This window comes from Ammospiza nelsoni, chromosome 5, assembly GCF_027579445.1.
Source record: "Ammospiza nelsoni isolate bAmmNel1 chromosome 5, bAmmNel1.pri, whole genome shotgun sequence".
Taxonomy (NCBI): domain Eukaryota; kingdom Metazoa; phylum Chordata; class Aves; order Passeriformes; family Passerellidae; genus Ammospiza; species Ammospiza nelsoni.
In genome coordinates, this window is record NC_080637.1 from 16,076,780 (window position 1) to 16,365,137 (window position 288,358).

A 288,358-nucleotide genomic window follows, 5' to 3' on the forward strand; every position below is an offset into this window, starting at 1 on the left:
CCAGAGAGCTGGGGGACACGTCTGGAGTGCAAGTCTGGTGAGGAGCTGCTGAGGGAGCTGGGAGTGTTTATTCTGGAGAAAAGGAGGCTCAGGGGAGACCTTATTACACTCTACAACTACCGGAAAAGAGCTTGTAGCCAGGTGGGGGTCAGTCTCCTTTTTTGTAAAAAAGCAATAGAACAAGAGGAAATAGAGGAAATGGCCTCAAGTTGAGACCAGTATGAGCTGTAGAGTCAAGTTGATCTTTGAAGTCTCTTCCAATCCAAGTTCCTATGAAGTTGTGTCAGAGGAGGTTTAGACTCAGTATTAGGAAAAACTTTTTCATGGAAAGGTTTATCAAGAATTGGAAAAGGCTGTCCAGGGAAGCGGCTGAGACATCCCTGGAGGTAATTTAAAGACACATAGATGTGGCCCTTAGGGACATGGTTTAATGGTGGACTTGGCAGCGCTGGTTTAAGGATTGGGCTTTAAGATATTAAAGGTCTTTTCCAACCTAAAAGGTTCTAAGGTCCTATTATTCTAATACTGGAATTGCAAGACGTGTTTCTTGCAAGAGAAATTTCTGAGTCTAGATCATCCTCCTCAGGACAGGGTAAAGAATGATTGAATAGCTTAGGGGTCAAGCTAAGGACTACTGGGAGGCCCCTCAGCAATTACAGTCAGGGGCAAAACAAAGTCATCTTGGGGAAAATTAATATAATTTACTGCCAATTAATACTGGAGTAAGACGAATATACCCAAACCTAAATGCAACACCTCCTCTCCTCCCTCTCTGCTTCATTCCTATGCTCAACTTTACATCTGACTCGTCTACCTCATCCCTCTGCCTTGAGCAGTGCAGGGAGATGGAGAAGTGGGGGTTTTAGTGAGTTCAACACTTTACTTCTTTCTCCTTTCTGAGGGGGAAAGCATCCCCCATGGTCCACAGTTCATGTGAAAAATACCTGCTCACGTATGTGCTCCTCTCCATGGCTGCAGCCCCTGCCAGGAAACTTGCTCCAGCATAGGCTGTCCATAGGTTGCAGCTTTCCTGGGGGCACATCCACCTGGCTCCAGTGTGAGGTGCTCCACAGGCTGCAGGGCAATCTCATCTGGTGCCTGGAGCACCTCCTTCCCCTTCTTCACTGACCTTAAATGTCTGCAGGATGTTTATTTTCCATTCACTCCTTTCACAGCTGTTAAGCAGCACTTTTTACCCTTTCTCATTTATCACAGAAGTTCTTAGCAATGCCATCCCATGAGCTCAGCTTTGGCCAGTGGCAGGTCCATCTTGGAGCTGGCTGGAGACATGATTGTCTGACATGGGGACATCTGCGGCCTTCAGCCATAAGTTCCCCCTGCATCCCCCAAAGCCTTGCCACACAAAAACACTACATTTCAAAAGCAGAAGTGTCTGCAGTGCTGAAAAGCATGTTCTCCTTCTGTGTCTACTGTTTATCTACAATGAACATATTTTACTTGGAAAACATACTTCATGTGTAGCAGTTATTGCAACAAAACTCTAGATCCCCCCTCTATTTATCAACTATTTATAGTATAATACATATTTATGCACCTTAGAACACCAGTTTCTTTTATTTCTACAACAATTACAACTCTAAATACCTGCATTATAGTAAGTTTCATATTCAGTTTGCCCTTGTAGAGTTGCTTAGTATTAGCCTCAGTCCAGCTTCACTAGTTGCTTTCCTCCATTCTCAATGTTTGTTCACTCACACTTGCCACAAAACTGTCATCAACCCAACTGGAAGGTTATGAATTGCTTCCCTCTGTCTGATCTTCACTTTGTTTGATCTGCTCACAGTGGTTACATTAAGCATGCTACTGCCAGATTTCTGTCAAAGTGAGATTTTTTTTCAAATTAAGTTGTGAAAAGAAGAACACCAATGTGCTGTCGTACAACGCAGTTTTATTTCTTTAATGAAATGCCCTAGTGTCATAAAACAGAACACATTTTCTAATCTTGAAGCCAGCAAGATTGGGAAAAAAGAAAAATCAAAGCTGGTTTTCCTATATATAATTTCCATACTAAGATTACATTCGGAGAAAAAAAATCCCTAGAATTAAAATGTAAGAAAATTACTTACACAACTCTCTTAAAAATAAACCGGACATGTCATACAACTCACATATGGTGCTTTGCTACTTTAATATGCTACAAATACAATTATTTAAATGCAACTATGCAGCTTTTCTATTACCTATGGCCTTTAAATTTTATTATGTTGCAATACCTTTATTATTTACTTCACAGTTCCTTACCATACTACACAATGATCTTTCATCCTTCTCTGGTGGCTTTTTCTCAGAAAGGAGACCTTCACTGTGGCTTTCTTTGGAAACACCAAGCACTCCATTGCAGATACTCAAATATTCAAAGCATTTCAATAGACATTCACTATGAGATTAAGTCTCCATTTTTCAAGAAGGGGTCTCATGACTTGCTAGTAAACTAATGGAAAAAGCTGGTTAGTATTTATTCCAGTTCTCATTGATGAGAATGTGCTCTGGATAGCTGCAATGCCTCCAGCTCCCTCACTGTTGGTAAGCTGAGTGTGCACCATTACCTCCTGAACAAGAATTACTGTAACTTCAAAGTCTGGGTACTCTCACAATATTCATGGATTATCCACAATAACCATAGACATTTTTTAACAAATGACACTTTCAAAAAATATTCACATTTGTAGAACTGCATAATTTCATTTTCAGTGGGATGTTAGTTCAAAAGTACTATTTCGCTTATTAAACATGGCTTTAAAAATACAGTATATGTAACAGCTGTGTTAGAAGTGTCAGAAAAACATTGGATGGATCAACATTTCAACTCATTGCAGTAATAACGAAAGCAAAGAGCAGTAGTTGGGGAAAAGTATTCAAGTATTTTCCTGAAATACTATATAACAAAATAAAGATCCTAAACTTTGTATGATTGTACTTGAGGCAAATATAATTTGCAAGTGCTTTTTTCATATAAAGCAATATGAATAATACTTTGTAGCAAAGATATAGAACACAATTGTGACAATACACAAAACTGGAATGTAAATAACTTCAATAGGAAAAAAATAACCTGCCATTTATAATAATATTCAAGTGCTTCAGTATTGAAATGACCAATCACCATGGCTTACATTAATCACATATATGAGAGACATGAAACTAACACAAACTGGATGACAGAAGTACCAATAAATATATATGAATACAGAATCATCAGCTGTTTGGATGCAAAAAAAATTCAGATGAAGTCAGTTTTAAAGAGAACTTTAAACTTAAAGAAACACTTTTAAAAAGATAAAATAGAACAGGGGCTGACTTCTGTCCTCACACAGAAATAAGCCTGTACAAGAAGAGCAAAATTTAGCCCCAACCCTGGACACAAAACATATATGTGCCACAATACACAAAACTATATACAACTTAAATAATCACTCCATAGCTCTATATGACAGTCTCATGTTTTTTGTTATAAAAACAAATCAGCACAGTGAATTCATGATTTGTCAGATGCCAGTTTCTTCACTTGGCTTCACAAAGCAGATTATTTTGTTTCACATTTAGTTAAATTATTTTAAGGATTTTCAATCATCAAATCATATTTCTAAACTTAACACTTTACCATCTTATTTTGCAAAGACATTTTAACACATGGAGTAGAATGTCCAGAGAATTGTCAAGAGGGAAGCTTTTAATATGTTAATATCAGATATTATTAAAACCTAAAACTTGCTGGTGTTTGAGAACTTATTTCTATTTTCCTTTCCTGTGCCTTCTTGATATTATAGAAGTACTCCTGCAATTTGCTTGCAAGACTTTTCAGTTGCACTGTGTGGTATTTGGTATCATCCAAACAGTCATAAAACCTTTTATAATCCCAAAAAGCATGATGCAAGGAAACCTTCAAAGACAGAATATATAGGATGAGGTGTGACCTGTATATAATTGTGCTTTTATTTTTCAAATATCTGTATACTACTATTGTTATTACTTAAAGCCAGGAATGTGTATTTGAATTGCATTGATAAGTTGCAAGGTATTGTCAGACTTACAAAATGAAATATTTTAACTAAAAAAAAAAGCAAATGACAACAATGTTGTCCAGCATTTAGCCACACAAATTACATAACACTCCCAGCAGAAAACATCTTCTCAGACACTGAAAATGTCTTATCTTGGTGCCAGTGGGAAGTCCAATGTTTCATAACATTTAGATATTATTGCAACACAACTACTAAATCAGCTCTCTAGAAAAGCAAAGAGAATTTATCAATCATCATGAATACACAGATATAAGCCAATCTCATCTTTTCTAACATAACAGATTACATTGCTCCAATATATATTTTAATGATTACAATGTTTTTTAAAAAAAAAGACACAATATAGTAAGATGTCTAAAATTATAGTGAAGCCATAAAAAAAATCTAGAAGTTTAAAACACTTGTCAATTTGACTAAAATGCCTATTTACTCAATTTCCTTGAGCTTTTATTTTTTTCTTCTCCTCATTGGAGGAACAATGTCTATAGTAATTGTTCAATGCTACTCTGGCTGTGGGCAGCTTCATCTTTACAGTCTTCCTCAATTCCCCTTGCAAACAGTCTCATTAACTGGCAGTGAACCCTGAAAAATACAGAAAATAGTAAGAAATAAATGGGTACAACATTTTAAATTATAGTAATTTAATTCTAATAGTCCATTAATTTCAAACAGCTGGACAAAGTTTCTTACTGCTGACTACAGAAACCATGCCCTCATTTTAGTTACAATCCTTCCCTGCTAAGAGGGCTGGATGCTTTCATGTGTCCTCTTTTATTTCCCTTGTCCACACAAGAAGTTCTATGGGCACCTAGATGAGTAAATCTTGTACAATATACAGCATTTATAAAACTCCCCTTTGGACTGCTAAGGGATTATATTTTAACACTTGTATGTAAGTATTATGGGTTTGGCTCCCTTTGTTCTAAAACAACAAACAAAACAAGGAACCAAAACTAATCCAAACAAAAACAAGAACAAAAACTAACCAAAAAAACCTTTCAAATTTCACAAACTTATTTTCTAATTTGATTATTTGCACAACTGCAAAATTCCTTCTCCACATGTGAAGACTGGAGATAAGATTGTGCTGTGTGCAAAAAAAACCACAAAGTATGCGACACAGTATTTCTGTCAGGCAAAGATGTTTACTTAAGCAAATAGGAAAAGCGATTGCTCAGAGCAATGAGGCATTCCACACATTTAAAAAGGATCCTTCCAACACCATCTTCACTTTCAGCACTTTAAACACGTAATAACAGTTCCTAAGAAGTAAGTATGACTTCAAAGGTAGGGCCATCCATCTCACTCAGAGCGATCATTTACAACATACATGGCTGCAGTATTCTCTGGAAAGGATTCAAAATAGTAACAAAAATATTTAGGTTTATTATCAGAAGACTCAAACTTGCTATGCACAGGCATCTTTTTGGGATGCCTTTATAAGCATCTTTAAAATCAATGAGAAGGCTCAATGTGTTCTGCTATATAGACAGAAAAATCAATGCTCACCTCACTTCAATTGCTGAACTATCCAGAGTTTCTCCATCACAATTCCAGGTGCTATTAACAATATTACAGCAACAGGCTGGATGATCTCTGCAGAACTGGCCAAAACGTTTCTTTCCAATGTCTATGACATTGCTTTCATTGTCTTCTGAAAGCTTTGATGTAAATTGAAAACACTTAACCCGATAAACGTCTACAAATGGAAAGTCAAACTACAAGGAAAAGAAAAAAGCAAATCAGGCAATTATAATTAAATACATTATGCCAGTCAGCATTTTGTACTCCAGGAAAGTCTGTCCACTCCCATTTTCTAGAGAAGCTTACCTGAGTATAAAGTGATACTTGCTTTTGAAAAACTGCAAAGTCAAAAAAAATACAAAGCCAAAATGAAACCTTACTGTTGTCAAGGTATCTCTGGGGTGATACACCGCAGTTGCTGCCTTTGGCCCGGCAGCGAGGGTCAGACCGGCCCAGGCACAATCCAACTGGTAATATTGGGAGCCTTTTTCCAATACTTACTTCTCAACAGTCACTGTATAATGCCTTTTATAGCAAAATGGTGTAAGAAAAGCTGCATGGAAGACCATCCCACCCTGGATTTGCCTCCTGACTGAGGCCCTGGACTGCAAGCTGATGGAGATAAGAGACTCAGGTCTGGGCTGGGGTAGCAGAATACATGCACAGGAGGATTATGCCCAGCATCTTTGGGGTGGAGACCACAACCCCGGGCTATCACTTGCCAGGCTCACCAGACCCACATCAAAGCAGAGAGGGGGAGAGGATCTGGGTGTGTGCTGAAAAAGCCTCTGGTCAGAATCAGTGAATGCCCATCCTCTGCTGTGCAGAGGAGCTCCAGGGGCCTTCACCCTGGAAAGGCACATCCAAGGGACATCCACATGAGGGACAGCAGAGGGGGTGTCGTGGCCCATCAAAGGCTGCCTCAAAGGGGTCCCAGACCCTGCATATGATGCAAAATGATCCACAGTCTTACAGGGGGCAGTGTCACACCTGCCCCCTTCAGGGGACACACCTGGATGTTCCCACCTGCCATTCCCATTACATTCCAAAAAATTAGGAATAATTTTAACTAGTTAATTCAGCTAGGAAAAGCAGGTCACTTAGAACGCTGCTCTTAAAACCGAGGCTGCAGATTTACACTACAATATTGAACAAATGCTTTAATACAGGAATCATCAATTGAAGCAACAATACATTAGAGGATGCCTCCTTCAGCCCTAAAAGCAACTTAACAGATACAGAGCTAACTATTCAGCAAGCTGTATGGAATACAGACAGGTCATTTAGCAAAGGCCATGGAGTATGTCTGTGTGTGACTACAGGAAGGGAATGACAGGGAAGCAAATGTGAAAACCAATCTGTAGTAATGTATAGTCATCCTTTTATTTTTGGTTTTTCTTCCACATTTTCTTAAGTTTTCAAGAAGGGTTTCCCAAGAAGGGTTTTTATGGTGGACACTAACCTGGGACATATGTACAACCTTGCATTTAATCTCCACAGCAAAACCAGCATATACCAGAGAAAAATGGGATAAAAGCAATTTTTTATTGCTTTTATGCACTAAATATGATATTAGTCCGTTGTTCAGGTAATTTCCAGAGATGTTAATAAAATCAGGTTGTGACAAATATTAAATATGTGTAGTCACAGTCATAACTTGGTTTCAAGAGATATTAGAATCCAAAGCAGTGATGAATCTTCCTATCTGACAGCTACAACACATGTAAGAAATAATTTTCAAGCTGAATGCATAAAGCTCATCCTGGTCACTAATATGTAGTAAAATACTGCTAAAAGCCTGCAGTCTACAATCAAATTGCAGTTCTGGTAACTTAATTCTAAAACACATTTTTATACAGTTCTCAAAAGTGATTTATGATTCTTCACCACATCTACCTCAACTATTCATGCTCTGAGTAGTTTCTCATGCTGTGAGCAGTTTTTTATGACAACTACATAAGGGCACAGTTGTGATAAAATAACTTTAAATATCGTTCAAACAGCAAATACATGGAAAATGTTACAAAACTGAATTCAGATGGCAAAAGTGGAATTTTGTTAAAATACTGTGGCCAAGGAGTTGACTTCGGTAAAATGTTTTGAGCTGCTTTTTTTCCCCATGATACACATGCTGAGATTGCATCATGCAAAATGCATAATTTAAAAAAAAACAAACCTGCTTTATAGATATTATTTCTATCCTATAATAATACCAATATTTACACCTTTGATGGATACTGTCAAAAGGAATACACACCTGATCATCTTGGTTTGTGTGCCTGACAAGATACCGCAGAAAATCGAATCTGGAGCATTTCCGAACTAGGATGAGGTCTGCTGAACCATCTGCCAAATGAGCTGCTGGTGAAAGACCTTTGGGACTTCGTGGACAGGCACAGCTCATATTTACCACATTGATGGCTAGAAATTTCCCTTTTATAACCTTCCATTCTTCTTCACCTTCTGAAACACATCAATAAAGACATGGAGACAGGTAATCATTTGATCTATTCACAAGAACACTAAAAAGCAATCAATGGCAACTTAAAATTCTTCCCTGGCCATATTCATGTACTGTCAATAAATATCTAAAATAAACTACATTTAAAAATAATATTTTTAGGTATCTGTTTTTCATACACTAACAGAGAAAGTTGTTTTCTCCCTTCTGACTGTGACTACCTCCCATAACTTGCTTGCCTGCTCTGGCATATGCATGTCAAATTCAGGACCAGTGCTATCTGGGGAAACCTGCAAAGCCATAAGAAAAGAAAAGACAGGCAAGTGACAACTCTTGTAGTGTCAAAGTTCAGAGGGATTAACTTTTTAAAATTCTATTTCTGCTCTTCAACTTGTTAATCTTCAATAAACAATGATGCAAGGATTGTAGTTTAGTATTTGGTTTCTGAAGTAATATTCCTCTTCTGCCTCAATGCAGTAACTTAATATTTTTAAAAAGTCAAAGGGAAGGGATGACTCAGGGCGCAGCAAGGACCAGCAGGCAGCACACCAGGAGTCTGCTTCCACTCTAGCTCCAAATGCCCCAAAATTAAAACTATTAACAGAGTTAAACGTTCCTGTGTGCAAATCCTCAGAGATTTCTGGAAAACAACACAAAGCCTCTTTTCAATACCTTGAAACTCTGTTGGAGACTACATGAAAACTGAATGTGTGCTGGCATTGATACTCCAAGGAAGCAGAGAAATTTTCTAGAACAAAGAAGCATTGGCAGGCAATGCAGAGTTGTTGTTGCCAAAACTGTTTTTTCTTGAATATGGATAAAATATATTAAAAATGCCTTTTTTATTTTAGATTAAGCATATTTGTCTTCCTTATCACAATAAGAAAAAGCCAAAAAGCAGTCATAACACTGTTTTTCTCCTACCAATATAAGTGGACTCATTTCAAATGAACAATTCCACAGAAGCAATGAGTGGAGAAGAGACAATGGACATGCACGCTGTTCTAAGACTGGGATGAGTGAAGTGCCATTAGGGGTAAAATTAAGGAGTGAACAAAAAATGCTTAAGTTTGTTTATGTATACAAGGTAGAGATTTTGAGGAATGTTAACTGGTATAGACTCCAACATCTAACATGATTCAGTTCCCCACATTTTGGTTAACTTATAGTGATTTTCAAGGTGCTTTTCTGATGAGATTACAGATGATGTTCATGCTCTATATTGTATGTCCTGAAATTCTGATATTCCTTACTGTCTCAGTTCTAGGAACTTCACATTTACTTTAGAGAATCATTATTAAAATTGTCTAGGTCATTTTGAACCTGAAGTCTATGATGCATTCATTTTGAATCAACATGTTCCAGGCTCTATGCATCAGGAAAAATAAAAAGAAAAAAAAAGTTTCCGAAGTATTTTGCAGTTGTTCACTCTTTGAACTTCTCTTGTTTTCTGGAATTCATTGAAACTTCTTACTATACACTCTCTAGTAACAGAACAAGAAAAACAATTTTCCAGGAAAAACCATGTAAAACCATGTGACAAAAGACTTAAGGAAAACAAAAAACTTTATCATAATTTTTCCATCTAGACTATCCCCTCTACATTCTGAGAAACGAATCAGAAATAGCAAGAAAAAAACATGGCTTTTAAATTCAACATTTTTGCTTAATTTGCCACAGTGCCTTTTAGTATTGCTTGCTTTACTGCTGATCTTTTTATGTTGCTTTCAAACATGACATTACCAAAAGAAATAATTTAAATCAGATTCAAAATGTGCATCTTAAGAGAGCTGAGACATATCTAAATGTCAGACTATAGAATGACAGTTCAGGCTGCAGGCAAATCACAAGACCCTGCTCTGAGATGAAGGTAACTGAACCGAACATGAACTACTGGAACTGGAAACAAGACATTTTCTGAGATGTTAGTAAAATACACAAACAACAAAATGCAAACATCTCCCTTCACTGATAAATTCTTTTGCTGTTTCTCTGAGAAGCACTAGTAATTTAGTCATCAGTGTGTCTAGATATGTATTAACATTTTAAGTATGCTTAAGGTAAAATGCTTCTTTATGTTACTGTAATAGATGGTTTTCATCTGGTATAAATCTCAGCATGTTACCCAAGAACACCTTCACTGTTCAAAGTAAGAAGGAAGTCAGGGTATCAATCACATTTTAAATAAGCAACTCTTTTTATAATGATTTTGCAGTGTGTATCACTGTAACAGCACAAATTATTTGCTCAAAATATCCCACAGTAGGGCAGTCATAAGCAGGGAGTGCATAAGTGACACTCATCAGTGGCCTATTGTGTACACACACTGCAAGTTGCTGAAATCAGCACAAAGTGCTAACAGTCAACATTTACTCAGCACATGCACAGAGACTCCTGCACAATACAAAGAAATATGTTCAGCAACAGCCAATCAAGCATCCTTCTAAACTGATCTGAATTACACACAAACCTGGTAGGCACAATGAAAGAGTCAGCCAAGACACACTGCTGAGTGAAAAGCTTCTCTGAAGTGGAGATTTAAAATCCTTTCTACAGTGAATCAAAAGTAGCTGATTGTATTATTTCCTCACCAGTACTGCATGGATACGAGAATAGACTGCAAAGAAAGCCAGCTACCAGAAGTAGAATGGAAAAAAGTAAACAATATCCTACATAATCAGCTGCTTAATGTCACCTGCAATGCTGGCTAAAACTGTCTTGATTGCTAACTAACCTGTAGCTTTCTAGTAGCTCCTTTGCTAGATGAAAGGGAACAAAAAAGGCAAATTTAAAAACCAAACCAACCAAACAATGCACAGGAACATTAAAAAATGCACATAAACCCCCAGACAAACAAAATAAAAAAGGTTGGCAATTTATAAATACAATCATTTCTCAAAAAGACAAATTTTTTTCTTACCAAAGAACCTATTGTCATATTTATATTATTATTTCTATGCATTATTTATACTCTAAAATTTTTTTAGTTGAATCTGGGTATAGATTAAAATAACTCAAGAAATATTCTGATTTGACCATCTCTTGACTATATCAAAGATCTGAAAGCATCAGCTAGGATGAAAGCACTGAACAAGTGTAATGGGAATTCAAGTTGCACAGAAATCTTTATGCTACCAGTGAATCTCCACAGTATGATAATCAAAGTATGATAACAAATGCCTAGAACCTGGCACAGTCACAGTGCAAAAAACCAGCAATTGTAAGTAATATAGGTCATAAGGACCAAATGCTTGTCAAGAAAATTATAATTGTATGCACTGGGCTCTATAATAAGAAATAAAAACAAAGTAAAGGCAGAAAGAAGCACCCACAGGAAGCCTGCCTGCTCTTTAAGAGGGGCTTATCCAAAATGATGAACCAAAGCTGAAGGCAAAACTCAAGTGAATCGACATTATCTTCCTCTAGCAAGGCCCCAGGTGTAGCAGTATCAGTTCTTCTTCCCATTAGGATGTAGCAGCCAGACAAAGAGATACAACTGGGGGAATGACTGAAGAGAATTTATTAACACTTGTTTAAACAAGAGGAAAGAAAAGTGACACTCATTAGAAAAAAACCCTACACAAGTGTGCACAGGGGTTAGAATGGGGATAAAAGAGAGAGTAAGGACAGCATAACTACAGAAAGAGGACAGAAATCTCATTTATCATTTATAGTGAGTGTTGGTGGGATGTTGTACAGAAATACTCAAGTCCACTAGATCAGTTACTAGGTGTCCAAGTTCACAGCCTCATAGTAGGATGACATTTGTGCTAACAAACACAAATTTTTAATCCTGATCTTTTCTAAAAGTTATCTTAATAAACTGCTTCCTTCTATGACACCTCACAGTTCATCCATTCAGTCCTTTTCACAAAAACCCATTGTCCTAGCTCACAGAATATTATTTTTCTTAAAGAAAGGAAACTAAACACACTGAAATATACAATTAGTATAATTTTATCAGAATTTTCTGAGGTTTGGGTAGAGAAGACACCTTACATGTTTTTCACATACTTAGAATCGGTGTTGTAGAATCATTTTGTTTGGAAAAGACCTCTAAAATCAGAGTCCAACTGATGTTCCCACATCTGACAATTCCAAGACACCACTTCCATGGTCAGCCTTTGCCAATGCTTGACAGCCCTTTCCATGAAGAGATTTTTCCTAATATCCACACTAAACCTTCCCTGGCATAATTTGAGGTCACAAGAACCCCACAAGCCTACAGCCTCCTTGCAGGCAGTTGTAGAGTGTGATGAGGTCTCCCCTGAGCCTCCTTTTCTCCAGGTTAAACATCCCCAGCTCCCTCAGCTGCTCCTCACAGGACTTGTGCTCCAGACCCTTCACCAGCTCTGTTGTCCTTCTCTGGACATCTTTCAGCACCTCAATGTCATCCTTAAAATGAGGGGCCCAAAAGTGAACACAGGAATCAAGGTGTGGCCTCACTAGTGATGAGTACAGGGGGGCGATGACACTTACAGGTGTTTTGTAGAAACTGGAAGAAAAAAATGGGATTATCAAGTAACTCAATGTTTAAAAAAACAAAATACATGCACACTTGAACTGCTATCTTCTGAAAAGGAATAATTTGTGTAATACTATCACATTTTACTTTCTTTTGATAAATTACCTTCATTCTTCAATCCATGTTCCTTGTTCTGTTCTGCCAGCTGTTTCTCACTTTGCTTGCAAATGTAACATCTGAAAACAAAAATACCATTCAATTCCTGAAAGACCTCCACTATTGTTCATTTCAACTTTTTTTTTTTTTTCCCAGCCATTACAAGATCTTCCCCCACCACAAGATGCACTGACAATCCTCATGTGGCATGAATGATCATAGCCCTGCAGGCAGTGCAGTTATTTAAGTACAGTTCTAAAGACTACTGGATGTCAGAGGTAACAGCAGCAGAGAGCCAGAAGACCACACAGGCTGGAAGGGATCTCTGATGTGATCAAAGCTGGTCTCACAGGAGAGCTCAAAGTTGGTCTTACAGGATCAGGATGCTCAGTGTCTTATTCAGTCAGGTTTTGAGGACCTGTGAGGGTCAAGCCCACAGACCTCTGGGCACCTTGTTCCAACATCTGACTGCTCCAACACTGACACTCCATCTCACAAGTGTCCTTGCTCATCCAAATTGCTTTTCTATCCTGGTTATCAAGTTTCTGAGTATCAGAATGGATTATTCTTGAACTCTGAGGAGGTACCAACTAACTCTCCTATGCCTCTTTATATTCTAGGACAGTCTCCCATGTAATCTTGCCAAGATATGCAAATAAACCAAAGTCCAAGGCTGCAATTCTACTTTTTTTCTCATTTACTTCTCTCAGAAGTTTAAACTCTATAATCTCACAGTCCCCACTGCTAAAACTGACCTCAACCATCACATCCCCACTTTTTATCTTCTGTATCAAGACTGGCAGAGTAGTTGTTCTAGCCAGCCTGTCAAACACCTGCATGATCAACCTCATTACCACACCCCAGGATTCTCCTAAATTTCTTGTGCCCGGCCCTACTGCCTTTCTAGCAGTTATCAGGAAGGATAGCTGATAACTGATAAAGAATGCCTGTGAGGCACCAGGCATTCCTTACTCCATTCCTGAAACCTGGATGGAAACCTGGATGACAGCTCCCTCCCTCTGGAGCCTCCCCTCCCTCTGGTGCATGAAGGCACCTGATGGGTCAGGATAGCTGCTCCAGCTGATACTGGCATCTGATCCCCAGTGTGTCACAGCACTGGCACAGCAGTCTTATTGTTTCTGGACAAAGTTTGTGACTTCTCTGTATCCTGCTATGCTGTTTGGTGCTGTGACAAGTACTTTATGTCTGATAGCTAAATCAGAGCTAAATAAAGAGGAATAATTAATACTAGTGCATAATTTCAAGCAGGTGAAAGCAAAGAGAAAGGAAGGAGCACTGGGAGATTAAGGCAGGTCCCCTGACTAAAGAAACAAGTGAAGCATATCAGAAAGAATTCATACAGCATCATAGTAGTATACAAAGAAACAGGCTAAATAGGCTGATTCCTGAGAGGACTTGTCCTCAGGACAAGCCATGCCAACTGTTATGGCACTAAAACAACCACTAACATTTCTAGATGCAGTTAGGATGTGAACAGTTGAGAATTTCTGAATTATTATTTCCATTTCTAGAAGCTACAACCCATCCAGATTTTTGATTTCTTAGTAGGAACACAGCAGAGTATCCTCAGCATCTTGTAACTGAGTCCTGTGCTATTATATTTTGCTTTACTTAAAACTGAGGAAGGAGGCGAACCAGCTAACAAAATTTTATTAGATTTTTGTTTAATGATCTGATAAAATGAGGAGTTCTTTTTAATGAGTCAATAATTGTTTTTACAAGCTTATCTCTTTCAGAGTAAGTGTTTTGATATTAAAACCAGCAGTTCTGTAACCTCTACTTATGTACAGGCCTTTTTAAATAGTTCACACCAAATATCCAGAGATAAACATTAGCCTACCCTGTTCTGCAGCTCACTTTATCTCGTGGAGATCCATGTGTGTGCTTTGCTGGTTGATAAGCAATTGTTCCTTCATAACAGTGATGAGAAAGAAAAGTCTTGAAGCCTACATAAAAAAAGGCATTATGCAGCATGAAGTCATTATAAATCCACATGGCAAATATCTCTGCATACATTCCTTGATTTTTCATCTCTTTCCTTCTCTAAGGACTGCAAAACAATAGTAGCCCTCCTCAAGCTGAGAAGTTCTTTTCTTATGATGTTTTAGACTGTAAGGAACAAGAAAATACCACAGCAGCGCTCCAATGTTTTAACATTTGTCAGAAGTGCCATTATTTCACTTGACAGCTTTAAAAACCAACTAAAATATTTACTTATATATCACTGCTGAATCTTAAAATTTGCCTGTACTAAAACTTTCCTCATGCATCTTCTTTCCCTAACAAAAGATAAATCAAACAAGGCAAAAGCAGCTTTCCACTAGCATAGGGTTTATCCAAATATTAGGTAACAAGACTAAATCACTCCTCTCTCTCTATAAGGGCAAAATTAACAATTCATTCCATCAACTGAATGTTCAAGACAGAGGAGTACCTATCTCTCTTTAAGTGACTAGAAAGAAAGTCAAAATGATTAAGACATTTTATTACTAAGTTATATAGTTATTACTTTTCAGGCCATTTTCAATAGGTGGCACATATTCAACACAAATTTTTTGAGCCCACTCTCAATGTTAACCCCAAAGTTACAGAGCTTTATATAATGTAATTCAATATATTTGGTACTACAAGGAGTTTAAAATCAGGCTCAGTATGTTTCTGATGTTTACAAGCTTGAAAGAAGGTTGGTTTGGAGAGAATAAACCAATTGCTTCAATATGCTTACATGCTGACAAAATAATGTAGTAATTAAAAAAATTACCTGAGTAGTCATATCTCATTGGACCCATCCACCGCTTCTTCTCACTATCTTTCAATATATCTCCATAAAACCCATAACCCAGCAATGACACAGAGTATTTCAAAAATGTGTTGTTGTGATGTACAGAAGAGACATCCAGAGGCTGACAGTCACCTATGAAGATCAGAAGTACAAGGGTTTGTCATGCCTTATTTCATTTGCAGCTGCAAGCGTGATAGTAACTTTAACACTGCAAAGTCATTAAAAATAAAAAATACATATTGCATTTATGTCAATATATATGTAATAAATGCATATACTTCTTACACATAAAGAAAAGGAAATATAATTTTTAATACTAATTTAATTTCATACTTCAAAAGCTTTAAACACTAAGTGAGAAGAAGGGCTCAGTACGCTAAAAGCAGGTAATGAAGAATTTACAGTCCTTTACCCTGCAGCAGTAGGGGGGGATAGAGTTGAAGAACCATTTAGATTGGAAAAGGCCTTTGGGATCATCAAGTCCAAATGCTAACCCAGCCTCCTCAAGGTCACTACTGAACCATGTCCCTAAGTGCCACATCTTGTCTTCCAAGTACTGGCACCCTGTGTCAATGTTTGACAGCCCCTTTCCCTAAGCAGACTGATGCAGTATCTCCTGTACTTCTCCTGGGTACTACTTTAACCTCTATGGCATACTATCAGAGGATAATTCAAGCTGCAAGGAGCCTTTGGGGGTTTCTCATCAAACCTTCCACTCAGACCAGGTTCAGCTATGAGGTCCCATTAGGTTACTCAGGGCATATCCAGTCAAGTCCTGGAAATCCCCAAGAACAATGAATACACCACTTCTCTGATGTCTTCCTCATGCAAACTTTGGAGTGATGGTGCGAGTTGGGGTGGGTTTTTTTGCTTTGTTTGGTATTTTGGTGTTTGGGGTTTTTCTATTTCACAGGGAGGTTGGACCAGATGATTCACTGTGGTCCCCTCCAACCTGACCCATTCTGTGATGCTGGGACTTAACACAGCTCAAACTATACTATTATATAGTAAAGCCACATCTTTCCAATCCTAGTCCAAAGGCTTTAACTCCACAGATGCTGAACAGAGTAAACCATAGGTTAGTAACAGAAACACATGTGTAAATCTTTGCAATACCAGATCCTAAAACTGCAGCTGTTACTCAGTAATGATATTGGAAGGCATTGTAACTCTAACTTGGCAAGGGAATATTGAATTGCCCAGGACAATTGGACAACTAGCACAAAATAGTACCATTAAAGTGTACATGCATTTCTCAAAGCTTTTATTTTTCTCTAAGATAGATATACATATATGTAGAGATAGTCCAACAACTGATGCTTATTGCTATTTACTTTATTTCAAAAGAATGTTTATTTCAAAAGAATGACAGAATTCATGAAAACTTCAGCACAACTTTTTTGAAATAATGTTCTCTTGAAAACAATGAATTACTGTAGAGAAAGCAATCAGTTTTTAACCTCCTATATTTCAAATCAGAGACTTAAATCCCAGAAAAAAAACTTTGTATTTCAACTCAGCCATTATGTTCAAATTACATTTCACAGACATAAAGAAAGAACTAAATGAAAATGTATTTTGGGCTACTTCCATTGTTTTTGTAACAACACAGCAAACTGTGACCACCCACCTACAATAATATGAAGAGCTGAAGTTACTGGATCAGAAATGCCAACAGTTGAATAGCATATGCAATCTGTTGATCCTGAAAAATAAAAAACTAGGCATCAATTTGTATCCTTGCAAAAGAAGTATTATTTGTGCAGTCCTCCAAAAAAAAGCATTATGTTCCTTTGGTTTGCTCCTTTCCATTTTATGGAACAAAGTAAATACAGGAATACTGTATTATTATTTTTATTATTTAAACTATAACATCCCACCCCTCAATGAATACAAGTTATTGCTCTCCATATAAAGTACAAAAATTTCACAATATAAGCAATAAACATGTAGCAGTTGTGAAGGGAGTTAATTTACATGGAAAATTTCACTATTACATTATAGCTTTTATATCAAATGAAGCAGGCATACATTGATTCTCCTCTGTTTAGGATTTCTTGCTCATTGAGATCTCATGAAAGGAAGGGAAATTGACTGGTCTGCTGTTTTTTGTGGTACTGATCTAAATTTCAGGATGTCATCTTATACCAGAAATTTCTGCTCTGTTCTATTATTTGAAAATTAGTAAAAATACTTGCTTTCAGGAATTAGTTTCTAGATACGGTAACAAAATGGACAGAGGTGTACCTTTACAGACTTGATGCAAAATACCTACAAGAAGAAAGTGGGGAAGCTTTAGGTTTCACCTATATGCTGTTCAGAAATGGACAACTCTCCCTGTTTCCTATAGAAAACAAGAGCCTAACATAGGGATCTGGTTTCTGCTCTGCAGCAGGAACTTGGAACTCAGATCCGGACAGACAGAAGTGTATTTGGTGCAGCACCTAACTCTGAATTTATCTTACAGTTTCTCCCATCCCTTCCACGAAACTGAATTCCTTTAAAGTCAAAGGTAGATGTCTGAAAAGAGAAACTTTGTCCACACACATGTTCTCAGATTTCCTACCACTGCATTAGGTGGAAGAGCAGCTCAAATACAGTGTACTTGATTTCTGAGGCCTTATCAAATTGAAATAGAAACTAAAAATGGAGGAATGAGCAACCATTCTTTAAAAACCACTTTTAAATTCTTTTTCATTTTGGAAATAGCCAGGGCATTAGCAATTAATAATGGGAGCAAAGAAAATCCTTTCCTTTTCAGAAGACTTCCCTTCCCCTGCCTGTGAATGGCAGGACAGAAGCTTTCACCACGTAAATGTTATGCAGAAATCTACCACAGTGAACAAGCAGCAGCTCCAGGAGCCAGTTAAAGAGAATACAACAGAACTGCAGGACAAAAGAATTAGGGTGACTAAACAGACCTCTCACTACAAGGCTGACGTACAAGACAGTGCCAGTGTACCATTACAGGCATATGCCATTGCAGGAGAGGACTCCAATTTCCCTCAATATCACAACAGATGGAGTACTCAGATGATGATCTTGTGTTAATTTAAGGTTCTATAAAAGAAAATATTAAGTGGACTTCTGAAGGTGAAGCTATACTTTACTGCCAAGTTTCATATTGTCTCCTATGCTCATTAACAGAAAATTCTGACTATTTTGAAAAGAAAAACAAACAAACAATCACTGAGAGATCTGGCCTAAACTTCTACTGCTGAATGTACAAGCTTAACACTTAATCCAGAATTTCTCATTTCTTCCACATCTGTGTGCTTTCTGCTCCTACAATTACCTCAATTACATTTGTCTTGACGCAAACAGAGCTTCCAAGTGGTTTTACACACAGATGGGAGGAGAAGAGGGGAATTTGTGCAAACTACTTTTCAACACCAGAGGCCCATCTCCCTGTGATCTTCTATATTCAATTAAAAGCTGATTCATCTGTTTGGCAATTACACAGAACTTATTTACATTTCTATTCATTAACTAGTAAGGAAGGTCTAAAATTAAAACTGAAGTCTGAAATTAATTCTGAGATTCCAAAATGGGAGACATATCAACAGCAAAATACTGTTGGTTTTTTCCTCTTGGAGCTGGTAGTAAGGAGCAACAAAACCAGTGACCTATTTTTTTTTCCTCTTGGAGCTGGTAGTATGGAGCAACAAAACCAGTGACCTATTTACAATGGATGTAACTACTATAGCATTCCATACACATGAAAAGAGAATGTAACTTGCCATAATACCACACCAGGCATGAACCTAACATTAAACAATACTTGTTTAAAGGTCACAAAAATGTTCGTGATGACAAAGGGTTTGAATTCTTTTGAATACCTAACTAAACAAGACTTCTAGATCTTTAGGGGGAATCTTCACTAGATGTGGAAGCTACAACTGCTGCCACACCATTTTGAACAGATGGACACACAAACCCACCAAAATCTGGGTTATTTCATCAGTATAAGCCTGATATGAAAAGCAGGATTAGAATGTAAATATATCTTGAATAATATCCCATGATTAATATCTTGGGATTACCAGAGCACTCAGTTCAGGCAAGAAGCTTCCCATAGAGCATGACTAATGTTAAGTGGTCGGTATTGTACACTCTGACTAAACCAACAGAAAAATTATGTACATACTCTGCCAGATTTTCTTTGGGGATTTTTAAAGGCAACAGCCTGAGTGAAGGAACATAAAAGAGGTTTTTATGGATTGCAGAGAACTACATGGAAATGTGAAGGAAGTAGTTGGACTACTTGCTAACTGGGTCCTAATTCACTTAAAAAAAGACAAACCCATTCAGTATAGAAACTAATTATTGCATTGGTTTATTAGTAGAGAAGAAAATCAGCATGCAAAGCAATGATTAAGTTTCAGCTTAAGACACACACAGCTATATGTGTGCACGTTACACTGCAGACAATATGCCAAAGCTTCTGCCCTGGTCAAGGACATAATGCCAGGAATAGCTGATGGCAGCTTCAGCTTGAGTCAAGGTACTCACGCACAGGCCTCAGGGGAAGGCCTTGGGAAGCAAGACATCTGCATGTGACAAACAGATACTACAGAAGATGAACAGGCTCTGCTAATCCTATTGACCAGATGCTCTCTGCTATAAATTTAGACGCCCATCTCAATGCAGACATCAAATGTAAGCATGAAAATTTGAGTGCCAGTTTCAAACTGAAACTTACCTTAAGGATATTAATTCCTTTACCTAAAATGCCACCAACCACCAGTGCTGCAGATTATTCTGCTTGTCCTCCAACTCCTACTCTAGCACTACAATCATCTTGCATAGGGCCAGTACATTTCAACAATGGTGGCACCACACCACCATACCATAGGCAGATGCTGAATGTCTGAATTCTCCCAGCTAAAGAAAGCTTTCATCCCAGAGACTTTGATGTTAAGAACTCACTGAGAACATGAAATATGTAGAAGGCACAACATTTTGTGTTTGATAAGGTAGGTATAATTACTTTGAATCTTTACCACACATCACTCATTTTCCTTTAAGTTGTTTTTTATTAGGAGGTCTCATACAGCCACATGGTTGTTACACAGGCAAGTTCTCTGGTTTTTTCCTCTGCAAGTATGAAAAATGAAATGGTTTATATAAATACATTTAATGATATAAAAATTCAGGAAATCCTTCCTTTTAGTTAATCAATCACAAGGAAGAACAATCAAGATATTTATAGAAGTATGAATGAGCATGCACTCTGCATAAATTTTGTCAAAGCAATATAAAAGAAAGCAAAGTGAGGGACTGCATTACACAGAATGAACTACAGCCAAATCACTGACTTCCCCTTTGCATGTGAACATTGCTAGATATTTGTGAGTAGACAAGTCATGCAGACAGGTACACTCAGACACCACGTCACAAGTTTAAATTGATAATAGAACTACCAAAGTAGTGAAGCAAAAATCAGATAATTTGCTGGTTGTATGGAAGAGTTCATGCCATTGATTGGTGGACCAACGACAGACAAAGTGCTAGACTTAATAATCTGAATCATGATTAGACTACTAACTTACAACTAAGGTTTCTTAAACCAAAACACGCACATAGTGTGAGGTACATGTATTTATTTTTGTGCTTTTATTGATGGAAAACAAAAATTACAAACAATTGAAGTACGAAAATAAGCAGGTGACAGAAGCAAGTCAGCTAGATGCTGATCCTATGGAAAACCATGAATTTAATAAAGAAATAGAAATACTTTTAGAGCTTATGAGCATTGCTCTATGTGAGATACTCTTGATAGAAACAGATGCTCCCAGGGCACCTAGAGAATCCTCAGACAAATTAGTATAAGAACAATATTTGCAGTGAAAAAAAGGTAGAATTGCAACTTCAGTGGGGGGTCTCATATTTGTGCAGAGTTTTGTGAATCCATAATCCATGCAGTCATCATACAGATGAAATGTCTGCCCTAAGGTAAGCTACCCTAATGACAGTGTAACTGCATGATTTTGGATCAAGCAGCATTTAATATCTTGAAAAACTCTACAAAACTACTTTTCTGAGAAGTACTTCTTAAATGAGAAGGAGCTGGCACATTCAAAATAAGGGGAGAAGCTACTGCTACAGGGAGAGATGAAGGCTCTGGGCTTACACCCATGTGCCTACTCAAAGTTTTGTATGTCTTCCTTTACACATACAGAAACCAAGAAGTCAAGTTTCACCTGCATAACAACAGACTGGCTTAAAGAGAAACAGTCCAGAAAGACTTTGGCGTAGGATTTTTTTGGTAGATAATTACTTCAGCATAGCTGAGTAACACAAGACAACAAAAAATGTTTAATCTAATAATGGCAGATTTTAGAGATGAAATTAACATTATAGGAGTAAGTAATATTGACTTACTTGTCTCCATGACAGGCCCACTATATTAAGTGCAGTATTTAGCCCTAAGACTGTCATTTCAAGAAGTTTACTGGATTTAAAGTACTGAAGGAGAAGCATAAAACATGCACTTCAGATTTCAAAGTGGATATAGTGAGCTTTGAAACTAAATGGCAAAGATCATTAAATATTACAAGCTTTGTAGCTGAGAAGGCTGAGAACAGACCACTTGGAGTAATTAAACAAGAAAGATAGCTTTTATTGCTATGCTTTAACACATTTTAAAGATAATTTTACATTCTAAATGACAGCAGTATGAGTCCAGTCACACTTCACAACTTGACTTGAATCTATTTTTTAAGCTTGTGAATGAATCCTCTATCTTTTTCCTGTATTACGTTCATACAGGAAGCATGTACTGCCTTTGACATTCTTAACTTCTACAGTGACACATCAACATTCTGATTATAATCATACTGCATCCTTCAATCTAAACAGTACAGAGCTGACCACCAGAACCCAATCTGGATACACTAGAAGCCTAAAATCACTATAGCTATTAACTTTGTGTCTATACTTTACTCAGCATTCCCAAGGGCTTAGATTTTCCCCCACAGTGGGTTGCAGACTTGATTATTGCAATGAACGCAGAAACAACAGAGTATAACAACAGAGAGAAGTGGGTTTGTTTTTTCCTATCTGCTAAGATTATGAAAAATATTTAATCTAGTAAGTTCTTTTAAACTAAAAAAAAGAACAGCAGTTGCCAGCTTTGTCCTTCTATTCTGTGCCAAGAACAGCATTATATTCTATGTAATAAGAACAGCAAATTACTTTGGCTTACTCCAGAGGGTGCAATTTTAATACTAAAACATGTGGATGAAACATCAGTGTCCAAGCTGTATCAGGAATCATTCTCTGCACTGAAGTTCTATGGACACATATTATTAGTCTGAATGCAGTGAGAGCACATGGCTGAAAGTGCTTTTAAGGCTAGTAAGAAATACCTAGCTTTTAAGGCCTAGAGGAAAAAAAAACTAAACAGAAGTTTTCAGAGATACACTACAGCTTCTAAGCACTCTTAACAGTAAGTCCACTTACAATGGCAAACAATCAATTTCCACTGACAGATTTGAAGAATGGTTGCAACTAAGAGAAATTCAGAAGTTAAAACTGCCATTTGAGTAGAAGTCTTTTATCCAGGTCAACAAAACCACAAGTTATTTTATAGAAATGTTCCATAATGCATAAGAATAAATTATATTTTTCAACAATAAGATATACTAAAGAAAGAGGCTGTTGGGAAACTGACATAACTGTTCAAGAAAAAAAAAAAAAAAGAGCCAAGCAGGGATTTGCTGCAGAAAGTTAGAATCATGATACACAAATAGTATTCAACATTCAAAAAAAAAAGAGCCTGGACAATGGAATTCTGCTATGAAATAAAGCTTATCACTGAAACCCAGTCATTCAGATGAGTGTTTTAGCATTAAATCTCTTTCATTTGTAATTTCAAACCTCTGTACAATTCAATTGTCAGTCTCTGAGCAAAGGCCATCTGCTGAATTTAGTTTTGTTTGAATACAGAAACTGTTTAATCACAACCACAAACCACAACCTGCCATGTTTCTCTTAGCACAATGATATCAGAAACTAAGTGATAAAAAAGGTGAAAACACTGATCCACTGTCTCCTTACCCCAGGCTCCTGTCATCACTGAGTAAACCATCTCTATGTATCAGAAGACAAACAGAGCTTTAGATCTTCATCTTTAAACTATGGGTAGTCTTTGTTTTCAATATCTATTAATGAGTTCCGAGGATATTTTGAAAAGGTTGGTTATAAAGAAGTAGAACACAATGGATGAAGTTTTATTAGATGCATTATTAGTATTTAATTATTACTTTTGACTAGTATTTCAGGACTATTGGTTTCGTTTTTAAAAAAACAAAAAAGGTCTTCTTAAGAATTTCACTTATTTTTGGAACAGACTTCTTGCACTAGTGATAGAGCTAGAGAATCTTTTGGGGTCAATACATGGTCAGAACTCCACTGTATCAAACAAAGATGAATACAGAACAGCTTCACCATGGGCTGGAAAAATACAAACCAGAAAAAAAACCCCAAACCTTGCTGCCTTGAGGGAGGGTTATGCTGTCTCATATTCAATTTACAGTCACTATAATGACTAGATGTGTCAAGATTTGTTCAGTGACTTGACAACCCTTTTCAATAAATAAGCACTTTCCCATATACACAGAAATGGATCATTTTAAATATCATATATAAATACCATACAATAAACAAACAGATCAAGATATATATTATCCTCTCTATTTCCAAACACTTAATTAATAGAACTTTAAGGTCAGCTTCCTTACACGTCATTATAAAAACTTCTGAGGGATTTGAATAATAACTTGGAGAAAATATTTGAACTATAGCATTGATTACAAGGCCTCATGTCAGTTCTAGGAATAGAACATAAAGTACACATTCAAATAGCAAAAGGATACAGTGGACAAAACAAAACATTAAAAAATGTGAGAGAAGTGACTTGATACATGCTAACAAAATTAAAATGTCAATGAAGTTCATACTTTTTGGGTGCAAAAGTAACGCACCCAATGAAAAAATGCTTTAAGATAATGTTGGAAAAGCAAGATTAATCTTTCCTGAGGACAAAGAAATAGCTCTTAATATTGAGGTTCTGGTTTTTCAATTGTATCTTCTTATGGTCACATATCTCCAGTAGGCAAAATCTCCTAAAACCAGTCATGTAAGCAAAATATCTTTAGTTCAAGAAATTTGCTCAAGTAAGAAAAAAGATGAGAAGAACACCACTTTGAATTCTTTTCTTGTGAAGTTCTGACTTTATACATACTGACTTTAATACAAAGCTGTAACAAATAAAATCAGAATATACTTAAATATAATAGGAGGGTGAAAAACCATAAGGGGATATTCACATTGTAACTTTTAGATACCAAACATTTATTATACTGCAGGCAGAAAAGGTTAAGCTTCTTGCAAGTAACAATTCAGAACGTTTGGGTCTGGATACATTTTTCTCAAAGATGAAAGGAACATAAAATTAGTCACCCATAGCTTGAGAGTACAAATGTTGTACTTCACTTGGTATAGTTTTACAACCTGAACTAAATTTTCTCAGAAGCCTTTATTTTAATTCTAACCAGAAGCTTACAATGTTTATTTCACACCCAGCTTTTTAATTCAAAGCTCAAGCATCAGACAAGAAAAGTGAACAGCATAGTAAAGATACTGGACTGTCCCCTGTTAAAGAGTTAAAACAATTAATTCAGTCCTGTAAGAGAAAGCAAATATGTTAATCTGCTGTTGAAAGAATCTTTGAGGACCAAAGGGAAAGGATGAGGTAACAGCTGGGGCACCAGATTGAAAACAGTAAGACTGATCCAAAGAATGCCTTTATGGTAAATAATAATAACAGTAATCATATCAAGAAAGACCTCAGTTTGAAGAATGAATTCTCTCAAATGACAGCAGTCAAGACTGTCTGAAAAAGTGGCTAAAACTGACAACTATGAATGTGTAGCACCTCTAACAAGGAGCAGAAACTGCAACTTGGTCTGGAAAATGAGAACTGTTCCTCATTTGTAGATGCCCTGTACTTGTTGTGAGAACAAATGGAAGAAAAGAGAGTCCAGGAATCTTAGCATTTGTTTGGAGTTTGCCAGACCAGCAGAAAGTTCTCATTATAATTCTAACTAAATTAGTGGATTTGGAACTGGAAAAATATTTATCAGGTAAATTTCTGTTTAGTAAATTCTACTCCTTAATGTGTTTAGAAGGGTATTACTGTCAACATCTTATCTCATATTAACACACAGTAAGACACTAAAAAAGATAGTTACTAAATTCTGAAGTTACATTAAGATTTGATTTCCTTTACAAAATATTCTTCCTAAAAAAATTGCATGTGATCAAAAATGTTATATGGATACAAACAGCTTTAGTTAATGTCTTGATAGAATATCATTGCTCAGATCTTACACTTAGGCCTAAATTCATCAAGCTATGAATAAGGAAAAAAATTAAAGAATGAATGAATAAATTAAACTGAAAGTTAGCCCTTTCTTACCAGCAGGAATTATGCCAATCCTTATATTGCACTGGACTAACGATGCTTTGGGATTATTTTGGTCTATGCCAGAGTCCTTCTGCATTCTTCCAATGAGACCATGCATCACTTCACTGAACATGCCGTCCCCACCAACACAAACAACACTGCCAGGAAACACAAATTAGAATGCACACTAACAGTCAATAAACAACACGGCAAGTGTTCTACTTAGGGCATGCACTGGGCACACCAAAAATAGTTGTTCTATTATCTTCCTTCATTTGTACAGGATATAGTAGCCCACAGTCAACTAGGCAATTAAGAAAAAGCAAGAAAAAAAATTCAAGCTACAAAACTGCAAATGCACCTAGATATATCTGTAACATTAGGAAAAAATGTTGAAATGCAACCTGCAAAAATCTTTATCCTCTACCACTGTGTGCAGACAAACAAATATTAGTGGAAATTCACTATACAAGTAAAACACTGAACAGGACTGTACATACAGCTTTTGAAGTACACAGAATGGAAATAGGGTACCTTTACTAAAAAGGGAAAAGTTAATGTTTGCCACCTCAGGCAGAAGTGTAGTTTACACTATTTAATAGGAATATACATTAGATGAAAGCGAAAATCTAGAAAAGTGAATGCCTGCATCTTCTTTTGAATATGCTCAGATCCCATCAAATTGACAGAAGTCATTTATATCTACATAACCATTCATAAGGAGACAGAGTTCTAAATGTTACCAGAGGCAAAACTTTGTTTCACAAGTTTAATTCAGGTCAGAGCTGGTACAGCAGCTGCACGGATCCTGAATATGTTAAAGCTCAGCAGAGAGCCCACAGCCAAGCAAAAACTAGGAAGTAAAAAGACTCTTTTACAGCAGTATACATTTTATGAACAACAATCAAATGCATCCAGCAAGCATAAACATTCTTTAACTAAACAAACTAATTCAAATACACTTTAAAGGAACACATGAGAAATCCAGAGTTACATATGTAGTTCCTAGCACACAAGTCTAGGAATGTGTACTGTTATCTATATAGCAATCATTTCCAACTCATAAAATAACACTCTTTCACATCATCAGCAACAGATATTGCAGAATGAGCAAGACAAATTAATCTAATTTTTAAGTATAGTTGACTTCAATGCTAGTTATTATTGCACTTTCAGCAGATGGAAAGCTGTCATTTTTTTCCATTAAACAATAGAAACAAAACCAGTAATTTTTTTTCCATTAACAGTGAGTACGGTCTTAAAAACGTGAACTCTCCAACTCTAAGTTAAGACCTAGGAGACTGAGAGAAAAGGAATAAAAGGATATCTGTTTTCAATTTTTCTAATTTTTTTCTCTTTGAATAGTTTAACTATACTATTCCTGAATTTTAGCCTTATCTTGCTCCGCAGACTCAAAAAAATGGGCTAAAGAAACAAAAATTTCCATGTCAGTTCAAGGTCAGTGTTGTCTCAGTAGTAGTTAGCTCAAAGCTCCATCCAGCCTGGCCTTTAACACTTCCAGGGATGGGGAATCCATGACTTCTCTGGGCAGTCTGTTCCAGTGCCTCTCCACTCTCACAGCAAGGAGTTTCTTACTTAAACCTAATCTAAACCTTCCCTCATTTAGTTTAAAACTTCCCTCTTGTCCTGTTGTTATATGCCCTTGTAAAATGTCCCTCTCCAGCCCCCTTCACCTTGAGGTACTGAAATGTGCTCTAAAGTCTCCCTGGAGCATTCCCTTCTTCAGGCTCAACAAGCTCAGCTCTCCCAGCCTGTCTTCATAGGAGAGGTGCTCCAGCCCTTTGGTCATCTATAACAAACACTATATCCAGACTCAGAGGGGACAGTTATATCAATGTCTGTATCTATCAAAGGTAAATTTGATAAAAACTTCACATATGCAGTAACAGCACAACCAAATTCACAGGAAATATCAGAAGACCAATGTACAAGTCAGACATATACTGCACATGTGAAGGCCCCTGGTGAAGAATGTCTGAAAGAAGCATCTTAGAGTGATTGTTTCTTGTTGGCTTTATTTTACTAGAGGGAGAGCATTTCACTTTTTAGATAGATGACAACAGCAAACCACATCTGCTAGAGGACTTCAGAAGGTAACCCACAAGTAAATTGAGTTTTTAAGAACTACAGTCCCTTCTTATCTCAGCCATTCTATGAACTAACTCAAAAAGCAGGGAAAAAACCCCAACCAGAAACAATTTTACAAAGGCCTGTGGAACAAATATATGTATAAGAAAGCACAGGGCTATGTGTCACAGCTTCCAAACATGGCTATTACCTGCATGATATTACAACATGTTCTAATTGTTCTGTACAGTGATGCACAAAACCCTGCTATGTTGTAACCAAATGAGTACTTTAAGTAACTGCTTATAGAAAAGCTGTTCTGTCATTGAGCTATTAGGTGACTACATTCACTGTAAGAAATTCCTATAAGGCAAAATATGAATACCTTATTCCTATAAAGTAAAATAGGAAGAAAAAACAGGAAACACACATAAGATATTTAAATCAGCTGTCTAAAGTGAAACATTTGAAAAGAAGCAAAGCAATTATCATTAAGATTCCTGTATCTACTTGCAGAATTCCATGTATGGCTTTGCCAAATAGGGAATCTGGAGATGAAATGAAGAAATTCATCACCACATGAAGGAAAAGCCACACATCAGAACCAGTCTACAGGACAGCTGAACATCAGTTAGATGCAGGAATCCAAAGAACCTTTTACTCTGTGTGAGGAAAGTCAAACCTGAAGAAACACATATTTATGTGGTTCAACCATTTTTTAAATTTTCAAGATAACCACTTAATCAGCTATTTAAAAAGTAGTTTTAATTCAGGAAGTCCTTCCTAAAATCACTGTTGACCAAGAAAAAGAATTGTATAAGATGGACAAAAGTTAGGCTTGGAAAGACAGGCTGCAGATCCCAAGCAAACTGCCACTCAGGCCTAACCCAGGAATAGAAGAATCCTAAGAGTCTAAAAAGATGCAGTGTTCTGGCCTATTGAGCATCTTGGAATGTTAGAGAGACAAAAAAAAAAAAAAAAAAAAAAAAAGAAAACACCCAAAAAACCCCCAAAACAAACAAACAAAAAACCCAAAGGAAAAAAAATTCTACAACATGAGACTGAATCTGCCAAAACCACTTCAGACACTACCACAACTGGTCACTGCCACTTCCTGTAAAAAACAATTTGCTAGGAGTGGACATGGGCTCATTTGCCTCCCTTTCTGCTCTGTATTGAAATTTCACCAACCATAAGTACAGTTATTTCAAATCACAGATCAAATGAAAAGGAAGAATAACAACTAACTAGGTTTATCTAGGATCAATGCTTCCCTTCCTTGAACTTCTGAAAAACTAAGAAAAATCAGAGTTATAGACAAAACTGTTTATTTGAAGGCAAGTCATTTTAAAGCAGGTGAAGTCTGGGAACTCAGCCTATGAATGTCATTTCATACTAACACTCTTTCCTAACAGACACAATGTATATAGCAAAGTACCACAGCAAAAGTACTCTGAAAAGACTCAATGTGTTTTCTTTTTGCAACTTACCAGTTTAAATGTACCTGTCAACAGGCACAAAAAAGAATTCTAACATACTGTAGTTATGAGAGCTTATCTGCATACATTTTCATGTTTTTTCAGACATGTAACTTTCATGTCATGGATTGGAAACCGAAATTACCATGGCATTTTCATTAAAATATTCTGCTTCTACAGCAGACTCAATAATGGAATGTAAGATCACCATTCAGTCAGATCTTCTTTTAAAGCAATAACTTTGAAACAGAAGAAATGCAAATAAATGTATCCACACTGTAGGCACTATTGAACAGTCATATACAGCAAGAGGAACCACCTGAAACATTTCTGAACAGTCCATGTTTTTACACACAGGCTGAATGCTACTGGTGCAGTGTTCTGAACTCATGTATGTCAAGACCACTAAACATTTCTGGGTAGCTCTTGAGCTATAACAGAATGCTCAACTGAGCAGAATTAATCTAACATTCATCTTTTGAACACAAATCTCATGCAAACATTGTTACACTATGCTTGAATATATTGTGTTGAACAAGTTTACTGAAACAGTTTACTTTTCTTTTTATACTCCTAAATGTGGATCTCCTACAAAAAGGAACATGCCCCAGGACTTTCAGCTGTTGCAATAAATGTATTAGTAATGAAGGCTACCCTTTTAAATTAGAGACAGGAACAGACCAATTACATAATTATTGGCTCAAAAATAATAAAAAAAGGCAAGCAAATGTACTTACCCATCATATTTATAAATATTAACTTCAAATAAGTTGTCCTTAGCATGGTTAGCATGTTCAGTTACTGTGAAGAAATAAACACATGAAAATTTATTATTAAAAACTACTATAAAGGTATATATAATATAGAATTATAAAAATAAATTCATTAATAACCATGATTGTATTACCAATGTGACTATAAAACAGCCTGTCCATAAGATGTGTCTCAAAAGATTTTTGCCAGGGAAAAAATTAAGGAGACATACATAGTGCATATGGAAAAAATATTTCAGTGAAAACTGTGCAAATGATCTATTAGTTTTAACAGTGAAACTGAAAAAGAGAAGAAAGGCAGAATCTTTTATTTAGAGCTCAAATAGCTCAAGACCACAAGAAGTTTTATTTTAGTAATCAGGAAGCTGATAGAAGGTTGTTTTCTAAGTAAAGCATAGGTAGCCAGATAAATGGCATTCTCTACCATTTTCTTTCATTTCCTTAGTGAGAAAAGGAAACTAACAGAAAGAACTTCAGCTACTCAGGATTGTTTTAGAGTTCATGCTGTGCTTATTAAGAAATTAAAGTACTCATTACTCACCAACAACATCAGTGGATATAGAAGCAAGACTGAAGAGTGGAGCAACTTTCTGTTCATAAATCCTCTTGCCTTGTCTTTTTCCTCCAAAGGGATTAATATACACAAGCAGCTGCTTTGGTCTAGACTCTGCAGTAAGGAAAACCATAGTGCACTGCTTTTGTACACAAACCGAAAAAATCCATCAAGCCATACAAACCCAACCTATTAACAGAGCAAACACAGCCTAATAGACCTGTAACTCTTTAACAAAGAGCTATAAAAACCTGCTTCATCTGCTCTCTTTATTATACTGGCATCAACAGTATTGAACAAATTGTTAGTAAGACAGCAGATGAAATTCAGAATCATTTCTACTTCCTATCTCACATTGTTACTTGCCATTCTTGCAGTACTTTCCCACTACACAAGTTACTTTAATTACATGAGTATTATGGGCACAGAAGACAAAAAGGGCAGCAACAACAAAGCCACTTGTAAGTGAAGCATACATAAAAATACTTTTACATAAATTTATTTAATTTTTTTTTTTTAATAACATGGTTAAAATCCATTTCCTTTCTGTGATCAAGTCACACTAAGAATGCCTCACAAAACTACATGCTGCACAGTAAGTGCTTGTCCTACAGTGTCAGTTGCCCTAAAGTGTTACCCCTTCCCCCCTCCAAAAGCACCTTTGATATTACTATCTCAAACTTGTCCAAACAGTTATGGATTTACACTATAACAATTAAAACAACTATTATACCTCTGTATTAACAGAGATACAAAACAGTAATGCTTGGTGCACCTGAGAGACCTCCTTTTTCATAGAGCAGACAAAAACATTAACATATTTCCTCAAATGGCATTCAAGATTATTAGTTTAAAAGGAAAAAATATCAGATTATTACATCAGCATACTTTTACAACAAATCCACCCAAGATAGATAGACTGAGTGGTTTAAATCTGCTGTACACTCAAAGCACTCTTCTGCCCATCTGAGAAAATACTCCCTTTCCTGAAAGAATTTGTTACCAATAAAATGAACAACTGCATTCAAATGAATTGACTGCTCAGGCCACATTTCTCACAGGTGTACTGAATAGGTGCACAAACGCCATTTTTTGAAAAAAACAGATGTACTTTGTGTAATGTATACAAAACAAAAACTTTAAGAATGCTTCCATTGCCCGTTCAGAACAGTTTTTCTAAAATACTCCTTTTTATTCTGTAAGCTTTAAGTATTTGCTCAAGTCTCAGTGTAGGTGTACTTGTATCCAACCCATTCTCCAGCTCTGTATCTCAGATGGGCCTCAGACCTACCCTGTAGGGAGCTCATCCCTAATCCCAGCTCCAGCTGTTCCACTCCAGCCTCCCTGCATGGATGCAATTGCTATATCTCACCTGTAAATTGGACCTGTATCCATCCCTATCTCTGCTCAGATACAGTGGGACCCTGGTCAGCAAGGCACTGCCTCTGCTATGATCACCCTTGACCTCCTTTCTGTCAGTTACTCTGCTCCTGCTGCTTCCTGACATCTTTCAAGGTTAATGCCTTCAAAATTACTTTTAACCTCCCATGAAGTAGATGTCCAAGAGTCTCAGAAATTACTAATGGTAACTCTTATTACATAGAACACATTTTCTTGATGACAGAGTCTAGAAAGGTGAAACACACCCATAAATCTTCCAATTGCTACAGTCCTTGACCTCAAATCTCTAGAGTACCTTAAATCCCTGAGCTCACATCTGCCCATTACTTCTTCCAAAGCTACAATAATTTCAATGATTTCAAGCTTCCAATGTGACTTTATTTTGTGAAAATAATTTATATCTGGGCAAAATTGTATGACACAAACAGTCTTGACTGATTAAAGCACTCAGTAAAACTTAGTGAACACATAAGATAAAGTAGTGATAAGGAAACACTTCAACTCTTGGCTTTCTCAATTTTTGCGCATAAGCTGCTCTTAAGAGTTAAAAAAAGCAGATATTTCAAAATAACATTGATTGATGTACAAGCCTCCAAAATGATGGTGCAAATGTTCATAGTTTATTCCAACTTACTCTGCATTTCAAGTAGTTCCTTCAGTGCCTGTGTCCACTGATTACATAAGTGCTCATCAACACACCAGAACGTCGCAGCACTGCACCGCCAGCGGTGATTTCGGGCTTTCTTCACAAAATGCACTATTTAAATTCAAAAAAACAGCAAACAAACAAAAAAACCCCAACATAATGAGATGGTTCTGTGAAACGAAAACTGCATTTCAGAAAGATCTCCAAAATACTGACCTGTAATTAACCTCCACTACACACTTCTACAAATGACAGAAGCATTCAGAGTATGACCAACATATTTGTAGAGTCCAAATGATAACATAAATGAAAACACTTGCTAACAAGCAGACACCCAAACAAAGACTTCTTTTTAAAGAAGCCACATCTCATCAACTTATTATAGACATACTTGTTCAGAAGTTCACTGAGCTTACATATTATCTGTATTAAAGTCTGCAATATCTACATAAAAAGCCACAAGCTTAAGAAGATAAGCCATGCAGACATCAACTCTCATGTAACCAACAGGGTGAATTTATTCTATAAAGCTGAAATTTGAGAAAAAAATATTTTGTTTTCTTATGGATTAAGACCTTATACTTACACTTCATATACAGTATCTCAAATCACTCTTACTAGATAACTAAAGGTGAGGAAAGTACAGCATAAAATTCTGGCATGACATCTTTTTAGCATTGAAGTCATCACTCTTTTGCTAAATCAGACACATATTCCTGGCACTTTGTTTTAAGAATGCAGTCAATAATACAAAGTAACTTTCATGCACACATCCTGATGGTTAGGGGTAATTTAAAAACATTTAGGACTCATTCTTTCACCCTCTCTCAATTTTCTGGTCAAGAAGTAGAAAGCAGGTGTCCTGAAGCAGTCATTCAGCAGCAAAAAGACTCCAGGGTGAACATTCAGACATTAGTTTTAAATTCACTAAAAAATAGCTAAACACAGCATGTGATCTTAAAGGAAGAGTTTTATTTTCCAAATAAGGATCTTTAAATATAAACCAACAGATTTTTGGTGGGGTTTCTTTTGTTTGTTTTTTGTGGGACTTTTGCTTTGGTTTATTTCAGTTTGGGATTTTCCTGGGGATTTTTGTAAATTTTTTTTTTTTTTTGGGGGGGGTCTTTTATGGTGGTTTTTTTGGGTGTTGTTTTTGTTTTCTTTGGGGTTTTTTTGTTTTTTGGATATGGAGTTTTTTTCAACACTCCATTTCTGTTAAAAAACCTCCAAAACTTTGACAATTCCTTTTGAGTCTGCCTTAAACTATCTTCACAGAATGGCAAGCACAAGCATCCAGAGACTTATCTGCCTTACCTGTGAAAGCATGTAGCTTTGCCATTTTTTGCCATCTGCCAATGTTACGTCGTTTCTTGTTAAACTCAGCTTCCTCTACAGCAATGATCTCAGAGATGGGTACAACACAGTTTTCTGTATGAACACAAGATCTTACATGTTAGAATCTTCAAACATCACTTGAATGATTATTTCTATACCTAATATGATACAGACATATGATTAGAGCACTTGTTCAATAAGCACAACCAAGAGCATAACTAGAAATTTTCTGAATTGTCTTTAGTCAAAGCACATAATCCATTACCACCTACCAACTACCCAAAACAGTATTTTAAATGCCTACGACTTCTCAGAAAATAAGGTATTTCATGTATAAAAATATTTTTGCATGAAGCCAAAATCCAGCAACATTGATTTCAGAGTAATTAAACTGCCCCTTCTGTGAGGTCTAGTCCAGATACTTGACAGTGAACAGCACAAGCTATTTCAAAGAATGTGCAACTAAATCCAGAGCACAGACTACAAAGGCTATTTGTTATTGTCAAGTAAGTATCTGGCTTATGAAAGAAGGGCATTCATATGAATTCTTAAGATTTTAAATCCCACTAAGCTTTTAAAGTTTAGTATCTCTTAAGAAGAGAATTCCAGATGTTATGTTTATGTGCTGTGAAATATTTTCCTCGCATCAATTTCAAACCTACTGTTTTTCAGAATTAAAGGCCTCTTGTTCTCAGACTATGAAATAATTTCCTCCAACCTCATTCTCTTTTCTCCTATAGTTCCTAAACATCATCTCAGACTTCTTAACTCCTCTCAAATTGAACACTTTTGTCTCATTTTCATTACTGATTTCAACACAGTTCTGTTGTTACTTCATCTCAAAAAAGTGAAACTTATAACGTATGCTTTGTATTTATGTACAAGCAAGTACCCTCTGTATGCATACACCTGTATAAAAGATTTATATTATTATAATAATATAGTCTTATGTAAATAATCTCTTATATAATAAGAATTATAATATACTTGCTTCTCTCACGTACAAAGGGAGTGATATCAAGATATTTGACACATAAAATACAGACAATGATACCATTGTTACCAGGGTTTATTCTACATTTCATTTTCCTCACTGTCCTGCAGCAGTACAGTGGAAGTGGTGAGGAATGTGAAATGAGTGAAAAGTTTCCCTGACCTCTTCACAGTCATGACTGCAATTCATTTGCCACTAATTCACTTTGATTATTTTTTCCCATCCTATTTAATTGGTTTAGTCAAAAGAGTCTTTACATATCATCACATGTACTGACAATTTGTGACTACCCACTTAAGGGGTTTTGGTATTTGACATGATTTATACCCATTTTGTCATTTTATCTTCCCTGAATTTTTTAGCATGATTCAAAAGAAATGTAGCCTTCAAACTTTACTCTGAGGTCATTTAGGAATCTGGCTGTATTTCACAGCTTATAATAATTATATTTACTGTACTCAAGGCACAACAGGGAAGTGCAGCAGTCACATAATGTTGTTATAAAGATCCAAGAGCTGAGATAAACTCTGAGATGTATGATTCTGTATGTACTTACTGTATATACACAGTATATACAGTAAGTACATACTAAGACTATATCTAGTACTGGACAGTAATAGTTATTTTGTCTTCCTAACAGATACAAGATCTGCTAATATGATTAACCTACACATTTATCCAAAGAAAAGAAATACAGAACAGAGATGGAACAATAAAGGAAAGGAAGTACATTCTTTAATCTTCCTTTTCCAAAACTGCTTCTACTTATTTTTCTACTGGCTCTGCCACTGATCCATATGTCAAAATATGAAAAAAAGCTTGTTGCATCTATGAAGATTGCATTCAAATGGTAATTTGTTTTGTTACTCCTCAAAGATATGCTATAAAACTTAGAAACTATATATAGATCACAATTTAAATGACAGTGCTCTAAATAACATTTTTGGAAATAGCTGTACATAGTGCATACTTATTAGTATGTATGCTGGGAGCAGCAAGTGAAGTAATTATCTTATTAGGCATTTTTATATAATAAAGCTGTCCAACTGAACAGATAGCTAATCGATTTTAAAGTACTTCCAAATCTGTATCACTGAAAGCATTTCTTTGGAGTGTATACCTCAGCACACATTACACAGCTTGTATTAACCTTGAAACTACTTATAAGCTCTCCTAATTTGGTGTTCCCCCTCTGATAGTTGCATGACTGTATTTATTTTCCAGCAAATCTCTTCAGAGACATGGCAAAAAAAAGCAAAAAGTAAATATTCTTAATTTATATGTATTTTTTTAATCTTATGGCACCGGAGTTACAAATCTGAAAAACAGAAGGGGAAAAACCAAAGGAACAAAAGTGAAGAACAGATCCCACTCTCCATCTGTAAACCTTTGGCTTCGGTGAAAGTCTGAGGAGTTTCTGTTCTGGGTATACCAGCTCTGTCGATTATACCCCTCAGTACTACACAGCACCATAAAAGCACCAAACAACTCCACTGTCCTGACAGCACGCTCCAATCTTGAGCAGTCAGAAATCACACACTACTGAACCCAGTAATTGCAGATGGTCAGAAAGATGCAGAGCTGTCTCAAATAACATGTGTATTCAGAACATTCCCTACTGCTTGTAACAACAAATTCTAACGTGCGTGAATAGAACTCAAGAATTTCCATCAGTCCAAATATCTCTATCACTGTTTGGCTTAGTGCTACACAGAATATTGTTTCATCACATTGCAAACCAACTACTTAGTCCCACCCCCCACCCCCTTTTCCCTGAAAGGAGGAAGCTTTCAATGTGAAGCAGAGACCTTCAGTACGAGCACAACAGTCCAGTTCCCAGGAACACAATGCCCTCATCTGTCATTTAGTCACCAAAACCTGCCCCACAAAATATAGTACTAACCCAGCCTCTCTTGAAGCTTCACATATTACACAGCTTCACTAATTATAGTCCTTTCCCACAGCTACTTTTGGAGCATTTACCCTATTATCAAGTAGAATGAGACGTTTATTTCACTGACATAGCGTAAAGGTGTTCACTCAAAGGTCTTCACCTTGATGTGTTTCTCCCAAAACATGGAAAATCTTATTGCCACATTAACAAAACACACACACAAAAAGTTACTTCAGTACTACAAGATCAACATTAATGAAAAAAGGTTGAAATATGGGCTCAGACAATATCAAATGAAGAACTTTACTTGGCTCAGTCCAATCTATTCAACCAAGCAGCACAGAACAGCTTCTAGACAAAATTTTCACCATTGTCAATGGTTAGCATATTAGAGACAGAGAGCTGACCATCCACAGAAGGTGGACAAAAGGGTATGGCAAAAAAAGGAGTAAAAAGTTAAAAAGCCAAACAAAATACACAGTAAACAGGTGACAGTCTTCTCAGCACTCTGGCTGGGCCAGTCATTACTCATTCTGGGTCACAGTGCTCTTAATCTTAACATTCTTCCTAAAAGCAAACTGATAAATCAGCGGAACGCTGGATTAGACGCACACTACTTTTCCCACATTAAGCAAGTGGGAGAGGGGGAAAAAAACACCTCACAGAAACAAAACCAAGGTAAGCACATTAACAGTGGGCTTTCTCTGTGTAAAATGCAGCCAGCAGTTGGGAAGTGTGTTTTTCTGCGTTAAGAAAAGATTTTTGGTGTGTCATGGCTGTCTGCCACTCCCACAGAACACTTCCTGAGTCTATGAGCACTCACAACTCCAGTCAAGACTTGTTCATTCATCATTGCCAGCTACATATCCTACAGACCAAACTTCCCCCTCACAAATGTGTCAGCTCAAGGCAACCTAGATCCACGCACAAGCACAAAAATGTTGCTGATCACAGCATTTGGTTAATTCTTAAAACTCAGCTGAGGCCCACAGATGCAGCAGCATTTAGAATTAATTTAAACTATTAGCATATTCTCATGACTTAAAAATATCAACAATGAAAAAGCTGGGATATAGGTTTAAAGAAAAAGTGTAGTTTCAGTCACTTTGAAAACTAACTTGCTGTTAGAGCCCACATGAAGGGTCAAGCTTTAAGATTTCAGATTTAAGATTTGCCTTCACCTAAAAGCAAGAGAACAGGAATACTTTCTATCAGAAGGTACATGGTATTAGACCAATCATGCACTATAGAAAGCTGTGTTTAATAAACACCAGAGTAAGAGAAGGTAGGATATTGAGCAGAATTACTGACAATTCACATCCTAAAGGAGGGGGAAGAAAAAAGGTATCACAATTGATTTAAATCCTGTGGAGGAGTCACAAACATCCAAAGACCACGATTTCACCATGTACAGCCATGTACAAGGAAATTTCCCTATTTTATTTTAAAGTAAATCTTCAAGTACTTTGTAAACCAACAGACCAGTTTCTACTATGATCACACAGCTACTTCACATCACATAAATCTGAATCAAAGCACAGCAATTTGAACTTGGGTCAACTTGAATATTTAAATCACACTATTGAATGTCTTCCCACTGTTTCTTCCGCATTTCCAAATAAAATCTTTCCTGCTCAACTACGAATATTTCAATTATAAAGCAGGGAGTAAGATGCACTTATTCACCTTAAGGAGGGGGAACAACCCAGCAGAAAGGTGTATGCTAAAGAACATGTATTGTTTAATGGAGTATGTTTGAATAATGTATCTCCCAGAAAACAACACATTCCAAAGAGGCAATGCCAGCTGCAGCAACTGCTCCCCACATCCTCCCTGTGCGATGCAGTTGTGGCATTGCCTACAGAGAAACGTGGTTCACATTTCTGCACACGCCCGCTGCCAGCTGGGAATGACTGATGACAAATGACCTTGACCACGGATGTGCCAACCCTCTGCAGGCACCAGGTGCTGGACAGACCTTGCTGCCAAGCTGGCCCACCCTCTGCTAAGTATCCTGTTCATCAAACAGCTTTCTTTAGAATCCACCAGAATGACAGCAGTGCTGTGAACACCAGTACTGAGGTTTCCTCAGGCGGTTGTTTTGGAAAGGACACATGGAAGAGAATTCTGAAATACAAAGGCTAAAAGAAAGCACACACTGTAAGTGAATGCATAGAGCTGAGGGTCTAGTTTGGTCAGCCCCTTCATGTTTGTACTTTAGCAAAAAAAAAAAAAAAAAATCCTAGAAAAATGATAGGAGAATCTCATTCTGCATTTGTAATGCTTTTAGTACCAGGCACAATAAAACTTTAGCCAATGCTTCTGAAATACCTCTAAGTATATATGTACAATATACACTCTGCTATGAATTTGGTACAAAAAGTTTTATCATGTGTTACTTGAGAAAAACCTGACTCAGCCATCAACATGAGGGAAATAATAAAACAATTTAGCTGACCAGCTTTGCATATGCTATTTATGATTCATGACTGAATCTTGTGGAAAAATGTAACAAGGTTGAAAAATATAGCTCATCCAAAAAAATTAAAGATGAAGGCATCCCTAGGAAAAAAAGATGCACAGCTGAAAGTAACAGAGAAACACATGAAAATTTACAGGTCAAGGTTTTCCATGTAAGTTCAAACACGTCTAACCATCAAAGAACAGGAAACAGGAACCTGATTACGCTGAAGAGAGAACTTTAAACTATGATGCTGTTAAACAAAGTCTAACAGTAGGAAATTGTATTTCAGAATTTAAAAATACACCACGAGTTGAACAAACATTTGATGTTTTTGTTGTTGTTGGTATCTTCCAAATAACGGCATTAAAAAGAATTGTCCTGAATTAATACTTCTGCATTTTGACAGAATAGGATTTAAACACACACACACACATATATATATATATATATGTATGCATATAAATATCACTGTACAGAGATGAGAAAATAGAAGAATGTCCCCATAGTCTCTAAAACTACATGTATTTTCCTGAAAAACAGGACAAAGTGTGTGTTGTTTCCTATCTGTTCCTGATTTTGGACGCAACAGGGAAAGGTGAACATTTTAACACTTCTACACCTAGCTATAGTTCTAGTTCTGTACATGTCAGGGTCTGAAAACCTTGAAAAAACATATACGAAACAATTTTCATTTATATACCAAAATTCAAGACAGTAATAAATGCTCTGAAAATAAGCAGGCTGAGTTTTTACAGTTTAAAAACAACTGGTTCACTGTAATAGCTACCTACTAAACAAGAAATATAGCACTTTTATACTCCATAATTTAGTCTGTATTTAGACACAATGTAGTCATGTAGTCAAAGGCTAAATGGTAGAAAGATACCAATCTTGGTCAAGCAACTCTTCTGAAATTATAGGCTTCTAACTAACCACCTTCCATATTATTAAGTTTATTTATATATTGTCATGTATGCTGCTCATATTTCCAAAATAATTGTAGAGAGCACAATGAATCATCATTGGTCTTAAAAAGAGCTTGGAGACAACAGGGCAGCAATAATACAGAAATATGAGGAAATTAAAGCTCAAATGCAGGGAACACATGAATTAATGAGTGTGTAAAGAAGGGAAGGTACATTATCTATTGCATTGAGCCCTACATAAATTATACCTGTGCCTCCAGAACACCTAGGCATTTCTTTTTCTTCTCTTTTCTCTTGTCATTTCACATGATGTTTTCCAAAATATTGTGAATAGCTGTGCTACAAGACAGAGGCTGCACTCTAACCACACTTGCCTCTTACAGTATCTCCAGCTGGGTACTGCTCCAGAAACTGCCTCATCTCTAACTCATATTTAACTCTAATTTACTGTGTCCCACTGTCCTTCCACCACTCCCAGAATTCTGACATTGGGAACATGCTTCAGAGCAGGTGCATACACTGTTTGGTCTACCAGGAGCAAGTCAAGAAAACTTACAACTTAAAAAGTAGTAAGAATTCACAAGTGCAAGCAGCTGTAAACTTTAGAGTGCTCATGAGAGAGCTGGTGTGAATCTGTGGCACTCGTGCTTGGTCTAAAGGAATTCATCAGACAGGAGAATGGCACTGCCCTTGAACTTGCTCTAGCCAACACATCAGTCTCCTAGTGACTTTGCAAAGGCATTTTTAGAAGGATTGCACACAATTCCACCAAATTATCCCCAAAGTAAGGGCTAGGTTACCTAGTGGGAGCAATTATCCCAAAAGGCCTTGAAACTTTCTATTTTAAATTTAAGATCCAGGTACCTTTATCTAGACTAATTTTATATCATTTTGAAAAGTATACAGCCTATTTTTCACAACAATGTTTTAAGTTCAGCAGAATCAAAGAATCAATTTGTCCTTAAAGTCTAAAGTTCCTTTAACTGAGAAAAGTTTAGGAATTTTTGATTACTTTTTTCATCAGTATTATTGATGAACATTAGATTATGTCAAACTACTTGCACAATAGCAAGGGAAGGATAACAAACTCTATTTTTGTATTATGAATAAGAACGGTTGTACTTAAAACATAATCAAATCTCAGTTATGTAAATTGTCGCACCAAATTCTTACAATTCTTGGTTCTCTTTCTCCTTTTTCCCTCACCTTCCTGAAAAAAGCCTCAGGCCAATAGGATATTATGACAAAATCTGAAAAATATTTAACGAAGCTACATGGTAAGAATGGAAGTACCATTTAACTATTGAAGTTTGGGGACTTGCCAGGGATTAGAAACATCTATATTCAAACCTTTTTTAGATAAAGCTTCTAGTCAGCCTTTCTATTATTAGTGTCTGTCTCAGATCCTGCAACCTCTAAAGTGGGGATGACAGCAGTTTTCAACTCTAGAGCAGCTGCTGTGAAAAAAACGACATTACACATTTTCAAATGTTCCCAGGCCTTTTTAATATGGCTACATTAACAATGGGAATAATTACTATATAAAACCACTGAAGTCAAAGACCCTGAAAAAATACCTGTCAAAAGTACAGTAGAAAGTCTGATATGCAAACATCCACACAAGTTAATCTGATTTTTTTCAGGTATTTTCATCAGTGACCTCTCAGACTGGCAGTTTTGCTCATTCACACTACGCAAACTGCACAAAAGGGGAACTATAGAAATCTTTGTTAACACACTGCAAACTAGTAGCCTGTATTAAATATTTCCAAACCCGTAAATCTCAAAAGTTAAACTTGCTTTGTAAAATTTCCACTAAACCCCTGAGAAAGCTAAGAGTTTTCAAAAAAGCTCAAAACAACCCCAACCCAAATAACAAAAGTAGTCATTGCCTGAGACACTGACCCAGTATGAAAGTGTTTTTAACCACAAGCCTTGTTGTAACTAAAAAAAAACCAAAATTGCTTTTAAGGTTTTTTAAGTCTCTTATGTACTTCTAGGGCTACTTTAAATACATTACAAACTATATGCTTCTCCGTACTCGCGGCGCCAAGAAACAACGTGTTTCAGCCGAACAGATGTGTGTTGTGCCCGGACAGGTGTGTTCCCGGTGCCACCGGCGGCACGCTGGGCACGGATGCTCGGCCGGGCTGCTCCGCGACACGCGGGACGGGCTGCGCTCTCTCACAGGGGCTGCGGCTCAGCGAGAGCTGCTCTCGGCTTTGTCTGGGAAGGCACAGCCCGATCAGCGCCCAGCACAGCCGGCGGTCTGTCTGTGCCCTGCCGAGCACGGTCCCGCCTGCATCTCCCCGCTCCGAGCGCCCTGCCCGGCCCCGTGTGGGACCGGGCCACCCTCCGCCCTGGGTCGGATTCCGAACCCGGAGGCGCCGCACAGGCGCCCGAGGGCAGGAAGCGCTCACGCCGGCAGAGCTCTCCGGACGCTCAGCGAGCCCCGGGCGCGGAGACTCCGCCGCGGGCGCCGGGGCAGCGCTGGCCGCAGGCCGCCCCCGCCGGCACCCGCGCCGCGGCACCGGGGACGCGGCGGACGCCCTTCCTTCCCCCGCCGCCGAGGGCAGGCGCCTCCCGGGGGCCCCGGCCCGCCCCAGGCCGCGGCAGGTGCGCCCCGGCCCCCGCCCGCCCCACTCACCGCCAGCGCGGCGCGGCGGGCGGGGGTCGCGCCAGGCCAGCCGCCCCCGCTCCTCGTCTAAGGTGACCTCCCAGGAGCGCCGCCCCAGCCCCAGCGAGGACACGAGCCGGGGCCGGCGGCCGCCGGGGAGCCGCTCCATGGCCGCCGAGAGCCCGGCCCGCCGCAGCCGCTACCGCATGGCCCGGCAGAGCGGGCGGGCGCCGCGGGGCGAGCCCAGCAGCTGCTAACGGCGCCCCCGGCCCGCCGCTACCCCGGCTGGCCCGGGCGGGGCGGGCCCGGCGTCAGCGCTACGCCAGCGCCGCGGGGCGGGGCCGCGGCTCCGGGGCGGCGGCGGCTCCCGGATCGGGGCCGGGGCCGGGGCCGGGACAGCGGCAGCGGGCCCGGCTTGGCTTCTCGGCCCGCTGGAGAGACACGTGCCCTACGGCCCACGCCAAGCCCCCAGCTCCGGTGTACGGGCTTGGATTGCTTTCGTGGGTTTTTTTGCTGGGCGGCGAAGCACCTGTGTCAGTGAGGATGGACTCTTCCCTCTTTCCCTTTAGACAGTTAAAGTGCAATGAGTGCATACAAATGTCTGGTGATGCAAATCTCTCCATCTAACTTCAACTCCCTTTACATAAAAACGTTTTGGGTTTGCCTTAAATATAGGGAGAGTAACTCACTATAATTAAGTTCTTAAGTCTTTGCTGCCTTCCCCGCTTGGTGTTGCTGAAGCGTAAAACCATCAGCATCATATCAAAATACAGACCAGAGTGAGCAGCAGTACTGGCCTCCAGCCTTCCTCCAAATCTGAGTCCTTCCTACAGAGTTTAGTAGAAAACATCTCTGGTCTGTTCTCACCTGGGTCCAGCCCAGGGATAGCACTCCAGCTTCCTTTGTTCAGGCTGAAAAAGCTTCTGCACTTCAGCTCTACTCTGAACCGTATATATATATCAATATATATATATTTCACTCACATTTTACAAGAGGGAATGACTTACACATTTGCAAGGGGGAATAACTTTGAATTGAAAGAGGGTAGGTTTAGATTAGATATTAGGAAGAAATTCTTTACTGAGGAGGTGGTGAGACATTGAAACAGGTTGCCCAGAGAAGCTGTGGATGCCCCATTCCTGGAAGTGTTCAAGGCCATGTTGGATGGGGCTCTGAATAAGCCCATCTTGTGGAAGGTGTCCCTGCCCATTGGCAGGGGGCTTGGAAATAAGTGATCTTTAATGTCCCATCCAATCTATTCTATTCTGTGATTCTGTGATTTCATTTTCTGAAAACAAATGAGCTAGGCACTGTCATCCAATTTATGTTGAAGATAGTCTTCCTGTACAACAAATACTAGCTGTCATCTATCACAGCTATTCCAATAGTCTTTCCTCTGGCCTTAAAAGACATGATATTACCTTTATTGGTGAACAAACCTAAATTGTCTCACTTCCACAATTTCGAGGAATACTTTGTCAGCTGATTTGTTCTTTACATATTTTAATCTGTCCCTCCACAAACACCTGTAGAGCTCTTTATACTAAGAGTTAAAGTTTGTTGCAAAAGTCCATTGTGAACAATAGTCTGCCAAGTACAGTTCTGAGCAGTCATTAATATCTCACTGGTTCCTTGTATTTTGCCACCTGCGTCATCTCTTATCATCCATCTTGCTCTTGGGTGGCATAGTGGGTTGACCCCATTTGGATGCCAGGCATCCACCAAAGCCTATTGCTCCCCTCTGTAGCTGGAAAGGGAGAGAAAATGTAACAAAGTGTTCATGATTGAGACAAGGACAGAGAGAGATCACTCACCAAATACTGTCACAGGCAAAACACACTCAAATTAGAGATAATAATTGAATTTATTACTAAGAAAATTAGAGCAGGATAATGTGAAATAAAGTAAGACCTTAAAAACACCTTCCTCCACCCCTCCCTCCTTCCCAGTTTTACCTCCTTCCCCTGCAGAGGCAGGGAAATGGGGCATGGGGTAACTCAGTCCATCACACATTGCTTCTGCCACTGCAGGGAGAGTCTTTCCCCTCCTCCAACATAGGCTCCCTACCACAGAAAGCTTTTCCTGTTGAACCCTTCAGACCTGGTCCAAGACTGAATGGATCACTAATACAAAGCTGTTATCTTAAAGATATTACACAGGGGTACTTATTTATCATTTCTCCAATGGGCAAAGTAGATCTAATCTTTTATAGCCTACAGTCACCAAAATCAATATTCTTGAACTGTGATCCATGTTAGCTGAAGAAGTAAAAAGTTCATTCCTTTTACCATTCCTGCCTATGATGGTTTCCTTTTGTTCTTATTAATTTAAAAAAATCATTTTCCTTACTTAAGGCTGAAGTCTTGAACTGTAAAATACAGAACTGATAAAATATTCTCTGGTTTGTTAGATGCCTACTAAAGTGTACCAGCACCACTACCAGGAATAGCATCCACATTTCTTACTTATTTAGATAAGAAAAAGCCACTTCTTTCTTCCTTGCACACTGTTTTAGTGTTTTGTTTACAGAATCACAGAATGGTTAAGATTGGAAGGGATGACGGTGGTCATCGAGTTCAACCTTCCTATTGAGTCAGGGCCATCCTAGAGTACATTACGTAGAATTGCATCAAGATGGCTCTTGAAAATCTCTGGTGAAGGAAGCTCCACAACCTCTCTGGGCAGCCTGTTCCAGTCCATGGTCAGCTTGACAGTAAAGAAGTTCTTCCTCATGTTCAGGTGGAACTTCCTCTGCATCAGTTTCTGCCTGTTGCCTCTTGTCCCATTGCTTGGCATTACTGAGCAGAGCCTGCCTCCATCTTCTTGACACCCACCCTTCAGATATTTATATACATTGATGCTCTTATTCTTGTCTTCTCAAGACTGAAAAGGCCCCTCTTCTTCAGCCTTTCCTCATAAGAGAGATTCTCCAGGCCCTTCATCATCTTTGTTGCCCTCCACTTGGCCTGCTCCAGGAGCAACATGTCTGTCTTGTGTTGAGGAGCCCAAGATTTGGGGTACTCCATGCTGCTACAGGAATGTCTTGCAGGAATTCTTACCTTTGCTTTGTTGGGTCTTCTCTGGTACTCTTTGGTAGATCCCTGAATATCAACAGGTGCATCTGTCTCTAAAAAGTAAAGGTCAAATTTGAGCCAACATATTTTTATTTTCAGTCAGTTTTACTACTTTATGTTTTTCTTCCCTGGTGGTAACAGAGAAATAATTTCTAAAGGACGACTGATTTAGTGGACTAAAGCACACACATCAATTATTGTTTTACTACTTATTACCTAAGCCTGTAATTACCACTGAGGGGACATTACTGTGGATGCAGTGATGCCAGTAAATTGCAGGATTTATTGCCTTGGTGGTAAAGATGTCCCATCACAGGGCTACATCCTGAGAAATGGCATAGTTGTAAAAACACCTCACTTTATTCACAGGTCTAGAGAGGCCACAGGAAAGGTTGCAATTGTAGTTAACTTGGGAACAATAACACATTATGTAACGAGTACAATTCACAATGTCAAATGGGAAGAATGCAGGAAGGTGACACAACTTACAAAGTTTATTGCTATGATCCATTTACTACCTATCTAAAAAACAACACAGTGTTTAAAGCCAAATTTCTCTCCTCAGTGTCTGAGTTTAGAGTAGGTCATTCATCTCAAATGACACCAAGTTAAGTGGTGCAGCTGTTACTCCTGAGGGAAGGGATGCCATCCAGAGGGATCTTGATAGCCTTGCAGAGCAGGCCCTTGCAAACCTCAGCAAGTTCAATATGGGAAGGTGCAAGGTCCCACACCTGGGTGAGGGTAATCACCAGTATCAGTACAGGATAAGGATGAAGGCATGGGAAGCAGCCCTAAGGAGAAGGATTTGGGGGTGCTGGTGGATGAAAAATTGAACATGACCTGGCAATGTGTTCTTGCAGCCCAGAATGCCAATTGTATCCTGGGCTGAATCAAAAGAGGTGTGGCCAGCCTGCCTCACCCTGGGAGACATTTCTCCCCCTTTACTCTGCTCCTGTGAGACCCACCTGGAGTGGTGAGACACTGGAACAGGTTGCTCAGAGACCAACCTGAGATGCCCCATCCCTAGAAGTGTTTGAGGCCAGGTTGGATGGGCTTTGAGCAGCCTGGTGTGGTGGAAAGTGTCCCTCCCATAGCAGGAAATCATTCTATGACTCTGAGATCTCTATAAAAAGTACTTAACTCCAGCAACTCTGTTATACTCAACAGGATCATTACATGATAATGCAGGCAGTCAATTAAGGAACTCTTCTAAGCAGGTACATCTATGTAATCAACAGCAGCAGAGACATATTCTTCAGCATGACCTGCATTACCAACGTATTGATTTAAACAATTATAAAGTCCAGCAATCACTCTTCCAAATCTCTTGCATGTGTACTTCTTCATTAGGATCCTGCAACTAATTTATTTTCCATAGTGAAAAATCAAGCATGCCCTTGTATTATTTTGGCAGAGGTAGAAAGTACTGTGTCTCCAGTCTTATCTGAGAGTGTGAGTCTAGAGTGAAAAAGATCTTAGTTACAGTGAAAGCTGGATAATGCTCACATAAATATGCTCAAGAACAAAGAACAATCATATTCCACCATAACTGGCCACTCTACTCAGTTATGTGCTGGAATTCTAGGGGGAACCACAGATTTGTAGCAGGAATTCTGAAAAGCACAGCTGGTGACAGACATGTAAGGGAGCCCTCAGCTGCTATGCCCAGTGCTTCCAGGGGGAGGGTAGCAGGCTCAAGGACTCCTCCATGCCCCAAGGAATGTCTGCAACTATGCTCAGTCCTGCTGAGGGAAGAGAAGGAAGTTCAACATCAGTGAAGTTGTTCCTAATATTGTTCCTTGAATATGTATGTGAGAGTCAGCTGTGGTCTTGTCCAAATGACAACTAGTGCAGAAGTGAAACTTTAATCTCATTGCTCAAGAATTTAAAACTGGAACCAAAATCAGTAAGGGTTTTACTTTTTCTTTCTTTTTCTTTTTTTTTTTGTCTTTTTCTTTTTTTTTTTTTTTTTTACTGTCCACAAGTAACTATGAAATATTTCTTTTCTTCCAAAGAAAAATACCCCAAGAAAGTTTTTAAAAGGCTGCTTGGGAGTCATAAAAATTTTTTATCTCAGTTCATGTCAGGCAACTTGAAGTACTTACATATAAATCAAATTCTGTTCTCAGTTATACACATAAGTCACATTAGAAAAGTGTAAATACACCAAGAGGTCAAGTTTGGCAATTGAAATACTCTTGGAAAATGAAAACTAGCTGACAAAGATGATATAACAGAGGGAAATAAATAATTTTAAATATCAAAATCCTGACTAATATTCTAATTCCTTTTCTACTTATCAGCAAACAAAGACTAAAGCATGAGTTCTGCATTTCTGCTGATGGAAAGAATGACATCACCTTCTCTAGAAAAATACCTGAGCTATTTTAAAGCTCTTCCACACTTTTGTCATAAAAGATTAAATTGCTTTTATTGTTGGAGAGGATCTGGAAAAAAAAAAAAGAAAAGAGTAATTTTAAAGGCTTGTTAAAAAGGATGATTGCAGTCCTTTATTTGCTTGAGCCAAAAGGTAATTGAGAGAAAGTTGTTGATATACAGCAGGATGTGGGAAGAGATCCAGAAGGTACTTTGTTTTCTTATGGAGGGAAATGTTACATGCTGTTCCTGAATCATGGAAATTTACAGAATCCTTCCTTTCTTCCAAAGCTCCAACCTCCCTGTATATTCTCTGCAAAAACTGCCTATCTGTGAAAAATACTAATTATTTGTTTCAAGCTGCTGTAGCTGTAGCTCCCACCTACAGATATACACAGAAATATTGATTTGTTATTCTTTGTTAAGTCCTTTATTTCTATTTTAATTATTAGTCTCAACCAAAGTCCCAGAGGAGATGTAAGACCCCTGCCCCCCCCTCTCAACTAAGTGCATCCTTTTAAAAACAATGAAATCTAAAGGTCCCTGTCTGCCGGAATGATTCTGTTCTTTGGCAGTGCCAGACCAACCTTCCAGTACCTGGAGGAGTCCTACAAGAAGGCTGGGTAGGGACTTTTTACAGTGGCATGGAGTGATATGGCAATGGGGAATGGTGTTAAAATGAAAAGTGGTAGGTTTAGATTGGATACTGGGAAGAAATTCCCTGCTGTGAGGGTGGTGAGGCACTGGCATGGGTTGCCCAGAGGAGCTGTGGATGTCCCTTCCCTGGAAGTGTGCAAGGCCAGGTTGGATGGGGCCCTGAGCAACCTGGTCTAGTGAAAGGTGTCCCTGCCCAAGGCAGGGGGGGTGGAATGAGACATTTGAGGTCCCTTCTAACCCAAATTACTCTATGGTTCTGCCAGTCCATGAAGAAAGTGCTGGTGACATCAGAAAGTTTCTGTCTTCTGTCCAGCCCTCAACTCTATAATAAGAGTGTATTTTTCTCTGTGAGGTGTGCTTTGCTGATACTTCCAGTCCCTCAAAACCAGGCCCACGCAGACCTTGCCTGGAACATGTCCAGGTGCTTTTTTACAGAACCACGTGTAGGGACCAGTTCTTGAGGAGAGCTCTAAGAAGCTGTAACTCTGGGCAGGAAGATAAATTTTTATAGTTATAATATTGAAGTATTATCAAACTATGTATCATGTTCAATAGCAACCTCCCTTGTATGTACTAACTTTTGTACATTCTGAGTATAACAACAGTAGGGTTTTTTTATGGTTTGTAACTGCCTAAAGGGTTTTTACACTATTGCAGGACATGTGTGTGCCACCAGCATGATACGATTGACAAATTTCAAGTGCAGGCTCCAATCTATGCAATAAAATAACTTCAGGATGAAAGTATTGTTAACATAAATATTCCCAACATCACCAAAGCAATAATTTTTCTCCCAACTCATTTTTAGACCTTTAAGTGGAGCCATATTAACTGGATCTTTTATTCCCAGAGTACTTCGCTAATTGCTTTGCTTCATCAGGCAGGGCACTAATCCATATCAGGGCTCTTCCAACTTGCACCAGGCATCATGGCCTCCATAAACTAAAAAATGAAAGAAAATTATTCTTACACTTAAGATGGGGAGACGACTTATTTTTATGCTGCTTTTAGAAGAACACACTGTAAAACTACTAATCAACACTGCAAGTAAAATAATAGGAAAGCACAGGGGAGAAAAAAAAAAATCACACAGACTGTGGAGGCAGTAGAAACAGCCCCTTTCCAAGGAGGATATAAACCAAACCAGTTGCTGTTTCTCTGAAGCAGAAAAGAAAAATATGGGGAGTATATTTATAAGACTTAAAATAACCTACTAGTGAAATATTTTTAAAATAAAACAATCTCACAATGAAAAATATTATTTACTTCCTTCAGTTCTGGATAGCCTCATTAACAACACAGGTACTAAATAGAAATACAGATAATCAGATTATCAGCACTAGCAAATAAGCACTTCCCTATTATTTATTGTGACACTTCAGACCAAATATTACCTAAGATATACTTAGTTGGACTAATCAGTCTAGCAGATAAAACCAGATAAAGTATCTAGTACTTAGGCAACCACAGAAGCATCTCTGTAGGCACCACCCATGGTCTTACTATAATAATATATAAATACTATATAAATGCCCATGATCATCTTACTATAATAAAATAAATAAATAAAATAAAATAAAATAAAAATAAAATTTATAAAAACCATATGAACAGCAATGTCATCCATGGCAGTCAAATCAATTATTCATTTCCAAATATCAGTGGAAATATCTGTAGCCACCCAATGTTAATAAATCAAAAAAACATAAGCAACAAAGACATCAGTATATTTATGCAAAGAATCTACATTCTTAAAAATGTTCTTGATTCCGTATAGCTGCCAAGATTACAAATCAACCTGATACAGACTGAATCAGATGAAACATAAACCTAATCATATTATTATGTTAAATTTTTTTCCTTTTTTTCCTCATCACCAAGGAAATGACACTGATGTATCATTTCTGACTAAAGCTGTAATCATTCCTGTGAACATAGGTAGATTGAGCTCATTCAGGAGCTAGTGAAACCCCTAATGACCAGTTACCAAAAAATCCTCCCACTTCCTATTTGACATTCGGAAGGTTCTTCAACACTTTCATCAACTTTTCTCTTTTGAACTTATCACCTATCAAATATACTATGAAACACAAATATCCACACCAGCCTTCTTGGAAGACATTTTGACCGATATTCACAGGCTCATGTGTCATTCATGACATCTACATGACTGTGAATAATTGGTTAAAGATGGATCTTGAATTCCATCTTCTTACAGGAGCAAAAGAGGTTCAAAGACACAGACACTATTTACAAGACAGCAGAGTTACTATATGAGGAGGAAGGATGCTCAGAAGGGCAAAGGTATTATTTGCCTAAAATAAAATTATTTGACGGATTTGACTCTTTCTTATGAGTACTGTAATTTTTAAATTGACTAGCAGAGAGTTAACTTTGCTGAAAGTCCACTTTGAAAAATTAATTATTTGTAACCAAGATTTCTATTTTCATATTTTCATTTAAATTATTCCACCATTTTGATTTCATCAGAAAAAAAGTGAACCTACACAATACCTTTAGCAGAATAAAGTCATTCCTAAAAGATAGGAATGTAAGAAATAAAAAGTATTATTTCTTTTCTCCATCTTATTAGTTTTGGGACACAGTTTCATCAGTTGTGTTATTGATTCATTATATAACTGGAAAGTTCACAGGTGCATAAATTTATTTTTTCATAACTACCTACCTTTGTAAAGATACAGATCCTGTTTGTAGATTCTTTCAGAGTTGCATTTTCAGATTTAAGGTAAATGAGGGAAAGGTTTTTTTCTTTGAATAAGCATGAATTTTCTCCTAGGCACAAGTTTAGTTAATTCATGTGATTTAATTAACAACATTGCTTTCTGTGGTTAGTCCAATATTTCAAAAATAGAATACAAACCTAAAGTAAATGCTTAGAAATGTAGGTGAAATTTTTTTTCAGACCAAGGTTCTGAATGGTAAGATCAAAGATGGATTGCAGCAGTTTGTCTGAATAGAGTAATTTTCACTTTGATTGTTTGTCAGATCGCTACTGTAGTAGAGATGATGACAGCTGGTATGAAGTTGTCTGAATCAGTGGTACTAGAATGCAAATACATGCCAATACTTTGCATAAAATCCCCAAAGCAGAGTTATTTATGCATATGCCTTTTGACATCTCAGCATGCATGTTGACTTGAAATGACATACTCTTTTTGATTTTCTGGTATTATATTTAAATGAAAAGCTAAGAACAGAAGGCACAGTAAAAAAGAGGGCAATGGTGAGGAAAGAGGTTCAGCTCATAACTGAAGTTAAAAATTTCTTTCTAGTAAACAAATATATTTAAGGAACTTTGCTGTACCCAACTTCATAGTTGTTCAAAGGGATGACTGTAATTTTGGGGATAGTTATGAGTATACTGAAAAGAAAATTCAAAGACTGAACAGTAATGTAATACACATTTGTAAGCTGTTTGTTTTACCAGGTGGCAATGGCTAACTAATTTGGAGCACCCTATTTTATGGGAAACATATTTAGAGCTGATTAGTCTACATATAATTTGAAATACAATTTATACAAATTGTAGCTTTTGATGAAAGTTTTATGTTTTTAAAATATTGCACAGGGTTTTAGTCAATCAGCTAATTTAGTCAGAACAATGAATCAGATTTCAGTGCAATGCTTTGAAAAATAAATCATCTCAAAACTATGTCCAGACACTGTAATGTGAACTGTTTTGCAAAAATCATGACTCTGAAAGACACAATTTTAAATCATTATGGATGAGAAATGGCAATTAGGAGTAATCAATGTTTCAAAAAAGAACCTTGAGTGCAAAGAAACGATTCAAACCAATTGCTTTTATGGTTGTAGCTATAAGTGGGAAAAAAGATTATATTCTTAATGGCATATTATTTGTCTTGATTAGAAAAGAAAATGCAATAATGACACTTGAACTAATAAAACATTTGTACTGGATTTAGCTGCAAAAAACTTCCTCTTCTGTCACAGTAGGATGGGCATGAACCCACAAAGGGACAGAACAGCAACTATAATAGAAATCAGGGAAGTAGTATTGAGTTAAAATAAATATTCAGTCTAATTAAACTTGTACAACATTTCATTCCTCTATTCCTCTTGCTTTTTTTTTTTTTTTTTTTTTTTTTTTTTTTTTTTTTAATGTATCTTTCACAGCCAGCAATCACTGTCTGCTGAGAAAGCATGTGTGACTTACTGCCTGTATCACATGGTTAATAATCTCAACATCACAAACCATCCTGGTCATGCATGGAAGTGCCATGGACACTGTGGGACAGAACATGAAGTGGGGAGAGAGAAATGGAGACGTGTCCTACAGATTGCCTCAGCAGAAACCAGAAATGCAGCTCTAGACTTACCAGAAGCTGGTGGTACCCAACAACAAACAGGACAAGCAGAAGGAGATAAATCCCCACATCTTCCCTTTGTAAGCAGCACAAACCCCTGTACTCAGTGTTTCAGAAGACAAACCATGAATGTTTCATGTGGCTGATTAGGGAAACATGCATAGCAGTGTCGACAGCAGCACAGCATGAGGTTGGGTTAAAACAGACAAACTGCTCCTACTTATCTGAATCAATGACAACGTGGCTCTCTAAAAACTATCAGATAAAAAGCAACACGAGTAATGACAAAACTGAAGAAAGATGTTAATTCCTTCCACTCTCTGAAGATGCTGCAAAACATGTGGGTGGGTATGGGTGCAGGTGTGCATGTACAGCCAGTTGGAAAAACATTTACCTGAACTTCCAAATTCACTGGATGATAATGATGTTAACACCTCACCCACTATTTAACACTTCAGAGTGATGAAAATATAATGCATCTAGACTTCTTTATCTCTGAAATTTAATTTGCTAATTCTGAAAATCCTAAAAGTTTCTCCTTTCTGTGTTCAACTCTCTGGTAATCTACTTAGCTGTTCAGAGTGTGATATATGAGAATAAATCATGCTTTCTTTCCAGAAAGTGAGATACAGCCTAATGAGTGTTAGAGTGCTGTCTCCTAAATTACTTTTGAAGGTTTGAATTATGGAAAGGCATAAACATATGTGGATAAAGCAGACTTAAAATGCAAGTCCTCAACCTCACTTCCTATCTCTCTTCCACTTCCTGGACAGACACCAAAACTCTGAGTTTGGACGCAAGCCACGGAAGTCTTGGATTGCTAATCTCTTCAGACATTGTTCACAGAAAAAATTTTCAGATTTTTTTGGTTTTGTTTAGTACGTACTTGGGAGCTGAACCCAACTGTGATCCAGCTTGCCTAAAGCAAAGTGCCCAATGCTAATTGAGAGGCTCTGGATAGCCAAGATGCCTGTCTGGAACAGGCAGAGTATGACACAGGGTCTCAAAAAAGACCCACATGTCGCAGATATCTTTTATGAAAAATCCTTTCCTTTGGATTTTTCCTCCTGAGAAGCTGAGAGGCCTCAGGAACAAAATGTAAACATTGATTATCTGCTGCTGTGGAATGCAACAGGTGCATCTGTGATTGGCCCATGTTGGATGTTTGTAATTAATGGCCAGTCACAGCCCAGCTGGCTCGGACAGAGAGCTGAGCCACAAACCTTTGTTATCATTCTTTCCTATTCTATTCTTAGCTAGCCTTCTGATGAAATCTTTTCTTCTATTCTTTTAGTATAGTTTTAATGTAATATATATAATAAAATAATAAATCGAGCCTTCTGAAGCATGGAGTCAGATCCTCATCTCTTCCCTCAACCTCAGACCCCTGTGAACACCGTCACAACCACATGCTCTGTAGCAGTAGCCAGTGGTGGGGGGCTACCCTAGAGTTACTCAACGTCTAGAACAGCACTAAATGCCTAGGTTTGAGCAGCAGAATATTGTGCCTCATGGCTGATGACACTCCCTATCAGGGAGACCTCAAGAGTTTTATCCTAAATCCCAGGATTAGTGTCTTAGCCAAAGGAACTTCTAAATATACTAATTTTGTCCTCTACTAGAAGTGCAGTCAGATGAAAGTATGCATGCTAAGACTCCTTACATATCCATTATAGGAGTGTTGGGAGGCTCCCCCTTGTTTAGATGTGAGCTGATTTCCCAGTTATGATATCTCCATTACATCCAATGCTCAAGGAAAAATGATAGGCACAAACTGGAGCACCTTTTGGTGGCATATTCCACAACCAAATCAGGAATGTTACTGAAAAGCATTGCAGCACCTGATTTGGTTTTCTTCCAAACAGAATCTTTCATGGGTACCACAACTGTCCTTAGAACTTAATGAACAGACAGTAAATGAAGTTTACCAAGGTATCTGCTTCTACCAATAGTGCTTCGAAACTGCATTATTGCTCTGAACCATATTGCTAAGCTGGGTATGGTTACAATGTTCATTCAAACTTAGATTGATCCCAGGGCCACAAGACCAGACCTTTTATATGGTTTTATCAGCTTCATTTTTTGGTAGTAGTTTCCATGGTTTAGAAAACAGAATCTTTTTTTTAAAATGCACCTCTTTTGCCTTTACTGGCCTTTGTATGTCACCCAAGGCTCCAAATTGTCGTGGGCACCTGGCAAAAAATGAGTTCGTACAACTCAGAGTTGATGGCCACTACCCGATCTTCCATAGTTTCATGCATTTCAAAGTCCAGCTATAGTTCAAGTACTCAAAAAGCCAAACAGGTTTCAAGGAAAGTGATGGTTGATCAAGCTGATATCTCAGTAACTTCAAGAGACAGCTGCTAATGTAGAAATATTTTGGCAACCACCAGACTAAAATAGCCTGGTTTTAAACAGTTTTGTAAGGGTGAAGTTATCATCAGGCTCAAATGAATCTTGTATTCACCCATCTGGAACTGAATCTAAAGAGACACCCTCTACAAAATCAGTATTTGGCTGAGTAGCTCACCTCATTATCTTCTCTTCTCCAATAATACCAGTAATACAACACATTGTCTGCTGCTACAAGTGATCTATCACACCTTAAATAAATAGTATAGAATGTCTGTGTCCTTTAATATCTATTTTTATTGAAAGATGTAATGGACAGCTAGTGAAATGGCAACTCTGTGAACTCACAACCATGTTCATCATTATCATGGTCTCAAAGATGCTGTTGCTGTAAGGGTGCAAGTGCTAACACATTTGTAGCTACGTCTAACCCCTTGTAGAAGACTCCTGGTTTTGGTTTAGGAGTCCAGAAGCACTAGCTGGCAGGGTATGCTCAGTCAAACCTGCTTCTGGAGTATCTTTGGGGTATTATCACAGCATCCATCCTCCTTTTCATGTATTCCAGCTGACTGCATAGAATTAACTTTGTTACTTTTCATAAAGTCTACCCAAACCCCATATATTACCCAGCGCTGCTGGGACTTTTTATAAATGACTCAAAAATCCAATCAATCCAGCTAAACGCAAAAAGGCATAGTATAATTTTCTTAAGAACATGTACACAGAACGCTCCATAGATCAGAAATCCACAGGTGGATGCGTTTTCTATGGAAATCTCTGACTCATACAGGAGCATGGTGAGCACAGAAGGGCTGTGTCTCTTTAATTTGGTGAAGAAGCTACTTCAAGCTGATGTAATAACTAAACCACACAAGCAGTCAAGTTTCAAGTTTATTCCTACCAATTAATTTGGAAGGCATAATGCATTTTCCTCTTTAGTAAACAATCTTTTGTTTTCCTTGGAGACACCAATATTTGAAAATTCATAGTAGAAGCAGAAAATCAGCCTATAAGCTAATGATCTTGTTTACAGCAAGCTGCTAGTGAATGATCAAATTCTGAATGAGATTTTGTAGTATGGAATAGCTCAGGAGTAAATGTTCTTCATCATTTGAGGGAAGGTCATAGCACAAATGCACAGAATAACATAAGCATTGCCGTCCCTAAGATGCAATCTCTTGGTAACATTTGTTGTGGGGGAAATGGTTGGCTTGGAATTTGGTTGACCTTTACAATGCCCATGGGAAGCTCTCTCAGACAGTCAGGTTCTTCCATTGTGCTTTAAAATTCATTTTTGAGTGGGCAAAAACTTTCATCAAATCAGTGGTTGTTCAACAAATTATAACATTTTTCTCTTTGATGCAAAATGAGGCAATTTTAAGAATAGTTTCAAGGCTTGTTGGAAACTATTTCCATTACAAAAACTTTATTACAATGTTCTAGGACAATCAACACAAGCTGATTTTAATGGTTACCCTCCTTTTCTCAGGCTGCAGTGCAGCTGACCTGCCATAGCTGGGCACCAGTCTGAATTGCAGCAGTGAAGCTGTGACAAGAAGCCATGGGGATGCTTTGGAACCAGAATTACTTTGATCAAATGTGGGAAATATTGGGCCTACTAACCTTGCAGTCTACAATCAACTTTTCTACCCTTTACTGTCATTATCATAAGTTAACCCCCATAATGTCCTGATTCCTGCTCAGCATAAAACACAAAAAATCCAGAACAGAACAAACAGAACAAACAAACAGAAACAACAAACTGGTGAAAAATGAATGAATGATGAGAAAGGAAAGAGAGTTTGCCTCAGATTTTACCAACACTATTTTTATTAATATGCATGAATTCTACATTAATCAATAAATAGTAAGTACTGTTTAAAGAGATTTAATCCTGCCTCTTACATAAAAAACCACCCTGATTTTCAGTTACTGATTTGTTTTCAGCCTGCTTATGTAGGTCCACTAGAATAAAAACAGGACTGTAAGGGACGTTTTTTCTGAAAATTCTAATGTGAAAAAACAATCATTCACAGCTTTAATATTAAAAAACATAGCAAAGAAGAATGAAGCACTGCACATCACTCAGTTCAGATGACTTTTATATTGAAGTCTTGGGAAGAAATTAATCATTGCTGTAAGTAGGCAGAACACAGCTGGGAGTGGCTGAATTGTGCTTGCAACCATGGCAAGCTGAACAGCACTCTGTGGGGCAGCTCAGCTGGGTTCCTGAGCAGTGAGAGGCTGCTAGCCATCACAGCTTTTAAAACACCACAGTAGTAAAAGCCCACCAAATGGCTGCAAGAAAGTGTTTGGTCTCAGACCCAGTGGGAATTTCCTCAGATTTCAAATAGTGGGGGCCATATGCCAAGATCCCTGCAGCACTTCCTAGCTTGAAAGTAAACAGCTGAATGTATTTGGCACTGTTTTTACTACTGCTGCTCAAGCAGCTTTTGTATGAGTTTGCACAGCTATCATAGCACTGGGATTAAGAAGAATTCTTTTCTAAGTCAATAATTTTTTGCCAGATCTTGTGGAAGTTTGTATAGGGAAAGTATGAATTGACTGAAAACCCACCTTAAAAATAGATCAAGAAACATGAAGGAATTTTTACTCATCTCAAGCAGAGATCACCCTCCAATCATTCTTCTGTATAGAAGGACAACACTTCCAAGTGTGGGATAAAGTAGATGTGCTCTTCGAAATTCAGGAATTACTCTTTTTCTCCTTTCCTGTATTAACATATTTCCATCACAATGTTGTCAACGTTGTAGTTACTCTAAGAAAGACACTTTGTTTCCTAATACACTAATTGTCAAAGTAGGTAGGTTCCAAAAATGCAGATTAATGGCCCTGTGGTCATGCTGACATGAGACAGGCCAGGTTCAGACACCATTCCAGAGCTCCTTGGTCTGCAGCTGACTGACACCTGGACATGCTGCAAATGATGCCTGACTTTACCTTCAAGTCTGAGATTACCAAAACATTACAGCCCTGAGCAGTATTGACACATCTACTCCAACAGCTGTTTTGCTGGCAGACTCCAGGGAGAGCTCTTATCATAATCTCATAATGAGGTATTAATAGCAACCTCAGAGAAAACTGCTTGCTTTTTCTCAGGGAGGAATCATCAGTAAATGTGAAACTCCATTTACAGTAGAGTACAGGATGGAAATGCTGGTGGCAAGGAAGGTGTTCCCCAGCTCCTCCTCTGCAAGGGGGAAGATGCTCCTGAGCTATGTCCTTCTTTCAATAAGAAAAATTGAACATTAAAAGTCCAATACTTGGTCAACAGAGAACTGAAACTAAGACAATGGGCTTTGATGATACTTTTATAGGAGGAATAATAAGACAAATTTTTATTTTTGCCTGCTTAAATGAGAAAAAAACACTGTGTGAAGGGATTGTGAGAGCTACTTATACAGTGATGCTTTCAGTTTGTTGCATAATACAGAACAAATGAAGTGGACTAATTCTAACAGAAGGGGCAAAGTTATAAAGCTCAGTCCTCTCAAAAGCACACAAGGCTCTTCTTTCTTGCGTCTGTTAAAAAGTTCTCATATATTTTCTAGGAAAAAAAGTCTTTGTTCAAGGTTACTGTTCTTAGAATTCATAATATCCGTATCTGAGCTTTTTAGAAAAATCAGTGCTTCTCAGGGCAGTGTGAAACCTTCCCACCTAGGTTCAGTTTCTCCCAGACATCGTATATGTGTATATTGAGGCCTGTCTGCCAGATAAAAATCAATAACAATGCAGGTTAGATGTGCAGGTGGCAAAAGAAAAAAAGACTGCATGAAAGAATAAACATTCAAAGAACCACAGATGCCTATTGCTGGCTGATTTCTTCAGGACTCCTAAACTTACAATAGATCTCTCAGATATTGATCCTATCTCCTTGGTATCAAAGAGATGAACAATCCCACTGAAGTTTTCAGGAGCTGATGGATGCTATGAAAGGCTTTTCACAAGAGCACTGATAAAATTCCTTGGATGTTTCTTCAGCTGAAATATCATATGGCTTTGCTGTTGAAAGAAACAAAACAGCAAACAAACACTGAGGAATTCTTTTAAGGCAAAATAAGTATTCAGGCTGACCTTGTCCTCCAGATGCAGTGAATCACATTGTTTCTGTATGAAAAGCAGGTTCTGCATTGGTTATGTTTCCAGAAAATAACCATCATTTTTGTCAATAATTCAGATGCTCTTACAAGCCTAATGTTATAATCAGTGTTTTGATGGTGGGTTGTAATAGTTAAATTGAGCTAGAATGAAAAGGAATTCTTCAATATTTTCAGCACCCCAGAACATGAAGTAGAACCTGGGAGCATTTTTGACAAATTAGGTCTGAACCTAATAGAGGTGAGGTAAGAATGCCTTCTGTCAAGGTAAATATATCTGTTTACTCTGGTAACAACCATGACCAACTTCTCTCTATTAGACAAGTCAAATTCATTCAAAACTGTACTAGGGACTGAGTCTCTATCAAGCTTAGTATAAACAGACAATTACTCTAAAAAGAATAAGGAAAATTCAAATATCATGGAAAGATTTTGAACTCCTTTTTTTCCTCATCAGTATAAAAGGAAAAAGGAAAAAATAATTCCATGTCTTTATACATTTAAATCCTCAAATTGGATTACTTGATTCTTGAGCCAACACAAGAATTAAAGGAGTCCATGGGAGGGTCAAATGATGCTTTGATATCTAGCAAGGTCATGTTTTCCCCTCAGATATCAGCTGTTCATAAGGAGCTATAGGACTTCCATACAGCCTTTTTGCTAAAGCCACTGCCAACTGCATGAAAAGGATACAAGAAGACCCCAAAAAGTTTTTCAACCATTTTGCTAACCAGTTATATAACCCTTGGTTGTTGCATACTTGTGATATTATCCAAAGCAATGCTAGTTTAGTACTCTGAACAACACTAATCTCTTCCAAGACTTGTTTCTCAGCGGAGAGCTGAGCTTGTTCCAGCAGAGAGCCCTTCAGCTGTATCTGTCCTGCCTTTCCCAACACATTGGCCAGAGGCTTGTGGCTCTGGTTTGTCTCAGCTGCAGGTCCCCAGGCAGACACAGATGCCAGCACAGGCACTGCAGCCTGGCTGGGGAGCCGGCTGAGGGGGCAGGGGGAAGGTCTGCAGCACTGCACCCTCTCCAGGCCTGCAGCACTGCACCCTCTCCAGGAGTGCAGCACTGCACCCTCTCAGGGATTGCAGCACTGCACCCTCTCCAGGCCTGCAGCACTGCACCCTCTCCAGGACTGCAGCACTGCACCCTCTCCAGGATTACAGCACTGCATCCTCTCCAGGATTACAGCACTGCTCCGTCTCAGGGATTGCAGCCCTGCACCCTCTCCAGGCCTGCAGCCCTGCACCCTCTCCAGGAGTGCAGCACTGCACCCTCTCAGGGATTGCAGCACTGCACCCTCTCAGGGATTGCAGCACTGCTCCGTCTCAGGGATTGCAGCCCTGCACCCTCTCCAGGCCTGCAGCCCTGCACCCTCTCCAGGCCTGCAGCACTGCACCATTTCCAAGTGAAGCCTCTGGGGGCTGCCAGCCCTCGCACCCCACCCAGGGAAGCACTGCCAGGGCTGTGTGCTCACACAGACCCAAGGGTATGCTCACCTGGTCTCAGCAGCAGGAAAAAGGCTAAAAGCTTTTTTTCTCTTCCCCACTGAATTAATTCTTGGTATGTGAAGTACTTCCTTCCCAAAGAGAGTAAACTATTTAAATGGCTGAAAGGCTGAAGCCTGATGTGGGCACAAGATGCATGTTTTCTTATTATCTGAGGTTGGCAGACATGTATTTACAGATGAATCAACTCATTTTCCTGGGCAGAGAGACAAATCAAATCCCTAGAGCTTCATACCACGAGAAATGCTTTGGAATGTATTCCAAGTGGTCCTTTATAAAATAACAATGCAGTTTTGAGCCAGCAACTACTCATCAAAGTATTGATCCTTTCCTGGCATAACGACATCTTGTTTGGATGATGACATAATGTTTCCAGTAGAGCCAAGGGCACCTCAGCCCCTCTACAGAGATGCCTGAGCGCACTGAAAAGAGCAATGAGATGCAGTGATGCATCTCATTGCTCAGATTGCATCACCATCAGAGATGCAGTGATGAATAGCTCTTTGCCTTCAAGAAAGGAGAACTTGAATGCAAACAAGGATTTATTCACATATATGTTTGTTTCCCATTTTGACATGGGTGAAAACAAAAGTAAAAACAAAAGCTTCAACTTCATAAATATAAAAGAAAATTTCCAAAGCTAAGTTAGATACTGAAAGGTTACAGAACAGCAAGGGTGTTAGGGAAAATGACCAAATTCAAAGCCTACTAATAGCAGTTTTATCCTAGATCCATCATTTCCAAAAACTAGATGAAAACTGACCAGTATTTCTCTGCCATAATAATTTTCTCATTAACTTTACTAGTTTTCAGCATACTGAAACTATTAGCAATGAAATAAAGTGGACATTTTCTTCTATTGTGCAGTGTGAAAGAGAGAAAATTGGGATGCTATTAAAAATGCATATAGCTGCTGCTGGGGTGATTTATTCCTTTGCAGTTCCCATATATTCACACTTCAACTGGGTAATTATTTAAGAACTACGAAAAAATTGCCTGTTACTGTTTCCAAAGGAAAAGGTTCCAAGACAGACCCCCCTCCCATAAGCTGTATTAGAGAAGGTGCCAACTCTCCTGACTTCTCAGTGAGGAGAGACAGAGCAAATTTCCAGACAGATGTTTCAATTTTAGTTGGATTAAAACCTATGCAATACCATGTAAACTCCTTTCTTCAGTACACAAACACAGGAAAGTTCATTTTGAGGCTTTAGACACAGTAATTTCAATAAGTTTGTTCCATTAAATTTCCTTCTGCCAAAAAGATGAAAAGTCCATTATTCTTGGTGATATTCTAACAAAACCACATTTTAATTTGATTTCTAAATAAAAGCAAGCATCTGTATCTCATATGCATTCATATATATTCATATATTGTTTTAGATATGCCATATCTAAAACAATATAATACTGTTGAGAGTATAATTCAGCCAAAAAGAGTTGAATAATACCAAGAAATTAAAAACAGAATAGCTTAGAGGGCAATTCATAGGTTCTGCATCCCAAGGGATGGTTATGATCATCTTCTCTGATATTCTGCATAAAGAACATTGATTTTTCACACAGTAAAAACCTCAGTCAGGACCAATGAATTATAGCTAAACCATAGCAAAGTTTTCAGCAATATATCTAAAATTAATAACACTTTCTCCAGAATTACTTCCCAACAACTAATTGATGTTATGGCTCTGCTACATTCTGGAGTAGTGATTGCCATTATCGTTACCTGAAACTTTTAATTTTTGCCACAAGTGATTTTGAATTTTTAGAGCATTAGTAAAAATGTTGGCTAGCATTGACTGAGAACTGGTACAAACAGAAGAGCATCACATAGAGATTTATGTAAGTCACAGACAACAAAGGTGGCATGGGTTCAGACAGATAGTCATAAAAATTGCAGTGTTATTAATAGGGGAACAAAAATATAGTATGACATGAGCTTTTTTTTTTTTAAGGTTTGTAAAAGAATAGACTAAGTTTTGTCTGGTAGAAATCTCTTTGTTCTTCCCTTTGCTGCATTAACTAGTACAGTGTAAGACACAATCTCCTTAAGCAAGTCTTTCTTCTCACAAAACAAAACCAAGAAGGAAAAAACACAGAAGCTTTCAGACTTAATTAGTATTTCAATATTTTTTCTGTTCCATGGGCTGTGGCTGAGTTTCAGTGTTGGAAAGATCTTTGAAAAATTACATTTAATGTATTTATTTGCTCTGGTTACTTGAGAAATCTTATTTTAATGACTATGCCTGTACTAGAATTAACTACCACTATACTTCAGGATTTCAGTAGAAGAGATTAAACCTTTGAGCTCTTTCAATTTAAAATGGCTTTAACTTCTGAGAGCTTTCTGTGATTACCTTATCAATTTCTCTTCAAAACTTAGGGACTCTGGTGGTTTTACATCAGTATTTTCAGTTCATTTCTTGCACTAAGATCGCCAGTCCTGACACAACTGTCAAGACCATTCAAGCAAAATTGCAAATTTTCATTTCAAGGTTTAGAAGCTAAGCTGTTCTCTTTTATTACTTTTACAACATGATGCTACATGCTGTGTTATACCAGAAAGTGATAAGAATAGAAAAATGCTTAAATCTTGCGTTTTAGTCTTGAGTTTTCTTTTTTTCACTTAGCTGAAAACTGTCTACTATTCCTATCCACTTCTCAAAAGTAACAAGATCTAAAAAGAAAAACATTGCAAGTTTTGATTTTTTTCCCCCAACAGTATTAAATATGGGAGAGCATTTATCATCTTCAGCTAAAGACTGCTTTGCAAATCCAACTCACTAACAGGACATACCTCTTGGATAAGGAGCAGCACATCTAAAAGAAAATGTATAAAATACTTTGTTACATTTATCATATATTTTCACCCAAAAATCTGTAGCTACCCCCATTTTCTTTGCATTACAATTTTGCTTATGTCTCTTCCACCAAGCTCTCAACCTCTCTGCTACTAAATCCTAAGCCTTGCCAACACTCTCACCAGTAAAATGGGCAGCTCGGCCAACAGCATTACCCCAGGAGCACTCAGTAGCTCTTTTCTGCTGAAAGTCACGCTGGAAAGACTCTGTTCCTGGGACTCCAACTGCATTATCTTCATTACACTCATTGCTCATGTTTATATTTGCTCTCCAACAAAAGCATACACAAGCCACAAAACCAACAATAAATATTCAATAACAGTCAGTTCATGAGACCTGATACAGACTTATCTCTTAAGTAGCAAAGTCCATTCCTCTTTCAGAAGAAAAAAACATGGCTTTGATGCAACTTACTTGAATTGAATAACAACTATAATGTATTACAGTGAAGATACTTCCGGAAAATATCTATGCAATACACTGTAAGGCCAGCTGTATTTTTTTTAATTTTATCTGGGATTTTTCATTCACCTTACACTACCTGAACTTACTCTACCACTAATCCTTTTTTACAGAAATTGCATTAATAGGATTTTAATGCTGAAAATGTGTGGAACACTAAGAAAGACAGGAATAAGACTCTTTTCAGTTCAAGTGTACATTTCAACTGCTAGGCAGAGAAACCCTGAAATGGGATTAAAAAGCAAACTGTGAAACTTAATTACCTTCTAATACACATTTGGATCAATGAGAAATTAATTGAGAGATAAATAGGGTCAAATAGCATGGTAAAGGCTTTGCTATCTTCAAGAAACACCAACAAAAATTAATCCCTCCCATAGACACAAATGATATGAAAAATGCACTAACAGGGGCTTTGAGACATGAAAAGACATGTCAGTGGAAGACTTAGATGCAGAGATCCAAGAAAAAGCCATAAAAGCACTGGTGATGAAGCTGGATAGTCAAAGACAAGACAAGCGAAAAAAATCTTCAAATCCCAGATCCTGCTGCTGTCAGTCATAAATATTGTGAGATAACAAAGGTGTGCTCTCAAGATAAATGGTAGATGTCAATTAACACACAGTTTAATGTGCTCTAACATCTGAAAACATCTGCTGTAGATAATCCATTGAAATTTCTGTGTATCATCATGTCTCCACTCTTAGATATGTGTGAGGAGTTAAAGATTTACTTCTAAAGAGCTTTTCTTGACCAAAACAAGGAAGGGACCAAGGACATGATTGATGCTACTGGCATGCCAAATGCAACGCCTCCATGCTAAATACATCTGGGAATGATGGACCAAATACAAAAAGAAAGACAGACTGTCCAGAGAATGAACTGAAATAACAAAAAAGTAAATAATGCTGATAAATACTTCTGTCTGTGTCCGGTGTTTTTCCTGAAATTTGAGATTAAGTTGTCCATTAGAAGAAAAACAACCAAAATACAGTGGTTGAACCAAAGCACCTAAGCTTGTTATTGAATTTCTTCTTAAAGTTACAAGACACTTTTTTTCAGGTACTTTCTCAAAAAATTTCTATAATACAAACTTCTATAATACAAAAAGAAGAAAAAAGTGAGGCACATAGTAAGTAAGATGAGTATGGCTGTTTAAAACAGAAACCCAAGGGGTCTGACAGCCTTGCTCACTCTCATATTCCATGCCCAAATCTAGTTTTGCACTCAAGTACATTATGGATGATTCTTAATGAAAAAAAACAAACCAATTTTTAGATTCAGAAAAGCTCCAGACACACATCTTTTACATTGTTCTTATACGTGCCCAGTTTTTAGCCTAAAGCAATAGCTTTGTTATTTGTTATGATTGGGCATTAAAAAAAGGCAAAAACAAAAGAGCTTCTGTGTCTGTTCCAAGGAGCTGCCTTCTGCTACTGATCTTAGAGAAACGGTATTAACTATCTCCTCATCAAACCACAGTACTAAGCAGGTCACCTGCCATCTCTAAAGCTCTCCCAATAGCTTGAGACCTTTTAACTTCAAGAAACATAAACTAATGCTCCAATGATTTTGCTTTTCACCTTGTTCTGATAGTAAGTTGAACATGAAATTCAGAAACTGATGTGAACCAAACAGTTTAAAGAAAATAAGTTTCTCTCAACAATGAATGTAAGACAATTATCATGGCTCAGAGACAAATATACATTGATTTATTACTCTGGGTGTGAAGTTCTGTCATGCTGTAATGTTATGTTTAAATACCCCTGTATGCAGAGGAGGCAAAATTAGGTGGAATGTCAAGGAACTAGAAATACATTTTAAAGAGGATCTTTTGTTTTTTGCAAACTTGTCTGTCTTCTACCCAGAACATCCACTTACAAAGTGTCCTTCTTTCTCTGAGTTGTTTAAGTCTTAACTACATATTGTGTGAGACTTCAGCAAAGAGAATTTCCATCCACTGGGCTGCCCATGAGCAGCAGTCCTTGGGCACAGAGTGCAGTGCCAGGCTACACCCAGCAGGCTGTGTCAGTTGATGTGTGGACACAAACAAAAATAAAGCAAAAAACCTTCACCTAAAATGCATGACATGTCAACATGAGCATTGCCACTAATATTTTAGTGAATGACAACTTTTGAAAACTACCCACATCAATCACTCTTCTAGATGGAGAAACAAGACAAAGACATTTACCCCAAACCAGCACATATTTATTTATTTATTTATTTTTCTGTCTCACAATCTTCTTTCACTGATATAGAGTATGAGTGTTCATGATTCTATACATCTGCATTACCAATGTAAACGTATTTTCACAAATTTGCTATTATTTTCAAAATCTTTTTCAATTAATGTGTAATAGGAAAGGCACTTGCAGAGTAAAAGTTACAAAATACTACAGTGATGGCTTGTCTTCAATGATGAACTCCTTCTGGCCATTACTCTCCCATGTTGATTCCTTCTCTCTTTTCCTCTCCAGTTTTCTGGAGAAAAATTGCACTGCCCTGACAGAGGTCTTGTGCCTGTGTGATTTGCTGGACCACGTCCAACCTCTTTGAATGCAGCTATTGCTTATCCCTCTTTTTTAACATCCCTGTTTTCTTTCTTCCTTGTCTCTGCATGATTGCTTGTTCCTTTTATCTTACTTTGTCTCATATCTTTTGGATCAAGTACCAAGTACTATACTCTCTGGGATTGTTTTCTACCCAAGAATAACTGCTCTCTCTGATTCTACCTGAATTCTGATTTTGCTTGGTAACTTCACTCCACTTGCTCAGTTTTACTTTCAACAACTGTTTCTTCCATGATATTCACAATAAAGTACATGCAGACAATGTCTTGGTAGAAAGGCAAGCCCATGGACCAGACAAAAGAGCGACCAGCAACCATAAAAAGCCTTATGTTCTTCAGATGAACTTCCACTAGTTTGTTGGAACAGTAAAAAAGTGCATAAAATAATGCTTCAGCATGGAAGTGTCTCATTTGAATTCACTTTTCATTAATTTTTGTTGACTTAGTCAACTTAAGTCCTTATTGACTAAAGCAAACAGAAAACACCACACGTAGAGACATGGCTTTGTCAGCTTGCAGAGTGCGTTTAGGCCACACCTCGCAGTTGCAGCTTGTTGCTGACACAGCAGCGTAAGGATCAGCACGAAAAAGCACTCCCCAGCTTATGCAACTTTATCTGCAAATCCTCCTGCTCTGAGTGCAGCTAAGTTAGCAGAGGAGTGCTGTTGTCAGCTTAGCTAACTATGTTTAGCACCAATCTATACTATACATCTGTTGTCAGAAAAGCTTAATTTTCCCAAGACACCACTGCCCCTCCACAGAGAAAGCTGTGTAACCACACCAGCACAGCAGAAGCTTTCCAGAACATGAGTTCTGGAAAACTTCTAAAACCTAACCTGAATGTCCACCTGGATGCACAGCTCAGGAGCTACACACTAAACAAACATCTCAGTGACTACTTTGTTCAAAGCACTGCTGGTGCAAGCTACAACACTCCTAATTTTGGTCAGCCAAGAGAATGCCTACACATGTAGATTCTAGAATGTACAGAAACTTCCTGAGCACCCTCAGTAACAATCACTTACTCTATGCAGTTACCTGATTTTTAAAAATGCTCAAGTTAAGAGGAATACAAATCAGGAAAAAAAATTCAAAGGGGAAAAAAGGGGAGAAAAGGAAAAGAAGAAGTCTACCAAACACCCTGTAGCTCAATACATTATTTGACCATACTGGCAACAGACCATTTCCTAACTATAAATTCTTACATACAACTTTTCATGAAACAAAACAAATACTCCAGTAGATATTTTAATATTTTTTATTATTCTGAAACAACAGAAATTCCTATAGAAATGGTACTGAAATATTCCTGTATTGAGTAATACATGAGGCAAAGCCTAGTTAATACAGATGTGCAGATTTGAAATGGCTGGTTTGGCTGTTGGGATGCTCTTGAGGACTGAAATGGCTGGTTTGGCTGTTGGGATGCTCTTGAGGACTGAAATGGCTGGTTTGGCTGTTGGGATGCTCTTGAGGACTGAAATAGCTGGTTTGGCTGTTGGGATGCTCTTGAGGACTGTGCTGAGCAGCAGTGAGTCCCAGCAGTGACTGCAGTGTTGCTGCACTCTTTGAATGTCAGCACCTGGACACTGGCAATTCTCCTCAAACACAAAGAGACTGGCAGTGGAACCCATGCACACCCTCAGCTGCCCATGTCACATTTCTGTAAAGCTAAGCAATGACACTGCTGAAACACATGTTCAGACCAAATCCTCCTTCCATAGCTGCGAACTGACCTTCTTGTGACACTCAGTTATTACCATGTGATAAGTTCTCTTCAAGGACACACTCTTTGTGGCCAGATCAGCTCGAGTGGTGGGCATGGAGAATTGCACCTAACTTACCTGGTGAGGTCTTGAAAGGTTCCTCCTTCCAAATCCCTTGCATCTCCAGAACCTTGGCAACACAGGTTTGTTCCAGGGATAAAACGAGACTCGGGTTAAGGAGAAAATATAAAAATGGATGGGAAGGGAATACAAACAGTACCCTTGCCTTCTTGAAAGTCAACAGCAGCCAGCTCTGTAGGACTTCAGCCCACAGGTCTCAAACTGGCAGCAGCCCTTCAGAGTAGCAGAGGAGGGCACTTGCAGTTCTTGATACAAATGTAGTCCCATTTGCAAGTCAGATTTATTCAGGGAACAATCCGTGCAACAGCCAATTTTTCCAGCACAAAGTTCTGAAAAATTAAAAACCTAGGCACAAGGTAACATATACTTAATGTAACAAAATATTAATAATACAGTTACCCTTGTGCTGACTTGATTATCTCAGCAAAACCTCCACTGCTAAAATCAACCAGAAGTTCCACATGGCTGCATCAGACTGACACAAAAATTAAACGGTGTCACTTCAGGACTCAGGTCTACTGTCATAAGGATCACAGATGGCTTGGGCTAGCTAGGCTGAATCTGTGTTTCTCTTTGATAAATATCAACAATGAACAAATAAAAAGAACTGAAACACAGTTTTAACATCCATCTTAATGGTAACAATGGAGTGTATGTTTTATGGATTTATCACTTTTTTGACTGTCACAAGAGAAAAGCACTTCATGTTTGTATTGTAGCAGCAACAAGTATAATTGAAATTTATCTAGCTACGATGAAACAAAGTTCCAGTCATGACTTTGCAGGTTTCATCTCGCTTTAGCTAGCAGACATAAATCATATTGCTTTTCTTATGTTTTCCATTAATGATACTCAAAGTCCAGAATGTTTAAGATGAATCCTACTTAAAGGACACAAATGGAGAAGGTGATACTTCTACAGCATACATATCTATAAAAGGCATTGAAATTACAGCTTTCACCTGTGGACAGTGATCTAGCAAGATCTGTGAAACATTTCATTTTTGTCACTTTTTAGAAGGCAACTGCTAAAGTAAATCCCAAAGCAGAAGGAAACCTTTTTTTTCAATTCTTAAGAAATGACTTACACATGAATTACATACTAAAGAACAAAGGTTGCACTGCAGATCAGGTCTTGTACTATGTGCCAGTTTTTTTTGGCTTAATTGTGGCAGGATGTTCCCTGAACAGTTGTTTATATGTTAAATTAGATGATAAATTGCATTGAGAGGCAGCAAAAAATCCTGTAATTCAGCACTTGTTTCTCAGAAGCCATGGTTGAAAGCATAACATAAACCAGACTTATTTTCTTGGCAGAAGTGATGTATCCTTATGAAGTGATGTATTGCTGGGAAATGTACAGATAGATACGTGTAAAACCCCTCAGTGTTGTATCATCCCAAAGCCTTAAATGAAATGGGTACAATGATGGGAGGACTTTCAAACAGAGGAAGCTTCAAGGCCCCCTGCTCCCCCCGTCCTCACTGTGTTAATAACTGGACATAAATGTAAAAATATAAAAGTAGAAAAAATGTGATGGATTTTGTTATAAACCGATGCCCACCGATCTTCAGTTAGTACCACCATCCATTTACAAGGCAAGTTTTGCATTCTGAGGAGTACTCTGAGGAATTGCTCTGTACGGCTCAGTCAGAGAGGACTAAAGTCTGAAAACGTCCCACTCGGAAAGCCGAGAACCAATTCCGGATTTACAGGAAAGCTTTGCCCGGGGCACACCCCGGGCACACCCCGGGCACAGCCCTGACGGGGCACCGGGCCGGGGCCCCACCACCCGCCCGCAGCATCCCCTCGCTGCGATTGGCCCTAGCGGGCCCACCCGGCAGCAATCTCACTTCTGGTTGGCTCAAACTTCCGGGCCCCTTCGGGGGGCCAATAAGGCGCGGGGTTGTTTTCCCGTCCCAAGATGGCGGCGCTCAGTGGTGCTTCTGTGGAAGGGAATGGCGGGGAGTGAAGCCTGAGGGAGCGGGCCGGGAGAGCGGAGGGGGATGAGGTGACGCCGCTATGGCGAGCGACGGGGGCCGAAAGCAGTTCTGGAAGCGGAGCGGCGCGAAGGTGCCGGGCAGGTGAGAGGAGCCGCGGAAGGTCGGCGTGGCCGGCCCCTGTATGGTGCCGGGCCGGGGAGGCGTCCGTGCCCGCCCCGCTCCACTGTGACCCCAACACCGCGTTCCTGCCCCGCCGGACCCCGCGGGCCCTTGAGTCTCCCCGCAGGGGCCGGGTCCGGTCTGTCGCTGCTCGGCCGCGGGTCCCTTGTTGGCTCAGCGTTTTGGAGATGGGTGGTGGTCAGCGCTGGTTGTAATTTGTGTCAGAAAGGTTGTTCAGTAATTGTCCGAATGTGTTGGTTCTAGCTGTGTCAGAAAGGTTCAGTAATTGTCCGAATGTGTTGGTTCTAGCTGTGTCAGAAAGGTTCAGTAATTGTCCGAATGTGTTGGTTCCAGCTGTGTCAGAAAGGTTCAGTAATTGTCCGAATGTGCGCTCCCAGGCTGCCACCGCGGTTAAAGGAGTTAACGTGATGGTGAGAACGTGTTCGCCAGGAAATGCTGAGTGGGAGAATGTAGCTCTCAGCAGGGCCGAGTTAGGATGTTTTGAAACTTGATACTAGTTGTGAGATTTTTGAAATGCTTTGTAGGAAGCTGTATTTTCTAGGCATAGAGACGTGTTTTGGTTTCTGCTGTGTATTTCAAAACATTGTCAATTTCTCAGCTTTCATCTGAAGTGTGAGCAGCAGAGCAGTCGTTGTTGTAGTGTAAAGAGCTACGAGCACATTGTCCCATTCAAGATTTTCCAGGGAATAGATCCCCAAAGTCGTGTTAACTCTTTTGACTGTTACATCATCATGGAAATACATGTTCAGATTATTATTTAACAATAACATTCTCTGGTCTTATCCTTAAATTGTTCTCACAGTATAGTTTTCTGTATTCTTTTTGTAAGAATAATGTGTACTTGTGGCTCTTAGAGGACAGTAACTCTGTATTTTATGTGTACTTGTGGCTCTCAGAGGACAGTAACTCTGTATTTTATACCCTTTATGTGAATTCAGCAACGTGGTCTTGCTCATCATTTACCTTCTTACATTTGCAGTTACCCATAAGCACTAACTGGGAGTGGTTTTGTTTCTTTGGTTACAAACTAACTTTTTCAGTCCACCTGTTGTCCTTCTTCTACTATGTTTTCTTTGTAACTTTGCTGAATCTCTTGAGGGTGAAACACTTCTGGCCTTCCTCCCTTGCACAGGATCTATAAATGGTTGCAGTTAATTTGCAGGCAACTGCAGGCTTGTGGAGGAACAAGGGCACTGTGGAGAATGTGCTTTTGATTTCAATTCGTTTTTTTCATGATATGGAGAGGACTGTTGCTTTCTGTTTGAGTGGATTTGCATTGCAGGTATTCAGAGTGATGTAAGGAAAAGGCAAAGGTGATGTGTATGGAAATGGGCAGTGACACCTGACCCTCATGTGGGCCTAGAGCAGGGATGTGCCTGTGGAGAGGATGGCATGTGGTTCTGTGGAAAGGCTGGTGGGGAATTGATTTCCATGGAATCACATAAAAATCATTAAGAGTTTTGGTAAACCACCATTTTCAGTCACTCCTAGGGCTAATTTCACTGGTGTTAATGCTGCAGCTCTTGTGGAAATCTAAGCCTCTCTTAAAATCTGTTTTGACTGTGGTCATTTTGGCTTGGTTCTATATCAGATAAATCAGGTGGATCAGGTTTACTAAGGTTGGAATTATCCTTATGGTCTGGAAATAGTTTTTGGTGTGTCAGGAGGGCATGTTTGTTCTATGTGATTTTTATTACAGGTTTGGGTAGTTGTTAATGTTGCATAAGATTTATAATCATAATGAAATATGATTGATTTCTCTTACAATTAGAGAGTTCTGTTGTAATAATTTCTGATATGAAGCCACATGTAAGTCTTGATGTGTCTTCTGTGGCATTTTTTTTTTTTATTTACAGAATAGTTTTATAACCAATAACTGGGAGGTAATGAACTTGTAGTTTGTATCTACAAACTACAAAAAAAAAAAAAAACTATCTAGTTTTGGTTTCCACCCAATAACATGCTATTTTGTAGTGTTAGAGGCTAGTGAGTAAATCTGTCCTTGGCAGCTTGTTTCAAAGCATTCTTTCAGTACTCCTATGGCTTTTATTCTCTAAGCTGTCACCTTCTGCATTTTTCTGTAGCTTTGTCATCCTTGTACTTTAGTAATGGTTAAGAACTGTCTGGCTGGATTTTGGGTGACAAGGGTACGTAGAAGATTAAATCTCTATAGATATTGCTTTGAGAATTTTTAACTTTTTGCAAAAGATGAAGAAATGATAAATCTGAGTAGAGAATTCTTGTAGATTCTTACTGCAGAGTCTAACTTATTTATTATTTTAATTCCTGGTTAGAAAAATAAAATAGCCTTAGCTTAGGTCTCACAGAGTTCCTGTTTAGCAAATCTATGATTTTTATTAAATTACTTCTTAGTATGCACATCAATTGCAGGTTCATTATTTTTAGTTTTTGAAACAGACAACTGTTGGAACATTTCAGTTCTATTCATTATTGACTATTTAATACACAGAAACTTTTACAATATTATTTTTGTGGTAACTCTCTTTGTTTTCCTTTAGTATCCAACATGTGTATGGAGCTCAGCATCCACCTTTCGACCCATTATTGCATGGAACGTGAGTTAACCTAATATTTAAATATTCCAAGTGTTTTGTGTCTCATCTGTCTTCTCTTTTTTTTCCTGTTGGCTGTAAAGTTTACTGTTCATCTTCCTTTTTCAATTTTTGTCATAATCTTGACTTCCCTCTTTTAACTTCTCCTTTGTGACTTCCTGATGGTTACCATATTTGCAGGAACAAATCAGATCTTTCAGATCTTAGCTAACATAGATTGCCAACTGTTATTACTTATGTTTAATTCTTTATACATAGGAAATTGTGGTTAAGCAAAAAAAATAGCGTTACAAAGACAAGTATTTGGTTGGAAGGACATCATACTTCTACTAAATTTTTTCAAGGGCTGGTTTCAGATAGTACAAGAAGTAAACATTCTGGTTAATTTTCATATGATACAGAGTTGAGGCAGTTAAAATGTGTGATCCTGAGGGTGAAATTAAAAGAAATGAGATTAATTGGCTCAAAATACTGAGGTATAGAGACCCAGTAACAAAAACTGGAAGTTTATAGCTTGAAGTGACAGAACTAGAGAAAGACCTTGCTGTTCTAGACAGTGATGACAAGTCAGGTGAAAGTGTGTTGTAGCACCTGTTAGGGAAGATACTCCCTGTAGGACATAACAGCAACATTATAACTGATACTCTGTGAAAACTGGGTAAGAACTTTTTCTGGTTTGCAGTCCTGCCTTCCTTGTCTTAACAGAAAAAAAGAAAAACTAGCCCAGGTGGAGAGAGGGGGAGGTCAGAAACAAACCCAAGAATGATCTTGATGTGATTCTGTGCCAGAAGACCCTGCTTAAGCAGGGAGTTTGGGCCCGATGACCCTCTGTGATCCCTTCCCATCTTACCCATTCTGTGAAAGCACAATTAAATTAATGGCAGTAACTTCTTTATTTCTTGAGAACAGACTAAGAAACCCTCTCATCTTTATACCTTATTTAGCTCACTTCTGAATGGAGATGTGATTGCTCTGCATTACTGTAAGTGAGAGCAAGTTCCAGGCTAGGGAGGGGTACTTGGTTCATATCTCACACTGCCTGCTGACAGAGGGGCAAAAGGTTGGGAGCTGATCAGGGTCCACTTAGACCAGTAACTGGAAGAAATATCTTTCCTCTGAGAAGAGCAAAGTTCTGAAGGAAATCCATGCTGGCATGCCAAGATGAAAAGGAATGATAGATTTAATGAGTTTTAAGGTGAGACTTGGTTTGTTTATGACAGTGATTGTATTGCATGATTGCTTATGATGACTTAGGAGTAGACCATGGCTTGATTTCAGCTCCTGTGCTGTTATGCAGCAATTGCATTGCAAGGGCTGAAATCTGCAGACATGGATGAAGCAAGAGCAGTGCAGTGTGCCCTATTTATAAGCTATTCTAGTAGTAATCCTTTCATGTGATTTTGGGGGTAGTCCTTTTTTTTATTTGGGTTTTGTTTTGTTAAGAAAAGGGAAGGAAAGATTTGTTTCGCTTCTATTCAAAGCAACAAAGTGTCAGTTTTTACAGCCCCTTTTTTCAGATTTCTTTAGCTGTATGTCAGTGTGGGTGGATGTAGTGGCAACATGCATGGAGAGAGATAAATATTTGTTACCTATGTAGTATCAGCTATGAACTTTCAGGGTTTGGTCCTACCCAGAGTGTTTTGCTTCTTTACTAGTTTTCTAAATAGTGTTTATTTGTTTTTGAACAGCTTGATAAAACCAGGTTCAAAGCCACCTACAACTCCAGTGAAATTGAAGAAAGTCAGCACCTTCCAAGAATTTGAAAGTAACACAAGTGATGCTTGGGATCTTGGAGATGATGATGATGAACTCTTAGCAATAGCTGCTGAGAACTTAAATACAGAAGTGGTCATGGAAACAGCTCACAAAGTAATTCAGAATCACAGCAAGCTACAAGAACAGCATAAATTTCAGGAAGAACATCTACAGGAAGAAAAACAAGAGGAATTTGCACAGCTGACTCCAGTCGCATGTGGTGATAATAGGCTTGTTAAATCAGTCAGTGAAGGCCATACATCAAGTTCATTAGGTATGTTGAGAAGTGAAAAAGATCTTTGGAGTTAAAGGATGAGAGCTACCATATTTGCCCCTGTAAGACAGTAAACCCTTCCCAACCCTTTATTAATATTGCAGGAAAATACTGTTTATCACTAGTGATTTATTTGAGAGGAAGACTGCATGCCTTATGAAATTGTAATGCATGTTTGTGAGGGAAGAATAACGAAACTTTTTTTGTTTTCACTATTTGTTTTTGTTTTTCACTATTGTGAAAAATTATAATTAAATTGTAATTAAAATATATTGAAAAGCAGGAGAAAATCGTGCAGGTGGACTGGGATATTCACCCTCTTTTCCATGGTTTTATATATGCTTTCAATTGCAATAATTTTGAGGTTCCTCAGTGGTTGTTTTTTTATTTTTTATTAAGAATGTAAGGGAGAATGGAAACAGCTTTTTGTAGCACAGATTTTAGAAATCCATACGCCTTCCTATTAATATGATCTCTAATGTATTTTAATTGTGGAATGCTGCTTCAAAGAGAAATGCTCCTTCTGCTAAATCCAAGTAATTTGAAGTCCAAACATCTGCTGTACTTGAGTTTGCATTTTCCAAAAACATAATTCTGTTTTAAATTTACAAATTAAATTCAACTGATTAGTAATCTTCTCACTAGCCAAGGCTAACTGCCATACTTCTTTTTCCCTTCAGATAATGCTAGTGAAAATTCTTCCATGCAGAGGTCACAGTCACTTCCACAAACTTGCATACCTCCCTTGGCAAGTGGAATGGCAGACTGCAGTACCTCAGTTACTCCTGCATTAACTGAGAGAGAAGCGTCTCGGCTGGACAAATTTAAGCAGCTCCTTGCTGGCCCAAATACAGATCTTGGTGAGTGTTTCTCATAGGACCTATGAATTACATCTAAACTATTCCTAAACTGTGGACTTTTCCTGTTTAATGTACTCTCCTGCCATATGGTTTGGTTAGGATCTCATCCTTTCAACATTGAAAATTGATCTTACAAAGCAAAGGATGAAATTGAAAGTTTGTAGCACTCCTGCTTTTAATAAGTGATTTGCATACATCCTACTGATATATATAGGGTGTTTGATGGGTTCTTGTTCTTTCTCACATTATTTCTTCCTAGCAGACTAATCTCTGTAGAAAAAAGCCCCTCAGTATAATTAGCTGTGTTTATTGCTAATGCCTAATAATGGAACAGCTTTGTATGGAAGTGTGATTTTCATGCCTGGAAATAAGTAGGAGTGACAAACGATGAGGCGTGTAAGTATTGCTGCTTGTCTGCTCTGAGCCTTCATGTTCACAGGCTGATACAGTGGTTCTGTGTCTCATCTGTGAATGCTGACAACAAGTCAATGGCAAAACAAATGTATTGTCAGATAACTTGACTGTTCCCTTTGTTTACTGGATTTTAGCTGCTGAATAGTCAATACAAGTGCCAAGAGGGTATCACAGAATCAAATGGCTTTGTATCCCAAGTGAGAATCTGAAGCAGGATTAGTACACTCCATTTGGAGAACTTGGTGATTAGGAGTTGAGGGCAAAATAATGGATAAGGAAAATGTCTTTAAGGTAGACCATTCCAGGAAGCTTAGAGAAAGAAGTAGAAATTGCATGTTTACAGTTCTTGAATTGATGCTCTCCTGCCTGGTCATTGTCATGAGGCTTCTTCAATGTAATACAGTCCAAGTTGTAGCTTTTATTTCTTTTTTTCCCATGCTGTGTCTTATTGTCAGATTGATGCTGGGGAAGTACAATTTTGGTAACTATAATAACTGCATGAGACTGAGCATTTCAGTGAGTTATAGGACATTCTTATGAAATGCAACTGTGAATAAAGGGAAATGTTAAAACATATTTTACATAAACTGGAAAGTGGTAATCAAATATTGCTTTTTAGCCCTTTGATCTATCAGATGTTGTGACCTTTGTGATTGTGACTGACATGGGAACTCGTAGCTTAAGAATGTTGTGATAGTGGAAATCTTGGTTATATCAGGTTGAAAAATCAGAGGAAAGACAGAATTCAGTTTAAACCTATCCATTTCACTTTTGCTGTCTATTTAGTTTAGAGTACTTTACCAGTAAATCAGATTTATGGATTAAAGTGAAATAATTTTAGAAGAAAATTTCCAGTCCTACTAGGAATGCAGTCACCCTGTCTGTGGTGAACTTAGTCAATATAAAACAAATGATATATATTTTTTTGCTATTGAACTTTATGAATCTCACCCTGAAATATATGTAAGAAAGTGAAATATGAATATGCTTCTTTGATATCAAAGTGTGAAAAATATCTAGTAAGCTCTCAATATTATTTCTTGTACAAACCACTAAATAATGCCTTTTCTACATCTGTAGATGTAGGAAGCTTGTTCTTTCTCTTGCTGTACAAACTGATAAGTACAGTTTGAAGTTGTGTGAATAGAATTTTATACCCAGTTATAATTTTTTTTAATGCAAATATTTTGACTTTTGTATCTGGAATATGTCCAATAGCACATATATCTATTTACAGGTAATACATTATAGTTTTAGTGAAAGAAATGGACTCGTTATTCATGACATGCCAGCTCTTGATGGTCATGAAGCTCTCAGGAGTAGATCATGTATGATAGTAGTGCTTGGACTGAATTCCTGGTATCTGTTAGGGAAAGTGTGTGTGCACATATATGCAAATATACATATGCTTATTGCTGTATGCACAGTTCATCAGAATCTGGTGGTGCATGTATATATACATTTTTATGTATGCATTTTTGGAAGATGTTCGGTTTAGCTCTGTGCTACAGTGAAGGTTATGTTTAAAAAGTATTCTTGATTTATAATGACATCAGTAGCCTGGGAAAGTGTTACAGGTTGTGTGTGGTGGTGTGGTGGACTTTTTTGTTGGGGTGATTTTGTGCTGTTTGGTTTTTTTTTTTTTTTTTTTTTTTCCCTGTTTTCTTCAGAGCAATACTGGAAATGTACTAAGGTAGAAGCTAGGCAGTAGGCTACAAGCTAAAATTTGTGGTGAGTAATATAGGGATAGGTGGCTTTTCTGGTGCAGATGGCTTATTCTGTCTGTGTGTGTGGGGGGTCATGTGGTATGTGTATGTTTTGTGTTAGACCCACAAATAGTTGGGCTTTGTTTGTCACAGTGAATTAAATTAGTAGGACATGGAGACATTTTTGTAAATATTTCTCTTAATTTCTGCAAGTATTAGGCTTGGTTTTGCTTGGAAGTAGAAGTAAACCGAAGTCAAGTATTTCTATTGTGTTTGTTTTCTTGGTATAGTTTCACATTTTGTTGAAATAGATTATGTAACAAGTCCTTTCAAAACAAAATAGAAGTAAGTTAATTTATGGAACTTGTAGCTACGTCATGCACATATTCTCTTATCATAACAAGAGAAATCAACATTGACTGTGAATGCAAAGTAATGCAAATTACCTTGAAATCCGTTGAGTCACACTTGAATAATTATCCTATAAAGATAGTGTAAAATGCAATTCTAGTTGTGTATGCTAACTAGAGGTGTGAAAGAGTGTGTTCTTTCACAAGAAAAATCTCAGTAAGATCAATTATGTGTATAAATTTGGAAGTGAAGATTATTTTAGTAATTGGAAACCACTAGTAGATTTTGGAGTTGGGTTTGGTCCACAGGCTGGCTACTTTGAGCTCGTGGAAATAGGCAGTTACTGCAAGAAATGTGGGCTGGTAGAAGGAGCCTGTTGTAAGAAGCAGTTTGGTTGGATGGGGACTCGAGGAGTGACCCCTGTCATTTAGCTGGTAGTGAGATGTGTGGGTGCAGGTCAGGAAGCAGAGTGGGGCAGCTGGTAGGATGGCTGAGCTCAGGAGACAGCTGTGGGGTAGCTGTAGGGTCTGTTTGTCTGCATAGCTGCCCACTCATGCTAGTGCATGCCAGCTTATTCAGCAGGAATAATTCACGGCGGTTTTATGCAATCATCCTGTGTTTATGCTTGACTTGCAGTCAGTTTGCTGCAGATTTGCTGAATTTCAGGTCTTGTCTTTCCTTGTAATGGACCTTGCATTACTAAGTGAAGATTGGCTTGCAGAATTTTTGCAAACAGTTGCTTGCTTTAACGGTGGGGGGAACAGAAATTTAACAAAGCAGTTTGGGGGTAGTATTTCTGAGAAGAAATTTTTCTTTCCTTCACAGACCATTTGTACATATTAGAGGAACAATACTGCTGTGTCTATCAGGTTTCCAATTAAAGTTTAATTCTTTTTGTCAAACTTGTGTTTTTTAGTAATCTTGTAAAATGTTTTAGGGAGATGTTTACTGTGCAAACACAATGTAAGCAATGTTGATAAAATCTGACAAAGCAACAAACAAGTTATTGCATACTTGCAACTTCAGCACAGCTGATGTATGATGGGTTACTAATATAAATTAAAAAATTAGCTGATAAAGGCATTAAGGAAGTGCTTTAATCTTCAGATGAACTATTTTTCTGGTTTTTTACACATATATGGCTAATTAGTATGTAATTGGATGTGAGAAATGTGTTTAAGTAAAATAAGAACCAGTGCTAAACCTGGTGTGCTCTGTTCTCTGCATTTAATAAAGCTTCAAAACATTGTATTGCTACCGTTATGCAGCATAACACATGTACTATTTCAGAGTCAAACCAAATAATTTCTAAAGTTGTAAAATTGTTTTGCATGTTAGAGTCACTTTTTTTCCTACTTAGTCATGACAAATCCCAAGCTGAATAAAATATGTTGAAGTTTTAGCATACTACCTTGATAAAAATAATAGAAGGCCCTGTAAAAGCGCCCATGAGAATTGTGAAGTATTCCCATCTTAATTTTACTCCAGCTGCTGTACACATTCAAGAGCACTTTCCATGGTACTTTTTTAAAAACTCATCTATTTTTCTTCCTCCTTTTGACCAGATCTCAAAAAGGAAACCTTTTCAGAGAGTACTGGAGGCTGCTGAGTTGGGTGCTGTCTTTAGCTAGCCTTTTGCTATGGAAGTGGTGGATAATGTTGTGAAGTCTTACAGAACTTGTAAAGAATAGCTGAACTTTGGATTTATCCAATGGTGGCAAAAACTAATTACATAATTTTACAGGATTTAAAATGCTGTAATCTCAGATTATTTTGTAACAATAGGTGGTTGTCTCTTTGTGCTATAATAAAAGAATTCAAGAGTGGTTCTCTGGAGATTAAATTCAGAAAGAAAACATGTTAGATATCATGTTAGATATCTCTTTTCCCCATCACAGCAGTCTTCTGTATTGTTGCAGCAACTTGAAATAGGATTTTCCTATTCATGGTCACATCCATTGTAGATTTATATTAAACCTGATCTAACATGGCTCATAAATCTAGTATTCTGTAACCAGTCTGTTATGTCCTATAAAATTGCTTGCCAAACTGGTGCTATTGAAGAGTTTCAATAACTTTACAAAATGCATTAATTGAAATGAGCTTGATTAATTTTGTTCCCAGCTTCATTAATTTATCTGCACTAAGCTACACAGTGATTTATCTCTGTGCTCCTGGTACATCCATGTAATTTAGAATTTTAATGCCCCCTACAGCTGTGAATTACTTGTAGTTGATCCTGTGAGCACCTATTCTTCTTTCAGTTTGTTGATATATAGTATAAAGTTAACATGTGTCCTACTGCTGCTTCATGTGATGTGCTATTAGTCATATCTGTCTTTTCAAATTATTATCACCAAAAGGTGTCCTCTCTAATGCTTGTTCTGTTCTAGTTAGCTTTTTATCTACAAAATGTGCTTTCCTATTTAGCTAATAAAAAAGATTATTAACCAGGCAGTATTGTACCAATAGATTTTGTAATATCTTTTTTATTAATTCAGAGTCTCCTGAAAGAAATGAATGTTAAATATCCATTATTTATTCCCTTTTTAGTTACTTGTTGCAGGATTAGTATTTTGTCTTCCCGTTTTCTGTGGGTTGGTCTCATAACTTGTATTTTCCTTTAATAGTAAGCATTTATTCTGATTACTGCTCTGGTGGAATATTTCAATCTAAAGATATTAATTTATGATTTTTCATTGTAACTAGATGATAATAGATTCTTGAAACAATTTTGAGAAGATTTTGCATAGTTTGTTTCTTCAGGATGCATTTCTCTTCCTTTGTTAAGATTGACATAGTAGTTCCAGACCTGTGCTGATTCTGGCGATTGCTCCAGTTTGGGTGCAGGACCTTACACTTGCCCTTGTAGAATTTCATGGGGTTTGCCTTGGCCCTCCTCTCCAGCCTGTCCAAGTCTCCCTGGATGGGATGTGCTCCTTCCAGCAAATCCACTGTGTCACAGCTTGGTGTCATCTGCCAGCTTGCTGAGTGTGCACTCAGTCCCTCTGTCAGTGTCATCGAGGAAGACACTAAATGGCATTGGCCCCACTGTGGGCCTTTGTGGGACACCACTTGTTACTGGCTTCCACTTGGAGCTGGCTTCCTCTTGGAGCAACTCTTTGGATAAGGAACTGACAACAAATATCTCCAGTTTTAGTGGCAAGGATGTTGTGGGGGACTGTATCAAAGGCTTGCAGAAGAACTGTAGTTTAGTTTTAGATTAATATTGTTTTTTAACAAGGACTTGTTAATTTTGACTTGAGGGAAGACTCCTTACTCTTATGTGTTCCAAACACCACCTATCATTGATTTAAGTTTTTATTGAGGGGAAAAAAAGAGAGTAAGACCAGCTGCAGCTCCTGTTAACAAGCAAGATAATCGTTCTCTTTTCTCAGTTCTGAAAAAGGAGCCTGTCACCTAAAGCTTTACCTTTTTTTTTTTTGTCAAGAGTTTTGGTATTCAAGTATGACTCAAATTAATAAATGGGTAAGAGGCATTGTGAACTACACAGGTGAGCCTAGTTCTGAGGTTCTGGACTTCTTGTCTATAAATAGGAGATCTATGGGATTTTTGTTAGTATCAGAATAGCTTAGAGGCTAAGCTGTTTCTTTTTGTATGGATGTCCACAGGGAACATTTCAGGTTAAAACTATTGATCTGTTCAAAAAGAAGTGTGCTCTTAGCACAGTCCTTAAAACTCCTATGTTATACTCATGGCTCCATTAATGAAGAGTGGAGTTCTGTACTGTGTCTTTTCCCAAGTGGATTTGGATGTAGAGAACTACAGTGGGACCCCTAAGTTCAGTTGATGTGAAGGGGTTACTGTTAAAAAAACCCCAAACACTAAATTCTCATTCAAATTTCTGTGTACATAGAAAAATTGCCATGGTAGTTACAACTAACTGATCATCATAAAAGAAAAGAGTTAGCATTCTACTCCTGATTACAAGACTGGTTAATTAAAAGGGGTTTTTTGTGTCTGTTAAAGTTTTAGCAGAATTTTTAGGAGATCATTGCACTGAGTTCTGGTCAGGTGTTCAAAAACAGTCTGTGAGTCTTAGCCATGTGGTGAACAATACCGTGAAGAGGGGTATTTTAGTCTGGATGAACTGGGAGGAAGAGAAGTATTACATGATGAAGTGTTCTTGTAGTTTTTGTGTTTGTATGGCTGTTTATTGGTTTGTTTTTGGTGTGCCATCTCCCTTCCTTACCTGAGAGCATCGTGAAAGCTGAACTTAACACTTTGTGAAACCTGTATTATCCAGTAAAATACATGGGTGAGAAGGTCAGTGTTCCCTCTTGAAGTCATAGACTGAGGGAGCAGCTTTGCCTCTTCGCATGATGTTTTGCAGACTTGGTGGCATGGGTGGGACTTTAGCAGGAATGTCACCAAGAAGACTACTGAGAACTGTGAACATGCTGTGTGTCCTGAAGCTTTTGAGCATCAAGATCAGCAATGTGCATGTTGTCATGAGTGGCACAGCTTGTAAATCAGTTTACAAAGGCTCAAGGAAGTATAATTATAGGTTTTCTTGCCAACATCTCTTTCACTATTAATAATGTTGGAACATAAGTCATTGTTACTTCATTAGCAGCATGCCCAGAACTGGAAGAAGTACATAAAACTTGTCTGGGATGGTAAACACAGTGGAGCAAGTTTCACTGTGTATGTCTGTGCTGTGCTACCTCCCTGTTGCATATTATTGGTTAGGTTTGCCCTCATGTGTGTTTTAGCCACAATGGACAATTACTCTGGATGTGATGTATATTTGCAGTTAACTGAGAAAAACTTACATGGATTAGAGGTTAAGGGCTGGCCTTATACAGGAATTTGATATAATAGAACCTATAGTAAAGCTAAACTAAATAATACTTCCAGTGCAACCACTGAAGTGAAGACTCATAATCAAATCTTTAAGAGCTGCCTCTTTTTAACATTCAGAATAGGGTATAAAAAGTTTTCCCTTAGTTGTACATGAAAAGTTAGAAACTGTTTCAATGGCATTAGTGTAAAAATAAAAACAGTTGATATTGCACAGAATTTGGATGTTTTGGGAGAACTATGAGAAACAACATCTGCTGCTGCCACAGTTGTTCTCCATTACTTTTCATTTACATCACTGGATCACTGGCTTCATATGTTGCAGGTCTTGGCAATTTCAATATTCTTCTTTTTGCCTTAGTTTTCCTAATCACTTGCTTTCTTGTACCTTGTAAAACCAACCTCATCTGCTTCTGTTTCTGACTTCTTATGTAAAGTAGCAGACAGGATGTACTTTCCTACTCTTTTCTAGCAAAGGCTCTGAAAAGGATCTTACCCTGTATTTACAAAGGTGGATTGGACTTTATTTCCTGTTTCTGCAGCATTCAGAATAATTCTTTGTTCCATTGAGAAGATTAAGGGCAGTGTTTGATTAAAAAAAAAAAAATTTAATGAAGTGCCTAACAGAGCTATTATTCATTTTGAAAACCAGTTGCTGTGGTTGCCATAGTAATAACAAGCTCTGTATTAAAGTTATTTTCTATATGTACTGCCTGTATTATAACGTGCTGTTGGGGGAGCTGCAGTTCTGTGCATCTCTGTTTTTGAAAGAATTTTCCAGCTTTTTATAGTTAAAATATCCAATGAATTTATGTTGTAGGAACATAAAACTTGTAAATCTAGTTTATCATATCTATCATGGAGTTGCTCATGCAGGCCATGACTTCATGTAGCCATGTATAGTAATATCAATGAAATAACAGCTGTATCAAAAATGAATAATACATACAGAGAAATTTGAACTCCTTTAATATTTCTTATTTCTTATATATTTGTAATGGGTAGAATGATTAGCTTGTAGTTTCAAGAAAAATACTTGTCAACTTGGTTGTTTGGCCTCGTGTTTTAGGTGTAGTGGATAATAACTCCAGTAATTGCTTGTACAGTTAAAAGCTGGCAAACTAATGGCATGTTTTCTTTGTAAAATTCTCCATGAAATATTTATGGAATATAAGAAGTCTTTAAATCTAAATGCAGTTAAAGGATAGTCCTAAGATTTGTTAGAACAATTGCTTTAAACTTTTTCTTTCTCAAAAAGAGGAAATGTATCTGGAAATGTACTGTAGTAAGCCAGATCAAATTTTTTCCTAAATTAAATTAATCATATTAATTTGAAGCATTTTCATACCACATTATACCTTCATAATAAAATATCCTAAAGCAATGTTTCTGTGAAGAGTAACTGCTGTCTCCTAAGCAGAAGTGATAGTTGGCTAGGAGGAGCAAATTGAGATACTTTTTGTCTAAAATCTATGGGGATTTATAAAGTCTTTCATACATTGGTCACAGAATTGGTTACAGAATTATGTCAAGTAATGAGGCAGCTGAAAAACAGACTAACAATTGGGGTTTAAACTGTTTTTCAGAAAGTATCCTTTTAGTTTGAGAAAGAGTTCACAGACAGGGTTTTACAGGTACTGTTTTTGATCTGGCTTATTTCAGCTCGTTCTTTGCTCATTCTTTTAAAAAGTGATTGTGTCTGTAATTAGAATGTTTACAAGTGCTCATTTTCAAAATAATTGTTCTGGAAGTTTAGGAAAACATTATTTGTATTGAAACAAGAATATTTTTGCAGTACTTTCTTGATTGAAAATGTGTGTCTGATTTGTAGGTGCTATTAATACTCTTTTGTAGAAGGTCTGTGCTTGGGAACATGCTCAGTGACTCAAAACTAGGATGTCTAATTCCTTGGGAAATCTACCAGGGGAAGGAGTTGCTCTAATGACAATGCATTGATGTTACGCTTTGACTAGGGAGAAAGTAATTTAATTAATTATGAAACTATTTGTCATTGGCTGAAATGTTACAAAGTTCATAAAATAGTTTGGGTTGGAAGGGACCCTTAAGACATCTAGTTCAATACCCATGCAATTAGCAGGGACAAATTCAACTAGATCAGGTTGCTCTGAGACCCTCACCCAGACATGGGATATTCACAACTCCTCTGGGCAACCTGTGCCTGTGTTTCACCATCTTCACTGTAAAAAATTTCTTCCTTACATCTAGTCTGAAGCTACTGTCTTTCAGATTAAAATCATTACCCCTTGTCACATCAAAACAGATGCTGACAAAAAGTCTGTCCCCATTTTTCTTATAAGCTCCCTTTAAGTATTGAAAGGCCACAACAATGCTGCCCAGAGCTTTTTCTTTTCCAGGCTGAACAACTCCAACTCTCTCAGCCTGTCTTTATAGGAGAGGTGATCCAGCTGATGCCACAAGCTAAACAGTTTCCTTTAATGAAAGTTCTTCATGGTGCAAATACAGCTAGATACACACATAATACAGGGTGACAATTTTATTAGTCTAACAAATTAGCATACTTACGAGAAATCATCCAATTAGAAGAACAGTTAAGTAATCTCCCTTTTGTTTCTGCCCCCCACTGAAGCTGCCCCTAGCTTCTAAACCCCCATTTTTATGGATATAATACATAGTGACAAAGTAGTGGTTCACACTATAGAGGGAAGACTAAATAAGATTCCAGGAAGGTTAGCTTATTGTTCCATAATTTAGTTAATGGGGTAGGAAAAGTAACTATAGTTAGTTGAGGAGCTATATAACTATATAGTAGTAGTCTACAGAGCTACAACTATATGGAAAATATAAAAAACCCAAAAATCTGTTTAGCATTACAGCCCCTGATCATCTTCATGGCCCTCTGGACTCACTCTAAAAGGTCCATTCTAAAAATATCTTTCTCTTACTGATGAATGTAGAGCTGGATGCAGCACTCCATGCCCACCTGGAGGTCTCACCAAAGAGTAGTAGAGGGGGCAGAATTACCACCCTTGACCTGCTGGCCATGCTGCTTTTTGATGACACGTTTGGCTTTTTCACCTGTCCAGCCTCTCGTCCACCAGTACCCACCAGTCCTTCTCCCATGTGTATTGCCCTAATCCCTCTATCCCCTGGCCTGTAGTGATACTGGTTGGTTGCCCCAGCCCACATGCAGGACTTTTCAGTTGTTCTTGTTAAACCTGATGACATTCCCATGATCCCACTTCAACTTGTCCAAGTCCCTCTGAATGGCATCCCAGCTCTCAGCTGTGTCAGCCACACCACTCAGCTCAGGGTCACTGTAAATTTGCTCAGGGTGCACTTGATCCCACAGTATGTGTCACCAACACAGAATGATACTGGGCTCAGTCTGGGCTCCTGAGGGGCACCACTCATCCCTGATTTCCAGCTCGACCATTACTCCCTGGATGTGCTCATTCAAGCAATTCTTCATTCACCAAAGAGTCCATCCATCAAATCCACTTCTGTCTCCAATATAGAGAAGGATTTTGTGGGGGACCATGTCAAAGGCTTTACAGAAGTCTAAATAGATGACACCTGTAAAGCCTTTCCTTGTCCACTGATTAGTCACTCCATTGTAGAAGGCCTAAGTGCTGCTCAGGCAGGACTTGTTCTGGTCAGCTGTGCTGGCTGTCCAAATCACATCACTGTCCTGCCTTCACAGAGCTTCTAGGAAGGTCTGTTCCATAATCTTCCCAGGCACAAAAGTGAGGCTGACCAATCAGTAGTTTCCAGGGCCCTCTTTTTTAAAAAAATTAAGTCTCTAAGGTAACCTGAGAACTGGAATGTGAGTATTTCAATTACATGTGGTTATTTGATTTTTAGGAACTCACCTGTTGAGTAATTTGTAAGAATAAAGCCCATCTTAAAGACTGTAATAGAGACGCTGTAAAATTTAGTTATGTATGTCTAATAAAATGCACATGTAATTAATGTATTTTAACAGCAGTATTAGAATTTAGCTTCACTGTCAGTCTTTTATGTATGTCTAAAATGGTACTCTTGTGTATATACTTTAATTTTTTTTCCTCTTCACCAGAAGCATTTTTATTTTATGTTATATTAACATTAGTCTAAGCCTTCCAGGAATAACTTTGGTCCTGCTGTTGTAATTGCTGTTGGATAGGGCAGGGTCCTTTGTTTTCTTTCCTCTTGTTTTGGTGATGAACCATCAGAGGAAAGCATAATGTGATTTGATGCTTTAGCAGTAGTGTCATGCAGGGGTCAGACTGTGTGCTTTTGGGGTTTGCTACTCTACCTGATAAGAATTCTGGCCCCTTTGAGTTTTACTGTGTGCTCTTTGTCACTGGCAAAATAGTAGTTGAGGTCACTGAGGTGAGAAGTTAGGCTGGAATTCTCTGTGTTTTTTGGATTAGTCTGGGATCCTGGAAATTCAGAAGGCTATGATATAGGACAGCAGTCAGTGTGAAGAAATAGAACTATCACATACCCAGGGCTAATGGTTTGTGATGGAATTGACTTAACTCTCAGTTGTGCAATCATCTGTCTTACAGTCCTCTGTCCTGAAAGCAATTACTGTACCACTTATGAAAGCAAAACCAGAAACAAAAGCCTTGAGAAAGTTCAGAAGGATGGCATGACAACAGAGCAGAGTAGATTATTAAATGCAATAGAAGGTTATTAAATACAATCCAAAAGGTAAAGTTCTGTGTCAAATAAGGAGAGAAGAGCAGAATATAAATCCTGTCAGGCCAAATGAATGGAAGCATTTCTAAATGAGAGTTTGAGAAACAACTTGGAAACATATAAAAACTAGCTTTAAATGTTTTTCTCAGATATGTTGGGAGAAGGAGCATTGCTGAAGATTTTGTGGGCCCAGCAGACAATCTAGGTGTAAAAAGAGCTCCCAGAGAGGATAAGGCAGTGGCAAAGCAATGTAAATAATTGTGTTCAGCATGGAAGAATGTAGGGATGTATTCACTCCCAAATCTTACATGATGGATAAATAGAGAATCTGTTTCAAATAAGTGTTATGTTGTAAAAAACCACATCATTTGTCCCTGGTTTTCATTTCCATGACCAGTGCTGAGATTTCCTTCCAGAAAGAGCAGTCCTTTTGAGCCCACTCCCATCATGTGTGTTTCTGTTTGAAATTACATGATAGCCCAAGCTATCCCTAATCAAAGGAAGTGTATGTTCATTGCAGAATAGCATCAGGAGGGGAGGGAGGGAAAATCAGCTGTGTTCCAATTTGCTTTTGCATTTTCTATCTTTGGTCTTAAATGAGTTACTTAAAAGTAAGTGGAATTTTTATACTGGGTGATTTGGGATGATCTGTCACTCAATCATATGCTTCACATTTCTGATTGTGACAGCAGATCTGCATGTTTTCCTTTTTTATACTTACTTTACATGTGCTGTTTTCAGAGGTTGGGATCCGTGTTTGTGCATGGATTTCTATTCAGGTGAGTTAAGGGTGGAGCAAAAATATGGAAAGGTGAAAGATTAGAGTGGGTTCGGTGGGTATAGAGTTGAGAATTGACAACTGTGTTGCTGAGTTACAATTTATTTTCTATTTTCTTCATATACTAACTACATAGTTTGTAAATGGTATGATTGTGCATAAAGGTAGCCAAAACTTGAAACTTGAGCAAAATGATTGTGTAGGGAAATAATAAACTAATGCACAAGATAAGTTTTCATTCAGCCCGGACACAAATAGATTAGACCCAGTAAAGCATATTTGTTCATAAATACTGCACAAGGACAAGTAGAGCAGGAATATGCACAGCTGGAGGTTTTGCTTTTGAAGACTTGAGCTTTCATTGGTATTAAAACAACTGGAGCTAACTGTCATGCTTTGGGGTGGAAGGGAAATACATATATGTATAATTTGTAGATTGTTTCATTAAGGTAGATATCTCTTTTTTGTTGTTTTTGTTCATAAACTATACGAAATACTGGTTTTCTACTCTTGTTCCTATTATATGTTTATTCTGACCAGTTCCTGCCTTTCTGGCTTTTAGAGGAATATAACCAGAGGTACTGTGACTTATGCTGTAGTGCTTGGTATGGTGTGGATTTACTTGGAATCAGATCATGGGTGGAATTGCAGAAGTGGTGGGGGCTGCAAGCCAATGCTAAAGCTGCTTGGAGGCTGGGCAAACTCCCTGGGCTGTGGAGAGCTACTGTAGGTGATGTGAGAAATTGCTGTATGTAACAAACCACAGTGTGAGAAGCTGACACAAGCTGTAGATGGCACCCTATGGTATGCCTGGATTTCACAAGTAGGAATTTCACAAGGAGGAATTGTGTGAGAGGTGCCCAAACAGTGCCATTGTATGGAGAGAAGCACTGAGAGGTCACTTAGGGAAGTGCAGTGTTACAAGTCCAATGGTGCCTGATAATCATTTCAGAAATTCCATATTTAGGTATAGCAGTAGCAAAACTGGGACCAGGAAGGGAAGAAATAATTGGAGTGATTTGTTAAATGGGGCAGAGAAAAGGAAGTAGAAGCATGCTGGAAAAAGAAGATCAAAAAATGGGAAACAGGGTTAAGGGATGTTACCAGCTGCTGTCTGGGGTTCGTGTTGGGCAGCTTGTGCATGATGATCACAGCTGGAGTATGACAATAAATTAAAATTCTTTCAGTTGCTTATTGCACCTTTTCTCATTGAATCCTTGTGTTTGCAGTGATGGCATACTCATAACAAAGTGTATTTGTTGTGCCAGCCTGTGACTTCTTGAATTTATCTCTTAATCTGTCTGTTTTGTCTGACAAGTTCTACTTTCTGTTTTTTTTTTTTTTTGCAACTTTGGTTCACACTGGACTCTAGCAGTGTCATATTTTTCTAATGTTACTGATCCTTAGGTAATTTTTTTTATTCTTCCAATGCCTCTCAACTCCTTGAGAGGAAGGATAAGGGGGAAATTTATTGTGAACTGTGAAATTTCTTGGGGTTATGTGTATAAGCATGCTTTCATGCTTCCTCCATCCATGCATATTTAGTGTGCAGAAGTACTGTGAACTTCTTAATGTTTTTTGAAAGCATATACTGCTGCCCCTTATTTTGTGCAGACTTTAATAATATTACAACTGTTTTACCTGCTTTGATACAATGTATTTCTTTCACATGTATCTCAAAAATATTTGGAAGAATAATACATTTATGTAGTAGGTTGCCAACTGTGACTATATAAGGCATGTATACTAAACAGTAATGCTGAGAAATACTCCAGAGAGTTACCTTATCACACTCAGTACCTACTACCATAGGTGTCCCTATGGATAGCAATTATCCAGTATTTTATTAATTCATTAGGATTGCCCTATATTTCTGTAATCACTGGATTTTCTAAGAAGACCATTGTTGTGAACGCCTTTATGCTAATTTGAATGTATCTGTGTATGTAAATTGGTAGTAATTTCCTTGCTTCTCATGAAACCATTGTGTTTTAATAGATGAATTGAGAAAATTGAGTTGGTCTGGCATTCCCAAACGGGTTCGTCCAATTGCATGGAAGCTTCTTTCAGTAAGTTGTGGTTTTTTTTATTTTATTCTTCCTTTGCATTTAGTACTAATAGTTTTTTCAGGCATTGCAAATGATTTTGTATGAATTGTAATCCATCAGTGATGGCTGGAAATGTGTCTTGTGCTGAATTGTAATGGAAGCTATGTTCTTTTACTCAGTTTCAGGATTAATCTATCAAATTGAAAGGAGGGGGATGAGAAGTAGTAGTAAATCATGCCAGCTGTATATCTTTATTTTTCAGCCTGGCTGTCTGTGAAAGAAGGGCTCGTGATAACAGTGGCTTCTTTCAACCAGTTTTGATGGAATGTTGGAGAGTTCAAAGACAAGTACATTCTTGACAGTTTTCTGGAAAACAGACACACAGTAGGGAAAGCAAAGACTATCAGCGTCCTACGAAGGGCTTCATTCTGACTTCACATTAAAGTAACTGCAAGAAAGGATTAACACTGTAGTGAGGAAAAGCAGTGATAGCATCTATAGGTGTTTTTGGCTGATTCTTCTGTAGTGCTTTATGATGAACAATTCTGAACCACTGTGTCAATTGCGTTGTGGCATTGGCTCTCCTGATGTCAGACCTGTGAGGCAGTTCAGAGACAACCTCAATAAAAGCCTAATCCCTTTTTTGTGGTGTGAGTGTTTGGCTGGCTGAGCACTCTTCTCCTTCCCTATGGCCAGAGGGTATTGCAATGGCTGTAGCTTGGGAGTAGGTTGGCTGAAGTGCCATGGAGGTGTTTCAGTTGGGCATGTGGGAGAAGCTTGTGGAAATATGTGATTCACTGGGTTTGGTGTTATAGAATAGGATTTTTTTCATCTTGGTGTTTGCACTATGTTTAAAAAGGTTCTTCTGCAAAAATGCAGTTCTTCATAAAGGTATTTTTCATGTCTATCTTTTCAGCTATAATGCTTGTGATGACAACTAGTTAAGCATTTTAGCTGTTATTTGTCTGCCTGTGGTTGGGAGAAAGTTTATGAGGATGTTTGTATAAAAAAGAAGCAGAATTCTCATGATGTCTGCTCTCCAGAGACTGTGAAAGACACTTTCTCAACAAATCTTTGTGCATTTAAGAACTGTTTAAAATTCTGAATTATACACACACACCAGTTTAGCACTATCGAATTTCTCAGAGAGTAGACTTAAATAGCTTTGCTTTTTATAGAATAATTCTGTAGGGAATGCAAAGTATTTACTTCAGATTGACACTGATTTCCAGTGACTGAAAGAGTCTTTCTTGTTGATGAGTTCTACTAAATTTGCAGCTTAGTTCCTTCTAATGCTAAATGCAGATGCAGTTTAATGGTGGATATTCAAATATCCTGCTGTAATTGAAATTAAACATGGAGCTTACAATTTATTTTAGTTCTGTTTCCAAAGCTATATGTGATTTTGCTTGTAAAAAAGGCATTTTTTTTTCTCTTGAAGTTTAGGATGTCTGTTTAAAAATTTTAAAAAGTAAGAAAAATTATGACTAACTCAAAGTTGACTTTGAAATGTAGTAAGCTAAAGCATAAGCATTTTAAGTTCTGAATCAGAAGACTGACAGTAGGGTTTAGAGAGTTGGAGTTATGCAAATTATAAAAATATAAAATGAGCTGACTCCTCTTGCTTTCTTGTAAGAGCATAGGCTTTCCTGGTGCTTTAACTTAAATCCAGAAGTTGATTTTAAATTAGCATTCCTGGTCCAGAGAATGCCTAAGTGTAGAGTTCTCTTGTTCTGTTGCCTTAACAATTCCAGAATCTATTTCAGTTCAATTTGCAAATTCATCTTGCCTTATCTCTGCAAAAACTTGCTTTCAGGTTACATTTTTTGTAGTTTATCAATTAATTGGATTTTTTTTTTGAGTAAGGGTTTTATGAAACTGGCTTTTTTGTTTGTTTTTTTCTACCTCCAAATGGCAATATTTTGAAAATTCTTAGCTTTTCTCAGGTAAGTAAGTCCTGCTGTGATTTCTTATCTATTATGTGGCCCTCATTTAGTACGTTTTGGAAACTCAAAGACAAGTCTTTTAGTAATCATTACTTTTCTATAATGTAAGGCAGCATTTTCTTTCATCTTCTTTCCCAAGTGGGAAAGAAAAGTGCTTTCAGTTTTTTGATCATAAGCTCCACCATGCTTTTCTGGTGGTGACCTACTGTTAATGTCCCAGGTAAGGGGGACTAATAAGGATAATCCCAGGGCGTGTTTAAAGCCAGGCTGAGTGGAGCTCGGAGCAACCTGGTCTAGTGGGAGGGGGGTTGCAGCTAGGTGATCTTTAAGGTCCTTTCCAACACAAACCATTTTATGATTCTATACAGTCACCAGGAGCTCCTGGGGAAATAAGTGTTCATAAAAATCAAGTGACATTTTGGTTAAAGATTTGTTGCAATACTGAAAAAAAACCCAGACAACTGAAGAAACCAAAGCATGTTATGGTTTTATGTTTGTTTCACAGTTATTAAAAGTCTTATTTAAAAAGCCCAGACTTAATTTTTTCTCAGGTAACAGAGTATACTTGGTGCTAACTGAGGCAGATGATGATTGTTTTGTTTGTAAAACCAGCATAGAAATTGGAATTCTAAAAATATAACTTAAGAAATGGATCAGTTATTTGTTACATAGCCAGGATGGTAATAATGTTAACAAGTGTTTGATGAAGACTGTTTTTCACTATAATACTCTGTTGATGTTATGCATGTCTACTGGTAACAACATATAGTAAAAAAAGGCATGATTTATTTTTAATATATAGCTAAAGTGTTAAGCACACTGTACCTAAACAGCAAGAGCTGTAGAGGCTCTCTTCTCTTTTGAACAACAAAACCAAAGATATGTTTACAAAAGCCTTTGGAGGAAATTAATGAATAAACAGATTAAACTCTCCACCAATTTATTCTCTGCTGATACGTTGCAAGCCTTCCCAACTTTTAAAAATAAAACCTAATTTGTAAAGGGAACAGGAAACATGACATGTGGAATTGAAAGATTAGTTCAGTCTTTGAAACAGAATAATGGCAAAAAGACTTGCTGAGAAAGTATCGGTGTGCTTCAGACAGTCACATTTGATTTAAAAAATGAATTATTTTCTAAAGCAACCAAATAAGATATCCTACAGGGATGAAACCACTATTGTTGAGAATAAATGGGAACACTACTGTTGAGAAGAAATAAATTTTATTCAGTAAAATTATTGAATAAATTCAATATTTAACACAAAACACTGGGATAGGATATTAAATGTCAGACAAAGTCTTTAGGAAAAAGTGAAGCTGGTGAGGTTTGAAGTACTTGGAGTCAAACACAAGTCTGTATATCTTAAAGAAATTCTTTTCGCCAAAGAAAGTACCTCTTAAGGTATTTGAAATGTAATATGGCTTGTATACTTATTCTCCTGTCATTATAAATGAAGTAATTAAAGTGTACAGGAATAACATTTTTAATACTTTTAATATAGTATAATAGAATTGTATGGGTTGGGAAGGACCTTTAAGGCTGTGTAGTCCAACCATAAGCTCAGCCCTGCCAAGTCCACCACTAAACCATGTCCCTAGGGCCAATCTGTGTGTCTTTTACTGCCTCAGGGATGGTGACTCAGCCACTTCCTTGGGCAGCCTGTTCCAGTGCTTGATAATCCTTTCCATGAAGAAGTTTTTCCTAGTATTGAATCTAGGCCTCCCTTGCTAATGTATATAATGCCTACTTAAAGGCAATTGAGTTAATACACAGTGTTTAAAAATTTAATAAAATTGCTCCAGTACTGGCCACATAGAAATTAAGGAACTTTCATGTTATTAAAGTTACCTAAACTTATTTATTTAAGCTTTTCTCCTCCAAAATCAATACCATTTTAGTGTTTTTGATGAGAAATTGCATTTTGCAGAAAGAAAAAAAAAAAGAAAAAAAAAAGAAAAAAAAAAGAAAAAAAAAAGAAAAAAAAAAGAAAAAAAAAAGCAGCTGTTTTTATGAGATGTTTGTATCTGAACTTTTATAGGAGTTGGAGGGATTAGAAAAAATAGTTTAGTAAAGGATTATTTAGATTTGTGTGGGAGTACTTGGCACTGCATCAGTTTGTTAGAACTCTTATCACATGTAATCAAATGCCAGCAGTGCTTTTTGTAAGGCAAAGAATAATGTCTTTATAATTTCACTGTTTTTTCAGGGCTATCTTCCTGCAAACGTGGACCGAAGAGAAAGCACTTTACAAAGAAAACGCAAAGAGTATTTTGCATTTGTTGAACAATACTATGATTCCAGAAATGATGAAAACCACCAAGATACCTACAGACAGGTAGAGCACCTGATTGAATTGACCTTTATCTACAGAACACCTTCTAAAGGACTTAAAGATTCTTTTTGAACTTTGGTGTTGTTTTTCTCTGTTTCTTTAATCTTATCAGATAGACAGCCCTCTAATAATTTTCCTAAATTTTAGAAGAAAAATATGAAGTAGTTTTCATCTGAAATTCAAAATAGTGGATTTCTTTTAATGTTAGCATTAGTGTTGCCATGGTTTTCTGTTTAAAAATAGTTGCATTTTCAAATCTTTCATCTCCTGCTCAAACCCTCTTTCAAATAAGTGAAGATGGACAGGGAAGGTACAATGGTGACTGTTTCTTACTGGCTCCAAACTTCTGCATAAGAAGCTGAGACTGGATATGATGTGCAACATAAATAAACATAGGGTGTCAAACTTTCACAGTCACCCAGATAAGGAGATAACTTTTCTTCAAGTTTTGTATTGAAATGAGTAGTTTGTAACACTGAACAATGATACTTTAGCCTTCCTTGGGACAGAAGAAGCTACGATGTTTCTTTCAGCTTCAAGACTAATCTTTACTAAGAAGAAGTATGTAGCATCACTAATACAAGGCTTGTGAGTAGAAGACAAAATCATCACTTGAGCACTCTGTTGCATAAAAGTCCTTTGTGAAGTTTGGAAAAAAACTTTAGGAATACTGGTATTTTTGTGCTCTCTTCTTGATTGTCAAGTATGTTAAATAGGTCTAAACCCTTCTTTCACCTTTGGACATTTGGACTTGATGATATTACAGGCCTTTTCCATTCTTAATGATTCTATAATAGTGGCAGTTGAATGTGACTTCGGAGAAGTAGTAGTATTGTTTTACTCATAATTACCCTAAGGTCATGAGTATTGCCAATATGATAATAATTTGCAAATAATTAAAATGTGATGTAAGGATCCTAGAATGTGAATACAAATATGTGTTTTTAAATTTTGCTTAATTGAAAGATTAACGTAAAGATTTGGCTGTACATTTGGAAATACAGTAAAAATCCATGTTATCCCAAATGTAATGAAACAATGGAATTACAACTAATAGTGTAAACCAATGGAATTGTTTTAAGTATCATGTTGCTTAGAAAGTGTGCTGTTGGTTCCTTTTACAGTATTCTTCTTTGTCTAATTAGATCCACATAGATATACCACGCATGAGTCCTGAAGTTTTAAGACTTCAGCCCAAAGTAACAGAGGTAAGAATGATATATTTTCTTTTTTTTAGAGGAAACATTTTTTTAATGAATCTGATATCACAGTTTGATTATTAATTGATTTCATTACACTTGCTATTTTGACTTCAGAACATGCTTAAAGACGTAAAAAAAAAAAGGACATATAAGTAGAGGTTAAGAATAGCAGTGCAAGTATGAGTCATAAAAGCAAAGGCAGCTCATTAATTTCCTGTATTGAATCTGTCAGGTTTTTATTGTGGTCTTGTGCCCTTGAGGGTTTTTCCCCCCTTTTTTTCCTTTTTATGTATTTTGTTAATATTGTGTTTCTTAAGTAATCCAGAGCACAGTCCTTTGGTTCCATGTATTTGTCAAAATCATTTAAGGTCTGAAGTTCTTAGAGTGTTCCAGTTGGGAAGTTCTCCTTTTTGAATTTGTAGCAGGGCTGGTTTGAGTGCCTTATCTGATTTTGCATCCTTGGAAGTTTTGTATGTTGAGTACACAATTTAAATTGTTTTACTAATATTATAACTATAAAAAATTAATGTAAATGTATAATAATGTGATTAATGGTAAATGTATTAATCAAATTGGCCTATATTGTTGGGGAATTGAATCTCATAGGGACTTTTCATTTTGATGTATATAGATCATAAATAGCATTGATGGTGTGGATTAACCTTTTTCAATTATTTAATTTAACTCTCCAACTTACTCTCTTTTCTAATGGTTCTAGTTAGACCTTCAAATGTATTGCCATGAAGCTTCTGTTCATACAATTACAGATCCAAATAGAACATAATCTGGTTGTTCATTATGAGAACTTAAATGCAGAACTAGCTTTCATTTGGTTTTCCATTGTTTAAACAATTATTTGTTTAATGGCAGTGCTCTTCCACACTTTGGAGAATTGGTTTGAAGAAATAGCCTAGTACAGTGTTTCAAAAGAAAAGCCTATAAATATAGGGCTGTCCCCCTGCTTTCTGCACAGTGGTGTTTTACCTGGGCTGTTCTAGGGATGGATCGAGGAGTAGGATAAATACAATCAAGGGACAGTAACAAAGCAATACTGGCAAGAAATTATTAAATAAATTAATTAGATCAGGGCTACTGAGAGAATGGGCTTGCATCTGTCTTTTACTCTCTCTGTGATCTTAACCAAACTCTACTTACTTAATGCCATTGTAAAAAAGGGTCATACCACCCAATTTCTCCAATGTTTCTTTCTCTTGCTTTCTGAGTTTCTGGAGACCTACCATAGCACCATTAAATCCCTCAGGCCCCACAGGGATCCTTTCTTCCTCCCAAGGGCTCTTGCAGATAGGATGTGTTGTTCCCAGAGCTGATTTTACTAGAGAGAGAGAAGATGATGCTGGTCTCTGGTGAGCAGCAGTCACTCCCACCTTTTTAAGGTGAGACTGCAAGGGTTATAAAGAGGAGAGGGGAATCAGAGTGAAGGTCAAAGACAGGTTTTAAAGGATAACACTATGTGCAAAACCATTGTTGTGGATATTACGGTGAGTTTTGTACATACTTCTGATGCTGCAAAGGTTTAGGGCAATGATACCACTACTGGTAAGAATGTCCCATAGAATAAGATGTAGAGACTGTGGTTGACAGAACTGGATAAAAGCACCGGTTAAAGCTTCAGAAACTCAGCACATCTGTAAACCTCACAATCTCCTGACTTAAAGTTTCAAATGCTGCTATTCCAAGGTTTTTGCTCTTCTTGGTGCTATCAGTCTCTGTTGCCAAAGAGCTTTTAATTAGAGTTAATAAGGCTGTTTTAATTTCTTATCTGATCTCAGAGTTTGGTTTCTGTAATAAAATGTTGCAGTTTAGAAAAAGCTATTTTGAATCTGATGTGCTGAAATAACTAGTTATTATGTGTTTCTTTTAAAATCAGTTTAAAGTGTTTCTTTTTTATGGGAGTTGAATGGATCCTGGGTGAGGAGAAGGCAGTGTTGGAGCAAGGATTTAAAGGACTAAAAATGACTTAGTAGTGTTCCTGGAAAAGGAGAATTAAAGAGTGGGAAGTGATCTTTCATATAGTGCGGTCAAGTTATTTTAAAGATTAATCAATTTTGTTACAACTAAATAATAAGTAGCTAATAGACTGGTCTAATTTATTATCTTTTCTTACTTTAACTGTATTTTGTTGAAATGGAAAGCACATGGCTGTGTGCTTCCCATCTATGCTTGCATATTATGCATAATAGTTTCAAGAAAACTGCACAATTTAAAATAGTTTAAATTTTGTCCTCCCTCTCTTTTTTTTTGTTTTTTTTTTCCTTTCCCTCCTCTACTTAGAAAACAAAAAGCAAATTTTCAAAAGCTTTTGAATTAAGGCTTTGGAGGTTTTAAAGTTCCTCTGAGGTGGGAAAACCCACAAGTAATTCAAACCTTCATTTAATCTGATGGATTCTTTTCTTTATGTATATGAATATAATTCTTGCTGTAATTATGAATGAGAATCAAATTCAAAAGAGAATAATAGATTGGTAATGACATCTCATGAGATGTAGTGTCTCACAGTAGAAAAATAATTCCAGTTTTTGTTGCTGGTTTGGAAATCAAGAAGTGATCCTTTTGGGAAAGTGACCTTTTTGATGAGTCCCATTTGAATACAGTCATGAGTGCTGTATAGAAACTTAAACCAGCCTGCTGTTCAGGTTTTCAGTGTTCATTTTATTGATTCAAAACAGTAAGTGAAACTTTATGAAAATGGATAGGAAACTGAAAATGCTATTCAGTGTGTATTTCAGCATTTTTGATTGGAAGTATTTGGGGATATTAAAGCTGATGTGCCTTCACGAAGTGGTGCTTCCTGCTCAAAAATATAACACCTCCTCTGCCCCCCCACCACCCCAAACAAAGGCAAATACCACCCCCTCATACCTGGATTTTAAAAACATTTTAAAATGCATAGGCTTCTGAACTTGCAGTGTAAACTGTATCTTGTCAGGTTCTGAGTAAATGAAAGGTTGGTGGTACAAATTTGTGAATGGTTTGACTTCAGACATGCCTTCATGAAAAAACACCATGTTTATAGTTTCTGCAGTGGGTATTTTGATGGATTGTTCTTACTGAGTTTGGTTGGTTGTTGACTGTGCATATTTTGTAGCCCCATCACACCATGAGTTTTTTATTTAGCCTAGTGCATAACCCTGTTCTGCATTCTGCAATTGCTACTTTAATAGGTTTCTCTAGTCAGCTCATGTAGAAAGTTGTTTGAATTTGCAGTATGTTAAACATGTCCTTTTTCAGAAGTGAAACACAGAATGATAACTCTCATAATACTGAGAAACTACTGTTGCTGAAAGTAGAAGTGGCAATGGACGGAGGCAGCAGAGTAGCTGTGAGCTAACTAACCTTGCTAGATTGGCAGTTTTCCAGTAATACTAAAAATATTACATAAACAGCTTTAATTTCATCAGGGTATGATTACATGAAATGTAAAAGCATGTTGTAAATGACTGAGTGTAAAATCTTTATACAGTTATTGACAGACAGTGAAACACCACTGGCTATTCCCTAAGGGGCAGAGGTTGGTGTTTTGTTTTTTTTTGGTTTAATATGCAGCTGTTGTTAAAATGCATGAGGTGACAGAACTAGTACCAAGAATTTGTAGCTAAAGGAAAGAGCATCTTGGCTAACGGAAACAAGAGGCTTTTATAGAGGATTTGCTAATAAATACTTCCCTTTTTGCCTAATCTCTAAAATCACACTGCACAAAAACTGACTCTCAATTGGGGTTGTAATGGATCAGATGTGAGCTGTCTTAAGATTTGTTTTTCAGTGCCCACCAAAACTTTTTTGTATTTACTGTTGTTGACTGTCTCTCCTGTTCTGTGAATTTTCAGCCAGGGAAACAAAATCTGGAGAACAGTTGACTCCTGAAAGAAAGCCTGTAGGAGAAGGATAGATGTTGATATTGAGACTTGTTTTCAAAGCAAAAGATGCAAATATTTTTCAGCTTCAGGTAACTTATGTGGAAGCCTGTGATGGGAATTTCAAGCACCAGGATGTGAGTCCTTTATGCTAAGACCTTTCCTTACTTAAAAAGAGGATTTTTAAAATAATGAGTCTTTATTTAAAATTGAATTAAAACAATCAGCTTATTAATCTAAAAAAAACTTAAAGTGAGATTGAATATGAATAATCCTGACTTCACAAATAAACTTCTTCCACCTATTACATCCTTTCAGGGCAGGTCCTTCACTGGCTTTCTTGAAGCCTGAGTGTTCATTGACTTCTGGAGATGAGGCAAACCACAGAATCCTTTGGTTCCTTCCAAAATGTCTCCTCCTTTTATTACTGAGGCTGGATCTGAAGAGCAGTATAGTTTGTGCTCTCATGAATGAGCAAATATTCTTTTGTTGCAGAAGATTATATATCCCTGATTGCATGGCTGTAGTTAGGACAAAGCATGTAGCAGCTTTCACTCTGCTGCTTATTTGCAGTCTTTCAAAGGCACATAATATCTTCAGAAGCAAATAATTGAGCCAAGATACAGCCTGTTACAGACCTAAATGGAGTCAGAAAAAAGTTCTCTAATTTCTGTGCTCTCTTCTCTTCTCACACTGAGATATAATTTGGCCTCATGAGCTTTTGCAGATCCTAAACTTCAGTTACAGATACCTAAGCTTCAGTTTATGGAATTGAGAGGGTGAAGTTCTGCGATACAGCAGGCAGTTGCCTGTAGAAACATTTCCTGATTGTTTCAGGTTTTTTATTGACTAGTATGCAGATGCCTGGAATGTAAAATTTCACTGGAGTATTAGGCAAGCTTAACTTTCATGGAACCTCTTTTCATGGGCATGTTATTAAAAAAATCTAAACTATATCAAGTCTTTCTTTCTGTTACTTACGGATAAATAGAATATTTAGTAGGATACTTTTTTCAAAGAGATGAAAAATTATGGGAAGATAATTTCATATTTCTTTCCCTTGAGAAAAGAGGAATTTTGTATTCCTGGAAAAGCTCCAGTGAATAAGAGCCACTTTGTATTAACTACTCTAACTGAATTATACACTAGGCTGGTTTTAACATGTGCTAATACCTTGAAAATGCTTCCTTTTGAAGAACTGAGAAACTTACATAGCATTGGGAGTTGGTTATGAATACCAGTGTTCATTTATGCTTTTGTATGCATGGTTTTTATGCTACTTAACTCCATGATACGAAGTTTATCTGCAAGGATATTTTCAACATCCTCATGAGGGGAGGCAGATGGGCAGGTACCAATCTCTTCACTCCCAGGACCAGTGACAAGACTCAAAGAAATGGCACAGAGCTGAGTTGGGGAGGTTTGGGTTGGATATCAGGAACAGGCTTTTCACTCCAAGAGTGGTTGAACCCTGGAGCAGGCTCCCCAGGGAAATGGTCACAGCACCAGCCTGACAGAGTTCAAAAAGTATTTGCCAGTGCTCTCAGGCACATGGGGTGATTCCTGGGGTGTCCTGTACAGGGCCAGGAGTTGGACTTGGTGGTCATGATGGGTCCTTTTCAACTCTGTAATTCTGTGATGTTATGATAATTTACAAGTGTTATGTTTAAAATGTGCTTATCACTTGTTAAATTAAATTGCTGGTTTCTTTAACTCTTTTTCAGATCTTTGAAAGAATTTTGTTTATCTGGGCAATACGTCATCCAGCCAGTGGATATGTTCAGGGCATAAATGACCTTGTTACTCCTTTTTTTGTAGTCTTCGTTTGTGAATACATAGGTAAGATTTGTCTTAATACTGAATTATGAATTAGTATTGGTTTTGAAGCATCATTTTTGTTTTTATCTAACAGTTTGGATGAGCTAATCAAAGCATAATTTGATACATGAATTTTATCATAAATGTTTGTAATTATAAATCTGTATTGCTTTAAATATATACTGAGAAGCAACCAGATTTTGAGTAGTCAGTGATGTTCAGGAGCCATCTTGATTTCTACTCAAGAAGTCTTCACTGTTTTATTTTCTCTTCTCAGTCATGGTTTTTTTGAAAACTTTATTTTCTACATGTGAACTGTACAACAGCAACAAAACAAAAAACGCCTACCCTGCAGAAAAAAAAACCACACTAAAGCAAAAAAAGTCACACATGAAACATGGATATTTTAAAATCAGTTGTGGGGAAATTGAAATCAAGGGAACCTATTAAACTGCATCTGTGACTGAAATAATGGCATCCTGGAATTAAGGTCTGAAAAGTAAGACGACAGTAATCAAATTTCTCTGGTTAAGAACTCTGCTCTTCTGAGACTTACAGCATTGGTAACAATGGTAGTGTCAACAACTCCATTTGTGCTGAGATTTTTGCTTTATGTGTGAATATACTTTTGAAAAAATAAGCAACTTAGACATGGGTTAAATCTTAAATTTACAGGTTTATGTTTAAGTTGTTATAAGCATTATGAGAATGATGGACTATTAACAATAAGTCATTAGTAACTTGGGTATAACTATGGGTATAAAAGGTAAGGTTTAACAGTAAAAATGATAATGTTAATCTGCTTTGAATTGAAATTGTTTTCCTTGTACTTGTGTTTATCATACACACATACAGTGAGAATTTAAGTGTGGTATATGTAAACTTGAGCAATGTATTGTCTTGCTACTTCAGTGGGGCTACCTGCAGTGGATTCTTTCTACCTTGTCTGTGCCAGCTATCCATAGGTGTATTAATCCAGATTGATTAGTTTTAATGAAGGACAGTTTATCCTTGAGTGGATGATAGACTATCCATTTACTCATTTGCGTGGCAACACCTCTGTTGCTCTGTTCATTTCTTGTTTCATAGGAGGATGTTTCATTGCTAAGCAACTAATGAGAACTACTGCTGCTTTCTCCCTAATCATCTCCTAAGCAGGGTAGAGGCCTACTCCTGAGAGTATTTGCAGTTTCTGCCTTTTACTCTCTCATTTGACAGATCATGAAAATGTTCTTAATGATCCTAGAACAGTAGGGTCTCTAACAGACTTTAGGGTTGCTAATTGAAATAAGAAGTTCAAATGAGATGTGATTAGAGAATTGATATTCCATGTTAAATAGGCCATTTAATTAATATGGTAAATAAGTTTGTCTTTACCACCAACCTACATTTGGAGACTCATGATTGTTAATGTATTTGCCACTTTGTGAGGATTGTCATATTGGAGAGCATAGCTGTTCCTGTGAGTGTTTGGTGAAGAAAGACAAAATGTGAAAATGTTCAACCTTAAAAGATAGTTGGGGGAAATGTATGAAGCTCAGAAAACTGTATTCTGAAAGCTCATTTAAAAACTAGTATCTATATCATAAGAAAAAAAGCAAAATCAAGGTTTGTTTTTCTTTCAGTATAATGGTGGTCATGGCTAAGTGCTAACAGCAGTTATTTCCCCAGAGACATACAAAAACTTTCAAAGATTTTTCTTTAAATAGCTTTTTGATTTGAAACTTTCTAATATTGGTTTGTACATTAAACAGCTTTATTTATTGCAATCTTTTCACTATGAATTTTTGTATTTTCTTAATTTAACTGAAACTTTTTTGCTGCAATTCTAAGTCACTTGGATCCTAATTTATACAGTTGAAAGTAAGAATACTTTTATTTTCTTTCTGTAGTTAAAAAAGTCCTAAAGAATTATTGAATATTAATAATAAATTATTATGATTGAGAATGCCATTAATAATAAATCTGTGCTGAGTAGGTCATCTGATGGTACATCCTGGTAATTGACAAAACATTTGCAGTTTTGTCAGATATTTTGGTGGGAGGAAAGCCATGATGTTTATTTTAGCTTTAAGACAACTGAGAGAGCCCTTAATTAATCCTTAATCTTGCATAACAAGTGTGTGACATAGCTATCCTAGTGATGGGAGTCTTTTTGCTTTGCTAAAGACATCAGCAAACTGGAAAAGTGTTGTTAAGGAACTTCTGAAGATGAAAATGACACAGATGAAAATGCTAATTTACTTCTCATTGAAATCCAAATGCCATAAAGTAGATTTTTGGGTGTGTATACAACTGCTGAAGTCATAGATGTTTTGATGGTTTAGTACAGATTGAAGTACCTAGTTTTAGCACATGGATTCACACATCCAGACTATATTGAGTTATTGAATATAGGAATTGGGTGTGCTAAATGTTCAGGACATTCTTTCAAACTTTCCACCAGTATGATGAAGGTGTAATCTGGTGATGTCTCATTAGTTTCCAGTTTGCAATAAAACTATAATGCTGTAACATTTTCAGCAAGATGAAATGTAATTGTCAAATGAAGCCAGGAGAGGGAAAACCATAATTAAAGAAAATTTCAGATGGGGTAGATACTGGCCCCTACTGGAATACAGTAGTTTCAGGTTTGATTTTCTGGTCAAAATTAGGAGGATGATTTTAAACCTTAGGTTTCTTATACTAGATGGTTGTGTGTATGTTATTCTGAACATTTAAAAAAAGATTTTCATCCTCATGAAAAATGCTGAAGGTATTTAATCTTATTTTGTCTTACTATAACAGCCTCTTTAGAAATACAAACAGTGGAGTTGTAAGAAAAGTATTCTGGGCTTACTTCTAACCTCCTGCATGACATAGTAGTGTTGTAATATGTGCTGTCAGAACAAATGCTAATTACTGTCAGGGCAGTTTTCCTGAAAGCCCTCTGTGTTTATAGCATATTAGGTTGTGTCAAAATGTATCTCATCCCTGCAGATGCACCAGAGGGGTTTTTGTTAATGAGATAAGATATACCATGTGACTGCTCACTGTTTGTAGACTTAATGTGGACAAGGAGATTTTGCACTGGATTGCAAGTGCTATTTATTCCAATTTGCCACAGATGTGCTCTTTGTACGCCTTCCTCTTGCCCTGGGTTCCTGTAGAGCTACATTGTTTCCTAGTGTTAAGTTGTGCTGTGCAATTACTTGTGGTCTCTGGCTCACCTACACTTCACTTTATCTGACATTGCAGTCCATCATCGTTCTCTGGGCTTGTGTGTGTATCTAAAACCCCAAAGAGGACCTGGATTTATTCACCATCCAGAGAGATGAAAGTTTCAAAGTACCACCATGATAAGGATGTATGTCAGATTGTTGCTGAGTGGAATAGCTGTATGAAATAATTTTAAGATGCCTAGGAGCACTGGCTCAAGGGAAAATTAGCAGTCAGTAGGAAGTCAAGGCAGGAAGTGAACACTATTGTAGCACTTGGTCATTTTATGCCAAATAAAGAATGACAAGAAAAATGAGGCTGCTGAAGACTGGAATGGCGATTGAGATATTGTCTGAAATCTTCTTGAAATAGAGGAGCTCAAGACAAGTTGATGATGCTTACAAGAACTCATGAACTGAAAACTTCAAGAAGAGAGATCTTACCCTTGTAAGTATTTTTTCTTGTCATCTTAAATCCTTTTGTAGATGGCATTAAATGAAACTTCTGTTACCTAGTGTTTTTTGAATTGATACTGCTATGACTTTATGGGATAATTAATCTAGGCCCAAATCCTAGAAATGGGATAGGATTTATTCCCAGACTACTTTTCCTTTGAGTGAAGAAATGTTCTTTCATCCTGAAAATGCCTTCATCTGTCTATAACTCCCTTGTTTACTGCTTTTTCCCTTCCCTCTCATATGTTGCAGGAAGTCTTCCTACTCTTATAACTGGTATGCAGTTTCACTTTTGTCTTCTGTTTGCCCTTTTCAACAGTGAATAATTGTATTTAAAACTATTAATTTAGGGGTTTTTTTCCCCCAAAGTTTGAATACTGTATCAAAAATGGGTATTTTCATTGTATAATTGGAGTACAGTTTTGGAGCATTTTATCATGGCTGTATCTGAGGTAATTCCTCAGTGTTTGTTTATAAAATATGTAAATTTGTTAGCTAAGCAGAATTTTTTTTTTTCAGGAGAGTTGTAATTTTTGCAGAATGAATAGATCTGTTTGGAAGGTACATAAAACTGAATTTCTGAATGATGAGAAAGCAAGCCAGAGAGCAGAGGATATTAACCCACTGAATTTAGGGAACTGCTTTTCTTCATACTTTACAGGGTTATAAGGTAAAATTTTGTTAAACGCGCATTGTTTGCTTTACAAGACCAAGCTGAAGCCTTGATTGCTACAGTGTATAAATTAATTTGAGATAATTTATCCTGCTGTCTAAATATTTAGACCTTTATTATTCAGTTCCACCAATTCACTAGTCCTTGCAGAATTATGAATAGGACTTGTACATTGAAGTTTTGAGGAAAGAAGGCAGAAAAGATGTAACATATTGGTAGTTATTTAGAAGACATGACTGAAAATGAAGGATGACAAATTGTTTTTATAAACTAGAATAAGGAGTTATAACTGGATTAACTGGATGCTTCTTCTCCCAGGGCCTTCCAAGTTTCTCCATCTTCTGATTTATCAGGAGAGAAATTCTGGAAGACTTCCCAGGACTGAGGTTCAGGAATATAAGAGATTTCTTCAGTTTGAGAGAGTTGCAAACGTTTTACTTGCAATTGTAGTAGGCTCTTCAACTTCTCTTTTAATTTTGTCATTAAACTTTGTAATAAACTTCTACTGTTTTTAGGCTTTTCTTTGCTTAAATAAATAAAAGGTTTTGCACAATATTGTGTTAAAATGTTTTTATTTACACATTTCCTGAAATGATTTATGAAACACAAAATGAATTTGCATAAAAGCATGGACATGAAGTATAATTTATATTTTAATGTTTTCCTGCAAGTTGTGAAAGTATTAAGAAAATAAGGGTTTTTTTAAACCCTTGTAAAATTTTATGAAAAACTATTCAAAATAATTAAAATCACTTATCTGTCAAATGAAAATTCCATAGCACAAGTTCCATTTAATCACATTGATTTTTTTCTCCTTAATACAAATTGCTAGTAATGTAGTTTCCATATACAAAAGTACGTTTCAGTGCTCTTTCTTAATCTTTCCATAATTTTATAGTAATACCAATGACATCAGGAAAATTTACTCAAGTTATCATAAACATGAGCAATATTCCATGAAACACTCTTTGGTAATTAAATGGTGTATTGTTATCTGTGGGATTTTGGTGAGCAAACAATGAAGAAGTTTTACATAGAACTGTTGAATTCAAGACTTGAAGGTACTGAAAAGCCAATTACATTTTCTATGTAAGTCCAGAAAACATCAGAAGCATTCCTCTGAAAAAGCTGCAGTACACACAAGCCACTCAGTGACCTGAATCTTTTTCCTTTCCATCAGTTTTCTTTGCTGCACTCTTTGCTTTCATATATTATTGAACACTTAGTATATGTACACCTGGATTACATGTATATGTGTACATACATATTTATAGCTGTAACATGGCATAGAAGTTGTTCAGCATTGTCTTAGCTGGCTTTGAGGTATCCACTGTTCACCTTTCCAATTTCTAGGAATATGTTGCCCCACTCTCCCCCTACTGCTGGGCCAATCTGTTGTCAGTGAAAGTATTTTGTACTTGCTGCAGGATAGCTGAAGAGAGAGAGACCTGTAGTGAGTAAGGTAGGCAGTACTTGAGTTTGGTTTTACAAATTGATGACTCCTGGTTTGCACCATGGCAAAGGTTCAGAAGTAAGCACAAACCTTTCTTGAGCCCGCACACAGAGGACTTGGTTACTTCTGTGCTGTGAAGCAGGACTGATTTTGACTGCAGTGGGAAAGCAGTTAGAAATTTTTTCCATTAATTTAATTTTTTTTAAGTTGTAGTTTTTGAAAAAAATAATAAGTTCCTTCAGGTGAATTACCTGGAAACAAAGACTATAAAAATATAGACCTGAATTTTAGTGCTTTAAAAAACATGCTTTTGAAGCACTTGGACAGATTATACTTTTAAATTGTTAATTTGTTTTTATGTATGTCTCACTTAAACACAAATGAATTATTCACAATCTCTGAGCAATTGTCTTTATTAATATATAATGTTGTTTTTCAGGCCTAATTGGGTAAAGAAACCTTACTATTTTACATCCTTTTATTCACTTTAAACAAGTAAGAGAATCCATGTGAAAATAACTAGTACTGAATTCTTTGAATTGTTTGCCAGCTAGCAGTGCTTGCCATGATAAACTGTTCTGTCTAGGGCTGGTTCATAAAGCAAGGTGTTGGGAGGCTTTCCAAACAGAACTAAGGAAAACAGGGACAGTATTAAGAGAGCATCTCATGCTTAGTTTGTGAGGGGTTAGGGAATAAGGGAGCATGAAGAAGGGCGAATATGTTGGCAGAACTTGTATCATGGAGAGAATTGATTGATAGGAACCAGTGAATGATACATTCCTATTTATCTTTTGATCCTTTTGTGTTTGAATCTTTATTTTAGTTATTTACCTGGACAAATTAATCTTTATTGTTTAGCATGACTTCTTGTAATATTACTTTTTTAGCTGCAGTGGACTCATTCTGTAGTGGGCATTTTGTTCTGGCTTAGAGTTATAAAACTATTAAATTTAAGGAATATGTTTCAATATAATTACAATAGTATACAAGTCCTAATGAACATAGTTAAGCTTTACTCAGATACACAGTTTGTGTGTGACTTGCAAGTGGTAGAGTTTATTCCCTGCTGTTTTTCTCTGGTTGCTTAACCTACTGGAAGTTTGTGGTGGCATTAGTATCAACTGTATGAGTGGATCTGTTGGCCTAAGTGCTCTCTATTTGCTTTGATAAAATGAGGTGATTTACTTCTTTAGTTAGTGGAATTTTGACTAATTACACCAACTTAATTTTGGCTTATTTTAGAACATAGTAACCTTGAGACAAGGTGTCAACAATGAGCAGCTGAATGTAGATCTACAAGTAACTGTGTAGTGTAGTTGGGTAGTAGTATATTGCTGCATATGTTTTACTCATCAATGTATTTGATTCCCTGTGAGGGCTTGGGACAGTGTCGATGGGTTCTTATGTGCTGTAGAATCTTCCAGCTCCCTTTTGTTCTTTCAAGAGATCAGTGTACCCTGCCTGTTGTAGCTTCATTTCTCTATTCCTTAAACTTCACACTGGAGTCACATATTTGAGTATTTCCAGATTAGTTTTAGTTGGTCAGAAAAGGGTTTGCTTGCTGTGTACTTATATGGCACAGCTGAAGCAGGGCTTTCTGCTGTCAAAATAAGTGCCTTTGCTTTTTCTTTTCCAACCCAAACTGTACATTCCTGTCTTCTCTTTTTGGTCCACATTGGCTTTCCTTGGGCACAGTTAAACTGGCTGGAAACTACACCCATGATAAACGGAATTATTTAACTTTCTGCACTCATCTTGAGAATGAGAGAAGAATATGAGTGCTGATGTGGGGGATAAGAGCAGGTCAGGGAAGAAGGAAGAAGCAAAGGTCTGTTTAGTGCCAGGTAGCACTGAGACTACTTTAGCTGTTTAGTAACACATGCTCATCATAAAGATTTGTGAATTACACTTACTTTTTGCTTAGCAGGGATCATAGACAGATATGGGATATGGCAACATGCTTTTCTATTATTTTGCTTCCTAGTACTGTCTTGAATGACCTTGATTTATTATAGACAGTGCAGTTTTACAAAATCAGTTCTTCTCTCTAATATACTGTTAGATTTCTGAGCTAATTAGAATAGTTCATCTGAAATGTTGGTTGCGTTGTTCCATCCAGTAGACTTGGGCTTTATCCCCTTCCTTTGCTTTTCATATGTAGACTTTTTGTCACATTTTCTATAATTTTGCCTTTTTTTTTAAAGTACATTTGTAGTTCTTAGTAATCAAAGTGTTTAAAGTCATATCATATTGATGCAATGGAGAAAGTAACTCCATTGTAGTAAATCTTCATTACCTCCACTGAAACAAAATTAATTCCTTGAAAATTTGTTCAGTTAACCAAACAAACTGTAAAATGAAAATTCTTGTACTTATGAAGTGGCACATATTCTAGCTTGAATAAAATATGGGCTGTGATAAAATATCTTCTTCAGTTTGATTACAGATTAGAGTAGTAGTAGTCCTGTATACTTAAATCATCAGGATATATTAGTTGACAAAGTAGGATGTACCTCAGCTTCACTGTCTTTCAGGAAAAAATTAATGTAATTCAACTAAAATTGTTTTTGTGGATAATTTTAAAAAAGGCTTCTATCTATTTGCAGTGGAGTAAGCCTAATTAAAGTTAGAATTCTCTGGCTGTTGTTAATAATAGCTGTCAGAAGTGAAAAAGAGACATTAGGATTATCTCAAGTATATCCAACTGCTTAATTGCCTGTTATTTTTAGCTTTCTATGTGAGGGAAAATCAGTATTTTGAGTAATGATATTAATTGCTCATAGTCTCTTATGAGTGTCTGTTTAAAACAAGGAAGAAAAAAACCCCAAACTCCCTTAACACCGGAAATTTTAAGGTCTATTAGTCTTCCAAATTTTTTAATTTTTTTAAGTGATCTTCAAAAAAGGATAATCTATATAACTTTTTTTTCAGAATAGCATCTGCATATGAAGTTGCTGTGCTCCAAGTCTGAAACCTGTCACTTTACCCTACATAAATAAATGTTTCAAAAGAGACTCATACCTAATTATCCTATTTTCATTGAAAGTGTAGCAACAGTTGGTGCGTTTTTGATTTGTGTTATGACTTAGAAGCTTTAAAAAATGTTTCTAAATTGATTAAGAAAGGTTGGCTGTGGAGCACAGCTTAAAGAGCAGCAAACCCTTACTTTCTCAAAGATTAAAATCAGTGTTTGACAGAGGATTTTTCAGACCTAATGATTTTTGATGGCTGGTACTAATAGCTTCAGTGTACCACAGTTTAAATTAAATATTCTTTTCTTAAAAATGTATATGACTGGCTGTCCTGTGAAGTACGGAATTAAATGAAAATTTTTAATCTTTGGTGGCATAACTTGGGAATGGAAAAATTGACAATTGCCATTTCATAAAAATGTTTTTGACTACATCTGTAGGTGTGAGATTACAATCATCTTCCTACTCTTCTTAACATTACAAAGTTTTCTTATTAATGTTAAAGCAAAAATAATTGGATTATAGTTCCTTAAACGTATAGCTTCTTGTTATTTGTTGTACTGCTCTCCCCATTCTTGTGAGTGGAGGCATCTGCAGGTGGAATTCAGTGTTTTGGGTTAGCCTTTATTTTAATTTGTTTGTTTTAAATATTTATTGCATGCTTCCATGTCATAGCAAAGAAGTGTGTCTTGGGAATACTGATCAGCATACTGCAGTGTATGGCCCACCCTCCATTTATTTTTTGTGGTAAAGCTGTGATTTAAAGGGAATACTTTTTTGAAAAGTAACTGGGGAGTTCAAGCCTTTGTAAAGCCCATCTTTGAGATGACTTTCATAGTTTTTACACTTCAGAGGAAAAGCTAAGTAGGAACTTGAAAGTTACTAATAAAATTTCCTTCAATCATATCAGTGCCTAGAAGTCTATCAAAGAGGCAAAAAGTCTGAAAGAGTTCTGATGGAACCTATAAAACACCACCTCATAGCAGGAGATTGTGTGGATTTTTTGCTTAAATATTTCTTGTGAGGAAACTTTCCAAATCCTGTTTTGTGGGCAAAATAAGAGGTGTTCATTTCAATCTTTGCTACAAGAGATGTATAGAAGAAATCTGAATTAATAAAAAAAAATTCTTAGGTCAAAAGGGACTACTCAAACTTCTGCTGTAAGTAATCAGAATAAATAAGTCAGGTCTAGACTAACTATTGATTTGAATTGTTTGATATTTTCAGCTAACTCAAATTTGTCTTTTAAATCACTTTTTGTCTCATTCAAGTTTGCTTTTTTTTCTTCTCTGATGTATACTAAAAAGAACTTGAGAAAAAAGATTTTTAGCTCCCCATGTATATATTAAATCAAATCTGTCAGTGAAAGTCCTCTTTTACTGCATAGGATGATGTGGGTTTAAATGACCTGCTTTTAAAGTTTGTTTTGCATCTATATGTGTAATTCTAAATTTTCAGATATATCTGTCTAAAGAAGATGTGCTATTTCATGGTGCTTAGTGCACATTCCTAGTATTTTAAAAATGAAATAATTTTATAATTTGAATACTAATGTAAAAACAGTGCATTTTTCAGGTTTGAAATACATTTTGTGGTTTATATTGTCTCATTTTTGAAGGCAATTAAACTAATAGACTCATACTATGAGAAAGTAATGAGACATTAGTGAAGGGTGTTCTGTTTGAAACTACAGACTGGAAATGTTGGGTCATGGGAATACATAGAAAAAAATCTTGAATACTGGTAGAAGCAGTAATCTAAAATTGAAGAGAAACCAAAAAATTTCTTCAGGTATAAAAATGGAAGAATTGCGAAGAAGGAAGTTAATTGCAATAAATATAGCTATGGGAGAGACATGTATTCTAAAGGGAGCAGCATATTTTAGTTTTGGCTTCTGCATTCCTATTTCTCCTCTCCCCATGGTCTCCATACAGTTATAATTAGTGATCATTTCTTTTTACTGAAGCGGCACAGAAGTGCTTATACTTCCAGATCTAAGACTTCTCAAGAATGCTTTCCAACAGACTGGGAAATTAATGGCTTTTATGCCATTAAAAGTGGCTCTTGGCATCCAAATATCACAGCTTTGTGTGTTTATTATGAAGTAACTTGTGGGAAAAAAAGCTAAAAGAGAAAGAGCAATGCTTAAGCAATGACAACATGCTTTACAAATGCCAGAAGTGTAACATTCCAATCCTGTTGCACAGATCAGTAGGAGCTGAAGATCTAAGAAAAGATTTTCAAATTTGGTGGATCAGTGCTTTAAAAAGAACTGTAAGCAATTTTTTTCCTTATTTTCAATGAGATACATGGTTAGTTAATAATTTATAGATGTCAAACCAATACAGATAAGTTTGTGTGCTGAAACTTCAATTTGAGGTGGCTTTGCTTGTAATTTAAATGCAAACCTTTTTTAATAATAGTAATGGAAGTCATTGGGTTTTTCATTAGCATGGGGATATTTTGCTGGTTTCTTATTTGAGAAATATGACATTTTAAATTTTTACTTTAAGCTGTGTAAAAAGTTTTTTAAAGAAGAAGTGAAAAATTATGTACTTGAGCACAATAATGAAAAAAAGGGAGAAAAAAGTTCTTGCAAAACAGTTTTTCTTCTTTAGGCTTTCATTGCATTATTTCATAGAAGCAGGAAATACTTTGTACTTTTATGGGACATTCACTTTGACAAATCCCAGTACTTAAAAAAAATTGTCTTATCAATTGTGTTCTCATCAAAAACATTTGTGAATTCATTTTGTGTTCCATCTTGAATTAATTATGACAGAAATTTACTGTGGTATGACTGAAATTTAAGAAGAGCTACCTTTCTTGCAATAACATTGTTGAACAAAATTAGAGATCATACTATTATTTTTGAACAGACAGAGCAGGCTTTTTTTTTTCCTAGAGGTTTGATTATTTCTTTATCTTGACAATAAATACCTATACAATCAGTAAGAATATGTTTGAAATTTATGAAAAGAGCAAGCCTTGTGGCTTTTTTGCTTCAGAAGCATACGTAGCAGTTTCATTAGGAAAGTGTAAGTCACAGCAGATTAAGGTAGTTAAGGAATGCATTCAGCAGTTAAAAAATAGAAGAAGTAGTTTTTCCTGCAGAGTGCATTCTCTTCAAATTCAGTATCTGCAGTTTTTGCTAAAAAGCAGAAATAATGGATGTCACTTAATTTCTGTTGTAAATAAGGCAAGAAATCTATTAGGTGGATTTCTTATTGGCTGTGAATCATATGGGAGATTACAAAACACAGAAGCATGTAATTTTGGTTAAGAAAATTGATATATATCCAATTGAAAATTGGATATTGCACAATGTGGGTTGCAGGAAACTGCCACCATCAGAGGCATGTGGGCATGTTGTCACTGAAGGACAGTTGTTTCCTCTGCCATCCATTTTTCTTTGAGAACTTATTTTGTTATGCCATTCAAATTACATTAATAGGTTAAAATAAAAATTGCTTCATGGGTGAGTGAAGTTATACTTAAAGAGAATTATGGTCATAGGGAAATGGTTGGTGAGCTTATGTGACAGTGGCAAATTTTTCAGTCTTCAGTCACACAAAAAATTACATTTCTGAGTTTTTATATTCACGTATAAGTTCTTGGATAATTTGTACTGTTTTTATATTTACCCAAGTTAGAGTTGAACCTTTGTGTTTTTTAAGTTATCCAGGAGATGTGTTAAACATATTGCTGTTTATGAAATTGTTCAACTGAGTTCTCTTTGCCAGCCTTCTATTATTAAGTAATTACATGCAATCCAATTTTTTTTTTTTACTTTTTTAAAAAATATTTTCAATAAAGAAGTATTAATTTTCAGTAAAGTTCACCCTTGCATGTGCAGATACATGTACTGGTTTCTTTATCTTTTATATACATTGTAGCTTTTAGTACAGTTTATTTTTTCCATCTCCAATAAATAGTTCTTTTTCAAAACTACATTAATTTATGGATTCTCTTTGAAGGCTTTTCCAGTCCTAGGGTGATAGTTCTGAACTAAGTCTCTAATCAGTCCCATACCTGAACACAGGGAACACCTGTGGTCTTGAGGTTTGCTTTAAACTTTTTTGACCATACTACAGTTTGCTCTTGTCTCACACTTGGTGTTTTGTCTCCTGTGTGTTTGTGGATATGTGTGTTGATGCTTTAAAAAATTAAATGATAAAGCACAAACTAGTTAATTAAAAATGCAATGTGGGAGACATGTTCAACCTTTAATCTTTCATTTCCTATTCTCTGAGCACCTTTTGGACTTCTCAGGGAATTCCCTTATGTGGCATTCTAAGAAAATATTCATCAGCATCCTGTGCTCACCAGGCATACTGGTTGCTAATTATGAGTCCCTTAATTTGGTGTCACATGCACAGCTTCTCCCTGGCAGGCTGTTTTGGTTGACAATAGCAAACCTTTTGAAGTGAGTACTGTGAGAAGAATTTGTTGTGATCATTGTGTTCATTGTTGCTGAAATCCATTTTTAAGAAGAGCTGCCATCTTAAAAGCCTTGAAGGCTTCTATTTCATAATGATGTCATGCCCAAGGATGTAGCTTACACTCTTCTAATTCCAAACTGCACTTACTGGCTGATTTCTCACCTGTGTGGAAGAGGTTCTCAGTCCTGTATTTGGCATTATGCAAGTTCTGTGAGTCAAAGATATGTTGGTGCCAGCAGTTTTACTTAATTCTCCTTTGTACCCTGTTTTGGTCATAGAACTTCTAATCTTCCTCTTGTCTGACACATGAAGCAGTAATCTCAGTCTGCAGCCTATGAGGAACTGATGTCTTTTGTTTAATTTGCAACGTGACCTGAGAGTTTCCATTTTTCAAATAAATTTAGCATCCTTAAAAACAGGTCTGTTTTTGTGTATATATGTGCAGTGGGGTATGAATATTAAATAAAGGCAAATTCTGGATTATTTAGTGTGGATGAAAAAAAGATAATTAAAATCTAACCTAGAAAAAACCTGGGTAGAAAAGATCTTACTGGCAAGCAATGTAGACCCACTAAAGGAAGTCTCTGAATGATTTACTGATTACTTTCATACAGAATCTGGAATTAGAGGAAAAGTATATGAAGTATCTACACTCATGTGACAGAACAAATTGAGAGTACTTGCAGGGTCATACATTAATTTTGATGAGCATGGATGTCCAGTCCATGTGATCAAGTTTCCAGTGTTTTTGGACAGGATGTTTTACCTTGCCAGGTCACACAAGATTGTAACAGTCAACATGTGCAGCAAATTAGAGAATTCATATGAATAGAATATAATGATTAATGTTTGAAACACTGTTCTTACACGGATGCATAAAGATATTCATCTTGCTTCCTATTGCATTTGAAGGATATTGTGGAAGATCAGTTGAAAACAATGTAAGATTATTAACAGTATTAAAATAGACGAGTTGTCAATATATCATGTATGTGAGAACATGACTGTTTATAGGGAGATATTTGTAATACAGTAAGGCCATATTTACCTAAGCTTGAACTGATGAGATGATTAAGGTTTTTAAAAAATTTTACCTTTGTGACTGCAGTACCACAAAGAAAAGGGAAAGTTTTATTTTGGTGATTCATCCTTAACAGCTCAAGAGCTATTTCTATCAAGATTAATATGTAACTAGGACTTTTTCAATGGGAGATATTGATATGGTAATATACATATTTAATTAGGCAATTGTTACTGAAAGAATTTACATTTAAATGCTCTATTATGTCCGGATCTTAGAAAAACATTGCCTTAGTGCAGCAGTGATTGAATAGGTGTTTCATAAGGCTTTTTGAAAACTAAGTTTGGAGTGGAATATGTAAGATCTAGCTGTGAAAATATTGCTGTGCACCTCTGCATGCAATCATGTGTGTGTGATTTTTTTGTACTTGCATACTTGGGTGGTAACCTTTATGTTAGATCTGCCTGAAGATGTAACATCTGAAATAGATTGCAGCACAGTAAGCTTTATACAGAGAAATACCTGTGCATTCGGTGGTCAGAATGGTTTCCTTGCACTGCTGCGAGGGATATGTAATTGGGACTTCAGGTATATGGTAATGCCTTGTCTACATTTGCACAAAATAGAGCTAAAAAATCCCCAATTTTAAATTGTTCAGCTCATTAATTGATCTAATGTCTTTATGCATTATTTTGTATATTGAGTGTATGTAATGAGCAATCATAATTTATTGGGGATATTGCAGTCTGTTTTGGGCTTCAGCACTAAGTCTTTTTTACCCTGCCATCCATTTTATCCCCTACCTCGCACCCCAGTGAATTCATCTGAGATTTGCTGATTCTGTGTTGAGAAACAATTTCAAGATAAAAAGCTACAGTTAAAACATTAGTAACACAATTAAATGTTTGTTTCATTTAAAAAAAACCTTTGAGAGAACGTGTGCTTCATTTAAAGTAGGTATCTTTTGTAGGAACTTGCTTGGTGTAATGAAGTATGAAAACTATCAAGTTACAATAATTTTGTTCACACTTTATAAAGATTGAGTTTTGGTGTCAGTAGCAGGTTTAGAGAAGTTCTGAATGCAAACGACCTTTGTGTTGGTTGCATGTGTTTTTACCCCTGATCTGTACTGAGAAGGTAAAATTCCAGCACTCTCCAGAAGAAGTCTGTTACAGCTAAAAGACAAAGATCTTAAGATTGTGAACTTAATTTTAACGTTCTGTACAACTTCAATCAAAATCATCCATTAGGCTTAATCTTGAATTAAAACCTACTTTTAATGGAGGCAAGCTGTTTAGCATGTTTACTTTCTGTTGTCATTGGGAAACTAAATCTGTAAATAGCTGTAAGCAGTATTTTTTTAAATTTTGATTTTATCCTTCTGTCTCTGCTTTCGTGAGTGGATCCAGTTAGAACTGTTTAGAAAAAGTTAGTCTTTCTGCAGGGTGGGAAGTTTTAGAAGCATACCCTGGGAGGGAGTAAAGAAGAGCTAATCCCATGCTTACAGCAATGCATGTATTCAGATCAGCATGTCACAGACTCCATGCTACAGCAGTTCTCCTCCAGGCAACCAGGCATTTTCCTGTCTTTTACGCTTTTATAGATAATTTGATAATGATCTCCACAGGAGACTGTAGGACTTTGTAATTGGGAAGTTTTAGGCAGTGATCTTTTCTCCCCCAGATATTGCACATGCTGGCCTGCTGTTTCTGTCTGCATTCTTTTATTCAGTCTTTATGTTACTGTCCATTCAGATTTCACTCATTGAAAATAAATTTAAAGTTATTTAAAACCAGAAATTGCAATTATGTTTTCAAGCACAAATAATATCTTAGGTACTTTTGGGATGGTTATTTTGTTATTTTTGCTTCTGTTTTTTCTGAAATCCCATGTGGTCTTGCTTTCAAAACTTTTCTAGTGTGTTTATTTCTTCATCCAAATAAGAAAAAAAAATGAGAGAGAGAGAGAGAGAGAGAGAGCAACATGGAGCTTGACTGCTTTTCTCCTTAAAATTGCAGGGAAAATGAAGCATTTTGCACTATGTGCATACCCAAATAAATGATTAAATGCTAAATATGTAAATTACGATTTTGCATAGCATTTTGCCAATCAAATGTTCTGTAATTCTGGAGCTTGTCAAAAGGGATGGCCTTTTTTTAATTTCCTTTGTAATTTGGGAAAGGGTCCTTTGGATATTCAGTGTCAGTTTTGAACTTCCTCAGTCAAGTTTAGCAAGGTAGGGTGGATTGGTGCAGCAGAAACCATTGACATCACTGAGCACTTGCTTGTTTGAGACTTCACTTTTGGGATGCTGTGCCATCTTTATTAGAAGAGTTCTTGGGTGCATCCTCAGTGCTTCTCCTTGTTCATCATAGTCCACATTTGAATCAAAAAGTACCAGTTAACGTAACATATCCAAAAATATACATCTTAGCTGATTTAATGAAACTGTATTGTATTATAGGTGCAAGTAATTAGGTTTATTTATTGAAATACTTGGTTGAAGAATTTTAAGCCAAAGTTTGACACAGTTGCTTTACACAGGGGAAATACTGCTAGGGTACAATAGAAATACAACTGAGTATTCTGAAACACTTAATTAGATTTTTTTAATTTCAAAACTTTATTATCTGACTTTAGAAGAGATGACTTAGTGTGATGAATTGGAAGCACAATGGGATTCAAAATTGGTCTAGAAGTAGCTTATATATTTAAAGACCATATAAAAGATACTGAATAATTATTTTGTGTTTAAGAGGCTTATGGAAATGCTAAAGATCAGTCTCTTTAAGCCACAGAAAAGCAAAATGTTCTTGGATAGCTCTTCAGAGGGGAGACAAAACAGCTGGACAAGTACTTCATAAAACTGCTTTTTTAAAGTCAGTAATGGCAGAGCATGTGGTTCTGTGACATTATAACTGGAGACTGCCAATTCTTTCAGTGAAGAAAGATTCCTAAAAGCTATTTTATATCTTATCTATATCCTTTTCTAGGTTGTTGTTCCCTGTGGAATAATGAGAATTTTACTCAGAGTAGTAAATTTGTGTCAGACCTGTGTTCTTTTCAGAAAGGCCTGGCCTGACTTCCTCTTCGTTCTTGAGGGACATACCTCTGATGAACAGTAATTGGAGCCATTGAAAGATATTTCTTAAAAGCTGTAGTGTGTTTTCTGGAGGGAATAAAAATTGGTCATTCTAATTTCATAATCCATCTTTATTAGAACAATAAGAATCTAGTTTTTCCAAAATATTACTGCTGAATTGTTGTTGCTGTCCAGGTTGCATCATTTAGCCTACCTACAAACTGCCCTGGTTTTCCTACAACTTGCAGGTAGTTCAGTCACAGGACAGCAGATCATTTGGTGGGTGTTTAAAGCTTTTATTCAGCTTAGTTTACACTTCCACAGTTTAAAGGTCTGCATTCTGAGGCAATCCTTTTAAAAGCAAATTATACTTAATACTGAGAAGCAAGATTTTTTAAAAATGTGATTCATCTGATTTGTCTTTCTAGTTTAGAACAAGTCAGGTAGTACTCTGTCACTTCTTGGTGTTCTTTGTTGGCTGTGAAGGGAGGTGAAGATGCTCACCTCTGATGTTTATATGGATCTTCAACTTTTTTGTTGGTTTAAAACCTGATGTGAGAATATAGTGCAAAATGGTAGATTTTGAAAGAAAGAGACAAAAATGAGGTAAGATAAGAAAGATGAGAAAGAGAACATAACAAGTCTTTTTCATTTGTTATCTTTTCATACCCACATGTGTTGTGCCATGGTTTATAGCTGCCTTTTCTTTTAGAAATGTGATACCAGTGTCATGTAAAGAAAAGGTGCTCCAAGGCAGAAAATTTGCAAAGGAGCATGTGGTCAAAGTAGTTGTAATCTCATTCTTTCAGCAAATGTTGGGTGGAGGAGGGCCTGAAGACTTCATTCAAAGGGAAGGCACTTCAGTATATGTTTGTGTTTTATATCAATACAAGGAACTCTGTACATTTACTGGTTTTTTCTGTAGACATAGTGAGGCAGAGTGAGAATGGGTTGCTTCTTTTTTTGCCATTTGAAATATTAAACTGAAAGTTGTAAATATTAACTAGATTTTTTTTTACAGTGGGGCACTGATTTATGAAAATATAATAAACTGTATAACTGTAATACTTTTTTGTGAGTTAATATGTGTTAGATATGCCAAAGCTTTGTTCCCTGCTGTAGTGGATACATCATTAATTTTCTTTTCTATTTGGAAAGGTTTTTATTTTCTAAATTCAAGCTGCAGTCTGCTTTTTTACATAAAGTTCAGTGCTTTTCTGAGAAGTATTTTTCAGTGCTTTTTGTTCTGTGAATACTGGCAACATATTTGCACATTCTGTGCATGGTGCAAACATAGTCATCTTCTTCAGGAATTGTTCATATATAGCTTGAGGGCTCTCAAAGTGCTTCTGATCCTCCTTCAGGTGTGAAATGTTTAGAATAAAGTGATTTATTATATATTAATTCTGGTTAACCAGGCATGATTTGAGATTTTCACAGTCTGCAAGAAATTAAGTATTCATTAACATTTAAAGCCATTAGATGACACAGTTAAGCAATAAATGATTCATTTAGGCCCTGTTAAAGTAAATGTGCATTTGTTTCTGACTCAAAGATAAGTGGTGGCTGTCTTTGTTTTCAATTATTTTCCTCATTCTCGCTTTATTTATTCTGTGCACTTCGTTGACTTGTCTTTCTCTTTCTTTTCCTGAAACAGAAGAAGAAGAAGTGGAAAATTTTGATGTTTCCAGTCTGCCTGAAGAAGTGCTGCAGAACATAGAAGCTGACAGTTACTGGTGCATGAGCAAGTTGCTTGATGGCATTCAGGTAAATTGATTTTTCCCCTCTGTGAGTAGTGGAGTTAACTGATTAATGTCATGGCTTTCAACTACTTTAAGGCTGAAAAAGAGTATATCTATGAAAAACAGGGGTTTTCTGAATTTCCCATTGGAGAAATCCGCTCTGAGTTTGGCATAGAAAAGAAAGAAGGGAAAGGAAAAAACAAACCCGTTCAACTTCTCTTAATGAAAATGTCTGCATGTTCCATTGTGTGTGATGTTCTAGAGCAGAACAGAAACTTCCAGTTCTAGATGCATGTTTTACAAATCTGTTACCAAGCATGAGGAATAGTGGCTCAGAATTTCACTGAGGTGGTAAAAACCTGGCTTATTTATTAATTTTTCAGTTGTTATTATAGCAACCTATAAGTGATTGCTGTCTTAATAGTTCCTGAAATTATCTTCATATTTTTAAAATACCCATTTAAAACTTGGTACTTACGCTGCTTCACTGAGAGTTTGATTTTTTCTATGTGGAAACGCTATAAATGAAGGCACAATTTTCCTGTTACAGGCAGCAAGTTGGAATCTAATAATGGTAGATTTTTGTGTAAATGTTCATGGGCTTAAAAGTTTATAAAGATTACAAGTATCTACAACATTCTTTCCTATGACTTATTTTAATATGAATGTTTCATTGGCTAAGGCACATTGTGAATTGAACCTTGTAACAGAATTCATTTTTGACAAAATGGTTCTAGGATTGAATCAGCAACAAAAGGCTTTAACATTTTTGAAGGTGTTTTAAGTGTATTTTTCCTGGTTAAAGCTCAGTGTTTCTGTAGCATTTTTGAAATGCTCAGTCATTTTCCCACATCAGTTCCTGTAACAAATGCTGGTTTGCTTATTTCAATGTCTCAGACCTCCTAAATTTTAAACTATTTGACCACATAGCAAAATTATGTGAAAAGTTATAAAGAAAAAAGTGAGAGCTTGCAATCTACTGGGAAGGAAGAAAGCCAGGTAGGAAATGATAACTCTCCTCCAACTGTTTTACCTGCTTCTGGGACATTACTGTTACTAGCCTGTTGCTTTACTTTTTTTCTTGGAAAGGAAGTTCACAGATTAGTCAATTTCTCCTAAAATTCTGTTTTCATACAAAACTATCAAGTACTCAGAAGCAAAATATGGAAACCAATTGCAATGGAATTAAACTGCATTAATGAAAATTTAAGCTGTTATATAAATGGAATAGTGTTGGATGTATTAAAGGATGCACTCATCCATCAAAAGAAGGCTTGAAAGATTATGCTAGTGGTGTGACTAATGATGTTACAGTTAATTCAGTGCAATTGCAGTGCTGCTGAAATAAAAGGGTTTCTTGTTTTTCTTCTCCCATTCTCCTGCTTTGTTTCCTTTCTGTGATGATACCACATAGCAGATAAAACAGTCCTGTAGTTGCAGGTAGGGTTGGTTGGAAGAAGTTACCCTGTAGAGAAGGACTCAGATGCTGGTGGACAGGGCTGGCAATGTGCACTTGCAGCCCAGCAAGCCAGCTGTGTCCTGGGGTGTGTGCAAGGCAGGTGGGCAGCAAGGTGAGGGAGGGGATTTGTCCCTCTACCCTGCATTGTGAGTGCCCACCTGGAGTGCTGCAGCCATTTCAGGGATCCCCAGCACGGGGCACACATGGACCTGCTGGAGTGGGTCCAGAGAACGGCCATGAAGGTGATCAGAGGGCTGGAGCATCTCTCCCACGAGGGAAAGGCTGAGAATATTGAGGTTTTTGAGCCTGGAGAAGAGAAGGCTCTGGGGAGATGTTACCGTAACCTTTCAGTACTTCAAGGGGACTTTTAATAAAGCTGGAGAGAGACTTTTTGCCAGGGTCTGTAGTAGTAGGACAAGGGGCAACATTTCAAACAGAAGAGACTTAAATTGGGCATTAGGAGTGCATTTTCTATGATGAGGGAGCTCAAAGATGTTGTGGATGTTCTCTTCCTGGAAGTGTACAAGGTCAGGACTGATGTGGCTTTAAACAGCGTGATCGAGCTGAAGCTGTCCCTGCCCACAGCAGGAGGTTTGGACTAGATGAACTTTAAAGATTCCCAGTGGATTCATTGTGTGATGCTATAGTTCTGGATGACTTGCATTCTGGATACACAATCATTTCTCTCTGAAAATATGGCATAGAAGACTCCTGTGTGATGGATGTGATGATTTTGCCTGAGATGTCTGAATAAACTGTACAGGGATATGTGACATGTAACTACAATCAAAGAATCTCTGCACAGTGTTTCCATTAATTTATTTGTCAATATAAATTTCCATTTCATGTTGCCCTACCAGTATTGGATAAGTTTAAAGAGTGCACTTTGATAACTCATATGGTCATCTTGTGAAATTTTTGGCTAATATGAACTAGATACGTTTTTTTGTCTGTTTTGTCTTTTCACTGCAGAAAGGTGTAATGGAAGAATGATTGTATGATTGTATTTGTACCCCTTTATTATTCTTAACACAAAACTCATTTATTTTTCCAAACCATCCATATGGTCTCATTTTCTTGATTCTAGAGTTGTCAAAGGTGTTATTAAGACATATGCATTTCTTGCTGGAGTTTTACCACACATAGTATCTATTATTTCTTCATTCCTCACTCATCTACCTCCCTCACTTACGTATCTAATGGACTGTGTATTTTTAATATAAGAAAGCATCTTTGAACCACAGAGACCTGTGCAATAGAACAAGACCCAAGAACAGGGGTTGGCAGCAGGACAGTCACTTCCTGACATGCATACAGTTCTCAGCTGAGAGAATAAATAAAAACTTGTTCAAATAATCTGTCACTTTAGCAGATTCCTCTGTGCTGGTTTTTTTGTCATCTGGAGGTTCCTATGCAAGTATGTTTTTGGCTCCAGCTAGAGAATTTGCAGAACTTTTCCAACAGTTAATGTTTAATCTTGCATGATAATTTAATCTATTTTTTATTCTTAGATTACTTTGCATCTTCTTTGTTGGTTGTCTCTAAGTTTGAATGCACATGTGTCATATCACAGTTTGATGAAAGTTTTAAAAATTGATCCAACAAATACTAGGAGTATTTAAATATAAATATAATTTAATCTTGAAATCTGTAGCTGTCTTATAGCAGTCAATTTTGAATGATGATGTATGTAATTGTTTTCCTTTTCAGTGCTTCCTGAGTCTGTGCTCTGAATTTTAGTTTTTGTCCCAGAAAGACTATGCTTCACTGCAATTGCTTTTTATTTATTTCAGGAGTACACATGAGATCTTCTGAAATCATAAGAAAATAGGATAATTCTGTGCAATATAGGACCAGTTCTGAGGTCAGACTGAGTTTCTCAGGGCTTTTTCCAGCTGGGTTTGAACCCTCCAAGGACAGAGACTTCACAGTCTCTGGGGTTTAACCTATTTCAGTGCTTCCTCATCCTTGTATTGAAATTTCTCCCCAGTGGGCAGATGGAATATTTTTTGTTTATGCTGCTTGTCTCTTATCTTCCCGCTGGGCACCACTATGGAAAATGGAGATTTGTTCTCTTGATAACTTGGGTTTTATTAGGCTGTGATTAGGTGCTTCTGGAGCTGTCTTTACTTCAGGCTGAGCAAGCCCAGTTTCCCCAGGCCCTCAAAGAGCATGTGCTCCATATCTCTTAGCATCTTGGTGACCTTTTGCTCTTGCTTCATTTTGTTCTGAAACTTATTACCTTTCTCTTGTATCAGGGTCCTTAAAACTGGACATGGTATTTTTGATACAGTCTTGAAATACAAATTATTTTTAAACATTGGAAGGAAAATCTGCACAGTAAAGATTGAACTGTGGAACTGTTTGGTCAGAGAGGTTGTATAATCCTCATTCTGGAAGTTCAAACCCAGAGTCCACATAGCCTTGAGCAGCTTGCTCCGGGTGATTTGGCTTTGGGCAGCCAAGCACTTCCCTCCATGGGCCAGCAGTCTGCTGGCTGGCTTTGTTAGGGCTCACCAGTGACTCAGTCTGAGCTCTCTGTCTGCTGAGATTTCAGGTCCTTTGGCACAGAACTCGTCTCCAGCCTGTATTCTTGCAAGATGTGCTGATTTATGCTGATTTATGAAAACCTGGTTCTGAGGCTGTGTGTGGCCATATGCAAAATATATCTTCCATGTGTGTGATAAAGCTGGTTGTCTTTGCAACACTTCTAAACTGTAGATGATGCATGAACATTCTTGTATTTTCATCTGTGGCTGTTCATATGGGAAAACAAGAATTATCCCATGAGTATTTTTCTCATGTAATTAAGTAGACATTCCCATATATCCAGATTATTAACTTCTTTTTTTTTATTATTAAATTGTCCTTTATAACACTTTCTTCAACAGTGTCTCATTAACATTCCAGTAAAAAGTTCACATTGATCTGTGCCACCTGAAAATGTAATGTTCATGTATAAAATAGAGTATAACTTTTCATTTTAAGTTCGAGTATACTGGTAATAAAATAACCAAAGGGGAAATACGTGCAATGCATAATGATCTAACCAGATGTATTAAAAATAACACTAAAATATTAACATAATCATTTATCAGGGCCTGGTAATTTTTAGAACAAAAGTGAGATAATTCATATCCAGGGACTAGAGTATGCTGAGGTACATATTAGCTATTTCTATGTCTGATAAAATGGCAAGATTTATGACCTTTAAGGGGAATCCTGCAGAGTTCTTTCTCACTCCTGGGTTATGGAAAGTTGTTACTTATATATGCATGGATGGATGGAAGGAATGGTGCTTGGAAAGCTGGATCAAATAAATAACATGAACATGCATTTCGATTGTTGAGAAGAATGTGCAGAAGTAAGACTTCTAAAAATTCTTCATAGGACCTTCCTGGTTTATTTGAAAGGAAGAATAGGTCAAATATAGCTTTCTTTGTACCTTTTGATTGAACTCCTGCACAAGTTTCTGCATAATAGTGCAGTTTTCTGGCCTGTCACTGTGAGTAAAATTTTCAGGAAGACAACAAATCTATTTGTAATCAGTAGATGAAATATACTGCACTATCAGTATACTTCAGCATAAAAATATTTTATCCTCTACCTAAAATTTGCAGCATCAGCTTTTGGAATTGTACAAGTCTGTATTTATGATTTCTAGCTCTTATCCAGATTTGAACTGTTGCCTGGCCTATGCTGTAATTCAAAAATGTACTCTGAGCACTTTTGTCATTGCCACTTTAACAGTTTCTGTAATTTATAATACATCCACTTGAGCAAAACTGAGGTTTGACTACACCAGTAGAAGGTTGGATCATTTGTTCTGACTCTGTGGATGCTACTCCAACAGGAGAAACAGTACCTACATTTTAATAAACTGTTGGTTTTTTTGTCCCGTTATGTAGGAATAAGTAAGATACTGTTTTGCATTCTTATGCAAAATTTTGGGTTGTGATGCTTTGTAAATATTTTTCCTACTACTTAGGAAATGTTGCATTTTGAAAAGTCAGGCTTAATAGTTGTAATGGTTGACGATTGTATTTGCTGGGAGTGTCCCAATGAAGGCAGGAATGATGAATCTGACTCCATGCTCTCAGAAGGCTAATTTATTACTTTGTAATACTACATTATATTAAAGAATACTATATTATACTAAAGAATGCAGAAAGGATACCTAGTGCTAAAAAGATAATAATGAAAACTCATGATTCTTTCTAGAGTCTCAACACAGCTTGGCCCTGATTGGCTAGAGAGTCAAAAAAACTCACACCAAAATCCAATGAAACAACCACCTGGGGGTAAAAATTCGCCAAACACATTCCAGAGAAGCAAAACACAGGAGAAGAAAATGAGATAAGAATTGTTTTCTTTTTCTCTGAGACTTCTCAGCTTCCCAGGAGAAAAATCCTGGGTGAAGGGATTTTTTTCAGAGAATGAGAACACCTCAGTTGACAGACCCTTTCTTCTAAAGAAGGTGTCTTGGAGTAATAATGGAACATGCTATGGACTGTGCTAACAGCATAGTTCAGCACACTTGTGTGTTTGTTCTTGTGTGTGCACACTCTCTCCTGAGCTATATTCAGGACTGAATTTACATTATAATCTCAATCTTTTAGAAACATTTTGGGTGAAGTGTGGTTCCATGGATAGTGTAAATATACATCGTGGCTATCATTATCTGGTGTCATGTTTCCCTCCCTCCTGCCCCTATCTCTTTGCATAACTTGCTGAGCAAGATGAACCAAGATTTTTAATAGGAGTTTGCTTAGAGAATTCAGTAATATGTGAATGAAGTACTTAAATGTGTAAAAAAGAAGAATTCAGGAGATCTCTTTGTGACATAATGAGGATAAGAAAACCTTTTTCTTTCAGTTGTCATTTGTTCATGTGATACTATACTTCAACATACTAAGTTGATGCATAGCAGTTCTTAAATATGCATTGGTAGAGAAAATAGCCATCCAAGTCTGTATGATTTGTATGGATTGCTTAGTGTATCCTCTATATTTAAAAGCTCTGATCTCATTGATGAAACATGAGCAAACAACAAATGAACACCTCGTGTCAAAACTTTCCATTTGGTTCTAGAAATGTTTCTGATATTTTCTTCAGTGCACTGTTGGTGAACTGTTGGTGTATGACCTGAAAAGATGAGAAGCATTGTACCTGCACCTCTGCTTGGCTGCAGTCATAATGTCAAATTACTGACAGTGCTTTTTTCTTTTACTTTGGCTGGCTCTGTTTCTTTTTCGTGATGTCATGAAAGATTGTTTTCCATTCCTCTTCAGCTTGCTGCTTCTTCTTATAAAATGATCCCATCATCACGTAGAAAAAGATAAGGGATTTTCTTCAGCCAGTGCCTATGAAGTCTCTCTCTCTCTCTCTCTCTCCCCCTTGCCCTCTCTGGGAGGACAGTCCTAATTAAATCTGTTTTGAGCATTTTTCCAAGTTTCTTCCATTTACCATTTCTCTACCCTTAAAAAAGTAAGGAATTGCTTAATAGTTTTTAAAATATTCTGTGAAGCCTATAATTTTATTATTTTATTTTAAATGATAGCAACCAGTTTTTGAGAAATCCAGACCTAGTTGTAGTTGCAGGGAAGTAGGGTGTTACACCAGTTTCTACAGAATAAGTACAGACTTAACACAAAGATTTGAAGCTGATGCAAGTTTAGATCTCTTGTGACATAAAGTCCTAACCTTCTGTATTGTAAGGTAAACTAATTATGTGTCAGTCTGAACTAGATATTATGCCCATTCAGCTGTGAAGTAGGTTAGCACAGTTCACTGAAAGTGTGTTGGAACCTATCTGAGTAGAACATCAAGGAATTTAGATATTTATTGCACACCAGTGCATGAATTTTTATGTTTATAAGGGTTCTGGTGTAAATACATACTTTGTCATATGTGAATGCTCACTGTCAAGAACAGTGTTTGGAAATAAGAGATATTTTATGTGAACTCCTAGTTTTCATCCTGATTTTTTTAATATTTCCTCATTTGAAATGTTGACCATCCATAATGAGCAAAGACAATCTCTGAAATAGTGGTAAGTAATTGAGAAAATAATTGTCTTGACTCAGCCCTGAGCAGTAATTAATGGATTTTGTGACTTTAGCATGTCTTTTCTGTTTTACTATTTTTCCTTCATTGATAAGCATAAAAAGGAGCAAGAATAGTGGGTAACAGAATACCCTTTACATTTACAAAGTCTTTCTCACAGTTTCACAAACTCTAGGAAGTCAACTACAAGTGTCATAGGAGGGCATATGTACAACACAGTTTAATTAGAAGAGAGTGCTGGGGAATCCAATAGAGATCTTTCCAGTTTAGGTGAGTTAACACAAGTAGAAGAGTGACCCCCAGCTGTGTTCATTTGCGGCTGAAATAATGAACAGAGAAATAAATAAGCAAAAGATCAAATGTAGTGAAAAGCAAATTTACCTGTTTTCAAACCAAGATGGCAGTTTTCGGTTGCATTTCCAGGTTTGTATGGATTAAATTAAGCTTTGAGAAATAGTTTCAGATTCATAGATCACAGTCAAGAGTTGCACTACCTGGGGAGAAACTAATGATCGAAGCACCAGTGTTTTAACTCTGTGTCGACTTTCAGTATTACATACAGGAGAATTCTTCTACAGAGGAAATAATTAAATACTATGTTGCTGTACTTTGAGTGCAGTACTACTTCTAGAAATACCAGTTAACTTTGTTTAAATAAATAAATAGAACAGTAAACAAACATTTTGCGACAAAAAAAAGTGAATACAGTTTCTGTTGTTAGAGTACATTCTGTAAAGAAAGTGATTATTATTTCCTAAAGATTCTGTGCCTTGGATATTATCCATTACTAATACAGGTGTCTGTCAGACTTGTGTAGAAGGCAGTGTTCTAGTGCATGGGATAGTTTCTGTCTTCCTGAAATGAGAGTATAATAGATCTGAATTCTGTGTGTCTTTCCATTCTTTCCATTTTGGTGCTTTATTGCATTAAAAAGGTTAAAAAGGATGCTCACGTTCTGTTTGTGAAATAATGTCAACAAGTTGAAGGTGTTGCACATTTTACTTGGTGATTGTAAAAAATTGAAAAATTCAGGGAATTATTCTTGCTTCCTTATCCATACTGTTTTAGTTTATACACGGAGTTCTAATATTAATTATTGTGAAAGGGCCACTGCTAAACTAGTAGAAAAATTTGCTATAATTTTTAAAATGGCTGTTATTGTGGTCAGTTACAAGTGATCAGAGCATACAGTAGACTTTTTGATACTGTAAATTGCTTATAGACTGAACTACTTTAATTTACAGGATTATTAGTGTATCATTTTGCCTTGTGAACTTTTAGACTTCACACTTTATAGCAGTTTTACAGAATTTGAAGATTAAATTGTGGTTTACTTTCATAAGTCAAATAAAACCTTAAAACATCCATGTAAATAAAGTCAAGAGAGTCAATGAGAACTTTTTTTGGTTTTAAATAGAAAAAATAAAAATTAACTGACACATAAGACATATGAACAGATAATCATCTCTTCTACTCTAAGACCAAGTTAAAAGTTGAAATGAAGTCAAGAAAAATTAATATTTTGGGATTACTTACCTCCAGTTGATAAAGGAATTACTCAAACAATAGCAGTTGAGGCAAAACATCCAATACTCTAATTTTTGTGCTTGTGGTGGTTACACAAAAAAACCTTCTACATAGCAACTTTCTTTTAAAATATGTATGTATAATTTTCTTTTCTTGAATCTCTCAAGAACCACAGGAAGACAGCTGTAACAAAAAGAGCTGAATGGAGGGATTGCCAATTAAATATTCAGAAACATTGCTGTATATTTGAATAATGTCATTATTTTAAAAGATTGATCACTTTTGGTTTCAAGCAGAGATATCTTTCTTGCTCTCATTATTTCAAACTCAAGTCTATTTTATAGAGCTGCAATCCACAAATTAAAAATCCATTTAGAGTTAATTCATTCAAAGAAATATATGCAAATATAATGCCCTTTTAGCTACATTGCTTGTGTGTTAGATTTTGATTCATGATATTAACTGCAATCTTGGGTTCAGAACAGTTATAAGTACATTAAAACAGACTTTTGATTTCTTATGCTGCTTGAAGTTATTACTCTGTACTTCAAAAGATCAAATTATTTCCCTGCCTCTGATTATAGGCTAAATTTTCATATTTCCTACATTATTTGTAGAATTGTAAATTTCTGAGAAAAAAAATCACCTTAAAAATATCTAACATGGCACATTTTGGCATGTAAGATGAGGGCCTTTTAAAGCTACTTGAATTTCTGCAATAAAGTAACTTCACTAGATTAGCAAGTAGAGATCAGTTGATGTAGGAATAGCTATACAGAATATGCTGTTAGAGGTGGGGACTCACAGAACCGTACAGTGTGATGATTTACTATTTTACTGTAGAAGCAGACCTAGGAAATGTAGTCACAAAACAGAAACACCATCAGAAAACAGAGAAAAATACATGGATTAAGAAAAGTAATTGAAAGAAAAGAAACCTTTTTTGCTTTTCTGCAGCTAATACTTGTATGTGGTCTCTTCTTTAGGATAACTACACGTTTGCACAGCCAGGAATCCAAAGGAAAGTGAAGATGTTGGAAGAACTTGTTAGTCGGATTGATGGTAAGTCTCAAAGGCAAACTGATTTCCAACTGATGTTACACTGAAAGTGTTTGGTTAAAATGCTTGCAGGAAAAGCCAACATCACTGCAGTCACCTGCAGTGGTGCAGTAACATCACCTTCCTCAGGTGAGGTGTCATCGCTGGCTTGTGGCGCGCTGGCCTTTGCGGATCATGTCGTGTATCATTTAAAAGAAAGCCACTAGAGCATGAGCCTCTTTCATTACTTTTTATTAAGGCAATATAATCAAAATTCAATGGCAATTTCTTTGCAGCAGAGTAATGACCACACACAAAAGGCAGCCAGTATTCATTTCCCATTAAGCCTCAATGGTTGTTGTAATGCAGCAAGTCACAGTGGTTGTTTATGGTTGTCCTTCGGCACTATGTTTTGTGCCTTTGTGCATCATTTTGCTATCTGGAATGCCTGCATAATTTCTCTGTGGAATCCAATTAATTATGAACTCTGGAAATAACATCTTTAATTTTATAGATAAATTACAGTATGTGCAGGGGTAATTTTAGATTATTCTTTCATGTTTAAGCAGCGCACTTTGAAATATTTTACCTTCATCCTTAAAGTAATTCCTTTATGAAATGCTGACTGTCATATAGCTAGGACAGAGTTTAATTAAATGAAATGCAAGAGATAATGCTTGCCCATTCTAAACATAATCTCTTGATAGTTTGTTAAATTAATGAACAGAGTATTAACAAAATGTTGCGAAGCAGAACCGGGCATATATTTGCAACACTAGCATGGCAGTGATGACTTAGAAAAATATTTCTTGTGTAGCTTTATATTTGATAATCTTCTTGGAAACATTAATTCCCTGGTTCTGTTACATATAGTGAAGGGTTTTTTTGTGCCCGTGCTACTCATAGGAGATTTTGCCTCCTTGTGTGTACATCCTTAATATTTTATAATGGTCTCTGTGCTTTCTAGGATATTAAGGTATTTTTAATGATCACAAACCAATGGCAGGAGAAAAAGGTTTGTGTAAAATTTCACTATAAACTTAAATGTATGTAAAAATTTTTGTTATTGATATATTTTTTTAAAATGCCAGTAAATATGAAAAATGTAAGGGCATATTTCTGTATATTGGGTAGCTAAATATTTATATTAAAATATAGTTAAATCAGTGTATTTTGTTGCTTAAAAAATATTCTAACTTCTTGTGATGTGATTTTTATATGTAGTTTTAGTCTTGCATCAATTGATGTTTTCATTTCAGAAGCAAATTATTATACATTAAATGAAGTATATAATTCAAATTCCTATAAATAGACTTCCTTAACTTGGTCAATGAATGTTTATATAAACAAATTGTTTAACCAAGTTTTTAAAATTAGAAATAGCATTCTGATAGTCAGCTTTGTTGTTCAATTGAATAAAAATATTAAGCATAATACAATATATTATTTTTTAGTTTAAGGAAAAAAGAAATGCTGAAGTCTTATTTATGCCTTCAGTGCTTTAGGGATATAGTTAAATAATTTCTCTCAATTATTAGGTTTAGGAAGCATTATTTTTAAAGCTTCACACTTTAAAAAAATAAGTCAGTTGTAACAAATAGCTGTGTCATCTTATCCTGTTCTTTGATTATCCTTTGCAACTGAGAGTAAAGTGTGAGTTCCTGTTTTTTTTATCTAATTTGAAATAGAGCTGTGAGGTCTTTATAATTTTTTTGTAGTTTTTAGTAGATATCATGAGTGTTTGCTAGTAAATATTGATGGACATTTACAACTGCTTAGGTTACATGGGGCCTCTGGAAGTCAGTGTTCCAAGCCTTTTTCCTTGCCTGGATGACTCTGTCTAATGGGACAGGACCAATTTAGAGCAGGCTCTGTGGAGTCTTGCCCTGTTGAGTTTTGAGTGATTCCAGGGATGGAGATTCTGCAGCTTCTTTGGGTAGAACTGTTTGAGAAGTTTGACTACTTCCACTGTCATTTTATTTTTTATATAAATAATTGTTTTTAAAAATGGAGCTTATGTCCACTACCTTTTATTTTATCTCAGTGTACCTCTGAGAAGAATTTGGCTCCACATTCTCTGCATGCTCCCTTTAGGTAGTTGCAGCTTTTCATAGGCTTCTTTTTAAGGCTGGATCAACCCAGTTCTGTCAGCCTCCTTTCATGTGTGAAGTGCTCCAGCTTCCTCTGCCTCCCACTGGGCTTGCTCATGTGTGCCAGACATGGTTTCCCAAGTGGTAGATGCAGAGGAAGAATCCCTTCCCCTGACCTGTTGTTGTCTTTCTTGCTTAAAAAGCCCAACAAATGCGTGGCCTTTCTTGCTGCAAGGGCATTCCTGACTTGGGTACAGCCTGTTGTCCATCAGGAACCCCACGTCCCTCTTGGCAGAGCTGCTTTCCATCAAGCTGTGCCCAGTCAGTGCTTGTTGAATGAGACTTCCATCCCAAACAGAGGACACTTGCCTCTCCTGGATCTCTGAGATTCCTCTCGGCCATTCCTTTAGCTTGCCAATGTTCCTTAAATAGTAGCCCTCTTTTTCAGTGTGTCAAGCACCCTTCCCAATCTCATATCATTTGCAAACACAGAGTGTATTCTATGCTATCATTAGTTTTTAACAAAGATACTGGCCCTAGTGCTGACTCTGGAGGGATATCATTAGTAATTTGTTCTCAGCTGGACTTTGTATTGCTGATCACAACCTTTTAATACAAGGGTCCAGTTAAAAGTTTTGTGTCATAAAGATACACATTTTTCGTTATTCTTTGGGCTGTTTCTTTTTGTATTGAAGACTGTCCACTCAATTACTTTCTTTCTCAAGGAAAGCACGCCAAAGTATGTCTAAGATTAAAATAAAGTTTTGGTTGTTAATTAGGCAATGGTGGTTGTGTATTGCAGTCATAACCTTTTGGATGCCTCAGCTAAGGGATCCTGAATTTATTGGGTTTTTGGTGGAATCGTGACATAGTTTGATTGAATATTGTGGTTTACTCTTCATTTCTTTTTTGCTTTTGTCTTTTTATTCTGGGTTTGCTGTACTTCAGTTAAAGGGAAATGTATGGCTGATATAAATTCAGTGACTTTGCGTTTTAGAAAAGCTCCTCATGATCTGTTTTTGCTGTACTTACTCTAAGTGCTTATTAAGGTTACTGTGCAAGAAAATAATATTCCTGTTGGTACTGTGTCACATTATTTCTTGATGCTGGGTAACTGCACAGTGAAGCAAATCTTGATGTAGTAAGTAGCTGTGTGAGTGGATGGAGCCTGTACTGCCTTTTTGCTAATAGTAATGGATTACCAGTATATGAAAGGTGATGCTTGTGCTTTGGAGAGTGCTAATGCATTATGTCAGTGATACAAGCAACCTTCATTAACCCAGCCTTATGGATCACAACTCCCCTCAAAGTAACTGTCCTTGTGTGTACACTCCAGAATATTGCAGAGGACTTCAAACAGCCAAAATACTCTCTTAATTGAATCATAATCTCTCTGCTTAAACTCCAGAAAATAATTTTGACAAATTGTGTTTAATGGAATTTTTTGGTCTGCTAATGGAATGTTGTTATAGATGAGATGGAGTTTGAAGATAAAACATTATTCAATCTCATTAGTCTACTTGTCATCATCATTCAGATTTTTCTCAGAATTATACGAAAAAACTGAGAGGGAGAATCAATAGATAGCTCAATAATACAAAGAATCTCTTATTATCTTTTCTGTTTCCTATTATCTTTTCTGTTTCCTGTAATGCCAGCAGAGCTTCTCTGCTCTAAATGATGAACCATTTCTCATGGTTTGTAAAAGGTCATACTCATGCAAAAGGTCATACTATCTTCCACTTTTACTTCATTTAGGGTTGAAATCAAACAGACACAGTATAGGAATGCCCAAACTTATTCAGGATTTGTGTTTCCAGAATTTACAGGTGCTTAGCACTTGGCTGGAAGAGTCTCAGCTTCTTCAATTTACTGTAAGACAGCTGGTAATTACGTGAGAGTTTGAGGTAGCCATTTGGAGAAGTCTGAGCATTTGTAGATAAATCACCAATCATTTTGTAGAACTTTCCCTTGAATTTTAGTAACAAGAGATGGAAAAATGCAGAAAATTATTGAAAATAATAGTTAAAAAGTTTACAACTGCTGTATATACTTTCCCCCTTCTCTTCAAAATTGAGGTAATGGAAAAATACCTAGGAACATAAAAAGAGTGCTGCATTTTAACTTGCTCGTAAGGAAGACTTCGATTTCTCTGGAATTCAGCTGCATTTTTCAAAGGTTCAATAAAATTTCAGAATTTCTGCTGTTTCCACTGTGAATGCATCTTCTCATCATCTGTTTTGGAGAGTTACCACAGCTATTCCTATATAGGATGTTTTCATCGGGACAATTTCTAGTTTATTTACATTTTATTGTTATAAAAAAAGTTAAAAATTTTTAAAGAGGTGTTTTAGTGCAAAGTTTAGGTTATTATATTTGGATTGCTTAAAAGAATGACTTTTAATAAATACTGAATAGTATTGCTTGGAGAAATATTGTTAGTTATTCCTAAGTGCAGTTAAATTGCTATCTCACCTTTTAAAACCATCTTCTTTTAAAAAATTTTACAAGTCCTATTTTTCTTTTTGCTGCCATGTTTTATATGTGTTTTCATTCACACGAAATGACAGATAAATTAGATAATGCCTCTTGTCCTAATGTTCTGAGCAAATAAATCTTGACTTCACTAATCATACTTTCTTTACTTATTTCTCTCGTAGGTTACAAATGTCTTGGTTGGCTCATTATCTTAAGTTCTGTAGATGATGCCAGAACTAAGGACTTGTAATAAAGTACCTTCATGTTGTGGCCTTAAATTCATATTTTGCATAATTTTGCTATTCACATAAAATTTTAAAATATAACTCTCTTGCACATAGTTATGTGTTGTGTGTAAATATGCGCAGATCAAGTTCTTAGTGAAATGTATTCAGTTGAAATTTTTTCATTTTTGTGTGCATTTTTGTTAACCACAGTGGAAAGGCTTATTTTATTGTACCATTCTGTGTACTTCTCATGCTTTGAAATATTTACTGTAGAAATGTCTAAAAGGTTGGTTAATAAAGCTCTTAAAATTATATCTAATACGTTTTCTTATTTAATTGGAGAAGTCTATAAAACATCCTTCCTTAGAACAGGATTAGTACTTGTAGGATTATCCTTTCAAAAGTCTGAATTTATTTAAGAGCTGTGTTTCTTTAATGGGCTGCCAAAGTTTTAAATGTCCAGACTTCACTTGGGATTCTTGCAGTTTCTTCTCTGAGTATTGTGTGGATGTTCAGCAGGTTCTTGTCCCAGGAGATAAAGGTGCCTATTCCCATAGAGCTGTCCAATGCTCTAAACACAAACGTTTCACAATTCTGCTCAGAACTTCATTTCATATGACGAGTTAAGGCAGAAAGTATTTAGAGATACCTCATGAGTAGTTTTAATGCTTCCACAGTTTCTGAAGGACATTCAGTTAAACTGCAGGGAAAATAGTTTTGCTTTTTTCTTTTGGAAAATCTGACTCTCGGAAAGACAAAATATCAACCAAGACTAATACTTTTTCTTATTAATCCACTTACTGTTGTTTAATCAGAACTCACAGAACAAGTTATCTGTTCAATATATGTGATAGATATAGATTAATTAATTTGGTTTTTAATTTGAATCTTGGGTGTTCATACAATGAACTGATAATGAGACTGTGGTAATATATGACATTTGATCTATCTTTGTTAGGTATTTAATCATGCTAATGATTTTTTGGTTGATGGTTGAAGAATGCATAATTATATGTGCAAAATTATGTTCATGTTTAATTATACTGTAAAACATTTTACAGACACCAATAACTTTGAATTAGGATTGTGTTGAAGTATCTGGAAAAAAGAGCTCTAATTGCAAGAGTTGCAAAATGGGTATTCTTAGCCTTATGAAAGCATTTTGAATTGGAAATGGACATAGAATTTTATTAGAATTTATTTAGACCTTACTGCTGCTGTTGAGAATGTGTGATTAATAAGGACCTTGTTTCTTGGTCCATCTTTCTATGTCAGCTTGGTGCTGAAGTGATAGAAAATCTTGTAAGCATTTCATAATTGTTTTAATTAATTTGCACTCCAAAGCTCTTTCTCATTTTAATAAAGCTACTTTATTTAGCTCACTAGTAGTTATTTTATATCTGATTTTATGGTTGTAATTACTGTATTATACTTTAATCCACTTGTAAGTGCTGTTCACTGGGCATTATAATTAATTGATATATCTTTAAAATAATATTTTTTATGTTTTACTGTGGAGATTATATTTGTATGCTATTACAGAGTTCAGAAACCTTACCAAGAGTTGAGCCTGACTGTAAAGTAATTTGTAAGTTCCTGAGTACTTGTAAGTACTTAAACTTTTAAATTGCCAAACCTTACTATTTTCATGGCAAATTAAAAAATAAAAAAAGAAAAAAGGGAAGAAAAGAGATGTTTCACTTGATGGGGGATTTAAAAAGTGTCAGGCATAAACACTTTTATGAATTCGTACAGTTATGATTTAGAAGAAGAGGCTAGAGAAGTCCAGTGATGGTACCCAGAGGTGTCCCATCAAACATATGTTTTTCCCTGTTGTTTGTTGCACTTGGAATGTTGAGGACCACCTGCAAACATGAGAGTTTTTCTTAACTTTTAGCTAGAAGGGTAGATCTTTTTGGATTACTACTAAGTGTTTTTCCTAATATTTTCCTCCATTTGGTGTTACATACCGCAGAATTGTTACTTTCATTTGATTCCATGAGTGAACCAGGCCTTCCCTTCCCTCCTTCCCTCCTCTAGTATTTTCTTCTTTTGCTTTGTTATCAGTTTCTTGTGCTTTTCACTATCAGCATATGGACCATATATTTTGTTATGATGAAGATGCTTCTCAGTCATAGCTATGAGCTATATGTTTAGTGAGCTCAATTTAAATAGACCATTGTCTTTAAATTGTAGGTCATGAGGAGAATGTAATTGGCAATACTTCTGTGTTTCTGCCAGTCATATTTTCATTTTTAGGACTTTCCAGTGTATTTTTTAATGCTTTTGTTGTAATTTTTTACAGTGGACAGTTTTAACCAGTTATAAAAAATAAACTTGTGGAACAAGATATAATCAGCATGTAAATATTTGACTTGGATCTCTGCTATTACTTGAAGTAGAACTATGTATTGTGATGAGGTCTTTTCTTGAGGTGCACATTTATGATCTTTAGAATGTCTTCTTCAATCATCAGGAGCTCCTTTTGCAATTAATGTATATTAATATAAGTTAATATACATAACTACTAATAACTCACTGCTAAGCTGTGGTCTTGACAGAATTACTTTTTCTCAGAATTTTATATTGGGGGTTGTAAGCCCTTTTCTGGTAACATCTGCTGTTGAGATTTTACTCCAAACCTTTGTATCCCACAAATATCCTGGCTTTAAGCAATGTAGAAATTATTTAGGAGAGAAAGTTAGATTAAAAATTAGCTTTCAACAAATAGAGCACTGCAAAAGAAAGCAATCATTGGCTGGTGGCAAGGTCCTTTGTTTTGGACTGCAAGGTTCTGTATGTGGGAGCTGTAAGATAGGGATGGATTGCACCCTCAGCGAGTTTGCACCAAGTCAGGTGGGAGTGTTTATCTGCTGGAGGTAGGAAGATTCTGGAGAGGGATCTGGACAGGCTGGATCAGTGGGTTAAGGCCAGTTGTGTGAGGTTCAGCAAGGCCAAGTGCCAGGTCCTGCTCTTGGGTCACAAACAGCCACTGCAGCACTACGGGCTGGGGCAGAGCGGCTGGAGAGCTGCCCTGCAGAGAAGGGCCTGGGGGTGCTGGCAGCAGCTGGATGAGCATCAGTCAGTGTGTGCCCAGGTGGCCGAGAGCGCCCATGTAATCCTGGCTCACATCAGAAACAGCATGGCCAGCAGGACCAGGGCAGTGATTATCCTTTCTCAACACTGGTGAGGCCATACCTCAGATCCTGTGGGCCCCTCTCAATAAGAAGGACATTGAGGTGCTGAGTGTGTCCAGAGAAGGGCAATGGAACTGGTGGAGGGTCTGGAGCACAAGTCTGATGAGGAGCAGCTGGGGGACCTGGGGCTGTTCAGCCTGGAAAAGGGAGTCAAGGCAGACCTTGTTGTCTACAGCTGCCTGAAAGGAGGCTGTGGCCAGGTGGGGGTCAGTCAGTTCTCCCAAATAACTAGTGACAGGACAGGAGGAAACGACAAGAGGAAGTTGTGGCACGAGAGGTTTAGGTTGGATATCAGGAAACATTTCCTCACCAGAAGGATTATCAAGGAGTGAAACAGGCTTTCCAGGGAAGTGTTTGAGTCACTGTCCCTGCAGGTTTTTAAAAGATGTGAGCCCTTAGGGACGTGGTTTATTGGTGGGCTTTGCAGTGTTAGGTTAATGGTGTAGGATCAAGATCTTACAGGTCTTTTCCAGCTGAAATGATTATATGATTCCATGGAAGACAGGAGTGCTGATGTGTTTCTATAGCATGTTTTCGTACGTTAAGGATCAATGCAAAAAAGTCATTGTGCATGCAAAGGGCAATGCCAATAAGCTCCTGTGGCAAAGATTGGCTCATTATTTCCTTTTTCTTTGGTATCAGAGCAGTTACTCTTGCACTTTTTAAGAAAAATTGTGTGGGTTTCATGAGAAATATACACTTTCTTTTGTTGAACTAAAATGCCTCTTTATGAGAGACTGTTAGCTTACATGCATTTCAGATAATTTTTAACACTTAGTGCTTTTTATATTTACAATGGAATAAGTATAAAATATTGATACAAAAGAGCTAACAACAAAGTGTTCAGGGTATGAAATATGACTGAAAAATAGACTTTAAGTAATACTCAAAATTTCAAAACTAGGTCAAACATCAGAAACTATAGGATTTGTAGGAATCTTGGAATAAAGGTGAGTGCCAAAAGACTAATGTTCTGAAATGTTGAATTGTACAGATAGATGTGGTAACACCATGCTGTGCCACAGTAATTTGGCGGTTCAGGCATAATCTTAGATTATTTTGCTGTTTTTCTTTGCTTATGTGTAAACTTGCCTAGGGACTAGTTCTAACACCATCTTCCTGTCAGGAGAGCAGTTGAGTTGTTTTGACAGGTTGTTTCTGTCCTTAACTGTTTAGCTCATGATTTTGTAATCATAGAGATTTAAATTTTGACTTTGGTGAAACAGCATGAGATGCTGACACTGAACATGAAGAATAAATATTTTATGTGTGTAGGCCCATCTGCTTTGAGAAGCATCTGTTTAAGGTGGCTAAATGTGATCAAATTAATGTACCAATAGTGTAATTAATAAAAATATTAATAGTTATAAATAAACCTGTTTGTCTACAGGTTACCTATTTTTGACAGTATGCTCCTTTGGAATGCATCACTGTAATGTATTTTGGTCATTAATCAGAAGACTTCCTTCACCCAATAAATAGATTTATTGAAAATGTTGGGAAGCTTACTAAATGTAATTTTTGTTTCTTTTGAATTTTGATAAAAGAATTGGTTGTTTTTAAACTGTAAAATAATTATGTTATCAGAAACTGCAGTAGAAGTAGTTTTTATAAAATACTTCATGTCCTAAAGCTGACAGTAATTATATAACTTCTTGTTCATTGCACATACATACTTATTTTCATTGAAATGGAAAATTTAGATTTAGATTATGCCAGTCCAAATTACCTTTATCAGCAAATTAGCTTCTGCTTACAATTACTTGCAAAGTAGGAAGAATTAGCTTCTTTACTCAATGCATCTTCTATTCCAGCCTTGCATCAATTAGGTATAAAGCACAGAGTTTAGTAATCCATTTTTCAACTTGTTTAGACTAGAAAGCAACTTTCAAGAAATTCATTAGGCCCATTAACTACCATAGTTGAAATATCACAACTGGCACAATTTATTGTTCTTCATTATTTACTTTTAATGGCTACAAACTACCAAATGAAAATTGTTTCTGCTATGTGAAGAACAAAATTTTGTGAGTTAGTAACTCTGCTTAGAAATAAAACTGCCTTTTTTTTTTTGTGTCCCTCTTGATGTACTAGATTATCAAATCATAGCTGTAATGTATGTATCCACATGTGACATTCAAATAGTAAATTTAACCCAGTATCTCACTTCAGTATATTTAGCTTGAAGCTAAATTTTTCCAAAGCAAAGCCACACAATAGTAATTCAGCATTTGGCATGAGTCTAATGATCTAAATGATGTAATAATGGTGCAGTGGGTGGAGAGCTGGCAGAGGGCAGGGCTCAAAGGGTTGCAGTGAGTGAGGCTGCATTTGGCAGGGGAGCATTCACCAGTGATGTCCTTAAGTGTTCAAGTCTAAGGCCAGCTCTCTTCAATATTTTTATCAGTGATGTGGATGCAGGAGTTGAAGGCAGTATTACCAAATCTGCGGATGATGCTATACTGGGGTTCACTGTTGACTCTTGAGGAGCAAGATGCCTTGGAGAAGGATCTTGCTAGATTGGAGCATTGGGCAATCATCAATGATTTATTTAAGATTTAAAAATTTAACAAAAACAAATTACAAGTTCTGCACCTTGATGAAATAATTCTGAGCACAGGTGTAGATTGGGAGAGGATGGGCTCAAGAACAGCTCTGAAAAAAGGGATCTGGTTTGTCCTGGCTGGGAGGGCAAATCCCATCCTGGGGTGCACCAAACACAGCATTGCCAGCTGCCCAAAAGACTTGATTATCCCACTGTTTATTATCCCACTGTGTTCAGTGTTGCTGTAGCATCACCTTGAGCATGGTGTGCAGTTCTGGGCCTTACAATTTAAGAATTTGTCTATATTTGTTTATATTTATATTGTGGAAGGGTGTGACTTTAGGAACATAAATACCAGGTCTGGTGAAGACTGCTTTAGCCATAGGTGGGCGGCTGACAAGTGCTATGGGGAAATACCAGGGCTTAATACATTTTCATTGATATTTGTTTTTAGTTATCTTTGGACACAAGATGTGTTAAGTGAACCTTTAGAGTAATCTGTTGTTGTGTCTTAGTTTTTTTTAAAGCCCTCATTTTTGATTGCTTTTAAAATCTAAAAGGTTTGTACTTCCAGCTTCCATATTGAAAAACTGTTTTATATTGGCCGAGACTTTCATATAGCCAAAAAATACATCCTGAGGGGAAAAAAATTGAGCAGCTTTAGTCTTTATCGTAATTTAACATCACTTAACTTCTGTTCCCTTAATCTCTAGGTAATGTTTCCTATAATAGTGCTTCCATACTCTTGGGATTATTCTTTTAATTAATTTAGTGGTTTAATACCTTTTTAAGTATTTCTTAAATTTGTAAACTTTGGAAGATGAGCATTTACTCATTGTTTTAGCTGGTAATACACCTCTGTGAATTTGGATAAAGGGGTAATCTGGGCAGCAAAATCTCCAAAGAATGTATTTGTATACAGAAGGACAGTGGGAATATTTTACTTAGGCTTTAACAAAGACTTCTTGCTATAAATTTGTTCAAAATAAGACATGAGCATTTCTTCAGTATTTGTCATCTACACCATGCTAATGTCATATTTGAGCCTGTTAACTAAAGCCTGTTAACAGAATGTCTGTGATCCTTTTTGCAGAAAATTCTCTCAGTATAGACAAGCCATGTAGTAGATAAGTTCTATTAGCTCTAGCAATTATCCATGCAAGTGATTATCACAGCTTTCAAATGGTATGTGTTCTACAAAAAACACAGTGTGTGAGAGTACTGGTTTAGAAACCACTGATTTGTATTGGTTTTATTTGCATTTATTTGTAATACCAAGAAATTATTTAAGCTGTTAGTTAAGTTTTCTCACTGTATTTCCTACACATTAATCTCACTTTTTCTTGTCTCAAATGAATGCAACCTTTACATGTCCTTTCCTTATATTTCTTTACCTTCTTAATTTAATAATTTTCTTTTTTGACTGCCAAAATTTTATTTTTGGAGGCCTTTATGTTATTTGGAAACCATATTTCTTGTTGTATTGTCCCAAAAAATTTGTAGCTTGAGAAATTAGTGAGGATATATGTACCTAATGATTTCACATTAGAACTTTGTATATTTTTGTGGTATATTTTAAAACTCTGATCTCAATATTTTATTAAGATAGTGCAACTCAGACCAGTTATTTAATCTATGAAGTGGCAGAAAAATCAGTCCATTGTAATGTTTAACTAATTTATATTTTGAGTGTTCTCATTTGGTTGTCAGAATTTGCATGCACCACCACAAGTTTTTTCCTTGAGATTGGAGGAGTATTTGATTGTTTTAGACAGAGAACTTGATACTTCAAGATTTCAGAAAAGCTGCAGTAAAATACCTATTTATTTTGTCTTCAGAACAAGTTCATAGGCACTTGGATCAGCATGAGGTGAAATACTTGCAATTTGCTTTCCGTTGGATGAATAACTTGTTGATGAGAGAAGTCCCTTTACGGTGTACCATCAGGTTATGGGACACATACCAAGTAAGTACTTTTTTAAACCTCTATAACTCTAGTAAAGTGTTTTGGACATGCCAGTATCTTTGTGAGTGGTTTTTCTTGAACCTTTTGCTTTAGTGTTGTCTGAGTATCATCATAATAAAAGAAAAAACCTTCAATGATCATCACTACTTAGAAACATTTAATGTCTTCAGTCTTCTTCCCTTCAAAGCCAAGCATTTGATGTCATGATAGTTTGTAGTATTAAATTGAACACTCACTCAATACTCCCTTCTGTCTCTTCAGAGAAGTGAAACATTGAATTGTGCCTAATCAATGCCCTCCATCAATTCTGAGTTCTAGGCTTCTTGTTGTCCATCTGCTTAGCTACTCAATCCAATATTAGCTTTCAGTCTTCAGTTCTCAGCCTTTGTCCTTTGTCATGTCATCTATCAGTTTGTTCGGATAAAACTCCATGTTGCTGACCTCTTGGTGTGGTAATTATTTTTCCTCAATAATTTCTTTTCTTATTGTCAAGAGAAAGAATTGATGTTTGAGAAAAGTGGTTTATGCATTCTTAGTTCTATTACTTGATGTTTCAGTAGCTTTTGGTTGCAATTCTTGACTATATGTTTAAACTATATATCCTTATCTAACAACTTCCTTGTTGAAGTTAGTGGGGGAGGGAAAAGTAACAATATTTAAAATTCCTTAAGAATTTTCAATTGTATTAGTCAGTAAATAAGAGATTAACTCAAAATTTATGCCTTGCAAAGAGATGTAATATCTTTAAATAGCATTGTCTTTATATCTACTCATTGTGTAGAAATGTCCTATTGGTTTCATACACTTTAATGTCAGAATGTCTAATAGATCATTTATCCAGACCTGTAACAGAGGGTGAAGAACTGCTTGCTCTTCATTTAATGAGTCCAGTATGTTGTTTCAGTGAAGTCTGATGATATCCAGATCTGATAAGAACATGTTAGGAAATGAGGAATCTATCAGTTCTACTGTTAATCTGTTCTAAGAGGTGGTATCCTTGCAGAGTTTATCTTCAACAAATATCTGAATTGAACATGGCTACTGGTTTCATCTGAGGTTCTTTGGCTTCCTTTGTTTCATTATAATATCTATTACTCATTGTGATATCTGTTATTAACTGGCATTTTATTCCAGAGTAAAAAATGTATTATTTATAAAAACTTTCTGGTAATTTGAAAGACTGAGCTATTTAAATGTTTTATTGTAACTAATTTATCCCCATTTGAATAATTGTTGCTGCTGTTGCTGCATTATTTCCAGCACCTGAAGGTTTTTTACCATGCTACCTCTAGCACTGCTCTTGGTACGTGATAATTAGCCTTATCTATCTTAGCCTCTTTAATCCAGCTAACTGCTGATACATGCCCCAAAAAATATATGTTTTTGACAGAATTTCAATTTAAGTTCATCTCTGAGCTATGATTTTATGATAATGTTGAGAATTTTCCTTTGAAAAGGAAGTCTGGGGTTAATTTCTCAAACTATTGCTGTGCTGAAAGGAGCCCTTTCTCATTACTAGTCCATAGGCACCTCTCAAGTTGCACTTCAATGGGATCTTTATCCATAATAATTCTGATTATTTAATTATAATTTTTAAAAAATTCTGAGTATTTAAAGTAGTATTTAAAAGCTTAATACTTAAGTCTTTGCATGAGATTTCCAAGGGTATCTTTTAAATCAAGGTTTCTTCAATGTATTTTTATCCAAATACCTAAATGGAATACTTATATGCAGAGTGGGGACTATTTTTGTGTATTAAACAAGCTTAAGGAGTAATTCTGTGATTTGACTCAGCAGGTACAGCAGATTTGTGCTATTTTCTAGGTTTCATTATTTAGTAGACTGCTCTGTATGCATGTCTTGTCTAATATTGTTTTTAAAACCAATAAGGATTTCTTAGACACCTTTTTCTGAAACAACTTCAAGCAATTCTTCAAGTTGCTAATCAGATTTCAGTCGTGCTTGTATTACACTGATTAGCAACCTATAATATGGATCTTTTCACCTTGATACTATGGATAATAAATGCAATGAACCTGCAAGGGCCAGTAAAGTTCATGCAAAGTTTTTGCTAAGGTGTTAAGCAATAATGTTACAGATTTTTACCCAACTTGTCATTAAGCCATTCTGTTGCCTGGGATTTCTGAATTAATTGTTTACAGCTAGCAGTGTACTAGCAGTGCTGCTTTCTGAATGGAAAACACTTCAGAGATGGAGTTTGTTCAGTTGGTTTTCTTGTTAAATATTTTTATTTAACAAGAAAACCAACTGAATATTTGTCATATTTTTAACTGTAAAGCCTGCTATAGGCCAAAATATCTCTCTCATTTAGAGATATATTGTTAAAGAAGTTCTTCAAGGGTTTAGCTATGGAGGGACCTATGACGTTGGATTTGAAAGAGACACGTAAAATGAGTAAAGGCAAGAAATATAATTAACTTTCCAGATACAGATGGGAGGAGCAATCCTACTAATAATTGTAAGGGCTGGATAGATGTTTAACTACTTTTCTTAACTCAAAGGCTGATGATCCTATCATCAGTCTTGCTTTTGCTACCTCATGTGTCCTAAAGCAGTAAATTAAGAACACATAGGAGTTCTGTTTAGATTTACACCGTTTTACTGTCTGCTATTTGTGAGTACTTAGGATATGCCTGTACTGACTTTTACCCCCTGATAATCTTGAACTACTGTAAACAGGATTAGCTTTACCTGCGCTTTAAGTTCAGAAAGGTGAACTGATCATGTTGTTATGGAACATCAGCAGGGACTACAGGCATTCATCCCTGCACTGTTTATGTCAGGCTTTTGTTCAGATCTGCCTGCCTTGTGGCTCTTGGGAAGGGACGGGGCATTTTGAAGGCCCTGTTTATAGACATCCCTAGTCCCAGTGTGTGTCATGATGTGGGAATGGCATAGAAGCAGTGTCAGATGAGGCGTTCAGGAGGGGTGGGACAGTCACATTCCTTCATGTGGAAGGAACAGGAAGGCAGGTGGAATTTTCAGATCCCTTCATGTCTGCACCCCGAGTGCATTCTGGCTCTGTTTCCTGCAGAAATCCATGAGAAGAGACCAGTGGCACCTTTTGAAAGAGAGGATCTGCTGCTGCTGCTGCTTTCATGGAAAATAACATTTTTCTCTCTTTTGTCTTCCTCTTTCCCCATTAAAGCTGAAACCATGCCTTGTTTCGCCAAGCTGCCTGTTTTCATCTGTTTCAGTGGAAAAAATAAATACTGTGCTGTTTCCAGCTTAAATTCTAGATTGGTGATTCTCACAGCAGGCCCCAGTTTCTCATGAACTGCAGCAGAGGGTTTTCAGGGGAATAACAACACGCTTAAATCGTCTGCTGTTGTGTATTTCCTAGTGTGAGAGATAACTGCTGTTGGCTGGAGGTGTTGGAACTGCGTTCTGTCTCTTGGTATTTGTTACTGTTCTTCCAGTGACTTTTGTGAGAATAGAATTGGACACTTTAATGATGCCCACCTCTGTGGTGGAATGTATGGTAGTAAGAGTCCTCTGGCTGGAGTCATATTCTCTGTCTAGTTTAATTTAGGATTCATCAGTCAGTTGTTAGGGTCTGTGGAGTAAATCATTGAACATAGCCAAAATACCTGTACTTGAGCTAGTTAGAGTAGAGGGGAAGAGAAATTTGGAAAGGCTCCCAAATCCTCACATCAGTAAATGCTCTGTTATTCTGTAGCTGGATCTATGAAATCCACTGAAATACATCACTGTCTTCTGAAGAACTGTGTAAAGTAGAAAAAGTAAAGACATTATGAATTTTGCTTACAAAAGATATGTTGAGAAAGCTTTTTAGCTGTAAGTATTTAGTTTGATTTATTCTTTAACCTGACTTGCATTTTGATGAGTGAATTATCCTACTTCTTCACTTGTTTCAGGCCTTGGTGGTGGTGTTTTTTTTTTTTTTTTAATGCAGTAAATATCTTGTAAATTTTTTCAAAATACCAATTGCTTGTTAAGTTATACCCAAGACATTTAAAATTTAAATCCATAGAACTGAAACTGATAAATATGAATGTTCATGTCCACAAACCAAAATAGTGTAACATAAGACCTGAGTTTTATCTTTTATTATATCTTGCCTTTTTATCTTATATGTTATCATCTTTTTTGGCACAAAGGATTGGTAAAACAAAGTGGTGTGATGGCTGAATTATTCAGTCTATATAAGTGTTTAATGCATTTCCATGGACTTACAAAAAACAAATTAGTTTTATATTTGGTCCTTGACAGAAGGATGCTTTGACACTATTTTAAAGATTTCTTTGCTATTTGAAAGTGACTTCTGTGGGCTTCTAAGTTTAACTCAAGATTTAACATACTGTATTAGAAAAGGTAGAGATGCCTCAATGCTCAGCATCTGTGCTGTCTTACTCTAGATAAGTATTTTGTATGCTTACCATAAAATCTCAGAAAGTATCCTTTCTTCAGACTAAGACATTTGATGTCAGTTTCCATTGAAGTTTTTATTTTCATTTATTTAAATTCTTAAAATGTGTGTTGTTCTTCAGGCACTCGTAAGATACTCTGTGGTTGTGTAGCTGTGTGCTCCTGTGTTGGGGTAGGAAGCGATGCCGTTTCAGTGGTGGCAGCCATTCCCAGTTCTTCATCCCTGACTAGAAATGGCAATACAGGACTTGAATGTCAGTGCTTGCATACCAATACTCAGAGCAGAACAGTGTTTAGTTTTGAGAATCAGTATATTTAACTGCTTAATATGGATTTCAAACTGCATTTGACTTGTAGGCAGTTTGCAGCTGGAAGAAAGTCTCTAAAAATGCCATTGAATTATCTGGATGCAAGATAACAAGGTGTTATACTGACTGGTGTTTTAAATAGGATAGGCATTTTCATAGACATAAAAGTACTTAATTTATTTTTCATGTAGAATGGAGTGGGTGTATTTTTCATTAAAGTGTTTACCTTCTGATCGGATATTCTCACATAAATTACCTTTTTGTGCTCTCTTTTGTGCTGTGATTACTCTAACTCACCATAGCAGTAGTACATAATTCACAGAAGAGACACCAATACAAGTTTCATAGCTAAAAACTTGCTCAGAAAAGGAAAAAGGAAAATAAAGTAGTAGCAATGTATGTTAGTTTTCAGTTCTAAATACATGCTGTCATATGCTATGTGAATGTTTAGAGTTGAAGTGCATAGCCTAATATTTTCACCTGCCAGGAGGCATTTTTTTTTCATATTATTTAGCTGACTGCTGTATTGCCAGCTCCCCAGTAAGTAGCTGATGCAGTTGACATGAATAATGCACTCAGACTCATTGGAAACACAAAACCATGGAGGTGGGGTAGGTACTGTTTACAGTGCCCTGCTGTCCTACTTTAGCAGCATTGCCCTGTTCTTATGTGAGGAAAACTTAACTGTTACCAAGGTACTTAAAGCTTACTGTGTAAAATTAGGCACAAATGAAAGAATTTATAAAATCCTACCATTTAAAATGCAAAACAGTAACAAAGATTAACAAAAGACACAGAAAAAGGCAAATAATAACATGGACAGAATTTGACAGTACTGGTGAGTTGATTTACTGTCTCACTGCTAAAATAGGTTTTTCTTCTAGTTTCTGTTCCCCTCAGCTCCTTGACAGTATCTATTAGTTTTCTTCACACTGGGGAAGTGAGGAGGCTGATGAGAACCACAGCCAGTGCAAGGGAGAGAGGATGAGAGAGAAGAGCTGTGATTTCAGCCCTAGTGTTAGATCAGAATGATTGCTTGTCCTTATTTGCCATCTTTCCAAAGTGCATTTTCTTTCTTGGTAGGTAGTACATGTCTCAGGTTGCATCCCTTAGACAAACTTCAATAGGGAGCACCTGTTCCTGGTGGAGTCTGCCAGCTTTATCTTTCTTCCTGAAATCCTGCCAGTGAGTCTAGAAAAATACATTTTTTTCCTTCTTGAATTTTATTCTTTTTTCGTAATTGAGGAGACCAATGCTTTCTTTGCCCAAAATAAACACTATTTTTTTCTGGAAAATGTAGATGTATTGACTACTATTTATATCTTCCTTTCTTCAAGGAAGGCTGAAGTGTACTTTTCATTTCTTTGACTTACATGAAAATAAAAATGAACACTGTCTCATAATGGACTTCATGCTTTATTGACCAATATGGTAACAGACATATTTGTTTCCCATTTATTACTTGATATCATTTATGTAACTCATTACTAGATTTTGATTAAGGGGATTTTGTTTAAAAGTAGGCATTTAATGTTAAGTTTTAAGAAATAATATGTGTACAATTTTACAGAAGTGCTGAGAATCCATTTCCCCTCTCAAAGGTGAGTACATCAGGTATTTGTTCATGGTTAGTCCAACTTGACTGTCTCAGTGGTTCATGTCATGGATCACATCAGATGTTTCTGCTTTGCAGTGTTTTTACCTCTGTGTTTATATATCCAGACTGCATTTCATTTGTCATTTTATTATTCAGTGGCACAATAGCTTTCTGAAACTTTTTGAAGCCAACTTTATTTTTTACCAGTAAAAGCTATTTGGAATAATTTTGCATTTCTACTAAGCTAATATTTTTCAAGACCCCTTAGTATTTTATTGAACAACACAGATTCTATTCTGTTATTTTTTTCCTTTTAATTTATGAACACTTTCTCATTTGACAATAACCTAATTTTAGAATCTGACTTAGTTACCTTGTAAGAAGTGTCTGGACATATGAATATTTAATATCCAATTACTAACATGTGGGTAGGATCGTCTTTCAAATTTTTAAGCATTTGTCAATTTGAAACTGGCTAGTAAGTTTAAATGCTCTGGAGTACGGGAGACAGACATAGTGGGATATAACTTTTCCTGCCAGATGTAAAATGTGAGCATGAAAGTTTAATTTTCTTAGGAAATAAAGGTAAAAAATACTGTGTGTCTTGGTAGTGACTCTTCTTGTTACTATCTGCCCTAGACTGTAAGAGAAAACAGCTCCTGGGTTAAAAAGCATCAGTGTCCTCAGGAGGCTGTACTCAGGTCATGCCTCTACTTTTGATTCTGCCATTTCTTGGTTTCTCTTGGGAATGTTTTTAGCTCCCTACCTCAGAGGTGAAATTCACCATCCTACTGTCTACTGAGCCCAGCCTTGATCTTGCCAACTTCCATTATAATTCAGGAAAACATTTTCACATTTCACTCTTTAAAAGTAAATGTAAAAGTGTGGTTTAAATCATATTTAGTTATTTGGAACTATAGGAAGACATGAACAAGTGAGAGAAGAACTTTTTATTGTAAGACTGGCAATCCAAACGTTTACCTGTTTTAACATAATGCCCTTGTTTTGACTCTGCATTCATTTGGAAGTTTCTCGATCCCTTTGTATTCAGTATTTTCTTGTGTCAAGAGAGTCCTGGTACATCAAGTTTCTGTTGAACTTAAGCAGTTAAAAAGTTTTTATAGTTTTCAAATCTTTGTCAGACAACTGAGTGTCATTGCCTTCTACCAAATGGGTAGTTACCTTCTGGAATAATTTTGTTGCCAGGGCAACCTTCCACTGGCAAGAGTTGTGCTCATTAGGAATTTATTGTGGCAGGCAATTATATTTCAGTAGTGCAGCACTACTGAAGTCACTAACCTGTTATTGTTTGTCTTGTGTTAAGTGCAATCTGAAATAATGGAAAACACAAAGAAAAGAAGGTAAGAGTGTTAGTTAAAAAAAGAGCCACACTGCTTTAACCATATATATATACAACATTATGGACAGTCTTTGACATGCCTAAGGATTATGTGCACAAGAGAGAAAAAACAAATTTCTTGAACAATAATTTAGCTTTTCAGTGTGAATTTAGAATACTCTCATTCATATATGACAGTGTTTTATATACAAATATAGCTCACAGGTTTTCTCCTATAATAGAAAAAAGCTAGATGGTGTTTGTAGAATTATAATGATGTATGTGTATCTTTTGTTGATCATCCAAGTCTAGTTTGTTACTTTTTCCTATTTATTTTGTGGTTTCTTGTGGAGAGACAGGGTTCCCAAATTCTCAGTGAAAGCAGACTAAGTGGGTCCTGATTTTCTGCAGGACCACATTCTAGCTCAGAGCAGTGTGCACATTCAGCTTCCCAGCTGTGATCTGCAGTTTCACTGGCACTGGCAGATATAAAACTGACCGTGGCAGCCTCTGTGTGTGACTCCCCCTCACAGCTGAAGTTGTTAACTGGCACAAATGCATGCCTTTGAATGGGTTTGCCTATTTCTTGCCAATTCACGGGAATTTCTATGTTTAGAGGTCTGTCAGATCTAGAACTCTGAAGTTCCTGGTCAGTCCTTCCTACCAGTGGGCTCGCTGTGAGCAGCAGAGGTGGGGCTCAGTTTGAGAAATAAATGCAAGAAGAGGGGTGTGTTTCTGTAAGTTTGTGTTCGTTGCTGTGTTGTGTTTCTAAACTTCACCCAGTAAATAAACTCAGGAGCCTAGAGAGGGATTTAGAGTGATTGATGAGATGTATGGTTTAAAGTGGCTTATCAGCTGAATGCCTTTTTAGGCTCCATTGAACATATTGACTCCATCTTCATTAGCTTTGTAGCATAAGTACACAGCATGCTGGTAGCCACACAAATTTAAAAATCTTCATCTCAAAATGGAAGTTCTCTGCATTTTTTGCAAAAAGGGACTTAAAATTCTTTTCATAATATTCAAAAGGACTAATGATGTCAAATTCTTGACCACTGTTTTAATGTCAGTAAGTGTGAATTAGAAATATGTTTGTGTATTGCTAATTTTTGTCCATTTTTCTTTGGAGGCATTCATCGACATCAGGGAAGATTTAGGGTGGGAAGGAAAAAGATAAGAACCCATGCTTTTTTATGAGGAAAATATTTAGACATTAAAAAAACCAGCAAATCAAAACTCAGTGATATGCATAGGAAGCATATCACTTCAAAACAAAGCATAGGTTTTTCTAAGTTCAAGTTCTTTAGGCAGCTTCCAGTACTGTTGAAATAGATGTTAATTTTTCTGTGGTTAAATGAAAGTTGATTGTGAATGCAGAGAGAAAGTACTTTTCTTATGCTTAGCTTAGTTTAGCTTGAAGAATGTGAATAATCCCATTGACTTCAATAGAATGACTCATGAATTGTTTTATTTAAGCATGTAATCTCAAGTGCTTTATTGATCAGGATCTTGATGAATGAGTATAGAATACTTGTAGAATGTTAGATACAGTCTTGAAAACAGTTTGTTTTGCTCCTTGGCTACTTTGAAGTAGCCAATGTTTCTAGAAGAAGGCTTTATTAAAATTAATATTGTTCTCAAAGCCCAAAGTCTGGAAGAGAATTGTGTTGCTGTACAAGAAGACAACAAGCAAAATTTCCTTTCTTACATCCATGTGCTCTTTAATGTTATGCTCCTTCCTCCCACAGAGCCTCTCCTCACTGAGCTTCACTGATGGTTTAGGACTACATTACATTTAAGATTACACTACAATTTCAAGCTGTTTACTTTAATATTTTAAATCTACTTAGTTTTCTTTTCTGAAGCTCCAGTTAGTTGTGTTAGTTATTATTGTTCGTAGAAGTGAGCACTAGCAACTAAACCATTACTGCCATTTGACTTTCCCTTTTTTGTTCTGATGTTTTGTTGTTGTTAAAACCTGTTTGTTAAAACATTTGTTAAAAACAAATGTTCAAAGGTCCTAACATGTTGTACAGTTCTCTGGTTCCTTGTTTCAAATTTATTAAGACATCCATAGCTAACACAGCCTGCACAGAAAATCGATTAAATATTAAAGATAATTTTAACTCTTTTCCACTGTGTAAGACATAATACCTAGATTCAAACACAACTTTGGGGGGGCGGGTGGGGAAGTAAGGACAAACTAATATTTGACAAATCCAGTAAAATTCAGTAAAAATAACTTCTCTATAGCAGCATAGATCCTTGGGAAGGGCTTATGAAATTGGTATAATTACTGTTTGTTTCTGGAATGCACAACCTCATTAGAACTACATGAAATCATAAAAATCTTATCTTCTTTTGTCTCTCCAGTGCTTTGGCTCCTAGTAGTGTTCACTACTTCTTTAAAATTCTGGCCTTTGTTGTATTCCTGATACGTGACAGTCTTGTGCTTTGCTCTGCCACTTGCATTGTCCTTGGTTGTCTGTTTTGAGAGCTATTCTGCCCTTTCTTCCTGTCTCACAGGGGTTCTTGGTTCTTTTTCACTCTTCCTTCTCCATCCTGCTCGTGGGTGATCTGAGGCTTTCTTACAACTTCACTGTCAGCTTATGCTGATGATTTGCATATCTGCTTTTTTTCCCTGACCTATCTTCCTTAGTTAAGACACACATTTCAGAGCATCTGCATGACAGTTCTCCTGAGATAGCTGGCAACAGTTACTGATATCAAGAATTCCTCTTTTCCTCAATAGAGCTCTTGCTTCTCTCATTTCATAACTTTTTCTAGTAGATTCTGCATAGGATTTTTTTGTTCAACATATTTTTCTCTTACATTTTCCAGACAATCTGTGCTGTACTTTTCTCTCACAGAATTTCCAAAAGCCCAATTCCTATTCTTTTTTTTTTAATTTTTCATCTAATACAAATAATATTAATCTCTTTAAATCAAATAGAATATGTAATTTTCTTCTTCTGTCATTACTCAGATGTTCCATCATTCAGTTCATTCATTTTCTTGACATTTTTCTCTGTAAGTATTTGTATGGTTATCCCAATTTAGATTCTGTTCTCCAGGCGGTAGGTCAGAACCTACTGTTCAAAAAACTCCTACTATTTCAGAGTGTATATAAATCTGATGAGTTTTGGCTGTTCTGTGCTTAGTTGGAATTTTTTTTTTTTGTAGTATGAAACAGAAATAATGCTAATAATGCTAGAGTCTGTAAGTGAATATGAAGAAGTTCTAAAATGATGCCTAATATGGCATCAGAAATGGTTTTCAAGTGAAATCTGATTTTAGCACTCCTCTGGGCTGTCTTTAGTAAGCATTATTCCACTAAGTCTTTGCCACCTTTATCTGTAAAGATACATTTCTACACAACAAAAAACTTCAACATGGAAATTATCAGTTGAGCACTAGTTCAGAAATAAAGTTGTCCTGATTATTCAGATCTTTGAACAGAGTATATACTGTGAAAGTACAAAGGGTGAAATATGTAGCTAATATACTGGTTATTAACTATACAAATAATTTATTACTAATAATTACTGCATATTTTAAATTAGTGAATTAATTTGACGCTGCCATCTTCTGTTTTGTTTTAAATTTTGCCTAGTCTATTTACCTTCTTGAAAATATATGTCTGTGAATGAGCATTCATTTATTTCTCTGTTCAACCCTTTTGGCTACACCATAATCCATTTTCACTGTGTGTACAATGAACCATAAACAAACTTGTACATGGGATTTGGTGGGGAAGATTCATTTCACACAACTCAGTTGTCTTCAATAATGTTCCATAGAGTAATGATATCTTTCAATGAGGCTAAAATTCATGTCCTTAAAACAGTCACTCAAGACTAAGTATAATGTCTGAATCACACCTTCAGCATCATTGCTGTGTTGCAGTACTGTCACGACTTTGTAAACAATGAAAGAAAGAGTTTACAAAGTGAAAATAGCTGTTGTGGGAAACATCTTTCAGAGATGCTGACTCCACATCAGCTGTTGTAGTTTTTGAAATTTGTGACTGGTGGTAATTGAAGAAAGATAAGTTTTGATTCAAGCTGGAGATATGTGGATTAAATTGTGGAACTGTATTTTTCCACAGTAGGGAGGGAAAAATAGGACTTGATTTTTGTTTAATGAAGAAGTTAATTGTAAGAAGGAACAGTGTACTTTATATGGCTTTCTCAGTTTGTATTGACCCTGATGTTTGAGAAATACCGAATTCATGCAATCACATAGAAGTTGAATTGTATGTTGCAATTGGCACAAGTTTCTCAATCGTGTGTGCTGGCAGAAGTTGCAAAAAATTGATTTGGAAACTTCATTTGAAGGTAACTTATGAAATGAATTTAAAAAGCAATACTCTCTTTTTTTAAAGTGCCTCTGGCAATTTGTTAAGTTGAACAATACCCTTTTCTCTAATGTTTATAGTGGGTTATATACTGAATTTAGCCACTATTATTTTGAAATGTTGAATATTATTACACTAAGAATACTTCATCCCACTTTATCAGGACAATAAAGCACAGTTGTATTTAGTTGATTACTCTGATTTCTGTTCATTCCATTTGCAGGGTTCACAATGCTTTAATTTGCAGGGGTTCACAATGCTTTAATTTCACACAGGCTAGCTTTTATTTCTCCACTGTTTTAAGCAGCACTGACAATTCACCAACCTTTCTACCTTTGTTTCCAAGTCCTTCAACTGCAGCTTTTGCATTTTCCTTCATTTTTTGAAATTAAAAATGTTCTCTCTCTCCAGTACCCCTAAGTTGTTGTTTTAAAGATGTATTTTTTACAGTCATGGAAAGGAAAATTTCCTGGTTTTTGAACAGTGTGGTGCCAATATCCATGTTGCTTATTCTGAGGTTTGTACTTGTAGATGTTTGTAGTCAATATCCTGTAGGAACCTCCACCCAGGCTGCTCTCATCTTCCTGTCATCTCTTTCCTTCAGTTACTTGCTAGTGTGAATGCTGACATCAGCTTTGAGATAACCCGATTCAATCCATGTTACATAATCCTGGGTTAATTAGATATTATGTCAAGGCCAGTGGTGCATTTTGTTATTATTAGGAAGTCAGTGCAGTCTATTAAATGGCTCTTAGTCAGTATCTAATGTTACTCAGTGCATCTTCAACATCTGCTGAAAAAAATTGAAAAGCTGTGCACATTTTACAGTAGTCATTTCAGAGTACTTGTGCTTGGTTAACAAAAATTCACATATATTTAGATTTGATGACATTGCTGTATCATGATTACGTGATAAAATACATGATAAAATTAATAATTTATTTTTGCAACCATAAATCAGAACCTAGCACAGCAGGTCACCTTGTCATAGAAAGAGCTCTGGTTAGTCAAGCAGGACCTGCTTTTCATAAACCCATGCTGACTATCTTGCAAATTTTTCAATTTCTGCTGTAGTATTTTTTACCTATACAGCTCAACAATTCCAGAAATTGTCATGTAGTTTTCCATATATGTAAAATAGTTACAAATTCCATGTAAATTTTAAAAATATAGTTGCATCTTCATGAGAAAACATACAGGTAGTTGTGCTTCATTTCTTTTTAGCTTATTCTTTTGTGAGAAGCCTGTGTTTGGAAATACCATTATCAGATGCCATTCAGTGTATTTCAATTTATTTTCCATGGAAATTTGCATTGGAAAGATTTGATACCAGTGCTTTTCAATTTAAATGCATTAGCATCCACTAAGGAAGTTGCAATACCTGCATTTTGAAGAGCAACGTATGTTGTGCAAGCTGATGGATTGTGTTAATCTAATCAAACTGTCAAAGCAATCCTTCTGACAATATTCTTCTTCATAAACCCAGTAAGCATCTGAGCTTGTGTTTTATGCCTTTTTCCTAGCAGAAAGTAAGCAGTGATCATACTCAAAGCATTTAGAAATGAGAATATTAACAAAGATTTAACTGGCAAGCTGGTATGCAACTGTGAGTAATGAACAAGAAAACCTATGTCATGCTCATCAACAGTAATTAAAATATGGTTTGTACACTTACAGCTGATACTTTAAAAAGAACTAAGGTATATATTTTCTATACTTTTTAATATAGCATTTCAATCAAAGATACTTTCTTTTTTGAGGAAAGCTGATTAGTAGTGATTCATACAAAACTCACATTATCTTCCTGTGTGATAATTTTTCAACCTGCAGTTTGTCATATTTTAAAACAGAGATTCATTATAAGAGATTTATTTCTAAATTTGATGTGATGTTTTTTCCTACTGATTAAGAAGATATGTCTACATGTCATTTTATCCTAGTGTACTTTAGATATACTTAATTATTTTAACTCTGTTATTGCTTTCTTTTGTATCACATTATTTCAGAGACTGAACACAGAGGAAATATTAATAGCTGTGTTGATGTATTATAAAAATGTCGAATTGGAGAAAAGGTGCACAGAAATATTACTGTTGGGGAACAGATAAAAAAACCGCACTAAACACATTTCAGGACAATTTGAAATTAAAGTATCATTGGTGAGCCTTTTCTTGTCATCAGTTTAAACATAATAAAGTTGCTGAGTAGTTATAAATTCAGAGAAGACACTGTGAGCCTCTGGGAAGTACTACTGGAAAGGTATTTTGATGTATCACTATTTCTCCTTTATTCACTGTGAGAGAACTTAGTTGATTAGAAATTAAAAAAAAGGCCAATTTCAATTACTTTGAAATGCTCAGTAGATGAAGTTGAAACAAAACAGATATTCAGTTATTTCATATCTGAACAAAAGAATAGTATCTGGTAACATAACAAGTTGAAAGTTTTCAGATGAAAATACATTTTTAAGTTGATGAACAGAAAGTACTGCAGATGTCTGTATTTTTCATATGTGTGCTGGTTGTACATGTGTTAGGCAGTATCATCACAAGTCATCAGAAAAGAAAAGTGAGTAACAGAATAGGAAAGCCTGCAGCTGGTAAAAACTCATTCTGAATAAGCATAGAACTGAACTTACAAACCAAAAAAAGCAGAAAGACTGTCTGAGACAGAGTGACAAAAATACAATGGCCCTTAAAATTCCCATTCAGGTAAGTGTAAAGGGACATGGAAAAATGTGAGTTGAAAAAGGAAATTATATTCTTGTACATAGTTTTGGCCACGAACTGTGTGTTGCCAATCAGGAACAAGAACTGGAGGTCAGAATACTTTTAGGAAAATGATAGAACTAAAAATGAAAGAGACCCAAATTTTGCCATTATATAAATCTACAGTGTTCCTATGGAACAGGTTGGAGCAAGTCAAGAATAAGTCAAAGTGAAGAATTGCACCTTCAAGATTCTTGAGCCTGGAGGGGAAGAAATGATTGAGAGGAGAATGTAGAACGGGTTACAAAGTACGTGTGGTATAGGGGAAAGTTTAGTCACTTTTAAAAACTGGTGCCAGGTCCAAGCCAAAGATAGTTCTTAACAGTTCAATTGTTGAACTCTTTACCACAACACTCTGTGGGTCCTGAGTGTTATGTGGATTCAAAAAGGGACTGAGAAAACTTGTGACAGAAAAATCTATCATTAGGAATTGAATAGATTCCAATATCTGGATCAAGATACCTCTGTGCTGTGATGCTGGTGGATGGGAAGGAGTTACCTAAAACTTGCATTTATTTGGATTTTCCCTTACTCAAAGACAAGGTGCTCAACCTAGATTCTTTTAGAGTAGCCATACTGGACTCTGAAACTCTGTTGATATATTCTGAAACCCTGTTGGTATTTGAAACTCTGTGCATATATTCCACATAAAAAAAAAATCTTCAGGTTAGAAAGGTTGAAGAAGATGCTATTTTTTTACAATTTTTTTACAAACTCCATGTGATTCAAGACTCCTTTTTCTTCCACAAGGCACTGTGTTTTTTCATAACCACATAATGGTTGGAATGTTTTGTGTTATCTCTAGGGTCTGAGGAATGCAAAGTTGATATGCAAAATTAGTCAGCATTTCTTTGTCTACAGTATTTTTTAGCTTACAATATTGATATTGAATTTTTCTACTAATTTAAATATTTAAATAGAAAAATGGAACATTTTTCTTTGCGAAATATTGAAATCTATATTTTCTATATAAATTTGTTTTGTTTAAAAGCAATATATTCTTAAATGTGTCCTCTTTTACTTTTCAAATATATTTTCTGCTCTTCCTTCCACACATATTTTATTTGAGCACTTGGCAATATAACACAGTAGTAAAATTTAACTTCCTTGTTTGGTTTTCAAATATATGAAGAGAGCTGTGAGGAGAGCTGGCTTCTTCACTCAGTCCAGGTCAGCAGGTTGCTTGATTTGCTGACAAATAAATAAGCAGAAGAAAGTGTCAAGAAAAACATGGATACAAATATTTTACATAAAATATTATTTATAGTATAGGAAAATTGTGTCTTTGCTTCTAATTAAGAAAGCCTTTAAATAATTATTCATCAAAGTTCTTACTTTTAATAGGATTATGATATGTTGACCTTTTTGTGTTAATAAACTTACTCAAGGTTTCCTTTAGGCGTTAATATTGCTCATAGAGTTAAGACCTGGTTTTTGTTTGTGTCCTCTCTTTACTGTTTCCTTTTCCTGTTCTCAAGCAAACTTCCATTTTGACCTTCACTGTTTCCAGTAATCCCTTTTTAAATAATTTGTATCTTACTTAGTACCACATTCTTCATATCAGAAGCATTTTGCTTTTATATGTGTTTAAATGTCAGAAGCAAATACATTTGGAAATAAATATTTCTTAATTTTAATCATGATAGTTTTCCTCTACAGATAAGACATTTATATTTTTTAACAGCACTAACAAAACCTAATGTTTTTCTTTCAGCAGGGGATCGGGGATGAAGTGGGGAGAACAAAGTGTGGGAGAGATGAGTCATCTTGTTTTTAATATTTCTAAATAAAGCAGTTGTGTTAACCTGCTTTGATCCCTCAAATAAGTTTCCAAGTTTTTATCTTCCCTTGGAAACTGAAGGGAAGATAAAACTTTCTTTCATCCTTTCAGTAATTTAAAATCATTTGGAATTCGGTTCTCTTCCAGGTTGTCCCTTTATATAAGTACTAAACATTATTAGGTTTTCCATCATATTGCTAAGCATAAGTAATTAACAGAAAATTATGCAAAGTGAGAGTAATGTTGCCGGTAGTTTTATTGTAGTAAATAAGTCTTGTAAAGTACTTTTTAATGGAGAATTTAACAATTATTCATTTTGGTATTTAAATGTAATGACTATCTGTTTTCTTTTAGGTGCATTTGAATTTATGATTTGTTACTCTGTGCATTTTATCCCCTTAGCTTTTTTTCAGATTAATCAGCTTGTTGCTATAAATATTTTTCCCTAGTGTCATTTCCAAAAATTCTGCTACTATCAACAGAAAAGTAGACTTTGTAGAGTTAAATCTTCATTAAATGTGTTTACTCACCAAGGCAGTTTGTTTTGTTTTCTTCTTGCCCTTATTCTGCTTCATTGCTTTTAGAAGTGCAAATAAATCCTGAATCAGAAAACTCTTCATATTTAGAAGGAGTTCTTGGAAGTGTGAAGATGAGCACATGAGGAATCAAGCATACTTGTGCTATAACAATCTGAGCAGTTCTGTATCATGCTTTTGTGAGAGGAGGCAGGGGATGGCTGACCATGTTAGAAGCAGTCATTTCTGGCCCATTTCTACATGAGATGTGAGTCAGTTTTACTGACTGCATGTGCTAATAACTGTTTGATATGATGTAATTAGTGATGTAATTAGTAGAATTGGATAGAATAGTTCATTTGAAAGGGACCTGCAGTGATCATCTAGTCCAACTGCCTGACTATGTTATTATAAATTTTTGTTGCTCACCTACACTAAAAAAACCAGAGAAAAATATCTATCCTTTACTGATTTCTGTTGATGACTTCTCTTCCTTACATTGCTAGGAAAGGTTGCCACCAAAATACTATATACTAAAGTCTAGCACCATTGCAGATACAATTTTGGCTATATACTTTCACTGGGGCAGGTGTTTTGTAGAGCTTCATCCTGAGTTTTGATCTTTTTACAAGCTTGATTGAGAGGTGCAGGAAACTATTTAACACATTCCTACTGGAAAAGTTGCTGTTTATGTCACTGGAGCAGTGTAGTTTCTCAAGGAAATGTGATCAGTTGAGTCACTCATTAAGTTTTATTGCATCTCTGGTGTGCTGAGATGTCAGTTTGTGTTCTGAAAACAGTGTTCAGAAGCCTCATTCTCTTGCCACATCAATGCCTTATTCCTGAGAAGAGGCACAAAAGTCATTCTCTGGTTCTCCAAGCTGGAGTTGATGCTGGCACACTTCACAGCAGAGAGATTTCACTGTGTTCCTGTTCACTCTAAAATGGACTGCAGAGCGTGGTGCGCTATTGAAATAATCTGCTTCTGGTCAAACACAAAGGCATTTCACAGTCTACAGCACCATCCTTCATCCTTTATGGAGCAGCACTGGAATTTAAATAAGCTCTCATGCAAGGAAGATTATTTCTTTTTGGTATAAACATTTTAAATGAAGGGAGAAAGTCAGAATATCTTAATGGATGTCAGGAAGTAGGAGCATAAACCCATTGGGTTTGTGATTATGAAGTGTAAGTTTTAGAGAATTAATGGACTTGCAACTTAGTGTTGATTTAAAAGAGAATGTCCTACAAAAAGAATTAAGTTTTCTTAGCTTAGTTGATTCGTTTTCTCGCCAGCTTTCTGATGTCTTTCCTCCTTTCAGCCATTCCATCTTACAGACTGCCTAGATTTTTCCCTATCATTGTGAAAACAAATTTTGATTTATATATTTAAAAAATATTTAGTAGAAATAAGCTTTCTTGAGGAAAGACACTGCTTTATAGCTGGTCAGAAAGTGGATTTTATCATAATTAACTATTGAGATATAAATTTTTGAAAAGCACTTTATAATGTATTTATTACTGAATATCACTGATGTACGTGAGCTAGAAAAATGCACTTTTTATTTTTACTGCACTTTTTATTTTTCCTGACCAAAAAAGCATAGCTTACTTTCATGATGGAGTTTTGATGATGTATTTCAAATTACAAAAATAAAAATAAAAAACCACTGGTTTTGTTCAAAAAGCAATATTAAGTTATAAATGGCAATTTATTTGCTTTCCTGCGTTGTCTGATAGCTTTGTCAATATGGCAGTCTAGATTCTGGGGGCATATTTGCAGAGGTTTCATATCAGGCTTATCTGCTCCTTTTGGCTAAAGCCATGTACACAGCACCAGACAGTGCACGGAGGAGACAGGCTGAGCTACCAAAAGATTCTACTTAGAATATCAACTGTCATACATTTTTTGATCTGACCTCTAGTTTTTGTCACTTTATTAAAATTATTAAGAACAAGTTTGTGCTTAAGTCCTTACATCAGCAAAAATAAAATGTGCTTAAGAAGAGCTGAGTATTAATAGATGAGACATTCTCTGTAGAAAATTCTGAGTTTTTCTCACTAGTAGCATAATTATTCCACTACTAGCATAATTATTCCACTCATCCTTTTTGTCTGACAAATGGAACCCAACTGCTGCCAGTTGTCTATTAATTGCATCCTTTTTATCAACTTCCAACTCTTTCTATTAAACTGTGATATGCTCTATTTAGTATATGATTCTGTAGATTTGTTTCCTAGCATTCCCACTCACCAGACATTTATTTTTGTCATGCCTGTGTTTCTCTGCGAGAGTGAGGGAGTGTGAAAGGAGGTGTTGAGCAGTGTCAGATGGAGCTCATTGCTATTCCAGGAGCATAACTGTGCTCCTTTAGGAGGGCACTCAATCCTTGGCATTCATTCCCTCGCACTGATGTGATAACAGAATAAAAGAGCTTTACAGCTGATTGAAGTCAAGTAGTAGAGCCATTGTAAAGGCTCACAAGAAGATTACTGATGAATACCATTACTGCTGGAGGTTGGACTGGCAATTGTGCATGTCCATGCTTTCTTAAAGAGATCAAATAATGAAAGAGAGCATGTGATAATAATTCTGAATTATCTGTGCTGTCCTTGCCTTGAGGGGAGATAGGGGTGTCCATTTGACTTAAGAGTACTAAGAACTGTGTCATAAATGTTTACCAAGCTCTGAGAAATCTTCATTTTTAAGTGGTAATTGGAGCTGTGGCTGTTAGTTCTCTATTTTTGAACACCAGAATTAAGGAAATTGGGCATGATATTCTGCTTTAGTCTGGAGTCCAAAGGTGTTTGGCCACTTCAGGTATTAATGGAAATGCATAGTTTTCCCCATCTTTCACACTGCAACGTTCTCATTTTTCTTATGACAAGAGACGGATTGAAGACTTTGAATTTATTGCAGTATATGGAGCAGTCTTTGCTTATAAATGAAACAGGTGACTGAGATAAAATCAAAGGCTCTTCTGTGGTTTAGTTTGGCTGAGTGTTTTTGAAACTAATATAGTTTGTATCTGATAGTTTTTTCCTGTAGAGAGGGAGTGTATTGGAAAACATTACATGAAATTCCCAGCCTGACTTATTTTTTCTGTTATGTTTTTAAGTAATGAAGGAATAGGAGATAAATAAAACTTTGCAAGAAGACTTTCATGTGCAAGAGAATAGTTCATGTAATAACTACATAACTACATATACTAGCTCTGTGAAGACCCTGGATGCTCCATGAAACCTCAGGTTGGCCTTGGCCGTGGTTCAGTACATGACTATATGTGAGAATGTGTTTCAAAAGGATGTCTGCAATCCAAACCAAACCACAGTAGCTGTGCCATTCAGAAATTACTTTCTGAATCCTAGAAAACTCCTCAGAGCCTTCTCTGGCCTCTACAAGATTCTTTTCATCAAACTCTGTTTACCTCCTGATCCTCCCATCAGTCTTTCTGGCTCTGGCTGGTGTTCTTTGCTGTAATTTTTCTCCAGGTGTTCACTGTGATCCCTGGAATTTTCAGTTTGTCTGAAGGGAAGCTCCTAAGGAATCTCACTTTTCCTCTGGAGACATCATCCTGACCTCCTGTGTCTGTTTCTGAAATGAATACAGCTCCCACAAACTGAAAGCAAATAATAATCTTTTTTAATGTCTTCAGTTGAGTCATGGTAAATATCCATGGGATTGCTGTACTTTGGATCACATAACCTTTAACACATTTTCCATTGGTTTTGGTAGATTAGAACAATTGCATGTTGAGATTATTTTTTGTCATCTTTGAGAACAATGGCAGAAGTTCCTTAGATTGTGTTGATATGTCTGAATAGAAAAGATATTATGAAAAGTAATAAATGGAAATTATGCCTCCAACTTCTATTTGCTCTGAATTTGTTTCTAATGAAACAAATTATGAAAAGTAATAAATGGAAATTATGCCTCCAACTTCTATTTGCTCTGAATTTGTTTCTAATGAAACTTTTATGAAACACAGTAAATAGTATTGAAAATGCAAGTTTTATGTGGTGACTTAGGAAATAAAATAATACCTTGAATAAGCTAAATAGATACAAATAGGCATACAGCAGGTGTTTTGCATTCTAGGCAGAAATTAACATTTTGGACAGGAAACATGGTCTAGTAGATAGGACAATAGAGATTACAGTTGAAACATCTATGCTTTCTTGCTTTTTCATTTAAATACAGTCAGTTTTTCTTTCTTTCTTGCAATAAGTTATGGATGAAAATTTCCAGATAACATCACCTACTGTCTCCTTTCTGTAAAAGAACAGACTTTGTGGAAGTTTTATATAAATTATTAAATACCAATCAGCTCAACAAAAACTGCATCTTCTGATTATCCTTTAATAGATTCTCTTGTTGCTGAAAAAAGTCTTACACATTTGTGCTCATAACAGTCCACAAAACTAATAGTAGCATTGTCATGATTGAGCCTTTAAATTCTAATGATCTTCCTGTTTGTTAATAAACAGGTTTTCTTTCTAATGGGATTCTTTCCTTGTTAGTAGTAATTTATCAAGACTGTGGAAAATCAGTGTCTTAATGGGAGAGCACATCAATCTGTCCTTTCTGAGAAGTGTAAACAACTTTCATTGGTGATACTTTTTTAAACCTTAGGTTGCAGACAGAGAAAAGTTGTCTCTTAAGTATTTTATAACTTTATTTTAATATTTCAGAAAAAAATCTTTTTCTGGCGATTATGTGCTTTTGGTTTGTCTTGAAACAAGGCAACACCTGCTTTTTAGTAAAGCATTTTCATAGTTAAAAATACCAATTGTGTTCAGTTTTCTGTAAGATGCAATTTGAAGCATTTTGCTTCATGATACTGTATGACTTTTGCAGTTAAATATTTAAATTCAGACTAAATGTTTGTATGATTGCAGTGTATTTTTTTTCAAGTGTGATTATTAATATAATCTCTGAATATCTGCTATGTAAATTAGGTCTATGGTAAAGATACTTTTGGTTTTCTGACTTGTAGTTTCTCTTCCTCATTGGTATTGAGTCCCATTTCAGTACACATGCACTCTTCATGGCTTTTATTCTGTCTGGGCTATGATTTCTTTTTTTCTCATTTTTCTTTTTGTTTTAAATTCTCTTTCTCTCGGGTTCGGTACCCGTTACAGAAACAGAACTCTGCTGCTTGGTTCCCTGTAGGCTCCCACTGAGCAGGGCTCACAACCTTTGCTTCCCACCTGTTTCCATAGTTGCAGCACCTTGTTGTTTTAGAGAAGTGATTATTAATTTGGTTTATTGTTTAGGTGCCCAGGGATGCAGTGAATTTTCACAGCCTTCAAAGGCTGGCCAAGCTTTAATGGGATAACATGGAAAATTAACAGCCCTTGGAATGTTCCTGACACAGTCCTCGCTGTCTGAAAGTCATGTGTCAAATGCAGATTCTTGAAAGGTGGCCAGGACCCATCTTCAGTGGCTCATCACTAGTCCTATAAATTGTAAAACTTCTGGAATCAGTCAGTAGTTTGCCACCTCTGTTTCTGCCACTGTGCCTGGCTCTGGGAGTCTTCAGTGTATAAATTCTCAGTATAACTTTGTGTGAGCTGATGCTTTGTTTTGCAGCTCATTTTGCACGTCGCTTGTTTCAAACATGTTTCTTCCAGCTATGCACACTGTGCTGCTTTTGTTTTGGCTGGAATGAGCTACAGATGTTGTCAGTGTGTGGTGAGCTTCATCCTTCCATAGAGCCATTCTGTGATGGCAGAGATTTTTTATACCAGTAAGTTAAACAGTTTTCCAGAATGGTATTTGATAATTGGTATTGATTATCATAAAATTTCTGTTTTTTTTTTTTTTTTTTGCAACGTATGTAATTGCATTAAATGTAGTTTATTTTTTATTTAATTTTTTTTAATATCCTTTGCTATTTTGATATTGATTTAGAGTGTTTTGGAATCAAGAAATCACTATGTACACAAAGTAACAGAGTAAACAGTATTAAAAATCTTGTATCTATGTAGCAAAATAAGTTATATTTGCAGTTTAAATTATTTGTGAGATTAAACATTGACATTAACTTAAACTTATGCTTGATGAACATACAGCTTTACATCCTTCTTTCCAGCATTTTGGGATATGTTGGTCAGATTTTAAAGTCTAAAAATTCAAAGCCTTCATTGCTATAAGCAAAATCATGGGAGAAAAATATTACAAAGCTGAAGGACAGGTACCGTTAGCAATTACATTTTGATGCTACATCCTTTAATAAGTAAATATTTAAGTTCACACCTTGGGTAGATAATACTTTGTTTGCTTTCTGTTTTAATTTTCTAGAGGCTGAGTTATTACTGTGGAGCATATTTGTTTTTTTCACATTCATTTTGTTGATAAAATTCATCTTGAAGCTTGGCGGCATAATTTTTTTATGATTGCTTTTTTGTTGCCTGTTACAACTTAATAAGAGAGATTTAAAGAAAATTGTATGTAATATTTTTTCTTTTATAATAGTAAAAAATGAATCCAGAAAGTGCCATTTATAACGTCACTATGTACTCTTTTAAAGTCTTGAATAAAATAAATGAGTAAAATGCTTCTGAAAATTTGGAGAGATGCTTGGGAATCTAATGCAGTGTCCAGGCTGTTGCAGTGGGACTAGTCCCACTGTCCTTTCAATGTATTTGGTCAATATTTTTGATAAAGGAATTTGCAGAGTACTATATTAGATGTTATACTGTGAATTTCAACTGAAGATTTTGGGTTCAGTCAAAAATACCAGGCGGCAGGCTTTTCTTTGGATCAAAGCTGTCCTATTTTGATCTGCTTAAGGGTAGGGGTAGTGATGAGGGCACTCTTGTTTGCTTTGTCTTCTGTTGGAAATGTCTCAAGCTCCTGGTACTGCAGACTCAGTCCTTCCAGTGTCAGCATGGATTAGTGCAGCGTTGCTCACAAAAGCTGGAAGGAAAACAGCAAGTCATGTTTATTGACAGCAGTAAGAGATTTGAGCAGCTCAAACTTCAGTCTGGTGATGTCATGTCACACAGGAAAAACACGAAGCTGTGCAGGTTGCATCAGGCTTTCGGGATGGGCAAAGCTGCTGAAGAGCAAGAGCTTTTTAAGCCCTTGTGCTGTATTTGTGATAGAGTAGGGTTTTCTAGAAAAACCCCCAATGCATTATTGGGAATATTAGAATTCATAAAGTTGCATGTAGGTGGTAATACCTTAAAATTTGCCTTACTTTCTGCCATATTTTGCTTCATTTGCATTGCTACTGGATATTCTTGTAGGAGCTTTTCTAAGGAAGTGGCTGCTAGGAAATCCTTGATGGTTAGTGTCTGATACGCCTGAGATGGAGAAAAGTATAAAAATGTTACTGTTGTAATATCTCATGATTGCTCAAGGCTCTTTAGGGTCAACATAAATATTTTGTTTTTCAGAGGTAAGAATAGCAGCATCAGAGGTAACCTCCAGAGAACCTTGATAAAGCAGATTGCAACAACTCTACAGGTGTTGCCATTCCCAGTGAGTCTTTTGCTTTATGCTGCTGTCTTCAGTCAGTGGTCTGGTGTGAAGACTTATTATTAAAGCAGACTTTGTCTTGATCTGCAGTTGATTGTCGGCATCTTAAGAAGATTTATGTCAAAGATCTTGCCTTGATTCAGTGTCCTGAAAGATACTTAAGTTCTGAGCAGGCTGTGGCATCTATGGAGTCATTTAGCGTTCTCAGAACCGTAGTGTTACTCACAGGAAATATTTTTGCTAAATGTAATGAAGGCAGTCATGTTTAGTAGATGTAGATGTAGTAGATGTAGTCTCTCATTCTGATCAGAGTTCACCAAAGCTGCACCTGATCATCACTATTAATTCTTTGTGTGCTAAGCAGTTGGTGGATGTGAATAGAAGTGGTCTGAAGAGTGTTTTTGGATTAGCTTGGTGAGTCTTTTGTATTAACAAAAGAAGCAGCTAGTTTTATTCATCCCAACAAGATCAAACTCCTGGTGATAGCTATCAAGTATTTAATGTATTTAATTAAAATTCTTGCATTATTAACATTTCCAGCTGTGATATTGAGTGACTAGCAATTTTCAGATACTTGGAATGATTAATGGTGTTGGCTTTTCAGTTGCTTTTGATACAAACCCCTTTATAAACCTGCAGTTTAGCACCATCATGACTATAGAGCCTCTGTGCTGGATGGAGCTGAAGAGCTGTTGAGTATTGTTTTCAGATGTTGTGCTTTTCTTTACTCAGACAAGATGTTGCTGCATTCAGCAACTGCCTACTTTAGTTTCAGTGGCATTATTAGTTTGTTTTAATGGAAGTTGAGTGAAATGTGAAGCATGCAGACCAAAATGCTGTAAGCAGTCACATGGTCACAAAAAACTTGGTATAATTAAGTCATCATCACAAAGCAAGATTGAACATTCAGGCAAATTGCCATCCCTGAGTAGTGACTGATTCAGATAGTGTTGCTGTGCAATGAAAGTGTTTTCATGAATAAGATTTTTGCAGGACAACAAATGAAGGAAAATAACAGTCCCAGCTATTTCCTAGCCTCTAATAGGAATAATTGTGATCAAAAATTAAGCATTTTGTTGCTTGTTTCTTGTTTTGTAGAATGTGATTTAATGTGGTTTAATGATGGGAGAAGGGGAAGCAGACAGTGATGTGTCTTGAGTATCTTGATAATGGTTGTGCTAGAAAGTTGGATGATGTTCTTGACTCTGTGTTATGATTTAACTCTGTCATGCCTAAACCTGTTAGCTTGGAGAACAAGGAAGGTAATATCTCATGCTTATTACTAAATGTATTTTTGGTATTTCTACTTATCATCTTAGTCAACAAGACCACCTATTAGAAAACATGTGACTGAACATGTGACATATTTGTTCATTCTCAGCTCTTATGGTGTGTTCCTTGAGGGAAAGAAAAGGTTTTGGAAATAGTTTGCTTGAAAATTTATTTGTTGTTATTATTAAGAAGAAAGTAGGTTTTTCTTAGAACAGACAAGGCTCTGGTATAAATTCAATCTAATCAGAAATCTTCACAAAACTTTTATATTATATTGCTGTAATCATCCCCTAATTTACAGAAGTAGGAATTTGGGGATTGTAGAGTTTTTATGTACTGAAAATAAGTTCAGCAATATCTTTATTGGATGGTTTAATATGCTTTTCTCAAATCACCTATTGTATTTAATTTTAGAGTTCATTGTAATCTGACCACCAGCTTTGTCCCAAAAGGCACGTGAGAACCTCTCTCTATCTGGAAGTGACATATGTAGCCTAAAACATACTTCATGAGAGCATTTCTTTGAATTATGTATTGGCAGTGTGTCAGTAAGCACTTTCTTGTTATTTGAGAAGTTGGAATAAGCAACCATTATTTTTTAATATTGTTCATACTTAGATTTTGCTTTAATCCTTCAGTATAAATATCTGATATATATGTGTAGAGGTATTCTCACTACTTTTTTCAGTTGTGAAATGGTAGACTAGCACTTACTGCTTTCTGTAGGTCTGCCTTGAAGAATTAATTTGATAACTTTCATGAAAGCTAATAATATGATAAAGCTAAAGCAAATTAATTAAACAATGACACAACTATTATACAGCTTTTTCAGATATTTGAAGTCCGTGGACTAAAAGCTCTAATGATTGTCTCAAGCTTTGTATTTCAGTATATTTGATAACCCATGAATATCTGCAGAAAAGGATGTCATTGTACTCTTTTTAATGAACTAACAATTTCATACCAAATATTCAGCAGTACCTCTGTTTAGAATAAAGGGCTACATGTAAATGAGGCTAGTGCAGAAATTATATTTAAACAATGCTGACAGTTCTTCTATTGTGCCCATTAATTAATTTCCCAGTATCGCTGTTCTCTGGGAACGAACTGTAAAAATAATTAAAATGATACATGAGGTAAATAATTCTGAAATTCAAAAGGTGAAATAGGGAATTAGTTTAGTAAATATTAGTCATACTGCTTATTTGTGCTCATTTGCCTTTTAAAAGCAGGTTGGTGAGGAAGTGTGGTGTGGTTTTGGTTCCTGTGATCTGCTGAAGTTCTCACAGGTGGAAAAGTTATCATGTTCTTTTTTGATTGTGCTTGTGCAATTGTGCTTGTCCCTATATCCAATCAGTAGTTTGCTTAAAGCAGATTTGCATTTGTGTAAAGATATTTTGCCTTGCCGCAAAGTACTTCAGAATTAAATCAGTTGCAGCTGATCATATTTATTAATGATCTGGATTAAGTTTGTGCTTTTTAAGTTAAATCATACTTTTAAATGGAATTCTGTGACTAAAAGCAGTGTTGATTTTAGTGTGACATAGCTTTGCTTTTTTTCCCACCACATTTTTGGTCGACTAATTGCTGTCAAGTCTTGAGACAGAATTTGAATGTTTAAGAACAAATTAAATTAGTGATTTCAGAGAGAACGAATGGGGTTTTAATTAGAAGGAAACTTCAAAACAAATTTCTTTCCAGCCGGACAGTCATGTCTGAATAAATGAAGCCCAGCTTTCGGCCTAGCTTAAAATATAAGAAGTTTTTGCGATACATATTCTTTCTATCATTGAATGGTGAAACAAAGATGAAATCTAAGTTTTGGTATCCCAGATGTTCATTCCTTTGAAAATATTTTGTCTGGATATTTTCAGTCAAATCTGCCAGGTAACCCATTAAAAAAGAAATATCCCACAGGTTTTAGAAAGTTTTTTATGTGACTTCACCTATGCTGGGGAGGCAGATAGTTGGTCACTTCTGGGTTTATCCCTATTTTATTGCTCCTCAGACTTTCCATAACTCAGTGCTTCCATAACTTCACACCTGCAGGAGGGATTTTAAATTTGGGCGGGGCAATCTCTGCAAATTTAAGATGCAAAGTGAATTTTCTGGGAAATAGCTAGAGAATTAAACTTTTCAAGCAGTGGAAGTTTTTGAAAAGGCTGTTGGTAGTGTTGCCTTCTCATATGCTCTTACAGCTTCTGTGATCTGTCTGCCCAAGCCTTTTCTGAGGAAAAGACTCAGGACTAAGGTGTGTAGGGAAATGCTTCACCTTTATATACATGAGAAACAGAATTAGTGTATGCTTGTATTTCATGCTGTTAGAAGAAGTAAATGGCATAGTGGTGTTCGGTGTTAATGAGGCAGAGATTCGCTATTTTGAGTCATTACACTATGTCATGGTTTGGGAAGATAATTAGGAGCCATATTAATGGCTCTAACCTAAATAGTTTGTTTTTTAACACATCAGCTATATGAACAAAGAAAATATAGCTGTAAGTAATCAACTGCTCTCTAAAACCTAAACAGTGTAAATTATCTATTGTTATTAATGTGAGCTTATAATGCTGTGTGGCTCCTATTTGTTAATGCACTGAAATCAACCTGAGAGAGCTTCATTAGTTCTTGCTGCTGGTTCTTCCATTCTCATTGACAAACAAATTACTTGCAGAAAGTAATTTTTTGTTCCTACTAGAGGAACATATATTAGATTGGGGTTTTATATACAGCCCTCACTATTGTTATGTAAAATCACAGTGGTTGAACTATTGCTGGCAGAATTCATGCTCACATTGCCACATCCCTGTTTTGCTATGTTCTATGTAGTTATAACTGCTAGGTAAAATGAAAGTTGTCTGCCTTTTCAAATTGTAGAAATTCAAAGCAGCAGATTAGTAATAGTGTTTGCAGCAAGTACAAAGAACAGCTCATGGTCACTCTTCACTACAGATAACAAGAGGCTTATTAACATGGGAAATTAGAGAAAAGAAATTGTATTTTCTGATAGTCTCACCATCCCTAATGCTTCTGTGTCTATCTAGGTTCTTTTCAAAATAATGATAGAATGAGTGTTGCAAAGTGTTTCCCTTGTGTAGAGTTCAGCATCCTCTTGCATTTGTATCCAAGGCATTTTTCAAGAAAACTGCTTTCCTCCACTTTCTTCTGTCAATATGCAATTCAGCAACAAAAGGCTTTAAGGGAGCTGCATAAGAAGCTCCATTTCTTTCCTGTGTGCAAAGGTAATAAACCTCCACCCAAGAGGAGGAAAAATAGCTGTAAAAGATGGCAGTTCAGTGTTGGATATGAAAGTGATTGAGTGAGAATCCCCTTGACATCCTAGTCATGACTGAACTCTTTAAAGACTTCTTGGTGAATTCTTTAAAAGAACCAAATGAGAAACATTGATTTTTGCTTTCCACCACAGTGTATTCTGGAAAAGCTAGGACAGAAAAGTCAAATACACACTTAGTTATTTTTTTAATCTATTTGAATTGAGCATGTTAGCAAGTGAAGAGGGCAGTAATTTAAACTCCATTCTGAACATGCAAGGTCATGTGGAAATTTATATGAAAGACGCTTCATAAAACTAAATTATTAGTTGAAGAGTGCATAAATCGGGTAAATAGTAATTATCACTAGCATGCATTTATATTTGACATTGATTCATAGTCTTAGCATGAATTTTGCATGCCACATGGAGCATTCCAACAGGGCAAGGTATTGATCCAAAAAAGTTCCAGCAGTGGTCTGTGTTCTTTGTGGCTGGGATTTCACAGCAGAGGTTTATATCAGAAGTCGTATTTTAAGAATTGTTGCCATGTTGTTGGTGACTAGATCAGAGAGGCCAATGACTAAATTGTTGTGAAAACTGATCTTCATCTTGTTTTCAGCATAAATTTGCCAAATCTAATGGAAGATTTTATGATAAGTAATTTTTTTGAATATGCCTAGCAGAAATAGGGAATGTGTACACAGTTCTTGTAACGTTTTATTTAAAAATAGCTCTTCTATAAGGGATTTAGTGAACTCTAAGGGTTGAGGTATTTGCATATTTTTTTGGCTGTGACAGATATTTCTAGCTTGATGTTATGACCTGGAAATGTTACTTTCCATTAAAGATTTTGAAATGGTATGAAATATGTTTGGATCAGATTTTCTTTTATGCAAAGATCAAACCTGCCCATAAATTTTCATGTTAATTGATGGATGTTCACATTAGAAACAGCTGCTTGTAGACCTTACCTGTAGGTTATGTTTGGTTTGTTTCTTTTGGTTTTTTTAAGCATAAAAGATCCAACTTTGTTGCTGCATTTATGGTAAGAATGGATTCAGCTTAGACAAGTGCTCTTGGTCACTTACTGCTTTTAGAATCATCCTCTTGGGAATAGACACAGTGAAGCAAAACCAATGATACAAGAGAATCCAAAAAGTGCAAACTCAGCAAAGTGTTGTTAATAGGTATTTTTGCGTATAACTGTGAAAAAACTTTTTAACCTGTATAATGAATAAAATTAAATTTTTTAGCACTTTTGGAATAATTGAAATTTCATTTTATGACTGACTGGAAAACTCTCAAGTGCAGAGGTTGTGATCCGACATGAGCTGCTAGGCTGCTGTGTACAATAAAAATAGTTGCAGTCTGCAGAGTATTTCAATGTCTTTTAGAATGCCAAGATTAAGGCAACTTCAATTCAGTGTTCTCTAAACTTGATTGTAATATTCTTTCACCATGACTAATTATGTCATTTTAAGAAAGTGTTGACATGAGTTTTGTAGAGGAAAATCAGACCTCACAAAGCTTGAGAGCCAGTGAACACATGTACCAGGCTGATGTAGAGTATTGAAAACAGTGAAGAGGGTTCTTCCCTAAAGGTTATTAAAGAAGAGACACAGCTGTGAAATTCAAGGGAATGCCCTTGTATGAATATTAATAACTGCCTGAAAGATAGAAAACAAATGTTAAGAACAAGTAGGCAAGTTTCAAAATTAAAGGAAATAACATGTCATTCTTTTGAAATTTGTCATGAGGCTTAAGCTCTTTCTGCTGAAGAGATAAAAAAAAGATAGAAGAGCAACTGAGACAGCAAAGTTTGCTGACAACACCATGCTACTAAGGGTAGTAAAGGTGAGAGGTGGACAGCAAAGAGTCACAGGACTTCATGTTTCTGTTAAATGTGTTAGCCTGGCATAAATAACATGGAATTTGGTGTGGACTGAATAAAGTGAAATAAAGTGATATTGTGTGTTTGGACCAATCCTAGCTTTAGTGGTATAACTATGGGCTTCAAGGTAGCTTCCTACAGTCAAACATCAGAGAAAAATAAAGCTCAGTAGCAGTCAAGAATAGAAAAATAATAAAAAAAACCCCCAAAGGTTCAGAATTACTGGAAAAGGTAAGAAGAACAAAATATCATTTTGAACACTATGGTAGTTATATTCTTTCTGCAATTTACATGCTGCACACAGGTCAGACCCTATTTCAAAATGAGAAAACTCCAGGAAAGGATGGTTAAGAAGGCTGAGCAAAGGAGGTGGAACTGGTACATGAGGAACAGTGGGATAAGCAAAACAGTTCTACTCTGCAGAAGAGAAAGAAATATGAACGGATTGTGGAAAGTGAACAGGAAGTGATTCATACTCTTTCACTTCAAATATCTAAACTACTTTGACTGAAACTACCAGGTTTAAACCAGACATGCTTTATGGCATGCACTCGTGTTTTGGAATTCTTTGTTCCAGGACTTGGTGATTTACCAAAAGCTTACAGTGGCAAAAAGATTATTTACAATTGGTAAAGTCAAGCATGTGCACGTCACCATAGATACATATAGTCATTACATATGGGCTATGGCTCAGGCAGGAGAAAAAGCTATACATGTTATCAGACACCTGTTAAGTTGTTTCGCTGTTATGGGAGTTCCAAAGAGTATTAAAACGGATAATGGTCCAGCTTATGGAAGTTAAGACAAATCCATTAACTCCTATAAAATGGACATATTCTGCATCTTCTCCTAGGAGATCTCTGAACATGAAACCTTTGAAACCTGGAGTATTCTGGGGAGGTACTGCTATATCCTGCACTCCTGTACTCAGTCATCTGCTGTTGGTCAGTGCTGGTGAGAGGCTCACTACTGTCATGGGCCTCTCTGGTGTGCTCCTGCTTGTTTCTTCTCAGACAGGAACTCCTGAGTCTCTTTTGACAGTGAGTTGAGTCTGAGCCTAGGAAGTCAAGGCTCCTGGTTGATCAAAAATGTAAAAGTTGGAGGAGCAGCCAATATATTCCACTTTTCATGATGTTCGTGTGTTGGCTTCTTTCTGTTTTCCTGCCATAGATTGCTTGGATATTTTGGCAAAAATTATTTAAATCTTTTTTCACCTAAACTATCTGCTCTTTGTAATGTGGTAGAAATGGAGTTGCTTAAGGTTGCTTTATTCATGTGTAATTATTGAGTGTTTGGAAGTCCTTGTGTCTGAGCTATTACTTGAGTAATGAAATGTGGTTTTAATACCTAACCCTGACAAAATTTCATAGCTTTAATTATTCTGAGTACTTAAACAATAATCTTGTGTTGTATATAAATACAAATATGCAATGAAATTTGTATATAAATACAAATATAATAGCATGAGGTATTACACTTCCTAAATGTTGAAGTATCCAGGGTGGAAGGCTGCTTAGACTAATCACTGTCAAGTCAATAATCAGTCTAGTCAAACAACAAAATTTGCATTCTTTTGGTGGTTGTCAAATTCAAGAAGTTTAGGGAGTACAGTCCAAAGAATGCCTTTTTTTCAGCTGCAGAAGAGATCCAGCATTTGCAGGGCAATGAGATACTTGTGATGTTAACAATCTAAATGATTTTTATTGATAATGACAGATGGTTCTTAGATAATGTGCTCAGAGTCATCTGTAATATGTTCAGAATAAGTCCTCTGGAAGGTTGTACATCTGCCTTGAGATTTTTTTTCCTGAAATATTTAAATCAAGGTCATTCTTTATACTTGATTTTAAATAGCTTTTAGCTGGTAGTCTGCATTTCTGTACATTTAGAGATCAAACTGTTTGTAACTTCAAAAGCTGCAAATGGAAAAGTGTAATAGGTATCAGGTGTTAGAAAAGGCAATTATGCATTAGCTGTTTTACTCAATTTCTAAAACTGTCTAAAACTATCCATTGGAAATACTTTGTACCTAGACTTATCTCTGAAGCATGATGAATTTTTAAATCTGTAGGGGATATGCATTTTTTCTCTAATGAATTGCATTTTTAAGCCTATTTTGTTTCATTTAAAAGAGCTTCATTTTGAAGAAACTTTTATTGGTGAAAAAAACCAGAAAAATCACAAGACAAAGTACAGATTTTTATACACATCCAGATAATTCTTCTACAATTCCTTAAAAGTATTTTCAAAAGTAGCTAATTCTTATTTTCTGTTCCAAGTGCACTTTTAAACTTAAAAGCTTCCCTCTAAGTAGTTGGCATTGTCTCTTTTCTGGAACCTTACTGGTTTGGTGGACCAGATGGTCTGTGGTTTCTGTAGCTGTTTACAAGGTGTTCTACAAACCTCTTGTAGCACTCTGCTCTTTTATCAGTCAAGGATAGAGGAGAAACAAAAGTAGTAGTAGGAGGAGAATATTTTTCCTTTGTCATTTGTTATAGCTTAGAGGTTTATTTATTGCACAAATATTAAATACCATGTTGTTTTAGGTTAAATAGCAATAAAATAGGTATTTTATCATGTTATTCTTTATGTAAGCAATTGTTTCAGTTCACTATACTTGAGCAGAACAGTGTATTTTTCTAAAGAGTAAACTTTGAAATGACCAGCAAAGAATATGAAAAAACTTGCTACATTTTTAAAGCACTATAATTAGATCTTGTAAATTATATAGGTATCAGCAATTAAATTCACCTCCATTTGTCAGATTATGTAGTTGAATTTCATAATTATTATTTTCAGATTTTATTTTAATGAGATTTTACATAGCATTATTTCACAGTCATAACATTGATAATTTAATATCATAATTATTTTTTCAGTCTTAGTGGTATAGAAAATAAAATCTGAGATTAACTTGATAATATGAGCAAACTTAGTGATGTCTTTTAATGCCCTCATCACAAAATTTTCTCAACTCTTATGTGAAATTATAAAATACTAATTTCCAAGGGGAGTTTTATAAAGGGATGGAATCTGCTGACTCACACCAGAACAGAAAGCTGCAGATCTGAATACAAAACTGGGCTGTACATGGTTCATCTTATGAGTATGTTTTCTTCAATAGTGAAAACATCTAATTCAGTTCAGTATAATACAAGGTATTTTTATTTTTACAATGCTTAATAATTTCCTATATCAAAATTTATACTTCGAAAGCTACTGCTAGTAGAGGAGTTGACTTAATAATGGAGATGAAACATATGTTCACACCACAGTGTTGAGCTGGACAGTACAGTATTTCATACCAGATATAAGCTAATGGATAGCACCAGAAATGGAAAACACATCAGTAAAGAATGGATTTAAATATGAGAAATGGAAGCTGCCTCATCTCTGTCCCTGTTACAGATAATAGCAATGAATAGGTTTGGCATGGATTAAATGCAAGCATGTTTGTGATACAAAGAGAGACAGATGTGGCTGACATTTGCAGTTAGAAGTAAATGTCATAAAATACACTTGGGGTGTATAGTGATCAAAAGTATTATTATTTGTGTATTGAAAGGATGATCTATTTTTATTTTTTCTAGTCTGAACCAGAGGGTTTTTCTCACTTCCACTTGTACGTCTGCGCTGCCTTCCTTGTCAGGTGGAGGAAAGAGATCCTGGAGGAGAAAGATTTTCAAGTAAGTGAAAAGGATATTTTTCAAGCACAGGGTGCCATTTCTTAGATTTACCTTCCTAACATTACTCTGGGGATGAATTTAGGACAAAACAGGAGCAGCAAGACTGACGATATCTTACTGTTAGAGTTGTATCAAAACTGTTCGACCTGAAGTGATGGACTACAAGCAGTAGGAGATGTCTTTTCTTTGTCCACTCTGGAAAAATAATGCTGTTTTAACTGAGGCAGACTTTGAAAAGATGATTTCTGGGGATGTTGTAACCTTGGTATTTCACAGAGATTGTTGAAAAGGTAAAGTTTGTTAATCTTAAATACGTCACTGAAGAATTTATTTGTAATTTCTCATCGGTGTAATATAACATTCTCTAACAAGGTCATGTTCATTTTTTCAAAAAAGCTGGACAAACAGTCTTTTAAAATAAGGAGCCTATCTTTCATTAGGAATTAAAAGGACTTCAGGCCTCTATGTTTCAAAACCTTTTCAGCAAAAAGCATATCAGGACATTGTGAGAAGATGTGAATATGGTAGATAGGCAGATCATTTGCATACATCCATAGAAGTCCAATTATTTTTGTGAACTGGTGACAGTTCACTTTCATAGAAATATTTATATTGAATTTTACCCTATGATACACACTGAATGCCTAAAAGGCTTTAAAGTCTTGTTTGAAGGCTGAATGTGAATAGCCTGTGCTGCAAAGCCCCCACCATTGCCTACCCAGGGGAAATGGCCCATTACCAGCTTATTTTCTCTCCAGCTGACTGAACTCTGTGGCCCTCTACAAATGAACCATTGTGCAAATTTGTGTATCACTTCAATCTATTTTATCTTCATGAAAGGATTTATTCAGAGCTGTCGTGGCCTGTCTTTGAAATGAATAAATCCCTAAGGGCACAACATAACAGCTTTAATTTCTACTACCTGCTAACGCTGTCAGATTTTCTCAATTTATGGTACTTTGTCAAAATCATCTCTAACGTTGGTATCCATACCTCTCGATTACAATTGTTCACTGTTAATCCTCCCTATTAAATTGTTAATGTTGATTTCCCACACCAAAGGCCATAATTTTCCTCTCTCTACCAAATCTATTACAACTATGCTTCAAGTGAATAATGCCATGGTATAGTACCATGAAGACTTGTTTTGTTCTCCTTACACACATTCAGATTTGTTTACTTATTTAATAGCTAAGGCATTTCTGTATGGTTTAATTTCTTTATAGGCCATGTGAACTAGAATATAAAGTACAGAAATCAGGAATACACTGGAATGCATTTATCACACTGCTTTGGATTGCTTACAACATGGAAATGCAATTGGTAATTTTGAGAGTCTGTAGATCCATGCTAGTTTTATCACCATCATATGTTATCACTAAAAGCCTTGGCCTTCTTTATTGTACAACATGACCTTTTAAAATGGCTAAACTAAAGTGTTATCAATTCTCTAAATGATACTTCTGTCCCACCGGCAAGAATATCCATTATTCTTCTGCTTTGTTAATAATAGCTGTAGATCAGTGCCTAGTCTTCAAAGTAATAAGCACTTAAACTACATTGGAAAATTGGGGAGTTCAGTATGTGCTGTCTGGAGCACTCTGAGTGCATTGAATTCACATTATTGAGAAGTCGCAGCTATAGCACATTCTGTGCAGAAGATTTTTGTTCTGTAAACTGTATCAAGAACCACATGCATTCAGTCATTTCTCTTGCACATAGCGTGGTCTGTGTCTGTTTTCCTGCATGTGACAGGAATAAGGGAAGTTTCTCCTAGCTGTCAGCCAGAGGGCCTGGTTCTTTGCTACTGGCTGTGAAAACTCCTGCTCTTCTGTTACGTGTCTGCTTGACCTCTTTCAGTAGAGAAATACAGACCTCACAGGAATTTTGAGTTGGAATAATTTTCCAAGAACATCAGATGTGGCACTGTGCATCAGAGGAGACACTGAACAGATTTTGAATGAAAGACCAATTTTAAAGGAATTGGTTATGCAATACTTTTATTCTTATTATTTGATGAAGTATATTATCAGTAACATCACAGACATGATGATGATAGAAAATACTCTTTGCTCTTGAGATACTTGTTTTCATTCTTTTAAGTATGTCTGAAACCAAGCAATCAGTAAAAGTATGATTTTTATTCTTTCTAATATGAACAGATTAATTGACTTTGATTTAATATTTCCTCATTATAGACACACAATGTGTATGACTGTAGTTTTGGGGACTTCTTTTGTATATTGTCAGGTAGCAGAGAAATAATTTTGAAATGAAAGAAGTTAGGCTAGACTCACTATAGAGTGATACAATCTGAAAATTGCTTTGTATTTGGTTTATATCTGTAGAATTAAATATTAAGATATTAAGGGAAGTAAGTTTTGATAAGAGAAGGTTGGAAGAAATAAATGTTTCAATTCAGGTCTCCATATGTTCAAATGTTCTTGTGTATGTATTATATGTATGGATTGTAGATGTACATGTATATACCTAAACAGGTGTATGTATAGACTTGGAACACAGGCAGATAAAACTGGTTTTTTTCATTGTAAGATGATAGTCAAGTGATGATAGTTGTCCTCTTTTGAATCATTTGAATAAGTCATTGCTCTCACTGCCATTTATTTGGTTAAGTACAAAATATCAGATGGTTTTATTTTCCTAGGAGTTTAAAGCTGCTTAGATTTTGTCCTACTTATTCAGTAATCTTTCTAGTAAGCTACAATCCCATTTTGAAATTTGCTATTTAATGCAACGAGCTGTGTGATGCAATGCTGTGTAATGAGGACAAAAATTAGTCCATTCAGCAATTTTTAAATTCCCCAGAGTCACTTTTTGATACCAGTGAAATTAAACTGACATGTTTTCAGGGAGATGTTTTAAATATTTTATGCCCATGTATAATACAAAGTTTAACATTATGGAAAAGAGGTCTTTTAGTTTTCATTACAGCTTGTTATCTCTCTTGGTTCTCACTTCTAGAGTAGATAGGTGCCCCACAAACCCAGGTACAGAGAGGAAGTTTGGATGGCTCTGTTACTCCGTTCATAGTTCAGATCAGCAGTTTATACTTCACATGTGGGGGAGCACAATGGCTAGGCAGTAAATGGCAGAAATTTTAATCCTGCTTTAACTTTTCCCTTGTAACCAGTGTGATGTTTTATGGACTCAAACAGGTCATTCTTGGTTTCTGACATTTCTGTTCATGATAGGAATATTCTGTGTTAATTTCCTGGTTCCATACTAGTGTCAGACAAAAAAAAAAAAAAGAAAAAAGCAGTAAGCTTAATATAAATAGAAATACTTTTTAAAAATGTGATACACTGTACCTTTTGAATACAAAATGTGCAATACATTTAGCTTAAGTATCTAAGTGTGCAAGTAATGAAAACCTTTCTACTCATCAGCATGTCTCAGACTTTGGCTTGCTGTTATTAATTTTCCTAACTACAGCCATAAATCCAAAATTCTCCAGAATTCTTGAGAGGTGTGGATAGCTGATGCTGTTAAGTGATAAAATATTAATGATTTTGAACATATTTGGAATTAAAATATTAGTAGAAAATATGGCTACTGAGTTGGAATGTACAAGAGATCTGAAAGATTTTTACAGAAACTAGACTTCAGGGACTAGATTCAACTGTTGAACTAAATATAAGCTAATGGTAATTATAATTAAGTTAGTAATAGTTGAATTCATACTGGCTTATCTGTTAGATTTGTACTTTAAGGTAGTTATCACTTTGTTGACATAGCTGAGCTACAAAAATATATTCAGTATGTTGTAGTAAGGAATCTCTCTTGCAGATCTTTTCTTATTCATGATTTTAAGGTATAGGCCTTTCTGTCTGTCTAAAAGACATTTTCACCCATGGTGTCACCAACTCAGTCTTTATTACTGCATTGTCCTTTTCTTTGTCATTGACAAATGCATTTTTGCTCCAATTATATTCACCCAGACTGCAAAGAAGCTGTAAAGATAATTTTTCAGTCCATCATTTTTTCTTGCTTCCTTGCTCTGCATCTCCCTTAGCTCCCTCTTTTTTAGAGCACCAAGGAAAATTTAGGCACTTTCTCTTTTGAGGCCTTTAATGGACTAATACTGACACCTTACATGGCACCTGAGATTCAGCAGTGAGATGCTGGCTGCAGTCTGTCAGCCCGTGATGACAGCTCCATCACCCACCTGCACTCACAGAAAGAGCAGTGCTGTCTCCCACTTTGCCACCTTACTTAAATGGAGCACGTAATGCAGATATTCAGCTACTTTGCTCTAAGCCATGCTAAGTTCTGGTTTTTTGCTATGCCCAGAATAGATTTGACAGGTTGGGTTGAGTCTGTTAGTAGCACTTAGAGTCATATTGATGAGTTTTGTGTTGTTTCTTTTTATTTTTCTGTGAATTTACTGTTTCTTGCTTTGCGCTTGAGCCTTAAAATCTTCAGAATAGTGACTGTGCTTTATTCTTGTTTATATCATATTTTAAGTAATGATTATTCAATTATTATTTTGGATATAGGAAGTAAGTTTTATTGACTTGCTTTTCAAAATGAATGCACACACAATTGTATGTCTTATTAGAAATTCGATAAATGCTGAATAACAAGATACATAGAAGACAAATTAATGTCTGCTGCCTATATAAGTAATGGGCTTTATTTTAAAAAGTTTTATATTAATATCTTTCCTAGAAATTATCTACTTTAGAAACATGTCAGATATCAGAAATGTAATTTTGTACTATCTTTTTACACTTAACCACAGTAATATAGACTTCATTAGTCTTTACATAGTTTATGATGCAAATTTTTAGATTTTACTTTTTCTGCCTGAAAGTATAGGAGTGCTTACTTCATATCATATGAGGTGTAGCTAATAAATCTATTTTGATTTAGCTTCCTGGTATTTATTGTGCTAAAAAATTATTTTCCATTGCTCCTGCAGTAAAAAGAAATATTTTTCAATTAAAGAAAAAAAAATTATGTTTCTGAAAGGATTAGTTTTTTGAACAGAGGAATGTTTGCCCTCCTTCTCTCTAAGCTCTATGATTAGATGATTTTGTGCCCTCATTCTTTTGGGTATGGAAGCTAATAGGGTCTTTTCGGTGGATGTTCCAAAACTTGTAAAGCACTAAAAACTGTGAACATGAAAATCTTCCTAAACTGTAAAGAGCCTGACTACTACCACTGCTGTGATTTAATTCCCTGCTGAGAGCACTTTTGGAAGATGTTCAGTATATTGTACTGTGTTGCAAGAATCTGGACGCTCTGCTGCTTTAGACTTCGAAAGTCATAGCTGGCAACCGAACGTGAGATCACTTCCGAATCTCTGCGTACTGATGGCAGACAGCTGGGATTCAACACTCTTGGATCATTCATGTTCAGAAGAGCCGATTTGCAATAATAACATTGCTGGCTTCATTTTTGCACGCAGGGCTTAATGAACAGAGAATGATGTGAGTGGTAATAGTTTAACTGCTCTGTTATCAACCCTACTCAACTTTGTCAAAAGCTTCTGCATATTTTGATTGTCATGGATATCTTGACTTGGCCTCCACATGTGAGGGTATTGCAAATTAAACAGAATGGTGCAAAGATGTTTTAACATTCAGTCAGAAGGACAGGTTTTGTCCCACAGAAATTATTATTGCAAAATTTTAATACTGATCTGTAACAGATAGACTGTAGGTCATCCTTCTTTTAATACTGGTACTTATATCTAGTACTAGGAGGAGAACTTGCCCTCTGTCTGGAAAGCTATTGGAAAATTCTGACCAGTTTAAATGGTACACTAAAAATGGCTTAAGAAGCATGAAAAAGAAAAAAAGTAACTTTAACCTTACTTATCTTTTGCTATATGGCTTTCCATTTTCTTTTGATTATAATGTAGGCCTATTTTTCCTAAGTTATACATTGTTTTTCCTCTAAGTTTGGCTTCAAATGTGCAAAGCAGTTTAAAAAACAAACAAACAAACCAACCCCAGTGTTGATTTATATCTTATATAGCTAGGAATGTGTGTATTTTCACTCCTAAATTTACCTCTTTTTCTTTGTTTTGCTTGAGTTTCTGGGCCAAGAGCCTATAGGAATAATATATTATCATGCCTGGCATGTTAAAAGTAATATTTAATATACTACCAGTAATACAGGTAAATTTTGTAATATCTGAATTTGAAATCTGCCCCTGTTTCTGTCGCCCTTTTTCCATCTAGCTTTCTCCCAGAAGTCCTCCTTCCTCCTCAAGATATTTGGAACAGTGGCACATAGTAAAATTACTAGCTATAGTACAATGATTTTGAATTACAAGTAGCTTAAATATATGTGTTTGCTACTGAAACTCAGAAGTTATTCTGTGATATGATGTATTCTAATAAATCACAGCAGTCAGTGAGACTAAGCCCGGCTCTCCAAAGCTCTTAGGAAAAACAGGAGTCCTTGAATACCTAATCACTGCAGCCATGACTTATCTTGGGAAATCTGTCCAGTTGTTTTTTTGGTGGTTTTTTTCTTTTTTTCCACTGAAATAGGTTGGTCAAAACAGGAAGAAATTTTCAAAATCCCTGCTGAAGGAGACCAGTTCCACAGGGCCAGCAGACTCTATTGGTAGAAATTTTATTTGGTATGCAGCATGAGTAGTGGAAAACTGAAACCATGCTTATAAGGAACAGGACAAGGATCTTCAGCATTTGATATTAAGTAGAATAATATTTAAAAAATTTTTAAAGGTATTAATACTTTATAAATATTTCTAACTGTAATCTTTGTTACAGTTAGAGTAACAAAAATTACTAAATCTTTATTTTGAGATTACTCAACAAGTGTTGAGATTTAGTAACTTAATTTTTAGCCTCACCTGTTTTAAGTGTAATTCCAAGGCACATGGCTTTTATGAAGTCACTTATTTCTCAGGAGTTTAAAAAAATCTGAAAATCAAGGTACTGGGAGATAGCAACTGCTTCCTTCTCCAGCCCACCAGTTGAGAGCATCTAAAAGGGAATGAGGTACCTCACTGTGAAAGCTGCAGTGGCTCTTTCTAGAGGAAATGTGTAAGATGTAAGAAGAGTACAGAGAATTGTTTTGAAGTGATGGCCAGCTACTTTTTCTTGAAAGTAGATGGGGAGCATGCTTAAAGAGCCAAGGTCTTAAGAACGTATGTCTCTTGCCAGAGCAGTTTGGAGATATATTTTGACTCATTGCACACAAGTGTCAGTTTGTAATGCTTTCACATTTGCCGACTATTTAAAAAAAAATACAAACCAAAAGGGATATAATAATTTATAGTCCTGAATAGTCTGTATTTTCTTCTATGTAAAGGTTCACGCCATTTGAAAAATTGCATTTCATCAGGTTTTGTTCTACAGTTAGTTTCAAATTAAGTTGTTATTTGAATAGTTTGCTTTTCTGATAGTCAGGGGATGCAATTTTAGATAATGCATCAAATTAAAAAGTTCAGATGTAAGCACTGAAAGTGCAGATTTGTGCTTGGATTTCGTGTGTGACATACTGCAATTCATTAACTTCTAACCCTTCTTTCATACAGAGCAAAATCTTTAACAACAGATGTAGTGTATTTGAGAGCTCAGTTCAATATATCATATATTAGTATGAGTTCTTACTCTAGTGTTTGTCTGTGTTCTTCAAAAAAACTCTAAGCAACTATATGACAAAGTCAGCAGTTATTTCTATTTTATAAATCAATATGTGTGATATTAGGTAATGTCTTCCTTATTTTTCAAATATTAATTTGTTAAGTAACAAAGATGCTAACCAGCTGCATAGTTCAGTACAAATATTATATGAAGATATGATTCATGTTTCAGAGACCAGTTAGATTGAAAATGTGTTACAAAATGTACTTTGGCTTAAGGTTTAGTGAAATAAAGTGAATCCTCTAACTCAGATCTAAATTAGAAATAAAGTCACTTTTAAATTACATTTGTAGTCTGTGGAAAGACATGTATGTGTTAGTCACTTCTGATCTCACCCTATCCTGTGCAAATATTTATGTCACTGTATTATTTATGAAGGAATATGGCATTGACAGAAATTAGAATTCATCTGTCAAATCCTACATTTAATGGTCTGAATATTAAATACTCTGTGAAGATTTGCTTGAGGATGTGAATGTCTCTTTGCAAGCCCAAATGTTATTTTCTGTACTGATTTTTACCAGAGGTGTTGCCAGTAAAGAAGAGGGACGGAAGCTCCAGTGGAGACTGCTCAATAGAGGGAAAGACTATTGAACATAATTGCTCTAAAACTTGCTGTTGTGTGGAGAAAAACTTAGGACATAGTGTTTATACAATTCATATTGCTTGGAAGATCCCTTTACATTCTGTATATTTTCATGGAAGAAGTATCTGTTTCTTTAGCAGGCATTCCTTCTTCAGACAGAATTACCTGACTCTTAGAGACGCCTGAGCCCTTGCCTTTGTGTGCACCTCTATTCTTATTATTTGAATTTAAGGATTTTAGTGTTACGGATTTGAATATGGTTTGGGCTTTTTTTGTGGGAAATGCATTCTTGTGATTATAATAGGAAAATAACTTTACTTCTTGTTTAGTAATGGATCCTACTTTTTACTGTCACTGAGTGAGCTCTAGAATGAATTTTTACTTTATTTTATAGTTATTCTGTAAAATCACACTATATTTTCTGTATATTCTTGCCAATAATTGTTTTAATGTGTTTTATTGATTGGGTTTAAACCTTTCCATTACTACCCATTTTGCATAGTGACTGATTAGCAGAGCAACCTAAAAAAGAGTATTACCAACATATCACTTGGTCCCTATCTGCCAGTCTCTTCAGAATCAGAGTTTCTTGAAGAAGGAAATGTAAAGGATTAAAACAAATAGGAGACATGGAGATTTTCCTGGATGTAGAACTTCAGAGATCATTGCAGTAACAATGGCATAGTAATAATTTCTGTCTTGAACTCTGGGTACCATAAAAGCTCTAGGATCTCAGTTCTTTAATCTTGTGAAGCTGAATACATAGTGTCTTCAAAGCTCTGCAGTTTACCAAAATCTTTATTTCATTTTGCTCCCTGAAAATTGCATATTTTGAATGTGATTAGACTGATCCCATTAACCTTATAATGTAATTGGTCAGCTTTTCCTGTTTTCCCCAGGAATTAATTCTCAATTTTTAATGAAAATTGCTTAGTGAAATTTGTGCTAGATTAAATGTTTTTTCTTTATTGTTTTGTTAATGATGTTTTTGATTGTAGGATAATGTTAATATGGCTTTATGTCTCTTATGAGATTGTTTTTCTTGAAGGTTGTCCTTGCAGAATTAACTGCCACCTAATAAAAAGGCCCAGATGTAGCAACAAGAATGAACAGCAAATGCAGCTTTTAGAGTGAATGAGACTGGTCTGGACAGAATGTAGTGCAATCATTGCTATTTTAAGGGAGGTTTTTTTATAAACAGTGTTACAGAAGCCAGTGTTTGGATTCAGATATTCTGATGAGGTCATAAAGCATTCATGCATAAGATATGTAAGGATGGATAACAACTTTTTCCTGAGCTGAAGAGCAGCACTTGGAGTTTCACACTTGCTTGCCTGCATTAAAATACATGAAGAAAATAAATATCAGATGAAATTAATTCCAGTGATTAAGAACCATTACAAGTTTCAGATATAGTCACGCAGAACCATATTTCAGTGATTATAGAATTATACAGCCATGTTTTTCCAAATGAAAGATTTAGCTGTTAATTACATGAGAACAGCTTATTTACATTGAGACTTTAATAAGAGTTTCTATTTTTCTTTGATCCAAAGAGTTCTTTAGCTTTGTGTGTTCTTTGTATCTTCAGGAATACTGTGGTTTGGATTTTCTACTGTGGATTTACTGTGCAAGTACTTAAACAGTACTTGGACATTGCAAGATCAGAAAATGATTTTATAATGCTGTGTATAATGTGGATTATATATTTTATTTTTGGTCGTTTTTTTTTTTTTTTCTTTAAACAGACCTGTAATGTAGTCTTACAACTGATGGCACCCATATGGTTTTTATGTTTCTTCACATTAACAGAGTATTGCACAGGGTGAGGATAGGTTTTTTAGGAAAAAAAAACCCCAAACAAATAAACTGTCCAAAAAAAACCTTAACCTTAGTACAATTTTTTTTCCTGTGATACAGGGGAACCACAGTTTTGTTATATTTAACTGCAGAAGATAGAGGTCTATCAAACCTATACCTATAGAGGTCTGTAGCAAACCTATACTGTTCAGAAGGACACTTAGCATTAATCTTCTAATGTGCAAAGAGCACAATGAATTCAAATTTATGAAAATGTAATGTTAACCTAGAATTCATAAATCTGTAGGTTAAAATGAAGTTGGAAGGAAACTTTTTTCTCCTCCAACTCTTTAAAAGACAATTACATATGAAGAGGGAAAATACCTATTTAGGGTCCGAGGACTCTTGACAGTTTCTCACAGATCTGGCCTTTTTTCAGTAAGTTTATATAAACAACTTTTTCTAAATCTTTATGGCTTCGGCACAATTTTCTAATAACCTTTAGGTCAAGTGATTGTGATTACATCCAAAAATCACATTGTGCATGCCATAATTGAAATAGGACTCTATTTTACTTATTCAAGAAAAAAAGAATATGGTTACAAGTATTCACACAGAATGAATGGACAATGAATATTGCTGGGCTAATAACCCTTTGGGAAGGATGCAAGAATACAGATTGATTTTTGTTCTCTTATCCATAAAGTACTTTCTTGATAACCCTCTAGGTCTTTGGATGGCTTTAAGTGAACCAGAATAATAATTTGATTTTGGCTTCAGTTGAGTTATTTGACAAATTGAATTCACCATTTTTAGTAAATGCTGCTGTTGAAGAGTTAAATTGATCACAGAGCTAAAAAAAAAGGCATAGGATTTTGAATATTTTGAGTGGGCTGTCAGGGATCCAGAGGCACGTTGCTGCTACATAAATACAATCATACCTCTTTTCAAAGCATATTCACTGGGGCACACTGAGAATCAATAGAATATAAGTTCAGCAAATAGGCTTCAAAACAAAAAGTGTTTTGCAAATATGCAGAGCAATTCAAATATAATTTGCAGAGCATTTTACCAAGATGCAAAGGTTTTAGTCTTTCTGTTTTATATTTAAGACTTACATGTATCATTGTTAATACTGCATAAAATCCTGACAGAAAATCATATGGAAAAGCTGAGCTGAGGCTTTTGCATCCATATTCTGGTGTTTTTAAAAAGTGCTGTTTTGTTCTGGACATGCTCTTCTTAGCCAGTCTTGGTACCAAAACCAGAGAAGGCATTCTACCAATAGAAAATAAAATTATCACCAGAAATTCTCAGTCTGGCAAAGCATCAAAGGTATTGGATGTCCCTTTATGTTAAAAAAACAAGCAAATGAGGAAAGAAGCCCCCACAGGCCCAGCCAAAGCCATCCAAACCAGAAGAATCTGTCTGTGCTACCTGGTAAAAAACCAACTGTTTGAGCTTTTTCATGGGCTCATTTATATACACTCCAGCTATGATTTGTGCATTGGAACAGCACATAATGTGTAACTTTCCATGATGTTTGAATTTTCACCTGATAGAATAGTACACTTCTGGGCATTGGAGGGGATCTTTTTTTCTAAATTTCTTCTAAATTATATTGGTTGTTCTTGTCAGTCCAGATTTCATTTTTGCTACATTAGTCATGCTGTGTCTTGAATGGTTTAATCATAATTACTTATTCTTTCTCATACGAAACATTAGGTTAGTCTTAATTGCAGAATTATCATATTTTAACTTCAGTAAAGTTGCCTGTCTTAACAATTTGAGCCTTAGGATAAAAATAGTTACATAACAGTGGATATTTGCTGTAGAAAAGCAATGCCAGACTGTCAAGTGTGTCAACAAATTATACTGAAGCTAATTCAGCTAAAATTTGCTGTGGTGAAGATCAACAGAATTAAAAAAGTTGACCAAAACAAAATGATTTATGCTGGAAACATAAAATTGGAAGGTGGATTAACATTTATTTTATATAATGCCCATTTCTACAATCTTAGTGGGGAGAGAATTAGAAACAGAATAAATTTAGATTTTACTTACAGAAAGATGAAAATATCTAAAAGTATTTTAAGTAATTAATTGAATATCATAAAATTGAAAAAAAAATTTGAAAATTCAGAGCAGCCAAAGTTCAGGTATTCAGCAAAAGAAACTCAGTACCCAAAATTATACTCCAGAGGAATGATTGAGCTTATTTGAAGATTTGATCAAAGAAATTAGAAATTAAAAGGTGAATTTTTGATTGGAGGTTGCAGGTGATCAATAGACAGTATTTCTATAGCACTTTCCAAATCTGACTTTTCAGATAAAATCTTGTCAGTAAGCCAGGGCATTTTCTTGCTGTTTGGGTTCTCAGGAATTTTGTTCAGGTTATTTGTTATAGTTGGTGAAGATGCCCTATAAGAAACCTTAGAAAAATACAAACCACACTATTCCTGAAGATATAAAGAACACACACAGCTAAAGAAGGACTCTTTGGATCAAAGAAAAACAAAAACTCTTGTTAAAGCCTCAGTGTAAATAAGCTGTTCTCATGTAATTAAACAGCTAAATCTTTCGTTTGGCAAGACACGGCTGTTTGTATAATCATTGGAGTAGGGTTCTGTGTGACTGTATCTTTAACTGGGAATGGTTCTTAATCACTGGAATTAATTCCACCTGATATTCAGATTGTGTATTTTAATACAGGTAAGGAGCTGATGTTTCCTCTTGACATGTAGTTCATCATCTGCTCTGGCTCTGGCCATAGTGAAGTCTCCCATCATGAAGTGGTGTGATAACAGCACGAGTGTAATGTAGGAACAGCATGATTTAACTGCATGAGTCAGCAGTGGACTGTTGGGGCTTTCCAAATCCGTACTGCAATTTTGCTCTCTCAACACAGTGTTAGAAAATAAATGGGGTAGCTTTAGGCTTGGAATGGTTCCAGTCACCATAAGTAGTCTGACTTTGTGCTTTGCTGGGGCTGCAAGGATGCTATTTCATACTTCAGTCCTATTTCAGTCTTGCCGAGTGTGTTATCATTTCCCTTGTGGCAACATGATCACTCACCAATAAGCAATACACTCTAGGTCATGAATGTGGAACTGCAAGGAAATAATTTGCCATTTTATTACCTTTATTTACATTTACTTTTTAGAAAGAAATTACAATTATTTTGGATATTTTTAGCTGTTTGGATAGTTTTGGATATTTATTTTTGCCTTCATGTAGATTTTGAATACTCAGCAGTTTTTGTTAATATATCTACACAGGTGTCAGAGCTCTTCCAGTTGATGGGCTTGTTCATTTTACAGAAGGCTAACCAAAGCTTTTCCTAATTTTCAGGAAGACTGTAAATAGTGAAACTCCAACATATCAGAGGATAATGTTGTAATGAGTGGTTTTCTAGTGACCACAGTGTGTCCAGCTAACAATAGTAATGAGTTACTAATATTGTCTGCAAAAAGAGCTAGAAGTTCATTTTTCTTTATGGATTTTAATGGAAATCTTGTAACATGTAAGTGCTTCCTTTATGTGCGGCAATTTTTATCTATCTCAGAAGGCACAGTGGGAAGAAAATACTGTGATCAGGAAAATAATAAAGATATAGTTTTGATTACAAGTATTAAATACTATCATCTTTACTTATTATCTCTAATAATTATTATTTGTCCATATTTACTTAGCCAGTTTTCTTACTATCAGTTAAGAAGAACAAATTAAACATTTTTTTCCCCCATGTAATTCTTAACAGCTTCATTTCTGTCTTTAATTCTGAAAAGTGAATCTACATTGATGATGCAAAAGTGCAACATAATAATTTGGTCTACTTTATTCTGTGGTCTGCTTTATTCTGTACACTTAAATAGCATTTAACAGAATCAACAAAAATATAATACAATGTCCTAAATAATTTTTTTTGTTAATCATCTTCAAGTGGAGGCTTCTTTAGTGGGAGTCAGTATGAGGCTATTCAGCATTTCCACTAACAAAATAGCTGATAATAGAAATCTGCAGATGACACAGGTTCGCCATTCTGACAACGTGGGGAGCACAGAGCAGTTACATAAACGAATCCTGAATCACTTGTTCAGTTGAACTCTTCAGGTGAGCTGTATTTTGATACAGTCAAATGAAAAAAATCTGCAAATAAAGTAAATTAGAATAGGTCATACCTCCTGAGTGTGAGACTGTACCCTGTGACATGTGGCTTCAGAAGGGTGGGCGATGCCACCATCTCTCCTAATGAGCTCCCAGAATGATGCTGTGGCACATGGGAGTGACTGGATCCTTGAATTAATGAACCTAAGAGCTTGTTTTGCCTTTTGGTGGTTTTCTTTCTTTGTCAATATTGCATCCAGTTCTCATAGAGAGGGCTCAGAGAGCATAACTGAAGTATTTGACATACTTAATTTGTCAAAAAGAAAACCAAGAGGTGAATTGATTCATATATGAGAAATTTGATATAGAAAAAAACCCCAAGACATTAACTAATAATGAATTTCTATAACTCTTTTCCTGAAATTAAAAAAAAAAACAACCACTAACCATATGTTTAGGTTTAGTTCCTGTTATCCACACAGGAGGTCAGACCAGGATAAGTAATGATCTCATCTATGACTCTAGAAACCAGCCCCAAATTTATGCTCTATACCTGTCAAGTAATACTCCCACTGACATACATGGTTGCTAGCATGTGTAGGTACAAAAAGCTTCTGAAGCTCTCACAGTTGTTGAAACAGTTAGATAATGAACTGGCCTTAGAATATAATTTTGAATTGTCAGTCTAAAACATATATAATGTTTTTGTCTACAAATACCTTTAAACATTTTGGACTCTAGTAATTTTTAGTTATCATTACCAACTGAGAACACACAGTGTTAGAACCACATTGCAGGGGTGAATATGTCTAAAACTGTGATTCTCCATAAAACCTAGTTGCAGAGGAAAAGCACTATTTTGGTTTAAAAAGGTTCAATAATTGTTGAGTAATCACTGTTTTTTCCTTATTGTTTTTATTTTTTGTCATCGTATCCAATAACGTTATTTAACTCTAGAAGTAAGTTGATTTTGTTCTGCCTCTAAGTTGTGTCCTTCCTTGTCCTGGAAGGCAACATGAAGAAAAAAGAAATAGATGCATATTTTCTGTTCAGACCTCTGTGCCTCTAAGGATGCTGGGACTAAACTCCTTAGGGATTGAGCAGTGTGGTTTGGAGGCTGGGATGCAGAACTGGGGTCCCCTTCATCTGTACATGTTGGCAAGAGTTGTGTTTGGTCTGATTCCTGCTGCAGGAAAGGAAAGATGTGATGCTGGCTGTGTGTAATCTAAAGGGATTTCCAGTAAACCTGCTTTATGGCTTCTACTTCAGAGTGCTGCTGTTACTGTCCAAGTTTTAAATCAAATCTTCCACAGAATGAAAATCTGATTTTACTGTCCTGTAAGTTTCAAGAAAAAGCAATTTCTGATGCCTGTATCCTATATTTCTCTCACCAACCTATTTTTTAAAATTTATTTTCAGTAAATACCACAAAGGGATGTCTGCATTTTCCCCATTTCAATATAAAAAGGATTTTTCTTGAACAAAGGAAGAACTGTTCATCCTGAGCAATTTAAGTGACCTGCTAAACTAAATGCACTGGCAGGACTTCCATTTAGTTAGTAATTCACAGCTGTCACTGGAGACATCTCTCTACAAAGAAAACTGTTTTCTTTCCATGTTTATTTGTTCAGCAGAACCTGCTGCATAACAATGTCAATTATTGGCCTTATCAGTGTGTAACCCTGGAGAAGACTAAAATCACAGGAGCCTGTACACTTGACAACCAAACTCAATCAAAACTACTGATAAGAGAACAAAGAGAAACCAGAAGCTTTTGGAGTATGAGCTTAGTAATAGGATGAAGTCACATATGCTTTTCTTTGAGACAAGAAGATGGAAGAGGATTAATTTTCTTTCTTTCAATTTTCTGTTCTCTCCTATGGTTTCCTTAATGCTAGTGCATGTAGATTTTGCTGTCTTACAAGAAAATTGTCTCTTTGCAACTGCGAGACAGTAAAAATATCAAGAATTGAAATGCGTATTGTTTTTTCATCCTCGTAAACAAATCAGAATTAGATTTTTTCCAGAAATGTCATTATGGCAGATTTACTTTTACTGTTGTAGCCTCCTGGTTAGATCTTTCAGCTGCCTTAAAGAGTAAAATCTTTGCACAACTTCTTTGCTCTCTGTAGTGTTTTTTGCATTAGACATCCCTTTTCAAATATATGAAGAGCTCTCATTTATCCCATCTTAATTTGTTTTCTTCACAGTAGCATTTGCTTGCTGTTAGCTGAATGAATAGCAGTGGCTCCATCCAGTCCTCGGGAGCTGGTTCACTAAGGCTTTGTGTTAATTTTTTTTCCTTGCAATTCTCACACATCTTGCTTAGTTTCAGGCACTGATCCCCATAGGTCAGCAGGTTAAAAAGGGGCATCTGAAATCCTTAACAGCTGTTGTTCTCTACCACATCCTTTCTTAAATATTGCCACCCCTGAGAAAAGAGGACAGAGCACGGCACAGAACTGCTGTGGCAGTGCCAGCTCGCGGGCAAGCCCATTAAAGCAGCCTGAAATTGCCAGCAGCAATACACCCCTGAAAGTTGTATTTCGTGTAGTTGATGCCTTTATTCTCTTCTGTGAGAAAAGGTCACATCTTCCAAGCTGTGCTATAGTGTCCTTTCTAGGAGATTATTGTGATAAATACAGGAATTGCTCCTCTCATCTGCCTGCTAAAGAAGCAGAGACAGATGAGAGATGCGTTACTGTTGGTGACCAGCCCATCAAACATGTTATACTACACAATGCATCACTGAAATGTTTATCCATTAGAGCTGTTAGAATGGTTATTTGCCAGACCCTGAAACACTTCTTGGTCATGTTTATTTATTTAAACAAAATGACATTTTATTCACAAGGTATGGTTTTGTAAAAGAAATAATGTTGTCACAAATCCAGTTATCCAAAGAAAATGAATTTAGGTATAATGTTGGCCTTAAAACCTATTTGGTTTATGTGTGGTTTTGATTCTTTGGATAACCATTTCAGATAGGTTTTTTGGAGGCTTTTCTTTTAATCTCTGAAGGCCATAACTTTCTTCTTAATGTAATTGGAATTTTTATAAAACCAAATGGATGTAAGAATCCAACACCTGGGAGAAATACAGCAAAATATTACTCATATTCAGTTTATGCCATAGTAGTTGTCACATGCTGAAATAATTACTGTGAAAACAGTGTTTTTCTCTCCATTTTGATTCTCTCTGGCTTTAGTAATATTTCTCCTTACATAATGGGAAATTAAGGGCTTTGACCTATTTGATCTTTGATGACCATTCTAGAGCTGCTGTGCAATTGGTGGTTTTCAGAGTTCCTTGGCCAAATTGCTCTTTGGGTATCAATACCCAAAGAGACAATGACAGAGGCCACTGCTTTCAGTGTGCAGATTCTTTTAAAGTTTGAGTGTAAACTTGTTTATTTCCTTATGTGTGTGGTCCAGGATTACCAAGAGGTAGTCATGGCCTCAGAGTTTTTATGACTTTCGTCTTGGAAATCTTAAAAATGAGCAGTCTGAAAAGATTAACCCAGCCCATTGTCACCTACTGTACTGAAAAGACATTCAGTTCTCTCATGTTTGTCTGGAGGCTGTTCTTTTGTAGATAAATAAAGAAATGTGCTGGTTTTGCATTGGAGCCCTTCATTCAGCTTTAGATTTACAAACACATATTTTTCATGAAACTTGAGGCATTTGTAATCTTATATAGAAATTTAATCTCAAATTCTGGCTGGCTGAAGTTGAGTTGTAGATATCTGTTTTTATCAGTATAGTGATGTGTAAGAAAGGCAATTAAATATTATATAAAGAAAGTGTGATGGTATTTTAATTGTATTAGAAGTCCAGGGCCTTAGGATATTTGTATGTACCTTAGGGCTTCCAAGTACTCCATTTAGAGTTATTATTTTTCCGTGGTTCCAGTAATATATTGTTTTTAAAAATTTCATTTCTCTGGCACTTGCATGAGAATTATTTATTTGGGTTTCATGTAATTTCTTTAGAGTTATGTTAAACAACAGTAGACTGGGAAATGAAGAACTGACCTTAGCAGAGAGTATTAGAAGAATGTTGCTTGTTTAACCTTGTGAAGCAAACCTTGATAGAGAATATGATCATCTTCTAGAATGCCTTTAGATTGCTTTATATAAGGGATGAAGATTTAAGTCATAATGTAACTTTGCTGAAAGATCAAAAGTATATAAATTATTTCACTTTGATTTACAAACTATTAGATAAAGTGAAGCATCTGCTCTGTGAAATATCAGGGCATAAACAGCAGCATATATTTTCTAACGAAGCTTGATAAATTTATGTTCTTGTGTGGTACAGGAAGATTCATCCTGGTTTGGGATTTTTCTTGTCCCCAAAAAAACTGAAGGTGTCTTGAACACAATCTCAGTTATTAATTGTGTTTCTCATGTGGTATTTATTGGTTTAGTATATTTTAATTCTTTAGCTTATAGTGTAAAATTGTATTCCATTGTGTGAATTTGAATTGATGCTTCAGTCTGTTGTCTATGGATGCACTTTTGGAATTTCTCTCTGATTGAAGCATTCATGTTTTTTTTCTTAAGGCATCAAGGAATGTATAGAAATTTGAGAAGATGTTGTTGTTTTTTGTACATTGGGAAAACCTGTGCAGCTTGAGTGATCCCGTGTTGTGTTCTTGTGCCTGCGTGCTATGCTCACCAAGGAAGCTTAATTGATTTCTTAATTTGAACAGTGGCATTTTCCTCAGAGATGAAGGGATTTTCAGATTACTTCTTATTGATTTTTGTGAGGCTTCTCAAGTTAACTGGGAAATTTTCAGTTATCAGATGGGGCAGGTTGTTTCCTTGAACAGTGATATCTTCATGAAGGTCTCTTCCACTGGCAAGTCATTGGTTCTCTGTACTGCTGTCTTAGAGGTGCACAAATGCTTTATGGGCTTTGTCATGGCACGTGGGGAATGATTGTTATTCAGAACAATACACCAAAATGTGGCTTCATTTGGTGGTGATTGAGCAATGAAATTGGACTGGCCTTTCAGCCCTATATCCCCATGGATACTGACAATATTCCATTTGAGCTGTGTTTAGGACTACTTGTTTTACTTCTAAAATTACACTGGTTTAAGTAGGCTCTGCACTGTGACATATTTATTGGGTGTAAAAGTTACATATCTCAGGCAATACTACTGAAGTTATATAAAACAGGTAATTTTGCATCAGTCATCCTTAATATATGTTTTCTCTAAGACTAGATGAGATTTTACTCAGAACCATTTACAGCACTTTGTCAAAACATAAACATTACTTTTGGTTAGAAATACATACAATTTTAATGCACTTTTCTCCTGTGCTTCAGTTGGTATTTTATGATTTTCTTTCCTTTATTTTTGGCTGAGCTTTTAGCTATACATACTACAGTGTTAAAATCTAAGTCATTGTAGAGAAGGAAATGAAATATGTGTGAATTTGTAGCTGTAGAATTGTTCTACTTAAAATTCATTGCCAAATTATGGTCAGGAAAACCAAACCAAGAAGAGTGGTTAGCATATGGACTTTACGGAAAGATAGAATTGTAAATTTTCTCTTGGGATCTGCTATAGAAATATTTTGATCCTGCTTGACTACAGAAAAAAATAGATAGAGAGTAGTAACTTATTGGTAAGTCATTTCAGAAATTAAATTCTGCCATAATTGCTGCAGCCTTAATTGGTACAGTACATTCTGTGTTTGGAGGGATTTTCTTTGGATGTTCTTTTTATAGAATGACCACTGGTCTTCATGACTTTTTATATTCTGGATATTTGCATCTGTTCTCCTTTATTTGTTGTGTTTTGGATGGAACTAGTGGTAAATGACATACTTGGGCTTGTTATTATTTATTTGTTATGATTTGTATTTTGGTACATAAGAAGTACACATATCTCCAAATACCATCAATATAACAGTATTTTCTAAAACAATATGGCAAAAAATATAATCAGAGTGGTTTAGGACTGTTCTGTTCTGAGCTCTAGCAATTGGAACTGTCAGCTCTATTTCCTGGAGGCAAGTGTGAAGCTTCCTGAGATACTCAGTTTCCATTTGAGATATGTAAAATACAAGTTCTGTTTTCTCTAGTTTAAATGTGAGAAAGAAACCAGGACTGGTTTTGTTTGACTGTCCAATTTAAGTTTGAATTTAAATCAGTCTTCGAGTATCATAGAATCATAGAAGGTTTTGGGATGGAAGGGACCTTAAATCCTTTAGGTTCTGTGCCAATGCCTGCTTTGATTCTAACTCCTTAACCTTGTCTTACAAACTTGAGATGATAATGTGTGGATAGTAAGTTTAATTGAGAAAAAGGTCTAGCATTCAAATTTTATTCTTGTCTTAGGGATGGAGATTACTTGTGGGTTTGGTTTTTGTTTTATAAGACTACCTGTAATACCAGCTGAGATGTGGTCCTTTAATGTATTTTTAAACCAATACTCTTGGAAATGAAGATGTAAATCTCTTCAGCTAAGTGAGCTGAAGCTAAGCACAGCTTCTCTGACAGAGTCCTTTAGAACCACGTATTTCATGATTAGTGATTAAGGTTGCTAATGACTTGTGTAAGAGATCCATACCAGATGAAACAGGATTTTAATTGCTAGTTTAGTGTGCTGAGTCCTGGAATCTTTTTCAGTAGTCATGAAAAGGAAAAGATGAAAAGGAAATGATAAAACCATCAACTTTTCATAAGCTTTCATTTTCAGGGTGTTAAGGTGTGTTTCCGTGAAATTCTTATTAGGAATATGAAATTAATTATGAGAATAGCATACTTCTTTATGTTTTAATAAGATAATGGCAGACTGATCAGTTGAAATGAAGAATTAAAATGTATATTTGAACCAAAGAATATATATATTTATCTATATATATTTATACTGTATTTGAATCAAAGGATTAAAAAAATATATCCTTGTTGAGAGCCACTGTCCTTGAGATCCTGAATGTAAGCTGATAGCAGAAGAAATTAACCTTTAACATTTTTATATTTTTAAAAAATATTCATTTTAAGATGCAACAAGTCTGGTTGGAATTCTGAATATAATTTTTGTAGAGAAAAAAATTATTCCTACTGTTTTGAGTTCTGTGTGCCACAGTCTGTTGATTGACATGTCATGGTGTGTGAAAAAAGGTCACAATTAAGATGTATAAGACTGATTGAAACAATTAATATTAATTTCAAGGAATTCTTGGAGCATAATGTAAGTAATGCACAATAAAGGAATGTACAAGAAAAGATCAAATTTAGCATTGAATTTAGGAAGGTCAATGTTACAGTATTTCAGCAAATATTTGAGTTGGGGTTTTTTAACTTTTGTTTCTTTCATCTAAATTTTCATATTTCAGGTGAAAGTTTTTGAGTGAGACTGGTTTATTACTGGCCAAGAATATGTTTCCTAAATATTTCAGACTGTGTCAAGTGCAGACTTCAATGCTCCTACCACTTAGCATAGATAAACCAGTGTTGCCCCATCTTGTTCTTATCAAAGTTTTGGTTCATCCATAGTCTTTGAAGGAACCAGGAAGGCATTTTTGCATCCAGGATCCAAAAGGGACTGTTCTGTGCTACCTGAGCCGTTGCTGCTGTGTGCTTTCCATGCTTAGGGAGCAGCACAGGCACTCAGCTGTACCACTGAAGGATCTGGTGTGATGGTGTTCACAGGGGTTTCAGGTGAAAGGAGAGACGAGAATGTTGACTCCATGTTCAGAAGGCTTGATTTATTATTTTATGATATATATATTACATTAAAACTGCACTAAAAGAATAGAAGGAAAAGTTCTCCTCAGAAGGCTGGCTAAGAATAGAAAAGAAAGAATGATAACAAAGGCAGCTGCCTCAGACCATTAATTACAAACATCCAAGATGGGCCAATCACCGATGCACCTGTTGCATTCCACAGCAGCAGATAACCATTGTTTACATTTTGTTCCTGAAGCCTCAGCTTCTCAGCAGGAAAAAATCCTAAAGAAAGGATTTTCATGAAAAGATGTCTGTGACAATCCGGGTCCGCTTATGCCTCTTAACCCATATCTGCAGCAAATATTTCTAAAGCTGCAGTAGGTGACCTATTCCTGCTATCTCTTTAATATTAGATTTTGAAATCTTAGCATTCTCAATTCCAGCTGGGCCCAAAAGGAAAATGTTTTCTCTGAGTCCAAGACACAGGTAATTAATAAGAAGCACAGCACTCCAGAAATAGAGCTCATTATTTGCAACTCTGTGTAGCAGGTTAGGACATCTGGAGAAGGAAGAAGTGGCAGCAGCATAGGGAATATTGCTGAGCATATTGCAAGAAACAGCACTCAAGAAAGAAAAGAGAACTTGTCTCAGAGCTAGAGCTGAACTAATTTGGTGCACTATCATATCAACAGCAAGGGGCAGAGAGAAGGGAAAGTGGCACCGAGGCAGCTGAACAAGGTCACCCAGGCTCTGCAGAGTGTGCTGGACCTGTGCTTGCGTGTCACTGGGCACTGCAGTCACTGCTTTGATAGCAGGCTGGCAGGGGAGGATTTGTACTGAGCCTGGCTGAGTCCCAAAGCAGCAGGTATCCCTCATCCTAAAGATCTGGGAAGAGGATTAGAGGTTAACATGGCACAGCACGGTGCCAGCCTGGCTCCTGCAGCTCTTACAGGGTGTGAGGCACATCTGTCTGTCTGCTCCCAGTGCAGGGAAGGGGGCTGAGGGGATCCCACACAGGGGATGCCCACTTGGCACTAGCCATCCTCTCCTTTCACAACTGGCAATCCCAAATGCAATCAAGTGGAAAAGAATGTTGTAAAGAAAACAGGAGTTAAATAATCCCTATATTAAGGATTTTTTTTGCCTGTTTAGTGGTTACATCTGGTTGCAAACACATGTATGAATCATCAGCTCTATCTCTAGTCCAACATTATGCAATTTCCTATAAAACCATAAAAAAATTTAGATTTATTTTAATACATGCATAAGGTTTATTTCTCTTTTCTATTAGCTGTGACTGTGTTCACATGGGTCTTAGGATGAGGGAAGAGACGACGATCTGACTCCATGTTTCAGAAGGCTTGATTTATTATTTTATTATATATATTACATTAAAACTATACTGAAAGAATAGAAGAAAAAAGGCTAGCTAAGAATAGAAAAAAAAGGAATGATAACAAAGGCTTGTGTCTTGGACTCTCTGTCTGAGCCCACTCACTGTGAGTGGCCATTAATCAGAAACAACCAAGATGGGCCAATCACAGACGCACCTGTTGCATTCCACAGCAGCAGATAATCAATGTTTACATTTTGTTCCTGAGGCCTCTCAGCTTCTCAGGAGAAAAAATCCTAAGGAAAGGATTCTTCATAAAACATGTCTGTGACAATTATCTAAAAAGATAAATGAGCCTTTTTTTTTCCCTGGCAATAACTGGTTTCCTCCTTAGGTCGTGTCAATAATTACTCTAAATAAATTTTTAGTAGAATTTTACTTCATTAGTTCTTTAAAAGTAGGTGCCATATTCTGGGATTTCAAGTACAGCTTTGGAATGTACAAATGAAGGGGCCATTTAATCAAATTGCCATCATAAATTTTTCAGTGTTTTATATGTGTTCATAATGTGTAAAACATACAGCTCTTATTAAAATTATAATTGTTAGCATTTTCTTATCAAATCATTGAAGATTATATATAAATTTAATTTATCTCTATGTTACTTATATACAAACCTAAAGCAGAATATTGTAAAGTTTATGATCACAAAGTATAGCAAGACTGTAGGTTCTGCCTATGAGTATAAAATAGAGGTGTGGCAGACCAGGAGTGCTCAGGCTGTAATTGCATTGCAGTTAACAGCAGGAAGGATTAACAACTCTCATAGAAAAGTACTGCATTTTAGGTGTGCCTTTATTTGTTAAATTAATAGATGGGTTCTCAGTTTTGACACTAAAAGCTAACTCTGTAATGTCCTCAGTATGTTCAAGTTTGATTTTAACCTTAGTTACTGCCATTTTATATTATCTAAAATGAAAACACTATTGCTGGTTTTTATGTCCCGTTAAGTTTCTTAAAACAAACAAACAAGCAAACAAAACAACCTTGCAATTGAACTTTGTCAATAATTCACACAGACAAAACCTCTGTATTTTCAAATTAAATATACTGCTTTGATTAGCACAGAAGATACCTTAGTGTTCTACTCATTAGAATAACATTTTTATGTTTTATAAACTATCAACATGTTTCCTGGAACTGCTTTTTATGTTCCTTCCTTCAAGATCCTCATATGGAGTCAGAGTAGGGGTGATAGTAAATAGGGTAACAACTACAGATAGCCATTGCCAAAAAACCAGTATTATTGGCCAATCTTATGCTAAAAATTTTATTTCTAACAGGATTATAGAGGACATCATACTGTAAGGAGATTTGGTAATGAACCAGATTCCAAAACACGATAAAATTTGCTTTCTTTGCTCTGGGTTTGGGATTTTTAAAAATTGTTTTAATATGCTGAGTTTTCATTGGGTTAAAATCTCAATGAGGAGAAAGAGGCTGATAACTTTGTAATAATTATTATAAATGTATTTTGTGAAGTTTTATTAATATTCAGTTTTGATCTAGTCTACAAGGAGGAGACCTTGACCTTTTTGATTTTAGAGGAAACTGAGGAATAGAAGCTTTGGAAATCACCTTTTTTGAGCTGTCTGTCTGGTAGTCTGGTATTTTATTTTAGATATGTGTATTGGATCTTCTGGGATAACATTTTTTTCCCTCAAGAATAATTTTGTGTCTGACAACAGCCATTGCTTAACGGTAAGAGTATTGCTCTTGCTGTTGTGGTGTGTAAAACACAGACCTCATACTTTTACTCTTCATACATCCAGAGGGACTTTTATACCACAGCACTTCCAGCACGTTTATCACTGTCTTGTCTTGACTAAAAGGTGAAGACAGTAGTTCTAGAATACATGTAATTATCTTAGAAAAATGTAATTATCTTAGAAAAATTAGATTTTAAAAGTGCATTTACCTTAAAACTGCACTCTATATATCAACTTCTAAGTGTTTAAAAATACCTTATATATAGTAGCATGCTATGTATAAAGTGTTGTAGCATATTTTACAAATGCACATCTGTAATGTATCATGTAAATCCAAATGTAGTTAAAGTTGTGGAAATATGATGAGTGAAATTCTATAAAAAATAAGGTTTTTGTTTGGTAACAAAAATATTGAATTTCAAATGTACTGAAGAATTATTTCAGAATTGTGGGTTAAATAAGTCACTGTAAACCAGAAATCCCTTACAAAGGCTAGTATATAGTTTTCATTCAGATCTTTTGCCATACTTAAAAGTCAGTTTGATTTATAGGTCTTTAATTTATTCATAGTCTGACCCAGCAACTCTGCTGCACCAGCCCCCTATATCCTTTAATTACAAATGAAAAATACAAGCTTCTACTTGTCAGGAAACATACCTTTGTTTCTTGAAATGGTCCAAAGGGGTAAATGTTTAGCTTTTTTTTTTTTTTTTTTCACTTTGGAATTTCTTTTCTATTTAAGCCCAAGTCCTTTACAAAATAAAACACTGGCAAATTTCACTGTGGAAGGGAGCTCCTTAGTGCATGTTGTTGCTGCAAGCCAGGCTAGCATTGGAGCTTGAGCAGCCTGCTCAGGGTGTGCCAGGAGAGCTGTGAAAATCCCAGTGGACAGATTTGCAGTTTCCCTGGCAAGCTGCTCAAGCACCCTCATTGCAGAGGATTGTTTTGGTGTGACAAGTCAGCTCCCTGTGACAAGTTAGCTTCAGCTCGTTCCTATTGCCTCTTGGCACCTCTTTTCTTTCCAGCCCCCTCTGTGTGGAGCTGCTCTTAGTTGCTGCCTTAGCCTTCTCTTCTCCCTGCTAACAAATGCCATTTTCCTCACACTGTCCTGGGTAGCATCAGCTGCAGCCCCTAAATATAAGAGTAACACTGTGCCTAAAATCTCTTCCCTTTTTGTGCTTGATGAGGGGCAGGAGCAAATGCAAGTGGTACCTTGATATCCTCCTCTGCTTGGCTGGCAAGGAGGGAGGGAGGGAGGATGGAGATGCCTTTCCCTGGCGTGGCAGGAGAGGGCAGACACCACAGACGGAGCTGAAGCTGTGCTGGCAGGCTGGGCCTTGCAGATGGGCCCCAGTTCAAGGCATTAATACAGCTCCTCCTCTCAGTAAGAGTCCAGGAAAACAGGGCACTCTGTTTGCCAAATTCAAAGGACATAATTTTGAGCATATTTTTTGTTGGTAAAGCCAAAATATAAACAAACATTGGCCTGGGATTTTAGAAACCCCAGCTCTGATGATGATGATCAGGCTGCCCTGATTCTTCAGCCAGGTGTCATCACAATACCATTTAAATTAAGCAGAAAACAAAACTCTTCCAGGAATATTTTACAAAGATTGATTTTTAGACTCAGTTTTCATCCAAAATAGACCAGGCAATTTATCATCTACAAGTTTTTAATGGTAAATGTTAATTCACATTATGAGTCATCATATTTCAAAGAGTGCCTTGTAGTTTTATACTGTTGTGGATAAGAAAATGAATCTAAGAAGTTAGTATGCATGCCTTATTTGTACATGCTGCTTAGCTGTTTATCTGTTGGCAAAAAAATAATGATAATTAAAAATAAATTATTAAGCTTGAGTCACTTGTAGTAATTCTTGCTCTTTTTTTGGTTTTTTTAACTGTAAAATGCTGAATTGAGCAGTTTTAGACCAACTTGTCATTGTGGTCTTTTAAATATTAAGTAGTGTATTTGTACAGTTCTTCACATCCAAAGACTTTGTTTGGGGGTTTTTGATAGTTTCTTTATAGCAGTTTCCTTATTTCCAAAGAATCCTCCATATGCAGCAATAAAGGCAGCATGATTTTCTTTAGCAGTCAAAGAAAAATAAAATTTTCCAATTTAAAGAAAATAACATTTTCGTTAGTGAGGCTTTTGCCAACTTTATTTTTAAAAAGATGTAAGCTTTATTTCTATCTGAGCAAGTTTTGAAGCTCTGTCATAGATCACAGGAAGATAAGCTTTATCTTTAGATGATCATACAAGTAGTATGTCTTTGGCCAGTTATTTTACATGGATTTGTAACAAATATTCACTAGTCAGTATCAGTCTTAGACTTTGGTTTCTCCCCTGGTAACAGTGGCAAAATCCCCACTCAAACAGAAGTGGACTTGGAGACAGTTAACGCATTAATCTGTCATTTAATTCAGATGAAAACTATTATCAAATTTGAAATTAATGGTTGAAGTATTAAACTAGTTCATCACTAACAGTCCTATTTCAGATTTGAGCTATAGGTTAGATTTCATATAGCATGGATGTTGTGGTATATATATATATTGATATAGTCTTTGGATGTTCCAAAGCCCAAAGAAAACCAAAACTCTGCTCCAGCAATGTGAATCATTTGCACCAGTAGTCTGACCCAGAAAAGTCTTGAGATTGCAAAGAGTAAAAGAGGTAATTTCACAAAACTCACTGAATTAATTGCTGTGTCTTAGGGCTGCTTGAAAGTTTTCTAAAAGGAGAAAAGAACTTTCATGGAAGAAGGCATTTATGATCCCTCCACACAACCTTCCTACACTCTACTGCTAATTAATTAATTACAATTATCAACATAACTGTCAAATAAGTACATTGAAATTTTTTAGAAGAGTGGGATTTTGACAATTGTACAATACTTTATTAAAAATGTGTTCTCTCAAGTGTAATAGAGACATTCTCATGCTAACTCTGTTGTATTACTACTTAGTATTCATAATTAAATATACAGTACTGCTCAACTTCTATCCTTTCTCTTTTCATATTACAAGAACCAGTATAGCAAGACTGTGAAATAGATGAAGTCAAAATAATTTTCTCACAAACACAAAGAAATAATGTTAATTCTGCTCCTGACTTTTCTTAAAATCAGTGAATCCTTGTTAAGGGCTTCTACAGCCATCTTCTATGAAAGAAGGTGCTTAAAAGGGAGCAGGGGGAGCAAGGAAAATATGATTCTTATGAAGAAGAATAATTTCCCTGGGTACTTATACATGCTACTGCAGGATTCTGATTTATAACAAGATAATGGCTGTGGTTTTAATTGCATTCCAGTTCACTTATTCCTGATCTTCAGAATAAACCTGAACAGATGTACTCACATAAAAATATACTTATACACATCCTCACAAATACATATGCATGTATACAGATGTGCACAAATTGTCTGCATTTTTTCTGCAAAACTAGAGCACCTAGAAGATACAAGCAGGCTTAACAACTTCACTTATTCCTAAGATTACCTTATACCTCCCATCGTAAAAGTCCGTGTTTATTTTGTTGTGACTCATACAAAACTTCTCTTTTGCTGTTTTGCCACAGTTTATCAACACAATTAAAGCAGACAGGTGATCTGCTCTATGAAAATTTTCAAACATGAACTTAAAATTTGGCCTAGGGTGGCTTTTGCATCACATTTGAGGGTTTCTGACCTTAGGGGTCACCAGAATTTTTTCTTTAAAGAGCAAACTAACTTCCAGAGTTTAGTCAAATTAGGAGCCTTATAAAAATTGTCATTCGCGTGAATTGTCAGGAGACAATTTGTGGTAGCTGATCCTCCAAAGAGTCCTCTCAGAGCTGGCAGGTCTCAGCCTACAGATGAGGATTTGAGGCTTTGTGCTGCTGAGGATCATGGTGGATTCTGATGCATTTTCATCAGAACTGAACAGGGAGGCACTGTGTGCCAGTGAGCTTCTTGTTACCTCTGTTCCTGGGCTTAGGCTTCTTGGAAGTGAATTTCACCTAAACCTAAAATGAGAGAGAGGAAAAGCTACCCACAGGAAAATGTTTTGGGATCAGAAACCAGCAGGGAGTGGGAAACCTGGGCTAAGAATTGAGGTGGGAATTGACTGCAACTGACTGAATTAATAATTTATTTCGTAATTCTTCATGTATAAGTAGTGAAGTAGTTTATCTTTGCATTGATGTGAGAGAATCCCAGGCTTAGCAATTATCCATAATTTTGAAAATTTATCCAGTTGTATAACTTCATGCCCTGGAGCACAAAAAATAATTTGGTAGGCAGCAACACAGATTGTTTTTCTCAAAAAAAATTATCTATCAAATGACCATATTTCAGCTACAATTAATAGCAGGTTTCTGAACTGAAAGGTTGAATAGCAAATATCTATGTAAAAATCCCTAAACCTAATTGGATCTCAGATTTGTTTAGGATGCAGAGGTGGTACATGAGTGGTTGCTTATAAATGGTCATTGTATAAGTAATATATAGTTATTACACTGCTATTTGAAAAAATATATTTACTTCTTTTTTTTTTTTTTTCCTTTTCAATTAGGAGTTACTGATATTTTTACAGAATTTGCCCACAGTACATTGGGGAAATGAAGACATCAGTGTGCTCCTAGCAGAGGCCTACAGACTGAAGTTTGCATTTGCGGACGCCCCCAATCATTACAAGAAGTGAATATAAAGAGACAGAAATCATTAGAAGCAACGTGTTCTGCAGTATTATGGCATCTGTTGTTCTGGTTATGCTTTCAGCTCCTTGCTCTTTCATTTGAAGTAAGATGACCATTAAAATTCTGTTGGAATTTGCAGAATGAGAACAGAATACCAAAGAAGTGGACAAAGGAGGATATCGAGCACCGAATGAACTTAAAAGTGAATTTTTTTGCTCAGGATGAAAAATGAGTTCAGAAGTCTTGTTATTTTCTTCTTTTTTCCCCTTGTCTAAATAGAATAGTTGTCTCTCTTATTTATGTGGAGCAATTTCAATTGTACTTTAGACTTAAAACTACTTACGGAATTATTTTGTCATTACTTCGGTGTCACCTGCCATGAATTTATCAGCCAGATTTGGTTGGTGAAATCTACTTTGAGTGGCGAAAAAGAACTTCTCCTTGGTCATACAGACCACATGAGACAGCAAGGCCTGTGTTTTGGGGTCTGGTTATAGCTCAAAAGACACTGATATTAGCACACCATCTGTTGTTTTCCCATGGAATTAGGTTAGATTACTTCTATAATATAAGAATATAGAAGGTTGTAATGGAAATTGGTGGTGTTTTTCTAAACATTATTCAGTCTTGAAGGATTCTATAGAAGCTTTTTAGCCATAAAAAGGAGTTTTCAGCTTTAAGTAACTCATCTATTTCAGTTTTATTTATTTCAGTTTTAAAGCTGAAAACTCATCTATTACACTGAAATAAGTCCCTCTCAATATATTCTGGAGTGCTTTAAAATAGTGAAATAAACAGAAGGCATGGTCTTGTCAAAGTAATTAAAGTTTCTCTTTTAAGGCCTTGCAATTTTTCAGCATGAAATTTCACTTTTAAGAAATGTATTAAGAAGCTTGGTTTACTAAGCAAGATATATTTTTATCTCAGTTGTTGCCTTATTCTCCATTTCTAGTGATTAGAAAAGGAAAATTAATATATCTTTCCAAAGCTTTTTTGTTAAATAATTTAATACCCTTTTCCTGATTATTCAGAGGAAGAGAGCTAGCTCCCAACAACAATAGCAGTAACTGTATACTCAGATTGCTCATGGGTCATTAGCAGAACAAAAATGCTCTATGAGTTTATAGACTAAAATTAATGTTTCTTCATATAACCATGGAATACTGAATAATTTCTTAAAACTTACGTAATTCAAGTGCACTGTTTTCTTTCAAGAAATATTTTCTGGTAAGAAATCTAAGTTTGCTCTGTTGGATGTAAATAACTCATAACTCATATTAATTTGTGCCTACCATACGCATGCAGGTTATGAAGGGTGGGAGTTGCAATAAGCAATACACTTAAAAGTTCAGACTTCCTATTCCTCAGTTTGGTTCTTGAGTGGCACAGCGTTGCACAGAAAGTGTAGTGCACTTTTAAGTTTGGGAAATAAAAAACCTTCGAGAGATTTTCTCTTATGACTTGTTATTGAAAGATTATTTTCAACTTCTTAAAAATATGTAGATACATATTTTGAAGAGAGCTTTCTAAACGTATTAGTTACATTACTTGCTTTAGGGGCCTTAGTTCTTTACACAGACTTCATAATAATTAGGTGTTTCAGGGTAAATAAAGTAAAATACATTTTTACCACCACATTATTATGAGACCATCTATATTTTAAAAGTATATGAAATCTTTGGTAGAAGATAAAAAGAGAATTATTTCAAAAACCTGGTTTGGCAACTGGGATGCATTTGTTTTCCACTGGTGTCAGCTGGGTGTTTCAGGTGTGATGGATACAGGGTCAGGCCTCCCAGGTGGCTGCATTTGTGCCTGGAATGTGTAGTGGATCTGCGCTTCTCACATGTCTGTGTACTGCTTTCTGTAACCTCAGTTTGTGGTCTAATGTATCAGAATTTATGTTTACAAGGAATGTCATATTGTGCCTAACAGTGTCTACCAATAACAGAATAAAAGAAACATGAAATCCATGACCATTTGCTTTAAACTTGGTATCTGCAATCATTTGGTAATAGAAATGCATATTATTGTAACGAGAGAAGACAACACAGCATTAACTGGTGTAAGATTTTCTATAATTAACTTTTTTCTATTAAGACATTATTTAGGTAGTTACATGTAACATGGAAAAGTGACCCAAAGTTGTCTGCTGTGTCAGATGCTCCTGCACAACATTTTTGGGACTGGATATATAAAATTCCCTTCATTGGGTCCACATTAGTTGTCTGTCATGTCTTCCAAATTCAACAGGTACCTCTCACTTCCCTTGGAAGGAAGTATTACCATTAGAGGTCACATTTACTATTGTGTCTGTGTCAGAAGTTGAATATTGTACTTGAGCACATTGCTTTTTAAGGATAGTGGGAAGTTTCCTAATATAATACCAATGTTTATTTATGTAGATATAGAATTTTTTGGAAAATATGATATAGATATATAAATAACATTTATATATCTATGCAGATAGGAGTAGTTCTCAGTAAATAGAAGGCCAACATTTATGTAAAATTTCAAATTTTTATCAAAAGCCCACACATTTAACAATTTTACATCTCAGGTAAAATGTCATTCCAAAAAAAAATATTGCATAGAAAAGGAAATAGCATTATCATGGTTACATCCCATGTACTTAGTTTTCTCAAAATTCAAGATTCTGAATATGATAAAATTCCTTTGTAGTATGTATTTTCTTATGAAGGAGGCATCTTGACATGTCACTAGTGAAACCAGGCAGTCATTTCCTAGAACTCATGTGAAATATTTAAATTGCAGTGTCTGAAATGTGTGTTAAATAATTTCTGTAATAAAAGTTTAAACTAGAATGTACAATATAAAAAAGATTTATGACTACAGAATTTGAAAAATGTAAATAATAAATTAGTTAACTGTGTAAATACAGTACATTAGTAAGATAGAAATGTAAGTTGAAATCTTAGGTAACTCTGTAATATGCTATAAACATTTAGTTTCATTATTATTTGGCGCAGTTCCGTATGGAAAGGCCAGTTAATTTTTTTTCATTTCTTAACTACAGAATAGAACTATCTGAAGTTCCATTGTATGCTTCTGACGAACATTACCCCTGAGGCACTGGTTAAAACTGTAAAACTGGTGAAAGATGAGGAAATAAACACATATTTATGAAGTGCTACATAGAGTGGAAAGCTTGTGTTTATTTTTTTTTTTTTGAACACATTGCACCCTACGGCAGAGCATGGGTTTGGTGTGTTTCTGTTTTACAGCCCCAAAAGCCTTTATCACAAGAGGAGATGGGTTAACAGAACCTCAGTTCCCAGTTACATTTCTGCCACTCTATGCCCAGGTACCTTGAAGGTTCTGCAAGTTGGTCATACAGGCAAGTTCCAAGGGTGTGTCTGTGCATAGGTCATGTACATAGAGGGTATGGAGCATTTTCTGGAAGATGGATTTGACACCACAGCAGAATTAAACTGAAGGTGAAGCAAATCAGGGCAAGGCACACAGAGGAAGCACAGAATTCTGTATGGCTCTGGGAGTAAAGGAGAAGGGGAAACTTCAGCTCATAGTGAGGAAACAATAAACACCTGATAGGGTCAATAAGATCTGAAAATTAAGATGATTTAGGCAGATTAACTATCAAAGAGAGATATCATATATGTAGCTCAAGTCCCTTATGTCAAGAAAGTTACTGGGAGACTTCCAATAATCCTGTGTATCTGGTGAGAAAATATACAGAGAAGGCAAGGACAGTAACTTCTGTCTTTCAAACTCCCCACCACATTCAGGGGTGTGGAGACAGGGATGCAGAGGCAGTCTGTCTGTTATGGGCCTGAATGACAATGGATTGTAATTATGCTGGTTTCTCACCTTCAGTAAAGCTTGTGTTTCTTTATCTGCTATAATCCTCTAAAGATCCTGCATAAAATCAGCAATGGGAGGTCTTTCAAATTGCTTTTTCAAAAGCAGAAGAGATCAAGAAGGTAGAGTAAAGGCCCAGAGGGTCACAAGTATGTGCTGGTATTTGTTTGTTGATTTTTCTTGTGCAAAAGGAGTCATGGAAAAGTGTCTGGGCAGATGGAGGACTTTCCATGGATATAAATGTGAAGTACAACAGAAGGGACTTTCTGTAAATCTGATCTGTACTTCAGGTCAGTTCCTCCTTGAAAACAGAGTGGAGATAAGTACTTTGTAACACATTAAATTCTTTGGAGATTGGAGGAGGATGTGAGGTGGAAAGGCTCCCAGTCCAGCAATCACTCAGGCAGAATTCTGTGCCATGGGAAAGAACTGCAGCTCGAGTGCTTCTTATCACTGTGTGATAGGGAGTCAAGTTCCTGAGCAATTTAATTCCAGATCATTTGCATTTTTATAAGTTAAAGCTAAAATCTTGCATCCCATCTAATTCCTTAAGCTTAGTGTGTAGCTGAGGCAGCATGAGAGAAAATAATTAAATTGCTGTGGCACTGTATCAGAGACTCTTTTAATGCTTCAAATTCTTCTGTGTGGAGCCCACAGGACAGTCAATGCCTGTGCCAGAAATGAGAGGCTAAGAGATGTGATGCTAGAGAAAGTCTCTCAGAGACAGGTGCTCTGAAAATTGGGCTTTTTCTGGCCACAAGAATTTCCTACAATTTCCTACAAGCTTCCAAAGCTTCTCCAAAGGAGAATTAATGTGCACAGTAAATGGTTGAACTGGGCTCCATGTTTGTTCTTGTAATCAAGCTTCCACATCAGAGAAAATTAAAGTCTGAAATTGCAACCAATATGGACAGAAGTGCTCAGTCTTTGTTATCAAATAAATCAAGATTTAGTATACTTCTCTAATTTTCCTGTTATGTATCCTTCAGAACTAAGATTTCATTTCTGTGAGATCTGGATTTGGGGGTACTTTACTCCAGAACTTTTTTCAGAAATTTCTTATCCAACCATCCCTTACTTGTGCCTTCTCAGAAATCCTCCTCATGGGAAGAACATTCTGAAATTTACAGCAGTAGAAGAAAAAAACAACAAAACCTTCAGGGAGAATAGAGGAGTTTTATTCCCAATAATTTCTGATTTCCAGAAAGGAGAAAATGTGCCTCTTGGGGTATTTAGGCCACTTCATCCTTAAATTAAGGATGCAATCTCTCACACAGAGTTTTTTTTGAAATTCAGCTTATGTATTTTCATATATATTTCCATCTTCCTCCAGAAAGATCTGAGATTTCCAGTGAACAGTTCCTGCTACCAGCCCATTTCATCAATTCTGTTCACTCTTTTAGCAGCAGCAGAAATACAAAATATGTATCTGTCATGACAGCTCACAGGAGGCAATGAGATACCCAGGCTTATCAATAGTTAGATGTCTATCTCACTCATAAAATCCCATTCAAACAGCAAAGAGACTTGGTAATTTTTCATCTCATGTCATCAAAAAAGAAGTCTGTAGCTCCCGCTCAAAGCTGTGTTTGTAGAAGCACTTTCAGACTGTAGCTAACAATAAACTATATATCTGGAAAAAGAAATTTAGTCCTATACTTATGTGATCAAGTAAAAACTTTTCCTAAGACATCAGCAAGTATTTGCTGCAACTGTATAGAATGAATTGCCTCATGCAAATAAATAATTCAGCCTTTGCATGCAGAAATGAATAAAGTTGGCATATCAGTAAAGAAAATTTTCAGTTATATTTTTCCCCAGATATTTTACTATTATATTGCATCAGTGAAAAATTCTTTATAAATTTTAAAAAGGAGTACTTTTGTCTCCATCACTGTCATCAAATAAAGGGCATCAGACTTCTTCACATTCAGGTGAAGCAGCCATCACATTCTCAGTAAAGAATCTTTATGTGAATGTTTTGATAGTAAGGGCCAGTCTGTTGCATGTGCAGTCATCCTCTGGGCTATAATAGCTAATCCAGATAATGCAAATCACACTGGATAATAATGTCTCTGTTATCTGTGAAAGGAATAAGGAAAAGTCCATCTTTCTTCATCCAAGGACACCTCTTCAGTTTTGGAAAGTTGTATTCATTATGTAAATGCTCTGAAAACAATATGTTTTATATACATATGCATATATAATATTATTCAATTTTCATAGCAATTTAAGTTAAATTGATACTTGTAGCCAGCAAAGGATTCTCAAATCCAACAAGCATTCCCCACAAAATGAAGTAATCACAAAATATTTGTCTTGACAGGGGTATGTCAATGGACAAAAGATTTAGTGTTGGATAAGTAGTAACTTTGCTTATTTATGGAAGTTACTCTCTCCCCAGTATGTCAGAAATGGAGAGACATCTACATTTGAGTTTCAGTCACATTCCTTTCATAGCCAGGAGAGAGAATCAGGTCTTTATTTCCAAACCACAGAATCTTCTGACTTGGAAGGGACCCACAAGGCTCTTGAAGTCCTGCTCTTAACATGAATTACCTGTTCAGGACTGACCCCCCAGCCTTGGTGTTATTTGCACCAGGCCCCAGCTGAGCTGAGCTCAGGCCCTTCAAGGTGCCCCCACCCCTGCCTGTGAGTGCAGCCCTGCCTGGGCCAAGTGCCAGAGCCTGGGGAGAACTGATGAAGATGAAGAACATCAGCAGATGAAGAACATGGAACTTTTGGAGCAAATCCAGAGCAGGAACATGAAATTTATAGGGGGACTAGAGCACCTCCACTGTGAAGACAGACTAAGAGAGCTGGGGCTGTTCAGCATGGAGAAGGTTGTGTGGAGACCTCACAGCAACCTTCCAGTATCTGAAGGGGGAAAATGGAGAGGGACTCTCCATCAGGAACTGTGTGACAGGACAAGGAGTAATGGGTTCAAACTGAAAGAGGGGAAATTTGGGTTAGATATATGGAAGAAGTTCTTTACTGTGAGGCTGGTGAGGCACTGGAACAGTTTGGTCACAGAAGCTCTGGAGGTTTCCTCCTTGGAAGTGCTCAAGGCTGGGTGGAATGGGGCACTGAACAAGCCGGTCTAGTGGAAGGTGTCCCTGCCCATGGCAGAGAGCTTGGAACTAGATGATCTTGAAGGTCCCTTCCATCTCAAACCATTCTGTGATTCTGTGATTCTAAATGAGTGTCACCCAAAAAGATTTCTGTCTCCACTGGCTCTAAAGGAGCTCAGAGGACAAATAGTGGACATCTATAGATAGATGTCAACATTGCCACTTTGGTATTTTGAAGTGGCTGCTACAATTGCAGTTTGAAATAGCATTGCTGTACATAAATTAGAAAGAATCACCAGCTGCCTCAGATACATTCTTAAAATGCACACTTGATTTTCAAATCTTATATTCATTCTCATGGCCCAAATAAGTTATAATCTGCAGCTCACATTGACTTGTTTGCTGCAGCTACTGTACTGTGACATCAGCTGAAGGTAAGCTTCAGCTCCAGCTAGATGGTGGCTCAGCCCATTAGTTTGCTGTTTATATTTGCTCTCTCTCCTGCTGTGAATAAACTATAGCCCTGTAGCACCACCAGAGATAAAACTTAGTATCCTTGCATGCAAATTGAAATGAGTGGAAAAACAAATGTTGACAAATTACTTCATTTTAAAATGGAATCTTTGCACTGTGATCTTCCTCCTACCGCCTGTTATGTAAATAAATGTTATAGGCTGCTAACTAAAATGTATAGGACACAAATTCCCATTCTGTCTAACCAAAAGTAATAGTAATGGTCGGGTTTACTCTTCCCATTTAAGTAGCATCCAAACTGTATAGTCTGTTTTCCAGACAGTAAGGAAGATAAAGATCCTACCTCAGAGAATGGAATGTGTGGAGCACTACAGGGAGTGTTGGCTGGGATGGTGATATCTGACAGGGACCGAGGACTTGACAAATGTCCAGAGGCCCTGCTTAGCTGACCAGATTTCCAATCCACAAATTAGTGTGCAATGCATTCACTTCACATACCTGCATGTTTCTTGGGAACACAGTATGTTAGCAATAAAATGGCCTGATTGTGTCCTGTGTTCTTTATTAAAACAAAAATAAACAACCTCCCCACCTGTAGCATATTATCAACCCATGGGATAAATAAAGTAACTTCAGTGTTGTGAAACCATTGCTGAAGTGCACTGATATCAAGCAACAGTATTAGCAGTGGAAAATTGGAGGCTATTGCTGAAGTTTAGAATAAATCAAACAGCAATCTGAGAAGTACCTGCATGTGATGGGAGGTGACATACAGTGTCTGCATATTAGAGATTAGGCTAGTTCTCAGAGCTCTTTTAAACCTTGCATTCATTTTTATGAGTGGGGTTGGGTTTTTTAACCATGCCAGGAGAAAAGGCAAGCTTTGATACAGAGGGCTTCAGAAATGTCAGGTTTCCATGTAGTCCCCTCCTTAGTTTAGAAACCCATCTCTGTATCAGAGCCCAACCAGTCCACTTTAAGTTGTTGTTCCACAACAACTTAAATTAATAGCATCAATCTTCTGTCTTGGTACTTGCATACACTGATTGTATTTTATATGATGCTCTTGTAAAGTATTGATGTTGAAATTTTCTGTAAGACAGCACAGGTACTCTCCTAATTTCAAATTATCAAGCAGAGCTAGGGAAAAAATACATCAAGTTTTATTGAGCAGGAACATTGTGAAGATGCCTCTTTTCATTCTGAATTATTGCTTCAGTTCCTTAAACTGCCCTGGGCTCTTGATGTAGATTTTGTTAGACTTCTTTCTAACTGGCAGGACAAACCAACTTTCCTCTAACTTCAGAGATATCAGAAATGGTTGGAGGAAAATGGTGGTTAGAGGGCACGGATGCCATAATTAGTACCATGTCATGGAACTCATGCAAGCTACCTGTAAATTATATCTATGGATTGATGCAGCCCCAACACGTAGAAATTGGTTTCAAACCAATATAGGACAGTTTTGGGGTCCTGAGGGCCAACATGTATTTTGGACAACCTCTTGGAGACTAGTAAACGCTACCAGCTGGGTTTTAAACTCAGTTCAACAAACAACTCTGCAAAACATTTGTGTGTACTGTTGAATTTTTTGTCAAATCCAGTTTTGGGCCTTAGGTGTTAGAACTGTAAAAAATCTTCCTAATCTGTCATATTATGTGGTAACTTTATATTGTATGCATCAAATGTATTTTAGAATTTAGTAATGGCACAAACATCAATCTCCACTTTTTTATAATCATTACAAGCTTTTTTTTTCCCCAACTGTCTTTTAAAGCTCACTAACAGGAGTTACAGAAGGAGAAAATGATACAGCATCAACTTCTGGATTATTGAAAAGGAAGTGATTTAAGCATCAGAAATAATTGGTAGGTTTCTTTTCTTGGTTGGCCTGAGTGTCATTTCAGGACCTGAAACCAGGTTCCAGTTACAACATTCTTTTTTATTAAAGGAAAGAAACAAATTCAGGCAAAAAACCAACAACAAACCTGATAGATCTGAGGCAGCCCACAGTGTAAGAGCAGCCTGAATGGGGACTAAGTGTTGCTTATGTTTAAAGTGCAAATTAATTTTCTCTCTAGAGAAATGAAGTAGCTCAAAGCTATGAAAATCTCATATGTGAACAAGGACTATTAAAGAAACTGCCAGTTAAGACAACTGATGGAACAAATGCAGCAGAGGAAGAACATTGAAATTTATGGTGACTGGGCAAAATAGATCAATAGAAGAAAAATGCATCTGGAATTTCCCTAACTACAATAGGAGATGAAAAGAAATGGCCTGAAAAAGATCCAAGGACAGAAATACCACTATTTTCTGTAGAAGAAAAAAGGAAAAAAAATAGACGAGATTTAATCGGACTGGATAATCTGTTGAAAGGAAAGCAGTCCAATACATCTCTAACCAAATAAAGATACTGACCATTTGATTGTCTTGGATAGCAGGATAAAGAAAGAAGGAAGGCAAAGCATATTTTTGAAGCAGCTATGTTGTCACCCAACAGGTATTATTCACAGTGCCACCTTTAAATGCCAATTTAATGCCCTACATTGCTCAGAGGATCCCTTTAAGTTGCTTCCAGGGACCACAAAGAGACAAAGACAGGGAGACAGCCTCCAACCTCTGTCCTGCCCCCAGTCACTGAGGGCATGTGCCAAGAACTGAGATGCATCAGTCAGCTACATGAAAATGGGCAATAGCAATGCCTCCCTTTCCTGCCCCATGCCATTGCTGAGGGAAAATACAAAGAATTGTAGGCACACAGTTGGTGGTGATTGGGATGGGGCTGGGCTGAGCCCATCCCCAGCGGGCACAGCTGTGAGCAGCAGGTGAGCAGCACTGACAGCAATGAGCCAGGGAGTGCCCAGGGCACTGACCAACACCAAAGGGAACAGAGGGCACACAGGGCAGTGCATCAACATGGGGGGATAAATGTTGGGCTAAAGAGCAAGAAGGGCAGATGCTTGCAGCCTTCTGAAGTGATATGGTGTTACTCTGCATGGGTTGAAGCTTTCTGAAATGGTATGGTGGTACTCTGTGTATTGTGGCCATCTCAACTGCAATATATGCTGTGGCAGATGCTGTGACAAAGAATATCTGACATAACTCTTCTGCTACTTGAAACAGATTTATCTGCAGGACCTTTTCCTTGTTAATGAAGAACATTTCTTGGGCAGGTTGGGGATTCTTGTATTACAGTTTTGTAATGTGGATACCTTACAATTTAATAATATGCTCTCATACTTTAGGAAGAAACACAGACTCTTGAAAAACACAATAATTTCCATTGTTGTCCATGGATATTGATGGCTGCTATTTTCATCTGATATTTTGTGGTGAATCAGTGGAGCAATGATGGTGTCAAAATCAAAGTAAGTAAAACCTTAAAGATTTCTCAGTGGTTCTACCTAAGCTCTGCTGTGGTTCCCTGAAATTAAAATGTACAGCTGGTGCTACACTCCTTCAAAGAAGTTCATGCAAAGGGACTGTCACCTTGAAATACTTCTTTCTTTACCCTTCTCTATTTGACAGAAATCTTACTGATTTTATGAAAGGTGGATATGTGAAGTCTTATTAGATCCTCTTTGGGAGTAGCAAAATTTCTTGGTGGATGTATTCTTGATTTTTCTGACTTCGGTTCTCTGCATAAACAAAAAAAAAGCTATGTGGGAAGGACTTAGCCCTATTATTATTATTGCTGTTTAGCAAGTCAAAGCTTCTCTGTTTTTTCGAATCTAATTTTTTATCAATAAGATCTGGCAGATTGAATGACAGGTATTGCAGAGTTGTTATTTGATGAAAAAAAAAAAAAAAAAAAAAAACAAACAAAAAACAAACAAACCCAAATCTCCAGAGGGTTTCCTTGATGTCCGAAGGCTGTGGCTGAGCAAACACTTCAGCGCTGGTACACGGGAGGGCGCATCAATCCTACAATTGCAGCGCCTGAGCCGCGCTCGGCTCCGCAGCAGTTACCCTTTCTCTCTGAGACACAGCAGCCGGCTTTAGCAATCGCATCTCCAGCTAGAACACGGGAATTGTAAAAACAGCCGTGGTCCAGGAGCTTGTGCCAGACAGGGATAGCTACATTACAAGCCACGCTTCAGAAATTACTCGTTTCCCTTCAGTCAGGCCAGTCAAAAGGAATTTGCTTAACCGGCCATGATGCTGCCTTTGGAGCCAGGAAAATCATGTGTGTGGTTTCTGTGTCTTTTTGGGGGGCTGGTCAGATCCGACAGGACACATCTTCAGGGGAATAAATCTAGCAAAATGTGATCTTTAGTGTAAGTCTTGGTATACTTTGGTATATAGGCTGAGTCTATAGGAAAATAGCATACTGCAGACATGGACCATATGGTAAAATTAGTGAAATACCAGCAGCAGTGAGGCTGGAATGACATGTCTCTCCATCCTGGTACTGTGTCATTAAAGTTTTATATTACAGGCTGTCCCAGTCAGAACCAGGGGCCTCTGTGTGAGGTATTCAACAATCACTTTGCCTTGAGCAAACAAAGCTGGGAAAACAACAAAGACTGGGATTTAAAAACCCCTGCCTAAAGCAACAAACAGCACAAAGCAGAGTCTCACAGCTCGTTGTGAATGCCTCTGATCACGGGATTTATCGCTCTCCCACCTGTGTTCTTTTAATCTAGCTACTTAGCCTCTGCAAGCTAATTCAGAAGATGACTATCTGAATGCTTCAGCTGTTCACCTTGAGTAATACCATGGGGCCAGAATTCGTCTCTGCAACTTGGTTCAATATTGAAATGGAAGGAGACAAAATGAGCAGATGCATCGTGTAGGGATGAATCTCAGTTAAAGTGTCTATAGTTTCTTTGTTACAAGGACAGATATTGGCCTGTGATATCATGAAGGAGAAAAACAGAGTTATGCTCCTGCCTCCTTTTTTGCACAAGACAACTCTGTTTTCCTGCTCCAATGGGGAGACCATGTCTTGAGACAAGACTGACCTCTGAAAGTTCAGCTATGGCACTTATTTCACCTTCTCCAGTTTGAACTCACTTGTCATTAGGCAACAAAATTATCCCCTATAGCAAAATTTCCAAGCAGTTCTCTCCCTGCCTCTGAAGTCTGGGAGCTCTGGAGCTGCTACATTGTGAGGCAGCACAATGGTGGGTGAGTACTTGGGCACTGGTCTTTGCATCTGGGCTTCTCCTAATAAACAAAAGCAATCAATTAAAACTGCAGCAAAGGCATGTAAAACCTCCTGAAGCAAGCTAACAGGTGAAGAAATGCAACCAGATACCAGTAAGGCCCCAGATAAATTAAAATCTGAAAACTGTTTCCCCAGTGGGATAATTCTGAGGACTGCTGTTTGGAAATTCAATGGCCTGGAAAACGGGGTCAATAAGGCAACATAGGACAACTAACATAGCTGAAAGGGGGAGCATTTGATGGAAATAATTTAATCATCAAACTAATTCCTTATCTGTTAAGTAGGGAATGCTGGGCTGGGAATGCAGTGGAGCATGCTAAGTCTAAACAGCTGAAGTCCTAACAATGTAGTTAGCTGCTCTTTGATGTAGCAACAAACACCCTTTGGGATAGAACAACTCTTGTGCTGCTATTCTACAAAAAGTATTAAAGCACCTAGAGCCAGTAACAAGACCTGTTTAGTTGTTGTTGAGACCAGGGTTAATCTACATGCACAAAACGCTACCTTCATATTTTATTTCTTATTATATTTTTCTTTCTTACCAAGTCACCCTGGGTGCTGTGTACTTGACACCAGGTCTGCCACAATGACTCTGGTCTGACAGCTGGTGGCAGGCCCTTTGTGAAGTCCTGCACCATTTCCACTGAGCTCCACTGCCCAACATGGGACATGCTTTAAGGTAAGTTCAGGACTCAGATGAAATGTCATCCCTTGCAAAAATTCCTCCAGTGTAACTTGTCACCAAGTTTTCTATTGCAGTTTATCCTGGCTAGAAAGTGGTATCAGAGTTTGCTGCCTCCTACCATCATCAATGTGTGACATAATGTATGTAATTCAGACCAGCTCTTCCAGAAAATCAGCAACCATTGCTGTATGAAGTGGTCAAATATAGTCTGCCTTAAGAGAAGACTCAAAGAAATAATACAGCATCTAGCACAATAAAAGACAGTAAGACAATAAAACAGCAGAAATCTATGTTGGTGATTGACTGTCTGTAGGCAGACAATCTAATGTTACCTGAGATTGTTTGAGCCACAGACCTTTCTAGTGTCAGTTCTGTGCTTTTACATGTTTTCCATAGATATGTTTTCAAAAGATTCACTTTGAATTTGTATATAGCACTTAATCTTTCAGAAATATGCAGTTAAAATTGAGTTAGGAAGTAGAGCTGCATCTGTCCCTCCCAGATAAGGGACAGGAGTATTCATCCTTTTGTTTGTGGTAGAGAAGGGCTGGAGACCAGCCAGTGTTAAGCTATATCAACGTTGTAAGGTAGACTCTGAGGGTACCAAGCAGTATCACAAGTGTGGACAAAGTAGGTTAGCAAAATGACTTGCCATGGATTAATCCAAGGAATTTCAGAAAGGAGGAAATGAAACCATCAAATACGCAGCTAATCAGGCTCATGAGATATAAGGAGACCAAGGAATCAAGAATAAATAGTCCATAAATAATAAGATGCCATGCTTCAGGGATAAGAATGTTGCTGATTTAATATGATGTGATTTAACTGCCTGTGTTTTCTGTTAACAGACCCTTTCCAGCACAGTCTGATCATCATTTAGCTTTTCATGTTCTTTGCCAAATGATGCAAATACTCTGCATATGGAGAAATACACTGGAATGTGTAATACAAGAAGAAAGAGCTATACCAAAAGGTAAGCTCAATAACAAAAAAGCAAGATATAATCAAAGTTCCAGAGTTTTTTCCCTTTGCCTTATTAATATATTTTCTCAGCTTTGATGTAGCAAATCACCTTCAAACACAGGATGAATCTTGAAAGCTGTGCCTCTGTCAGACCTGATGCTGTTCACTAATTATTCCTGCTACTGTCTATTGGAGAGTACTCTCATTAAACCTACAAGCCCTCTTTCAATCAGGAAAGCAACCTGGGGTAGAGGAACCACAAAACATCTTAGTTTGTAAGAGAAGTTGTGTCTCTCTATCAGCCAAAGAGGCAGAATTTTATCTATGGGGTTGCAAAGAAGCTTGTGATATTTTCTGAGAGGCATCAGGGTGTGCTCCCTCAGCAGCTCAAGGCAATCTAGGACTGGGTAACTGTAACCTGCATATTCCCTGTGGACCAAAGCTGCACGCCTCTATCCCCACTCTTGCATTAGCCTTGGCATCTCTGATTTCATGTGGATCCCATCCAGGGAACTTACCCTGCTGAAAGCTAATTATTACATTTCATAAGCTTTCAGTTTTTCCAGCCCTGTGAACCACCTCACTATGTACTCCAATAAGTGCTTGTGCTAAAGTCTCAGGGAAGGGCATAAAAAGCTGGAAATGGGCAGGACAGTGGGACCAGGGCTTGATCTAGATTAGCTTAAAACACATACTGAGATGCTTTTCCTGAGGGCTCTAACTGGGGCAGGCCACAAAAGTTTGATCTTCTGCCAGCTGCTAGCTAACCTATGCTCACATTTTGATACTGTGTTCAGACCTTTCTTTTCCCTCTACTGATTTGAGTACACAGCTTAACGAAAAGAATTATTCTAGTCAGGTTTGTGTATTATTTTGGTGTTTGCCACTGGTCAGAAGAGAAGAAAAGCAGTGCTGCTGTTGGACTTATGGAAAGAGCACATCTGGTATGTGAGCAATGATGGGCTTCCCTTTCCATGCAACAAAGATGGTCAATATTCCCAACATTTATTGCTCAAACTCTAATTTACAGAGAAAAATCTTCTCTCTAAGAAAAGAATCAGTTTTGCATGAGAGTACAGCAGAGAATATGTACAGGGTGCTTTAAGGATGCTCATCTCCCTTCAGCCCTGCTCTTCCTGGTCATTAGTCATCTTCTGACAGCAGCCTGCCCTCCTCCTTCCCCTGCCCCACACCATTCCTTTACTGTGCTTCCCTCTGTTTCCTGCTTTTTGTCACTTTGCTTTTCCAGCTGGGCCAATGTTTGCGTCCTTTTTGTTTTCACTTATATGTAAATGTTTTTTGTCTTTAGACCTTCAAGAGTGTTCTAAACATTTTTTTTAAGCCCTGGCTTGTGTGCTCATTTAATCAGAATCTCTTACATGAAATGTTCCCCAGAAATTGGTCATCTCTCTTTGGTTTGCATATCTTGCATTAAAAATCTTAAAAATTTACACTATAATTCTTAATCCTTGCTTCCTAAGCTAGTGGATAAATCCTGACACAGAGATGGACTCTGTTATATGACAGCAAATGCATTATGTATAATTACAAAGCACACGAGCTGTTATTCAGTGTTGTTAGCTTGGCTTCACTGGAACTCTGGAACACATCTGTACACAATTTATAGTTGCTTATAGCATATGCTAGCACACAGTGTGTGAACAGCTAGAATTTAAACTCAGATCCTGCATGAGGCTCTTTAGGAACCACAGCTGCTGCCAGTATTGCTCGGTCTTGGAAAAGAGGAGCAGTGGAATTCTACTCAAGGCAAAATGGAGACGAGGCATGAATACCAAGGCCCTAGGAGGGGGCAGAGGTTTGGCTGACTCTGGAGTAACTTTCTTCAAATAGGGATATGGAGAACTGTGGGTAGATTTTAGGAGTTCTTTTCTGAACATTCAGATTTTTTTTTAAAGATTAATGATTTCTGACAAAACAGGAAATAAACTTTTAGAATGCAAGAGAAGTTAGTAAGTTAAAATTGCAGTGCCTATATTGGACTGACATGGAGCCTCTCAGAATGTGTTTAGGTTTCTTAAATTAACATTAAACAGCTGTTGAGATCTTGTCTTTAATAATGCACAATGTTATTACTCTGAAGAGTACTAGCACTGGCATCTCCAAGCTCATATTAGAAGGAAAGCAGACTTCTTTAATTGTATTATTCACTATTTTATATGTCAGCACTGCCACTTCAGCTTTCCGGCTCCAAAGAGGGACTACATTTACTGCTGTATCTTACAGTCTGCAGTAAAAACTTTCAGGCAACAGAGAATGCTATTTAAAAAGTAACATTTCAGCTTTTCTGAATTTCATGGATTAAAGTACATTATTTCATCTCAACAGACCGTAAATATAATTTTTCAGTGGCAAACAATGTAGGTGTTACTGTACCTTGTGAAAACCAAACACTGTAATTTTCCAGCCTGGATGACTGAAAGTTTTTCTTCCCTCAACTGCTTCAGACAGCTTGGCTGCAGATTTGCTGCCTTGTGTGCCTTGAGTCAGCTGCATCTCTTGCAGTCTGACAGGTGCTTCCAGGGAAACCCAGCCTGTGAGTGTCTGCTTTCAGAGTCCAGAAAATTTAACTGCCATCCTGCTATCCAGCTGATTATCTTCCAAGTGAACCTTTAAAGTCAAGCTTGTAGGAGAAAGGATGATGTGAGGATCCCAAATTCATTCCCTTCTCAGACCTGGTTACCATTCTATCTAAACTGACAGATGGTAATACACTGCATGTATCTGTCCAGTTGTGGCATCCTATTAAACATGAGTAACAAGGTGGATGTAAATGCAGAACTAAAATTTTACATGTGAAAAAGTTTATTCCTACCCTTGCATAACATCCCTGCAAAAGTAATTATGATAAGCTCTGTAATTATGAATACTCTGCTAAGGTTTATTCTGGGCATGGTTGCTTCTGGTCAGCAGTGACCAGTTGAGAGTGGAATTGCCTGTGCAAAGTAGGTGTAACAGGCAAAGACTTTATGTGAGGGAGGTAGAGATGTTTCTGCTCGAGTTAATAAACAAAAAAGCAGGGAGAGTTCAGAATTTGACTATGCCCAGGTGTGGAGCTGGGTTGTGAAAGAAACTAGGATGCCCTCCAACCCCATCCTCTTCTAGGAGTACAAATGGAGGACACCAGGTTGGATGGAAGTGTCCTCAACAGAAGGGCTGGCAGTGGCTGGCCCCTCCTCAGCTGGCCCATGCCAACGGAGCGGTCACGTGTGAGGCACGCTTCGCTTCCCTTCATTTCTGTCCAACTGTTTCCACAGACAGCAGAGCTGCTCTCCTTGAACTGGGTATACAGATTTGCTTTTGGCTTTTGCTACCCTTTCCTAGGGGCAGTTTCAGAGTAACTGGCAAAATTGCAAGGCTCCATAATTTTTCAGTGTTTATCCTGAGGACAGGAGATTGGGTTTCACTCAGCCAACCTGAACTCCTAGAGAAAGAATGGCTCAGTGGCCAGCCGGAGTCAGGGAGTGTCTGGCATGCAGCTGGAAAGGGGGAGGATGAGGGAACGGGCAGTGTCAGTGCCACAGGAGCTGGCATTGCACTGGGCTGACAGACTGTCCTGGGTGGCCCAGGTGAGCCCTGACACCAGAGCTGCTCCTCCAGGGATCCCCTTTATTCCCCCTTTACTCCCCAGGCTGTAAGGCCCCAATGGACTGTGGGGACTGATGGCTGGGGTACAAGGATCTGTCCTGCTGGGGGCTGAGGACAAGCCCTTGAAAAGCACAGATATTCCAGCTGAATCCTGTCCGACAAGAGTCTGTGGGGTCCTTCCTTCTGCTTAGTGGAAAGAATCATTATATTGACTTTTCTCCACAAAGAATTTTGCTTTCATTTTCAGACTGTTTTGTGACACAAACTTTGTGAATCAAAATATTATCAACAGGCTACATAGAGTGCCAAAGTTATGCTCAGCCATTGATCTACTGTCCAATGTCATTATGGTCAGAGTGGATTGGTATGACTATCTGATTTAAACAGCTGCTTCTAGCCTTGCCTCAAAGGTTCTACAACCTCCCTCCCCAGCTTCTGTTCCAGTCAGAAGTTGAAATTCAAATACTTTGAGTCATGGAAAGTGATATTTTTCTTTATGTCTTTTCCAAGGCTCTAACAATCAGAAATGTGATTTAAAAATTTTATGGCCCTGTTTGTCATGCATCAAGATGAACTTAGCCCATGGATCTCAGCATTGTGAAGTGAATTCAGTTTTATAGCTGGCGTGTCTGAGAAAGAGCAATTTGGGTCATTTTGTTGGTAGTTATAGAAATCACTGAAATAGGGACCTCTTTTGTTAATGCACTGACCATTGCAAAATGCAATTATGTATTTTTATTCCCTACACTTTAGGAAGTGGAACCACTGGTTAGTGATGATTGTCATCAATGAGTGCCCCAGAATTCATATGTTAAACAAAGTGCCACTCATGGAAGGACAAAAGTAGAAACCTCCAGCTTCACAAAATCTCCCCCTACTTTTTCCAGCTGTGCTGAAAAACCTTTTCCAATTTAAACTAGCACTTGAACTAGTGTTCACCACCAGCGGAGAAGGACTCATTTGGCGGTAACACAACTCTTTCTAAAAGATTTTCTAGCTTAATTTTGACAAGTGCCATGCTTTTCTGGTTTCTCCTGATGATAATGTGGGCTGCATTTTTTTCTGACACTGAGAGAACCAAAATGTCCTGAATGAAAGCACCTGTGTTGAATGACAGAATTACATCCAAATCCCATCAAAATCAGTGGCAGCCTTTCCACAGAGCTCCAAGAGAGTTGGACTGGATGTGTTAGTGATCATATTTTATCTTCTCTCTATGGGTCCTTAGAGTACATATGTTTATTCATAGCCAAACTGATTACAGGTCAAGATGACTCCACATAAACCTTGACCCTGCATCTGAAAGGAATTAGTTTCTCCTTGGATAGTACTTAAGGTGAATTACAGGCTTTCTTCCTTTAGAATGGACTTGCTTATCTTTAGAAAAAAAAGTTTCTTTTTTTTCTTATCTGACTATAGGACTTGCTTGTATCTCTTTCTTGAACTGTTGCAATAAATCTTAGCAGGATTATCAGAGTTTTACAGGCTTTTGGAAGCTTTGGATTTGCCTTCATGCTGTTAGGCAGCGCAGGCATGAGAGGATGAATCTGCATCACAACTAAACACCTGCCACTTCAAATCCTGCAGTGACAATCAGAGTGTCCCAGTAGGATCACCCAATTACTGCAGCCTACAGCACACACGGTTTTTCCTGCAGCCACAAAAAATGAGTTCATGTTTTGTCATAGGCTTACTGCACCATGCTATGGTGGAGACAAATATGAGAAGGCTGGAGCCTATGACAGAATGAAAATGAATTTTCTCTGAAATTAGGTAGTACTATGATAGGAAGGAAAAACATAACTTCTTCTCCTAGAAAGTGGATTATGTATTCTTCCATTTGAGTAGAAATCCCTTTAACAGATGATATATAAGAGAAGGGCTGTATTATTGCAGACATAAACACTTTTAATGGTAAAGACCAGGTAAAACAATAGTTTAGTAGAAAGATATTATCAAGGAGCTGCAAATAGCAGTCATGCTCCAAAGGAACTACTGATTTTGCTGTCCTGAAGGAGAATAGGTGGAGGAGTGCTGGGAGTCTGTAGTGAAGAAAAATGAAATGTCATCTGCACCTCTGCATTACTTTGCAGATCTATAACTACGTGACAAGGAAGCACAGATGCAACAATTCAGTGACAATTTGGGCTTTTATTTGTTTTGATAAATTTGTGCTCTTTTTTTAATAAAAAGCTCTTATACATTTTGAGGGATTTGTGAAAAGGTTCAATTATGTAAGAAAATCATCCCACAGCAAGGCTCCAATTTCACGCAAATGTTCACAAGATAAAAAAAGCTAAGTAAGTCTTTTAATTTTAAAGCTATTTGATTTATAATTGTAGCTTGATACATGTTATAAAAACAGTCTTAGAAAAATATGTTATACCAGGAACTAAGAATATCCTAATACTTAGTACTAGCAACCAAGCAAAAACAGCTTGTTTTTCAAAAGTGTGTCTAATTATCGCCAGGCAGTAGATAATTACAGATTCTTGAAATCAAGACTCAAAGAATTTGACCAGAATTCAGTAATTCAGAATGATTACTGACTGCAGCATCATATCCCAATGAAAATAACTTGAGAACATCACCTGAAAACTCCCTGAGTTTAGGTACCCAGTGAATGGCTTCATGCAGCTTCATGGTTTAAATGTGATGGTATCCACCAACTCTTCTGTGGTTCCTAGCAATGCACAGTTTGCTTTTTGCAGGATCTAGCATTCAGAGACAAAGCTCTGACCCAGTTAAATGTTTCTGGGAGAAGACTGAACTGTAAAAATTACTAGATTAGTGAATTTAAAAGATGTCAAATAAAAGCAGAATTCAGGGAGCAGATAAAAAGTGACAAGGATGAGGGAGAATGGAGGGAAGCAAGACAGGTGAGTGAAAATCTCTCTTTAGGAAAGCTGTGTTCAACCCCACAGCTTCAGATATTGACTGGAAGGGGGACATGGACCCAAGTGCATTTAACAGCCTTTCACAAGGGTAGGTAGTGATAGGACAAGGGGGAATGGCCTTAAACTGAAAGAGGGCAGGTTTAGATTGGATATTAGGAGGAAATTTACTGTGAGGGTGGTGAGGCCTCGGAACAGGTTGCCCAGAGAGGTTGAGGATGCCCCATCCCTGTTGGTGTTCAAGATTGGATGGAGCTCTGAGTAATTTGGTTTAGTGGCGGGGGGGTGGAACTGGAAGGTTTTTATGTTCCTTTCAACCCAAACCATTTTATGATTCTCTGACTCTTGAGATAAAAAGCGTGAAGTAACAACTGCAAGTTTCACCTACGTTTTTGACTGACTCCCTAATTTAATTTTTTTTAATTAACCTTTCTTTTCTCTCTGCAGTCTCAAATTCCTGTGTGCAAATGCTACATCATAGAAAAAACTTTGGAGCAACAGTTTCTATAAGTTAGGAAACAATAAAGGTTCTTGCACGTGAACCAAAGGTTTCCCAAGTCCATCAGTATAGTGCTGGCATCCTAATTTGTACCATTGGGGCATCCTCCAGCAGCTTGTTGTAGCATCTGAACAGAGTGGGAAAGAGGACAGATTTACGAGCTCTCCAGAAGCAAGGTCTCTGGGACCAAGACAACAAAAGTGGCTTTTCAGGTTGCATGATTTCATGCTGATTTTCTCTTGTGATGCAAATCTTTCCACACACTGCCTGAAGCTGATCTCACAAATGCAATTGCCTGTTGCTCATGATCCAAACCATTTGTGCAGTAGGATCAAGGTAAATGAGTGGTGGTAGTTGTCATTTTTAAAATTACTTTTGTTTATAAAAACACAGTCATTTGACTGGTCTGGTTTAGAACATATTTCCAACAGATGCTTGCACAACTGGGTGCAAAAAATTGCAGTGAGGGACGATGGACAGAATGGGAACTTCTTATATTGCCTTTGTTGTAGAGAACTGGTGTCTAGGTACTGCCTAAGACTGGATGAACCAGGTGACTGATCACAGCAATATCATTTCAGGTTTCTTCCTTTTCTACTTTGGGATCAAAAAGTTGCAAATTAAGATGCCAGGTCTATATACACATTTCCATGCAAAGAGAGAATTTTCCATCAATGTTGCTGCCATGGCCCCTGCTATGGGCACTAGATATTAAGAAGGGGCATTAGGTTAGAAGTGACCTTTGAGGTATACTCTGTGCAGGTCTTTAAACCCTAGAGGAGTTTAATTGGCTGCAGCTGAAGAGGCTGCTCTGAGGGTTGTTCTTTTCTCTCTGGTGCATGTCCTGGCAGTGCACTGGAAGAGTGATGACCCTGGATGCTGGGGGTGGGCTGTGAGCTTCCTGGAGGAACGCTGCTGGCCAGGACAGGCCCAGCAGCCGGGCTGGTTTGAGCACAGCAGCCTCACCACCGCCCCGTGTCAGCTGCACAGTGGGGCGTGCTGGGGAGGAGGTGTTGTTTAGGATGCCAGGCACAAAGAGCACTGTTATTTATCCTGTCTTCAAAAATACACAGTAATTGAAAATGCTTCTGCAAAAATCTGTCACAAGCATGTTATGGCTGGCTCACTATCTTGGTCTCAATGGAGTTACATTAGCACCTTGTTAAATACTGCATTGATTTTAGAATTGCTGTAATGGCCTATAAGTATTGTAGGGTTCTGAGTGTCTGTATTGATCTCAGTGGCTGGTCTTGCACTGAGCCTAGATGTTACACAGCAGGGCTTCTTTGGAAGTTGTACTGCAGGATATTTGAAAACACAGGTGCAGAACTGTGCCCTTTGCTTGCTGAGCATGACTTTAGGCATCAATTTGCAACAGAAGTCTGAGACTCTGAGTCATACAAGATGCCATTTTTCTCTTTCTTTAATAAGATTTCTATTATTCTGACAGCCTTTATAACATTTTGTCTACTGTTAATACCTAGAGAGATATTCACTTGAAGAACTGTTTTATTTTATTAATTACAATTTATTCATTTTCTTTAGAAGACAAAAGTCAACAAAATGATAAAACAAGATCTTGTCTCTCCCCTTTCTTTGTCAGGACTTTCAATTTCACTTCAATGAAATACAGCTGAATGCAGCAATCATTTGATGGCTGATGCTTTTATTGTTTGGGGAAGTAACTACCAGTGAGTTACAGGGAGCCCAAAAGCTAAACTGATTCCTTTATGTGTGCACTCTGTGAAGACACTCTAAATGCTCTCAACTATGCACCACGGGTGCCTTAGTGTGCCTCAATAGGAAACACACATTTCAAAATGACCTTGGCTATCCAGCAGCCACATCCCATGGCACTGGTTCCCTGAGTAACAAGTTGACTGCCTTCAAATGCAGAGGCATGGGAGAAAGTATTGCAAGGAATAAATTTCCTATATATTTTTCCATGGTTTGGGCTCTTAGGTGCTGATGTCTAAGAAAGAGGTTTCTTTTTTTTGTCTGAGAGGAGCACTGGGCTCAGATCTTTAGACTTCTAAGGTGATTTGGTGTTTTCAGTCCTTGAGTAAATGATCTCTCTTTCAGTGAATAACCAGAGTTAAACAGCAAAAATTAGTTTATGGTTTCTGAGAGAGAGAGAATAAATATGAGGTATTCTTTTGGAGGTATGGATGTGTCTCTATTTAGCCACAAATGACAGCTGAGGAGGTGTTTCTCAGGTCCCTGCAGAACCTGTTCTGTCCCAGTCACTCTCAAGCACATCCATCTGAAGCGCCAGCAGGGCTCGCTGGCACAGGCAGCACACTCGGATTGCTGGTTATCACTGAGCACCAGGTAGCAGATATGGACAGCAAGGGAATGACTAAAAGACACTCCTTGAATATTCCAGAACTTATTTACTGCCAAAGACAGAGGGAGCACTGTAAAGTTAAGATTGGGAAATAATTGTGTGACACAGAGGCACAAATGTTAGTGGTATTTAGCAGCTCCTGAGAAAACAAAACAAACAAAAAAAACCCATAAAGAACTACAGAGACTTCTGTAAGGAAAACCACTGACATGGGGGTAAGATGATGAATAAAATGTGTGTGTGTATTTCTGGTCAGTCCTGGTCAAGAAAGGGGATTTCTGTGTTCACTAGCTGCAGGAAAAGGTAGGGTGGAGGAGTGGCAAGTTTGCTTTAGAAGCAGAAGTTCAGCTTCAATCTAAGAGAAGGGAAGCTGAGAAGGGGCTTTGTCTCTCTAACTTCATCAAATACATGTGAACAGTCAGCAAACACTGAACAAACAACGAACACTGAAAAAAATTTAACTAGCTGTCAAAAAAAAAATTCAAATATGATTAGAGGCTGGAAAATAAACTTAATAATACCAAGTTTAAAGACCTTGCTATGGTTTGGTTTATCAAAAAGGAAAGAGAGATGATTTACTCTAATATATAAGTACTTCCCAGGAAAAATATATTTGATATCTAGGAGTCATAGAATCATTAAGGTTGGAAAAGACCTCTGAGATCATTGAGTCCAACGTTTGAAACATCACCACCTCGTCAGCTAGACCATGGCACTACGTGCCATGTCCAGTCATTTCATGAACACCTCCAGTCTCACTCCAGCACCTGGATATCTTTCTTTCATAGTGAGGGACTCAAAACTGAGTACAGGGTTTGAGGTGTGGTCTCACCAATGCCAAGTACCAAGGGACAATCACTTCCTGCTGCTCACACGGGTTCTGATGCAAGCCAGGATTCCTTCTTGCCCACCAGAGCACACACAGGCTCAGTACCCCCAAGTCCAGCACCCCCGGATCCTGTTCTGCCAAGCAGCCACTCTGTCCTGTAGCACTGCATGGGATGGTTGTGAGAGAGCTCTCTCAAACAGAACAGGAACATTCTGAGCAACCACTGCCATGAGCAAAGCTCTTGTCCTGTTTCAGAGAGGAAACAGAGCTCAGGTCCTCCACATAAGGATTAACTGTTACAGCAAACTGAGAGTGCAGAATGCTTCAGCTCCTAGTGCTTATCTAGAACACAGTTTTAGCCAAAAACAGTTACTGCTCCATGCAAATGTGTGTTAGGTGAACTTTCACAGACTGAAAGAGGTAAGGTCTGTCGTGACTTTGACGTGTAAGAACATATCCTACAGCAGAACACAGAACATATAGTCTGCAGAAAATAAAACTGCTAAAACCTCAAAGATGGACAAGCAAGCACATGGATTTTCTCCTCACTTTCTGAATAAGTTTGGTTCATTGATTCTGGCTGTTTTGCTTCACTTACAGAGACTCTCCTGTTCTGAACAAAGTCATTGTAAGTCTCTTGCTCCTCTTTTGCTTACAGAATTGTTCATGCCCAGCCTCTCTCTGGCAGCCATTTGGTTCAGTCCCCCTGGTGGCACCAATGGCATTTTAGAGCTTGAAGTCACCTTTGGTTCCTTCACAACGTTGTGCTACTGGAACTTATAATCCCCTTTCTTCCTCACCTCCATTAACCAGCTTTGTGACTAACTTGGCTGTGTCCACAATGGACAGACCTGCCGGCAACTAACTTTGATCTTGGATATCAGACATGCCAAACCTTACAGCTCACTGCATGCAAAACCCTTCCAGACAGAGGGGACATTCCAGTATTTACATTTCATATCTACTCCCACTTTCTAGCCCCAAAGTCAATTATCAACAGCATAACCTTTTCATTTCAGAAATTTAGCAATCAGGAAAACACAAATGCATACAAAATATTTTACAGTAAAGAGAAAAAGAGAAACCAGATCATTATTGCAGAACTTTGATGCAGCTGACTTGTTATTTGAAAATTGATCAACTTGCCAACTAATAACTGATATCTGTTACATGGCACAAGGGATATCTGCTGGGCTGGTTTTTGTGTGGAAAAAACACAGTTAGGGCACAGTTTTGCTCAGAATTCATGTGCAGCTATCCCCTTTGTGCTATGTGGAAAAGAAAACTGGATGCTGCCCTGTTATTCTGACTAAGGGCAGGATTTGACATCCCTGTGGGGTGATGTCAGGTTTGCAGGGAGCTCTGGTTGTAAGCCCTGTGGGCAGAGGCTGCAGCAGCCAGCAGAGCTTTGAGTGAAAAAAGGCAGCTCAGGGGCTCGGGCACTGCTCCTGCTGGGGCTCCACTAGAACACTCCTGAGGAGGCTCTAAGAAGCTCAGGGCACGATGAGAACCATAACTTGTTCTATATCATATTTCTCCCACTCTCCCTGATTTTCCTGTGGCATGTAAACATTTACCTGTCAGCTTCAGAAGCTGAAAATTGAGTGAGATCTCAGTAAATTCTCTCTGCAGCTTCATGAAGCATAGCTGCAGAAATGGGTACTTTTATTCCTTCATTATGAACCTACCTCCATGAGATCACCACAGGCTCTGATTTGCAATTCAATATCTCTTCTGCTAATATGAGATGAACTGAAGTAGCTACAAAGAAACTCAATTAGTATTGCAGCTAATAAAAATGATAGTTGTGATAGAAAAATGATTCATAACTGCAGAATGTGCTTCTGCATGTTTTTCATTACTTAGCCTGCACTAACTCTTGTAATATATTTTCCCTGCACTTTCTGAACCACATGTCTTCCCACTGAGTAGCATCTAAAATTTGTATTTACTCCAGAGTGGTTTTTACTGACACTGTCTTTTGCCAGTATCATCTTCTTCCACTGAAAGTTGTAGTGTAAAAACATGAACTAATATTTTAGGCAAAACTAAATTTTTAGTCATAAAAAACTCCACAGAAGGAACTGCATAACTGTCAAATAAAATTTGCCTATGTACAAATATGCTTCCTTCACTGCTCACCTGGCAAGGGCAGTAGTGAGCTTTTCAGTCATTAGACTTTCACAAACCTCTGGATGTCAGCTGTGGCATATGTAGATTTGCCAGTGTTTTTCTAGTGTTTTATTTTGTAAACAGGTTATAACCCATCTTAGTGCTAGCAAGGGATGCTGAAATACATTAACAAGGGGATTTTTCACAGAAGCATTGATAGCATTCAGTGGCCATGGAGATTCCTGGAGAGGTTAGTGTATAATTGCCACTTGTGACTGTGAAAAGCTGTTCCTCCCCTGATGTCTTTTACAAATAATACTTTACTCTGGTGGTAATTATCTTCCACCTCTGGTGGCAGAAAGAATCATTCTGTGTTTCAAATTGCTTTTAATATTTTTATTTCTGTAATTAAAAAGCCCAATTTATTATACAAGCTTAATAGAAGATAATTGGAAACAAACTCAGTATTTTTAACTATAGAGATGGAAAGGAAAAGCAGATGTGTAATATCAAAAAGACAGACCCTTTTTTCACCTGAATTTTCCAGAAATCTTGTTACTGAACCTAAGTTAAGCCCTACTGAGTTCAGTAAGTTGAGAGCTACAGTTTGGTCTTTCAGAATGGGTTTTTATCTCCAAAATATGTTTCCCCAATAATCATGGTAATACTTTTGCTGACACAAATAGAAGGTCTGATTATTTAAGAGCAATAATATATGCCAGCATGAAAAGGTAACATTTGATGACACAAAATCTCTACTGTGAATCCATAAACATTCTTCTTTTCCTCTATGTTGTAGAAGTGCATACACTTTCAGAAGAGCAAAAAAAGAAAGAATCTGAAAGCTGATTCTGCCCTGGCAGTAATGAGTTAGAACAATCACTGAACACTAGGATGCAATTCTGAAGTAATTTGATTAACAAGTTGCTTATGCATTTTGATTAGTACAAAATAGACTGTAAAAAAAAAAACTGCTTGTGGTACAGTTCATCTCTGGTGTGACTCCACTGATCAGGGCCCAGTGGGAGTGATAAAAAAGAAAAATATAAGAGATCCATTCTTCCATTAATAATTTATATTCTTTTCTTTGTAAGTGACCTACTAAATGGAAATATGAGAATCATCTGGAAATGTCTCAACTATAAAACTAGGTGCAAGTGTCTTTCTATATCTCACTCTTAAGATTTTCAGTCACTCAACAAAAGAAGGTTTTTCTAGTTTGGGGGGGGTACATGGCCAGGCATTAGAGGAAAACAGAGACATAAGGCAGCAGCTGTAGAAACAGCATGATCTTTTCCTTAGTCCTGTGTGACAAATCTCAGCCCATCTGAAGCAAGTTATGATTATGGTGTGGAAATATGAAGATATTCTTAAAAGGTACATATTTTTACTGATCACATGAATTCCAGTAATATTTTAATAGCCACCAAATTATAGTCTCTATAGTAAAACTTCTCATTTCAGCACAACGTGGAGATACTAACATAAATGTTTAAATGATGGGATTAAAAGATCATCTCCACACACATGTAAAGAACACAGGGGCACAAGGGAAGGCAAGAGGGTCAGCTCCAGTATCCCAGTCAGGCAGAGAGCTCCCACTCTGGGACGGGCACTGGAGAGTCCAGAGACTGAGTTGGCTACTGGAGGGACTGGAAGCCTGGTGTAAATGGTCTCTGGAGCCCCATGGATTCCCAGTAGGCAGATGGACCTTCAGGTCTGTCCTAGGTTGACTATATGATGCTTTTAGCCCCAATCATCTTGTTCTATTTATTATGAATAATAAATGTTGCACCTTTAGGACTTGTTCCAGAGAGTGAAGCAGGGAGAGAAGAAGCTGCAGGTTTTTTTCAGACACTGCACTCACTCCTCCACATTCCTGCTCCTGGACTGTGTTGTCTGCGGATGCACAGACAGCGGGACAGAGCTCGCCTTTGCTTTTAGTTAGTTTTAGCTAGCTGAGGCAAAGAAGTTCCCTGGACTGTGGTTTTTTCCCTTTTCTTTGGACCAGTTTAAACCTGCTCTGGACTGAACACCCAGGGGAGCACCGACAGCTGCAGCTGTGGCCCACCAGGCCGGGCCTGGGCCGCGGCATTTCCAGCACTGAGGGACTGATCAGAGACTGAGTGAGCTGCTGCTTGAACCCGGGGAGGGGACTTTCTGAATTTGTCATCTCTTTTGGAGCAGCAAGGGGTTTTATCGTTTAATATTGTTTAGGTTTTATTGTTTAATAAACAGGTTTCATCTACTTTTCTCCAAGGAGGTATTTCCTCCTGGACTGGTTGGGGAGAGGGGCCGATTGAATCTGCTTTTCTACCAGAGCCCCTTTAGGGGTTCTCTCCCAAATTTGCCCTGAACCAGGACAAGGTCCCTTTGGAGTGGCCTCGAACAAGGAGCAGTGGCAGCCTTTCCTCTGCCAGGCTACTGGATTTGTCAACACTTAGCAAAGTTCAATCTTCATTCCTGGCAGTTTCACAAAGGAAACCATCTGAGGAGAGGAAGCACAACATCAGTGCAATCCCAACCCGTTAGAAAGCTGAGCAGCACTAAAACTCCTCCTGTGGTGGGCAGTATTCAGGAGAAGACAGAGCTGCTTTGTGATGGCAGGAGAGAAGCGCCACACAGCCACTGGGGAAGGCTGCCAAGCCTGTCCATGTTCCTCTGGACATGAGAAGGGCTGACAGAGCCAGCCTGGGGTGTCCCAGCCCTGCAGCAGCATCGCCTGCACACAGGGGAAGGCCCATGGCATCCTCCTCTCCTGAGCTTTCAGAGGGGCCAGCAAGAAGGTGCTGGAGCTAGCATAGTGTTTCAAACACACTGCAAACTCCAAAGCCTGGCTCTCTCCAGAGGACCCCATCTGTTTCTAAGTCCTGCTGATCCCTGAACTGAGGCTGTAAGGGAAGAAGGAATTCCTTGTACAGGCTGGCTGGTCTGTATTTACATAATTTTGTTTTCAAAGTAGGTTGGCAAAGCATTCCCAAATGGGTCTCTACCATGGACAACTGAGTTCTCCTTTGTGTTTCTGAGGTTGGGTGCTGAGGAAGGTACCTGGGGCAGTACCTGGGAGATGTGCCAGGCAGGTGCTGCCAGGCAGGTGCCCCCACACTGTGCCTTGCTGTGCTGTGGGTGTTGCCAGCCCAGGAAAAGCTGGGCATGAGGGCAAGGGAATGCCTGGAGAGACTGAGTGCCCTTCTCTCCATAGCTGCTCCTGGTGAGGCTGAGCTGTCCCCTGAGGCACAGAGGAAGGATTTGTGGGGATGTCATGGGGAAAGAGGACAGGGGAGCAGATTTCTCACATGCTGTGCTGTGCTGCTCTGCTGTGTGACCCCAAAGTGTGTGTCTCCTGTCTTGCTTTACAAATTAAAGTGTGCACTGTTCTCCTCCACAGCTGGCTTCATGCTAACAGGTATTTTTACTGAGATTGAAGGCAGCACTTATTTGCAGAATAATCATTTTTGGCTCTGTTTGAAGTGTTCCCTTTTTTTCCCCTTTCAATGATATTTTCTGCTTTGCTGGAAGCATTTCTTAACAAGCTTCTTCAGCTTGCCTTGCAATCTCTGCAGCCAGGCAGGTGCTGGGCCACCAGGGCTGTTTCATTGAACATCACAGCTCTTTCCAAGGGATTGTTGCTGTCCTCGGGCCCATGGATGTCTCAGCATCTGTTTAGCTTTAAACCTGTGAGCCTGCTCACACCACATGTGTTTGGAGCATGTCCAGAAAGTCCACAAAAGAGATTTTTCAGGTCCTTATCTCTCCTAACTCAGTTGTGAGCTCTGTGCCCAAGCTCTCAGTTGAATTTTAGGAAACTTTTAAAGCAGCTCACAGTCACTGTTGTTGCTGCTTGGGACTCAGCCCTGGAGGGAGCCAATGCAGGCTCTTGCAATACTGAAGTTGCTCCTTATTTTTTCTGGAGTCAGATGATCAAGTCAAGCTTCTAACTTCCTGATATCCCCAAATGTTGGGATATTTCCCTGATGGAAACCTGAGTAACTTCAGGGTAACACAGAGCAACTGTGAGTGGCTGTAGTGGTCAGATCACTTGGGAGTTTCAGGCACTAATGAGAGTAATAATCCAGCCCCCTTAACTAATCTGTGTTTTATTATTATTTAAATTATTTAAATCTGCAAAACATGTCTCACCTTCCATTCCTTTTAGAAGTCTATAAAGGATTAAAAATAATGCCAGCCAAACTTGCTCTGAAGCAATCCTTTTCCAGAATATTTTTTAATCTAAATGTCTTATTGAATTTCCAGTTGTTTTGAAGGTGCTATAAAACTGAACACATACTTCTGAAGATTAGGTTCAGTATTTGGTACTTATTCTCTACAAGACAGTGGCTTTTTAAAAACAGAGAGAGGATTAGTGGGTTTTTTGGTATGGTTTGCTTTTATATTTTGCATTTTCAGTAGTAGAAAATACTTTAGAATGTAAATTAATATCTTGACCCTGAGTGAAAATATTAATTCCTCATGAAATTTGCAGAAATGATCTAGATAGGAAAAGCAGCTACATAAGGCAAATGTGCAAAAAAGCCTGGGTTACAGCTTTCTTACTGAAACTCAATCACTCCTTGTCAAGTTTGCATGGGAAAAAGTTGATATTCAAGGGACACTGATTCAAGGGACACTAATCATCTGCTTTTGTAAGCAGAAAATGAGATAGCTTTGTAGGAAAGACACAATTAGTTTGTGTTTAATTTTTTTTAACCATTTAGCATATGCAGCACTACCACTTTTGATTTTGTTCAGATATTCACGAGTAAATTTGATCCCTGCACTGTACTGTTCTTTTAATATCCTCTCTCCTATAAGTTTTCAATTTATTCCACTTTCTCTGGTATGCTTTTCATAACTGTAATATATTCCAGTATCAGGTTTTATAATTACTTGGACTCTATTCATTTCCAAATTTATATTTCAGGCTCTATTTCCTCCTGTGCTACAAGTAACAGATCATTGTGTTGAAAAGCAATCTAGGATGTATGTTAAAGTTATTGCAGCAGTAGTGTAGGAAATCTAGTTTAATTTGGGGAGTGTCTGGGGTGGTGGCTGAAGAGCATGGGGGAATTGCTCAACAGAGAACTGGTAAAATGACTTAGTACATCCACAGACAGCTGCTTGGTAATGTGGGGATTGGCAGGTGGGTGTGCCTGCCAGCATTATATTTGGTTTTACTGGAATCAAATGTCAGCACTGGAGGATGCAGAAGGCACAGAGTTCCTCCACATTAGTATTACAAAAAATGTAGTGGTTTAGGTCTGACTCTGGAGAGCTCAGTGCTGCATGGATGTGGTTCTGCACTGAGCAGCATCCCAGGATGCCAGAGGAAAACATGAGGCTCAGCTCTGCAACTGACCCATGAACTCTGATCCACCTGAGGACTTCATTTCATACTTAAATTTAAATATGTGAGCAGGTGCTTCCAGCTGGGGCACATATTATGTGTGCTGAACAGTCAGTCAATGTCTAAGTGGTGCAATGCACTGTTGGGCTTAGTACACTCAAAAGCTGACCTCTAAGTGGCTTGGGACAATGGGACAAAAATAAGGTATGGGTCAGAAAGATGCTGATTCTTCAGTTTAGAAAGTAAATAAGCCACAAATATAGGAAAATCACAACATGGGCATTTTTGAGACAGGGAAAACTGTAAACTGTTCACAGATTAGTGGAGGGTGAATGTAACTACTTGCAGGATCACTTGTTTCTGCAGAGCAAAAAAGTATGACTTTAATGAATTGGAATGGCAGGTATGAAACTAATTTCAGTGTACTAATGTTCAGAAGGTAAAATGTACAGTTTGTCAAAAAATATGAAGGATTACAGTAACTGTGCTGTTTGTATCATGGGAACCTGTGTGAAATGAGCACTGAGGAGGAGAGAGGTAAGAAAAATACAGCAATTCTTCAGGGATCACACTGAGGGAAATGGAGATCGAAAATGTGGTGGGAGTTGACAAAAGATATTGGCACTGATAAAAGAGTTTTCAAAAGGCACTGAAGTAGTGATTTTTGAATCAAAAAAAGGCATATACTTCCAAAAAAAAAGGGCTTAACAATGACTTTTGTAGAAGAAATGGAATAAGAGGTAGTAGAATGAGCACTGGAAGTGGATCAAAAGAAAATGTGATCTTTTTTTTTACTAAACAGAACAGGTATATTCATTGAGTTTATAAACCAAATAGCATAAAGAGGAAGGAGCACAGGAAGGTGGGGAGGGGTGGCACAAACAGAGCCAGAGGGAGGAAGGGAGTGCTGAGAGTGGAGTCCTGAGTCCAGCATGTAACCAATGGCAACAAAAGGAAAAGAAAAAATCAGAAATGAAGGAGAAATGCAAATTTTTCTTAGCTACTTTCTGAAAAGAACAAAGTTTTGTTGGGAAATAGGTCACAAGAGATGTGAAGAGGTGAGGAAAGAAGGCAGGATCTTTGTTTGCAAGTGCAGCATTAAAGTAGGGCTGTTCTGACAGAAACACTGTGATCAGAGAAGAGACTTCTGGGGCTGGAATGGACAGTCTGCTGCTTTTCAGTGTCTCATTGTATCTAAGATCAAAGGATGGCCAAAGCATTCTAGTATCATTGCTTACAGATAAAAGTCAGACAGTTTTGAGACAGGCATTTTCGTTATGAAATGGGTAATTAACAGCTGTATTAACATTTGCAGTGATTACCATGCTTAGGAGTGAAGAAAGTGTAATTGCTTGTTTGCTTTAAACAGTTTTCCATCCCTGGGATATCTGAGTGACTTCCATGTAAAACTGAGAGCTGAAACTGAAATCCAGAGGGCAGCACAGGGTAGCCAGAAGTCCTGCTAGTTTGAGAGTACACAGGGAAATTTTGTATCTGGTGCCATCCCTGTGGCTCTTGCGCCCATCTGACTTTGAGGACAGAGCCTGATTTACAGCCCACCATGTCCCCCAGTCCCTGGGCTGCTCAGCCCCAGTTCCACACTGTCCCTCTGCAGCTGCAGGGCAGTGCCTGGCCCTCCCACACCGCACAGCTGGCCCTGGTGGGGACACCCAGCAGTGTCACCCTCTGGCACCTGTCAGGGCTGGCAGCCGCTGCTCCCCTTGCCAGGCTCTGGAAGCCCTGAGGTGCCACTGCATCCACCCACAGCTGTGGACCAGGCTTCACAGTGCTGAGTGTGTCCTGCGGCCCCACACTCTCCAGACATCCCAGTGTCCATGCTCTGACACTGGCAGGCTTCAGGAGCATCCCATTGCTGTGCCCGAGCTGTTTGTCACCACTCAGACTCCGCTGGTTTGAGCTGCACTCACACCTCAGGGGCTACTTGGTGACTTGGGGACACTGAAACATCTGCCTCCAGGAGGTACCAGATCAGGCTTCAGAGCTTAGATTAGATGCCTAAAAAGTCTGTCTGACCATGGCTTCCCTACAATAAGTAAGAGCTCTCCCAGAGATGGTAAAATAGAACTCAGAGCAACTCTGGGATTTTTTTTTCTAATTCTTACTTCTCCCTCTATTTCTTTGACAAATACCCTTCCTGCAAATCAGGGGCTGTGCACAGAAAGAATTTACATGGAGTAGTTTGGTCAGTAGGGTGGTTTATGAATTTATAATTAGGGTTACACAGATTAAAAATAGGAGAAAATTTAATTGTATAGTCTTGCAGGTCCAGGAACTCAACATTTCCTACCTCTTAATCTCATAAATTGACTAATGATCACCACCTTACTCTAACTAATTTCCTCACATTCATAGAAGAGTAAATATATAAAAATTCAGCTGAATTTTAGGCACTTCATGTATGTGTTTGTGGCATTAATTTACAATTCCGTCCTGTACAATATTTCACCTAAACATTAGCAATTCTATCTGGTAAGTTTTTCTTTCTTACCTGAAAGTATTATTACTGAATCATCTTCTCTAGAAAGAAAACAATCATTAATCTGCTGAAAGTGAATCTATGAGAGTAAACAGAATCATTATGAATCTTATATGGAATCAGAATACCTTTATCTTCTGAACAGTGCTCCACTTAGGCCAAGAGAGACTATGGCCCTCCATTGTACAGGTAAAAAAGAGAAAAACTTCATAAAAGCTGCTTGGTAAAGGCTTTGATTTTTCTCAGATGATTTCATTACCTTCACATATCACTGTACACTGAGCTTAATTTTCATGTGAGAAAATCACAGTCAGTGGCAGGAACATTTATATTTGGCTGCAGCTTCAAAAAGAGAATGAAAAATTTAGAAGGTAAGATCAATAGCTGGAAAATGAAGTTCATCTTAACAAGGAAACTTAAGGCTTACAGCCATGCAAAACAGCTGGAGAAGCTGGGACTTTCAAAATCACTTTGGCTGAGAAACTATAAAGTTCAGCTGAATGAAGCAGCTGTTAAGCTAAAACAAAGATGTGCAAAAGGAAAAAAGCTCACCTTTCTTCCCCCTTTCCCAAACAACTTGGAGATAAAAATTTGGAACAGTGGCTCAATCCACCTTCCATCCTGAGCTGTAGGGCCTGGTGTACCTGCAGAGCATGTGCCTTCCTATCCTAGAGCAGCAGGCATCTAGAAGCCTTAAGGAGGACAGAGAAGTGGCTTGGAAGCTGACTCCACAAAGGGAAGAAGGCACTGAAGAGGAGATTTCTATTTCCTGAGTATTCGTATCAACCAGTGAAAGTGTAGAAAAGAGAGGAAAAAGTTTTAGTCAGCAGCCCCAAGCAGAGACTCATAACTCATAGCCATGAATGAGTTCGGCTGAGGGCCACCATGGTGATGGGGAACTGGAGCACTTGCCCTGTGAGGAGAGGCAGAGGGAGCTGGGGCTGTCTGGCCTGGAGCAGGGATAGCTTCTGGTGGGCTTCAGAGACATCCAGGGGCCTGCAGGAAGCGACTGAGCTGGTGGAGCCAGGCCCTGCACAGCGGAAAATGGAAGGAGGATTAGAGAATGCAGGCATGAGCTGAAACAGGGATGTTCAGATGGGAAAGGAAAGGAAGAAAGGAAAAAAAGGAAGACCTTTTTCTCTGTGGGAACAGGGCAACTTTGTGCTGGGCTGCCCACCGAATATGTGTGGTCTTTATCATTTTTTGTTTTTCAAGACTCAGCTAGATAAAGCCCTCAGTAACCTGGCCTTATCTAAGACCTGACACTGCTCTGAGGAGGAGGTTTGCCTAGAGACATCCTGAGGCCCCTTCCCACCTGAATTTATTGTATTAAATACAAACATGCACACAAACTGCTCCCCCACACCCCCCAATAGATGAAAAGTCTGTATATCAAAACTGATATGAGTACCTCACCCTAGGAAATATTTTCAGATCCCCTTTGCACAAAATACTTCAGATTCAGGCTTCAGTTCAGCATTTCTTTTTTGTTGACCTCTCTCCACACTCACAATGCTGCTGCAGCAGTTCCAGGCAGACCAATGTACCCATTTCCTCCTGTGTGCAGAAAAGGGAATCCATGTCAGGGACATAAAATGTGGCAGTTCTGTATGAGAGAATATGCAAATGCATTTGTGTCTTTGGTCTGGAGTGCATAATAAACCAGATAATAAGATAATAGCTACTAATTCATGTCCCTGTATTGCAATTATTCTTCAGACTTGTCTGCTCCTTTGGAAGCTGTACCACACCTACCCATTCCTCACAAAACGCAGTCCTGTAGAATGAGTTCTAATCCTGCAAATTAAATGAGCTTAATTCTTTTCCGGTGGCAGATTCCACATGTTGCAAATGGCTCATCCCAGAGGAAGCTGTAATGGCAGGCTCCAGATGGGCCAGTGACAAAGTATCAAACAATAATCCTACTCACGGGTTTGAAGATCAAATCCTATATTGCTCTGAAAGACGTAAATACTGTTTGATGACTAAATCCCAAAGCATTTTGCTCAGCTGCTGGATAACCCTATGTGCTATAGAAACATCGAGCTTCGCCTCTGTGCATGCTCACAGATGCCTTCTATTTGACAATATCGAGCATTTTGGCATCTGTGTTACACCTGAGTGCTTTCACGTTTCACAAAGTGGATGTTGTGCCATCTGTCTCAGCATGGATATTTGGTGTATTAAACATGCTCTCAGCCTAGCTCTTGGATCAGAAATTTGGATCCTCACTTGAAAGAAGGGAAAGGAAAATCCTGAGTTGCAGTCCTTTTCTGAGGACTGTTGATATATTGTGCAGTATCTGAGTAAAATGCTAGCTAGGTTGTAAAATGCTTACACTGGCATGTGAAATGCCAGAGATCCCCTCCCCAGCATGTTCCCTCGTGGTGTAGCAGCAATCCAGTTTCATTGCTGGGAGATTTCTTTGTGCCTTGGCTGGTTTTTCAGCCAGGACTGTGCTGTAACTTTGACAAAGGCGAGAGCTGGTGCTGTGATTTGGTAAGTGAGAGGTGCTTCTGTCCAAAGTAAGGTGCAAATGAGACCATATGCCAAAGTCAGTAATATGGAGTTCATTCAGTAGTGAGATAGAGAGATGGAAAGAAATAGAGAGGGGTGCTGGGGGCCCTGGAGTCGTTCTTCTGCAGGTTCCACCTTTACACAGCCCAGCTCCTGGGTATCCACAGGGTAGTTGCAGATGCTGTCCTTATAACTAGGGTGATATATGTATGAGCAGTTGCCTCCTTCCTCAGTTTGCCACAGTGGGAATTTTTGTCTGGATGCATTAACCAGGATGTGCAAACCAGATCTCACCTTGCCAGACTGGGAATTAGCACATTCCTATTGCAAATTCCTCCCCTCTGTGCTTATTACAAGTACCTGCTGTGGTGGCTGTTCTTATGGTAAGGTCCTTCTGTGGATCACGGTTTTGAGATGGGCTACTTTGCTCTTTAAGTCCTTACAGCCTGGCCAGCAGTTCAGTCTCCTCCAGAGAGGTAGTTCTGAAATTCCAGTTTCAAAATATGCAGAGATGAAGGGAATGAAACAGCCTGCATCTTACATGGGTTAAATATCATGCATGAAAGCCTGCTAGTTTCAGGGAGGAAAGATTTACCCTTGGGCACTTAGTATCTCAGACAGATTCCTCCAGATGGAAGGAGATGGAAAGGAAGGAGAACAGAAAAAAAAGAAAAAGGAAAAACCTGTTCTGTCTCCTCTGGGCTAGATAAGCAGCTTCCCCTTCAGCAGGTTTATTTTGTGATCCTTTCTTGAGGCATCTCTTCAGATAGGGAGCCAAGTACCTAAAATGGGGCCATGAGACTGAGCACCTTGTCTCTTTGTAATCTGGGCTGAGGTGTTTGTAATTCAGAAACAGCACATAGCTCATTCCTCAGGAGTATTTCCCTTCACTTCAGGGTAGGCATAGATTACATCCAGTGTTTGATCAGGTTTTATTTTAAATTGAGCCTCAGAGTCTCTGATGTTCTATAAAGGGCCAAGCACTCTGATGAGCCTGTCTGAAGGACAGCCCTTATGCAAACACAAGTGTGCTGCCTGCAGCCAGCTCCCTTAATAGCTTTCCACTGCTATTTTATTTTCCTCACTTTTACCTCTTGGGCACTTTAAAGTGATTTTTACTTTATCCCACACCTTTCTGTTACTCAGTCAATCAAGAAAGGATGGACAAAAGGATGTTCAGTCCTTTACACCACTTCTAAGTTAATTGTGCTTTTTCAAGTACTCATTCCTGCCATGAGTTATTTTTACTGAGGGTTACTTTCATGAAAGGCTTTAAGCAGTGTAATGTCTTCTATGGCTAATTTATAAAATATAGAGCAGTTGCCTTATAGGAGGCAAGAGCTGAAAATAAGAGAATACCTAAAATTTGGAACAAAGACAACTTTTAAATTGACTCTTTTAGTGTATCAGCCACTGGGATTGTGTTTCCAGGCAACAAGTTACCTAACTATATGTGACCAGCAAAGACAACTACCGTCTTTAACTGTCCTTAATATTTTTCCCTTTCCCTCTTACAGAAACAAAAGCTTTTCTCCTTAGGTAATATCTACTCCAAACCAGGCACGTCATGACCTATCAGCTTTTGATGAGTATTTGCTCCCACTCCTATTTATCTCATGGAAATATGAGATGTTCTTTTCTGAACTCATAACCATTAAAAAAAGAAAATCATGTAAAATAGAACACTTACTAAAATAGTTATTAGCAATTCTGCTTTACCTCCTTAGACATGCAATTCTCTAGTAGAACTGTTCCTCTGGTGTGCTGGAAAGGGAGACAGAATGTGGAATATTGCCCACAGAGAATTCAAGTGATGCTTTTTCTGAACAAATTGTGATTCAGGATGTTTAATTACTTTCCGTTTTGAAGCATGGGATACAACATACCTCATGCTTACACTGCACACATCTCTTAGATTGAACCAAAGTTGTATTATAATGTCACAATTACTCTTGCAGAAGAGCAAAAAAGAAAGTCCTAGGACAGAGATAACATGAATCTAACACCAAATAATTGACAGTTTGCTTTGACAACTCTAAAGCAAATAGATTTGTTTTCAGTGTGCAGATGAAAACTCTGTAGGATGTAAATTACAGATTTCCTGTAGTTTTAGAAGTATCTGATTTAAGAAATGTTTGAGGCACACATTTAAATGATTAGGGCTATGTCTAGCCTGCTCCTCTCAGCATTTGAAGATTTCTCAGTGGAGGGAAGGATAAGGGTGCTGAGTGTCACTGGCAAGAGCAGGATGATCACACACTGTAATTCCAGGAGCTGGCACTGCTGCTAAAGCGCCAACCTTGCTGAACACCCTTCCCCAGCAGCTTCTGCCTGGTCTTGTTAGCTCATTGCCTTCATCCTTGTGCTTAAACTTCTCATGCAATAATGTAATGAACATTCTGTCCCCTCTCCCACTTTAAATTGAGCTGGCTTCAGCTCCTTGCCCCAGTCTGCCACTCAGCTTCACATATCTTTGTGCCAGGGTGGAGAAATGCACAGCAGGCAGGAGAAGTGGAGGAAGTCAGCAGGGCAATTTTCTTAGGGTCGATGCTGGCAAATGCCAGCTTAAAGCACTTGTGAACTTCTGGCCTGAAATGGGTCATGAAAAATAATGCTTTTGAATTCAGCAATAATACACATTTTTGCGGCAGAAAGACAAGTAATGAACAAAGCTTTTCTCTATGTTTAAAGATGCTATCTTACATAATTAAAAAGCAAGGCACTAGCTGCAGCTTCTTGAAAGATTCTTAGCCCTTAATAGAGTAACACAATTTATTAGCACTTCTTTATTCCATTCTCCAGTTGCACAGGTCTTGGGTTCAAAGGTTGGTGTGTCCCTGCAAATTCAGACTGCAATAAAGGATTGAAACTATCTTTCATGCAGCCAACTCTGGCTGTATCGACCCAAACTCCATTTCAGGAAACACATTTCTTTAATTTTACCTTGAAATCTTATAATGTGTTGGATACAGCTTTCAAGAGGGAAAGATTATTATTATCAATAGATAACATAGCTTCAGGCTGTACCATTTTTCACTTCAATCTCAGTTAGGTCCATAATAATGTTTGTGCTCAGAAAAGCCTCAAGAACATGAGAGTGCATTTGTATGGCCTGTTAGGCACAAAATTGCCTGTTTTATAGGTGCAATACAGGTTCACCTTTTAAAAATTTTACTCCCTTTGTTTATAACTGATCAACTAAAAAAATCTCAAAGCAGGTGTTGACACACTGCCTGGTGATATGGAGCTAGTGTCAGCTAATGCAATGTACACATAATTTATTATGTCACTTTTCTTAACATATTAATATGCTGCATTTCTTCAGCCTACTTATCAGAATTCTTTCCTAAACAACATCCACACCAAAACAGAGCCAAAGGCACTGAAGCAGTGGGATTGCACTAAGATCTCATGAAATAGATATCAGCTTTCCTTCCTTAAATAGTTTTGCTACTGAACAGGTTGAACTCTACTACAAGGATACAGGTTAAGTGCCTGCATTGTGTTTCAGTACACCAAAGTACCTCTAGTGTTTCACCTATATGGTTAAAGATAAATTTAAATTTAAATCACAGCACACTATTTCAGCATCCTGTGTTTTTGCTCGCCTCAGTAGCAGTTATCAGCTTAACTGTAGGCATCACTGTTGTGATGGTGAGCTCATGAATATATATCTTGGGTTTTGAGAAAGTGCATTACTTTGTTGTAGTCTCACAAATGCAGTTCAGATTTCACAGTGCAGTCTATAATAAGGCAAGCAAATCATGGTTCATGTACCCTTTGCATTTGACCACAGAGGCATTCTCACTGACAAGGCGTCTTCCATTGCTGCAGGTCCATTAGCCAGGATGTGCATGCTGCCAGTAGCTCTCATTAGGATAAGGAATTAACCCTTTTTTATCTCTTTCTGCTGAAAATAATGGAGTCCTCAGACAACCTACAGTTCAGAGCCAAGCTCAGTGGTCTTAGGCAGGAGCTTAGGGAAGGCAGCAGGTCTTCCTTTGGATTTTCAGAATGGAAGGACACAAAGTCTGGGTAAGCTCATGACAGATCCTGTTTTCTCCCTGTTTTCACTGCTGACAGTGTGTGCCTGCAGGAATCATCACTTCCAACTGGCAGAAGCAACAAATCTACAATCACTCCATCTTCAGTGCTCCCTCTCCCTTCTTAAACTTTAACCTGTTCTCTGAGGCACTTCATTTTCCATATAGTCCTGTTTTGAACATACCTTCACTAGCACTAATATTCTATTATACCACACCTAAAACCTAGGGTATTTTTGTTAATGGACAAGCTTTTGCAGAAGTATCAAATGAGAGAAACTGGACAAATTCTCAAAGGACACACAAATAAAGTTTCTTTATACTTATATGGGTATGTGCAATTTCCAGAATTAAGCAAGGGTTTATTGTCATTCACTGACTATATATTGTCTACATATCAGATACCTTAGACTGAAGTAGAAACAAAAAGGATATTATACAAGATCCCCTAAAATGTCTGTGCTGGGACTAGAAATTGAGCTGAATATATCCTCACCCTGAAGTAAAGCCATAGACTGCCTCTGTTTCTTAAAGTGGCTACTGCAAAATGTATCAGAATACATTGAACATCTAACACTATTTTTTTATTAGAACAGAACAGTAAATATTTTTTTCAAACTCATAAGGGGCTGAAAACAAGAGACTACAAACCTTCATCTCCTCTACTGGGCTGGACAGGACTTTCCTTCCAGCCCTGTTTTCAGTCTAAAACATTTAAATAGCTGCTGCTTTGGATCAGCTTCTACCATCCCACCAAGTACCTCAGAAAATTCCCTTTTCTTTAGCTCTGGACTACATGAGTGTTTTCTGCTCTCCTCCACCTGTTTCCCCACTTTAGCATTTCCCTGCCTGCCAAGTCTGTCCCTTCCCAGATGCTAAGCTCTGGTCTCCTTCACCTTTTCCCCACTGAGCAAGTTCAGTGCTGTCAGAAGAGAAGCAACTGCCCTGTCTGTAAAGGTTCCTCTATTGCCAAAGCCCAGTGGCAAAGTAGCCAAGGCAAGGCAGACAAACAGTCTTCTTGCCTGCTACCAGCCACTGATTTTAAAAAGGAACATAAAAAACACTAACTGCAAACCAGAAAATTAAACAGATGCTATTCATGACAGTCCCACCCTCAGCATCTGGACTGCTACACCATCCTCTTTCTACCTCAGCTCTTCTCTCTCCTCTACACCTTCTTCCTGTATACCCATCTCTCACTGTCACCCCAAATCCTTTCATATTTCCTGTAATATATATCAAAAGAATTTAATTTTTATTGAACTTTCCCCTCTTGTTCCAAAGACTTGATGTTCCTCAGATCATCTTTTTTTTCTTCTGCTCACTTGTAAATTGCTTTTCATTCAAGAAGACTTTCTTTTCTTTGCTTACCTGAAACCTGATATGCAGTTTCTGATTATTTTTCTTCATTCTGAATCTACTCATCTCAGTCTTTCATTTCCTGACAAACTCTGTGCCCTTGGCTTGCACACACTTTTGAACACCAATTGCAGTGTATACAGACCAGATCCTCACAGGGAGCATGCCATGTAAGTGGGCTGACATCAGTTTTGATTTATTTGCAATTATGCTTGCTCAGAATTTCATTCCTCCTTTTTTTTCTTTTTTTCTCTCTTTCATTTAAATTTGGTCTAGTTAAAAAAAATCTCAACAATGATTGTATACCTTACCATTCCTAGCTTGGTTTGCAAATAGGTAACAATGCTTACATCTCCCCTCTTTTTTCCTGTTACTGACAGAAAACTTCCTGCTGTGCTTTTCCAGGACTTAAGCTCTCTTTTTTTGCTTGTATTCCTACTATGCTCCCTAATATCTGTTCTCAAACTCCTTATTTACTTTTTTCACTTTATACCCCAGAAGTTTTATCTGATCTGTCAAGCTTCCTTTACAATTGTGTTCATATTCTTGACCTTGTCATACGTTATTTTCTTTATAAGAACATGGGAATTACCAAATCAGAAAACAAACAATGATTCATCAAGCCTACTAGCTTGTCAAAGAGGGCAGAAAAAGCTCACAGGATATCTAGACAGGAATAAAATATTATGTAAGAGGATATAAATCCTCTTTGGCTTCCAGCATTGATCAGTTTGAGCCCTCAGGCTTAAGTTTAAATAGTTCACTGTTCTTATTTCAGCTAGTATGAACTACCTTTGGCCTTTTTCTGTGCAGCTGTACTTTATGCTGGTAAAATTTTATCATTTTTACATTTTGGGTAAATACTGTGTTGGTTATTTGCATATTAAATGAGAAGCCTTTTTCAATGCTAAGAAAACATCTGCTTACAAAAAACTTTCCTCATCTACCTACACATAAACAAAACAACTGAACAAAAAGGTGTTTCGCTTTATGCACCTTTTCTGGAGCAGGATCCTTCCTCTCTCAGCTTTTATGTTTATATATGACTCCTAAAGTTTTCTTAAGAACATTCAATTGAGTCTTTCACCCACACTGTCTGGACTTGTGGTCCAAGACACAAAAAGAAAAAGGACAGCTTTCCAAATGTAAAGGAAGAACACACAGGACAGGGTTGCAGGGTTATTTCTAGTAAAGCTCAATGGTGAGGCAGGGAACTGAGACAATAACTTTAGAAAGATAGACTTGAGAAGACAGGTTTAGATAGAAAGTTTTGGGTAGCCTTCAGCTAGACAGTAGTTTTGTTTCCTTAAAACCTCTGCCTTTGGGATGAGAGAATCACCAAGATGCCTCTTGCTGAGGAAAACTTGCCACTTCTCTTACATGGATACCATGGATACAGTGTCACTTACTGGGTTTTGGGTACTTTACAGTCTTTACAGATTTTTCTTTCCCTTAAGTAATGAAAAAATCCTTGAGAATGGGATATGTAGGTGCCTTTTGTGGGTAAAACATATGAAGTATTCTTTTCAAACAGATGAGTGAAACTCCAGCAGGAAATCAGCCGTGTGCTGCAGTGCTGCTCCAGTTAGATGTGGTTGACATGTTTGGAGCCAGTGCTCTGATGTTGTCCTCCATTCCACTTAGAAACTCCACTCCGAGTTGAAACTGAGCATTATCCGCCTCAGCTGCAGAAAGAAGGCTCTCCAGTGCCACAGCCTGCAGCCAGCAGAGCCATCACCTTCCCCAGCCAGGGATAGCCCGGCCAAGCACTGCAGGGTCCCACAAAACCAGCATCACAGCCTGTCATGGGCCAGCTGGGAAACTTTGGGGAGTTCATCTCAAAGCCCCTTGAAATGCTCTTTCCCAAATGCCTGAGGGACCACAGTCAGTTCATAGTGACTGTTTGTGAGAGTGTGCTTGGAGCAGTTCATGGAACGTTATCAGTTAAGTTAGCTGAGTCATTATTAGTTTTGAGTCTCATGAGTTGTAACTAGTTCAGAGTAATGTACTGCATTCTGCACCACACTTCATGTAAATAAGAACAGTTGGGATTGAAATCATAGAGCAGAAATTAGGTTTTTCCCTCTCTAGCATGTAGGTGGAGGTAGTTATCTCTTATTTTATCTCCACCTACTAGTACTAAGACTCAAAGAATGTAACTACCATATAAATGAGCTTTACTAGAGCTAGTAAAATTTTCCAGCCATCTCAGTTCCCTCTGTTATTTTCAGCCCAAATAGGTGATGAATGTAGTATTTCCCTGGTTTAGTATCACAGGGTGATCTGATCTGATCTTTAAGCCTCCTGAATTATCTTCCCTCTTTTCCACTGAAAAGAGTGCCCAGCACTTCCTCTTTCTATAACTTATTGATATGACCTTTGATAACTTCTAAGTACAAAAGATGTTGTCAAAACATTGCCCTGATTTCCTCTTGTTTCCTACCAATCACTGCCCTGGAGGAGGCTTATTTCCATTTCACTGATTGCAGATGAGCAGGAATTTCAGCTGCCATGTGTTGTTTCCTAACCCACCCTTGTTAATCAGAGAGGCACCCAGAGACCAGCTGTGTGCAACTCAACCTCAGACATTTAACTGAGATTTAGCTGCTGGGTTCCAGCTTGCCTGGTTCCTTCTTGAGCCCCTCTCTCTCTCCCAGCAGAAATTCAGGGAGGGCAATACTTGTTCTCCCCAGCTGGTAAGGAAGAGGGTTCCATTGTGCATGTCCACACTCTGACTTTTTAGATTGGAAAGGTAAATTCTTTGTTTGAAGTGTGTTTTCTATCTCTAACTGAAAAACATTTGGTCGTCATTTGGTATCATTATGCTCTTGATGGATAAGGACTTAAAAATGAAAGGAGAGCTGGATCTTAAGCAGAACAATTGCTCTGAAGGATAGCTCCTACTGACTTGTAATGGTTATGAGGCTGAAGAAACCATTTGCTCTTGAATACTTAGCAGCTGATTCAACACAAGCTGATTAGATAAAGAAAAGAGAGTGGAAGGATAATAAATAAAAAGAGTGCTGTGATGAGAGTTCTAAGGAAATGAAAAACACTTTATTGATAATCAATCTCTGGTAGATTTTGATAATGAACTCCTGTATAATAAGCAGCCTATGTGCTCACCCTGCCACAGGAATTCTAATGAGGAAGATAATAGATCCAAATTAGAAGTTTGCCAGTGAGGCTGTTATTAAAACAATCAAACATTTTAAATGCAAGTAAACAGAAGTTGGATCCTTATTTTGCTATTAGGTTATATACTATCTTCCTTTTTTCTGTATATATCCAAGTTACCCTTTGGATATATGCCTTTAAGGGTTTTATGACTACCTTCTTGAAACAGGTGAGACTATTGTGGATGAAATGAGATTAGACATTGACATAAGATCATGTAATTATGATGTATAGGGCAGGTAAAAATAAGTTTTCATGTCAAGACACAGAAATATGAAATAAGTTTTCATGTCAAGACACAGGGATATGAAAGTCCTTCTGCTGTTAAAGGTTATAAGCCCTATTGAGTAATGTTCTATTGCAAGGCACCAAGTCCATACATGGCGCAGTAGTTAAAAATATATCTATCCACCCAGGGGTTAATCAGACCCTTTCTTGCAAATGACAGCTTTGATCATCCTCTTGCTGAGCTCTGCTGGAATAAGCATTGGCCAGAGCCATTCCCACGTTGGAACAGCAGTGTTTTCCCACCTCCTGACAATGCCCCTATGCTTAATTACTTGCCATAATTCTGCCTCAGTGGCTGTAATATCCTCCATCAACTGCTTCTCACCAGCCTGCTGAGAATCTGCCTTTCCACCTTATTGAGCTACTGTTTAGCTTGTCCCTTGTTATTCTCATTTTCTTTTTCCGATGAACTTACTGCATGATTGATTCTTGTTAATTCTGCCAGACAGTCTCTAACTGTTACCAAAGAGGCTTGTCACACCACTTCAGCAATTTTATGCTTTGCTCTTGTCCCCCCTTCTGCCAGCCCTGAAACCAGGGCCCGAAAGGTTGCCTGAAAGATGAAATGGGTCACCGTGGTTCCATGCACCATTTTATGTCTCAGCACTGTCTCCTCTTGCCTTTTGCAAATGCAGGTTAAGCAGCTGAGCAATTGGTCTGGAGGTGGAAGTGGATTTAATCTTTCCTGTTTCTTTGAATAATTCACAGTGAATTTAATATTTCAGCTTCTTCCACACTTGGCAGAGTACTCCATGTTTGGGTGTTGTGTGTTGGGAGGAAAACAAGGGGAAGGACATGAGAAAGGAAAAGAGAAGGACCAAACTGTTCACAGAATGCCTTAGATAGCTTCATGAATTTCAGTTTTCCCAGAGAATGACCCTTTTAGGGTGAAAGATGACTCAATATAGAGCAAGTTTCACGTGTACATTTGTGGTAGATAATATGCTAGTCCTGATTTGAGAAAAGCCTTTGAAATTGAGCCTTTGAAGCCTTGACTATCAAAGATCCTCAAGGAACCCCTGACCCCCCTCACCTCAGACCGTCCTGGAATGCCCTACCCAGGGCTCCAGGGTCTCAGCTCACCTCAGGACTGAGCACCTGGCCCATGCTACTCCTACAGTTACCCAGAACGATATCTTAAAAATATATATATAAAATTAATTGCAGTTCAGAAGACTGCAGCATAACCATAGTGTATGGACAGTTCAGTTTCCTCTGGAATTATGAAAAAATATCTGTGCAACTGATAAGTGAATTGTGCACAAATCATGATCAAGGGAAAAGATTTAGTAACTTTTAGTGCAGAAGATATTTAAGTATTAAAATGAAATATAAAACAGTAGCTGCTTCAGTATTTTTTATATGCATCAGTCTTCCATTTTACTGCTACCTCTTTTTGATGTGGACTCTTAAATTCATCTTGCAATTTCTGTTGTTCAGAGGAGACAGGTCACTTTTAAAGGAGACGTGAAAGGTCTAAAGATGTGTGGTTGAATTGCTAGCAGTTTAATATCAGACAAAGATTTCTAGTGATTAAATGATATAACTTTTACTTACGTAGGAAAAGAGGGGGGAAAACTACATTACTGAAAACAAATTGAGTAGCACAAGGCATTAGAGGGAGATTGATTTAATACTGTGTGAAAACAAGAGACTGACATTTTAGACATCACCTAATTTTTCCATTCAAGAGAATTTTGGGGCTGAGAGGGAGCAGAGTTCTTTAGGTTTTTATTAAATATGATTTGCATCAAATGTGGCTGCTCTACATATCAGACATATTTGAATAATGAAGATCTGTGCTAGCTCCACTCAGAACACAGTCTATGTAAAAACTGATGCTACTCAATGGGATTTTATGGAATTATGATAGTTGTGGTGGAATGTGAATCACCCTGAGCACTCTGCAAAAGCAAGGAGGTTCCATGACACTAACTTCTTACGGAATATTTACTTTTTTCATACAAAAACTAGAAATTTTGTGGTTTTGTTCTCTACAGACAATGGTCATGTTAGTATCAGACTGAACCTTAATCTGCAGTCAAGGTACAACACAGCTTCTTCCTGTAGGGGTTTTATAGCTTCTCCTTCATAATTTTTCTTGAACATGCACCCCATTTTTGACAAAAGCACTGATTTCCACTAGTCCAATCACTTCTACAGACAATGTGCTCTTTGCTACATATCATTAATCCCATAAAGAAGTTCCCAAAGAAACGTTATTTATTCATGGTCCTTTCCTCATTCCTTGTGTACATATAACAAATTCTTTAATGTTAATAGTCTACCATAATAACTATGGGATTTTTTTCAGCCTTCTTACTCCATTCCTTCTCACTAATTTTGTTCCAATTGAGCTGCAGTCCATGGGGCCCTCTCTCTATCAACAGTATTTAACAAAATGAGTGCTTAATAGGGTAAGACATGGTTAAGGGGAAGGGAAAATTCTAGGTGTTATAATAAAATTGGCAATGCAAATTAAAATGTCTTCTTTAGGGTCTATTTTTTTTTTTTCTGTGCAAGGAAGGCTGAAAAATACCTTGTATTTAGTCTTCTACACTCAGACTTGCATTTCAATATGCCTGAGGTAAAACTCAGAGATTGAGCATTTCCCTTCTTGGGTCACTGCATTAAGATACTCTGCCATCAGGAAGGATACTGTTAATGGCACTCATGTAGGATGGTTTTCCATTTAAGTGAACTATCATGACCGGTCTGCCTTTTTTACCCAACTCATACAGTTGACCTTCATCAAAACAATTTGCTTTCTACAGAAGATGAAACCAACAAGTGACACTTGCATTGTGAAATGAAAAAATACTGATAAATCATACATGACAAATGAAGTTCTAGAAAATATTAGGGTTCTGTTTACCACTGTTCCCCGTGCTGAAGTAGATTCAATTTACTGTTCCCCTAGGAACAGTTACTGTAGGTCATGCAGTAAGGTATTGATTTTGCCAATTACTGAGGATAATATCATATATTTTTGAGTTGTCACATTATTCTTGAAACTTGTTTCTTGGTTACTAAACAAAAAAGTTTTTCATACATATGCTTGTCAGACCTGTCAATTTAAAAACGAAATGTGTTTTATATAATTCTCCAAAAATAGAATCATGATTACTGTATAATATTCTTTTTGCATATAATTGGTGGAATTTAGGTTATATTCATATATATATATTTAAGAACTTTTTTCAGAACTGCATTGTAACTAATTGGTCCTTAATAATTGTCCAAGTTAATACTTTGACTACAAGGAACTGATCTAATCATTTTTCTTGAGCTGAAATAACAAGTTCAGAATGGGTTGTTTACTCCTTAATTGAAGATACATCTTAAAACATCATTAAAGAAGAAAGAATCACTGGAAAATCAGAGGAAGACTGTACTAAGAAGGAATTATTTATTCCTAGATGAAAAGATTAATTTACACCTATTCCCAGCCAGAAGATAGCTGACTTTGAGAAAGAGTCTGAGGTAAACCAATGTAGGAACCCCAAATGATTCAAAACATTGCAGCACATTTTTATGCTTACTGCCTAAATATTACTAGCTGAAAGAGACACTTGTGACTTAGAGTGTGTCTTCTGCAGATGAATTAACTACCATATGGTAAATTTGCACCCAAGCTGATGGTTAAGCAGTATGGACATGAGGGTCAAGTCATGACTTTGAACTGCTTTACTCTTCATATCATCTTTTCCAGAATTTTCTTGAAATGTCCTTAGGGAACAGACCTTGAAAATAATTCATGTGCTAATTTCTAAATTTTCAGTAGAGCTGATCACAATTAGAGCTGGAGTTAGTTTGAGAAAATGCTGAGCCCCTAATAGACAACTTGTGGACTCACTTTATATTAAAACCTGGTCACTTCCTTTGGTGTCTTAGTGAGATCTGAATTTTTTTAATCTTTTGTCCCAGCTATTGAGGTTTAGTTATTCTGAAAATGGTAGCATGAATTGCTGTCTTGATACTCCCCCTGAATTGCAAACAGGCTTATTTTGTCACTCGAATGTTTTTATAGTTGCCCATAACTTGCAATGTTCTGTCATTGCAGAGTTTGCCTCCTAAACTTTCAGAGGAAGTTGGACTTGCTTGTAACAAATCTATATGTGAATTTTTGACACAGAGGGAAGCACAGCAGTAAAAAAGATTTATACTCAGAGTTTATTACTGATGAATAGAATCATGCTAGAGTAAGGCTGGAAAAGACATGTTTACTGATAGTAAGTCTTCTGTTTAAAGTGGCAAGTCCCAAGTTTGATGGGATATGTGATATGCAAGCAGAAGACAAAGTTTTACTGAGGTCATGAAGTGAATATAGTTTTCAGAAGGATTTTTGAAGGAGTGCAGAAAAGTTAGTAATTTACCTCCAGCTGATATTCAGCAAAAACTGAGTGCCAAAGTTTCTTAAGCTCTCCTTTACATTTTGTGCTGCAACTCTACTGGAATTTTCTTAGATTTTTTTACCACCACAAGGAGAGGTTCAGCCTTTTTTCTTCCAATTTCCTTTACACTAGATGTGAAAATTTGCCAGTATGCTTAGTTAAAAAGGGTGGGTGTTGTTCACATTTATGAGATGCTTTTTTTCATTCACATGAAGAAAATGAAAATGTCCCTGTTCTATTGTCTGTGGGCTCCTTACTGAAAGTGTGCAGGGGCAGACTAGTTTTCATCATGAGAGAAGATTATTTGCTTGGAGATCATCCCTGTGTCAGGAACACAACTTATAGGTAGTTTTGGAACTATAATTTCTTTTTCTTGATTTCAGAATATTTTTATGTTAAGATTTGCAGATCCAACTGACTTGCCTCCCTCTTCAAGCTCTAACTCCATGCAGGTGTGTCTCTGTAGCCATTACACCTGCAAGCACTTCTGGTGCTCTTTTAGGATGCAGACTGGGATGGTTCAGTGGTGCAAGAGGCACATTGGATGACAGCTGTGCAACAGGGCTTTGGTGCATCTAAACAATATCAACAAATAATAATTTGGTGCTTCTAAAAAATATCCCTAAAATAGTGCTCCAATGAATATATCAAACTCTCTGAGCTGGAGTATCTTCAGGGCTGTGGTGGAGTCAGCCTGCTAGAGTTCTTGGGGATCAAATGGGTCTTCTACTTCCCAAGTGGACTCCAGAGCTGATTTATCTGCAGGATGTCTGGCCCTGACTCTCTTTGCAGTCACTGGCTGTCCCATAAGCTCTTACTATGAGATTCGGAGTGTACTCTTGCAGAGCAGGGGGAATAACCTATTACTTTTCCTTTCAAGACCTCAGGCAGCTCTGGGGATATCCATCCTGTGGTGGTGAGGAGTTGTAGGAAATCTAAACACAGGCTGAATGCTGGTTGCCTTAAAGGAAAAAAATAGATGATCTGCTGTATCCCAGGAGTGCCCGTGGTGTGCAGTGTCCAGCTCACACTACAGCCTCCTTGGCCAGTATGGACATTTGTGCATGTCTTCATGGTAACCAAGGTCCCTGGGCCAAAGCACCATGAAAAGCACCATGAAAAGCTGGGAAGCAGCCTCAGCTGCACTGCGCAATAACATAACACTCTTTGATTATGTGCTCACTGTTCCGTGGTGGAGCAGATGCATGGGTGTTATGTTGCTCTCATTAGGGAAGATCTCATTTCAGTCCTTGCAAAACTTCATCCTATACACAAGTTCAGATTTGATCCTCTCTGCAGTTCTTAACAAAATACCCCTGGTATAGTCTTTTTTTTTTTTTTTTCTCCCATTACTATCAAGCTCTTCTAAGGTTCCCTGGACATGTTTTAAGTAATTTCAGTATGTGTTAAAAGAGAACCCTAAGAGCAGGGCAGGAAATCAGCCTATTATGGAGGATTTTAGTTGATTTTTTGAATTAATGTTTCAGATCACCATGCAGCAGTAGCTATAATTAAGTGTCAGAGAGTGAGGGCTAAACGCCTGAATAAAATATCTCATTGTATCATTGCACTTTTATAATAAGATTTACTTGTCAACTTTTAATATAATAATGTAACTAACAAGATAATTTACTTCTCAATGTAATGAAGATGTACAGAAGGCAGAGGCAGGACCTTGTGAGATGCCAGCTTAACTCTGTGGCTGAGCCTGCTGGGTAGCATGCACATATAATGAAGAAAAACCCTCCTGTACTGAAGGAGGGGGCGTAGGATGGATAGCGGATGAGGAAAGAGCAGGAGTAGGCATGAAGTTTGCATTTGGTACAGGAGTGAAAGATGAGAATAAAACTGTAATAACAGAAGGCATAAGAGTCTGCTGGGGAAGATGATACTAAGTGTATTTCTCCAATTGGTAGAGCAAGACATTTCCATAATGTAAGCTTTCAGAGAAAGAAGGTTAAAATAGCTAATTGCCTTGGTGTGGGCTGAGGAGATATGTATGGAAAGCTATCCCAGACTGTATGACACATGCTAAGTTGTCTGGCTGTGTAAGTTTAATGATGCCTTCCTTAGGAAAAAACAGGTCTACTGGGTGTCAACCAGGAAAACAGAAATCTTCATGAGTTTTCCCCCAGTTTAGCTACATCTGATAGAGTCTGTGATCTATAAAAATGTGAGAGCTGCTGAAAGAGGTTGTGAGGAATTATTTCCTACCATCTCATTTCTAAGACTATGTATGCACCAAGTCCTGGAAAGATCCTGTCACTGTTTCTAGGCCATGAGCAATGCCCCTCTCTTTGCCCTCTCTAACTTTCTGTCAGTGGAACTCTGTAGGGACAGACATGTATTTGCAAAGAAATAGAGGATTGCATTGCCATTCTGGCTGGCTTCAAAAATAACATAGGGAGTAGCAAAAATGAGACCTGCAAAGTCTGTGATTGCATCCTTCCTGGCTCCTTCCCTTAGATACTGGTGCTTTCAGTGACAGCCAAAATCAAGCAAGACAAATGGAGAAACATGTCTCACCATGCCTGGAGTGGAGAAAAATATAGGTGCAGGTATGCTGGGGCTATGTTTAGCATCACTGAAGCAGGTGAATGGATGCAGGGTTCTCTCAGAGAGAGAATGGCACATCTTAAATTAATCTGTTAATTCTTATTAGCACCAGGGTTTGGCCAAGTGCTGAGGGAGCTGGCTGTTGATGTCTGTGCAGTTTTGTTCTGTGGGAACAGTTGCAGGGTAGGTTTCAGTCTGTGGGAGTGCTGGAGCAGGCTGTGAGGTGGTGGCAGGGTCTCTGTGTCAGCGTGGTGGGAGAAGGAGCTGCTGTGATTATCATCCATGGTGCAGTGCAAGGCTGTGTTGTGAAAAGTACATCCCTTCTGTACAAAGCACTGTCTCTCAGTAATCTACACAGCCAGGCAACACAGGAATAGCAATGGCACACCATGTAAGTGCATTCCTGAGCTATGTTGCATAAATATGAATGAGAGGGAACATACTGCACTTTAAATATTTTGTACATTGTGCTGGGTGTTATGACAATGAGTGCATTGTGATACATTATTAAAAATGTGAGAAGTACCATAACCTGCAAATGATGGTTTGTTTTTCCCTTAATAGCTGCCAGATGGTGTGGAACCATTTACACAACATCTGAGTGTTAGTGCATTTTAACCAGGGAATGAAGGATCCTGCTCAGTGCTTTGCTTTTCTTTCTTTTTTTTTTTTTTTTTTTTTTTAATTCTTTACTACCTAGCCAGCATATTTGTGCTGGAGAAAATTAAGCCTACATAGTGTTACTTTATTTTGCATTTCCAAGTCACTTCAGGAACTTTGGTTTAAACAGAGAAAGAAGTTTCTCATTGTTGCTTTTATGACAGTGAAAAAATAGTGAAAGCTTTATTTACTATGATTATTTTGTTTCCTCACAGAGTATGATAAGATAGTGCTTGGAGATCCAACCAGACCACTTGTTTCAGGACTATTTTAAGATTTTAAGGGATCTCCTAGACATGAAGGAACATATGTACCACATAGATCTAATGACATAAGGCAACATTAGGTTGTGTTTCTGTTTAAAACAGAGGACTTATAAAAGAGATCTTTCACTTGTATGCAATTCGATAAGCATACTGTTCCTAAACTAAGTAGGTTCTTAATCTTAGCTTGTTTGTATTTTCTTGGCTGAGATGGTGCCACAAAGCAGGTCACAAATGTGACGTCAATATACTCAGACTGGGTCCAAGTCAGCTCTTCAAAGAGACCAGGAAGTCTTCAAAATCAGTAATGTTTTATTTGAATGGAATGTTACTTAAAGAAAATAAAGCTCTAAGCAAGTAGGGATCACAGACTGGAAGTTAAAATAAAAGAAAAATAATAATTTTATATGCAGCACTTACATTTCTCACTGTGTCCCAGCCAATGAGTTCTTGCTTCTGAGCTTTACTGGAGTTAACATTGTAATGGTAGCTTAGAAAAAACTGCTGTGTCCCCTTTGGTCTCAGGGTATTCCTTTTCATTGCCTCTGAGGTCTGTCTGTGGTGTGATTCTTACATGCATCGTAGCATGCATCCTGACCCTTTTCTTACTGAAGAAAATGTGAAATCTTGTCTTCTTCTAGAAGTTCTGTCACAATTAGTACAAAGCCATTTTTCTTCTTAAAGAAAATGTTTAAAACAAGTCAAATATACCCCCAAACACACCACGGATATTATGATGATGGAGATTTCAATTTTGCCTTCTGTAGTGAAGGCCAAGGCCACAACAATACTGTGGCATGCTTAGAAAAACCACAGCTAGTGCAAAATTGCCTTTCTTGGATACTGTTGGTAGTGCTGCCACCATAGCACATTCTTGTAGTGGGCTCCAGGGAAGCTGGGAAAAACTTCAGATACAAAGAACCACTAACACAGCTATTCCACTGGTGCTGACCTACATAAAAATTAGCAAAAATAGGTATATATGGGCTACAGATGTTGCTGTTTGAGATGAACCCAAATGAACATTAAATCTTTTATGTTGCTGAAATCATAGATTTGATTCATTAACTGGCATTTTCCAGTCACCCTTTTCTAGGTTTGAGTTGTTTTTGCTATCTGTTTCTAGTTCCAGTCATGCCAATATATATCTTTCTGTATATAAATCCTGATATGTTCAATCCCATCAGTGTATTTGGTTACCTTTCCCTCTTAAATGAAAATAATCAATACAGCTTTATGATCAGCTTAGAGAAATTACCATTTTTCTTACTTTTTGTGGAAAAATGAAAAAAGGAAAAAGTTTTGTTAGATTTCTGGAGCTAGCACAGTCTTCCTTCTTTGAAAGTGTGGATTAAAGTAGTGACCTCTGCTGCAGGTACAAGGGAGAAGGGAAGGAGAGCTGTTGCTCCCCTTCATGGTTTCCAGCATTCTCCCACCTGTTCACGCTGTAGGAAGTCACCAACATTCAAAGTCAAATTCCTAAAGTATCTGAGCATTTGAAGTCTGCATTATAATATTGGCCAGTGTAAGTGACTTCTATCCAGTCTTGGAGAAGGGGAGGATGAGAGGAAAGGAGGAGATATTGTATTACACTGGGAGTCCATTAGGGTCATTCAACCTTACAGGATACATGTATTTTGATATAAATTGATACAGTACATCTTCCAGAAATACAGTTTTCACAGTGGGGAGAAGCTTGTGGGCAGGTAGTAAAATCCCTGCACTGACCAGAAACTGTTGTGAACATCTGTTCCCTGACTACTTAAATTATACTTGGACAGTTTGATGCATCTCTGGCATCCATCCCATGTGCTACCAGAATGAAAGCAGAAGAGAAGAAGAATGTAAAATCAAGATTCCTGTTGGGCTGTAATATTTCTGCTCTTTCTATTTTCTTCTCCATCCAGCAAATATCACATCTTTGTTTAGCAATATATGACATCCTTTCTTTCACTCTATTGTATTTGCAGCTGCCTGCTTACTTATTTTGTGTACATTAATTTGAGTCATGCAAGATTTCAACTTAATTAAAAGGCATGAAAAAAGAAAGAGAGAGATTTCTGTAGAAATATCTTCTTGTGGAATATCTTGTTAAGTTAAATCTGCCCTACCAAACTATAATTACTGAAATAAATTATTCTTCCATGAATCTGATCTTTCAGTACTAACTTCACTTGAATTCTGCTGCATGACTTGTGTCATGCTCAGGGGTTTTATACAGCCTTGGAAATGAGGCTGGAAGGATGATTAGTTTGGGTGAAACTATTGTGGTGGCACACGGAAATGTGAATTGCCTTCAGCTTCCCCAGATATTACAGCAAAAGAACAATTAATTCCCATCCTTGTGTTAAAGCTACACTTGCTCAATTTTTAGACTGTAGTTATGCACTTGAAGTGTTATTGCAATGTGACAGATTTTCCATTCTGGCAAAAACAGTGCTTGATTTAACAAAAAGTGAAAATCAAAGCCAGTGCACAAATTCTAAACTCCATTTTAAAAGAGCAATAATCATTGATTAAGTCAAAATTATTAGTGTTTTTAAGGGCCTTTTTAATCGCAGTTTGGCTCAAAGATATAATCTCATTTTGGCATGCTCGCATGACAATGGATTGGTGCCTGAGGGTTGGCTTTCCAGAACAGTAATTTGGAATGTGACTCATCTATCATTAGTTTAAGCACACATGAAAATATAGACCTTGTGTTTTATAGCAGTGGAGAAAGACTATAGCATGTAATAGCAGGTGTACCCCAACTGAGGGCCTTAGGAGATGCTCCAGATGATATTCTTCACTGCCAATGGCAGGGAAAGCCTGTTCTGCATACACTGGTATAAACCTGCTCCATACATAAAGAGGAACACATTGTGATTTCAGTAATTGTACTGGGCACAAAACACAACTGCTAGCTTGTATTCAAATAAAATTCTGTAATCCTTTCCACAAGCTCAGAGCTGCATTCAGCTGGGAAATCTGAGAATAGATTAGGTGCCTTATGAGAAATGGAGTACAGTGAAAGACAGAATTATGTGCCTAATTCAACAAATATGTTAATACTGAAGATTTTTTTCCTCCCTGTGGGTAAAAAAATCCTGGCCACGAAAGGCAACCAAAGTTTCTATGCTAAGATACACATGCTGGTTCTGTCAGGTATGCTATCTGTCTTCCCAAACATTTAGGGCTTGCCCAAAACCTTTTTATGCCATTCCTCTCCCTGCTTCCACTAAATCACTTTAATGCAATTCTTTGGTCTAATTTGCCATCAACTCATATATTGGTACAGGTATGAGAATTGAGTTTAAATGCAAAATTCTTCCACATTAATCCTTCACAGAATCATTAATTTATAAAACCAAAGCTTACTTCAATAAAAGGAAAAACTTGCAATATATATAAAAATATTTAAATACTACAATAAAACCCGAGAATCCTCTTATCTTCTAACCTGGATTTTATCTACTTCTTCTCTCATATATCTGAGTGCCACACCTCCATAAATTAAGCAATCATGTAGTTAAAAATGGAAATAATAGCAAAAGTCATCCTTTTCCTTTCTTCAATTTTTAAAACCAGTAACTAGGACCAATCAATGTAGGATGTGTGTGAAGGTATTTTTTATAGAAAAACTGAAGTTAAGCAGTTGTATTTTGTACTTTGTCTCTTCTGGGTGAAAGAAAACAGCTCCTTGTCTCTTCTGGAATGAGTTTTATACCTGAGAATGGCAAAACAGGTTCACCTTACAGATTAGTAGTCTTCAGTGGAAGCTAATGATCCTGGACTAAAAAGAAAAACAATAGCACAAAAAGGGAAAGCAAATACATAAGAGAAATCAAAATAAAAGAGCAAAGCTAAAAGCAAAGTATAAAGGACTTGCTGTGAATATTGAAATCAGTATGTGTTCCTTTATCTGTCCATGAAAAAATGTATAGACATACTAAAAAGATCTCAGAATAACGTTAGGATGGTATATAATAGGAAGCACATAGAAAAAAGAATTTCCTAAAACTCCTCGGAAAAAAACCAAAACAGAGGCAGGGAATGATTTCTATGTAAGAAGAGAAAAGTAACCTAGCACTTTTGACCTTGGAAAAGAAACACCTGAGAAGGGATCTAGTAAATGACGTTTTGTATAGATTATTAGGCTAGCAGTGGTCATTGCAAAGTTGTGTAAAGTTAGTCACATCTCTGACCATCTCTAAGCATTTTGTTTCTCTGGAGGATTGAGACAGAAGCCAAGTGCCTGTTCATCTACACACAAGTTCCTAATTAGATAACACACTCGTTTTTGCTAAAAAGGCACTTTTGAGCATGCACAACTGATAGGAACTAGAGAAGGATCTAACAAGAGTGAAGGCCTGGGTAGGAAGGAAGGTTGGTAATTAGGTTTGCTGTCTGGCTCTTAGCAGGACAGAGATGCCTGGTAGGACTGAGGCAGGCTGCAGAGCACGCCAGGTTTATGCCGGCACAAAACAGTGATGTACAATCTCCTATGTGCAGGATGGAAAGGCATTTTTACAGCTGTTGTGTGTCACACAGTCCATGGTTCTGTGTGTGATGAAGACATTTCCTGGGGATGGATGCCCTTCACATATGGTATTGCTGTCAAGGAGGTAACTTCTTTAGGGTATTTTCTCAGTTCTTTTATTTCTGCATCTTTACTCAGGCACTGCTAGCAGGCTGCTGCTGGGAGAGCTCACTGAAGGAGCTGCACATGGTTCTCACTCTCACCTGTGTGGTGCTATCAATTCAAACATTATCCTATCATCTCTCCCTTAAACTTCTGCAGGTATGGAGTAAAATGGAGAAAGGGGCAGACCTGATATGAAAAACAGGTCATTGTAATCAGCCCTTGAATTTAGCCAGAGAGGAGAAACCTGAGCCACCTCAGGGCAGTTCCATTCAATGTGTTTTTAAGCTGCTCCAGACAGTTTACACATGAAATATATTTATTAAATGTGCTGTAAAAATTGTTCTTCAATTTTTTATTAGCCTAATTAAGTATTAATATCCAATTTACTTTATATCTCAAACTTCAAAATCTAAGTTTTTGCTCACTACAATTTATTACAAAGAGTATTGTCATAATTATTTTGTTATGTTGAATGGGTATGCATCATTTAAAATATAAATAGTTTTACCCAGAATAACAATCAAAGATAAGATTGGTGCACTTGCAAGTTATGATTCTATCTCCAAGAGAATCCATAAACTGCCCATTGTATATGTCAGGTGCACATGAAATATGAAAACCTGCAGTGGATCTTCACAGCTGTACTTGGGGTACCTGTACACTGTAATAATGTGTGCGCTTGCAGCTTGATTGCCATCTGAGAGCCTCTGCTGGCTTTGGTGCAGTACCTGCTACAGGTCTTGTGCCTCTGTACCAGGTATGGCAGCAGAGGATGCAAAATCTGTCTTTTAAATGCTGAGGTAATTATTTTGCAATTAACTCCCTGTTACTGCTGCTACACAGCTAATTTTGCCCATGGTAGTTTGCTTAGAAATAGCTGAAGAAATTCCTTGAGCTGAAATCACCGCTGACAGCAGCTTATACATCAATAGGAATAAGAAGGTGATACTGCTCTTATTTTTCTGAAGGGAAGGAAAAAGGAACACTGGAATTAACTAGCTAGGGAGAAACTGGGAGGCTGATGGACTGCACATAGAATGGCCACTCAATAAATCTAAGGTCTAATGTAGGTTCTAGTGCACTCTTGCATGATGATTGTGTCACTTAACTCCTCTGAATCAGAGTTTTCGTGTTCTAAGGTAGAAGTAATTATATGCAGCTACCATATAATATCTGCAGAGAGATGTGCAGTTGAAAAGTATTACTGAGCCTATCAACAGGAAAAATGGGAGGTACTTAATAAATTTTAAGGCCAGAAGGGAACATCATGATCGTTTAACCTGTCCGACTGTGTTACTGAGGCCATAAAATTTCCTCTGTGTGATGTTTGAATTACTTCTGAAACTTGTAATTCCAGAAAGGCATTCAGACATTTTCTGCTCTTGATGAGAACACTTTTAGAATCTGTACCAGTAAGTTTTTCTAAAGGCAATAAATAGCAGCATATCTTTAGTATCCTAGGGAATACTGTGCTTCAAAACAGGAGGAAAAACCCATTTAAAACAGTGTGAAGATATTCTTTAAAGCAAAAATCCACAGTTTGTTTGAGTCAGTTGAAATATCCTCCTTGAATAAAATTGAAAATGTTAATTCTGTTCCCTCATCCTACTTCCCTGTCTGTCTGAGCAGGGTGCTGGTGGAGATGGATGTCCCCATATGTACAGTGGGGTCTCTCCTGCAGCTGGGCTCTTACACCACCAGCTGTCCCTGGGGTCTCCCTGTTTCTGGCACTTGGACATATCAGCCCCCAAAGCTGTAGCTTCATTCCAGCTGCTGGGACAGATGCTCTTACACCCCTGCACTGGCACACACACACAGCAGAGCCACTGGGCCTCCCTCCTGGAGCTGGGCTTGGCCACACAGCACATGCAGAGGCTGCCCTTCCTCCCACCTCCCTCCCAGAGACACACACACACCAATGCCCACCCACCTCTCACCCAGGAAAAGAGCTAGAGAGGGGTTTAGCAAGAGGACAAGACACATTTCACTAATGGCGTGCAGGGCACAGTGTGCTGACCAGCCCCTGTTCATACATAACCCATCCTTTAATCCCCTTACTCTTCTATCTTTCTGTGTGTGTTCCTTCCCAAATCACCTTGATCCTTCTCTTCCTCCACCTCTGGTTCCCACCCTGAACATCCCATCATCAGTCCTATGCAATCCTGGACTGCTCTTCCTCTGCATCCCACAGTGCCTCCCCTGCCCTAGGCAGTGACCCCTCTGTGCTGGGTGAGCTGGAGCAGCTCCCACACCTTCATGGGGATGGATGTCCCAGTCCATGCTGCTGAGGCACTCCTGTGGCAGTCCTGGGTGGGGGCTGCTTCTCTGAATGGGATTTTGGGGTTTCTCCTCCTGCCTTGAGCCCCTGTGCTCCCTCATGGATGCAAACATGGGCCTGCATGGATGGGGCTGGCATGAGAAGGGGCAGGGCGTAATTTGAACTCCCCCTCCTACCTTTGTGCCTCTGTGCTCCTCTCTGTGTGTGCAGTGTGCAGTCAAGCTTTTTATCCCATTACTTAACAATTGTATTATTGGAATGCATGGCAAAATCACTTTTTTCCCTCCTCATGTTTCTTTTCAAACAAGCAGTTTTCAAATTACTTAAGTGATGGTGAAACATTTCCTCTTGGGGAAATCCATATTAAAATATTAAATGGGAATGTTTCCAGCTGGCCTCTTTTAATAGTTTTTGTGGTGAAGATTTGTACCTTATGAAAATACTTAAACAGCATATAAATCCTACTACCTCCTACTTGTGCTCCTAATAGGGAAAATCAGCTCACTCTGCACTAGTCATCTTTGCCAATTACTTAGGATGGAGAATCTCTGTCTGGAGGTTCCTCAGTCTTTCTGTAGTTTATAGGGTGAATCTATACCTTAACTAAATGCCTAGATTTGAAATGGCTAAAACCAGGTAAGATGGTTCCCATCCTGCATATCATATTGGAGGGAAAAAGTTAATATTTTTTTCCTACAATCACAGCTATGTGAAAATGTGGAGTGCTTTCCCACATAATTTCCAGAAATGTTTAGACTAAAAATGTCTGATCAAGCAGCTGCATTTCAGGAGGTCCCTTAGCCCATAAAAATAAGCACTGGAAAATTATGCACCAGTTTTTGTACCTTTTATGATTTACAGGTGTAAAATCTACCCAAACCCTTTGTCCTGCAAGGTATTTACCAATAAACAGGTGCTGACACTGCTATGGATTGCACTGCAAATATGGCATGAGAAAATCCTGGTAAACCTCATACCACAAGTCTAAAATTTCTGCATCACCCCTTTGGCAGCCATTGGTCCTAAGCACAGCTGATTGGGACTGAGAGTGCTTCTTCTTTGGGCAATGTCCTTTCATAGTCCTGCATCTCCAGGTGCACTCTTCTCCACAGGCAGCTGACCTTACTGTGAGTGCCTGTGCCACAGGGATGTATTTTATTAGGTGTATTTTATTTGGTAGATGGGAAATAGTGCAGTGACAGTAACTGAAGATTTTTCTGTCAGTCACAACTAATATTTTCTTTCTTAGATACCCTACCCCATTCCTTATGCTTGCCACCTTGACGAGGTTCAGAATGATCAGGCAAACAAAAACTTTTTCAATTCTCTCTGCATCTTCCTGTTCAAGATTGACAGATATAATAACATCAAATAAAACTAGAGCGGGTGAGAAACACTGTTGTAAAGCTTAACTGTGGTTTAAAGCCAGCTGACTAAATAGCAGTGAAGAGAATTTTGCCAATTATCTCAGTCCCTAGCTGATTGAAAGATTAAATGGAAGTATAATCTTTGCTATAAATACAGCATTACTCTTCTGACATATAGAGAGAAGTTGCAGGAAGTAAAATGTATTTTTAGCAAGTTTAATTTAATGTTGAAAAATGTTACTTCTTGAAACATTAGGTATTTTATATACAGTTGTATAATTGAGGACCATGATTATCACAGCAAACATAATCTGATTATGAAGGTCCTTTTGTGGTCTATTACAGATACAAGTCTAATGTATGCCTTTTAGAACCTGTGTCAAAATGAGCGCGGCTATATGAGGCATTTGACTTGTGCCAGGAAAAACAAACTAGAAGGGTACCAAGATTAGAGAGGTGGTAACAGGATCTGTGCCCTGTGGAAAATGACAACCTCTTCTTGCTGCAGTGCTTCCTCTGGCTTGTACGAAGCGCGGTCCTGGCACACCCTGCCTGCTGCCCTGCCAGAATCTGGGGTGGCTGGAGTCCCCCACAGCTGCCAGATGAGTGCAGTGCACTGACACAGGCACCAGCTCCATTTTCTGCCAGCACAATGCAGAGGAAGTCATGACTCACCCTGCACATGCTTCCTGTATGAGTTTGATTAGCTAAGATCTTTTATATATAATTAAAATTTTAGAGAAGATGTATAATGGCCTGTATTTTGCAGCGTAATAGGTTAGTTTGCTTATTCTCAGCTTCTTTGCTGAAGTTGGTAAAACTGAGTGTTCAGATCCCTTCTAAAAACAGACACACTTTAAGGATGAAGTCAGGCACATGCCTTGGTTTAAAAAATGCTGGTTGTTCTATCTTTTGGAGGGTATGAGAAATATGCATATATTTATAGCAAAATCCTCACCTTTTGTAGTCTTTACTGTTTTTTCTAATTTAAAAAATATGCTCTACTCAGAATATTTCCCAAAATCATTACATCTCAACATTGCTGTTGAAATCAGTACACGCTTCTTTCTAAAATGTCCTGTATTTTTAAAATCCATGTTCCTGATGGCTGAAATTCCTCTTGACTTGTAAAATAGCAGATGATCTTATGGGACATGATGCAATGCAGACTGCAGGGAGCCCAGTCCCTTCAGAGTAATGAGGAAATGAGAAGTATGGGCTGGTGATGTTTGGCCCTGATTGTGCTGCGTCCTGGTCTTTCAGCATAATGATTAAAAATTATTGGTTTTTTTTAGTTTGTTTTTTTGTTTTGTTGGTTTTGATTTTTGGTTTTTTCCCCCCTTTAGAATATTTGGATGTTTTCTGAATGGGTTTGCCATACAGCTCTGAAAACGGGCTACTGCACAGGTTATGCAGCTATTTTGATTCGCATGCACATTGCAAATTCTACCCATTTTAGAAATATTTGGAGTACATATGCTGCCATGTAATTAAACCATGATGGTTCCAGTGGAAGTGTTGTGCTCTGTCCAGCTCATAACATCACTTGAAAAGAATTTTTTTGAAGAAGGTGTACATGACACAGTGTGGAGAATATGATACATTTTCACAATTTATTGAACTTCACTTACATAATTCACTTTTTTGAAGTCCATAAATATTTATTTACAAATGCTTGACATCATGATGTGACTGTATCACTTCTCATGTAGCCTAATGAGCATAAAAGAAATTAAAATTAGAGCATGAACCAAGAAAAGTCAAAAGAATCCTATAAAAATATCTAAGAAAATATATATAAGAAAATAAAATGTGACACATTTAAAAATAAAGCTGACATGCTCTTCTCAGTCCACCCCACTGTGTCTAGGAGATACTGAACAGTGGGTGTTGTGATTGTTTTTCCAGAGGGAATCTCATTCTCAGGAAAGGTTCTGGGCTGATACAACCAGTATGCAAAAGGTATCCTCTTTTTTAAAATTTTCCACACATGAACTGCTGGAAAATCAAAAAAGTATAAGCTGCTGAGCTTCCTTTTCTTCTGGGAACTGAATGGAGAGAAGGACTTCCAGCATTCCACAGCATGGACTTTCTCTTTGTTTCCTTTCAATTCACTTTTAGCTTTTTGCCATTGGATCAAGTTCTAGATAAGAAAGTGAAAAGGTTTCCTTGCCTCTCTTGCCCTTAATTGTTCGATTTTTGGGAATTTCTGCACCTTGCATCTCCAACATAGGAGCAGAAAGGGTTCTTAACACTAAATCTCTCAACTAAGCATACCTTTTGTGAAGTGAAACATTTTGTCTAGAAAACATCTCATTACAGGCCAAGGAAAATCAAACAAACTTGGGATGCTGCTCCCTTCCATGAAAAATTGCAGAGAAGCCAACATCCTGGAAATGCATTTATTCACTTTTGTTTCCCAGTGCAAAAGAGCCAGTTCTCCAAAATAAAGGAGAAGAAGATTTAGCTAATCTTCCTCTGAAAGAGGTTTTTGTCTTTGCTACAAGAACAAGAAAGTTTTTGCACTGATCTACCAAGGTCTACTACTGAATGAATTCTGATCAAAATCAATGTTAAACCTTTGCACACTGGTGTTTGCGAAGGACTTCAAGAAATAAATATCTATTTTCCTAGTAGAGAAAATAGAAAACATGAAAAACAGTCCAAAATAAGATTGTAGAGATTCTCATTTGAAATTCAACAGAAAAAAATTAGATTACTCTAACTGCCCGATGTAGATGCTTACTTGAGATATGAGAGCAGTATTTTCTTCTAGCTGGATTTGAGATCTCTTTCCAAAAGCACTTTATCCTCTGCAGTAGGCATGAACATGACAGTGTGAGCACAAGTATAGCATTGCATTCTACAGCTGGAACAAACAAACAAAAAGCCTCTCTGTAATTGGATGCATACATTAATGCAATGGAGGGAGACCCTCTTGGCAGTGTCTCTGTGGCAGTGAAACAATATTACAGCCAGGAGCAGCTCTCTTCTTTTCTGTTCCACTCCATCTTATTGATACAAGCCTGTGTAATCAAGTTGTATATGAAGTGGATGCATCAGTTTAAGTTGCAAACATTATTTAAAATACTCGGTTAGTTGCATATTTCACGTATTGGTGTGCTGTAATTATGCAGCTGTATTATGCTTCTCGTCCAGAAATTCCTGGAAACCTGAAATTGCTTGTTCCTTATTGTGGCCACAGGCTGTTGAAATTCAAATGAGCTTTTTGCTCAGCTGCAATTGTATTAAGTCTGCAGGACAGGCTGTGATGCCTGGATTGGAGGCAGGAGACAGCTCTTGTTAGGAAATGTGTGTCTGAGTGTATTGGTAGTACTGAATGATAGCTAATCATCTGAAAGGAAGGCTCTTTAAGGGAGCGATGCCTCGCCAAGAGAGTAGGAACAATTCTGGGCCACATCCTTAGAAGTAATGAATTCTCATTTCTTTTCAATCTAGCAAATACCCTCTTTAAAGGTTAATTCTTAAATAGTCACTTGGGAACAGACATCTCCTTTAGTCTGATCTCTGTGAGTCAAGCAGACTGCTAAGAAACTTCAGTTTGTCTCTTTCATTGCCTGATGCCCCTTTGCTTCAGATTAAAACTGTTGATAATTTCAGGTGCCTCATCTCCTGCATATTCTGTAATTCCTGAATAAAGGAATGAGCTGAACTAAAAAACAATAGCAAAATGATATCTAGGAAAGTTACAATTGTTTTTCCCAAATTCCTCCCTGTTATATGGGGTAGTGATGCTTTCTTTTCTCTATCATTCTAGTGGCAAAATTGCCTTGGCTGAGCAAGGGACCATAAAGGCTGTTGGGGTGATACAGTAAATTATCATTTTCTCTTCTTCAGTGATCTGACTGAAGGCTGAGTATCAACTAAAGTATGTCTGTGACAATCAGAAAGGATGCTGTCCTTGTTCCATGGCCCTCACAGACCCAGATAATTACCCCTCTCTCCCATCTACAGCTCTGAAATTCTTGCAAAGATAAAACAGAATGAAATTATTTTGACACTGTTCATTCATCTGTATGAGCATAGAACAGGAAGGTTTGACAGGAAAATACATCAGAGACATATGATAAACTAATACTATCCAGATGAATGCAAGTGCTGCCTGGAATATAGAGATGGTGGGTAAATTGCTTGAAATGAGCCTTATTGATTTTACTCTGTGTTGATGGGACATATATGGAAGACGAAGTTTCATTTAAACACTTGGTCACTGCAGCAATTAATTGAGCCCTGGGACAGTTCATGTAAAGGACTGGCTCTGATTCTTTAGGAGCTGGTGTCTATCTCTCTTAAATATGAAGCATGTTAATAGCAGAACAGCTAATTTATTATAATGGGATGGAAAAATATCATTGCACCCTCGTGGCCCAGACAATGTAGCAGCAGGTTACTGCTCTGATGATTAAGGATGTTGATCAGTAGATGTAGGGCTTTCTAATCTTAGAAGAGATCAATTTCTTCTTCTTTATGAAGAATGATTCCTTTGCAGTGCTGCTGAGAGCTGTGGACATTTACACCAGAGTTAATCACCCCCAGAACAATCCAACCATTGCAGGTATTCTCAGCTGTTATTTTTCTTGCTATATAAATAAGCAATTATTTTGTAAAACAGGAAATGCAAGAGAAATTTGATTTCTGTTTCTGTACCTTGGTGGTATTTCTGTGTGCTTCTACTGCTCACATTGCATTTAAGGAAGAGCAGAGAGGGGAGAGGCTGCTTCTGGTGGGCTGGGGGGCTGCAGATGGGAACATGTGGGATTTCCAGGCTGAGTGAGCTGTATTTGGGTGGGCAGCCCAGAGAAAAGCTGGGGTTCAGTAGATGGCACTCTTCCCTCAGAGTCTGCTTCCTCCATGCCTAGGCTGAGCTGGTGTGGAGCTGGGAAAGGGACATGAGCTCAGTGCCCTCCACATCATGCAAGCACATTTTCCAAACTCCTTGCACACCTCTGGGAGTTGCTGGTTGTGGGCCTGGTGCTCTGTCAGCATTGTTTAGAGATGCCAGTTAGAAACCCCTTTTTTCCTGGCATTCTGGCCTCACAGCTCCCTGTTTGCCTTTTCTTGATTTTTAGAGGTGACTTGTGCCTGAGCACACAGAAGAGCACAGGGATGAAACACACACAGCTGATCCAGCTTTGGGAGCAACTATATCCCAGTTTGTCTCTCAACTAATATCCGAGATTTCTTTCAGTCAAGTTTCATAGTAGACCAAAAAATGACATAGAGACAGTGTTGATGAATGCCCTGAACAACTTTTTTTGGCCATCACCAAGGAATAGAATTATCATAGTATTACTGTATGAGTGACATTTAAGATGATACATTATGCTTTGCATAAAGAGGACTCCTAACATAAAAATCAATGTCTGGATTTTATTATGTCATTTAACTTAATTCTTGATTTTCATTAATTTGGGAAACGCTGCACTCCCAGCAGATACTCAAAAAGGAAAAGGCATCTTTGTCCTATGTTGCAAGCACATAAATAGCAAATCTCCCCATGCCAAGATTCAGGTCTATTTGCAGAGAGTTCCCTGCTGTTCTCACTGCCCCTACTTTGGCTATGGTAATAAGATCTTCATGAATTAGGAATACTTCAATAATTTTCTGTAACATTTCTTTTCTCGTGGTCCCTCCTGACCTTGCTTCCATGCTCAGCCTGGGTCATGCTTAAGAGCTTACCCAAGACTTTCTTCAGCTGAAAAAAAGGTGAAGCAGCACCCTGTTGTCTCTCCTTACATTTGCAGATGTGCACTGAGGTAGTCCTGTACATTTACTCATGAAGAGAAACAAAGCTGAAAATGAGGATGACTATTCTGCAGTAAATTCTGATTATCCCTTAATGTCAAACTGACATCTGACTGTGATCCAGCTTGTGAAAACCATCCTGAAAATTTGTTGAGGGAATAGAAAAATGACCTTTTTAATAAATGTCTTGTTTCAATAAGACCAAATGCTTTGATGACATTTTCTCTAGAATAGTTTCAAAATTATGAGGTAAATTTATATCAGATATTAGGAATAACTTCTTGACTGGTAAACTCACAAATGGAGTTTCATCCTCACAAAAGGATGAAACTCACAAAAAAGAAAATCTTGTGAGGCTAGATTAGACAAAGCTCTGCCAGGGATGTTCTATTTAAGTTGATTGTACCTAAAAAGCAGAGGAATGGACAGTCAGTTGCTGTCTTCAGGCAACTCCGAGCCTGTCAGTTCTGAGATACTCTGCAATAAAACACATTATCACTAGCAGTGAAAGAAAATGCTCTGAATTTCTCAAAATGAAATGTTTCAGCTATATCGAAAAGGAATGAGTAGACTATTTTTGTAAAACCTACAGATAGAAACATTCCTGCAAAAGTGCTTTGATTTAAGTAGGACACAATATTCCATCAGGAATTTTTTTAACCAGTTTTCCTCTTGGTCTCTTTGGGGAGTGCTTTGTTACACAACTGTAACTTTCACCAGAAGTTCTTCCCATGGCCTGGTCCTTGGGTGCTTGCTGCAGAAGTGGTTTCCCAGTTCGTGTGTTTGCTGGCCCAACGTGTTTGGATGGTAGCTCTGCAGGACCTCTTGTTGGTCTGGCTTGTCTGGCTCACAGCAGTGTGCAGCACCCTGATCTGAGGGGAGAGTTCCTCACAGCAGCACAAACATTGCAAGAGAGCGGGAGGTCGTGCTGCTGGGTTCCAGGTCATTGGCAGAATCCAACCCAGCAAAGGCTGTGTCTGTATTTGCAGAACCTTCTTTCTGTCCTGAAAACTTCAGCCAAGAAACTGTCAGTGTGGATCTAATTGCAGGTCAAATTGACAAACAACAGTATGCGCTTGACTCTCACCATTAATCTAATTTTATATTGTCTGCAACCAGAAGCCACGTCTCTTTATCAGAGAGCTTCACAGGCTATGTCTATAATAGTAAATAAAATAGGCAGGGGCAGGTCTCCAGTCCTGAGGCCAGTTGGTGCTGCTTGGTGTGTGTCCAGCCAGAAGGAACTCTGCTCCCCTTCTCCCATGAATCAGGACTGCCACATCCAGGCTATCACTGCAGAGACCTCTGCCCTTGCTACCCCTGAGCCCTTCCTGGGCAATGTTTGAGACAGCAAAGCCAAAACCAGTGTTAGGGACTGTGGGTACCTGTTACCTTGGGGTAACAGCTGGGAAATGTTACTGTTGGGTGGAAACTTGCAGACCAGCACTTGGCACGTACCCTGACCTTCTTTAGTTCATTTCTGTAGCTGTAACCACATGTGAAGCCAAACCTGCTCTCAGTATTTTCTCCTCTCAGCATTTTGGTACAATAAGGAAGGAAGGGCTATATTGACTTTCCATGCCTCCCTACCCTCACAGATAACACACAAAGAGGTGGTGTGGTTTGCCCAAGGTTATGCAAAAATCTTGTAGAAAAACTAGAATGCCTATGCCAGGTTCCATGTCATACCAGACCACTATTTTTTAATTTAAAAAAATGTGCACAAACAGAACTCTGTTTTATGCAAGGATTTATTTTGTCTGTTGTCGCAATGGACATGTGTACTTTTTTAATACTTCAAAGTATGTGTACTTTAAAGTATTCTAAACCATATTTATAAAACTAAAAGAAACCTCAGAATAGATGGGAGACAATGAATTTTTAAAAACACTTCTCCCCTTAAAAATTTGATAAGATACAGTGTTATTTTTGCCTCCTGTTTGTTTAGAGTGGAAAATTTATTTCAATAAGAGTGTCAGCTCTTCACCCCCAAAATATTCCATAATTATCAGCTAAAAGTGCAGAATCAACAGAAAAATCTGTTTTATTAATTGATCACAAACATAAATCGTTTAGACAGTACAACTCTACTTCCTGCTTGGGCACTTATCCAGGCAGAGCACCAGCTGAGATTTATTTCCTTTTCTTTAACTTTAATTGAATGTACTGCCACAGCTACTGCGCACAAATACGAAGCACAGCAATTGACTTAACTGCACATTTTTTTTCCTGGGAAAGCGCGACTTTACACATCCCCTTAATACCACCGCGGGTCCTGTGTAATCTCGCTGCCTTTCTCACTCGGGTTTTGGCAGATGGGCTGTGTCAGACGGAGCAGCCGCGCTCCGAGGTGTTGCTGCTCTCGGCTGCCCGGGGCGCGGCGAGCGGCGCCTGCGGGGCGGCCCCGAGAGCCCGCGGGTAGCGGGGCGGCTCCGGGAGTGCGGGTACCGGGGCGGCCCCGAGAGCCCGCGGGCACCGGGGCGGCTCCGGGAGTGCGGGTACCGGGGCGGCTCCGGGAGTGCGGGTAGCGGGGCGGCTCCGGGAGTGCGGGTACCGGGGCGGCCCCGAGGGCCGGGAGCCGCATCCCTGCCGGGAGCCCCATCCGTGCCCACAGTCCCATCCATGCCCACAGCCCCATCCGTGCCCGCAGCCCCATCCGTGCCCACAGTCCCCTCCGTGCCCGCAGCCCCATCCGTGCCCAGAGTCCCATCCATGCCCACAGCCCCATCCGTGCCCACAGCCCCATCCGTGCCCAGAGCAGGTACGTTTGTCTCTCATGCTCTGCCCCGGGAAGTCTGCTCTGCAGAGAGAAAGACAGATGGGGTGATAATGCCCTCAGCCACACTTTCTGGTCTGTCAGAGCCCCCGGCTTTCTCTAGCAGCATCCCAGTGCTGCCTCCACACTTACAAATTTTCTGTTGTAGTAATATCAGCACAAATTTCCCCGTGGCAAACTCCGAGCCACTTGTCTACCATGTGCATGCCCAAATGTTCAAAAACCCTAGCTGGACTCCCCCAGCCGTGCTGTGATAAAGCAAATTGAGCTCTGCAGTTTTGCCTTATGATATTCAAACTGTACAAGAATAAAAGATAGCAAACTAATTTTTTTTTTTTTTGTACATTTGGTAGGGTTTTTTTTTTGTTGTTTTTGTTATGATAAATCTGAATTTTCATGTATCTGCATGAATTCTTAGAGACACAGAGAACTGTTCTTCTGAGACCCTGGAGTGGATGGGGGCACTGCCAGACCAGTGCATATTCAAGCTGTGGTCCCAATCAGTGCCACTGCCAGGCTCTGCATGGAGGACAAGGAGAGGGTTTTATCAGTAGATGGAGGGTCTGTGATTGCCCCCTGGAACAGAGGTGATATCTCTTCTTTCCTGCAGGAAAGAGGGGCAAGGAAGCGCAGCATGGGGCTGAGGCAGAGGGAAGCTGCTGCCCGGGAGCTGTGTGGTCTCTGGGGGTGAGGGAGCTCATCATCCTGCTCCATGTTAGCCCAGCCCTGTGGAAGCAGAGTGACGGCCACTGTCATCTCAGGGGACTAGCCTGCCCAGAAATTCTGCTCTTTGGCGCAGTCAGCATCTACTCTATAAATCAGACCCTACATGACTCGCTGCCTCTTCAGCTCAATGTGTTGGTTTTGATCATTAGAGCCTCTCACTGTCTTTGTGCATTACTCCCTTCAGCTGGGAACTGTTTTCAGTGAGAGTCATCTGCTCTGGAGCTGATCCCAATCTCAGCCACAGATAGCATCAGTGAAATGGAAGGTGTAGACATAGAATCGTGATCAAGAAATAATGATTTAGAGGTTTCTTCGACAGATCAATACATGTAAAGATATTTAAGAATGTGTTAATGCCACTTCAATAGACAGATTTTCTGAATGTTAATGGCAAATCATATTTTTTTCTTGGTAAAGATTTAACTTTCTTATGTGTGTTGTATTTACTTGTGCAATAAGTGTTAACAAACTAGCAGATATGTTTATTTCATTCTATAGTGTGTATCAAAGAGCTATTTATTCACTGAACAGTGATCATAAATTTGGTTTCCTTAGTGATTTCCCCTGTGCGCATGAACTCTGGTTTATGTTCAAATTATTTTCCCTGTTATATCAAATTATTTGTCTTCAGGGAAGATGGGTGGACTGAAGAGACACGGTAATATTTGTGATGGAAATCTGAAAAATGACTGCTTTTGTGATTATTTACAAGGCAGATATTGGAGAACTGTGTGTTCATTATGTTGTGCTGAAATTATAGGCTCAAAAATCTGGCTTTTATCCATTGAGATGGAATGAAGCAGGTATTAATTCCAACACTTACAGTTGCCTATCAGGAAGATAGATGGAGGAAGAAATTCACAAAAATAAGGTTTTTTTCTAAAATTTCCCCTCTTCACATGGATTTTCTGCTCCTTAGTACTGTGACTCTGGAGACACGCCTTAGATCACTTCATGGTAATATCTTGTGTTGAACTGAGCAGTGTTCTTGTGAGTAAATGAGAGTAGGAACAGCCCCTTGGGGTTTCAGTATCCAGTGTCAGGTTGTTTGAGGAGAAAAATCTTCTCTTCTTGCACACTTTATTCCTTCACATCCTTCATTTCTACCCAGAAGAAGGATTTTTGAAAGTATAGTAAGGACCTGGGATTTTCACACGAAGAAATATAGAAAAGGGAGAAGATAATTTTATGCCTTTAAGCATTAAAATCTTTCCTTGTTTTTTAAGAGCAAAGAAACTTGAATTATAAAGATGCAGGTTTATGTGAGGTTGCAACCATATTTGAGGCGGTACAAGTAGGATCTAAATGATTTTGTAAAAGATGTTAGCAAATCCACAGACCCAATAATGTGTAATGCTCCTTGCTCTGCAACCTGTTGGGAGCTGTGCTGTGCTGACTCTCTTTGAGAAGAGATGGCTGACAGCACTGTGTTTTCTCTTTATCTGTAACTCTCGTTATTTTCCTTTAATACTAGAGTACAAATATGAGATAAATTACAGTATTGTCTTGGCTGTGTGTTCTTCCTGGGATGCAGTTCTCATTCCACGGGTGTGTTATGTTTGCTGTTTTAGTGGCGTTTGGGGGCTGTGATCAGTACCTGCTCAGCTGTCCCAGGTGCTGCTGCACTTGCAGTGTTCATAAGAGTTGTAGAAGTGAGTCTTGAGGAGGGACTTGCAGATTTCAAGATACAGCTTTGTTCCTTACAGAGCAAAGAAAGGCTGAAAATCTTCTGGAGGTCAAGTGGAGCATTAAGTAGCCCATGCCAAAAGCAGTGATAGTGCAGGACATTGGCAAGGGGACGTGAGTTGAAGTTAGAAACAGAAGATACTCTTGTTCCTTTCCACACTTGTAGCAAAATGATGGTGTTCAGTTACCAAAAGTGTGACCGCCTTAGAAAATTCAGTGACTAAAAGAGCAAAGCAGCATTTTCTGCACTTTCACCTTCATTTTGTTGCTGTTCTGTGCATTCATCCTTGATTGCTCATACACTGAGTGACTGCAAAAAACCAAACAAACAAGCCCTAGAAGATCCAGTAATTTCTTTTTTTGCTTGCTTGCTTTTTTTATTTTTTATTTTTTTTATTTGCCTGCTTTACAAGATAAAAAAGTGAAAGGCATACAACAGGGGAACATGACAGCTCAGGAGAGGATCAGAGAAAGTTTTCATGTAAAACAGCTCATTTTGGATTGACACAGGAATTGATTTTTTTAACGACTGAAAAAGTAAAGGATGCTTAAAGGCAAATTATGTGGTTTTTGATACATATAATTTCTGCAACTCATGTCTTGTAGTAGTGTTAGGATCTGATTCTATGGGAAAACTCATGATGGACAGTGAAGCTCATCTCAGATTTTCAAAATCCTATTGATTGTTTTGCTCTAGCATATTATGACAACATAGTGACAATCATTTTGGCAGCCACATAGCCCCTAGATTTTCTAAAGTGGTCTAAGTGGTCAGCAGTTTATTAATGTTTCCATAAGGGTGCCATTATGCAGCTTGTTTCTGTGCTGATTTCCTAAGTAGGACACAGCAACTTTTGCAGTGGCAGTTCTTGTGGCAAGGGCTGAATGAAGTGTGTCACACCATGTGAGTTAATTTAACAGCAGTTCATTCCCCAGACAAATAAGAAAAGGCACTGGTGTATGTGAAAAAAAGTCTTGAGCTATGGTCCTTTAATGTTGTTATAACAGTGTGGTAGTGTTTTAAAAAGGGGAAAGAAATTAAAATTCATAAACTTAGGACTTACATGGCAAACCTGGCATAAGAATTAGAACAGTTGCTTAGTGCATTTGTTTTAAAATTACTAAGGAAACTTAAAGGATACTAGCTATTAGCAAATTATTTACTCAAGGTATCTCAAAATGCATGGTCATGATAGCTTTTGCCTTAGCTGCTTCCTAATGACCAGAAAAATCTTTGTTTTCTTATTTAAAGTTTCTCTGACTAATTCACCATAATATCAAATAATTGTTGCTGAAGGGCAGTTAATGATCCAATATATAGCTATTGTAGCAAAACGATGTCTGTTAAGGAGGCAGTCTTTAAAAGAATAATTAACCAGTTTTCATGGAGCTTTGGCTGGTGGAAGTGCAGCTCCTTAGCATGATACTTGTTTAAGCACATTTTAGGAGCAGTTTGAGTCAGACATTTGTTTTTCTCTAATGGACACTGGAAGTTTTCCACCACTGAACAAACAGATTTTCACAGTTCTAGCTGTTGTGTTCCTGAGCAGTGTTTCTCCTGAAAGGCTTTCCTACCAGCTGTGGACTTACAATTTATTATGTGATGCTGAAGCTCTAATGTCTTAGTTAACAGGCTGTTAATTATGTTAATTGTGCTTAGGAAAAGATTATTATGAAATTTAGTTAATAGTCCTTTGCAGTGCAAAAACATTGTAATATAGAGATATGAAGATATCACCATGGTGTCTCTTAGTGAATGAGAAAATGAAGAGATGAAAAGGATGCATTTCTTACTGCTGAAACATTACAAAAAAGAAAAAGTGAAATTTCAAAACAGATAATTTAATTGGAGTCATGATACAGGTCTTGCTAGAGCCCATCCAGCCTCTGGTGCTGTTATGTTTTGTCCCATTGTCACTGACAGTCTTCAGAACATGATGGCATTCAAGGTGTAAAAACTGGGTAAGTACAGAAGTAATGAGAATGAAAATCTCTGAGGTAGATCCATGTCATGACATATTTCACTACAATGAATAACATAGGCAGATATTTCCATGATGAATAATGTGCTAATGAAGTACTGTGTTTGTAAAACTAGATTGAATGCAGCAAATTAGAGAGGGTTTAACAAGACATATGATATTATTATGGAGCTTATTTGTGCTTATTTGCAAGTCCTTGATAAATTTGCACTTGGAAATTTGGTACATAATGGCAATTCTGGAGTCACTTGGAAGAAGTGAAAGAGCCACGTGAAGATGCCCATGAGAAAACAGTTAGTTCTACAAAGTATAAATCCACAGTGTTTGTTGGAGTCTTATATATGCAATGCACATCTTTATGTAGGGTGGGAAGCCAGATGATTTTAATCCAGATTTATTAATCTTTTAAGTTATTCAAACTTGGCACATATACTCTCTGTCAGTTAGAAAAATGTGTTATTATAAAAAACATACTTTAATAAGAATTTTCTTTAAACTAATAGTTTCAGGATTTTCAAGAAAAAAAAAGGCAAATTAGTTTCCCTGTCTTGCCCTCAAATCCTCCACCATGCCTCCAGGTTTCAAGCAACAAATCAGTATTTATTAGGAGTCAGTAAGTTAGTGGGTATTATGCTTAGCATGCTATAAACTAAAAATTTATAGAATGGGCCTCTTAATGTAGAATCACAGAATGGTTTGTGTTGGGAGGGACTTTAAGGAACATCTGGTTCCAACCTCTTGTCATGGTCAGGGACACCTTCCCAGGGTTGCTCAAAGTCCCATCCAACCTTGAATACTTCCAGGGATGGGGCATCCACAGCTTCTCTGGGCATCATGTTCCAGTGCCTCACCATCCTCACAGCGAAGAATTTCTTCTTAATAGACTAAATCTGCCCTCTTTCAGGTTAAAAATGTTCCCCCTTGTCCTGCCCCTACATGTCCCATCTCTCTCAGCCTGTCCTCACAGGAGAGGTGCTCCAGCCCTCTGACCCTCTGTGCTTACAGCAGGATTAGCTACAGAAAGATTCTCACAGTCAGAATCAGACATCTTTTAAATATCTGCAGGTGGGGAGATTCTAAAACATCTCTGGGCAACCTGCTCTGATGTTTGACCAATTTCGTATCAAAAAGTGTCTTGTGTTCAGATGAAATTTTCCATATTTTTGTGGCCATTTCCTCTGGCCCTCTGGATAGAACTAAGAACTTTACACCCTCCTGAAAGGGGTATCATTCATAAGGTTCCTTTGATGCTTCCCTTCTCCAGGCTGAACAGTCCCCATTCTTTGAGCATTGTCTTGTGTGAAAGATGGTCCAGTGCAGAGCACATTCCTGGTCTGTGTTCAACCTGGTGTCCACAAGGACCTGATGACCCTTTTATGGCAAGCTGCTTTTCATCCAATTAGCCCCGTGCTGGTGCTTTAAGTTATACTTAAAATGAAATTTATTAAAAAAAAAAAAAAAAAAAGCAGCTAAAAGCAAGTATTTCAGGCTTTCTCTTCAAAAGAGCATTTCTGCTTTTTTGTTTTTTGTCCTCCATTAAAGGGCCAGAACAGTAGCTGAGCTTCAGCAATATGGTAGGTAAATCTTCACTGAGAATGCCAAAGCAGCATTATGTATAACATTTCAAATGTCATAAGGAAGCTTAGAATCAAAATATGTAGAAGTAGAGAAGAATTGTAATAAGTAGGTGAAAAAAAGACACGGATGATTTTATACTATAGCAAATTTAAGTTATACCTCTTACTTTTATGTGGGGTTTTTGTTGTATGTTTTGGTTTCTTTAAGAATTACTTAAATAGCACAGAATAAGTCGCTCAGTTTTCAGTATTAGACATTGTCTTTCAGGTTCAGCTGAAGAAATGCAAAGGAATCAGTGATATAGTCCTAAGGCCAGATCTGGCATATTTAGAAGCAGAGATGTTGCTGCTCCTAGGCATTTTTGAGGGCCAAAAGGGCAGTTGACAACAGCTGGAGATGCACTCACTGCAGCCATCGTAACTGAGACTGTGAACAAAAAGTGAGGGAGGCATAATTTTCTTGTTTGGATTTGCCACTAACTTTGTTATGAGAAAACTTGGGCAACTAAAGGCACTACAAGAATACACCAGACATTTCACATTTTGTTGACACACTGTTAGAAAGCAAAAGGCTGTCAGGAATCTTAAGCAAGATAACATTAATTATGAAAAACTATCTGACAAGAATCCATCATATCCCTGCTCAAACATTCCATGGCAATGCTAAAGATTTTAAGAGCTGAATTAGTATACACTGCCAGTGGCGCATGCCAAAGAGGATATCTAGGAGGAAATTGAAGTTATGAGCTGGTAAAACAGCAGCTGCACTGATAGCTCATGTTAGAGAGAGATTTGGTTGGTCTACCATTTAAATCTACCATATAAAGATCCAGCTGCAAATCTTCAACAGAAATGTCATTTCAGTTTTCCTTTATGATGTGAAAGCTGAAATGTTGCTTATAAATGCAGAGGCTATATCTGTCCAAGGTGTGCTTCTGGGCACCTAGAACAGTATGATAGAGAGTGAGTGTAAAGAATAATTGCATTGAATAGAAACACCTTGGAACTAGCAAGACAAAAGCAAGGAAAACAGGAATTAATATAGAAGATGGACTGAAGACTTTTTTATTTGATTAGGTTTTGCTCCTATAAGATTTGATGTAGGAAATGATCTACAATCAAGATATTTGTCTTTTGTCCTTGATGCCTTATTGTGGTTTGAATATGTGTAGTATAGAGTGAATATGTGTATCCAGAGTGTAGACAGTTTGTTTTATGATGTATTTTCTCTTTTGGCTTCAAAAGCAATAAGAGTATTTCCACTGTGAATTTTCAGGACTTGATGAGTTTTAAAAGCATTCTTCCCATGTGAGAGCATCAAATGAAGAATGGAATTACCAAGCTACAACAAAAAAGATTTTGTTTGCCAGATGAAACAAAAGGAATATAGCCTCTGCAACAACATAGTTAGAAGTTTAATTTATATGCAGCATAATTGATCTGAATCATAACAAAATAGAGTAAATACCTTGGAGATTCCAAAGAAAATGTTAGTATTATTACTTGATTCAAATACCAAGTGATGGTAATATAAAAATATTTATTTTCACAACATGTTGCAAACATGACAGCTTGATAATATTCTTGATGATTATAGCTGACATTTTCTTTGAAAAATAATAAACAATATGATCTCCTGGAGCAATTACACAAATGATTATTGGTAATGTGCCCTGAGATATTCACAGAGAATAGCTCTCAGAATGGGGCCAGGGTTCCTCCAAGGCTGCTGTCGTGGGTTGACAAGTGCCTCCCATCTCTCACTGAGCAAGTAAGAACCTGAGCCTGAGAAGTGAGAAAAGAAGAATTTTCAGAAAAGACATAATGATTTTTGAAAAAGGCTGAGAATTACCGTGCTTCAAGTAAAACAAAGAAAGGCACAATGCCATTTTATGTTCAAATAAAGCTGATCCATTATGTTACACAGAACCCACAGAAACGTATTAAGCACTTAAGACTTCCACAGGATAAAGAGGTGCATATTCCACAGGATAAAGAGGTGCACTGCATATCTCATCAGTTACATACTTATTTCTGAGGAAAGCTAAGGACAATACTTTTATGTGCAGACATGATAACGCTGTAAATGCAGACAAATGATGTTTAAATCCCTGTAGGATGGTAAAGCTTCAAGGACAACAGTGTTTCACAAGAAATCTTGAAAAATCTTGAATGCCTCATGTCCTGAGCAATGAGGGGAAGTCAATATAGATACATTTTAACATACTGTACAGTCCTTTGCATGTCACCAAATGTGGATGAATGAAGGCCTGTGCACAACAGCTGTAATATATGGCACAAATCTTAGGACTGTGAGCTGTAACAAAAAAGCCATGAGTAACTAAGCCACTATGCAGCATATCCTAAGTTCAGAATGCTTTTTCTTATGGGAGTTAGGGACTTAACAACCGATTAACAAAACTTTGAAGAAATTAATTATTTTTATTAATTCAAATAATTTTATTAATTTATTTTATTTAATTAATTATTAATTAATCACATAATTTATTAATTCATATTCATTTCTATGTAAATGAATGGGTTTTTTATAAATAAGAAGTCTCTTCATGAGTAGTTTCATTCATGAACAAAACCTGATTATTAAAACCATGTATTTATGCTTGTGAATCTGCAGTTTGATGTTTAATAACTGAAAATATAATGTTGCAGTAGAGAAGTAGTAATGGCTAAAACTGTCTGTTAAAAGTTTTGTTGGAAGTACAGTTCTACATGGGCAATCCCTGTGCTGAAATGCATGTTAGGCACTTTATTATTGAAGAGAAACTATGGAATGTATAAGCTGTAAACTCAGCTAATCCCAGAGCAATATCCTGACCATTGTGATGTTGTTCACTAACCATTTCACCACTTGGAATGGGGTACTGATATTTTCTTTGCTAGAGGATCACATGGGTTAAAGGGCTAATATTTTGTTCTTTATATGAAACTCTTCCTTTTGAAAACACACGTTTTTCCCCCTCCATGACTGTTTCTGGCACTAAAAGGTGGCAAGGCCCAATTTTTGTGTATGGTTTATGGTCTAGTAGTAGTTCTGCATAGGAAGAAATTGCCAGCTTGACACAATGAAAATAACTGCATCATGCTGATGCAGAAAGTCAAAAACTTGCATGTGGAGGAGATCATGCCTTTCACCAGCAGTCAAAAGTGTCACAAGTGTCTCTTCCTCAGACCTGCTACAGATCACAAGGCTGTAAACAGGATGCTTTTGGGCCAAGCTAATGTCAGG

The 288,358-nt window shown here is 37.3% G+C and overlaps 2 protein-coding genes across 3 annotated transcripts; one reads left to right on the forward strand and one right to left on the reverse strand.

Annotated features, from left to right (window-relative positions):
• Window positions 1-1,889: 1,889 nt before the first annotated feature.
• Window positions 1,890-43,362, reverse strand: CERK (ceramide kinase). The gene is made up of 13 exons (XM_059472513.1): window positions 43,123-43,362; window positions 34,177-34,290; window positions 32,851-32,973; window positions 30,804-30,929; window positions 30,227-30,290; window positions 25,936-26,081; window positions 17,083-17,157; window positions 15,432-15,584; window positions 14,511-14,616; window positions 12,659-12,729; window positions 7,825-8,030; window positions 5,553-5,761; window positions 1,890-4,625 (listed from the first exon to the last, which is right to left on the reverse strand). Exons 1-13 carry the CDS (start codon window positions 43,259-43,261, stop codon window positions 4,526-4,528), a joined length of 1,632 nt encoding a protein of 543 aa, XP_059328496.1. The 5' UTR covers window positions 43,262-43,362; the 3' UTR covers window positions 1,890-4,525.
• Window positions 43,363-71,176: 27,814 nt separating this feature from the next.
• Window positions 71,177-211,889, forward strand: TBC1D22A (TBC1 domain family member 22A). Of its 2 annotated transcripts, XM_059472085.1 has the most exons (13): window positions 71,177-71,354; window positions 73,913-73,969; window positions 75,655-75,995; window positions 76,676-76,855; window positions 91,592-91,662; window positions 95,797-95,925; window positions 97,068-97,130; window positions 102,721-102,835; window positions 121,768-121,877; window positions 131,891-131,966; window positions 144,318-144,445; window positions 179,030-179,125; window positions 208,612-211,889. In XM_059472085.1, the coding sequence occupies exons 1-13, from the start codon at window positions 71,293-71,295 to the stop codon at window positions 208,738-208,740; spliced, it is 1,557 nt and encodes a 518-aa protein (XP_059328068.1). In that variant the 5' UTR covers window positions 71,177-71,292; the 3' UTR covers window positions 208,741-211,889. The 2 variants fall into 2 exon arrangements, with proteins under 2 accessions (XP_059328068.1, XP_059328069.1); XM_059472086.1 differs by lacking the exons at window positions 144,318-144,445; window positions 179,030-179,125; window positions 208,612-211,889 and adding an exon at window positions 136,693-136,802.
• Window positions 211,890-288,358: the final 76,469 nt, after the last annotated feature.

Coding starts and splice junctions, on each gene's coding strand:
- CERK (XM_059472513.1), bottom strand. CDS start 43,261: ATGGAGCGGCTCCCCGGCGGCCGCCGGCCCCGGCTCGTGTCCTCGCTG. Junction 30,930..32,850: donor GGAACTACTTGAAATGCAGA/GTAAGTTGGAAT, acceptor TCCTTACTGCAG/AGTCTAGACCAAAGCAGCTG. Junction 17,158..25,935: donor GATTGGCATAATTCCTGCTG/GTAAGAAAGGGC, acceptor TTTATTTTTCAG/GATCAACAGATTGCATATGC.
- TBC1D22A (XM_059472085.1), top strand. CDS start 71,293: ATGGCGAGCGACGGGGGCCGAAAGCAGTTCTGGAAGCGGAGCGGCGCG. Junction 91,663..95,796: donor TTGCATGGAAGCTTCTTTCA/GTAAGTTGTGGT, acceptor CTGTTTTTTCAG/GGCTATCTTCCTGCAAACGT. Junction 95,926..97,067: donor ACCAAGATACCTACAGACAG/GTAGAGCACCTG, acceptor TTGTCTAATTAG/ATCCACATAGATATACCACG.